The sequence below is a fragment of the Manis pentadactyla genome, chromosome 12 (genome assembly GCF_030020395.1).
Source record: "Manis pentadactyla isolate mManPen7 chromosome 12, mManPen7.hap1, whole genome shotgun sequence".
In the NCBI taxonomy this organism is placed as follows: domain Eukaryota; kingdom Metazoa; phylum Chordata; class Mammalia; order Pholidota; family Manidae; genus Manis; species Manis pentadactyla.
Genome location: NC_080030.1, coordinates 17,954,550 through 18,198,342, shown reverse-complemented (window position 1 = coordinate 18,198,342; position 243,793 = coordinate 17,954,550). Strand labels below are relative to the sequence as shown.

Genomic DNA, 243,793 nt, shown 5'->3' with positions numbered 1-243,793 from the left:
ATTAAAATTTCAGCCACTGTAAAATTAGTTGTAGACAGTCACGCCCATTCATGCCCATGACGTCTGTGGCTCTTTTTTTTTTTTTTTTTGAGTTAAAATACATCATAACCATTTTTAAGTATACAGATCCGGGGTGTCAAACATTCCCATTGTGCCGCTAGCATCACCCTCCCTCCCCATTCCTCCTGTAAATCTGAGACTCTGTCCCCATTAACCACTAACTCCCCAGTCCCTGACCCTCACCATCTACTTTCTGTCTCTCTGACTCTGACCCCTTGAGGGACCTCATAACAATGGAGTCATACAGTGTTTGTCCTTTTGTGTCTGGCTGATTTCACTCAGCATAATGTCCTCAAGGTTCATCTGTGATGTAGCAGGCGTCAGAATCCCCTCCCTTTTGTGTCAGAATCCCTTGTATGAATGGACCACATTATGCTTATCCATCCATCCATCACTGGACACTTGGGTTGTGTCCACCTTTTAGCTATTTTGAATAATGCTGCTATGAACATGGGTGTACAAATATCTTCAAGACCCTGGGTTCTATTCTTTTGGGTATATACCCAGAAGGCATTGCTGGGTCAGATGTCATCCTACTTTTAGCCTTTTGAGGAACCGGCATACTGTTTCCCATAGCAGCTGTACCGTTTTACATTCCTACCAACAGTGCACAAGGCCAGTTTCCTCACATTCCCACCTGTGTCTCCCCACTGGTAGAGGCTTGGCCCCCGGCCCCCAGTTGCTGCAGGCTCAGGAGGGTGGCACCAGAGTGTGTGGCTTCTGACTACAGCCATGACTGAGTCAAGTGATGTGATGTGCACAGGGGGTGGTGAGGGTGGGGTCAGGGCAGCATCTAGTCTTGGGGCAGTTTGACCTGGAGATTTAGAAAGTAGAGGTTGTGGGGAGGCAAAGGACAAAGAGGAGAAGGAGGCTGTCCCCAGCCAGTGGCTGGGACCAAGGTGACTTGCATTCCTGCTCACAGCCACTGTGCTGGTGGCCAGATGCAGGGCCAGGCCAGGGGCCTGTACATTTCTTCCTGATTCTTGGAGAATTTCTCAGAGGTCTTGTCCTGTTCTGTCTGCTTCCTCCACTGCCTTCCCCTCGGTTCTCCCTTGCTAGGCTGGGAGCAGGAGTGAGCCTGCAGGATCGTGGGCTCAGCCTGGCTGGGCTTGGCCTCACTTTCTGGGTTGACTCAGGGGCACTGAAGCACCCATTTCTTTTGTCCCTTAATGCTGGACTTTAAACTTGGGTCCTTTCCAACAAACCACTAGGGTCCCCAGAATTCAGAAAGAACAGTATATTCCTCTGTTTTCCTGGGCTCACCCGACTTTGCACCATACCCACTCACCTTAGTGGGTCAGCTTCTCTGGCCACAGAAACAGAAGTGCTGCTGAGGAATGGCCCATCCAAGCTTGGATTCATCAAATCCTTTATTCCATACATTTTCACGGAACACACATAAATCATCAATGGCTGGTTGCAGAGCCTGCCTGCCACTGGGATGTCCTTGCTGTGCTTATAAGTAAAAATGCAAATCACCATCCCAAGAATTAAAAGCAGGTGTTAAGACAAATCCTTGCACACCCATGTTCACAGCAGCATGGTTCACAAGAGCCAAGAGGCGGAAACAACCCAGGTGTTCATCAATGGTAAGTGGATAAACAAAATGTGTTCCATCCGTAGAATGGGATATTACTCAGCCATGAAATAGAATGAGGCCCTGACACACCCTACAACATGGATGAATCCTGAAAACATCACGCTGAGCGAAAGAAGCCCAACACAAACGGCCACCTACTACGTGACTTCATTTCTGTGAGGTGTTCAGAACAGGTAAATCCATAGAGACAGAAAGTAGCGGTTGTCAGGGGCTGGCAGGAGGGGAATAAATGCTTACTGGATATGAGGTCTCCTTTTGGGAAGACAGAAAGCTCTGGAATAGATAGAGGTGATGGTTGCACAACATTGTGAGGCTACTGGATGCTGCTGAATGACTTAAAGTGGTTAAGGGCTAATTTTATGTCATGTGACTTTCACCTCAATTTAAAAAACAGCATCAAGTCACCAAGCTGTTAAGGGTTCCATGTTTCTGCTTTGGCTTCAAATAAAAGGATTTATAAGGTATGTGGTGGGAGGCAGTGCAGGAGGGAAGGGAAATTGCCTGCCTGGTGTTAATCTTCTTCTCCTACTGGTGCATGAGGCTTCCTGCCTCCCATCTGGGTCTACACAAGTGACCGTGACCACCAAGAGGCTCCTACGTGGACTCTGCCCGTTGGAGCCACTCAGACACAGTGAACTCTCAGGATGGTGGTGACAGCAGAGCCATAGACCAGATGGCTAACAGTGGTCACCCAGGCAGAAAGGGAGGCAGGCAGGACTCGGCGGCTGCTTAGTTTATGAGGAATCCACGAAGTGTTGCGTGGGTGGCTGGGGAAAGAGCCTGCCGGGATCCATAGAATGGGTCACCCTATCCATTCGATTATCAGAATCCTCTTCCACTGAGGCCACCGGTTGGTAAGGGTCTTAGTCTGTTTGGGCTGCTATAACAAAAATACCATACAATAGACTGGGTGACTTAAAAACAACGGGCATTTATTCCTCTCAGTTCTAGAGGCTAAAAGTCTAGGATCAAGGCACCAGGAGATCCAGGCTCTGGTGAGAGGCTGCTTCCTGGTTCACAGACAGCATCTCCTGGCTGTGTCCTCACATGGTGGAAGAGATGAGAGTTTTCTGGGTTCATTGTTCAGAAGGACACAGATCCCATTCATGAGGGCTCCAGTGATCTAAGCACTTCCCGAAGGCCCCACCTCCTAATGCCATTACTTCGGTATTAAAGTCAGGGGTTAGAGGTTAGGATTTCAACACATGAATGGGGTGAGGGGACACAAACCTTCAGACCATAGCCGTGAGTATAGGACACAAATACTTTTGCCCGTGCGGAGAAATCTATCCACACACCTCTTGCAGAGACTGTCTTGTCATGGACTTTCCAGTCATCTTCCTTACAGGTACTTCTGCCAGACCACAGCCCACAAAGCACCTCAATTTTCTCTTCTTTGACTGATTGTAGGGAACTCCCCCGTGAAGCCATAGGTGCAGGAGGGGAGAGAGGAAGCAGTGTAGCAGGGTGCTATACCAGGCAACTTCTGCTTATAATCATGTGGGCTTATGTTATCCTTATAATATCTTTTTTAAAGCCTCCATAATCCTCCCAGACTCCCTGATAGGGGATTAAGAAGGGGCAGGTGTGGAGCCGGAGATGATGTGTGAACCATCTCCAGCCTTGGTTGCTAAGTGCAGCCCACCCACTGTTTCTGTACAGTCTTCAAGTTAAGGATGGCCTTTTCATTTTTAAATTGTTGAAAAAAAAATTTTTTCACAATGCGAAAATTATATGAAATTCAAATTTCAGTGTCCAAGAGGGATCAAGGGGACAGGATAGATGTTGTTTAAGGGTATAAATTTACCATGAGTATTAAATAAGCCCTGGAGGGGTAACGCACAGTAAAGCGAATGAAGTCAATGATATTGTCATTGATATGTCATTGATATTATCATCATCAACCTTGCAGAGACAACACTTAATTATTCCAACCACTAAAAAGAAATGATAGTTACATAACGTGATGGAGGTGTTAATTATTGCTCCAATGGCAATCACATTACATTATGTAAATATATCAAATTAACATGTTGTACACTTTAAACTTAGACAATACTGTTGTTGAATATATTTAAAAAAAATTAAGTGTCTACAAATCAAGTTTTATTGATACACGGCTGTGCTCATTCATTTCCCTGTTATCTGTGGCAGCTTTTACCCCAAGCAGCAGAATTGCATCATTGCAGCAGAGATTGCCTGGCCTGAGAAGCAGAAAAGATTTCCTGTCTGGCCCTTTTGAGAAGTTTGCAGACCCCTGACCAGTCACCAGGTCCAATCTCCCTTCTTGGTGTTTCTCCCTTTGCCCTGCTTTTCCTGTTCCCGCTTGCTGTCACTGCCCTTACTGGGGGCTGGCTGGGTCAGGAGGAGGCGGTCTGCCGAGCAGACCAATGGGCGCGGAGAGGTGAATCCCAGTGGAAAGTGCAGCCTGGAAGCAGGGTCAGGTGGTGGTGGGGCTGAGCGGCAGGCGCTGTTCCATCCGCGGCTGTTCTGTAGGTGAGTTCAGAGAAAAGGAAGGCCCGGCTCGGGCTGGAGCCCTGCCAGGGGCCAGCAGTCAGAGCCCCAGTGTCCTCGCTAAGAGAAGTTCCTGGGGCCCCACTTGACCCACCTCAGCTGGGGGCATCGGCACAATTTGCAATTTCCAGGGCCCAGCTCCGGCCAAGGGGCGAGGCCTTTAGTAAGTCAGACTTGGCTTTACCCCTACTGGCTGGCCTCCTGATGCCTGATGCTAAATGCCGGCTTGTCACAGTGTCTGCCTGTGAGCACATGCCTGCACCTCTGCCTGGGGGTGTGTTTGTAGTGCCGGTGGCGGTATCTCCGAGCAAGCCCGTGGTCCTTCCCCACCCCAAGCCTGCCCCATGCTTCTTTTTATATCTCACATTTACAGAAAGCCTGAACATCTGAGCCTGGGCCGTTTTGAGGCCAGGAGGGAAGGGGCGGGAAGGCAGAGGCGGGGATGTCTGAACCCAGCACGGAGGGAGGCTGGCCAGGTTAGGGGCAGCCGCTGGCTTCCTTCCATCAGCCCCGCAGCATCAGATGGCACTGAACTATATTTAAAGCCTGCTTTCTCTGCCTCCACTGTGGGTTCCTCAGTAATGAGTCAGAGGGAGGCCTGCTGTGGGCCCAAAGGCTGGCCAGGTCTGTCCTGAGAAGCTGGGAGCATCTCCCCAAGAGGCAGGCCCATAGTAGCCCAGGCTGTGTCCCTGTTGACTGGGGTCTCCCTGCCCAGGCCACCCACCCCAGCCCCAACCGGCTCTGCAATGGGTGAGGAGCCTACTGGATGACCCCAGCTCAGGAACGCCCGCAGGCAGCTGAAGGCCAGCGATGCCTCCCTGGCTTAGGGGGTTTCGTTTGCAGTAATTCCTGTAATATTCCCGAGGCACTGACCTCCTCCCAGAGGTGCACAGTCACATTCTCTGGCTTCTGTAGCATCACTGTGAGTCTGTGTGGTTGACTGTTCACATGCACATGCACACACGCACTCAGTGCCAGGTAGCCCCCTGAGGCCTGCACACACATTTCCCCCCTATCTTAATCCCTGTTTTATTGATTAGGAGGCTATGGTTCTGGGATGGGATATGTCTTAGTCCACTTTAACGGCTCAAACAGAATCCCATAGACTGGGTAGCTTATAACCAACAGACATTTATTTCTCGCAGGTCTGGAGGCTGGAAGTTCAAGATGAAGGTGCTGGCAGGTGAAGTGTCCGGTGAGATCTCTCTTCCTGAATCACAGATAGCATCTCACTGTGTCCTCACTAGGTGGAAGGGGCCAGGGAGCTCTCTGGGGTCTTAGAAGGGCACTGATCCCATTCATGAGGGCTCCAATCTCAGGACCAGATCACCTCCACAGTGTCTCCTAATACCATCACCTTGGCTTCAACATATGAATTTGGGGGACACAAGCATTCACAGCAGGATATGTGCCTGTGTGTGTGAGGAAGAGCAGCAAGAGGTTGGCCAGATCTGGCTGGCAGAGCAGGAATTGAAGGATGGTTTGTCTGACCGTCTACTATGCAGGCAGCACCTACTTATCCCAGCATCAAGGCCCACAGACGCGTGGATCCCTGTGATTGGACACGAACAGGCGGCTCAAGAATGATCGCAGGGGTGTGAGGCTGGACCTGTTCAGTCTAGGATGGGCACGTGGTTATCGAGTGATTGAAATGTGGCTGGTCTGAATCAATGTGTGCTCTGAGCAAAAAATACATGGCGGGTTTCAAAGACTTGTTATGAATGAAAAAGAATGTAAAAGACTGCAATAATATTCATATTGCTTACATGTTGAGATAACTATATATTGGCTACATTGCACTGAATAGATGTATTATTCAAAATAATTTCACCTTCCCCAAAAAGCTAAACAGAGCTATTCTAAGACTCAGACTAGGTATATACCCCAAAGAATTGAAAACAGGTATTCAGATAAATGCTTGTACGTTGTGTAAGTGCATGTGTACAGCAGCATTATTCATAATCACTGAAAGGTAGAAACATCCCAGATGCCCATCATCGGAAGAATGGATAAACAAAATATGCTTTGCCATATACTGTGGAATATCATTCAGCCATAAAAAGGAAGGGAATCCTGAAACATGCTTCAACGTAGGAGCACCTTGAAAACTTACTCAGAGAAAAAAAGCCAGGCTAAAGAAGTCACATTTTGTATGATCCCATTTATGTGGACTATCAGAAAGAAGCAATTTTCTTCTTTCAGTCTGCAATCAGAAAGCAGCCTGGTAGCTGCCAGGGTCTGGAGGAGGTGGAGGGGAGTGGCTGCTCGTGCAGAAGGGGTTTATTTTGGGGTGCTAAAAATATTTTGAAACTGGATCGAGGGGGTGGTTGCATGACATTATGAATAAACTAGATGGATGGCACAGAATTGTGTGCTTTAAATAATTCATTTTATGTGAATTTCACCACAATTTTAAAAAACCTAAAAAAATTTTTTTTTCAACGGCTCCTTTACTTTCTTCAATGCGGTGACTAGAAAATGTGAAGTGACTCACTTCAGATCGCTGTTGGATGTCCCTGGTCTTGACTACTGCACCTCTAGGGGAGTCCAGTCACACTTCTGTGTCCTCTGCTCAGCAGGTGAACTCCTGCACCACTGCTGACCCTGAGCAGGGCAGGGAGCGGCTGTCATCCTTGGTGCTGAGGTGGGGAGGGTGCTGTAACTGTCTGTCCCTCTCCACCAGAGGTGGATCGATTCTTTGGGTCATAAGGCAGCATGACCTCACTCTCCCTGGGTGGCGGGGAGGGGTGGTTAGATTGGTGCAATACCTGAAATCACCTTGAACTTTTGACCACTGTTCAAATACCTCCTGATTGGTCGTTAGTGGTTTGCACCCCCAGTGGTCCTGGTGGGCAGGGTGGCAGCCTGGGAGTGGGTTTAGGATGAGAGGACAGTTGAGCCAGAGAAGGGAGCATGGCATGGGGGGATGGATGGGGTAGGAGGTAACTAGGCTCCAGCCAGGAGGGGCATGTGTTCACCCTCCAGGAGGCAATAGGGCTGAGTGGAGAGAAATCAGCTCGGTGTGGATTCAAGGCCCACCCTATTTTCCCCTATGTGACCTTGGCCAAGACCTTTCTGACCCTTAGTTTTCCTGACCTGAAAGTGCCTTACTTGTCCTAGCCAGCCCCGCCTCTCACTGTATTTCCCAGAACTCCTCTGCCACCCTCCAGACCCCGCTGGGCTCTTCCTGAGAAAAGTGGAGGCAGAAATTCAGAGGCTCACGGGGCCTCCCACTATGGTCAGCCTCAGTGGGCTAGATGCCCTGATCTCTTGGGCCATCTATTCTGTTCAAAGTAATTGTTAGCAAGTTCTTTGGATAGAGAGGCCGGGTATTTATATCTGTGATGTCCCCGTTGGTCCTGCTTCTATTCCTGGAGCAGGGAGTAGGGTTGCCATCACTCACACCCCTGACCCTGGTCGGGTCTCCAGCCCACACTGGGTTCCTAGTAGGGATCTTGTCCTTGGCCATTCATTATCTGGCCTCTAGGTGGCGCTGCCTGCATAGTGCACTTTAACTAGCTTCCTCTGCAACCTCAGCTCAACCAAATGCCCCAAATGCCTTCTTGGGCCTTTGTGAGAAGAGCCCTTGAACAAGGCCTTGATTTCAGGAAGCTTTGAGTCTCATGCGACAGGCCAATTGCTTGATTATTATAATGTGGCTTTCAATGGGCCGGGCGATGTGAGGGTGGCTCAGGAAGCACTTTCTGGAGAGGGAGGCTTCTCTCTGGAGCCTTAAAAACTGTTCCCAAATTGCAAAAGCGATCGTGGTTTTGGAGCATTAATTTCGTACAATACCAAAGTCTAGACAGCCCTCCGCAGCACAGCTATCTTCCCAGCCTCTCCGGAGGTAACAACCGTACACAGCTGGCTGTGTATCCCTTCAGACCATTTTCTAACGGAGCTAGTGGAGTCTTACAGGATGCCTTTCTCAAGTTTAAGAGCAGGGTGGGGAAGGGGCAGGGTAATGAGGGGGGCTGCAGCAGGGCCAGAGGAGATGGGCTTGTTGGGGAGAACTCAGAGGGGGGAGGGCTGCCCTTCTGGGCTGGGACAGGAGGCCCGGTGGGATGTGGGTGTCACGTTCAGCAATGGGGCTGTCATGGCACATCCCCTCTTGCAGATTCTACTCCGGGCCAGCAGCCCATCTCGGGGCCTTCAGCGGGTATTTGGGGGTCTCAGTTCATTCAGGCTGCTGTATCAGAACACCACAGACTGGGGGACTTAGGAACAACAGACATTTATTGCTCACACCTCTGGAGGCTGAAAGTCCAAGATCGAGGTAAGGTGCTGGCGGATCCCGTGTCTGGTGACAGCCTGCCTGCTTTCTGGTTCACAGATGGCATCTCACTGTGTTCTCACATGAGGAGGGGACAAGGGAGCCCTTGCAGGGTCTCTCTTATGAGGACACTAATCCTATTCACAGGGGCTCCTCCCTTATGACCTAATCACCTCACAAAGAGCCCGCCTCCACACACCATTACCTTGGGGGGTTAGGTTTCAACATAGGAATTCTGGGAGGACGCACACGTGCCGTCTGTGGCACTGGCAAGTGAAAGCATTACTCCTGATCACGGTAATCATACATGAGACTATGGCTCAGGGTGAAGTCAGCTCCTGTAGGACACACAGTAGGTGCAAACCAGCAGTCAGATGCTTCCTTGTCCAGCCGTGCCCCACACTCGGTCATTCACAGGCACCATGTTGGTTTTTTGCATGCCTACTTGACTGCTTATTTTACTGTTTAATGCCCTCCCAGAATTCACGTCCGCCTGGAAACTCAGGATGGGACTCAGTTGTTTCTTGACACCAGTTGTGGGGTTTTTCCCCCACACCAACAGATTCTCTGACACCAACTGGCTGTCCAATAATTCAGTTCAGTTCTGACACTGTTTACCTGGAGTGAGCATCATGAGTTGAAGGACTCACCCCCTTAAGACCATTCTCATTACAGACACCAGTCAAAAGTCCCAGGCCACTATACATCAGGGGTCCCCAGGATCCCCTTCTGAGGTTTGATAATTTTCTAGAATGGCTCACAGAACTCAGGAAGGAACTTCGGGTATTTACTGGTTGGTCATAAAGGACACAAATGAACAGGCAGATGAAGAGACACACCTAAGGCGAGGTCCGGGACAGTCCCACAGCAGGAGTTCCTGTTCCCGTGGAGGTGGGCTGCTCCACCTCCAGTTAAGTGGGTGGGTTTTCCCGCTCAGTGCATTCTCCACATTTTTGTTTTTATAAACCTCTCCGGCCTCCCTGCGGGCCCTGGAGATTGGGATTGGGCCCGAAAGTCCCCACCTCCAATCACTTGTTCTCTCTGGTGACCAGGCCCCACAGTCCTGAAGCTACTCTAGAGGCCCCACCCTAAGTCACCTCCTTTGCATAAACTCAGGTGTGACCGAAAGGGGCTTCTTAGAATGACCAAGGACATTCCTAAGACAAAGGACATTCCTAGGACTCAGGAAATCTCCAGGACTTTGGGAATCCTGTGCCAGAAACTGGGGACAAAGACCAAGTGTGTTTCTTATGAGGCCACAGAGTCCTTATTTAGAAATAGGGTCTTTGCAGATGTAATTAATGTAAGGCTGGAGATGAGCGTATACTGGGTTGTGGCAGTGGGGGACTAAATCCAGGGAGAGCGTCCTTATGAGAGACAGAGAAGGACCCACAGAGACAGGGACCGCGGTCGTGCAAAGACAAGTGGAGATGGGAGCTATGCGGGCAGCTGCAAGCCCGGGAATGGGACCTTTTCTTGTGGGAACTGCTGGCAGCCCTCCGAAGCTGGGTGAACTAGGCGTGGGGCAAATTCTCCTTCAGCGCCCCTGGCGGGATCCGGCCCTCCACACACCTTACTTTCAGGGCTCCTTGCCTCCTGAATTGGGAGAGAATACATTGCTGTTGTTTTCAGCCACCCAGGCTTCGGTGATTTGTCACAGCAGCCCAATGACACTAATATTGCTACTATTTCTGTAATCTTTTGAAAGCTGGTTTCCCTTTTTCTTAAATATTTGATCTTGAAAAGCGCTGGTTATCTGTAAGCTACTGGCGCGGCTGCGCTGGTGAGGCTTTTTCAAATGCACAGTGATATAAACAACAGCCTCCTGGCTGAATGTCCTGTCCTTGTCTGCTTCTTTCCTGTTGCTTCCCTAAAGTCGGTGCATCAACCCAGGGCTGCCCGGAATTCCCGAAGAGCCAGCAGCCCCCATAGTGGAGGTGCCCGCACACAGATTTGGCTCTCCCGTGAGTCCTGGAGCAGACCACTGTCACTTCCCCCTGCAGGCCTTTGAGGGCAGCTGAAGGAGATTGGATGTACCACCCCCAAATACGCTACTTTTGGCAAAAGGATAACTGAGCTGAAGGCAACTGAGATTCAGCAGATGCAGGAAGAGTTCTCCCCCGTCCCCTTTTCTGTCTAAAAGCAGGGCATACATTTATTTCTTTTTGTGAAATAAAGAAAACTGACTACTAAATTAGAGACCACCAAAAAGACTTCTAAGGCCCAAGTACTGAAAGTTTCATTAACTCTGGAAGTCTCAGAATGTCCACTCTTAAAAAATTAAAAATTCTAACTATAATGCCAGCTAGTAATTAAAAGTTAAAGCCAAGCTAAAAGCTAAGCTAAGTATATGCCATCACATCTGTTTTCCTTTGCTGTCCAGATTCCTGCTCAAGGACATAGATAAGCAAGAATGTTTGCCCTTCCCCTTAATGCCCTTTGGTGCCAAGATGTATACAGAACAACCTCTCTTTTTAGCATTGCATTTTACAGAGAGTCAGCACCCACACGAGTCTGCATATACAAACCTTACTAAAAAATCCTAATTTTCTGTTAGTTTCCCCCCTTATATTTCCTAGTTGTTTCCCCATGATTTATCATCTTTTGAAGCACAAACCCCCTTTCCTTTGTTAAAATGGTATATAAGCCCCTGAGTCTAATTGCTTGTGTAAATTTTATTACTTTTCTGTGCATATACATAATGAAAGTTGTGGGCTTTTCCTCCTGTTAATCTGGCATGTTAGTTTAATTCACAGGCCCCAGTCACTGAATCTAAAAGAATAGGGAAAAATCTTGCCTCTCTGACACAGTGGTGATTCCTAATTTCACAGACAGGAGGTTGGAGCTCAGAGAGGTAGCAGTTGGAGACTGTGAATTGCAGGAAAGGGGCAGTGAAGACACATCTGAAGTAAGCCTGGGTGTTTTGGAGCTCTGTGCCTCAGGAAGGCAGCTGCTCAGAGCATAAGCACGGCATACCTGGCTTTCAGTCTCTGTTTCTTTGCCCCTTGTTCAGCCTTCCAGGTGATGTGACTCAGGCCAGATATTGAGGAGGCATGAGACCAGGATTTAAGATAAGCCCCCTATGCCTTTTCATCCTGATCCCTTCATTTTGTCTCTTCTGTACAATGCACACCCCCTCTAGCCTGAGGGTGTGGGCTATGAAGGCCTGGGGTCCAGCCTCCCTTTACTCAGCCACAGGTTTAGCCTTTAGGTCCAGGGGTTGTGGAGGGCTCTGGCAGGGAGCTTTGTCCCTTAGCAGACAGATGGCTGCAGCTTCCCTGGCTCTGGAGGGACCTGAGTGGGCCCATCTGCTCCTAAATCGCTCCAGCACCATGGGGGACAGAACTTTGCCAGCCCCACCTTGGGCAGGGAGCTGGTCCAGAAGTCTGCAGGGGTTGTGACTGGCTAAGCCGCCTGGGAAGTTAAAAACCTCTTTAGCTTCTCATTGGACATCACGTCCTAGATGCTGTTATTATAGGAGGCGTTCAGTCTGCTTGCCATTTAGAGTTCCTCAGCCTCTCTGTCCAAGGTAAACTCAAGGCTTGGGGTCTGGAGCAAAACTGGTTGAACTTTGATGTGATGGTCATGATGGCAGTAGTAAATAATAGCCCCTTTGAGACAGGCACTGCTCTGAGAACAGCAGTTCTCAAAGGGGTCCAGAACTCTGAGGGCTGTTGAGACCCTCCCAGGGGACCCATAAGCCCAAACAATTTTTATAATAATATTAAGATGTCCTGTGCCTTTATCAATTTTATTCTCAGAGTACAGTGTGGTTCCCAGGGGCTAGTGGATATTGCAACAAGTCGAAGGCAGAAGTGGATATGAGAATTCAACAGTCTTCTGTGAGTCATTAGTAAGATGCAAAAATGTGAAGTGAAGCAAAGCCTTTCTTTTCATGGAATTTTTTTGTTTTGGAAAATGTGTTATTTTTCATTAAAAATGTTGTCATTAGTTAAGTTATTGTGGATTATGATTTAAAAATGCATAATTTAAAAATTGTTTTAATTCCTAAATGGTAAATATCAGTAGCTAGAACCCACATAAATAGACATGCTTTGGGGTCCTGGTAAAGGGGTGCTGAGACCAAAAAGTTTGGGAAGCTCTGATACAGGACAAGGACTCAATCTGGTCCACAGCATGTATTTATAAACAAAGTTTTATTGGAACACAGCCACACTCACTTGCTTACCTACCATCTGTGGCTACTTTCCTGATACAGCGTCAGAGTTGAAGAGTTGCAACAGACTGGGCCACAAAGCCGAAAATATTTACTTGATTCTTTAAGGGAAAGGTTGCTGATACTGATACAGAATAATGCATTTAATCTTCATAAATTGTCCTATTACCATTTCCATTATACAGATGGGAAAACAGAGGCACAGAGAGGTGAAGTCACTTTCCTGAGGTCAGATAGCCAGTGAGGCTGGAGCTGAGTTGGGAGAGTTTCCAGGGGAGGTGGTGGTACCAAGCCTCTCAGAGTCCAATGACTGGCCTAAAAATTGGCATTTGGTAGGTGTCTTGTGGTTTATCTTCCTTTGCCCTGCCTTTGATTGCCATACTTGTGGCACCCTGATATTCCAAGGGCCATCCCACTCTTCCTGTCTGCAGATTTTGCGGGATTCTCTGAAGCCAGGAGAACCAGGAGCTGTCCTTTCAGACCAAAGGCCTCTTACCTCAACTTTAACAAGGGGTAGAACTGTTTTTTGGTTCACCTTCGAATCCGCGCAGCCCTCTGACCTGATCTCACCTACTACAGCTTTGTGGCTCTGGGCTGAATTCACAGAAGCATGTGCAGAAGAGGCAGGGAGGTGTGGGCCTGATGTGGGGCTGGGGTTAACTGCCCTGCCTTCCAGCCAGGGTTTGGCCTTGGCTTCCCCAGGCCTGTTAAGGCAGCCAGGATCCCTGGAGCTCTGGCCACTAGACCCCGTGAGGGGCGGAGCTTGTTTGCCTCCCTCTCTGCTGGATGCAGAACACCCCCCAGACATTGCAGAAAGCTCAGGTGTGTTGCGGGGGAGCTAAAGCCCTCTCTTCCTTAGCTGCTTTCAAAGTGTCTCCTTCCATGGCCCCCCCAAAGAGCTCTGGGGAGCCCTTTGCAGACAGGTAAAGACCAATCCAATCCAAAAGCCCTTTGATTCAACTTTTATTTTTTTTTTTTATTTTTGAATGTCATGCAATAATTCAGTCCCAAGCCCACAGTTTTCAAACAAGGTAGGAAAAAGGAAAAAAGAAGCAAAGGAAATCGGTAGTGGTGGTGGTGGTGGTTTTTTTTCTCTTTTGTTATTTCAAGCAGGACCAAATGTCAGAAAAAAAATGCTTCTTTGCTCAATCATTAATTGTTTTGTCCTTTTAAAAATTGTTTATTTTTTTAAATTGATTTTTGCAGGCAGTAATAGTAGGGTTTGGTATAACCAGCAAGCACTCCTGTGTGTCTGAGAACGTGTGTGGGGTGTGAGCGTGTCGTGTCGGTGTGTGTGGGACACTGGGTTTCCCATTCCTTCGGCTTCGTCGCCGCACACGGGCCACCAGCTCGTGTTCACCAGGGAAAGGAAAGATTCAATCGAGATGATAAAACTCATCAATAGAAGCGATTTGTTTTTTACTCCCCGTTTTTCTTTTAAAAATGTTTTTTTTTTTTAATTTCCATTTTCCCCAAGGTTCTCCAAAAATGGCTGAGTTAATTAGAATCCCTTGGCTGTGTGGTTTGTCTGCCCCTCCCGAGGGTCCCCGAAATGGGGGATCGGGGTTGGGTGGGGGGCGCGTCCCTGCCCAGGAGCGGCTGTTCTGGAGCCCAAGGTCTCTGCGCTGGACGGCTTGGGGTGTCCCGGCCCTGGGGTCACCCTCCTGGGGCCGGGGTCGTCGGGCAGGTCCTCTCCTGGGCCCTCCCCCGTGTGCTGGGCAGGTGGCAGCGAGGTGGCCCCGCGGCCCGGGCGCGGCTCCTCCCCGGGGGGCGTGTGCGTGGGGTGCGTGGGGGGGGCCAGGCGGGCGCCACCTCGCCCGGGCTTAGCACCAGTCGTCGTCGTCCGTTTCGCTGCAGGCTTCGTGCAGGCCTCTCCGGGGGCCCGGCCCGCGGTGCCGGGCCAGGCCGTGGGCCAGGTAGTAGCCGTTGGGGAGGCGCCGGCCGTGCCGGGAAGGCGAGGCGCAGGCCGTGCCCGCGGCGGCCCGGGGAGTCCTGGGCGAGCACGCGTGGCGCGCGGGGGGCGGCGCGTCGAAGGCCGCGGCCCGGGGCTCCTCTCCGCCCCCGCCGCCGCCCGGGCCCTCGGCCTCGTCGTAGTCGGAGCCCCGGTAGTAGCCGTAATGCCGGGGGCCCGGGGGTCCCTCGGCCGCCGACCACCGCGAGCCGCCGTGGCGACACGCCCTGGGGGACTCGCTCCGGGCCGGGCCCGGGCCCCGCCGCTCCATCGCGGGAGAGCGGCTGCTGCCGTGGCCCCCCGCGGACGGCCGCTCCCCGGCTAGAGGCTCGACCGCGGGGCCCGGGTACCTCCGCGCGCCGCTGGGGGCCGCCCGGCCCGGCCGCACCGCCGCCGCCGGCTGCTGCTGCTGCTGCTGCTGCTGCGGGGGCCCCGAGCCGCCGGCCTTACGGATCACGGGGGAATAGGACACGTGCGGCCGGGGGGTGGAGGGGGTCTGGGGGAGCTGGCGGCGTCCCCGCCGCGGAGTGCTGGTACCAGATGTTGAGGGGGCTGGGCTTCCACTTACGGAACTACTGCCCTACACGAAAATTGAAACAAAGGAAATCAAAAAAAAAGATACAACAAAATCAACCAGAAGGAGACAGGAGGAGACACAGAGGTAGGGAGGGACGGGGAGGGGTAAAGGAGAACCAGAGGGGGGCGGGGAGGGCGAGGAAAGGGGGGGACACAGGACATTGAATGGAAAAACGGAGAAAAGCCACAGCCACAGGAAGGGGAGGGGGAGGGGCGGGGGGACACAGGAGGGGGAGGGGAGTCAAAAACCAACACAACAAAGTGAAAAGAGAAATGAGAAATGGAGTTTTGTAAGTTTTGGGGTTAAAATAGCAGAAGTTTCAAAAATTACTCACAGGCGTCCAGAGGACAGAAATCATAATCGAAACAAAAAACGGAAGCCAGGTTAAAGGAAAGCAAAAGGCAGCAGCAGCCAGCGGAGGGCGTGAGTCTAAGGACCACTGACGTGACCCACAACTAAGGAGGAAGGTGTAGGGTAGGGGGTGGCAGGCGGCAGGGGTCTGGGGCAAGAGTGGGGAGCCAGCGTGGGGGGAGGCAGTATCTACCCCCGCCCGGGGCACTCCCTGGCTTGGGGAGCCCAATGTGGGCAGCGGGGAGTGGGGGCCCTGCTCAGAGTGGCTGTCGGGTGCGTGGGTGGCCTTCGAGGGCGCGGGTTAGGGGCGCCTCGTGCCACACCCACCTGCCGGTGTGCCATGTGCTCGCGGCCCTCGCTGGGCGAGCGGGACCAGCGCTGATCCCGGGCCCTGGCCCTGCTGTGCTCAGGCCGCTCCTGGGCGTAGCGCTCCTTGTCGGGGGGCGGGGCGTGGTGGTGGTGGTGGTGGTGGTGCCGGTGCTTCCGGTCCTTGGGCCGGCCCCGCTCTTGGTCCCGCTCCTTGGATGGCAGGTCGCCAGACTGGGTGGTCATACTCAGGTCTGTCCCCAGGCCTGGGCCGGGTGGAGTCAGAGGCGATAGCCATGAGGGAGTGGTGGGGCTGAGGGTAAGCGAGGGGGTCCGCAAGCCCAGGAGAGGGTGCCTTCCCCTGCACCCAAGGAGGGCCTGGTGGGTTCTGGGGGCCAATCCCCAGGCTCTGAGCTGCAGCTGGCCTGGCTTCGTCCCCTGGGTCCCCCATCCAGGCCTGATTTCATGTCCCCAGGGTCCACCTGGCTCTGCTTTATTTTCCCCTCACCCCTCTAGCCCCTGGGCCCTGCAGGCAACCCACCTGTGTCTACATCTGTGTAGCGGCCCAAGGACCGCTCGGAGGCGCGGTGGCCACGGTCCCGGCGCCGCTGGTGGTGCCGCTGGTTCTCCTCAGGCGGCACCCTCTCCAGGGAGTAGTCGTCCAGGCGCCGGGCCTTGGGGCCCAGCACAGAGGCTGAGCGCTTCATCGGGCTGGTGTCTGAGATGGTCTGGGAGGAGGGACAGGCCAGCAGGCCGGGGTCAGCAGCCCACACCGAGAGGTCCCAATCCATCCTGCCTCACCAGCCCTCAGCGACTGGAGTGTGCCCATCCAGGGGTGCCATGGGGCCTGGCTTGTGATCAAGCAGTGCCCGGTCTCCTCTGTCCCCTCTCAGGCCTATCCTGGGTTCTGGCCAGGAGGCCCTGGCTAGTCACTTGGGACCACCCCTGGGGATGGGTCCCAGCCAGGAACAGGTAGGCCAGGGAAGGGAAGAGCTTCCCTCATCCAAAGTGCACCCCCGGAGCCCCAGACATTGGGCAGCTCAGCCCTGCCCTCGCCACTGCCTGTTCTCCAGGGCGGGTGAGAAGCCTCGGCCTCTCCTGGCTGTTGGGCCTCCTACAGGCCCAGGGGCAGGCGTCCGGCACCCCAGCTCGTTGTCTTCCTGGACCAGCTGGGGCTGAATTTTCCTGCTCTGGGAGAGAGCCCTTGAGGGGCTGCCCTGGCGTTTGAGGCCTCGGGGGACCTGTTCTTCTCTTTGGCCTGCAGCCCTGGAGAGAGGGGTCCTGTGATTCTCTGTGGCTGGGAGGGGACAGGAGGAAGATGGGGCAGATGTCTTCCAGGACCCAACCCGCTGAGCTGCTGGCACTGCCCAAGGCAGAATTTTAAGGGACACATGTTATAGGACCAGAGGGTCAGAAGAGGTGTCAGGGGAACAAGCCCTGAGAAAAGAGTGGGCCAGGCTCTAGGTCAGGCTTCTTGCAATGATGGTCCCTGTGGCTTGGGGGCTCTCAAGAGAAGGGATGGGGGGCAGGCCCACCCGCCAGGGCACACAGAAGACACAACATACAGAGGGTGGGGCTCCACAGGGGGAGGGGGTGCAGGCTGCAAAGAAAGGGGTGGGGTCCAAGGACAGGGAGAGATGACAGGACGCCCACGAGGGGGGGTGGGCGGGAAGAGGGGGCCGGAGCCCAGCTGGGCGGCAGGCGGGCGCGGTACATACACTGAGGTTACTCCCACGTGGCCGGCCCCTTCTCCTCTGTCACAGCCCCACGGGATGGTGCACACAGAAAAACAGAAAGAAGAAAATAAATATAAAAGCCAAGGGGGGAGAGGAAGAGGTGGTATATGGAGATGCCAGGTTGGGTAGAGGGTCCTGGGAGGCGGGGGCAGGGCAAGAGAGGTTAAAGTTCCAAGTGCGTGGGTGACCCTAGGCCGGGCCGGCTGTCCTCCCACAGGCACAGAGGAGACAGACAGGAGACACCACAGACAGATGGCAGAGGCACGAGACTGACAGATGGGGTGGCGTGGCCACAGGCCCCTGGCCCAGGGCTCTGCCTCATGCAAGCCTCTCCAGCCCTGGCTCTGGCTGACACTTAAAGCTTGGTGGTTGGCCAACAGCTGGCTGGTCCCAACCCTCTCCTGGGACCCCGTGGCTCACTCCTGGGGGGGATGGGAACCTGGAAGGATGGGGCTGGGGAGCCACATGCAGGCTGGGTGTCCCCACCCAAGTTCCCAGCAGCCAGAGGCCAGGTCCCTGAGGCACTCTGGCCCAGCCAGGCACAGCACAGCCTTGCCGCCCCGTGCAGACACCACGGCACAGCACACGGGGAGACCGCTGCAGCCACACATGCCGCCCTGCCTCTCAGGCCGGGTGGGCAGCCAGCCATGCTTCTGGCCCCTCTGCCCTGTGGGCCTGGGGCAGTGGGTTCATGACATACCCCCGCCCCCCCATCCCCCAACCAAGAGGACACCGCAGCTGGTAAAGCAGCCACACACAGACACACATCAGGCACAAACCCTGCCCCTCCCCAGCGATCCCCTCCGGAGACCATACAGCAAGTAAAAACTCCAGCTGTCATCAGGCCCAACCCAGACTCTGCTACCAGGTCCTGGGACCTGTCAAGTTCCCAAGAGCAGACCCATGTGTGCATGTATGTGTGTGCACACCTGTGTGCATGGGTCTGTGTGTGTACTGCCTTCAGCTCTCACCTGGGCTGACACATCACCTCCCACAGCCCATCCACACCCCCATGTGTCCTCCACATTCCCAGCATCAGCACCTCCAAATGGAGCAGAGGAAAATGGCTTGACCCCCATGCCCTGCCCCAGGGTCCCCTCTGCCCTCCGGGCACCTCCAGGCACTCCAGGTATGGCCAGGAGGGGCAGTGGGGTCTGCATCTTGCTGCTGAGGGTACAGGTGGTCCCGCTCAGGCGTGGGTCCCGGAGAAAGGAGATACCCTAGCTGTGTGGAGGGGCCGAGGGCATCACTGCGCCCAGCAGGGGCTCCAGGGGCCCAGTTCCCCCATGGCAGTGGGTGAAAGCCCTCACCTGGTTCTCCGCCGGGAGGCGGGGCATGGAGGCGGCCCGGGCCTGGCCTTCCATGGGGAGGTAGTGCTCGCTGTCTGAGTAGCCGTCTCTACCCATCTCTCGCATCTCCACGGACTGTGGGGTAGACGGTGAGGCCGGTGAGTCTCAGGGACTGACACTTGGGCCCCAGGGGTGCCCTGGTATGTGTGGGGCTGCGGGCCTGGGGCCCACCCAGACCCCTCCCTCCTGTACTTTTGGGGGCCAGTGGCGGGGCAGAGGCACCTGAGAGTCAGGCTGGCTGTTGGGCATGTCAGTGGGGGGACCCCGCTCTGGGCTCCATGTGCCTGTCTTCTGGAACATCTCCTGAGCTCGCTGGGTCACCCAGGACGGGCTCTCCTTGAGGCCACCTTCATGAACCATCCTGCATGGGGGACAGAAGCCACGGTGGCAGTGGGTGCTCCAGGGGCTTCTGCACCTGAGAGCAGTGCTCCCTGCCCCTCCACCTGCACCACATAACCAGGGACACTCACAGGCCGCCTCCTGGGTCCAGCTGGGTGGAGGGGAGGGCATTCTGGCCGGGCCCTGCCTCCTGCGTTGGAGACGGGGGCTCCATGCGCTGGAACATGAGTGGTGTCCGGTTCTAGGGAGGCAAAGAGCGATGTGTGCCCAGGGTGGGTAGGGCACAGGGCACAGGTGGGGGAGGGTGCCCAAGGCTCAGGCTCTGGCCAAGGCCGCAGAGGAGTGAGTGGGACAGCAGAAGGCCGTGAGGGGATGCTCAGTGTCCCCTGGTGAAATCCCAGAAGCCATTGTTGACACCTCCACCCGCCCCCCACCCCGCCACAGTCAGGTCTACTCCGTCAGCCAGTCCACTAGGCTATTCCTTCCAAATCCATCCAAGAAGATCGCTTCTTGCCCCTCTAAGCCCCCACCTAGGCCGGGCCCTGCCACTGCCATCCTGGCCCTGGGTATTTGCCTTCTCCCAGGTCTCCTGGCTCCAGCCTCTTACTCTCCATAGTCACCAGAGAGCATGCGTGACCACCTGAGTGAGGTCCCTCCCTCCCTCTACTGAATTGAGGCCCGGCTCCCACCCCACTCAGAGCAACAGTCAAAAGGTCTCCCTGTGGCCTCCAAGGCTCTGTATAATCTGCCCATCACCTCCCACCCTTGTCTCCTCCATCATTCACTGAGTTCTGCCATACTGACCTCCTCACCATTCCCCAAACTCAAACTCATGGTCCTGCCTCAGGGCCTTTGCACTGGCTATTCCCTCTGCCCAGTGTTCTTCCCCCAGGTGCCTACTTGACTCACTCCCCCTCCTCTTCCTTCAAGTCTTTGCTCAGACATCACCTCTACAGGAGGGCCTCCCTGATCACCCATTTCAAATTGCATCCACGTGGCGCTTACTATTTTCCGGTCATTTATTATTGCGGGCGTTTCCCCACCTGGAATGTCCGCTCTTCAGAGATTCGGATCTGTTTTGCTCACAGCTGCACCCCCAGGGTTGGTAACAGTGCCCAGTACTCAGGGGGCACCCAGAAAGTGTTGCTGGGGCAGATGAATTCATACAGGCTGTCCCTCCTCGGCAGAGCCCTTCTATGCCAGGGACCTTCCTGGGGGCCTGGCTGCACCCTACTGGGTGGTTGGTCCTCAGAGCCACAAGGAAGGTGCCATCTTCCAGCCGAGGGGTCCCAAGAGACGGACTCGGGGGGCATGGGCCATCAGGCCGGGGGCCATACCTGCTCTTCACGCATGGCCTGGAGCTTCTTGGCCTTGCTCTGCCGGTAGTACTCCATGATCATCATGGCTGCATAGATCTTCCCCACCGTCAGGTCCGTGGCTGGGGGCACAGGGTGGGCTCACCGCAGGCAGGGGGCCCCTGTATACCCCCGCCCTGTCCCTGAGTCTGCAGCCTGTTTCCCGCCCCCTCCGGCCTGGAGCCCAGGGCCAGGTTGGCTCTTACACTTGTGAGGGGTGACCAGCAGGTCCAGCGTCTTCTGGGACAGGTTGGGCCAGATGGCCATCATCTCCTTCCTCAGCTCGGCATCCATCTGCTGTTTGTCGGCCCCGCCTGCAATGTGGGCACATGGAGGCCCTGACCACCTGCCTGGGCGACAGCCGGCCTCTGGAGCGGCCGGCAAGCCAACAGCTCCTGCTGACTCAGCACTGCAGAGTCCTGGGCCCGGGGGGCCTGGCCCAGAGGAGGCATGACTATGTGGGCTCCACTCCTCTGCAGGGCCAGGGCCATGCAGCAACTGCATGGGGGGCAGCCCAGCACCGAGGGGGGGGTAGATGGCTCAGCTCCCACTTGCCAGCTGGGTGACTTAGGGGTCAGTCTACCACTCTGTTGCTCAGTTTCCCCATCTGTGAAACACGGATGATAACAATAGTACCTGCCTCACCGAGACGCTTAGGGGTTCGAGTAGATGATGTGTGTGCAGCCTCCAGACAGCGTCTGCCATCAGCTTATTAGTGCAGCAGCCCATGGGTCCGAGGAGGGCTTGGGGTAAGCCCAGGGAGTCTGGGATGCCCCAGAGCAGTCCCGATGGGGGGGCTTCTTCCTCCACCAAGCCTCCCCTTCCACAGATGTGACCTTGGGCAGTTGCTGGTCCCTGGTCCCTCCCCCAGCCATGGTGGTCATCAAGCCTCTTTGCCAATAATTTCTGGTTCCTCCCGCCTGACCACAAGGGAGCATGGCTCTTCCTGGCCCCTGTGGTTGGCCAGGGCCGTGGGTTGAGTTCTTGTCACTGAAGTATGAGCAGAGTGCGGTACCACGTTGGGGCCAGGGCATCAAATAGCCAGTGAGGGTGCCTCCTGAGTTTTCTCTCCCTTTGTCATGGTAGCTGGTGGCATCACAGACAGTGGCTGCTCTCTCACAGCTGGTCCCTAAGTGACTGAGGGGCAGAGTCCCCTGCCAACTCAGAAGGGACACACCACAGGAGCAAGAAGCAAACCTTTGTTGGTCTGGGTTGTCTGTTACGGCCGAACATGCTTGTCCATCCTGACTGATACACCAGCCCAGCCCCTGCTTCTACTTCTGTCTCAGAGCCCCCAACCTTGGGCACAGGGCCACTGTCCCACACATTTACAAGCAGGTATGGAGGGGACATTGATGACAGAGCCACAGCAAGGGCACAAAGGCCCCCTGCAGGGCCAAATATTAACTAGGTAGTTGCTGGAATGTGGGGGCAGGTCCAGGAGACATGCGGGCAGGGCAGAAGTCGGCTACCAGACAGGAGAGTATTTTGGTGGTTTAACTACCAGCTGCAGGAGCACATCCGCTGAAGAGCCAGCCTCTCCTTGCCACTCCCTGCCCTCTTTGCCCTTGTCCCCGATTCCCCCATTTCTCGGGTCCAGCTGCCTCTGGCAACTGCCATGGGCTTTCACTCCTCTCTCCCCACGTGACTGTGGAAGCAGAGGGCTTTATTTTGGGCATATCCTTCACAAGGCCCTTTTTATTTATGTGCAGGGAAAGCTCAGACCCTGTTCTGGAGGGAGGATATGAGGCAGTGGGGAATTAATTGTGTTACTTGGAGCTGGGCAGCCGCCTCTGCCAAGGTCTCCCTGCTCCCCATCCCCAGAGGGATCGCCCACAACCTCACCGTGAGCCCACAAGGCTCCCCACAGTCTGTCTTCATTTTTCCTACATCCCCCGGTTTGCTCACTCTGTTCCGGCCACACTGAGCTCCTCACTGTTTCTCAAACTCACCAGGCACGGACTTGCCTCAGGGGCCTTTCTTTGCACAGGCTGTTTCCTCTGCCAGGGTAGTTCTTTCTACAAATATCTACATGGCTCCCGCTCTTATTTCCTCCAGATCCTGCTCTAACCTTGTACCAAAGAGGTCATCTAGCTGGCGCCAGATCTAAAGCCGACCCACCCACCCCAACACCTTCCATGCCCTTCTCCGGTTTTCTTTTCTCCCTTCTTGTTCCCCATCTCGTCCACTAGATGGCGTGCTCCACGGTCTGGTCTTCATTTGGCCACTGGGGATGCAGATGGTTGTGGCCACTGAGACGCAGTTGCCTGAGAGTGGGGCTGATGGATGGGCCTGGACACGGGCTGGGAGGTCACAGCTACTGTGGGGGCCCTTGGGAAAATCCCACGCTGTTGGACCCTTAATAAGACTTCTGAAACCACCCCGTACCTTCCTTTCCTCACGGGAAGCTGCTGGAATTAATAGATAATGTCTCCTGTCCACTGCAGCTAAGTGAGGTGCCCAGGGTCTCTGTTGTGGCTCCTTCTCAGAGACACAGGGAGGGAAAGAAGAGACCATGACATTCATTGTCTGTTAGGAGTCACTCTCTCCTGACAGCTTATATGTTTCCTGTTTTGCATGAAGAAAAGGAAGACACCAGCCTTTAGGGATTAACTGTGTCCCCCCAGAATTCATGTTGAAGCCCTAAACGTCAACGTAGCTGCACTTAATTAATGAGATTCTTCTTGGGGGGAGAAAACAGAGGGGAGGGAGTGGGGGGAAGACCAGTCAAGAAGAAAGAGGGACGTAGATGGGATCCAGACACCTAAGTAGAGAGACCTGTACTCTTTCTCCCAAGTCTCCAGCTCAGAATGGCCTCCCAGTTTTAGAGAATCTGAAGAATGGCTGAGGTTAATCTATCCCCCATCCCCTCAAACTGCCTCCCCTGACAGCTATGATGGCTAGAAGGGAACTCAGCACATTTACAATTAGATTGAGCTGTTGGGAGAAAAAGTGTGTGTTATACTCTCAGCAAGCCCGACGTGCAAATCTGCTAGGATGGCTGGGACTGTCATCACTGTTACATCGCTGTCCCCAGGCCCTCAGCTGACCTTCCTTACCTCCAGAGCCTGGGTCAGCTGGGCCTGGGAACTTGGGACTGGGCCTAGTGCCCTCACTGAGGGCAGGATGGAGAGGGGTCCCTGGCTCGGAGAGGACCTGAGCAGTGTCTGGGGTATGAGTGGTGACCAAATGCAGGCATATCCCCAGGAATCCTTGAAATCCTCAGGTGGGCTGTCTGGTAGGTGTCATAAAGGTTGGACTTACTGGGGTCCCACAGAAGGGATTTTTGTGGTAAAGGACAACTCAGCGGGCCTGGGTTGTCCAAACCCTGCACATTCCAAAGAAAGGCCTGGTTCTTGACCAGTTCTGGGGGGTCAACTGTAAGCACTTAGAGTGTCCTGTCTGATAAAAGCATCTTTATTCATCGTCAGCCTTCTGAACCCCATTCCAGGCTGGGGAGACCTCACCCCTCCATCAGAGCTGCCCTGGTCAGAGTGACCAGTGATGACCTGTCAAGAAACCCGCCGATCATTTTCGGCCTCTGTCTTCCTTGGCCGCTGCTTAGCACCCGCCACACCCACGGGGATGCCCTCCAGGAGGACACGCGGCTCTGGTCCCTGCCCACCCCTCGGTAGCCACTTCTAATGCTGGAGTGGCCCCGGGCTCGACCTTTGCTGGTCCCTGGGCTCACACTCACCCCCGGGAGAACTTGTCCAGGTTCTTGGCTTAAAATCTGTCAGCACCTGAGGCCTCCTGATTCCTCCTTGTGGGCCAGGCGGGAAGGCTCATCAGCTCTCCTTCAGAACCTTCTCGGGAAGCGTAAGCCGGAGGGCCGCCCGCCTGCTCTGCCTCTGCCCACCGACACCACCCTCCTCCCTGCCCTTTGCCCAGACCCGCCCCTCCCACCTCTTCCCCGTTTCAGTCAGCAGCAAATCCATCCTTTCTGTGCTGAGGCTTCAACCCCCGGGGGTGACCTTGGTGCCCCTCTTTCCCTCATGCCTCACATACGATCCATTGGCCATCCAGTTGGTTGGCTCCCAGGAAATATCTGGAACCTGAATGCGCCCTACTCCCTGAGTCGAGTTGCCAGGCTGAGTTCACCTGGATTATGCCAGTGGCCTCCATCCGGGCCTCCTCCCAGTCCAGTCTCCCCACTGCAGCCTGAGGGAGCCTGGTCAGAGGTGAGCGGGTTCAGGTCTCTCCTCTGCTCTGGATGCTGGGTGGTGGCCCCCCCCTCTCTCAGAGCAAGTTAGCTTAAGACAGTCCTGGTGGCCTCCTACCTCAGGGCCTTTGCACTTGCTAGTTCCTCTGCCTAGAACACCTTCTCTCCAGGTATCCATGTGATTTGACACTTCACTTCCTTCAGAGCCTCCTCAGGGAGGCCTCCCTAACTGGAAGTGTAAGCTGCTGTCCCCCACGCTTAGAGCAGAGTGTGGTGCGTGGGAAGTATGCATGAGATGATCGCTGAGCCAGTGAGGATCCAGCCGAGGCAGCAGCTCCTCTGGCTTCAGGCACGGAGGGGGATCCCTGGCTACTTGCTGCTCTCCCTTCCGAGGCCCCGCGCCCAACCTGCCGACTCTGCTCCCATCCCTACCCTTACCCTTGGCGATCTTGATGTCCAGGGCTGTGCGGATCAAAGCCATGAGGGTAGAATTGAAATGGACGGTGTTGTCATCAGCAACGGGCAGATCCATCCGCAGGAGCCTCTACAGAAAACCAAAGGCAAGGATACAATCATTCCCAGGCACTCTTCCCCCCTCCCTCGTGAGCCAGACCCACAGTGTCCAGGGAGCGCCAGGAAGAACTCTGACAGCAGTGACTCAGGTGCCCCCACCCTCAGGTTACCCACCCCAGCACTCCCTTTACTGATTCCCCTTTGTGGCCCGCAGTGTGGGCACTGGGCACTTGTGGCCACTTCTAATGCTGGAGTGCCCTTTCTTCTCCCACCCACTGCACCCTACAGCTGGTATCCCCAGGGCTCGCCCAGACCCTCGCCCTGCCCAGAGTTCTTCTGGATGGCTCCGCTCCATTCCGACCCCCCGAAACATGAGGCAAGCCGACTGCAGCAACCCATGCGGCAGCCAAGCACAGGGGTCCATGGCCACAGCCGCTGGGGGGCTGGCGGTTCCCCACCCCACCCAGATGGGCACAGACTGCGTCATTCCTCTGAGAAGCAGCAGGCAGGCGGCCCCCCACTAATGGGGCGGGCCCCTCGCAGACATGCAGCGAGGCCGTGTCACACAGAGCAGCAGACAGGCACATGCAGACGGGATCTCGAGACTCATTCATAGCTCCGTGGAAAGTGTATCTCGGGGGCATGTCCAGATGTTGGCTCTCTGTGCAGTGGCAGGAGGTAAGGGGGAGGGGCACCCCGTGGCCCAGGGAAGAAAAGACTCCCTGTGTCCCAGGCAGGGACTCTGTTCCCCATGCTTGGTGGCATGGGAAAGGGCGCTGGGCTGGTGAGGTGGCACAGAGACAGGGCTTGAGGGAGTTTTGGTGTTCACCAGGGGATTCAGACACACGTCAGCAGGAAACAGAGTTGGAGACAGGGAAGGGGAGGGCAAGCCTGGAGTAGAAAGGAGAGAGGGGTTGGAGCAGGGCAGGGATGGAGGTGGTAGATAAACACACACAGACTGGGTCGCTGGGCACAGCTACACAGGTTGTGCACTGCACAAAAGGCTCCACATCTTAGAAAGCATGGATTTGTATTCCAATGAACTGCTTCCCAGGTAATAACAGAAAAGTGTCTTGTTCTCACCACATGAGTGGATTATAAGAATTTTCCAACAGACGAGTGTTCTGTGGAAAGGGTGCCCTCTTCAGATTTGCACAAAAGTGCCTTGTGGACCCACAGTAGCCCTGCACAGGAGGGGAAGGATGCTCCCTCCCTCTCTCTTGTGCACACAACAAACACTCAGCCAAGCAGAGACTGAGAGAAGGGACAAAGGGCAAACCAGAGCAGGAACAGGTACAAGGGGAGGCTTGGTCCAAGATGCTGGTGGGACGGCCTCTTCCTGCCCCTGACTGGGAGGGAGGGGTGTACGGAGGGAGGAGGAGGAGGAATGAGGTTGTGGGGAGGCAGCTACATGAGGCAGGAAGGAACAGCATTGACAGGAGGGAAGGAAGACTCTGCAGACACACGGAGGGCCAAGGTGGATGGGAGAATGGGAAGATGGGGCCATTTTTCTGGATGGGCTGGGGTGACTTTAAGTCGCCCTTGAACTTCTCGTGGATGAGTTGGAGGTAACAGAGTATCTGTCCTTGGGTGCCAAGGGAGATTCCGGGACAGGGGTCTGGAGAGGTGGTCTGGCCCAGCCGCCTGGAGGCAGGACCCTTGCTCCTTCAGCCAGCATGCAGCCCCACCGGTCGGCCATGGTGCCTGCCCTCCCCAGGCCCCCGCCAAGGCAGCGTGCATGGCCTGCGTCAGGGTGCCACGGTCCAGGGGTCCAGCTGAGGCCCTCCTGCCCACTCTGGAACAATGGAGAGGCATGTTGGGGTGTCTGGGCAGGGATGGGTGGCGTAGGGCTGGGGGCTGGGGAAGCAACTCTGGTGCAAGGAAGGCTGGGGAGAGGAGAGGCTCTGGGTGTTCCCTGGGACGTCTCGGATCCCCCAAGGCCCTAGGTCAGAGATCAGCTTCAGGTACGTGTGCAGTGGGGAAGGGGGGCTGCTGGCCCTGGGGTGGAGATGCAAGATGGGGTCGGGGCCTCGTCTTCTTGTGGGGAGGGCAAAGCCCCCTTGCTGCAAGGCACCTGCCCCAGCGTAGGCATGGGGGCTGCTCTGGGTGGGCAGAAGGGAGGCACAGTGGTGACCCCCTCCCCGGGAAGAGTGTTTGTGTTCAATTTGGCTCCCAAGGGAACAGGTGCCAGGGGTCCTGGGGGCTCCCCTCCTCCTCCCCCTGGCGTGTCGGCCATAATGGAGTCTCAAAACACCAAGACACACTCATCAGAAAAGACGGACACAGTGTGCTGCTTAGAGTCAAGGGTTGGTCATGATCCATATACTTGAGGGGGGAAGGGAAAAAAAGAAAAAGAAAAAGAAAAAGAAAAAGAAGGCTGGAAAAAGAGACTCGTTTGGCTGTTCCTGGTCAGCACGGAAAAATCCCTGGTGCCCGGACTTCGGTGGTTGGCAAGGGTAGCTACCTTGTAAGCCACTCTGGCCGGACACTTCTTCCCCAGACCCAGGGGCGGAGACATGTGTCTCAGCATCTGATACATGTCCGGGTAAGGCATGCGGCCCCTGGCAGCACCGGAAACAAAAAACGGGGGTGGGAACGGAGAACCAAGGGAAAGGGGGGTGGTGGAGGGGGGCGGGAAGAAATGGAGGAAAATCCAAACCAAAACCAAACCAAACCAAAATCAAAACCAAAAAAATCACACGGGCCGAAAAAATAGAGAAAGATGCAGAGAACGGTAAAATAGGTATTTCAAATAAATGGAAAAGAGGGGGGAAAAACAATGGAAGGAAAGGTAATTAAAAAAAAAGATTATTTCACTGCTCACAAAGCAGGGGGAGAGAGAGAGAAAAGGGAACAGTCAGATTCAGTTTGGACTCGGAGCTACGGTTCTGGTGGAATGCGGAGGGAAGCGGGGAGTTCTCGTTTTGGAGGGCCTGGAGCGATGCTTTGGTTTAGTTATTTTAAACATTGGGTCAGGTTCTCTGGTTTGGCTGAGGCTGGTCTCTGAGGGGGCCTAGATGGGGAGGAGGGGCTGGGGGTTGCAGCAGGAAGGCTGGGGGGGCTTTGGGAGGTGAAGGGTGGACGGGGAGAAAGGAGGTGGATGGGGCAGCTGATGCAAAGTTATGATCCCCCCGCTGGACGTGTCTAATTTGGGGTGCCGTTGAGACCCTGGGATGGGCAGCTTCAGCTAAGAGCAAGCAGAAATGGCTGAAGGGAACGGAGAGATATGTTCCATGATGCTTCATTGAGTCTACGTGACCGCATTCTGTTGGCTAAGAGTTTTCTAGTTTAATGCAAGAGAGACATGGCTCTGTTTTTTTATATATATATATATATGAAATATATATATTGAAGAACCCCAAGCCACACTCATTCCATGGATGCTAGCAGGTTTTAGTGGAAATCAAACCTTGCAAGCAACCCTATGAGGACATTTCTTGCCTAAGCCGAGAGGGGGAGATATTACGCGCAATAAACTGTACATATCCTTATAATGAATCCGACCACTGAAAGGAGAAGAGAGGGGATTAGTGGAGGCACGGGTCAAGCTGCCTTCACGCTGGCTTCCTGTGCACACAGCAAAGTCGTGCAGCCAGGGGCTGGGGACCCCCTGGCTTGAAGGGGTTGGGGAGACGGGATGAATGAAGGTCCCTGAAATGCTCCCAGATTCTGGAGGCAGGGGGTTTCAGGTGGGGTGTGCTAGGAGCTCCGGGCTGGGGGGCACCTCCCCCAGGGCTCTCTCTGTATCTCCCTCCTCCAATCTACATGGGCTACATTGGCGGGATTGGGGGTAGGGCTTGTGGAATAGAGGACAGGGGGACAGCATCCAACTGCTGTGACCTAAAATCAAAAGAGGAAGAGTTAGGAATTGGCCAAAAGTTAAGCCCCAGACCCGTGGCTCACCCCAGCCTCTCGGTCTCTTGGAGGACTTGTCTGGGGCTGCAGGAATGGCAAAGATTGACTCCTCCCGGCCTTCCTCGTGAGGCCTCCCCTCCAGCGCTCAGGCTGCTGAGGGCCCCTGTTAGCGCTTTCTCAGGCCCCAAGCCCAGCCTGAACTTGAATCCTCAGTTAGTGGTTGGTAGGCTCTGAGCATCAGGATGGCACCTCTGAGTGTCCTGCAACGGCTTGGTGTTGAGCAGGTGCTCAATACACACACACAGAATGAAGCAGCCCCTCTGAAACCATCACCTATCAGCCAGAAGGGGGCACTCTGCTGCCTACGGAGATGGGAGAGCTCACTATTTAGATGAACAGGAACATGCAAGGGCCAACTAGGCTGTGTTATTTGCCCTTGGCCTTGAGTGATCACCTGCTCCATGGTCTTGAGATCCCAGGGGGAGCTGGCTTCTGCTACTCTGCGTTTGCAGCCTATCCTGCTTGCCAAGGGAGCTAGGCCAGCCCCTTTCCCATTGCTCCCAAGGAACTGAAGCTGAGAGGCCTCTGGCTTCCTCCCTGGGGCCTGGCTGAGGTCCTTACCATCTAAAGGCCTCATAGTGAGGGACAGGAGAGACTCACAGAGGCAAACCCATTATCTCTCTCCCTTGTCTCCCAGAAAGCCTGACGCTTGGGCAGGGGGTGGCTTCCCAAAGCATTTAACCTGAGATGTGTGATGGTGCTGATCCTCATCTCTTTCCTCTAGACTGGCCCCTGAGATCCCCACTAGCTCCCCGGGGACCCAGCGCCCTGAAGTCTGGGGCCTGACCTAGCCTGTGCTCCAGGGGCAGAGAAAGGTGGGTAACATGGCTGGAGGTTTCAGGGTGACTCCTTACCACGCTGCAGGGTCGTACTCAGCCCAGACACGCACGTACTCGTCCAGGTGGTGGGGACCCAGGATGGAGGAATCTCGGGTGAGGTACTCAAAATTGTCCATGATGACGGCGACAAAGAGGTTCAGCATCTGTGGGGACCCCAGGGGTCAAGAGGGAGTGGGAGAGGGCAAGATGCACCCCACACACATATGCAGAGGCCCAGAGGGAGAGAGGGAGGGAAATGAGATGGGGAAAGGGAGACAGAAAGATACAAACACCAAGAGTGATGGATAGAGACAGACAGTCAAAGAGAGAGGCAAGAGAGGCGAATGTTAAAAGGGGGTCAATGCCAAGGGACCCCATGGCCCCAAATCCTCTCATACCTGGCCTCCAGAAAGGCCAACGTGAGAGCTCCATGTGGGCAAGAACTTTGTGTTTGGCAGCCCCATCACACACAGTAGGCACTCAGCAAATATTTCTTGCATGGGTGGATCACTTTCCTGCTCTCCTCTGCGTCTGGTAGCACCTTTCCATGTGTTCTTCCTGCCCTTAGCACACGGGGAGCTTACATTGGTCTTGCCTCCAGGCCTTTGTAAATGTTGCTTTTTTAGTGAACATCAGGATTTTCCTCCTTTTGGGCAACAGTACCTGGGGAAGCCCTCTTCCTTTAAACTTAAGACGCTCTAGTTGGATGCCTAGTGGCTGACTTCCACTTTACGGCTCCACAGGTGGTGGTCATATAATACAGGCCTGTGATTGGTTAGGGAGGGGCACATGACCCAAGGTGACCAATGAAAGCCTTCCCTGGGATTTTTGCTGGCAGTCTGGTCGCCACCTTGTCTCTACCGGGAGAAAGTGAGAATGAAGCCAATGTGGAGGAGAATTGCAAAGAGGTTGGGGTCCACTTGCCTGGACCCAGCCTCACCTGGACTTTTCAGTTACAAAACTCAGTGAACTGCATGTGCTGCTTAGGTGAGTTTCAGCTGAGTGTCTGTCACTTGCAACCAATTTGCTTAATATATGTTCTAGTTCCTGCTCACTGTTCCTGTGGGCCACGCTTTGAAATCTTCCTTCCCTCAGTCTGAATCCCCCCCATCACAACACATGTCAGATTATATCGCTATTGTTTGCTGACTTGTCTTCCCATCACTCCTGCAAATAGCCGTGTTCTCTACTTATACTCCCTGTGCCTAGCATAATGCCCGGCACATAGTAGGTATTAACTGAATGTTTAGATATAAACATAGTAGGTGATTAATAATAACTCATAATCTTAGGTGCCTCTAATATTAGTGATTCTATCTTTAATTCACGATATTGATTGAGCCCCTGCTGTGTGACAGTAGCTGTCCTAGGTGAGGGGCTACAAGCAGTGAACAAAACAGAAATTTCTGCCCTCCAGGCGCTGACGGTCAAGTGTTGGAGGTATCTTCTCAGGTGCCTGCCCTTCCCAGATGGGCTGTATGGTAAGATCTTGTCCCCACATGCACCCAAACTGCTTGGACAAGGGTGGTCATTTGACCAGGGGCTGGGCTGCCCACTCAGACTCTTCTGGGAATTTGGAATTGGGCATGGTCCTTCTGGGTCAGAGGCCGCAAACACTGGACTTGAGGGGCTGGGAGACCGAGGCTGCAGGGCCTCTACAGACAGCAGGTATGCTAGGCTTTGGCCAGCAGACACTGGTATTACATCCTGCTCTTCCGGTAGGGGGGCGTATCCTCTTGGAAGAAGGTCCAGAAGAAGGGCCTGGAAGTCTCCTGCCCCAGAGGCTCTGGAGGGAACACGGCCCTGCCAACACCTTGATTGGACTTCTAGCCTCCAAGACTGTGAGAGGATATATTTCTGTTACTTTCAGCCACCCAGTTTGTGGTACTTGTCATGGCAGCCACAGAAGCTACTATCCTCTGCAATTGCACAGGGACAGCAGAAACCTAGGGTATGGTATAGATGCACCCTTGGGGGTGCCAGGGGCAGCTGGGCAGGTTGGTGACACCCTCTCTTCCTTTTAATTCCCCAGTCCTGGCCTTCCTGCAACTGGTGGTCCCTGGTGAGTTGAGCCTTGTCTGAGCCCATTCAACCCTATGCAGCCAATCCTTGTATTAAATTCCTTCCACTTGAAACACCTGGACAGTTTCTGTTCTGGCTGTGTTCTGACTGCTCCAGAGAGAGAACATAAATCGTATCCTCTATAGCTACCACGGGCCACGGGACTGGCTCTCGGCTCTAGTCTGCCCTCAGTGTAATCTAATGGGTCTCAAACAGGGAAGATTCTGTCCCTCCCCTGCAGGTGGTGTTGGCATTGTCTAGAAACATCTTTGGTTGTCACACCTGGGTTGAGTGGGAGAGGTCTGCCACTGGCATTTAGTGGGTGGAGGTCAGGGATGTTGTCAACACCCTCCAGTGCCCAGGATGGCCCCCACCATGGATAACAATCCAGCCACAAATGTCAATAGTGCCAAGGTTGAGAAACCCTGGTTACCCTAATGCCCAGCTGGCGCAGAGAAGCCTTGGAGGGAGCAAGTCTGTGATGCAGCCACATTCTAGAGAAACCCATGCCCCTGAGAGGGAGCCAGGTCTCAGGATCCCACACCCACACGTCCACAGACTCACCAGAAATGAGCAAAGAAAGATGAAGGAAACGAAGTAAAAATAAGCAAATTCATTGCCACACTCGGGAGTCAGAATGCCAGAGTTCTTATCACACGGCTTCCCGCTGAGGCAGGAAAGCATGATGTTGTGCCATGCCTCCCCAGTGGCACTCCTGAGGACAGAGAGGGGTCATCAGGGACCTCTGGACACCAACACTCCCCCAGGGGGGCAGAACACTGAGGTTAAAAACTTGGGCTCTAGAGCTGGACTGGCATAGGTTTGAGTCCCAGGTAAGCCACTTCTTTTCTCTGGGAGCTCAGAAAGGTGATTGTCATTGGTCTGGGCTGGAGCGTGGGGACGTAGGTATGTTTTAAAAGCTCCTATCCAGGAGATTGTCATCACTTACTACTTTCTCCCTAGGTTACTCTGTTCCCCACACACTGAGATCCTCACTCTCCTCAAACATACCTGCCACTCCTGCCTCAGGGCCTTTGCACTTGCTGTGTCTGCTGCCTGGATTGCCCTTCCTTAGATATCCACAAGGCTCCCTACCTCACCTATTCCCTTTCAATGTCACCCCCCACTCCAGGGTGGCATGACCTGCCAATAGACACAACATAAAGTTTATCACTGTAACCATTTTTAAACGTATAATTCAGTGGCAGTAAGTACATCCACAAACCAGTGCACCCATCACTGCTATCCACCTTCAAAACATTTCCATCTATCGCAAACTGAATATTCATACCTATTAAGCAATGCCTCCCCATTTTTCCATTTACCCAGCCCCTGACAAGCTCTAGTCCACCTTAGTTTCTTTGGATTAGTCCATCCTAGGTACTTCATATAGGTGGAATCATACATAATTTGTGTCTCCATTTCCCTCTTAATCTTGAATTTTATCCCCTTCTACCATTCTCTGTAATTAGCTTTATTTCCGCTCTCCCCACTGGGAACATAAGCTACCAGAGTATCTCTTTCTGCTTTGTCTCTAGAACCTACGGCAATGCCTGGCACACAGAAGGTGCTCAATAAACCTCACACTAGTGAATGAAGGAGCTCTAATGAGCAGCCAGGATTAAGAATGAAGCCTCAGTGTCTAAAAGCTTCAGTTTTCTCATCTGTCAGATGGGGCTACCACAAATCCCCACCTCACAGAACAGTCAGGAGGATTCAATGAGATAATGCCTGAAAATGCCTTCCATACTTGTGTCCCAGGGTTAGCTCCTGCCCCGTCAGGGTCCCCGGGTCCTGGCCCCCACCCCCATCTTCACAGGAACAGAAGGAAGAGGCTACGCCTCATACTGGAAGAGCAGGATGAACACATGCCCCCTCTCACCGGAAGAGAAGCATGAGGGCCTGGAAGAAGGTCCGAAAGTTGTTGTGCTCAGTGATCTGGAACTCATCCTCATCACTGTCCTCATCCTCCACGTCGATGCCGATGTTGCCAAACACCTGGGGAATCGGAGGGTGATGACCAGGGGCAGCCATGCTACCCAGTGGCTTCAGGGCAACCCCCCTCAACCCTCATGGTGACCTCTGAACTGGCTTTTCCTGACCCACCCATGCCTGAAGGCCATGGCTCCCCTTGGGAGGGCTCAGGGAACATGGCGGGGGGGCTGGGACTCACCTGCATCCCGATGATGGCGTAGATGAAGAAAAGCATGGCAATCAGCAGACAGACATATGGCAGGGCCTGGTGGGAAGGAAGGCAATGGAGAACAGTGCTGGGGGCCCTGGTCCCCATGCTGCATCAGAGCAATGCCAGGACTTGGGGGGAACTGAGGCTGTGGTGGCAAAGCACCATAGGATATTCCCCCTGGAGCTCTCAAGGACACATCAAGGGCAGAAAGTTAGACAAGGACCCTGCAGGTAACAGATTCTCAGTAAGGTGCATCACAAAGGCATTTCTACCTGATTTCTGGATTTAGCCAGAGATGTTGGGATGGAGATTAAGGGTGGAGTTGTTTGTGCTTTTCTTCTCAACCCTGGGCTGGCAGCACAAGCTCACCTTGAAGGACTGCACAAAGGTCCAGAGAAGAATTCGGATGGTGTAACCCTGACGGAGGAGCTTGATGAGTCGGGCAGCTCGGAAGAGGCGGAGGAAACTCAGGTTGATGAAGTTATTCTGGGGAGATGGAGAAAGAGGGGTGACCATCCACCCACCCCCAGGGGTTCAGAGCCTTCACCACTCACAGAGGCCCCTACGTGAAGCCAACCAACAGGAAAAAGCAAGCCAGACCCCAAATAAGGAGGGAGAGGAGAGAAAGCACTATTAATGCAATGGTGCAGAGGAAAAAACTCGAAAAAGGAACAATGTCGGGAGTGGGTGGGTGGGATTAAGATAGGAGGGAGGAAAAGGCATCAACTCAAAAGCATAAGCCCTCCCCGCCAGTCCCACCCACGATGGGGAAAAGGAAAGAAAAAGGAAGAAAAAGGAATGGGGGTAGGGAAGAAATAACAAAAGAACAAATAAAAGAAAATATATCCGAATCATCCAATCAGGAAAAAAATCGAGATGGTTTTTGTTTCTCCCAACAACCAAATGCACTGAGACGATAGGACACAAGCAGATCAAGTTGCTGAATCCATCACACGTGTACGATGCACAAACACCAGGGCAGGGTGGGGGTAGCCAGCACGCTCAGGCCTGGTGGGTATGTTCGGGTTCCGAGGGCATGTTACGCTCCGGGCCAGAAATGCATCTGTCATGGGACTCACTGGGCACCCTGCCCTGCCCTGCCAAGCTGCCCACCCGCTCCTGCCCGCCCTGACCTCACCCCACGGCCAAGAGGAGCAGCGGCTCGAGCCAATTCGGAGAAGCAGAAGTGCATCTTTTCTTACCCCCTTGGCGAGCGGGAATGGGGAGGACGGGAGGGAGCTGGGGCTGTTCGGCTGCAGGGCGAGTCCTCGCTGCCCGCTGAGTCGAGAAGATGCATTTGGGGCCCTTTTCCCCCCTCTCAGGGATGGCTTCTCAGCTTCTGGGGCTGGGTGGAGTAGCACGGGACCAGGCCTGCGGGAAGCAGGAAGTAGCAGCGCCCGTGGGTGGGTGAGCTCGTAGTCAGCCCAGGCCCCCCAAGGGGCCAGTACTGGGGGCAGGGAGGTGGGGCCATCCCTGCCCCCAGGACCTCCCTGGGTGGACCCTGCCTCTGCTCAAAGGCCCCCTGTCTAGTCACTGTGTCTACCTCCTCCCACCCAAGCCAGAAGAACCCAGGGTGGGGGTGTCAGCAGAGCTGGGGGGTGGGGGTGAAGCCAGCCCGAGATGGGCACCTGCTCTCAGGAGGCCTTATGTGACTGTCCTGGAGCTTGCCTCCTTGGGGCCTCAGGGGGTGCCAGTGGGGTACAGGAGGCCAGACGTCCCAAACAGACCGAATCTGGCTGACAAAGCTATTTGGTTGGACTTGGATTTTAATTTTTTAATTAAAAAGTTGCCAGTGTGTAAATATCAGGTTTTGCCCCCAAATCAGGCTTTCTGGCTACCTTGGGCCTGCTTCTGAACTGGCACCAGTTAGTTGGGGCTCAGATGTGGCTGCCCCCCTTGAAGCAGGCCATGTGTCCTCATTTGCCTCGTTCTAGAAATGACACCTGCTTTCTTGGCTTGTGACATCTGCTTGGCCGCCAGCAGCATTTGGGTTTGAAACCGTTGCCTCAGTTGGACACAGAAACCTCCACTGGTCAGTCACCCAGTGGTTGGAGGCCGAGGGTCCTTAGCTGGCCTAGCCCTCACCCCCCAAATGGCACAGAGGTGACCAAACAGGTTGCCCTGATGGTCACAGCACCCCATTTGGACTCAAAAGTTTGGATGATGAGTTATGTGGGCACCCTGCTTTTTAGTTGTCATGACTTCTCAGCTACCAGGTCTGTATTTTGCACTATGTCTGGCCTGGGAGCTGAGAGGCAAAGATGGGGTTTCAAGACATTTCTGGGGCTCACAAGAGGCCTCTGATTTGGTGGCAAAGTTTAGGATGCTCTCTGGGACATATCCGTGGCCCTGCGGCCTCTAGGATGGGGGAGGGGACTGGGAGATCCTACCCTGGCCACATTGGGCCCAACCACTAGGAGAATACCCCAAGGGCCTTGAATAAGCCCCCCAAACCCAGAATAGTGGAGAGCCACCCCTCCATGCCCTGCAGACCTGACTCCCAGCCCTGCCTGGCCACCCAGCTCCACCTGGGGAGGGGCCGATGGCCCAGGTGTCCCCAGGCCCTTCCCATCCATCCCAGAGTACAAGCCATCCCTTAATGGGGGCGGGTCATAACATGTGGACTCGGCCCAGCATGCAAAGGCAGGCAAGCCCTGGAAGCAGCCTCCAGGGGCTCAGGTGGAGCCGGGGGGGTCCTGCCACCGTGCAGAAGCAAGGGGTTCCGCAGGGAGCTGCGTGCACAGCATGCTGCCCTTCTTGGAGCCGAGGGAGAAAGGAAACACACGGGGGAGGTAGGGGGTGGAGAGGAGAGAGGTCTGGGAGCGTGGGAGGGCACTAACTGCGCTCACCCAGCCCCACCTCTCTTCCTGGGTCGGCTTCAAGTCCTTCAAATGCTCACAGAACTTCCGGTGGCTTCCCTCTTCCTAGCTTCCATTTTCCATCCATAGCCTGGAAGGAGCAGCTTTCGCCCAGCCTGGTGGGGGTCCTCTTCCCCAACCCTGCCCTGTGCTTCCCAGTTCTAGGGTGAGACGGTGGGACACAGGCCCTGGAAGGCTGGCTGTGATCAGTGGTGTGATTGCTCCCACACATGGGAACCAGCCTTCTGGGGTTCCCCTGGAAATCCTGCCTCTTGCAGACCCCACCTCCAGCCCAGAACTTGCCTCTGAGCTCCAGACCCCATAACCACCTGCCTACCTGACTTCTCTTGGAGTGCCCTTAAAGGCACCCCAAACCTGCTGTGTCCTGAATCATGCGCTTCCCCCACCCTGGTCCTCTCCAGGTGGTCCCTAACTTCCCTAACTCTTGGTTCAAGCCAGACTCAAGTCTCTCCAGGTACTTCTTTCCACCCACAGCCCAGATCTGACCCATCTGCCTCCGTCAGTGTCACCTCTTGCTGGGATTCCCCGTGCTCACCTCCAGCCCCACCCTCTGCCTAGCCAATCTGCTCTGGAGCTGCAGTAACTTGTCTAATCATCTAATTGCACCTCCTCAATCTAAATCCTCCCAGGCTTCCACAAAACTCCAGGGACCTGCCCCTTTTGCCCTCTTCATTTTTTCTGGGTCAGCCTTCCTCTGCTCTCTTTGCTCCAGCCACACCTCCTCACTTGCAGACCCTGCCTCCTGCCCCAGGGCCTTTGCACATGCTGTCCTGGGCCTGGAATGCCCTCTCCTCCCTGCACCACCTTGTTAATGCTGCTCATCCTTCAGCTTGCAGCACAGTTGGAATTTCAGGTGGGATTGAGGGTTTATTTGACCAATGCTTGACTCCCCCACCTGACTGTAGATGATGGGGGTGGGCAATGATGGTGTCCTCTTCTGCCCACCACTCCATGTATGGCACCAAGTTGGGACCCAGTAAGGTGTTTGGTGCATGAATGCATGAGTACCGCTAGCAGGGGAGGGATCCTGGTACAGAAATGCCACGCAGGGGGTCCTTCAAGAGGTTCAGGGGTGGGTGGGAGAAGTGCAGGGCGGACGGGACTTGACAGAGTGACAGGTGTGCAAGAAGCTGCACAAGTGAGGAGAGAGCTGGAGACAGTGTGTGCTGGGGTAAAGGTTTGTTTGCGCAAGTGGAAGGATGTAACAGAGCAGAGGGCTAGGGGGCACGCGAGCGTGTGCCTGCCAGTCACGGCTCCAGGAGAGGGCCTCGTCCAGCCAGCCCGTGTAGACGCAGCCAGACTTGAGTCATGGCTGCTCTGAGTTCCCCTTGCCTGAGAATTTTTGTCGGCCTGCGGCCGGTCCTCAGACCTCCTCCATCAGACTTGGAGATTTACATCTGTTTGTCAAGCCCAAAGAGCTCCTGGGTTCGGAATGGGGTGAAGGACCCGGTGGGGGTTCCTGGGGCCTGGGCTCCATGGAGCTGGACAGGGGACAGGAGTGACACAGAGCTGGCTGAGGGCTCTGAGTGCATGAATGTGTGCAAGGGTCAGGGCGGAGACCTAGTCACCCGACTTGTCCCGCTGGAGGCGCTGCATGGGGCAAACCCATCCTTTTCTCTGCAAAAGATGAAAACCAACCCAAACTGAAAACCCCGGTTCTGAACCCAATAAAAACAACCAGGAAAGAGAGAGAGGGACTGCAGGGAAGGGAGTCTCGGGGGGATGTTGGAGAGACAGACAGACAGACAGACAGACAGACAGACAGACAGACAGGGGTAGGCTGCAGGTTGGTGCATCAGGCAATCCAAGTTTAGAAAGCCCGGGGTACGGCATGCAATGCTGATGCGAGAAGATGCGATCACAGTTAATGTAAGGCATTTAGACTTCAGAAAGAAGTAAAGACCAACCGGATTCTAGGTGCAGATGTTGAAGATGGAGGGGGAGTGGGTGGGCAGGGGCAGTTGGGGAGGTGTGTTCAGCGTTTTTTTTTTGGTTGATTTGTAACCAGTGCCAAAAAACCAATGGGTTTTGGTTCCCGGGTGGGGAGTGGGGGTGGTGGTGGTGGGTTGGGAGATAGTCATTGGTGTATGAACACACAGACCACGTCATGGATGAACAAATGGATTTCATAGTGCATTTTGATTGGATGAGTTTTTCAGACGGCGTTGTGCCAATATACAGTTTAAAGAGCAGGCATGAAAAAGACAAGACAAGAAACACAGTCATTATCCATTGCACGCAGGGCAAACCCATGTCACCCCAGCCACTTGGGGGTGGCAGCTGAGGCCCAGCGGGCCTCATGCCTTCTCCCCACCCCAAGCCCTGGGGACTTGCCCTCCCAAGGGTCTAGTTCCCCCTGCCTCAGCCTGGCTGAGCTCTGGCCTCAGACCTCATGGGCTTACCTGGGAGGCAGAAAGGGGAGGCTGTGGGTTCCTTGCCCAGCAGGGTAGGCCTCCCCCTACTCCAGGTTGGGAGTTTATCATCCCAAAAGGGTCCAAACACCCACCTCTATTGTTCCCTCCAAATGATTATGTAATTCAGGGCCGGGAGGGGGGACTGACTTACAAACTGCAGACCCCAGTACATTCAATGGTAATAATAACAATAGCAATAATAATAATCACCATTCACAAATGATCCATCTCCTGGCAGGTTCACATTAATTGCTCTGACTTGTTAGCAGTTGCCCTCTCCCTCCCTAGAACTCAGCCCTCTGGCGGCAAGCAGCCAGGCATTCTGGTCTGTTTTGGTTTGTTTACTGTGTCAGGCACCCCTAACAATGCCTGGTACACAGCAGGGGCTCAGTGCATGTTTGCTGAATGCTGGATGAATGTGAGGCTTGCAAGGATCCAGCTGGTTAATTACAATGGTTATCCCATCCCCATTCTATACACAATGAGAAGAGGTGATGCAAGTTGCCTGAGGTCGAACAGCTTGTCAGGAGGGCTGTTTGGCTACTGCACCAGTCCTGATGTCCCTGAAATGCACCCCATGCCAGCCAGGAACACAGGCCACTGGAGTCCAACTCTGTGGATCTCTTACTGGTGACTGGAGATTACAACCACTTCCTCTGCTTGCCCTACTGAGATGCTGGGCCACGCCTTCCAAGCTCATGACCCAGAGGGACATTGGTTCAAAGCTGTCTTGTGCTCAGCTGGATGGTAAGATATTTTAATAGCCACTTAGATCTCCAGATTCTTACAAAGTTAGGATAGAAGATGAAGTCCAGACTCCGGCCCTCTGCCAGAGCACAGTGGCCAGGTGGGGACACCCCAATGGAGACAGCTGGTGGGCAAAGCCTCTCCAGGGATGGGATGACAGGCACAGAGAATTTCTGGCTCGCTGGAGCTGAAGGCAAAGAGGTGTGGCAGGGACTCCACTTGGGTGTGAAGTGTTTGGGAGAATCAGCCCCTCTTCTGTATAGCTCTCCATCCCCACCAGCCTTCCAGAGTGGAAAGTTGGCCCAACTGATCCCTTTTGGCTGGGGTCTTGGCTGTGGCTACCCCAAGGGCCACCAATGAGCTCTGAGGAGTCACCAGGTCTGGCTGCCTGACCCCAGGCAGGTCCCTCACTCCCTGGAGCATTGAGCATTTGTGCCTCATCTGTGAAATGGGGCAAACTCTCTTCCTTCCACTATATACCCCCACCCCAAGGTCTCCCCTCTGCTCATCTCCGCCTGCTCTGGGAACGCCCCCAGCTGGCCTTCCTGCTCCCTTCTGGCTGGGCTTGGTGAGGTGCAGACAGGAGAAGAGAGAACTTGGCGTATTTCTCCCCCTGTGCTCTATGCCTGCTCTGGCCCTCATCCCTCCACATCTACAGCTTCTTGCTGGGGGACCCCTCCCCATTCCTGCTCAGGTTCCCTGCCCACTTCAGCTCCTGGGCAGGTAACAGCTCCCCATGGTGTCTGGGCGCTTGGCCATCCTTGCCAGGTTTTGGGGGGCCCTTCCCCTCCCCTCCACGTGAGTGGTCTTTGCTTTCAGATCCTTTCCATTGAACCCTCAAGGGAATTCTTTTATTTATGTACTGAGCCCCTGACTTGTACAACAAGCGAATCCATGCCAAACGCTTGGCCTGGTGCTTACCAGGCAGCGGGGGTGCCATCCTGGTCAGCCATTATTATGTTTATTGCTATTATGACAAGGTTGATACCGTTCTTGGCTGTCGGCACCGACACTCTGTCCTTCTGCTCCCCCTGCAATGGTCTCCTGCCCACCCACCGTCTCCTGAGGGTCCCCCAGCCTGGGCTTACTGGCCAATGGCCAAGGAGGGAGTCTGGGACAGGAAGGAGCTCTGGCGCTGAGTCTTTTAGACAAGGGAGAATGACAGTGAGGCCCGTGGGGCCAGGGCACAGAGGTCCAGAGACCCCTCCCCACATCAGGATCCTCTGGGGCCTGGGGATCGAGGAAGGAGGACATTCTGGGGACCCTCCTAAGGTCTTGGGAGTGGTGTTCCTTGCTGGCCCACAGGCCATGGCTCCCTTGGCCTGTGACCTGGAACGTGGTTCGGTCAAGCACAATGGACTTGAAGCTGGTTGTCTCTGGGCCTCCAACACTGTGTGGGGTTTGGGGGTGGGGATGAACCTTGGGACCCTAGAGGACTTTATGGTGCCTCAATTCTCTCTATGCACTCACCCACACGATTCATTTCCTAAGTCAACTTCCAAGACACAGGGATGTGCCCGCTGTAGCACGGGCCCTCCCTACGGTCTTGGATCTGGGTACCCCCCCCCAGGCGCCCTCCTGAGGGGCTGTCCTTGCCCCCAGGGGTCCTGCTTCTCCCTCTTCGGTCACAGTCAAGTGCTGGCCCGCGCCAGCTGTGGCTGTCAGGACTGCTGTTCCTGGATGACCACCCCACACACACCCCTGCTGCCCAGCCGGGAGTTACTCCAAGAGAAGCTGGCGGGAAACTTACCCCAAACTCAGTCACGAGGATGTCGGTGATGCTGCCCAGAACAGTCACAAAGTCGAAGATGTTCCAGGCATCACGGAAATAGTTCTAGAACGGGGACCCACAAGACAGAGATGCCAACACAGGGCTCTGTGACCGATACCCACAGCCACCCCCAGGGTACGTTAGGGGCACAGCTGCCGATCTGCCCACATGCCTGTGACAGTTGTGGTCACTACAACAGCAAAGCGCTGCGGCGTGGGTTGCTCAGTGTCACCTGCTCCGAGTCCTGCTCCCTGGGACCGGAGGAGGTCTCGAGGTCCTGCTTTGGCTTTGCTGGGGAGAGAGGGTTGCCTGTGTCTCTGACGTTTCCGAGGGCTCCTTGAGATCCCAGATGCTTTATAAATGACATTGCTGGGATCTTCACGGGGACCCTTGAAGGGAGGGACTGAAGCTCAGAGACTGAGGTCATCACTCACCCACTTGAAGTGAGCAGCACAGAAGAGTCAGGATTTGAACCCAGGCCTGAGTGAGTCAGAGTCTGTGTCCAAGACCCCACAGAATCACTACTGTGTTCATAGCACATTTGCTAAGAAAGCGGACTCTGAGTTCACATCAATGCTCTGCTACCATCCTGCTGTGTGGCTGTGGGCCAGTAACTTAACCTCTCTGTGCCTCCACCCTCTAATCTAGAGAAGGGGGACAGGAAGAGGGGTGCAAGGCCGTCTGGGCACATGCCAGGCAAAGAGCCCCCCTGCTGAGTCAACAAAACCTTTGTTGATTGAGGTTTGCAAGCTACTGAGATGTGGGGGTCATTTGTTAAGGCAGCTTCACTTGATCATCCTGTTATACCCCCAGGCTGCGGGCCGGCTCACCACGGACACACAGGTAGAGCACGTCGTTGTTAAAAATACAGAAATACTGCGCACTGTTTGAACCCACAGGGCACAATCCATGCGTGGATCTAAAGATAGGATGTGGCTTAAACAGACAGCCCTACTTCAAGGATCCATGAGGCCCACGCCAAAGACAGACTTGCCCGGCAACCTTACAGAGCAGAGGCCAGGATGGGTCTGGGCCCCATTCTGAATGGCCAACTCTTGCCCTGAATGTCTGACTCTGCAGCAGTCCCTCTGATTCACAGAGAAGGACCCTGGCTTTGGAGCTGTGCTTCTAGTAACAGCCTTTCAGTATGTCTGAGTGAGATGTCCTCAGAGCTGGGCTGCGTGGCTTCCAAGCCCTCTTCTGGAAGATAGGGGTGAAACAGCAATTGGATGACATGGGATTTGATATACAGTAGGTGTTCAACAGATGGATGTTGTTTCACGATTGTCTACAAGGAATTCGGGTTCCACCGGCACTTCTGGTATTTTAGCAGATGCTGCTGGGGCCTTGCCCATATCCCCTCACACTTTGACTACACACTTTCATTACTCTGCCCAGTGTTTTTCTCTGGTTGCAAATTTGTTGGGGAAATTAACAGCTCTCCTGGGAGCAGCCCTTGACTATGAATGATGGGCACTGGAAGATAAATACCCCACTGGAAGATAAATACCCCGGCTCTCTCCCCATTCAGGTAGGGATGACTCTGAAGTATGTGCTCTCTATCTCCTCCTGGAGGTCCCCAGTGGAACTGTGCCCCAGTTGCCCACAGTGGGAATTGGCCACAAAACACACCCAATACTGGCCACCACCTAGTCCCTGTCTCTCTTCCCTTCACCCTTATTGTGCTTCCTGGGGTCACCTCCCAGATAAATCCCTTGCACTCAATCCTTTTCTCAGGCTCTGCTTCTGGCAGAGCCCAAAGACAGCTTCCTAGGTGTCTGGCCACAGACTTTTAAGTCCCTGGACTAGAAAGTTCCCCTCTGTCACCTATATTCCACATGGCGAACTGGGGGATTCATCTAAAACTGAAGGAGTATCTGTGCAGACTGTCAGGGTGGGAAAGATGGAGCCCTAGCTCCTGGGGTAGAAGAATCACTTCACCACCAGAAGTTCAATTGGAAATACAATCATTGCACACAGCTGCATTGGACAGGGTCCTTGCCTGAACACAGGCTCACGTTCCTTTCAGTACCGGGAGGCCAGGTGTGTGGCACCTCTATGTTGGAGATGTAGAAACAGGAGCAGAGCAGCCAAATACCTTACGAGGGCACACAGGTAGAAAGGGGCTGAGGCAGGGTCTGCAGCAGGTGGGAGTGTGCCAGAGCCTGGGTCCTTCCCCATATACATTCTGTGACTTGTCCTGGTGGCATTCCCCAGGATCAGAGTGCTGGGGTGGTGTCACGGGCCAACTCAGTGCCTTTGGCTGCAGGGTGCCTCCCCCACCTGGCCGGTGCTCTATGCAGGGCCTTGGCAGCCTGAGCTATACCTTGGACTTCCCTGGGGTTCTTTGTTTAAAATACAGATTCAAAGACTTTCACTTGGCCAAGGGAATTAGAACCTCTGTGTTTGAATCTGGAGATCATTCAATTTTACGAAATCCCCTCAAGTGCTCCCAATGGGTGGTAGGGGTGGGAGCCACTGATTTGGAAGTGCAAGGTGGGCTGATGAGCTCTATCATAACCCTTCCTAGCATTTACTGAGCACTCACTACATGCCAGGCTTCACCCTCAGTCTTCAGACACCTTATCTGCATCCTCGGTTTGCAGGAACTCTGGAGGGAGGGGTGGAGATGGCCCTTCTTGCAGCGGAGGGGAGAGAGGTAAGGTGGACCCAGGCAGCTGTGATCTGAATCAAAGTTTCTCTGGTGCCAAAGCCGACACTCTTTAGCATCTGGGGAAGCCAGGGTGTGAACTCAGGCTGTGCCCTGCTGAGGCCCTGGGGCTGTAGGTCATTCTCTTCAGAGAGGCCGACTGAGTGAGTGGTCAAGAGGGAAGACATCCTGTTTCAAGTCTTAGCTCGGCCACTCACTGGGGACCTCCTGGAAATCATCTCAAGTCATAACCCATTAGCTTAGGCTTTCTTCACTTTTTTTTTTTGGTGTGTGTGCTGTGAACCTGCTGGACCGCGTGGGAAGACCTCTTGGAATAGGCTTTGTAAGTGCACAAAATAAAATTCCCGGATTGCAAGGGCACCTGTTATGTTGACATGTGATTGTCGAAATATTTGTAACAAAGATCTAATGGTTAATGTACATCTTCCTTAACATTTTAAGTGTTCTAGCTGTAGATTTAATAGCCACCAGCATTTTGAAGCAAGGATGAATGAAACTAAATTTTGAAGTACCTGTAAGTCTGTAATGCACTACAAAAATATCTCATTTGTACTGGTGACATGGATCGTATTGGTAATGGTGCACGGGCTTGCTGACTGCCTTCAAGATGGAAAGAAATGCAAAAGTCCAGTTGGTGGCTGGTGAAAAATAAAGATGTAATTTCTTCACATCTAATTTCAGGGATCCCCTCAGCCCCACATCCGTTGATCCTTTTGGGGATCAGTGGGCCTAGGTTAAGACGACCTGCATTAGTGGGAGATAAAGTAAGCTAGTGGGTCATGAACTGCATTAAAAAAAAAGGAAATGGAATCGAGTAGAATAAACACCTTCAGAGTCCAGGGCAGCAGTAAGGGTAGAAACTGACTTGATGAGATTTCATTTTGGTTGTCTGTATGCACGTCTGCATGCTGGGCTCTAATGTAAAATACACTTCTTACTGTGCGCTGTGGTTAGCATAGCTTGAAGGCCATGGACTTGGCCTGTATGGATCTCAGTTTCCTTACCTCCAGAATAGATGATAATTACACACATCAGATCATTTCAAGGAATGACTACATGCTTGGCACATAGTAAGAGTCAAAAAGTGTTGGGTCTCCTTGGTGTTATTTGGCAAGCACAAGAACGCCTAAGTAGGGTCGGTGGGTCTTGGAGGGATGCTCAAGGCACCCCTGGGGTTGGAGGTCTTGGGGCCAGGTGGGGAAACCTTTACTCAGCACCCGGTAACCCCTGGACCTTCCCCTTACCCACAGCCCTAGCCCCAAGGCTGTACTTACCAGAATCCCAAAAGCCATGACTTTCAGCAGACATTCCAGAGAGAAGAGGGAGGTGAAGACAATATTGAATACTCTCAGAGCATTTTCATAAGCAACCGAGGCCCCGTAGAACTAGCGTAGAAAGGAGGAAGGGGGCGGGGTCAGCAGGCGGGGCAGGGACTGGGGAGGCAGCTTTGGGGCTGTCCCATCCCAGGAAGGTGGGACTCAGATGCTTGGTTCCCCCGGTGACGTCCTGTGGAGCTGACTTGGGCCCTAGACAAGCTTTTCACAGGCTGGGCTAATCTTTCCCATGTAAACAAAAACTCTTTTCTTGAGTCCTGACTGGGCATCCCAGATCCCAGGATGGCTGGCCCGTCTGGGCTCCTGGTGGGATGTGGGAAGAGGTCTACAGCATCCCTTCTGTAATATATATATATATTTTTTGTCTTTCTATTCCTACCTGGACACTCCCATGAGACCACTCCCAGATCAAGATTTAAGACATTTCCAGCACTCTGAAAAAGTTTCCGGCATCCCTTCCCAGTTGATAACCGCCCCAGAGTAACTGCTATTGACTCCTCCTGAAATATTTTTGCTCAAACTATTTCATCAGATTTGAGTCTGTAACTTTCAGACCTGACTACAGTTGGAAACAGAAGTTACACTGCACGAGGAAATGAATGCACCCAGAAGTAGAACGGTTTTCATGTAACTCAACTGGTTTCCTCAAAAAGCCAAGAGCGTGGGGAAAAAAGATACAGGGAGAACAGAGATTTAAAGGACAGAACTCAGAAGCCACACGTAACCATTCAGAACTTGGCTCAAAAAAACAACTTGCTGTAAAGGACATTTTGGACAATTCACTGTGGATCTTAGAGAATCAGCACTCATCTTGTCAAGCATAAGAAGATGTAGGAAAATGTTATTTTTTTAGAAATGCATACCGAAGAATTTAAGGGCAAAATATTCCTGTGTCTGTCAGTTAAAATAAGAAATACCAGAAACATCCAGAGTGGGTAAATGGGGAGTGACTGCCCCTGGGAACGGGGTCTCCTTTTGGGGCGCTGGAATGTTCTGGAAGTAGACAGAGGTGGTGGTTGCATACCCTGGTGAATGTACTAAATTCTTCTGGATTGCACACTTTGAAATGGTTGATTTCCTGTTATGTGAATTTTGCCTTGATTAATACTCGGGGAGTGCTCCTGGTTCCCACAGCAGCGGCATCAGGGGATGCTGGTAGAAATGCAAAATCCCAAGCCCACCCGGGACTTGCTGAACCAGAATTTGCATTTTAACGAGCTCCCCGGGTGATCCGTGAGCCCACCGCAGTTGGAGAAGCGCTGGGCTATAGGGTTCCTCTCGCTTCTGTTTGTTTGACACTGATCCTGATCCTAATAATGAAAACATAACAGATCATGCTTATGGAGAAGAGTTTCTGGTGCAAACAGGTAAAGCTTTTCTGTTGCCAATTCAAAAATGAGCAGCTTCAATTTACTGAGCGTTTTTGAAGCGTCTAGAAATGTGCCAATGTCTCCGTGTGAACTTTCTTCGTCAATTCGAATCTCCACCCGGGGGCGCAGAGAGGGGAAGATGCTTCTCATTTCACTGACAGGGAAACTGAAGCCTGGGCCCTCACCAGTCACTGGTGCAAAGTTAAATGCTGAGTTAACTAGCAGAGAGGGACTAGAACCCCTTTTGGTCTCCAAACCACAGGGTGAAAGATAACTTTTGACCCCGTAAAGGCTCCGTGGCCCCAAGGGTTGCAAGGTCCTTCCCTGCCCTTCCTCATTTATTCATCAAACATTTATTGAGGTTCCCTAGTTCCCTCTGAGCCAGGCCCTCACTGAATGCCAGGAACCCAGGCGGGACCAGGACTTGTCTGGCCCCTGGAGCTCACAGGCTATGGGGGAGACTCTTACCCCAACACAGATATTTTAACAGGTGAGATAACAGGATGCTTGTAAGAGGGGTGCCTCGTGCAGTCTTGGGAGGTCAGGGAGGGCTTCCTGGAGGAAGCGCTCTGCAGGTGCAGCTGAAAGGAGCTGGCCTTCCAGAGTGGTGGGAACTGTGCGTCAGGCAGAGGGAAAGGCTTGGCGGTGACACAGCGTGGTCTGTCTGGGGAACTGCGGCGGACGGTCTGTCTTGCTAGAGGAGGGGGTGTGTGGGGGCAGGAGTGTGTGTGGGGGGCAGCGGCATGGAGGCTCACCTTCATCATGAGCACGACGGTGTTGAGGGCGATCATAGCCATGATGGTGTACTCGAAGGGCGGGGACACCACGAACTGCCACATGCGGTACTGGAAGCTCTGCTTGTTCTGGGGCATGTGCCGGGTCAGCGGTTTGGCGCTGATGGCAAAGTCGATGCAGGCCCTCTGTGGGGGACAGGCGGCGGCTTTAGGGCCACGGGCGGGAGGCAGCCGCAGCCAGAGCACCCTCCATCTGCTCCCATCAGCGCGGCTCCCCGGCGCACCCGCTTGGACCGCTGCCTCCCTTGCCCCCAGCCAGGATTCCTGGACTCCCCGTAAGCTGATCACCTTCTTCTCCCAACAGCCACGGCACCGTGAGGAATTACCATCTGCTGAAAGTGGCGCTGACATTTCCCCCGTTACCTCGTTGAATCCCCTTAGCAAAGCAAGGGCTGTGGGTACTCTCAAGAGCTCCACTTGGCAGATGAGGGAAATAAAGGCTCAGAGAGGTTAAGCCACCTGCCCTAGGTGGCACAGCAGACAAATGGGCCAAAGCTGAATTTAAACCAAAGTCTGACTTTAAAGTCTGACCTTTTAAAAAAATTTCTACTGAATACTTTGCTTCTCTTTCTCCTCCTTGAGGGAGGGAGAGGGGGAACGGATAATGGTTATTTAGTCTTAGGTGCCAACAGTGTGGAAGAATGCATTTTAGGTCCTTCACCTGGCTTAGAAGATTCTACAAGGGAAAAGTGTCACATTAAACTCCCTGATGAACTGGGTTTTCATTCATAAAGATTCATCACCTTTCCCTAGGGGAGATTATACTTCCCCACCCCACTGACATCAGCCCTGTGACTTGCTCTGGCTAAAGAAATGTGAGCAGAAGTGGTGTGTGTCCACAAAAGTTGGACCATGGTTTGCCATTTTTTTTTTGATCTGAAGTATCTCTGAAGAGAAACATAAAAAAGATGATGTGGAGCAGAGCCACATGGACATGCAGAGTGGGCAAGAAATCAACCCCTTTGTGGAGATCTGGCCCCGAGATGCTGGGGCTGCTTGTTACTGCACATTAACCTAGTCCCAACAGACTGATACACTTTCTACCTAGTGTGTTTTCCTCTAGAAACCCATGAAGGGCTGCCCTGCAGACTGGATTCTGCCCAGAGAATGCAGATGCTCCCTCCCCAGAAGCTGGCTCTGGGTGTGCAGATTTATGTGTGTGTGGTGGTGGGAGTGTCAGTTTTTGAATGAGGCATGCAACCAGCAAGTGGTACCTCATTTTTCTCCAGGCTGTATTCCTCCATCATCTTGTCCCCCTGCTCCTGGAAGGTGATGATGATCAAGGCCACAAAGATATTGACGAAGAAGAAGGGGAACACCACGAAGTAGACAACATAGAAGATGGACATCTCCATGCGGTACCCAGGGCTGGGACCCTGGTTCTCAAAGGTGGCATCCACGGAGTGCTTGAGGACCCTGTGAGGATGGGGGCAGGGAGACGGGCAAACAGGGACAGGGGAATGGGAATGGAGGGAAATATTAAGAAGAGACAGAAAAGAAGTGGAAGTAGTCACTGTTTCTGACTCCAGTTACTTTCTGAAGCTTCCCACCTCCTCTGTTTATGGGGAGTGTTGACAACAGTCAGTTACTTCTACTGCCACGTATTGAGGGCTATCATGTACCAGAAGGGATGTTTAACATTTTACTCATTTTCCCAGCAATTCTCTCAGGAGGTTATTATTGGCTTCATTTTGCACACAAGGGAACTGAGACATAGCAATTTGAAGTGACTTGTCAAAGATCACCTAAGACTTGGCCAAGTTCGATTTGGTGGTGGATGGGAGTGAGTAAAGGGTCAGAGAGACAGGTGCATGTGTATGTGTGTATATGTGGGAGGGTAGTTAAGCATAGGTGGTGGTAGGAGCTGAGGGAAGTGCAATGGGGAGGCACATGGGAGTGTTTGTGTGCATAGCTGCTCTGAGCAGTTGCACAAGTTGTGCACTGCTCAACAGTTATCTACAGGGTGCCATTCACCCTGTAGACATGATAGATTTGTATATCACACCTTTTTAGTTGGTGGCCATAAAGTGCCTTATTTGAGCAAAAATCACTAAATATATTCCAATGGTTTTCTGACAGATTCTTGGAAGAAAAGTCTGTTGAAGAAGGAGTATCTTTAAAAAATTTACAAAAAAGTGTCCTATGGACTACCATTAGCCCCAAGAGTGTAGGTACTGAGTGTGTGAGTAGAGAGGCACATGCAGGTTGGTGTGTTTCCTGAGACAGGGAGGGGCACATGCTGGAATCAACCTGCATTTCTGAGATGCTGGGAGGACCGGGACTAGGTGTAGGAGGGGGGGGTGCTTGCCTAGAGGACAGATTAAGGGGGTGCCAAACCCCTTGGTCATCACCGTAAATAGTATTTTACTGCCACATTTAAAAAATCAAAATTAATGCCAAAAGCCCAGGATGAACAAAATATCAAAATCTGAAATAAAGACAGGGTCTGCCCCTGGACTTGCACGATTCAGCCTCACCCCTTTTACCCTGGGCCTGACCCTGTTTGGGAGCCAATGGTCCTGTGGTCAGACAGACTAGGAAAATGCCACATTCACACCCCTGCCTTCAAGACTTGCATTTATCAGCACAGGAAGGGTTAAGAGGATGTGGCTGCCTGGGCACGTGTACGTGTGTGTGCGTGTGTGTGTGTGTGTGTGTGTGTAAGGGTATTTAAGCACAGGTGGTGGTAGGAGCTGAAGAGGTGAAATGGGGAGGCACATGGGAGTGTGTATGTGCATGGCTGCTCTGAACAGTTGCACAGGTTGTGCACTGCTCAATGGTTCTGTGTCTAAGGGGTGCCATTCACACTGTAGAGATGATAGGTTTACATATTCATGATGACACCTTTTTGGCAGGTGGCCATAAAGTGTCTCATTTGAGCAAAATCATTAAATATATTCCAGTGGTGTTCTGACAGATGGCCTGTGTGCACAGAGCCTTTCTAAGATTAGAAACAGTACCTGTTCTGGAAGGATACAGCCCTGTACAGTCAGAGTTGGGTAAACCGAACGTGGGCTGGATTTGTCCCCTACAAGCCCAACCATACATGAAGGCTGCTGTTCTTGAGACAGCTCCCTGTGGCTCCAGCAGGGCCCCTACCTCTGGACACCAGGCACGAACCTCTCCTCTCCCAGGCCTTTCCTATCCTGCTCCCCAGGGACCCCTGAGAGCCCCCCGTGGGGCCTTATGGCCAGGCCACTTACTGTGGCCAGCCTTCCCCCGTGGACACGGTGAAGAGAGTCAGCAGGGCCCACAGCACATTGTCGTAGTGGAACTCATACTTCTTCCACTCGCGGTCCCGGGCCTTGACCTCATTCTTCTCGTAGAGGAGGTACTTGCCGCTGCACAGGGAACGGGGACGGTTAGTCAGTGGAGGAAAGGGGCTTCGGGCACTCTCCTTTGACAACCAGAGACCGGAGGAGGAGGAAGAAGAGGGGCCCACCAGCCCATGCTGCCTCCCTCGGCCCACGAAGCGGTGATGCCCTGCATCTCCCTGGAGTGTGTGTGTGTCCTGTGGAGACACATCCACGACTGAGGCCACGGCCCTGCATCAGTGGGAGAGCCGACTCGGAATCTAGCGCCCTCCTCCGACCGGAGAACTTCTACCCCTGAGGGTGGGAGCCTCCGGCTTCGGGGGCTGAGAGCAGGGACAGAGGCAGGTGCATTTCTGGGTTCCACAGGCCAAGGGGTCGGCTTCTCTTCCTTTTCAGGGCAGGAACCAAAGCTTAGCCTCAGGCATTCAGCCACGTCTCTAGGACACTTCCAATTTCAGGAAAGAGCCACCAAAATAGCAGGCTGCCATTCATAGCAGAGTAACGTCTTCTACTACTAACAACAGTACTATTTACTGAGCACTTAGTCAAAGGCTCAGCACTTTCCCTTCGAGGATAACCTGAAGATAGGACTCTTCAGGTCCACAATCCCTTATCTGCAACTCCCAAATCCAGAAAGTTCTGAAAACCAGACATTTTCTCCTAACTCAGGCATGTTACGGCCCACAGACCAAATGTGGATTGGTCCACAAACTAAGCACATTACAAAAAATTTTTTTAAATGGTTGAAAACAAATCAAAGCAAATTCATGACAAGTAAAAGTTATATGAAGGTCAAATCTGAGTTTCCAGAAATAAAGTTTCATAGGAACACAGCCCATTTGTTTATCTGTGGCCTGGTTGCTTTCTGGTTACGATGGCTGTTAACAGAGACTGTACGGCCCATAAAGCCAAAAATATGTACTCTCTGGTCCTTGACAAAGTTTGTCCATCCCTGATTTAATTCGTTTGGTAATGAAACCAGACCCAAGGGGATGTGAGATTCTTTATACTTGTTATTTATCCCATTTGGGGCAAAGGATTACCTGTTTCCCTGCAGAAATACTGTGTTTGATTGCAGGACAGCTGCAGACCCCACTGAGGGTGTTATGTCCTATGTGGTATATGCAATACACAATCTTTCTAAAAAAAAAACAACCTCAAAAATATTCTGGATTTTGGAGCACATCTGCCCGTGGAGCTTTCGAGGAAGGGAATGTAATGTGTATCAATAGCCCTCACTTGACAAGGCTGGAAACTGAAAATTAAGCAACAGCTCACGGCTCATCCTGAAGCAATGGGCAGCGACTCAAATTCCAACACCATTTTCCTTTTGACTGTATATCCAAGTTGGGTGCAAATGGGTCTCTTCCAATGCACACCCCAGTGGCCAAACCCGAGAGGTCGGTGCTTCTGGCCACCCCTCTCCTCCCCACGCCCAGCTCAACAGGGACGCGTAGGGGAGTGGAGACCCACCGACAGTCTTTCTCAAACTCCTTGGACTCATCCGTACAATGGAAGAACTTGCCCTTGAAAAGCTGCACGGCCACCACAGCAAAGATGAACATGAAGAGCATGTAGACAATTAGGATGTTGAAGACGTTTTTGAGCGAGTTTACGACACAGTCAAACACGGCCTGGGGGGTGGAGATGAGAGAGGGTGTGAGGGCCCGGGGGCCCGGCCAGCCTCTGCCTCCGGTAGCCTGTGATACCAAAATATTGTTTTTATTCCCATTTTACAGACAAGGACAAGAGCCAAATCATGAAGGTCATGTGATTTTGAGAAGGAAAGTTTTGGGGTTGGGCTGAATCCTCAATTTCTATGCATCCAAAGCCCCCCGTTTAAACCCGAGGAAATGGCGCCACTTCTGTGAGCCTCTGCAAGCGCACAGCTCTTAGGAGCAAGAGGAAAGGTCCTCAGTGGAAAGGCCACTTCCTGTTAATTATGTGTCCCTGCCACAAGCCCTTCCTGTCCCTCATCATCCGGAGTCGGAGGCGCTTCCCTTGTGCCCACCGAACAGTCGGGAGTGCTCTGGACTTGAGAGGTGAAATTGTGCCCAGGAGATTCTGCCCCGGGGGAGATGGAATCCGTCACTGCCCAGAGAAGGCAGGGGTCCCAGCCTGCAATGTCTCCCACCCTGTTCTGCTTCCAATCCCAGTGGGTCCTAACCACCAGTGGGCATCAAGGATTGTCAAAGTTCCTGGACTCACAGGCTAGCTTTGCCAGTTTGCCCCTGGGGAGAGAACGTAGAACATTCATGGGGCTTTTAAAAGGGGCTGCGATCCAGAAACTGGGTTAGAGCCACTGAAACAAAGACTTCTGGAATTCCAGGTGTTTCAAGGCGAAGCTGGGTTTCACACATTTCGTCTTTTAACATTCATCAACAAAAAATGGGCATTCCTAACACTATCCCCCAAATCCTGGGCAGGGGCGCACCCCTGGTGATATCAGACATACTTTATTAGGTCCTGTAGGAGCTCCTTAGTGGAGCCCTTAGGTCCTGCGAAGTAACACTGAATTGCATGGTAACAAAGTCATTCCCTCTCCACTCTCCTTCGATGCTTTTTTGCAAAGGAGGAAGTCTCGCTTAGCTGGCACGATATCACCACCTAACGTCGATACTTTTCCTTTCCAACCAAGAAAGAACAGCACCCATGCTCAAAGCCTTTTTCAGGCCGTCACATTTCGTTCGACTTTAATAGTACGTAATTTTAAAAAATAGATACTTTTTATGTTCTGTTAGTGGTGGGTTTTGGTTTTCCAACTTGAGGAACCTGACTTAGCATATCCCTTTAAAATGAATTCGCTTAAGTAAAAAATAAGTGTTTTAATTAAAATCATTAAGTAAGATGTAATACAAGTGGCCCTCAGGTGGAGCATAAGTGGGAAAAGGAGTGTTTGAATGCCTAGGCTTCATCTCTTTTCTTTCTTTTTTGTCTTAATGACAAGCTTTTGGGAAATGCTGGTTCATGCCATTTCTAGAACAGATAGGTGAAAAGCCAAAGGTTATGTGGGACCAGAAACCTAGTTTCCTGCTTCCCAGATGAGCATTATGCCCTGTTTTATCCGTATAATGCCTTCATGTGAATTAGGAAAAGAGACTCCCCCCCAACCTCAAGATACTTCATCTAGTGGAAAATTGCCACAATATACAGATTTTGTTAGATCGACTCACTTTACTGCCACCTGCTGGAAAGTTGTAATAATAAATATACCCACAGACAACAGCTGTGATGTTATCAGCACCCCTTTCAATGCAGTGTCCTTGAGCAGTGTGCAACCTGCTCAACTGTGCACGGCAACCCCGAAGGCCTCCCGCATGTTCCAATCTCACCTTGAGCTTTGGCAACCGCTTGATGGTTTTAAGAGGTCGTAGCACCCGGAGGACTCGGAGGGATTTAATCGTGTTGATGTCCTTTCCTTTGCTATTGCCACTGTGGAAGGATGTGAGGGTTGGGAGAAGGGAAGAGAGGGAGCAGAGGTCACGCTGGGTGGTGGGTGGTGCACAACTCCATGTGGCCCCACCCCCCACGGCCTAGGGGTCTGGGGTGAGCCTGGCACAGCCCTACCCTTGCTGGGGAAGAATGGTCACTTCCTTTGCCGTGTTTGGGCTCAAGAGCTAGTGAGTGGATGGTGCTGGCCTCAGCGTCTGCTGAGCGCCTGCCTCTACCACCTGGCTGGGTGTGAGTAGCTGCTCGGGGTAACTAACCCTCAGACCAGCACAGGGACGCTGGCTGCCCACCGTGCGCTCTGATAAGAGGCGGGCTTGCTGGGCTCTTACAAATTGGGACTTCTTTCCCCCCTTCCAAGGAGTCAGAAAATGCTTTACGTGGCCCCTAAACAAAGACCCCTCCTCCCCCAAGATTCCTGAGTTGCCGGGAAAGGAAAGAACCCGGCTGTTCAGGTGCTGGTGTTGAACCACTGCCGAGGTTTCTGCTTCATTCTTTCAGCATCTCTTAGCCCATCTTTTTCAGAGGGCTGCAGAGAAGTTCAGTCCAGGGTCTACTGGACCTGAACTGCAGCCAGGGAGACGCTGGGGATGCCGCGACACCCTTAGCTGGCCGTGACCCAGGCCCCCAAGAGGGAAGCCCTGGGCGGAGCCATCACAGGCTGTGGTCAGAGGAACTCACCACCCACCCAGCTGCCCTAGCCATAAGTCTGAGTCATGTTCAACTCTCTGCCCTCCACTGCCATTCCCAGAGGGTTACCCTACCCATTTCCCAATTCCCCCCCAACGCCCTGTCTCTTTCTTCCTTTTTCAGCACACAGAGGACAAAACCAATGGCTACGTCACTCTCCTGCTCAGAATCCTCCTGGAGTGTTTGAATTCCTAGGAGTAAATGTGTAGCACGGCATTTAAGACCCTTTGAAATCCAACCCAACTTACCTTACCTTTGTATTCCCATCGATTGCTACAAACCCCCAACCCTGGTCATGCTCTTATCTTTGCTTCAGCACGTACTGTTCCCGCTGCTAGGAATGCCCTTCCTCCGCTTCACCATTCAGGGGACGACGTGGTTCTCAAAGCCAAGTTAAATGCCCCTTTAGACAGCACCTCCTGACTGCCTCTGCGTTCCGCCAGAATCATCTTTGTTTCTGTCTTTAACTTCCAGCTTTTGACAGAAAACACCTCAAAGGCTTAAAGTGTGATTTATTTCTTCTATGTGCTCGTTTCCCCTTTTATCTTGGTTCTTATCTCAGCCCCCAGCACGCGCCTGGCATGTGACCTCAGGCCACATGTGAGTGGATCAAGATCAGAGTTCTTTGATGGTCTACTAGCAAACATCTCCCTACATTTACCTCATCGGTATGGGTAAAGCTGCCCCAGAGGCCCTCATCAAGCTGGGGCTGGGCATCTGGGTGCAAAAACACCGCTCTTCAGCCATTTGCTGTTTCAAGGCTCCCTCCTCTCATTCTTCAGGGAATAAAGCGACAAACAGGACTTTATCCTGCCAGGCACAGCTATGCTCCAGGATTGAACAGTCTGACTGAACATGTTTCTCTCCCTTTTTTATTTTAAAACCAAAGCCATCATTGTTATCTCAAAGCTGTGCCCCAAAATATGAGACACACGTCAAGAGAGTGAGATAATTTTAGGCAGAAGAGGGGTGCAATGAAATAACTGGATCACACAAACAGCTGTCTCTTCAAATATCTTTCAGGCCTCCTGCCTTGGACAGAGAAGATGTCTCTGGTAGGTGCTAGTAGGTCTTCCATACCTCCCTAACACCCACCAATGTCCCTTTTTAACAAAGAAGCCAGCATGAATGCCATAACTTGAAATGCAATATTTCCTGTTGGATTTACTTTTGCAATGTGGTTTTATCTGAGGTTAGCAATTCTGGCTGTAGGGGGATGATATAAAGTTTCCTAGCAGAACTAAAATGACGTTTAGACCAGGTATTGGTAGGAAAATGTCAAGGTCAGAGGATGTCTAGGTTGTCTGTGGAGTGGCTAAAATTTTGATGTGCTGAATGGCTGACGTTTGGGAGCATGCATCCCAGGGCACATCCATTCATCTGACAAATGACTCCATGGCCACTGCGGAGCTCTCTCTTAGGAGGCAGTTTGCCCTCTGGCGAGGCTAAGAAACAACTCTGTTGATGGAGGCACCAAGGAGAGAGTTCCTGGCAATTTGGTTCACGGAATGCAGGAATAGCTTGATCAAGGTGCCATCACAGAAAACCACCAGCTTTTGGAACCACTTGCTGAAAGTGTAGCTGTTCCTCAGGAGTTATCTTCTCCTTTTAGAGCCCAAGTTCTGGTTGTTTGGAAGGCCCACTCTCTCATCTGGGAGGCTGGACACTCATTCCTCTGATAACCATTCTAACCCACTTGTCTGATTTCCTGGAATCAGACCCTGGGGAAGTACCCTGCCCCCCATGCCCTTTCTGTTCTCTGTCAAGAACTGGGCTAATGGGGGTGCTAAGGTGGGAGGCAGTGGCCAACACCCGTTGGGGCTCCTCCTCCCTGTGGAGCAGGCTGAGTTGGGCTCTGGTCACTGCAAGCAACAGGACAGCAGCAAGGACAGAAGGCCATGGAAACAGGTCCACAACCAACACGGCATCAGAGCACAGAGAATGAGAGACAAAACCAGAGAAAGAGAGAGAGAGGGAGAGGGAGAGGGAGAGAGACTTTACCGTGTACTGCTCCTGGTGAGGTGGCGTCGGAGGGAGAGACAGATCGTAAGCGGCCTCAGAGGAGAGAACACAGAACACACACATACACGCACGCGCACCTGAGCATCCCCCGGCCTGCCTGGGCACCAGGAGGGGCAACCTCAGGCTCGGCTGACGTCCATCCTTCCATCCAGAAGCCCCTGCTCAGTCCCCTGCCCGCGGCAGGCCCTGCACTGCCTTACAGCACCCAGAAAGCCAGGACAGCCAGAAAGTCATCAGTTACCAAGGGTGAACTGGCCACTGATGGTCACTGCCAAGAGCTGGAGAAACTCCTTTTCTCCAGAGGTTCTGGGGCTGGAAGGCTTCAGAATGTCTGGAAGGTTCCCAGTTTGGGAGCTGGGGCACCTGGGTGTGAGTCCCAGCTCTGTCCCTGATCATCATCCTCATCTATAAAGCAGACCTCGGGGATGCTGACTGCGCACAGTAGCTGTGACTTGGCTCTGTCCCTTCCATGCTGCAGGAGAGGGAGGCAGCGGAGTGCCAACTTGGGCTGAAATTAGACAGCAACTCTCAAGAGCCCTCTGAGAAATTACGAGCCTGGAGAAAGCTCTAGCATCTGGCCAAGTCCACCTTTGGAACCAGGCTTGGGCTTGTGATGACTTTCCAACCATGACTGGAGATCAAGGTAAGAGGAAGCTGACTCTCATCAGAATGGCGGAAGTCCTGCCCCCCAAAGCAGACGCTCTACAGAATTTTCCACCCGCCACCCTTTTAAAGTTAGGATTTTACAGAACGGTTAAGTGCCTACAAATATTCCCCTCAGATTTTTCCTCCCTGCTCTTTTTACTTTAGCTTAGTGGTTCTCAAAGTCCAATGTATCTAGAAGTTACTGCGTACACAGAATTGTGTACACTCTCCCTTGCTGGTTGTTGAGGGAACTTTCAATGAGAGTGATTTCTGCCCCACTTGCTGACTTCAGGTGTAACATGTGAGTTACACAGTGAATGTCACTGTGCCTGCCTGCAGGAAGGTGGCACCCTTATGCCCATTTTCCAGACGAGGAAGCTGGGGCCCAGAGAGGGAGAGGCACCTGCCCGAGGTCAAACAGCCAGGGAGTGGCAGACTGAGACTCAAACCCAGGTTCATGTATCTTGCACTCAAATCCTTCCATGTCATCACACACAAGGAAAATAATGCCTTCCGGGGCGGGGGCTGTTTTGGGGATGGGGATAAAAAAAAAAGTGGTAGCCTGACGGCTCCTTCTTTGGCTTCCTGGTAGTTTGGCTCCTGGGCATGCAGGAGCAGCTTGATCAAGGAGCCCTGCCAGCTGCGCCGGCCTGCCTTGAGGGAGGAGTGGCAGCACCAGATGGACTCTTGGCAGGGAGCACAGGATCATGATCTGCCAGCTGCTGACAAATGTCAGTTGGCCGCCCCAATGCATGGGCACAGAGCGTGATATCATGTGCGATGGCTCATGAAATGGTGTGTTAGTGGTGGCTGCATGGACGTGGCACACAGTCAGTGAATGGAGCAGGACACACACACAGATACTTGGGTGCGGTGCGGGAGGAGTGAAAACCCTCAGGAGAGCTTCAGCACATCCCTTGGAGGACCACAGGGATAGTTTTCCCACATCTGGCACGGGGCCATGATCACAGCACTGTGGCAGAATCCTTGCCTCCAGCCACTAAGGCTGGAACAGCAAGATTCCTCTCGACAAGAAAGGCAACACCCTTATGCCCCTTTCCCGGGACTTGCAGGCTCGGCCGGGACCTCAAAGAACCCACAGGATGGCTGCACTGCCAAATCTCATTCTGCTGACTTACAAAAGCCTCCAAGTGCAGGGCTGGGAGACGGGCTGCAACCCTGAGTCTGACGGCTGAAGTGAACTTCACCGATCCTGCTGGACGTGCTTCCCTCCCCAGTTCCTCTGGGCCTCAGTTTCCCACAGGCGGTTGTTGAAAAGATTCATTAAGTGGCAGCTGTTATTACTATTCGTGTTATCAAGGCAAGATTTTCTATTTTATGGGGAAAGTGAGTCACAGAGAGAGACCAAGGGATTTGCACATTAGAGAGAAACCAGACAGACTGGCGGGAACCTTTTTCTAAAACACTACGGTTAATCTAACACCGGTTGGGGTTCTCAGCCTTATCTAGGAGGACATGGCACACAGGATAGATAAAGTAGGTTAAGAGACCATAAAGCCCTTCTGCTAAGGACTCTGGGGTTGGGTATTCAGATTGAGAACCTCAGAGCATCCCCTACTCCTGCCAATGTGGCATCCATCTGGTAACAAGGAAACATGATAAGCAAAGTCCTTGTATGGTGAGAACATCTCAGGCAAAAGGGGCCAGAAACCTGCAGCCCGGGGGGGGGGTGGATTCTGAGACTCTTCTGGGGAGAAAGGTAGAAGCTTCAGGGCTCCTTCTCTGGCTTTCTGGAAGATTGGCCCCGGGCATGCAGGAGTGGCTTGATCAAGGGGCTCGGTCAGTTGTGACAGGCCTGTAGCCTGGCCCTGGAGGAGGAGTGGCAGCACCAGATGGATTCTTGGCAGTGAGGTGGGGAGGGTGCAGCAGGAGTGGGGTCTCAGGGTCTCTCCAATAGAGAAACTCTTCTCCCATCCTCATGACCATCATATAAAGGTGCTCCCATGACTGTCAGCCCTTCCAAAGTCCTATGAGAGTACCTGGCACTTGTGAGGACACCACTACTAAAATCTCCCCCCACATCCCCCAGGTCTTGTGAGATCTACGAGCCCATCAGGGCTCACCCGATGGCCTTAAATCCCTGTCTGGCCTGTTTCCTTGCATAAGAATTTAAAAACCATTTGAAACAGGGATTTTCAAGGGCATGGGCTAGTTGGCTTCATGCCTGTAGCAACTTCATAAAATCAGTTTAAAAAACTGACTACAAATACGCTGCCAAGTTTCTGTGAATTGTGGGCTCATTTTGAATGCCCTTGCGTAACTTTTGACTTAAATGAAAACTCAAAAATTGAAGAAAATCAGCTCCTCAAGGCAGCTTCTTCTGCAACACAAAGAATCCTTCCGCCAATTGATTTTTGGTGGAATAATAATTTTTTTTTTGCAATTAGGTTTAAGGTAGAGCCTACTTACAGCTCAAGGGAGCCTAGAAACAGCATATTGTAAGCTACGGGCCACCATAGCAAAAGCTTTATGGTTGAAAGTTTGTTCCCAGGTCTTTTGAAGGCCAATCCTTCCCCAAGTTTGAGGTCAAATTAGGGGGTCGCAGTGGGGCAGGGCAGCAGTAGGGGCCCCTTCTCTTCAGCACTGATGCGTGTGATTTCCAACAGGTCTGGGAGGGAAGTGGCAGGGGTTAGTTGATGGGCACAGTCACCATTTCTTTTGTGCCACACCCAGTGGCAATCACAATACAAGTTGGTCATGGGGATGGTAGTACAGTGTGGAGAATTCAGTAACTTATTTCTATGTTGACAGATAGTAATCACACTAAAGGGGTTGAGGATTATAGGGAATATGGGGAGCTGTTGAACCACTGTTGTACATTTGAAGCCAATATAAGATTGTATATCAATATATCAATGATACTTCAAAAAAAAAAAAGACGGGAGTGCTAATCTGATAGGGAACAAATTTTATCTGGTTTGTATTTTACATCTCTGAATTCCAACGAGGTTGAAAACATTTTTTCATTTTTATTAGTTGTCAGCATTCTGTAAAATTTCTGTTTACACACTTTGCCCATTTATCTATTGAGGTTCAGTGTTTCTTATTGATTTGTAAGTGCTTTTTACATATGAAGGCCATCGACTCCTTGCCTTATTTGTGGCAATCCCACCCCTCTTTCTCTGTGCATTTTGCTCTGTTTATTTTTTTAACCTACAGAACATATTAAGGCTAATGTAGCCAAGATTTTTAATTTGTATTTTTGAAAATAGTATCTTTCATTGCTCTGATACTCAAATAAATTCTCAATTACTTAAAAAAGGATAAGAGAGAGGAGGAGGGAGGGAGGAAGGAAAAAAAGAGAAAAGGAGAGAGGGTGGAAAGAGAGCAGACATAGAAAGAAGGGGGCAAAATAGAAGGTACAGAGGAAAGGCGGTGTGGACAGTCTGGCCAGAGACAGAGATACAATGAGCCTCCTGACACTCCTGGTACGTCACCAGCTAGGAGGCATCCAGAACTTTGGAGGTTTCTTGCTTTTCCGACACAACTTGACCTCACTGTGTTGCCAGGGAAGAATCTAAGAGCGACCCACTTCAGTCCCTAAATGGAAATGGGTCACCACGCTGGCTTCCTGACAAACCGAGTCCTCATTGGTCACGGTGGCCATTCAAGGGCCCCCTAGCAGAGCTGCTGAGAAGACAGCCAGGAGGAAGAGGCACAGAGAGCCCCCGATGTCTCAGTGTGGGAGGAGGTGGGCCAGTCAGAATTCCTGTGAGACTTTCCTTTGTGGGAATGATCCCCTGTGATGGGCACAGACGGAGGCTCCAAGAAGATACGTTTATGGATTAGGGACTGATTAGGTCTTTTCATTCTGCTTCTAATGTCTCTAACCTGAGGAAGGTACTGTCGTGTTTGCTACCAGGGCCCTAAAAGCTGGTGACTGCTCGGCCCTCGGGTGCCACTTCGGGGTCACACAGTGAAGCATGGCCTTTCAGAGGGCAGAGGGTTTCTAGGGCTGCCAGGAATGACGGACACACAGAGGGAGTCACTAAATCTACACCTACAGGGGCTGCAGGCACAGGGTGGGGGTCTGAATTCCCATGCACATTCGTTTCCTGATCTTCTTTTTAGGAGCTCTCTAGGAGACAGCGATTGCGGCGGAGCTGGGAGAGCAGAAGGGAGATGAGATGTCCTGGGGGGCTAGTCTACGTAAAGCGGCACAGCACAGGGTCGGTGACTGGGCTGCGTGAGGAGGTAGAAGGTGGAAGACCCGTCTCCTTCTTCCTCCATGGTGGACAACATGCAAAAGCCATCTGAAGCTCTTCCTGGTGGCATGCGGATGCCTCCCACCGCCCCAGAGCCCACTCTCCCCATCTCTACACCCTGAGAACTTGTCCCCTGATCAAACGGGCAGCCCCAGGCTGGGGGTAGGGAGCGAAAAGGCCAGTGGAGGCCTCACAGGGAGACTTACGTGAAGGCAAAGGCCACGAGGGCCCCACTGACCACTATGAAGTCGAGAATGTTCCAGAGGTCACGGAAATAGGCACCCTGGTGCAGGACGAGCCCCAGGTCGATCATCTGGGAGAGAAAAAACGGTGCTTAGATCCTTTACCCCGCCCAGGAGGGCAGCACCACCTTCCAGCCTCTGTCCCCAGCAGGGGGCACGGTGGGGGACGCACAGCAGCCAGAGGCCGGGGCTGGGGGTGGTGATAAGCCCCTGCCGGTGTGCCTCCCCACCTCCTGCAAGGCAGTTCTGGCTCGCTAGCTCTTAGGTCCACACCCGGACCCCCGGGCTCACACCCGTACTGGGTCCATCTGCCAGCCTCACCGCTTCCGTCTTCCACACCTTCCGAGAAGCGGCCCACTTCTCACCACCTTCTCCACTGCCGCCCCATCTGGTCCCTGTCACATGTGCCAGAGCTGCGCAACCACCTGCCCCCAGCTCTCATGGCTCCCACCCACCTAGCCCCCTGCCCCAGGTCCGCTTCCCCTCCCCAGCGCCGGGGGGCACCTGTGAGCACCCGAGTCCCGTCAAGCCCTTCCTCTGCCCAGAACCCACCTCGCCTGGGGTAAAAGTGGCCCCCAAGGCCCTGCATGTTCTGTTCCTGTCGCTGCCAATCTTCCCTGCTCTCCCCACTCACTCCTTCCAATCACACCGGCCTCCTCTCCGCTCCTCCAGCACACCAAGCATTTCTAACCCTCCGGGGCCACCCACCTGTGCCAGAGTGGCATTCTTGAGGGTGCAGAATCCCTTGGGTCCCTGGCTTTCTTGACACTCACCTTGATCACCATCTCAAAGGTAAAGACGCCTGTAAAAACGTAGTCAAAATATCGCAGCACCTGCAGGGGATAAAAGCAAGGTGGCCGTGGATCACTGGCTTGCTCCAGCAGAGCCTCCATGAACCTAGTGATGGCCCACTGGGGCATGCGACCTCCAGCAAAATCCCCAGGGAGCAGACTCTGCACCCGGAGGGGAAATACAGCTGTCAGGTACAGTTGGGCAGGGCATGCACTGCTTAAGGGCTCCTGGCACAAAGGCCGTTTCAAAGCAGATTTGTATGTTATGAATGAAACTGTCCAGCAGATGGCAGCAAAGTCCTAACAAAAATCAATTAGGACAGTTTACTAATGGTTTCCCATTTTTTATTTGCTCAAAGCCCTATAAAGAAGTGGCCCAGGGAAGTTGACGGATGACTATATCCCTGTTACTGACGAGTCTGACCCGCACCCCTCCCCACCCAGTGCTCTTGAACAGGTTGGGCCTCCTCAGGGAGAATTCCTTCCCATGTAGGGTCTCCTAAACATGGCCAACCTTCCAGGCCAGACACTGGGGGCCAACCTCCCCACCGGCTGTCTGCCACCCAGCTCCACAGCCACGTCCTCATCACAGTGGGGTGATTCCCCTCCTTCCCACTGCCTTACATGGGGCAGGTGGTTTCTGCCTGGGTGAGCAATGGCCTGCAGCCTGGCCTTTCTCCAGGCCGGGTCACAGCACACCTTTGGTGTGACCCTGGTGCGAGGGCATGGTTGTGCCGGCCCAGGGCTGACTCCATCCTAAGTAAGGGCTGGTAATTACCAAGTACCACTACTAGAGGGCGCCCGTGAGCACCTGAATCAGGTTCTGGCTTTTCTCAGCTTTAAAAGCCCCCAGGGCTCCTACTCTCCTTAAGGTAAAAGCCAAGGTCCTCCCAGTGGCCCCCAAGGCCCTGCACCATCTGGCTGGTCACCTTCCTGCCCTCACCTCCTCCCACTCTCCACCTTACTCACTCCGCTCCTGCCACCCTGGATGTCTTCACCTCAGAACCTTTGCGCAGGCTATTCCCACTGCCTGGAATGCTCTTCCCCACATCACTTGATTCTCTCCCTCCTTCATGGCTTGGCTCAAAAACCACTTTCTCAGTGAGGCCTTCCCTGACCACCCATTTAAAATCCACTTCCTGGAACTTCTGAACCTCCTTACCAAATCTACCTCCCTTTCCATCTTGCAAACTTTTTGTTATTTTTTATAGTTTTTAATGTATGGTTTATAGTTATTAATAATCTCCCCCACCCAAATGTTGGCCTCATGAAGGCAGGGATGTTGTTCCTATGGTGTCTCCAGTTCACAGTACAAAGCCGGGCACACAGCAGGTGCTCAAGAAATGTTTGCCAAATAAATGATGAATAGCTGCAGCTGTACTGGATTGTACAGAAGCTGGGCTCTGTGATCTGTGTGGTCACAACTTACATTCCCATTATGTGTGGTGCTTGAAGGATGGATCATCAGAGATCAGAGCGGCCAGAACGGCTGGCTTCCTGGGGTGGGGCGGCAGATGCAAGGGGCTGGAAGGATCTAGGTAGACAGAGAGCAGTCCAGGTGCACCAGGCGGGGCGCACAGCATGGCAGAAGGCCTGCTGCTCTGTGAGCCCTGGGAAGGCATGGTCCATCTCATGCCCTGTCAGTACTTGATGTTCTGCTCTGCACCTGGCACTGGGTAATTATTATTAAATAAATACTAAATAAAGCAATGAATGGAAAATGGAGGAAAGAAGGAAGGAAAAGTCAGGTAGTTGGATGAATCAAATTCTGGAGAGCTGAGAAGCTGGCCAAGAGGAAATCAAGAGACCAATACATTAGATTTGACTATATCTAATACACAGATCCTTTGACCTATACGAATGGCAATTTCCTATGCCTCAGTCTAATCCAATAAGGATCTCAGATTCATTTATCTCCCTGTGATACAAATCAAAGTCCCAAAGAGATTCCACTCCATATCCACCAGGGTGGCCAAAAGCAAGAGGTGCCAGTACCAAGTGTTGACAAGACTGTGGGGCAGTGGAGTCCTGTATGGTGTCACTGTATAACCCAGTAACCATCTGGCTGCATCTAGTCATGCTGACCACGTGTAAATTCTATGATCCAGAAGGTCCACTTATACTTTTACAGCCTGAGAAAGTCATGTCCAGGCATCTTGAGAGACATGTTGGGGAGGGATGCAGGGATAGCACTCTGAAAGGGAAACCATCTAAATGTGTCGGCAGGAAGATGGAAAAACCAATCATGCCACACAGCAGAATATCAAACAGTGATGAAAAAGGACAACAGTCACTGCCCTAACAGTATGTGCTCGTCTCACAGTGGACTCAATATTGGGTGACGGAAATGAGGCACAGAATTAGATCATCTGTTTAGTGTTAGAAATGGACAAAAATAAATTCCAGTGTGGAAGGATACATGTGCAGGTGGGAAAATTTGACAAGATGCTCATTCCAGAAGGGATGGCTGTTGTTCACCTCTATTGTGGGGTTTTTCAAGCTCCGCACTATTGACATTGGGGGCTGGATCGTTGTCTGCGGTCGGGTTGTCCCACACACTGTCCGGTGCTGAGCAGTAGCCCCAGCTGGGACCCACCTGCTCCGAGTCACAACAACCAAGCACATCTCCAGACATCTCTGAATGTGCACCCAGCTTCAGAGGGAGTAAGAGGGAAGGGGGACCAGAGGCTTTGCAAGTGCCCCATGGGGCTCGTCCCATCCCTGCCTGGAGCTGTGGCAGCCCCCTGCAGTCTGGGCTGTTTCTGAGCCTCCTAGAGTTGGCGGGAGGGTTGCTGACCCCTCTTGGGATGCAGCCTCCCTGGTCCTGGCTCCCTGAAGCCCCTGGGGAAACCAGAGGGCAGCAGATGACAGCCTCAGCCCTGCCCTGGTACTAGTTTCTTCCGGAAGCTGTGTTCTAATTATTTCCTTCCATCTCCCCCACTGGGTCCCCAGGGGGCCTGCCAGGCCTGTGAAGGAAGGGAAAATGCAAGGTAAGCTGCTGGCAGCCGGGCTTGACTTACGGGGCCTGCCAGCCTCGCCAGGCTCCTAACCTACTTAGTGAGGATGGCAGGGCCTGGCTCCCAGTGGAATATGTACTTTTGGCCTGGCAATGGGGAGCAACAGGGAAGCACTGGGGGAAGAGGTACCACTGCTGGTCTAGAATCTGCCATGCCCTTGCTAGTGGTGCCGTGGTCTCCCCTCTCAACCATGGGCGTGCGCATTCATTCCTCTTTGGCAGGATTCAAGCGGAGCCACGCATACAGTAGGTGCTCAATAAACAGGCTGGGGAAGGCAGACTTGGAATTCTGCAGTGTGACCCTGGACAGATCACTTAACCTCCCCGAGACTCAGTTTCCCTATCTGTCAAACGGGGCTTGCAGTATCAGGGGGGCTTGCATGCCAAGTGCCTGGAAGCAGGCCTGGAACACAGCAAGAGTTTGATTAACAGGGACTGTTAGCAGGTCCTGGGCCCTCAAAAGAAGAGCTTTTTAGGTCTCTAAAAAGCTGAAAGTTCAGGCTGTGTTTGAGTCAGATAATCCTTTCTTTCGAAGCTTTGCATCCAAATGGCCAAGTCTGTTGGGTAGACTGGCTACTGGGAGGGGTTGCCTCTGGAGTGCCCCTTACCTGAGTACCCCCCAAAATCCATGCAGAACATGTGTACCTATATATACTGCCAGTGTCACTCCTGCTACCAGGAGTTCCAGCAATTTTCAGCCCCACCCACTCTAGACCACTTCTCCCCCGCCAGGCACACAGAGCCTCCCGCTGTCAAGAGCATCCCCGACAATCAGAGCTTGCCCTCCCAACCAGCAGCCATGCAGGCTGTTTCCCAGGGGTGCCCCTGATGTTCCAGCTCTTAGCTTTTAGGATGCAGGAGAAAACAGCCCATGACAAAGAACTGGGCTGGGAAGGGGCCTGCGGGGTAGGACTCACATTATTCCTCGGTGCGTTGGGCTGCACGGGGTCCTCGGCCGCCAGGGCGATGCTGCTCATGGCAATGACCATGAGGATGCACATCTCAAAGTAGCGCAGGTTCAAGATGTAATGGCACAGGCGGCGAAGGCTGTTGGGGACAGGTGGGCATGCAGAGGTCCACTCAGACCACGGGCTTGCAAGCCCTTTCCTTCTGTACTCTCCTTATGCCACCTACCGCAGCCTGAGATCTCTAACTCCCAAAGTCCCACATCCAACAAAGAATCAAGCTCCTATGTCCGGAGGTCCTTTTGGGGGTCCTGGAACCCCAAGAAGGCAGGGAGCCCTCAGCCAGTGAAGATATTCACAGGCCCTATTTGTAAGTTCCTATCATTCCCAAATGATCCTTTCGGAACATCTTGATTCCCAAGCTGAGTTGCAGAAACATTGTATGTGATTCTGTAGGAGATGAAAAAGTCCTGTGGTCAAATAAAGCTGGGCGATTCTGGGTGAAGTAAATTAAAAAAAAAAAAAAAACTAATTGAGTGACCTTAGGCAAGTAACTTATCCCACAGTGCCTCAGTGTTTTCATCTATGAAATGGCTGTACCAATAGTGCCAACCTTCCAGGAATGTGAAGATGGATCAAAAGAGCTAATATTTGCCTTGCACATTGGTAGGGGATCCACAGAGTAAAAGGCCTGAAATTATTCACTGCAAGCCTTATCAGAGCCTTTAATGTGCTAGTAGAATAATACTTAAGCACTTAATCTCTTAAGTGGAGCTCATAATAAATAGGTCATTAGGTTGTGTGAAGGGCAGCAGGGCTCAGTGGTAAGGACAGGGATGCTGAGTCAGTCTGTCTGGACCAGCCCACTTGCTTGCTGCTAGAACCTCGGGCAGGTGACTTCACCTCTCTGGGCCTCAGTTTCTTCTGTCAAATGTGTATAAGCATAGTACCAACCCCACAGGATTATCATGAGATCAAAGGAAATTGAAAAGCACTCAGAACAGTGCCTGGCAAAGAATGCCACATTTGAGTGTTTCTCTAGGAAAACAGGTAACATCAATTAAATAGAAAAGTTAATGTGCAGTGTGAATCTCCAAGAGATAGACTAGAAAGCAGCGACCCCCGTGCCGGCTTATTCGACATGATTTTTCTTTGTCGAGAAGCCCTTCTAAGGACCAGCATTTTAAGAAACACCCTTTGGAAGAATGCCATTGTAGAACCACCTCTGAGTCACCATGACACACGTGATAAATTTCTCCCCTAAATAATCTATCCTCCTCAAGGATGCCCAAGACAAAAACGCTATGGAGCTCAGAGACCATCTGCTCAGAAGACAAACCTTATAAGCAGAGGTTAGGAGCAAGCGCTCAAGAACTAGGGCTGACATGTATGGGTGTACAGGTTGTGCACTGCACAAGGCAGCCTTTTCTAAGGGGCACCTGTCACATCACAGACAGCACAGATTTGGAAATCTGTGACAATGATTTCTAGCTGATGGCAGGATGGGGTCTTTTTTCCTGTGAGAAATTCCTATTTATATCACTTAAGGGCATCATTTTTAAATTTGCTCAAAGGTTCCCTACGGGTTAATGATGTTCTTGGAGGCAACTTTCCCACTACTCTCTATCTGGGCCTGCCCACTGGCTTGACATCCACTGCCCCAGTGGGAGCCCTGGGCCCCTGCCCTGGCCACAGGCCATACTCACGGGTTGGTCGTGGAGAGGATAAACATAGAGCTGTAGGGGGGCATGGGCTTGGGGCCGTCTTCCCCAGGATCATCTTCCTCCTCCTCCTTCTTCTCTTCCTCCTTTTTTGGCAGTGGGTCTGGGTTGGCGTTTTTGTTCACTGTTGGGAAAGAACCAACACAGGGCTCCCTCCACAATTTCCCATAAGCCTCTGGGCTCCTGTCCACTCCCCAGAGCAGGCAAGCAGCAGCTGACTCTTACCAAGTGCCTGCTGTGTGCCAGACACCACCTTATGCCACTGAATCCTCACGTGACACTATGAGGTTGGTGCTTTAGGATCCCCATTTTACAGAGGCGGCAACTGAGGCCCAGAGAAGTGATGTGCCTTGCCTGAGGTCACACAGATGGGCTGTGGCAAAGCTGGGATTTGAACTGGGGTGGCCTGACCCCAGAGTGCCTGCTCCCAACGACTCTGCAGCCTTGAGTCTGGTGGGGCTCTCGCGGGGTATTAACATAGACCCACCCCCATCCTGCTGGACCTTTGTACGTCGCCTCAGAGGCATGTGGGATGAGGCCCCACGGCTCCACTTTATGGATGGGAATACCGAGCTCTCCCACTGTCAGACTTCAGGGCTTCCCCCCATTAACACCTCTCTCCCGACTGGAGGGGAAGAGCCTCTACCCCACTGAGCCTTGATTCTGCAGCCTAGCCTCACTAGCCCATGGCGGGCTGAATCCCTCTCTGAGCCTCAGCATTTTCATCAGCAAAATGGACATGATGACAAGATCCGCCCTGCAGGACTGTGGCAAGCATTTATTGAGCAGATGTGTGGGAACCTTTGCACAGGGCAGAAACTAGAGGAACTGCATTACTGTCATTTTAGGAAATAAGCAGCTCAGTGGGTCATCTCCAAATTGCGAGTGCTTCTCCGAGGCAAACCGTACGTGGGCAGGGGGGCTCAGAGGGGGTGAAACCTGCCGGTCCCTTGAGGGCCTAGATCTGCACTGTCCGGCACTTGAGATGTGGCTAGTCAAATGGTGATACGCACCAGATTTCTGAGACGGAGGATTAGAAAAAGAATGTAAAATAGCTTGTCAATAATTTTTTTAGGTGTTGGTTACACATGGAAATGGTCAAGTTTGGGTATCAATAAATAAACTTTGGGTTAACCGCAATGTATCATTAAAGTTCAGTTCACCTAGTTTGTTTTTACTTTCTAGATCGTTTCTTCCTCCCTCCCTCCTTTCTTGTAATATGGCTACTAGGAAGTTTAAAGTGACGTATGTGGCCCATGTCATTTCGTTTGGACCGTGCTGGCGTAGCGTGCCATCTGACTCTCCCCAACTTGCAGTCACAGGAATCCTCTGCTCCTCAAATATGGCGGCTCCCTGGCTCCCGTGGGTATTCAGGATGCAGGAAATGCCACCAACCCTACTGAGTGTGCACATGTGCCAGGCATTGCATGTATAGTATCTCATTTAAGCCCCACGAGGCAGGAACTACAGCTGTACCCATTTTCCAGAGGCAGAAACTGAGGTCAGAGACGTGGGGGCGGTTCCTGTCCAGGGTCATCCAGCCAAACCTCTAGTGACTGAGCCCAGGCAGCCCCATTCTCCAGGGACGCTAGGCCCGCCCCAGTTCAGCAGTGGGGTGGAGGGGAGGTGGGGGCCTCACCTTGGAGGACGGTGTGGTTGACGGGGGGTGGGCAGGCCGGGGGGATGTCCACCGTGGTGTGCTCGGGTTTCCTGGCAGTCTTAGCTGAGTTGGTCTGGGTGCTGCTGGGGTTGGTGACGATAAGGCTGTTCTCGGGGGTCTTGGGGGGACCCGGGTTGGACGGGTTCCCCGGGTTGTTGGGCATCCGCCGGCTGGCCGTGTTCTGGGGGTTGGTGGCTGTGGCAGGTGGGGCCGGCATGGGCCCGGGGTCAGTGCTGTTCCCTATCTTGGCTGGGCTCTGGGGCAGGCCGGCGTGGCCAAGGCCGGTGTGGGGACCGGCCGACTCCGCGGTGGCCAGTTTGTTGTTCTTCATGTTGTCGATGTCCTCGGCCAGCGGCAGCTCTTGGCGGCCCAGGTCCTGCTGGATTGGCCGGGTGGTCGACAGGCTGGGGCCCGACCGGGAGCCCTGGTTTTCTCTGCGGAAGGCAGGACGACAGAAAAGAACCCATAACCGAGTCAGGATAATCAAGGGGCCGTTTCCGGATCCTGCCCAACAGTCCACCACACAGGAGCGCCCCTGGGGCACCAGGAGGCCGTGACCTGGAGCTCCTGGCACTGAGAGAGAACCAGGTGGGTTCTTGGTTGGGGATCAAGGCCCCACAGGGGTGCAACTACCCCCCCAGTTCCCAAAATCAGTTCTGCTTCTCCTGCCAGGAGGCTGTTTCTCGGGGGATAGTCGCTCCCTCAGGGAAAATCCCAACTCTGCCTACTTGACCCCCATTAGCTCCTGAGCATGACAGGGGTGCATGATGCTTTCTGAAGTAGTTAAAATGGATACAGGAGTGGGGGCGGGGTCACGGGGAAGGCAGTCCAGCACAGAGGAGACAAGTAGTGACTCTGTGGCATCTTACTACGCTGATGGACAGTTACTGCAATGGGGTATGGGGGGGACTCGATAATATGAGTGAATGTAGTAACGACATTGTCTTTTTATGTGAAACCTTCGTAAGAGTATATATCAATGATACCTTAATAATAAAAAGAAACAACAGATATAGGAATGCCATCTCTTTAGGTGGCTTTAGATGCCTGTACTATTTATGCCCCTCACCAAGTATTTCAGACAGGGAAAGTGGGCACGCACACACGTAAACATAAGGCTCTCAGGTGCTGTTCTAAGGGCCTGGCTTGTCACAACCCGGCCATCCACAGCCCCGAGAGGGACAACTGCCAGCACCATTTTACAGATGAGAAAACCAAAGTTCAGAGAGGTTAAATCTCTTGCCTAAAGCCACACGGCTGGTAAATGAACAAGATGATTTTTCAGAAGGATACAAGTGCAGTGGGCAAAGCATTCCAGGCAGAGGGAACAGCCAGGGCAAAGGCCCCGGGGTGGGGACACGCTTGTTGAGTGGGGCTGGAGGTGGAGCCGGGGAGATGAGGTGGGTAGGAGTTTGATGCCTCAGTTACCCAAATAATTAACACCACACAGATGGGCATGAGGAGAAAGTGGGTGGTCAGTGCACTGGGGAGAAGGGAGAAAACGTGAAGGGTCCTCGCTGAGCTTTTTCTGCCCCAGTGCGCGCCCAGACATCAGCTTGGTGAGGGAGGCGGTCTATTTTTGTCTCTCTCGTTCACAGCTGTGATTGCAGTGCCCAGAACAGGGCCTGGCATATGGCAAATGCTTGGTCACTTCTTGTCAATTGATCAACACTTGCCCCCATTTTTCAGATGAGGACAGTGAGGCCCAGGAGAAAGTCCTACAGGCCCAGACTGCCCATCCACCCCTGCCTCCTCCTATCTGCATACACTTTGCTTGGTTTGCACTGAACCCCTTCTGCACCCTGGATTCTCAGACAGGGGCCCCGTCTTTCCCCAGTCCCTGGATCCTGGCCATGGCAAAGCCCATTTCTCAGAAGCACCCCGATAGCTAGCATTGGCAATCTCAATGGCTCCTCTCTGCAGAGCTCTCGGCAGCACAAACTTCTTCCTTGGCTTAAAGGCAACCTTGTGTTCTACTTCCTCTGCCCTCCCCTTCTCCTAAAAACTTGCATTTATTGAGCACTTGCCACCTGACAGAGTTCACACATTTCAGCTCATCTGATCCTCAGGACAACCGTGCGATGCGGGTAGGATTGCTGTCCCCATTTTACAGAGGAGGAAACCGAGGTCCACAGCCAGGAGGGGCCCTGCCTAAGGCTGCATGGCCAGTCGGGGGCAGAACCAGCTCGGAGACTGCACACTGCGGTCCTGGTGCCTGTACTGCTTACCACCCCCCTGACGCTGCAGCCCTCTCACCAGGCAGCCTGATCTTGCAGCAGGCTCAGCCCATGGCTGGTGGGTGCGGGGATCCGTGGGGCTCTCTGGAACAGCCCCCAGTGTGAGGCCCCCTCTGGCTAATCCCAATTCATTAACTTCTCCAACAACCTTTTAAGGCAGGATCATGGCTGTTCCCATTATATACAGATCAGGAAACTGAAGCCCGGGGAAGCTGAATCCCACTAGGACATGGTTTTGTCACGTCGTTGATATCACACACTCACTCAAGACACTAGAAGCAAGCAAAAGGTGGCATTCAGATTGTACCTGGGACATGAGATGCAGTCCCAGGTACCCAAAGCCTCTGGGCAGTACAGGCCTGGCTCCCCATATCCAATCCAGAGCCCTAAATCGACTTCATGCTTAAAAAAAAAAAAGTCAGCCTCCCCCGAAGGGCTACCCACTGGCTAAGCTGCCAGCACCGTCTTCCTCAATTTATTTTTGCATTTTAACCTGAAAAAGTCCACGGTGCTGTTTGTAAGAGACAGAGAGACAAGGTTATTTAGTTCCAGATTTGCCTCTCTGAGGCCACACAGGCCCAGGTGAATTTCTCAAAAAGGTGAGGGGGTCATAGATTGACACTTTAGAAGACAGACTGACCTGGGTGGGAGTCTCAGCAATGCCACGTGCTAGCTGTGTGACCCTCTGCAGTTTGACAAACTTCTCTGAGCCTCAGGTCTCTTATTTTAAATTGGAGGTGACAGCAGAACCTTCCTTATAACATGGAGACTACAGTGAAACTCCAAATCTTGGAGCTGATTTGCTATGTAACCCCTGCCTATTTCTCACTCAGAACTTGGGCCTGGTCAACTCACTGAGCTGCCTTGAGGAATACATGTGGTTCTTCCCTCAGAACTACTCCCAGACCTTGAAACCTAGTGGGATTTTCCTCCAAAAATGGATTTAGAACTTGCTTGGGACCCCTGACCCTTTATCCTTCCCGATTTCTCCTTTTTGGAAGTGGAATATCTATCCTGTGTGTTCTATCTATAAACTACACCATTTATTTTCTAGACGGTCACTTCTTGTCAATTGATCAACACATGCCCCCATTTTTCAGATGAGGACAGTGAGGCCCAGGAGAGAGGTCTTGGGTTTCTGGGTCCACAGGTAGAGGGGGATTTTAGCCCCAAATAGATCATTCCCAGAGTCTAGGACTTAGATGATGAGATTTCAGGTCTTTGAGCTGATGCTGTACTGGGTTAAGACTTGGGGAGCCGGGATGGGGTGAATATTTTTTGCACATGGGCTGGATGTGAGGTGGTGGTGGTGGGGGTCAGAGGGTGAGCTGTATTGAGTTGAATGCCTTCAAAAGACATGTCTACCTATAACCTTGGGATGACATCGTCCTAGATTAGGGAGGGCCCTGAATCTAAGGACAAGGGTCTTTAGAAGAGAAGTGGCAAAGACACGTAGAGGTCAAGGCCATATGAAGACAGAGTGAGAGACTGCAATGACTTCTCAGCCAGAGTGCTGAACGCCCAGGACTGCCAGCAGCCCTTGGAAATTAATACCCTGCCCAGACAGTGAGCGTCAGCTGCCATGGTATGGATGAAAGGAAATACATTCTAAACTAGTATTTCCCAATGTTTTTGCACAGCCCCCAAATAGGTTCTCCTAAAGCCACCCCGGCGGCTGCTTTAGAAGTTGTACCCCAAATGAAAATCTGGCTGGGAATATTTTTGCATCGTTTTTATATGTGTATGTTTGCAATAGATATCCCTATCAAAAGCAGGCTTGGTTAACTTATCATTTCAAAGAGAACCGACATCCTCTGGCCACCATCTAAAGAGGTTGTACTAAATAATACAGCAGTGGACACCATGCTGAAACTTGTGGGGACATTTTGTTAGAGGGACAGCCTTGTGCAAGGGACTGAGTCCCTCATTTGGATAGAAAGGGGACCTACAGATTTCTGTTTTGTTTTGGCTTCCTCTGTTGGCTCTGTTTGTTGGCAGATTTTTAACAAGCTCAGCCCCAGCTGGCCTAATACCAATCTCCAGGAAGTTGCATTTCCAAGTGTCTCTAAGGAGAACTCAAAAGGGGCCGAAAACTTTGAAGTCAGTCCCCCTCCCCCTTCCCTCTTGGGCATCTGCCATCAGCTGCCCGGAAGAGGCAGCCGGCTGCATAATGCCTGCACCGACTCCCTTTGCCAGATAATCACTTCGGTGGCCCTCTGCCAAAGGCTGTGGGCACCTTAGCCGGGGCACTCAGGCGTCTCGGTCCAGAGTATGGCCCCACTTGCCCGCGCCACCACTGTCCCACACACCTATGGGTATCGACTCCCTTACAACGACTATCACCGCCGTTGGAGGTGGTATCTAGTTCAGGCCTATTTTACAGACAAGAAACTGAGGCCTGGGGAGGCAAAGAAATTTGCCTGATGTTACCTTGCTGGGAAGGGGCGGAGCTGGAGATTTTAGGTGATAGAGCCACGCAGTAAAGGAAATGGGGCAACGGATGAGTTGGGAGGCATGGAACAGGGGTGCTGGAGAGACTCCCTTTGGGGCTGCTGTGAAAACCAGGGTGTGTTCAAGGGTGAAGCATCCTCTCACCCTGACCCCAAGCAGGATACACTGAGGCTCAGAAGCCCAGAATCTCTCTTCTTGCTCCTTTTGGGGAGCAGGTTGTTATGGTGATGGGGGCAGGTGGAACTAGGAAGCAAAGAGCCGAGATATTAATTCCGGGGGGGTGGGTGTAGGTATCAGCAAAAGCTCCCCTCGCTCAGCCGAGTCTAGCAGGGGGCACTGCCTGGCTATCAGGGAGCAGCAGATGCCCTACGACCCCCAGCTTTTCTACTGGGAGTCAAGGAAAATGCCATTTTCTCTTTGGCTGCCCTGGGTGAGGGTCTGGGCCGAGCACCTATGGAATGCCGTGACGTAGAATGTGTTTCTGGCCGTTTTCCACTGGGCAGAGCCAGTGAAAGCTTAGGGGAGGGGGCATGTAAGCTGGTGGAATTGAAGAGGGAGACAGGAAAGCAGAAGTGGGGAGAACACAGAGGGACCAGAATGAAAAAAATATATATGTAATTATCAGTATTTTGGAGAATGGAAAACACACAGCATATCTGGAATGCAGGAAGCAGGCCTCTTTGGTAAGGCCACTGGCTTCGTTGTAACAGAACCAAGATGTCTTTTCAGTATGTTATATTCTTGAATAAAGTTTTATCTTTACCATTCCTTTTTTTTTTTAAGCAGATGAATGGCTCGTCTTGTATTTTTTTTTCTCTAACAGTATCTGAGTCTTCACGAAGTCTTATTTCCAACAAGCACTAGGACCTTTTTGTCAGCCAAATGAGCGACATCTCGCCTGAGCAGGGCGTCTGACGCGTTGATTGGTAAGGGGTGAGCAGTGAGTGCCCTCCCAGTGGTGCAGATCTGGGACGTGGGGAGACAGGCTCCTCCTCCAGAGGGAAGGGGGAGCGGGGACCACCTCGGGGGTTCGGGAAAGCTGGGGTCTTAACACATTTCTGCTGTCCACTGGCTGTGCTTGGGGAAACCCTTCCCTGCTCTGTGCCTCAGTTTCCCCATCTGCAAAAAGAAGGAGTTGGATCTAAAGGCTCTGGATCTAAAGTCGTATTTTTAAACAAAACAAATGAACAAACTAATCAGAAACAGACTCATAAAGGCAGAGAATGGACAGGTTGTTGCCACAGGGGAGGGGGCCGAGGGGCTGGGCAAAACAGGTGAAGGAAAAAGAGGTACAAACTTCCAATTACAAAATAGGCTAGTCAGGGGGGGGATGGAAGTACAGCACAGGGAATATAGCCCAGAAAATTGCCATTTTTTTGCACATTGACAGATGGGAACCACACATACCGTGGTGGGTATTTCATAATGTATATAATAGTTGAATCTCTATGTTATACACCTGAGTCCAACATAATATTGTATATCAACTATACTTCAAGGAAAAAGGAAAAAATTATAAAGTTGTTTTTGTCTATCAATGAATCTTAATAGTAATAATGATAATAGTAGTAACAGTTAATACTTATTGAATGCTTACTAATACTAAAAAGTTAACATTTATTGAGGATGCAATAATAATAATAGGTAACATTTATCGAGCACTTATTATGAGCCGGGCACTATTTAGAGCATTCTACATGTATTAACTCATTTGAACCTCATGCCTGCCCTAGGAGGTCAGCATTGTTCTTATCCCCATTTTTCAGATGAGGAAAGGGCAGCCCAGAGAAGGGAAGTGACATGCTGTCAGTCACACAGAAGGGAAGTGATGGAGCAGGAGTGTGACCTCAGGATTTGGGGTTATTGCCCGTCACCACCAGGCTGTGCTGACATCTGTCCCTGTCATTCGGTCTCCTTCAATGACCGGGGTAGATATAATAACAAGGATGATGACAATCATTTTTATCACTAGTAGTAGTAATAAGTGCGACTGTCAATCATTGAAGTCATGTGCCAAACATTTTATCCCACCTAAAAATCCCTTTGGTGGCCTCCCATTGCCCTGACAGGACCCAAGGGCCCTGCTGACCCATCCCTGTCCCTTTTCGTGGTCTGCCACTCTCTCACCCTCCAAACTGCAAACTGGCCTTCTGGGCCACCTCAGGGCCTTTGCACACACTCTTCTTAACCTACAGCACTCCCTTCCTTTCTTGCATTGATGTTTTCGGAAGCCTGTCCTGGGCTGGGCACAGTTTCTTGGTCTTATTTCTCAGAGTGCCCCAGATTACATCTAGCATGCTTGTCCCCTGAAGTTACTTGACTGAACCCCCAGCACCAGCGTAGACTACAGTAGGCACTTAGTAAACACTGATGGAATGAGTGGATAACCCATAAGAGAAGACCCCCTAGTAGAAATGACCTGGAACAACAGGGTTCAGGGGGCTCTTGTTTCAGGAGACATGTGGAGACCTAATGACATAATAATTGTGGGCTTTGTGGACATTTAGGAAATGGAAGGCAGGTATATTAAATACCCTACTATGTGCAGGGTAATCCCATCCTTTCTCCTTTATGACATTCTGTCCCTCGTACAGGTGAAGAATCTGCTAGTGACAGTCTGCACCTTTAGTTTTAACCTAACTCTGTTACAACATAAAATACTTTTTGCATGTTTTAAAATATATAGTGCATTTTCCCAGAATGCAACTATTGGACAAATTTTAAAGGAAGACTGGGCTCTATTTTTGTAAGGAGCTTCACCAAGAGGTGTTCCCCATTTTGGGACATCTCAACCCAGATGGCAACTCCCTCCTGTCGTGTGAGCTACCCACACAACAATGAGTCAGCTGGCATCTGTACCTGTCGCATTCTCAGTGATTCTGTGTAGACGGGCCTGCATCAGAATTACTTCACTCTGTCCTCTAGAATCTTATTACTCAAAGTGTGGTCCCTGGACAAGCCTTGGCCTCCTCTGGGAGTTTCTTAGAAATGCAGAATTTCAGGCTGCATCCGAGACCTATTGAGTTAGAATCTGTATTTCAACAAGATACCCAGGGATATTTCGAGAAGTGCTGGCCCAGAGCCTATGCCATGTAACAGAACCACTTAAACACATTACTAAAAAACCAATATGATGCCTTACTGGTGATATAAAATAAGGTTGAGAGGACATCATCTAACAAAAGAACAATGTCTGTTTCAACATGGAAGTTGTTAGGCTGCTCTATGCAGAATCACATTAGGATCCTCTAAAGCATGTTACAAAATATGGTTATGGAAAAGAGAATGCTGCTTCCAACTGGGTAAGGTGCTGGCCTGGAACATGCCTCAAAAGCCTTGAACTCTGCTTTCCCTCCAAATTGAGGGCCCAGAGTAGCTTCTCAAATGCCCCAGGATTTAATAAGCCGAAGGGGGCCTCAAGCACAGCTAAAAATGGTATAAATTTACAGAACACTTAATGTGTTAGTTGCTCTTTCAGGCCTTTTGCATGTATTACATCATTTAATTCCAGCAATGACAAAATTAGATCCCATTATCCACATTTTACAGATTGAGAAAACAGAGGCCCAGAGACATGGAGCCGCTTGCCCAAGGTCACACAGCAAGCCACAGCAGAGTTGTATAATTCTGGGGGAGAGTTCAGGATGCTAGGTTTCTTTGAGATGCACAAGGGTGTGATGATCTGCCTGCAGCCTCTGGCACCAGACGGCCTGGGTTCAAGGCCACTTATTAGATGTGTGACTTGGGCAAGTCACGCCACCTCTCCATTTCTCCGTCTGTGAAATGGGGCTATGACGGTGGGATCTATCTGGGTTGGGGGGCGGTTGTCAAGGTCAAGGGCGCTGCTCAGGACAGGATCGGGTATATAGGAGCTGCCACTTCGTGTTACTATTACTACTGCTATTGTCGCGGCCGGGTCTGAAGTCACCGCCACTTACTTCCTCCTCCGGTGCCTGTGCTCCTTGTCGTCCCTCCGCGTGCCCGCGTCACACGTGGCGGGAGGCCCGTGCCGGTGCCGCCGCCTCCGCTCGCCGCCGTCAGGCCCGTCGCCCTCGCCCTCGCCGCCCCGGGCCGGCCGGCTGCCCTCGCGGTGCCGGGCCCGCCGCTCGGCCCTGTCCTCGGGGCCCTCGTCGGCCGGCCTGCGGTGGGCGCGGTGCCGGCGGGGCTCCCCGTCTGCCCCTGCGCGGGGGGAGCCGCCACGGGCCTCCCTGCCGCCCGCCGGCCGGGGCGCGTGCCTCCGGCGGGGGTCCCCGGCCTCGGCCCGCTCGGCCTCGCCCTCCCAGGGCCGCGGCTGCTCCAGGCCGCCCTCCCGGGCGCGAGGGTCCGGCTCGCGGCCGTACGGGCCCTCCCGGCCCGGCTCGGCCTCCGGGCTGCCCGCCCAGGGCCTCCGGGAGTCCGGGCCCCCGGCGCCGCTGGCGTCCCGCGCCCGCTCGCGGTAGCGCGCCGGTTTCCGGAGCACGTCCTCCGCCCGCTGCTGCCCGAGGCGCTGCTCCGCCGCGGGCTCGGCCGCCCGGCTCTTGTTGGTGTTGTTGTTGCGGTTCTCCTGGGGGTCGACCACCAGCGGCCGGTCCAGGTGGGTCTTCACGTCGGGCCGCAGGTGCCGGGCGAACGAGGCCTTCCAGCGCTCTTCGGGGTCCATCTCTGGGTACAGAGCCTCCCGGCTGGCCAGCAAGTTCTGCTTCCGCATCTCGCTCGCCCGCTGCTCCCACACGGACTTGGTGGGCTTCTGGTTCCTCTGTTGCTCCTTGCTGCAAGGGAAGGGCGCGGGGCTTAGGGCGCTAACGGCGCGGTGCCCTGCGCGGACCCCCCACGTCCCCCGGTGGACATCTCTGCCTGGTTGGTCTCAGCCCAGGTCGGCATCTCCACCCCCACGGTCCTGGCTCACGTGGACACTGCCAACTAGGTGGTAACTCCACCCAGGTGGACATCCTCACCAGGTACATGTTTTGGCCCAGGTGAGTGCCCTTTGCCCAGCAAAACATCTCAGCCTGGCTGGGTGTTTTGGTCTAATCAGGGTCTCGGCCTACGTGGGTGTCTCCCCAGTCCTCCTCTTCAAATGGTAGCACATGATCTCCTGGGGGCGGCCTTGATGTCCAAAATATTTTAACCTCAGAGACGGCCAATCATAATAAACACCGGCCTGGAGCAGGTTCAGAAGCCCCCATGGTGCCTGCGTGACCCTGTAGTTCTGGGTCATGCCAGGGTGGATACTTGGGAGTGGCGGAGCAGTGACTATACACCCACTGGTGCAAAGCAGCCAGAAGGCCTGCTGCCAGGAGTGCTGGCCACGGTGCAGCCCTGCACGGGGCGTACAGATTTTTCCAGGGGTGCTGTGTGCATTAATCATTTGTTATAGACCATCACCTTCCCACAGGCTGCTCTCCTAAACTTGCCTGCCTCAGCATATGACCTCCTGGGATCCCCTTTCACAGCCACCTCTTTCCACTTTCGCAAAGAAAGCCCCCTCCCCATTGTCCCATAATGCACTGCACCAATGTGTAAAATTCAGAGTATCACTGTCAATGAATCTCCATTTAATCAAGACACTTTAAGGCTACCACCTCATCACCTCTGATCTACCAGCAACCATCAGCTCTGCACTTAGAATTCAGGTATGTCCCTCACCCCCTTGGCTACAACCCCAATCCAATCCCCACTCTCTTTTGCATGGTCTCCTGCAGTCTGGTCTCCTGGCTCCCACTCATGCCCCTCAGAATCTATCCTTCTGCCAGCAGCCAGAGGGCGCCTGTGAGCACCTGAGCCAGGTCCTTTCCTCCTTTACTCAAAAACACTCCATGGCTCCCATCTGACTCACAGCAAAAATCTAAGTCACCCTCATAGCCCACAAGGCCCTGCACAATCTGCCTGTCACCTCTCTGTCCTCACTTCCTCCTACTGTGCCCCCTCTCTCACTCTACCTCAGTCACAATTGCCTCCTTCATGTTCCCTAAACAAATCAGGCCCATTCCTGCCTCAAGGCCTTTGTATATGCTGTTCCTGCTGTATAGAATGCTCTTCCCTCAGATCACCCCACAGTTCCTCACCTCCTTCAGGCCTTATCACCTTCTCAGCAAGGCCTTCATCGACAGCTTTAATTAAAATTATAACTCTTCCTAGCACTCCCTATACCTCTTAACCTTGCTAATGCTATATCCCCAGCAGCTTGTACAGTGCCTGGCACAGACTAGGTGCTTATCAACTATTTATTGCATAAAAATGGGTAGGAAGGCAGCAGTACCTCTTCCTAAAGCTCAAACCTGTCAGGGACTACTCTCTACCCCCAAATTGTTGACTGGAAGTTTGCAGATTCCCAGATAGCATCCCAAGGTTGGGGGAACTTACACAGCTATCGACATGTTGGCTGCGGACAAAGGACTCACTTCGGCCACCTCCTTGGCTTTCTGTAGAGCAAGTTTCTGGTTGGCTGCCTCTTCTTCTTCTTGTTCATCCTAAAAGGCACATGGGATGCCTGTTCACAAAACATGAACTTGGCCTCGGAGCCTTGCCCCTGACCCTACTGCTGATGAGGGGTGACATCTGAAATATTTACCAATAGGTTTGGTTTGGGTGTCGCCCAATCAGAGCCATGGCCATGATCAGAATGGAGGCCCAATGTCAGTTAAGTGTACTGCTATCCCCTTTGTGTACACGTGCGATATCCAGCCCATTATTTTTAAGCACACAGCCAGAAGAAAACAACAACAACAACAAAAGACTCCCTTTCCTTCCCACAATGAAGATTTTTCTGCACCCTGTCACAATAAGCTGGGAATGAATGCAAAGATTTTCCTCTCATTCTACTTTCCAAGCTGTTTAAACTCTCTGAACCAAGCTTTTTAAAAAACACAGACGAGCCCCCATGTGCAGAAAAATCTGGTATCCCATGGCCCATCTCATGCACTGCCAACAGCCTCCAGAAGAGGAATCAGGAGAGGAACTTATATTCTCAACCAGTTAGGTTCAGAGAGTAGGAGAATAGGGGGAAGATGTTTTAAAAATACATACAGAAAAAGACGTTTTGGGGCTTTAAATCCTTCTTCAGCCGTCATGCAGGGCCTCATTCGTAAAACAGAAAAGCCAACAAAGAAAAAAGCAACAAGACAGACATAGCCAGAGACGACACCATGAATAAGAAAAGTCATGCAGTGGCAGGGCACCCTTCCCACCACGCTGGGACCTCCGGGGTAAGAAGCAACCTTATCACCTTGGAAATGGTCAGATCAGGACACTGTCAGTAACAAGTCAGAGGGGGCACCCGGCCAGCCGCCCTGCTCTCACAAGGCCTCCCCTCCTGGTATTGTGCCGAGAATTTCTCAGAGCCGGGTCTCTGGATTACCTGCCTCAGGAATGCTGCAAATGTAGACTCCCAGGCCTCCTGAAGATGCTGGGATGGGCCCTGGCATCTGAATTTTCAACAAGCTTTCAGGTAAGTATGAAACACACTGGGGTTTGAGCAATGGTGCATAGAAGCCTAAGTTCTAGACCCATCTGGATTCAAATCCTGGCTCCTCTCCTTATTGCTTACCTTGGACAAGTCACTTAACTTCTCTGTGTCTCAAAATCCTCAGCTAAAATTTCAACCCTCCCCCACTTTCCCAACTTCCCAACTGACAAATTTATTTCTCATCAATCTCTCCCACTTGAAAATTAACCCTATGAGGGCAGGGATTTTATCATTACCTGCTCAGCAGGGGCTCCAGTGAAAGCTCAGAGGGTATTTTGTTCACTACTGCGTCCCTGGCTCTTAGACTGTCCTTTCTCCCTCCCCTTCTGCCATCCTCCAGGCATACCCTCTTCCCCATGATAGTCCCCAGGGATGAGCTTTTGGAACTTGGCTAAGTTCATGGCTGGATCAGCCCCCCACAATACCCATTCCAGCCAGCTCCACAGTGGCCAGGCTCACGGCCGTTTGCTTGGGGTGGCAGAGACTTCCGTTTCCACCCAGGTGGAGCTGGGCACAGGCAACTCATTCTCCCTCCTGCCAGGACCAGCAGATGGAGGGTTGGCAGCACCTGCTCAGTTCGGTTCAGTTCCATGAACACGTCCTGAGTACCTTGAGGCACTGGGGTTGGGGCCATGAAGGTAAGGGAGGTCCCAGGCCTGGCCTGCTGGGGCTGAAAGGAAGATTTCACATGTGTTCTCTTAATGTGATGGGGCTTTTGGGGAAAGGCTTAGGCTGGACCACGGCTAGTTCCTAAGTTGCCTTTGTTCCTAACACCCTTCTCTCAAACTGCAAAAAGGTGACCAGATTCCTTTGTGTAGTGCACAGCCTGTACAGCCATTCCCAGCTGCCCCATTCATTCATGTTCAACATCACTGACCATGAATGAAAACTGGGCTTCCTGCATGGATAGTTCTCACCCCTCTACCTCCCAAATTCTCTGACCTCATTTCCACTGCTCTTCTCTCTTCTGCTCTGTTGACAGGCCACATCTCTGCTCTTTCAGTTCCTAAATGTGTGGTGAGGTCACTTAACTTCTCTGGGCAAAATCCTCTGTTTTCCCATCTGTGAAATGGGGATAACAGTGACTCCCTATCTTTTATGCTTTTTGGTGTCTGGTACACAAGAGGGGCAATCACATTTTCTGTGGTTGCTATTTTAATTTTTATCATTACCTGCTCAGCAGGGGCTCCAGTGAAAGCTCAGAAGGTATGTGGGTAAAGAAATTGGGTTTTGGATCTTTCCAGGTCTGGCTTCCCAGCCTCTCTTTTACCAGCTCTATAAAATATGAGCTCCAGGTCCAGATCTTTGCTTGTGCCAAGTAACTAACAAAGGCTCCCCTTACTGAGCATTTACTGTATACCAAGAACAGTGATGAATGCCTGACATGCACAGCATGATGCTATAAATAGTAGCTGCTATCAGCACTATTTACAATAGCCAAGACATGGAAGCAACCTAAGTGTGTCCATCGGTAGATGAATGGATAAAGAAGATGTGGTACATATACACAATGGAATATTATTCAGCCCTAAGAAGAAAACAAATCCTACCATTTGCAACAACATGGATGAAGCTAGAGGGCATTATGCTCAGTGAAATAAGCCAGGCGGAGAAAGACAAGTGTCAAATTATTTCCCTCATTTGTGGAGTATAACAATAAAGTAAAAACTGAAGGGACCAAACAGCAGCAGACTCACAGACCCCAAGAAGGGACTAGCAGTTACCAAAGGGGAGGGGTGTGGGAGGGCGGGCGGGGAGGGAGAGAGAAGGGGGTTAAGGGGCAATATGACTAGCACACATAATGTAGGGGGGTCACGGGGAAGGCAGTACCGCACAGACAAGTAGTGACTCTGTAGCATCTTACTACGCTGATGGACAGTGACTGTATGGGGTGCAGGGGGGGACTTGATAATGGGGGGAATTTAGTAACCACAATGTTGCTCATGTGAAATCTTTGTAAGATTGTGTATCAATGATACCTTAATAAAAAAATAAAGGAAAAAAATAGCGGCTATCCTCATGTCACCTGGGACCAGTGACTCTGTCTTTCTGAGCCTCAGTTTCCTCGTCTGCAGAAGGGAGGTAACAGCAGTGCCTGGTGCCTTGAGCATCCGATACTTTTTTACTGCTACCACTCCGAGGTGAGACCTGGTCAGCTCCCAAGCTCATGATGATGCAGGTTGAGCCTCAGGACCCCTGTGGGTTGTTCCCCATCGGCCCCATCCCTTTGGGTTTAGGGTGGTGACCGGGCTGCTAGCCTGGGGCCGCCCCATTCCTTGGAGGTCCCTTGACGCTGCCCACTTCCTACAAACGGGCACTCCATTGGAGTCTGCCATCTGCTTCCTGTGGCAACTCTGCTGTCATACCCCCTCCCATCTCCTTTCCTGTAGAATTCGCCTGAATAGGGACGGTCTGTTTGCGGGGGAGAAGGTGCCTTTTCCTTGGCACCGTGCATCAAGGGTAAAAGCTCTGACCCCGTCCCTGCTTCCCCTCCCCACTCGACATGGTCCTGATCTGCCATGAGCAGGTGGTAACCTTGCTAGAGAAACATCCTCCCACCAACTCCACCTTGGTGAGTTCCTGGGCGTTGGCCAAATTATCCACTGCGATGGCCAAGAACACATTTAGGAGGGTGTCTGCAAACACTGGAGTCAGGGAAAGCATCGCCACTTGTGCCGTGGTTGTCTGGGTCTTCTGATCCCCTCCCGCATGCCCCCCTCCACTCCACCAGAGTCCCAGGCATGTCCCTCTCTCCCCACGCAGAGGATACAGTTCCCAAAGAGTGTCAGCACGATGAAGTAGATGGAGAACACCATGCCACCCTGCACGCCCCCCTGAGACTTGATACCGTCATACATGACCTCGTTCCAGTCTTCGCCCGTCAGGATCTGAAAGGGGAGGGAGAAACACACAGCCAACCCCCCCCTCAGCCACGGGCCCCGCAGAGACGCAGCTGTGGTGCCGGAACCTGCCCGTGTGGGCTCCTCCCTGGCCCATGTTTCTAGTGGGGGGCACCTCATCTGTTTGCAAGTGGAAAGGCCCATCCCTGCCCCATAGGGCTCTCAGCCAGGCTTCTAGGAAAAGGTCAGTCCGGGGGCGTCATGAATCTTTCTGTAACTGTCTCCCTGATGTGATGAGGTTTACTATGAGCTGAGTTGTAAAAAAAAAAAAAATTCATTCATGGAAGCTCTACAAGCTCAGTGATGCTATTTGGAGATGGGGGTGATTAGATAAAGTCATGATGGGATTAGGGCCTTTCCACACCAGAGAACTTGGTCTCTTCTCTCCATCACGTCACGTGAGGACACAGCGAGAAGGTGGCCTTTGCAAGGAACCAGCCCCTGGGGCATCCTGATCATGCCCTTGCAGCCTCCAAGACTGCAAGCAATACATTTCTGTTGCTGAAGCCACACAGCCGCTGGTATTTCTGGACTGCTGTGCCTGCAGTCAGGGCAGATGCTGGCGACCAGAGCAGCCTCAGGCAGAGGCATGCAGTGGTAGCAAACAGAAGTTGCTCTGATGCACCCACATACTCATGAAAAAACCCCCAGCTTCCCTCCTTTGTAGTATTTCCACAGGGATAAAGTAAATGTGAAAGAACTTCAGAAACGCTAATCCGCTAATACAGGGTTTCCCAGCCTCGGCACTGCTGGCATTTGGGGCTGGATCATTCTCTGTGGCCGGGGACCATCCTGCGCACTGCGGGGCTTCGAGCAGCCCTGGACTCCATCCCCTAATGCCAGTAACACCCTCCCTGCAAAGGTGTATCAACCAAAAATGTTTCTGGACACTTCCAAGTGTCCGTGGGAGACAGCATCCCTCTTAGGCAAGAATCTCTATGCTGAAGATATACATATGGGTGATGGTGAATTCCTATTAATAATCATTTATGTGAAGGCACAGAACTTCATGGATGGTTTCTTTCCAACCCTGTCTAGGGGGGTCTCGTTTAGAAATTAGCCACACCCCCCAGGGGAAAGGGGGAGTGAAGGCACATTTTTCATATATTCTGTCCCATTCAAAAAACACGACCTACTGGGAAGGCCCTGGGGGTCCCAGCTAAGCCAGTCCCAAACCTCAGGTCATGTGCCCACACAGGTGCAGAGGTTGGTTTGGGGAGACCAGCCAGGGCCAATCTGTTGGCCCTGGAATATGGCATTGGGGTGTCTTCCAATCTGGCAGAGGATGGGTATAGTAACTGTGTCTTTTATTTTCTGTATTCTGATGTTTTGACATCTGAGGCTCTGCGGACCTTGGAGACAGCCAGAGCCAGCACATTCTCAGAGACAGTAAGCAACATGCCCAGGGAACAGGCCTTTCAAATGCAAGCACACCAATTCAGAACCCACCCCCCCAATCACTGCCTCTACCAGACTCTCACACATGAGAGCCAGCAGTGGCTCTGATCATCCCAGGGCCGGTACCAGACAACCTAGGGCAGCCTCTCTGCCCGAGCTGCTGAAATCATTCACACTAGCCAATCCTCAGCCTGCTTAGCCTGCCTCTCCTGCTCCTTCGGACAGAGACCACAGGGAAGCTGCATGCCCACACTTCTGCCCCCACTGCCTCCTGACCCACCCTGGTGCTTCCCGTGTGGCCCTGCACAGCATGCCGTATGCTCCCTCTCTGGGGACCTATGAGTGTAACAAACTATCTGCTCAATGGGAATTGTCTTCCGGTCTGTTGGCCTCATCATACCTGAGTAATAATAAAAACTGTATTTTAAAACAGCGGGACAAGGCAAAGCAGGGAACCTGGGATTCAGGGACCCTTGCACTCAGCGGGTGCTTTAATCTTTGAAGGTAAGAAGTGTGTGTCCGTGGGGCTGGGTAAAGGCCATACCTGAAACACGGTCATTATTGCTGCTGGAAAGGTGTCGAAGTTGGTAGGAGGAGTCCCTTCATCAAAATTAAACCTGGGGTGAGGATACAGACATTTCACACTGGGCCCAACCCAGAGGTGCCTGGGGGGCTTGACTCAGCGTCTCATCTTCAGGGCAACATGTCTGGCACGTCTGTCCCCCAGAAGGACACCTTGAGCAGTACCCAGAGCCAAGGGGGAGGGCAGTCTGCATGATGGAGGTGGGCCTGGGTCTCCCGATGCACCGGGCCTGGGTCCGTGGGGGCGCTGGAGACCAGGGAAGCTGACATCGGAGCATCTGCTGAGCACTTACTGGCCGCCAAAGAGCTGCATTCCCAGAAGGGCGAACACAACAATGAACAGGAAGAGCAGAAACAGCAGGCTGATGATGGACTTCATGGAGTTGAGAAGGGAGACCACCAGGTTCCTGAGAGATGCCCAGTACCTGCCAACAGGGGCCGGTGGGGGTGGGGGGCGTGGTTAGGCCTCCCCAGCATGCTGCAGGCGCCCCATCCTGGCCCCCCCCCCCACCCGTCGGGATGCCAGGGAACCCCAAGGACTTACTTTGTGACTTTGAAAATACGCAATAACCTGAGGGCTCGTAACACGCTAATTCCAAAGGATGTGCCGGGTTTTATGACGGCCCAGATGACCTCGAAGATGCTCCCAATGATAACCTAGGACAGACGCCCTGGTCTCGTGATCAGGGTCCTTGCAAACATGCCTGGGCCTGAATCTTGCAGGAACCCAACCCAACTGCTGCCCCCAAGTGGAAGTGGGGTGAGGGTCTCAGACCCTTCTCATTCTTTGAAATATTTATTAAGAGCTCCCACGCAGAGCAAAGGATTCCGGAAACATAATTACAAACTGAATGCATACACAACTATCACCTACATCAAGAAATAGGACATGTCACCACCCTGGGCTCCTCTGAGACCCCTACACAAAACCACCATCCTGAATTTTGTAGTGACCATTTCCTTGCATTTTTAAAAGATGCAGATGAAATTCACATAACATAAAACTAGCCATTTTAAGTGCACCAGTCAGAGGCATTTAGCACACATACAATATTGTTCAGCCGTCACCTCTATCTAGTTTCAAAGCATTTTCATCCCCCTGAAAGGAGACCTCATACCTATTAGCAGTCTCTCCTCCTCCCCCAGCCCCTGTCAGTCACTGGTCTGCTTTCTGCCTCTATGGATTTGTCTATTCGGGGCATTTCATATAAATGGAATTATGCAGTATGTGACCTTTTATGTCTGGCTTCTTTCACTTAGCATAATGTTTCTGAGGTGCTTGCCTTTTCAGAGTATTGTGAAGTGTCATCCCTAACCAGTACAGTTTATTTGAGATCCCACGAGCTGAATCACGCTGTGTGCACTGATTCTGTCAGTGTCCTCCTCTATCGGTGCAATAGTACCCAGGGGAGATGCACCCACGTGTTAGGTGTGGCTGCTGAGGGTGTCTTTCACGGCTGCAGGGTATTCCATTTTACAGCCACGCCACAACTTCTTTAATCCGGTCTACTGCAAAGGGATATTTGCAAAGGTCATTTGGTTTGGGGCTGCTATAAACAAGGGCCACTCAGGGCATTCTTGGACGTGTCTCCTAGGCACCTGTGTGAGTTTTTTAAGCGTGAATCCCCAACAGGAGAATCGCAGGTCACTCCTGCATAAGAGAAGCCACACATTTCTCCTCCCACTGGCAGGAGCTAAGAGTTTTGGGAACTCTGGGTCCTCACCAATGTTTGGGATTACCCCACACTGACTCTGCATTCAGCTGAGTCTCTCCTATTGAGGGGTGACCCTACCTTCCCCTTTTTGATGTCCCCCGGTACCGGCTCTTCTAGGCAAGAGCTGGAGAAATGCAATCCTTACCAGAGCACTTACCCCACAGTCAAAGCAGTTGAAGGAAGAGTGGAAATAAGGCCGCGTCCCAAGCCCATACATTTTTATAAACATTTCGGACATAAAGAGTCCTAAGAAAATGAATTCTGCATAGTCTAGAAAGAAAAGGGGGAGGAAACAGAGAGGAGGTTAGGCTTGCGGGCTGGGGGTGGCTCCTGGTAGCTGACTTTCCTCTTAGTAACAGTCTTGTCCCTTTCTGGCCTGGCAGGCGGGGAAGGAGAATGGTTTTCAGGGGCCTCGGCCAAAGATGATGCAAGGATTCCTTCCCATGGGTCTCAGTTTCCCTCCAAGAGCGGCACTTGTCCCCGACCGTCCGACCAGCCAACCCCAGGCCAATCTTACGAAGGAGTGAGAAGTCTGGCAGGTCTCTGTCATACAGCTTCCATCCTAGTTCGATGAGAAGACTAGGATGTGGGTTATTTGCCAAGGGCCTAGGTTTTGTGCTGACTGGTGGGTTCCTAGGGGCTTATAACATTTTAAAAACTAATGAACAGACTAACTTATGAACTGGCTAATTAGCAGTCAACTAACTGACTAACTGGCTAACTAACAAAATAACAATGGCCCCGTGACACCAGTGTGTCGTAATAATCTAAGAATTATGATGAATCCACTTTTACATGCCCGAGCTCCAAAGGAAAAATAGAAATAGAAATCATAACGGTGTCCTATTGCTACTAATCCTCGACTTACTTGGAGCATCCCAGGCACCTAACCCAAGGCCTGGCTTTTTTCTTCCCAGCTTGGAAAACCTATGTGATGACCCCTGGAAATCCCGTCTTGCTGATATCTAAAGGTCTTGGGCAAGACGAAGCCTTTTTTTTTTGGTGAGAAAGCACAAATCTTGGGGAACGGTAGCACATGGGTATTTGTTTGCTCCAGCAAAGAAATGGCTAATATCAGGTCCCTTTCTGAAAGGGCTTTTCTTGGTGGGGCAGGAAGAAGAGGCATTCGGAAAAGGGAATGAACACTCACCTAGCGGCTGGGAAGGAGAGGTAAGGCGGGTTTCTGAGGGGAACAAAGCATACAGAAGGGGAAGACAGCGTTCCCAGACCTCCAAGAATTTCAGTTTCGGTCACATAGCTAATTCTGTTTTGAGAGTCAAGGGTGGTTATGATAACATTCTTTAAAGTGGTGTTTTGAACTGACTGTCATGATCCTTCACATTCATTCCTGATTTGAAACATCCTCTTAGTTTTTTTTGGATTCCAGGGAGCTCCTGGTGCCTGAAGGGAACTAGGATCTCCAGGATCCCCAGGGCCAAACTGTCAGCGAAGGAAATTTGTCTAACCATCTGGTGCATTCCAAGAACCATCAGAAGGGACTCGGGGGGATTTAAGGGTTTCCGAGGTCCTTGTTCACCAGTTACCATGGAAATGTGATAGCTGGCAATGCACAGGACCTGAGAACTGTCTGTAGCACTGGTGGGTCTGCAAGAACTTTCAGAGCCATCAAATCCAACCTCTGCCAAGTATAGATAATGAATTTGAGACCTGGAGAAACTACTACACTTCATCAATTCTCAGACATGCCTTCCTGTTCAGTTTGACATCTCTGAAATTGGGGCGGATCTTAAAATCTTCATGTCCTCATTTAGATGGCAGCATTGTTTCGTTTTGTAGTGGCACATAAAATAAAAAAGTGCTTATAAATGAAGACAACTTTGATTGACAGATGACAATAATGGCTTGTCCAAGGCCACATGACAAATTAGGAGCAGAGAAGGCATGAAAAACTCAGGTCGCCCAGTGACTAGGGCAGAGATCTGTCATCAGACACAGCTCGGACTCTGGGTTCAAATCCTGGCTTCATCACTTAACTAGCTGTGTGACCCTGGGCAAGTTACTTAACTGATTTGTGCCTCAATTTTCTCAACTGGGGATATTTAAAGAATCTTTATAGATGCAGAGGTTCAGGGCAGGAAGTTCCAACCCCCTGTTCCTGAACCAGGACACAGCAAAGTGATTACTGCGAAGAAGATGGGAGATTAAAATTAGACTATCAGAGGAGGTTAAGACAAGAAGTAAAGAGTCCTCATTTTTAAGAGACTCCAGGGGGACCAAATGCAATTACTAAGGTTGGAACTAGGTCAGGGCTCTCTGAAGGAAAGCTGGCCCCTGGGGGGTGTCCTGGGGGTCACCAATGCGACTGAGAACAATGAGGGTTATAAGGAGACAATGACCTGGACCAGACTCCCAGGTCTTTCCAGACTGTAGACTCGACTGTCTCCAGTGGCTGTCTGGGTCAATTCTGAACCAGGTCAGAAGGGCAGAGAAGCTACAGACCTAAGTAGATGTAGAAGGAGGGCAGCTAGCAGGCAAAAAGGTTTGGGAAGTCCTCACTCAGGGTCCACAAGCCAGGGCCAAGGTATCCACTTGCCTTTCTCACTGCCCAACCACTATTCTTGTTGATTCCTCAGAGCTCTTTACTTTTTAAATCCTGATTGGAGGTTTCCTTAGTGCTTCTCCTCACCCCCATCTGGCCATCAATTCTGATATTCTGTCACGTTCATTCCTGGAATCTGGGAATAGGCCCAGAAGGGCAAAGCCTTGGGGGTCCTGATACCCACTGAAGAAGCAAGCAAGATGAACTCACACTTGTTGGAGGGGATTTTCTATGAATGAATTCCAGACATAAGGAAGTAAAGAGGGCAAAAGAGGAAAGGGGAAAGCAGCAGGAGGTTTGAAAGAAGAGGGGAGAATCAGGGAATTAGAAACTTACAGAGAAAATGGGGACAACATACAGGCCACGCTTGGTCCTAAAGCATCCTCATCTCTCAAACACAAATTACTTACTTTAACATTCTCACCTGGAAGGCACATATGTTTCTCTCTCTATCTGGTTGTCTTATGGTCTCTGCCTCTCTGTCTCTCTTCCAATGTCCCTTTCACTGGTACCCCCATCTTTCTCTCTTAGAAAGGGATCACAGAAGTGTCTGGTGGCCTGAGTTCCAGCTTCCAGCTCTCAGGCCCAAGGAAATTGGGCTGTGCTTTTTGTGGCAGTTACAGACACAGCCAAATAAAAAGGCAGATTGAACAAGGACCAGAAGGAGCATACTGCTGGATAAAGATGCCTAGAAAAAGGGTGTGAGGAAGGGATCGAGGAGTTGGCAGGGGCAGAGCCAGGTGGTACTCACAGAGGAAGTCGGAGAGCCACTCGGGCTGGTTGTAGTGGACGATAGCGACGCACAACGTGTTGAGGGCTACCAGACTGAGCACTGTCCAGTAGAAGGCCTGAGTTTTGACCATGCGGCGGATATAGAAACGCATCCTTCTCTCTTTCTTGTGAAAAAAAGTCGAGTTCTCCAGCTTGGCACTTTTAATGCTGGCTCGGGCAAAGGGAGACCCTGCCAGGGAAAGGATGGAGAATGTCAGGGTGTTCCTGTAGAGGAAATTAACTGACGGGAGGCTCAGGCACGGACTGTGGCCAGGGGATCCATTAGCCACCCCAGCAAGCCCTCTGGCCCAAGAGAACCATTATGACCCCACAGGCTCAGCTTTCCAGAGATGGAGCTTACGGGAAGGCAATGCCCCTGAAAATAACAGTATTGGAAAGAACCAGTAATTGCTCCAGATGTCAGTGGAGAGGCTGATGACACTCCATTGCCGGAGTCAACTTTCTGTGTCTCTTTCTCCTGACCATGTCTCTGTGGGTCATGCCACAGGGTGGGATGAGGCAGGAGCCTCTCTGCTCAGGACCCCGGTGCAGGGGCAGGTGGCGGAACAGCATGGACCATGCTTGGAAAGCCTCAAGGAGAAGGTGTGGATGAGACCCTAGTGTTCCATGGATACTTCACTTTAGAAATGATCACATTAATGATCATTAATTCGCTTGCCCATTCACTCAGGTTGAATGAGCCTGCTGTGCCCTCTGCCTGCATGTATTTTTGCTCTTAAGCATTTATGGAGCACCTACTATATGCAAGGCTCTGTTCCAGGTGTCTAGGATATACTAGTTAACAGCCCAGCCCTAAAGCTCCAGCTGGGGAGACAGGCAGCAAACGTGATACAATAAATAAGTAAATAATAGTGTAATTTTGTGAAAGTACTTTGGAAAAAAAGAAAAAGTAGAGTTGCATAAGGGGAAGATTGTGGGGGGGCAGGGCCCAGGAGGGACCCCAGGAGAGGCGGTGAATGTGTTGACCCAAGTCACCTTAGTATCTGAGAGGAAACAGCAAGTGCAAGGGTCCTGAGGCAGGAATGTGCCTGCCTGACGTATTTGGGGAACATCACCAGGAGGCCAGCGTGGCTGGAGTGGGGTAGTTGTGGGAGAATGGGGAGGAGGGGAGCACGGGCGGGTGACAGTGCAGACTGAGCAGGGCCTTCTAGACTGTGGGGAGAACTTGGGCTTTTGCTTTGAATGAAGTGGGAGCCACGGAGAGTTTGAGCAGAAAAGGGATTTGCCCTGACTCGGGTGCTCACAGGCTCCCTCTGGCTGCTGTGGGGGGAACAGGCTGTGGAAGGGGAGGGCAGGGGCAGGGAGGAGGAGCTGCACTAGTCCAGGTAAGCAATGATGGGGGCTGGCTGAGGAGGAAGAGCGGGCAGATTGGGGATATATTCTCTAGGCATATTTCTGTATTTGCTGCTGGATCAATTCTGGGTGGGAAAGAGAGGGAAATGCCCAGGTTTTTGGCCTCAGCCCCTGGAGGGACACGGCTGCCATTCACTGAGAGGAGACAGTTTTGGGTGGAGATTCAGAGCTCAGTTTAGGACAGATTGATTTTTTACCTTCCAAAATACATTTTCTTGAAAACCTTCAATGGCATTCATTTCTTTGTTTATTGTTCTTTGTTGATGTCTTCCTTCATTCATTAGCTGGCTCATTCATTCACGCATCCATTGATTCACCTGCCCATCCCCTCATTCCTCTGTCCAGCAGGTCCACCCACCCCATCCCAGGAGCCAGGCACGGGACACAGCAAACATCTCACAGGATGCCACTCCCCATTAGGGTGCCAGATCCTGAACACCGCTTGCGAGCTGGCACTCAGGGGCCATGCGGCTTCATTCTGGCTTTGTCAGTGGAAATTATTGGTCCACATTTTAAAAACTTTGGAGATTTTCCACAAAACTATGGAATTTAGCCTCTTAGGAATGAAAAGAACTGACACTTATTGAACATTTTGTAGGTCCCAGGCACTGTGGAAGGATGTAGTTTACACAACAAGGTCCTAGGTCTTCATGACTACTTTAGGAAGTGAGGACCCTTTTATACCTGAAGAAACAGAGTTAAGAGGGGTCCAGTGATTGGCTAACAAGCATGGAGTTGGTTCAGAGCCTGTGCTCTTGGCCATGTGCTGAACTCATGCCTGGAACATGTGGCCATGCGGAAGGGCCCGTGGTCCCACCCAGCAGCGGCCAGCCAGCTCTGGTGGCCGGACTCTTTCCTCATGTCCATCACCTGCCTGACCCCATAAGCCATTAGGAATTACACTCCTGGAGCCACACTGAAAACTCAGCTCCATCACCAGCCAATGAATGACCCCAGGCAGGTGACCCTGCATCTTAGGACTCTGGTGCCTCTACTTGTAAAGTGGGGACAGCCACACTTCCTACCTCAGAGGGCCACTGGGGGGAATCAGTGAATTAATGCACCTTAGCAGGATGCCAGCCCATTAGGATCAGGATGTGACTATGCAGAAATAGGGCCTTTAAAGAGGTAATGAAATTAAAATGAAGTCTTTAGGGTAGGCCTTAATCCAATATGACTGGTGTCCATGTAAGAAAAAGAGATTAGGACACATACATGTACAGAGGGAAGACCACGTTAGGACACAGGGAGAAGATGGCTATCTGCAAGCAAAGGAGAGAGGCCACAAGAGAAACCAGTCCCACTGATGTCTTGATCTCAGATTTACAGCCTCCAGAACTGTGAGAAAATAAATTGTCTTATTTAAGCCACCCAGTCTGTGCTATTTTATTACGGCAGCTTTAGCAAACAGATCCACTCTCCTTACTCCACATAAAGACCAGTTTAAAAACACCTCTTTCGTGGAGCTTTCTTTGCTCTTCCATCAAACTCCTCCCTGCCTTGTACAGTCATTAGATTCCTTATAATTAGTCTCTGTTGCTTTTAAGTAACTTTAAACTTAGCTAATGACTTTGCTGATCTCAGTTCATACTTTCCAGAAAAAAAGGCATGTAGAAAGTGAAGATACCTTGCAATCCTCCAATTTCTACACCTTTAAGTACTTTTTATACTTAATATTATTTTTAAACAGGGGTCATATATTTCACTTAATGTTGCTCAATTTCCTTTTTTTCTCTGAAAATTGTATTTCAAACATCTCTCCAAGGCAGCGGCAACCCGTTCTTTTTCCTGGCTGCATAATATTTCACAACATATAAATACTATACTTTTAAAAATCATCCGCCACTTCTGGGCATGTGGATTGTTTCTGATTTTTACGTTTAGAAACAATGCTGCTGAGAAGAGGCTGGCACGTAGATATTTTGCATGAAGAAATGTTTTTGAAGTAGAAATGCTAGGTTGAAGAATATGAGCTTCTATAATTACAGAATGGCAAACCATATATTAGAAACACTGCAAATTACCCTCCTGCCAACAGCATATAACTATGCCCATTTCCTCTCATCCTTGCCAACCCTGGGTAATATCACTTTTTCATCTTTTATAGACTGACTGATGAAAAAATAATATCTCCCTATTAATTCAGAGCAGGTACCCAATCTTATCCACAGAGAAGATGCTGACTCGGGTACCCCAGTGTTTTTTGTTTTTGGTGCCTGGTATTTAATCAATGTGGTAGGAACAGAACAGTTTGCCTATTAAAATATAACAAAACTGATTAATAAAAATGGAAGCAACCTAATTGGGAAAATATGCGGACCAGACATGACTGATGATGTACACAGTGCATGGAGGAGGCACTCCAGTTCTCGAACCTGCTGGAAGAAGAGAAACAGATGCATCTACAAGTGGAAATTGGACTAGCTCATCACTACAAGGAAAACAGTGTTTTGGCTAGACATTAAAAACACAAATTAAGACAAGCTTTAAGGTATCATTACAAACCGACTGAACTGGGAACGGAAAATAAATGGGTAATATGCATGGCCAGGGTGGGGAATCCATGAGTGTATGAGTACTTGGCAAGTTTATAAATGGGTTCAATGTTTTTCAAACTCAGAAGGGCTCTGTGAATAATGAGTTGAAAAGCTGTTAATATCTTTGATCCTATAATTATCCCCAAGGAAATACGCCCAAAGGGTGGGGGGAGTAATTGTACATAAATGTTCGCAGCAGTGTGCCTTCTAAGGGCAAAAAGTGGAAACAACTCTAACACCGTCTAATAGAGCCATGGTTAAGCAAACTATTGTGTAGCCACCCTCACAGAGCAGGGGACGGCGACGGAAATTATGACCGAACGCAGCAGTAAGGTTACAAACTGGAGCTGAGTGGAAAAAGCAGAGTATAAAATAGTTGGTGTCTGTGGATTAGAAACACGCGTATATACTGAACTTCCTCCTCTCTCCCTTCTTATTCCTCGGCCTCTATTTTTTCTTTCTCTCTCTCCTTCCCTCTTTCTCTGCCTCCCACTTGCATCCAGTCTGTCTAAATGCCATCGCCCCTCAGAGTCCTGTGCTATTTCCTCTGCCTGGGGGTTCTCCCAACTTCATTACTGGAATTAAACATAACCCATTTCGAAGAATAATACATATTCTCCTTGGGGAAGGTCAAAAGCAACACAATCTCAATGAAGAGGGGTGGGCAGGAGAGGAGCAAACGTCCCCTCCTGCTGCAAACTCTGCTCCTCGCGATACCCAGCAGCAACAGTCTGAGCTCAGCCTTCCGCATGGTTCTCTCTGCTACCACTGCCACAGTGAACTCCTACCCATCCGTCAGTTCTCAGCTTCAACGTCACCTCCTCTAAGAAGCCTTCCTTGACTGCATCCAGAGCAGCCCAAGCCTGGGGTGTCTCCTCTGCAGTGCTATTATTATAGGGTGTAATGATTGGTTTACTACTCATTTCCTGCGCTGGACCACAAGCTCTCACAGGGGTAAGGATTAGGTTTCTATCTTGTTCACTGGGTGCCAAAAAAGAGCAGTGCCTCAATGAGCACTGATGAATATTATTCATGAATAATGAATGAATACTGTCAGGCAACCTTACTGGGAGCCCATTCTCCACCATAGGTGCTGTTCTAAATGCTCAATGTGGATTATTTTGCTTAATCCATGCAACGATATTAGGAGAGAGACATGTTATTCCCATAACCATGTCACACACGTGGTAGGCGGCAGAGCCAAGAACCAAATCCAGGCAACCTGGTCCCTGAGCCTTCAGCTCCCGCGTCATGGGCCTTCGGGGATCAAATGCTCAGCAGGCTGGAGGAGGAGGGACTCACCCACAGAGGCGATATCGGCCAGCTGGTCTTCAGCTTCCTCGGGGGTGAGCAGGTCTGTCTTGCTCTTCTTGATGGTGGCTCTCCGCAGAGCTCCAACAATGGAAACATGGCAAGAGACAAAGACGTTACCCTTTCTGCGATGACAACGCTATTGACCGAGCGTGTCCGTGGCATCGGGAGCTCCGCCAGGGGGGCTTTCTCTGTGTCAGTGGACTTAACCCTGAGGGCAACCCAGTTTGGTGGGATGTCATGGAACACCCACGGCACAGATGTGGAGACCGAGGCTCAGGGAGGTTACTACGTGCCTTTGCTCAAGGGGTAAAGAGGAGAATGAAGCCCTGTCTGGCCTGAATCTAAGTCTGGTCTCCTAGCCGTCATTTCCCCTCCGGGAGTCCTGGGACTGGATGGATAGCGACTCCCATGAGAACAGTGCACTCCCTGACTTGCTAGGCAGGCTGGGAGTGGGGATGTTCCCTCAATATTTTGGGTCTTCTACCCCAGGAGCTCTCCAGGCAACAATGAGTTCAGGCATATACTTCCAATAAACTGATTTAGACGCCCTCAGGGGTAGGGAATCTCTTCCACTCGCCGCAAATCGTACAGTCCATTTTGTAACCTCCTGGGATCCCACCTGGCTTGTTTGCTTCCCTCTAACTCGTGTTTTTTTCAGTCAATCATTGTTGCTCTGCCTAGCCAAATTTCTACTACGGGAGACAGCTGTCCTTAACAGTGAGCTGGATTCTTGATGAAATTATTATTATGTATTTATTTTTATTTAGTGAACACAAACGTTGCTGACTCTGAGCCGGGCACCATTCTAGGTATTCTGCTGGCAAGAATTAATGGAATCCTCACAGACAACTCAATGAGGTAGGTATTACTATTATTATCATCATGCCCGTTTTACAGATGAGAACAACAGAGACCCAAAGCACAAGAAGCTGGGCCCGCCATTCAAGCAGAGAGAGCAGGCCAGAAAATGAAAAACCTGTGCCGAGGTCCTGAGGTGCCTCAAGGAAGCAGGTTCCCGCCATTCCCTGTCTCTTCCTGAGCCCGATGTGGTCTTGTGTTTCTTCTTTGCATCACCGGGTCCTGAACACCCACTCCCTGGGGGCCCCTTCGATGGAGGGGCCTGCTCGCCCAGCCCTGGCTGCTCTGGTCCCTCCCCGGACCCACCCCGACCCAGCCAGGTTCAGAACAGTTACCATCAAAAGGATGCCTCTGCTCCCCGTCGGCTTCATCCTCGGCGAGGATCACCTCTTCTGGAGAGGAAGACACACAGTTAAGCTCCCGTGTGTGGAGCACCCTCCGGAGGTTCCCTTAGATCAGGAAGGAGAAGGCTCTGTCTGACCACCTCCACTCCCCCGCCTTGCTGACGGCGACAGCTCCCTCGGCCGGAAATGTGCTGCCCAGTTTCTGACTCCCAGCCAAACTTCAGCCAACAGTAATAATAGCCAACATTATCTTCACCTCCCTCCAAATAAAACCCAACATCCTAATCATAGCCCAGGAGGCCTGGCCTGATCCAGGCCCTGCTACCTCCCTGCCTTCCTTTTCTCCCTCCCTCTCCTCAATCGCTCTGCTCTAGCCACACCGGCTTCCTTGTTATGACTCAGCTCTGCCCCTACCTCAGGGCCTTTGCATTTGCTGTTCCTAGAACACACGTGGACATGTCGTTCCCCAGACACCCACGTGGCTTCCTTCAGGTCTCTGCTCAGATGTCACTTCCTTAGAGGGACCCTCTCTGGTCACCCTGGCTCCCACCCTACTGTTTTTCTTCCCACCACCCAACATTACATGTATCTATTAATTTTCTGTTCCTCCCACTGGAACAGCAGAGCCTGGAGAGCAGGGTTTGACCTGTTTTGTTTGCTGCCATATCCTCTGTGCCTAGAACAGTGCCTGACACATAGTAGGTGCCCCATAATTGTTGAATGGCTGAACAAATAAACACACGCTTACCGTGTGCCAGGCCCTGCTCTCCCTACGTGACTTAGCTTGGATTATCCTATTGGACACTCAAACAGCTCTCTGACGTGGGTGCCATCATTATCTCCACTTAACAGCCAAGGAAACGGAGCACAGGGAGGTGAGGTCATTGCTAGGAGGCGGCAGAGCTGGGGTGTAAAACCAAAGTCTGGTTTTAGAGCACTTAACCATTATGTGATGTCATATCCTGGTTTCATCCCAGAACTTTTACTATCATACTCTAGATTATTGCTGCTAAAAATTGGGGCGACCAGGTCAGATCCTCTTTTCCTTCCCCTCATTCAACTCCAGACTGCATGCAAGACTGTGCTCCATGCCCTGGGATTTCGATTCTGGGGCCCCTGGATGAAAGGGCCTCACCTGCTTTTGAGATCCACTCCATATACCCATTGAGCTCTCGTTCAATTTGTTGCTGCCGTCTCAGCTTCAGAAAAGCCCGCCGGTTCTCCACTCGCTCCCTTTCTTTGGCAAACTCCCTGCAGAAGCACAAGAAAGAGCCAGGTCTGGCTGTTTTAGAAATTTTAGGGAGTGTGAGTGCAAGTTAAGGGGTTCAGCAATCCCTGGAGGGCAGCAGATTTCAACAGGAGGAATGTGGTCTCCTGGGAGAAGATCAGATTATTATAGGGATGGGAGTCTCTGCCAGCTTCCCACACTCCCCCAAAACTGCACCCGCTAGAGAAAAAAGCAAAATCATAAAACCATGCCATGTCGACCACTGCTGGCTGGCTACACACCCCATTCTCTTTTTCTGAACCCGTGGATAATGAATGGTTCATCCCTCTTTTAAGTTACGCCAGTGAGACATAAACTGAAGATTTCTGCAGCAGTCTCATTTCCCTAATATAGGCTCCACCCCTGCCTATTTCCCACCTTCCTCTTCCTGTTTGGAATGTAGGATGGCTATCTTGTGAATGTGAGGCAGCCATCTTGAGACCATGAGGTATCCATGAGATTGAAAGCCTCTGGTAAATGTACCAGAGTAGAAAGCTGGAAGGAACAGGGGTCCCTGATGGTACTATGGAGCCACCATTCCCGTCTTCAGACTTTGTGTGGTGACAAAATGAAACCCATTAATGATTATGTCAGAAAAATCCCAAAATCAATCTTGGGGTTGGGAGCATGTGTGTCATGAAAATATGCTTGCTTTTATGCTGTAGTTCTTTATTTGGTAAACAGGAGAGGGTGGAAACCCAACCTATTCCTTTGTACAGTGTAAACTATAGAAAATAAAGCTCTATAGAATTTTCTTGTGTGGTGGGTTGTGAGTTGGGGAAACCTGAATGAGAGGTCTGCATTGGAAAGATGCTCCTCTTTCTCTGGGTGGAGGCATGTCAATGCCAGGGGTACAGGGTTCTGAGTCAAGGCTGGGCTGGATTTCATGGCCCATGAGTCCCTCCACTGCGTGTCTTCAGCAGCGCACAACCTATGCACCTATACATGGCTTGCTAATAACTGTCTGGTTAACCCAAAGCAAGGGAAGAGGTCTATTCTCTGCCTGGAGAATGAAAGAAAGCTTCCATAGCTTTGTCCTGGGAAGATGGTAAGGGGGAATAGCAGAGACTTACCCTGACAGCACACCCAGAACGAGGTTCAGCATAAAAAAGGAGCCGATGATGATGAGGGGGATGAAGTACAACCAGTTCCAAGTGTTCCCTGAGGCGTCGTTGCTCTGCGGGGGGGAGGTGAGGACAAAAATCAGGTGAGCACTGGGTGGGACTCAGGTATGACCTGACAGGTGGGGGAAGGAGCAGCTCCGGTTCTCCTGAGGCTCTCTCCTCAAATGTCCGTGGCTTGTGGAGTTCTAGAGCCCTGATAGTCCAGAGAAAGAAATGGAATATGGGACCCACCAGTGGCAGGAACCCCAGAGACATCATCATCAGGATAAAGCCTCCTCCTAATTGTGTAGTCCTCACAGAACCAGGAAATCAGCATGAAACTTAAGATTTCCCACACTAGATTTCAAGAGAAGCAAAAAAAAAAAAAAGTTAATCAAAATATAGAAATGACCCCCCAGTTCTCTCCCTTCTCCACGAGTCACACTGTCCCATTAGAGGCACATGACGGCAGGGTCTGACAGCCAGGTCAAATCACCAAGTGGGACAGCAGGGCTGTCTGCCCTTTCGCCATGTGTCTCCCTCTCTGATTCCCTGCAGCCTCAATGTCAACCACGAAAATATTCCCCAAAGGGCCCAGCTAAATTTTTAAGGGGAGAGGTCTACGAATAGAACGTTTTTCTCTGGGAGAACAGAATACTGTGTCAAGAAGAGAGTAAGATGAGGATTAGAAAATCAAGAATAGAGAGAGGAAGGAAGAGGACTAGAATAACCAGCACTTGCAGAGTACTCGCTTATATCTGACACTCTTGAAAGCACATAAACCATGTTATCATTGTGCCTCTTTTACATCTGAGGAAACTTAGGCCCAGAAAGAGAAAATTGCCAGCTTAAGGTCACAGAGCTAGACAGTGGTGGACATGGGATTTGAACTACGGGTCTGGGTTCCAAAGTCCATGGACTTCATGTGCTGGGGAAACCTGGCTTCAGCTGCTAACGCAGAGGGGAGCCTTCTAGAGGTTCTTCAGCTCTGTGGCATCTGCAGAATGTGGGGCCCCAAGCGTGGCCTTAAAAGCTCACCTTTAAAACCACATGCAAAGCTGCTGCCCCCCAACAGAAAAGCTAACATGGGGAAGAATGACACTATCACGTGTTGGTGAATCTGTGGGGGAACTGGAACCCTTGCATGGTGCTGAGGGGATGGTAACGTGGTGTATGAGTTTCCCGTGGCTGCTTTAACAAAGAACAAGATACTGAGTGGCTTAAAACAACAGAAACCTGCTGTCTCAAAGTTCTGGAGGTTAGAATTCCAAAATCAGTGTACCAACAGTGAGGCTCTGGGTGAGAATCTGTCCCATTACATCTGACACTCTTGTAAGCCAAGGCTCTCCCCTGGCATCTGAGATTTACTGACAATCTTTGGTGGTTCCCTGACTTGTACATACATCACTCTTATCTCCATCTTCATCTTCACACGGCATTCTCTTCGTGGTGTCTGTCTCTGTGTCCACATTTCCCACTTTTTAAATGACTCCCTAATGATATCTCTTAATTAAGTACTTCTGTGATGACCCCATTTCCAAATTAAGGTCACATTCTCAGGTATAGGAGGTTAAGACTTCAACATATGAATTGGGGAAGTGGAGGGAACAATTCAACCCATAACACATGGTACAACCACTCTGAAAAATGGGGTGGGAGTTTCTACTAAAGTTAATCGTGCACATGCACTACAAACTGGAAATTCCACTCTTGACTCCTGGACAGTTACCCAACAGAAAAGTGAACCTGTGTATGTCAAAGGCATGCACAAGAATGTTCATAGTAGTGATTTTCATAATAGCCCCAAACTGGAAACAATCTGTAACCTTAGCAACAGGAGAGATGATAAATGGAATACTGTACAATGAATGACTGCCCTATCACATGAAACCTCACCTGAGTTAGTTTCAAACAAAGGAAGCCAGAAAGAAAAGAGCACATTTGTAAGATTCCATTTATACAAAATACAAAAACAGGCAAATTGATCAAACATGCTTGAGGTCCTGATGGGACACCCTTCGGGGAGGATAGTGACCTGGGAGGGGGAATGATTAGTGACCTCTGGGACTGACAAGGTTCTGTTTCCTGATCTTGGTGCTGGTTACACAGGTGTATTCAGTTTGTGGCAATACATCAGGCTCCTCAATTATTATTATTATTATTTTATTAAGGTATTATTGATATACACTCTTATGAAGGTTTCACATGAAAAAACAATGTGATTACTACATTTACCCTTATTATCGAGTTCCCCCCCATACCCCATTGCAGTCACTGTCCATCAGTGTAGTAAGATGCCAGAGAGTCACTATTTGCCTTCTCTGTGCTACACTGTCTTCCCCGTGATCCCCCCACACCATGTGTACTGAACATAATATCCCTCAATCCCCTTCTTCCTCCCTCCCCTCCCACCCTCCCCCACCCCTCCCCTTTGGTAACTGCTAGTCCCTTCTTGGAGTCTGAGTCTGCTGCTGTTTTGTTCCTTCAGTTTTGCTTCGTTGTTATACTCCACAAATGAGGGAAATCATTTGGCACTTGTCTTTCTCTGCCTGGCTTATTTCACTGAGCATAATATCCTCTAGCTCCATCCATATTGTTACAAATGGTAGGATTTGTTTTCTTCTTATGGCTGAATAATATTCCATTGTGTATATGTACCACATCTTCTTTATCTGTTCATCTACTGATGGACACTTAGGTGCTTCCATATCTTGGCTATTGTAAATAGTGCTGCAATTAACATAGGGGGACATGTATCTTTTGGAATCTGAGAACTTGTATTCTTTGGGTAAATTCCACAGGCTCCTCAATTATGATGTAGGGTTTTCTGTATGTTTATTTTATTTCAATTCAAAAAAGCCTACTTTAAAAAAGAAGGACTTCTGACGTGCTCCAACATGGATGATATTTTAGGACATTATGCTCAGTGAAATAAGTCAGTCACAAAAGGACAAAGGACAAATACTAGATGATTCCACTCATAGGCCAGTCCCTGGAAGAGTCACATTCATAGAGGCAGAAAGCAAATGGTGGGGGAGGCGATGGGGAGCCTGCGTCTAACAGGGACAGAGTTTGCATTTGGGAAGATGAAAAAGTTCTGGAGGTGGATGGGGGGATGGTTGCATGACAGTGTGAATGGACTTAATGCCACATCACTGGACTCTTAAAAATGCTTAAGCGAGTACATTTTCTGTACTGTCTTTTACCATAATAAAAAAAAAACCTAAAAATAAATCAAACCAAAATAGTCAGCTTTCAACTCATACAGAGACAGGTTCTGGGGAAAACGAACGTGCCAGGGTCCCCCAGTGCATATGCCCTTGTTCTAACAAGCTCCCGAAATTCCAATGCTTAGCTTCTGGAAAGTTCTGTAAGAAAGAATGGAGACAGCAGAAGGAAAGACTGGCTTTGTGTTTCTCCCCTCCAATGCGGCGGTAGCCGAGGCTTCTCATTCCCATTTCTTAGGGCTAAATATAGTCCAGGGAGAGAAAGCCTGCACCAGCCAACAGAAGAAAAAGTCTGGTCCATCTGGGGAAGGAGGATGGGAACAGAGTGGTGCAGGAGGAGAGATGGCTGAACGGGGCCCCTCAGTGCCAAGGTGGCCCCTCCATTTCACAGTCCACACCCCAGCTCCCTAAAATGTTCAGGACCCTCTGGCCCTGTGACACGCTCGCTGCCTTGTGTAAAAACACCCACACACACGGTACCAGGTACTCGGCCTGCTTGAGCTCATTTGATCCTCCTACGAACTCCAAAAGGTGAGACATAATCCTTCTCATCCTCCCAGGAAAGGAAACTGAGGCATGGAGAGGTATGGTCCTCTGCTTAAGGTCCCTGGGATGGGCTGCACTATGGCCCCCCAAAGACATAATGACGTCCTAACCCAGGTACCTGTAATGTGACCTTACTTGGAAACAGGGTTTTTGCAGCTGTTATTAAGTTAAGATGAGGTCACGAGGGTGGGCCTGCTCCAATAGGACTGGCGCCCCTTCAGGAAGAAGAGAATGCCACATGCAGACAGGGACACACGGGGGGTAGGGGGGGAGGACAGCCACGTGACAGGGGAAGCAAAGACTGGAGGGATGCACCTGCAATCTAAGGAAGGTCAGGAGTCTGGACAGCCAACACCAGAAGCCAGGCAGGGGCAAGGGAGGGTTCTACCCAGGCTCCTAGAGGGAGCATGGACCTGCTGCCATCTCGATTTGGGACACCTGGCCTGTGGAACTGTGATAGAGTATGGTTCTGTTGTTTTAAGACATCCAATTGTGGTACTTTGTGGTGGTGGCCACAGGAAACAAACATAGTCGATGAGCTACTCAGTGACAGAGGTGCTTGCCACCCCCTAAGCACCGCTGTCTTTACCTCCTTCCTTTCTTCACCTGATCACTTTGCTCCAGCTAAATGGCCCCCTTACAGCTCCTCACATGCACCAAGCACAGGGGCACCCCAGGACCTTTGCACCTGCTCTCCGCCCAGATTCCTACCTGGCTCCTCCCCCACCCCCTTCAGGTCTTTGTTCAAATGACATCTTCTAAGGGAGGCCTTTCCTGATAACCCTTCACAGTCAAACTCTCCATTTCTAATCCCATTTCATGCTCTACTTTTTGGCTTGGCCTTTCACTCCTCTATACTTATTTCTGCTGCTCACTGTCAGTCTCCCCAGCTGGGAATGTCAGTTATACAAGGAGCAGGGATGTTGTCTGTTTTTGTTCCCTGTTGGATTCCCTAGCACAATGTCAATTATGCACACAGTACTCAATAAATGTTTGTTGAATGACTGAATGAGAGGCGGGTCTAAGTTCCCCAGATAGCCCACATCCTCAATCCCAAGCTGTGCTCTGTGCTCTCTTCTCTCCTTCCCTCTCCCTGGGGACTGGGGTTCTGCTGTCTAATTTTAGAGACACTTGTTCTCTTTCCAATCCAGCCCAAATTATTCAGTTCCATGTTCTGGGTTCCACAACTCACAGAGAAGTTGGCAGATGGTTGGGTGCGGTTTTTGGTTAGGAGATGGGCTTTCCCTGGGGTTTGTGTGCAGGCAGTGTGGGAAATAGATTTCCCGAGCAGAAAGGCGGGAGCTGCCCACCGTTTCGTGGTAGCACAGAATGCAAGGGGCACAAGCTTCCCTTCCTGGGCCTGACCTCCTTTGGCCATTCTTCACGTTAAGGGCAGGTGTGTGCAGGTGGGCCTGGGTTTGGGGAAGAGGAGGGGGAACAGAAATTTGCTCACTTTTGAAAAGCAACAATAATACCAGGAAGGAGGAGATCTCAGATCACTTTGTCTTTCTTCTAAATGCTCAAAGAGTTCCCCTGCCTGGAACACTGCTGTCCTTTAGTGCTGTCACTAAATATTTTTGGTGATATGGCAGGATGGCCTGTCCCCATCCCCCTGTGGCTGGCTGAGGGACACGTGATGAGTGCTGGCTAATGAGGAATATAGTTGTGCCACTTTTGGACCAAAACATTGACCTGTCAAGTGTTGGACCCTCTAGGGCTTTCTCTGGAGACAGCAAGTGGCAATGCGTTAGATGGTGGTTACTCCACCAGCTGGCTCCAGGGGACTACGTAGAGCGGAGCACTCCCTCCCCCACTGCCAGCCTGCACTGAACGGGCAGTATGAGCAAGAAAAGACATTCATTAGCCAGAGACTTTGGGGGATGTCTGTTACTGCAGCATAACCCAACTTTCCTGACTGATACACCCTGATAACTCCTTGGTTCATGCCCTCACCTCCTTCCAGTCTTTCCCAAATGTCTCTTTCTCACTGACACTTACATGAAATCTCATGATGTGGATGGGGAAAGAAGAATATCTCCTATATGTCTGACAGGGAAATCGGCATGTCAAAGAGTAAAGTTCAGGATGAGAGCTAGATGTTTCCTTTTCTCTGAGTCTCTGCCTGGAGGCCAATTTCCCTTAGGCCTTGGCTTGGCTGTTTCCTTCTCATTACCCCACCATGCCCCTCTCAGAGAAGCCTTCCAGGACCCCCCGACCAGAAGGGCTTGTCCCTCCCTAGGGCACAGCCAGACACCCTTCTCTTCCCAGCACCTTGTGCTCTCTCAATCACCTTGTCTATTTGTGCATTTCGTTGTCTGCATATTGTCTCTGCTCCCTAAATTGTCAGCTCCCCAGTGCCCACAATAGCACCTGGCACACAGAAGGTATCCATCCACTAAACATCTATTGTGTGAAAATTAAGAGAGAAACCTCACTGACATGGTGCCAGGAGGCCAGCAGGGGGAGCTCTGGGGCCCCACCACTTCTCATCAATTGCACACCCAAGGGAAAGAGGCAGATCTTGTAAGACAATACTGCTTTAGATACTAGTTTACCACCCAGCAGGAGGAAGGAAGATTTCCTCCTCCTCTGGCAAAAGCCCAGTCAATGAGAGACTATCACAACCCAGTCAACGAGAAGCCACAATCCTTGGAACTCTGTGCTGCAATGGACTTTGTATTTATAACAGCCCCTCCCAACTCTCCCCTTTCCTCTATAGAAGAACCTTCCTCTCCTTTGTTCTGTGGACTTGATTATGGTTTTACCGTAGCTTGCATGTGCCCAGTGCAATTACCTGCTATTCCTGAATAAACCCATTTTTGCTGGCAAAATAAGTTCTTTTTTAAGGTTATCAGTTGTATAGCGAATGCACATGATTTTGGGGTCCCTGTGGGTGGATTGTTTAAATAATACTAATGACAAGGAAACATATTTATCCCAAGTCTAAATGACCAGGCTGTTTGTTTGGGAATGGAGAGGCAGGCAGGACAGCCACCGTCACTTTAGCAGAACACTTCTGAGCTGACAAAACACCCCTCGATTCCCACAATCTCCACACCCAGTGGATGGGGAAACTGAGGCTGGGGAAGGTGGTGTGATTTGCCCGGCTCTCACAGGGTGTGGATGGCATGCTGTGGCTAGACCCCTCCTTCTAGCTTGCAACTGACTGATTTTTTTTACTTCACCCCTTCACTGCACTTACATAGTATTTTATATTTATAATGATTACCCAGGAGAGCCTTAAAGGAGGGGAGATGCCCTGCACCGTTGGTGCCTACCGTGGCAACTGGTACTTAGCAAGTGCTCAATACATACTCATCAAACAAATTAATGGCTTAGTCCCAGTAAAATCCTTAAGTGCTTTCTGTTTTATGGTTTATTTCCTCTAATTTTTTTGAGCATGGTTCATTCAGAAAAAGTATAGAGGATGTAAAAAAATATATACTCAGCTCAGGAGAACACCCAGGTCCCCAGCCTGAGGGATAAAAATGGTGTGGATTTGGCTGTGAAAGAGCCACAGTCCCACAGTGACCGTGAGGGAGGTCGTATGTCTCAGTTTATACTTGGGATACATCATGCAGTCAATGTCCGTCAATTATGTTTTGAGTTCTCCATTCTCCCATCTGCTCTCAAAATTGTCCTGGTTTGGATGATAAATTATATAGTCTCTCTAGCTACGAGGTCTCCTGCCACCTGTCCTGGCCTCACGAGTTCTCTCTTTTTCATTCACTCACTCCCCTGCCCTTCGGGCCACTTCACTGCTTTTCATAAATACCAGGAGCACTCCTGCCTCAGGGCCTTTGCACTGGCTGTCCCATCCACCTGGGTCTCTTTTCCCTGATACATCTGTATGGTTCTCCCTTACCTCCTTCAGGTCTTATTAGAAGAACTATAACCTCTCATCTTGATGACCCACAATGCCTCTACTGCTTCATTTTTCTCCTTAGGTTCTCATCAATCTCTTACACAGGAGACGGCAAATGACAGCCTATGAGACAGCCACTTGGTTGTATATGAAGGTTTTACTGGCACACAGCCATGCCCATTCACTTCTGTATTTTCTCTGAGGCTGCTTGTGTGCCAGGACAGCAGATACAGTAGTTGTGACAAAGCTTAAAATATTTAAGATACTACCTGCTCTTTATATATACATAAATACAAATAAATATGTATATCTTAATTATCTTGTTGATCACCTTCTTCCCCCACTAAAATGTTAACTTCCCCAAACAGGCACTTTTGTCTCTTCTGGTCCCTGTATATCCTTGGTGCCTAGAAGAGTGCCTGCACACTGGGCATTCAATAAATGTTTGTTGAATGAATTATTTTAAAAGTCCCCTGAAAACTGATGTTATGATATTGGCCAAAATGAACATGCATGAATGAAACAGAAAGAGAAGGGGGAGAGTCAGAGAGAGAGAGATGGGGTGTAATGGTTAGTCCCTGGTGCTGGGTTCAAGTCCTCACCCACCCTTGACCACCCTTTGAGACTTCACCACCCTTGACCACAAGACCTTGGCAGGTCACTTTATCCCTGTGGGCTCTGGTTTCCTCATCTGGAAGATGGGGCTAAAAACACCTCCCCTGACAAGCTTGTTTTGTGGCTCAATTGACAAGGTAAGGAAGGTCTGTGGCATGCGGTCAGCTCTTAGCGAATGGCAGCCAAAAATTAACTCAAGATGTGCTGGTCCTGCGAGGATCCCCTTGCTGCTCATGAAGGGTCCTGATCAAAGACCCACACCTGTCCACCTCCCCTCCCCAGTACCGACTAGGAGAGGGCACGTCCTGTCACCCGCCTGATGCTGCCACGCAGCTCTGGCACAGCTGGTGAGCAGTGCATCGAGACACCCCTTGTGTGGGGTGAGGTGATTTTTGGCTTTCTGGAACCACGAGGGGCACATAGGGTGAGGGGGTTCCTGTGAAACGGGGCCTCCTGTTGCTCAAGCAACATACAGCCACCAGCTCCCTGTCTCCCTGTCTACCTTCTGGGACCAGCTCAGGGTACAGGAAAAGGGGAAATCAGGGCTCCCTGCCTGCTACTGCCACCCCCAGCTGGCAACTTCTGAGTCTTATTTGTAAATGGGGGATAGTATTTTCTCCCTCACAGGTCAGTTAAAGACAAAATCCCAGATTCAATTTGGATTTCACTCGTTTTTCTATTAACATCCCCTTGCTGTTCCAGGACTAAAGAATTTGGGGAAGAAAGCCACAGAGGTGAGGTCTTCTCCCTATCACCTCAACTTGGGTCACATGATCACTGGGGATGTCGGGATTTCCCGCTGTACAAGGGCAGAATCTCCCCTTCCCTAACCGATCCTCTGGAAGCGAGTCACTAAGTCCAGCCCATCCTCAAAGTGGGGTTGGGATCAAACTCCACCTCTGGAGGGGCAATGCCTACATATAATAAATGATATTCTTCTCTAAGATTTGTCTCTTTTCCACTTATACTGCTTAATAATAAAATGATCATGTCTTATTGCTATGTCAGTTCACTGACACTTATTTCAGTGTGGACTTTCTTTGGTGTGGACAGATTACAAAAGACAAGAGCACCCAGCACAGTGGGCACCCAGAAAATGCCCTTCCTCACATCTCCTGGTCTATGAGTGACTGAAAAGCTCCTTTTTTTTCCTCCTAAATGTTTAGCAAGACAAGTGTAAATATTTTTCCTAATTACAAAAGCTGTGCTCACTGTAGAAAAACTGGTGAAGCGTATCTAAAATAGAGAGAAGTCTCTATCAATAATTGAGAAGTACCAAGAAAATAAAGATTCCTGAATCCCACTACCTAGAGGCCATCCTGGTACGATGCCTTCTGGCCATTGTTTTCCTTATAGTTTCAAATTTATACACTTGCGATGAGAATTTGCTACAGACTGAGATGTATTTCCCCACCCTCCAAATTCACATGCTGAAGCCTTAACCACCCCCATCCCAAGGTACCAGCAGGTGGGGCCTTTGGGAGGTGATTAGGTTCAGATGTGGCCCAGATGGTGGGGCCCCATGGTGGGATTAGTGCCCTTCTAAGAAGAGATACAAGGGACCTTGCTTGCTCTCTCTCTGGACATGAGGACACAGCAAGAAGACAGCCGTCCTCAAGCAAGGAAAGAGCCCTCAGCATGCTGGCACCCCGGTCTCAGACTTCCAGCCTCCACAGCAGTAAGAAAATTAATTTCTGCTGTGTAAGCTGCCCCAGCTATGGTATTGTATAATGTCAGCCTGAACCAAGACATAGTTTTATCTCACCTTGATTCTATTTTTTAAAATCAATCCCCCCCGCATCCAAGTCATCACTAGATGGGGAGCATTTCCCTGCATCCTTAAATATTCTCCCACAGATGATTTTTAATGATGACATAATATCTCACTGTATGGAGGGACCATACGGTACTTCACCAGTTGTGTCCAGTTTCGTCCTATTTTTGTAAATAATGCTGGGAGGCATGTCCTGATATAAACCTTCAACAGCATTGCTGATTAGTTGAGATTAGACTTTTTCCAAAAAGCCACTTTAACCAGCAGGCCAAGCAGGAAAGAGAACAAACTGAAATCAGGAAAATGTGGAAGGGGCCTGCACACGCTGCGTAGGCGAGCTGCTGCTGTCCCGTCTGCCAAGAGTGCTCCCCCACAAACACCTGCCTGGCTCCCTTCTTTTCTGTGGAAATGTCACCTCCTCTGAGGAGCCCTCTCTGATTGTCTAAGCTAGACTAGCCCCCACCTTCCATCACTTGTCCTCTCGGACTGCTATCATCCCGATCGAGCATGTCACGACATGCCACATTATGCCTTTGCTGACTCTCTCTCCTGTTTTCTGAGCAGTCTATTATTCCTCATGTTTCTTGTTCATGTCTGTCTCCCCTGTCAGGGTGGGGATTTTTGTCTGTTCTCCATGGCAGCATCTCTGATCACCTATTTCCTAGCACACAGTAGGTGCTCAATAAGTAACGACTGAGTACACAAATGGATTTCAATGATGTCGGGGAAAGAAGTGAGATTCTGGAATCGTAAACAGCTGCCCACTCAGGTGGGTGGAGTACGTTTGGCATGTGCAACCGTGGATCTGAGACACGTGGAGCAGGTGCATCTGGACTCACTCCTCATGGATTTCACCTGTTGGTGGCCTGTGAGACCATGTCCACAGGCCTTGGCGGCAGCACAGATTATGGAGGACAGAAATTCCAGACTGTGGCTCCCTGTGGCTGGCTGGATGGCAGAACACACGGGCAGGGCCCAGATGGGTGTGGAAAAGCAACAGCTCTGCCTTCGCCAGCAGGAACTCAAAGGCAGCCACCTTAGCCCTGCCTTTGGCTCTCAGAGGCCCCAGTGGTTATGAACTGAATTTTGTCTCTCCCCACTGCCAGCAAAAAAGATAGGCTGAACCCCCGGGACCTCAGAACATGACCTTATTTGGAAATAGGGCAACTGCAGATGTAATTAGTTAAGACAAGGTCGTACTGAGTAGTGTGGGCCCTAATCCAACATGACTGGTGTCCTCATAAGAAGACGGCCACATGAAGATGGGGTCCTGGCATGCAGGACGGGGAGTCCATGAACCAGGGGATGCCAAGGATTGTTGGCAGCCACCAGAAGCTGGAAGTGGCAAGGAAGGAACCTCCCCAACAGCCCAGGGAGGGAGCCTGCCCTGCGACACTTTGATATCAGACTTCTGACCTCCAGACTGTGAGACAATAAATGGGTGTTGTTTTAAGCCACCTAGTTTGTGGTACTTTATTACTGCTTTCAGCTCACGTCAGGCCCAAATCACCACTAGGGTTTCTGCCCAAAGGACCACAGTGGTGGTAAGGGCATGGAAAGTTCTAGAAGGCTACTCAGAGTTAGTGGTAGTTTCCAGACGGGCCAGGGTGGGGAATAAAGTGGGACCCACAGCTTACTCCAATACCTCAAGTGCCCCTGGAGCTTTTATGATGAAAAATTCATACCCGTTTCTAAAAGGAGAGCCCATGTGGCCCACATAGGGCTCGCTGAGGACCAGGCAGTTCTAACAACTACATGTATACCATCTCACTCAGTCCTCGTGTCTGTGGGGTAGGACTGTGCTTCTGCTCATTTTGTGCAAGTGAAAATGGAGGCACAGAGAGGCCAAGGGACTTGCCCAAGCCTGCACAGCAAGGAAGTGGTGGAGTTGGGATGGGAACACAGGCAGCCCAGCAGTTGACTCTGCTCTCAACTACTTCCTGAGATTGCTTTCCTGAAGGCAGCTCAGCTCTAAGAGTCCAGGACAAATATCCTCTAGGACAATGAATGGTGCTTATGACTAGAATCTTCTGGAAGCTCATGGTCCTGCTCACACTTCCTCTGCCACCACTGAGCACACCCCCAGTGTGCTCAGTGTCTGGATGTCTGACCCCCAGACACAACCTTTTGCCACGTTCACAATTTTCTCAGCTCCCGCTCCCCAGTCCCACTCTGGGCTGGGTTCCCCTCCCTGTCCCCTGGCTCTGTTGCACTCCCAGGAGGGCTCATTTCCCCCTGAAGCCTCCTCTTCTCACACTAGACTTACAAAGCAAAAACCTAGAATCCATAAAAATCCATCAGCAAGCTTTGGCCAGCTGGGTGTGACCTTTTGCCCAAGCCTTTCGCAAGTGAGGCCCAAGAGAGAGCCTGGCATGTCTCAGGTCTGCTGTCTGTTCCTAGCGATGTCTGCTCAGACAAGGTTTTCATGTGAATTAGAACACCATGCCCCTTCCCTACATCCTTTACATTTGTCAATAAATTATCACAGTGATGTGGAGATCTATGTCGGCTATGATTTGCATGGCTCTCCCCAGATGTGGTGACTTGTGCAGTGCATGACATGCACAACCGTCCATGGCGGCTCCCTTTGATACCCATTCCCGGGCTGCCCGCCCAATCTCACCCTAACATGAGCCATTGATCAACAGGACAGGTTCTTGTAAATCTCACTCTACCCCCAAGGGAGGAAATTCCTCATGGAACACACAGTGTGACCAGGAAGAGAGTTCAGCTCCTTTGTGTGCAGGAGGGAAGTACCGCTTCCCCAACAAGCCAAGCCCTGGCTCACATGGGCAGAACCTGAACTGGCAATTTCAGTGCATAGGGTGGGTGGAGAGGGTTCATGGGCCAACGGGTATGTGCAAGAAGCAGTTCCAGAATGCTCCATGGGGTTGCTACACCTGCGCTATTCTTGTGTTTGATCCTGAATTCTTAATTCCTCCCATCTCCAGCTGCTGTCAGGTGATAGGCTTGGTGACCTCCCACCTGCACAGGTGGGTAAGGGAAGGTGTGCTGTGCTGAGGGCAGAGAGGGCTTTAAAATATGCACATCTAAATTCTAAGTGCATTTGAGCCTTTGACCCAATGATGTTACTTCTGGGAATGGACACACCACTATCCCCAGCTATATCTGTCCAAGCAAGAAAAGACATACGTTCAAAAGAGTGTTCAAAATTCTCTCCCAGCTGTTTCAAAGAATGAGGGCATGCTTTATATCCTGCAGTGAAAAGATCTCCAGGATATGTCATTATGTGAAAAAAAAAAAAATCATAGAATGGAACAGTATGTATAAAGTGCTATCCTTTGGTTTGGGAAGGAGGGGGAGGATCTAGATTTTATTACACTTACACTTATATAAATAAGCATTGGAAGTGTATGCAGGGTGGGGGATGGGGCACAGGGTGGAAGGGGGGCAGGTAGGGGTGAACATCTCTTCAGACCTGTCCCTAACGTCGTCAAGACCTAGGACAAGAGTACTCATGGAGGTCTACATACTATGTGTAAATATTTAAAAGCTACTAAATAAAATATGCGGTATGTTTCTCTTTTACAAACATACCTTTCTAAGCGCTGGGAAGGTCGGGGTGGAATTCAGAACTCGGGTGTCTGTGCTGGGGACATCATGGTGTGGGGAGAAGCAGGCCTTTCTCCTGACCATGACCTGCCACCTTCTCTTTCCACCCACAGTTCAGTCCTGCCCATGTCCCCATGCATACACAGATACTTGTGTTTGCACAGCCACGCTCCAGACACAGCTGTGCGGACAGGCGCTCCTAGGACACGTGACAGAGTTGGAGAACAGACTGTGGAAGAATCTCATGCAAGTTTGTGGAATCTGGACTCGGGCAGAAAAATTCAAGAATCCAGGATAACTGAAGAGCATGGTTGAGAAAGTGGGAGAGGCGGCACCAGCTCCCGCTAGACATCCCCTTGGCCCCATGGGGAAGGACATGGCTGCAGGAGGGCCAGCGAGGGCCCCACTGCAGAGCACTTTGCGCCGGTTTAAGGACATTACTCCATCTTTTATCCATGTTGGTTTTTGAACCACATCACCTTTATGTATTCAAAAAATCTAAAATCATGTTTCAACACTTGCACACTGAAAAATTATTCAGCATCTCTGCATTCCCTAGATTTCCATGTCCTAACGGACCTGCTCCACTTAAGAGTTCTGATGATAAGCAACCCCCACCCCCCGGGTCCTACCCTATCTTCAAAGGCCTGAGGTTGCTGAGTTGCCCCTGGGCTGCCTCCGTAGCTCAGGGTCCTTCTACTGCAGCCCCAGGAGCTGGCTGGTCCCAGAGGGCCACTCGCCTGTGCCGTGCATCACTTACGTTGTAGAGGAGGTCGGTCCACCCTTCCATGGTGATGCACTGGAAAACAGTCAGCACTGCAAACAGAATGTTGTCGAACTGGGTGATCCCATTGTTTGGCCCTTCCCAGTAGGGCTGACATTTGGTCCCGTTGGGGCAGGTGCGGGCGGGTTCCTCTGTCCCACATGGAGCTGGAGACTCGCCCTGAATGTCATCTATGAAAGGAAAGGGGAGAAACGTCAGGGAAGGGGCTAGAAAACCAGTTCTGAGAAATAGGGCCTGCGAAATTGAAATGCTATTGGGAAAAAAAATGGCTATTGGGATGAATTTGTTGGTCTTTAAAAACCAATGAACAAACCGATGTTTGGCTTTGTTGATCCATTCATTGTTTTCTATTTCATTACTTTCTTCTTTAAGCTTTATAAGCTTTATAACTTTTCCTGTGCTCTTCTTAAACTTTTGAGATGGATTAATGTTCTGTCAGACTATAAATTGCCCTTGGAGTGCAGCTTTAGTTGCATCTCATGAATTTTCTCATGCATTAATATCATTAATTCTCAAGCAAAATATTCTGCAATTTCCATGACTATTTCTTTTATCCATGGATAACCAAGAAGTATTTCTTTTTAAAAAAACTTTTCAGGTATATTAAAAAAAAAAAACAGAATAGTATGATGAATTCCCATGTACCTATCACCAGTTTCAACACTTAACAACTCAGGATTAACCTTATTTCATTTTTATCCCTTCCCCACATCCCCATACTTTGCCTTGCCACAAGAGTGTTTTTAAAGCAAATCTCAGACAACCTATCATTTCGTCCAAATAAAAAGCATGTCCTTAATTTCCAAACACTTTTAGAGTCCTCTTTTTGTCACACATTTGGTTTAATTGCACTGTGGTCAGAAGATACTCTTTGTATTATTCCGCCCTTGGAAATCTGTTGAGATGTGCTTTATGGTCCCTAATACAGCCAATTTTGGCAAATGTGCCGTGTGCATTGTCAACAGGTTGGCTGCAGTACTCTCCAGACTTCCTTTAGGACAAATTTATCAGTCGTGCAGTGTTATTCTTCTGTAGCCTGACTGATTTCTCATTTTTCTTAATAGATACTGGGCTCAGGAAGATGTTCTGGGGGCGAGGGAGGCAGGCCAGTACACACAGTATTTACCCTGAGGCACAGGAGCTAAGCTTTCTCCCCACATAGCAGGAGGCAGATTGTGGAAATGCCACAAAGAAGGCGACATGTGCCATGGACGTCCCTTGCATTGGAAAACAAAGGCAACTTCCCTGCAAAGTTGCACTGGTTGCTAAAGACTGGGTCTGAATTCCAAGGTTTTGATGTGAACACATGGAGTCAGAGAAGCACAAAACATCTCGGTGTATCCTCACCGGACCAGAGCAGGGGCATGAGAAGACTAGTCAGTGCCTGACACTTCTGAAGGGTTTTAGAAAGCAATGCTGTCCGCTAAGAAAATCAGCAGCTGAGAGTGTAAATTCAAGCTCCCCACCAACCAAAACTATATCCCAGTATATGTGCTACAGGCTTCATGGCACCAATCCTCAACCTTCACCCAGCATGGAATGCATGAATCCTATGGGCCTTTGGAGCTCTGGTTAAATCGAAACTCTAGGTCACGCAGAGTGACACCCACCACGCTCAGAAGTGATACCAACTGCTCAAGAAGCAACGACCACACTGGCCACTGGTTTATGTGGCTGCAGGGCCTTCCCCATTCACGCTGGGCTTGGCACAGAGGCTATTTTTTAATAAATACAGGCTGGAAAGCAAAATATTTTAAGCAGGAGGTTCAGGGCAGGGGAGAAAAGCCCCACGGGTTCCTGTCATACATGAGAACCACTGTGTGTTGGAAAGGTGGCTTGTGTCTGGAACCTTCTCTGTCTCTACCCTGTGTCCACGCCTGGCTCAATTCCTATCCTGTGAGGTCCCCCCGTCTTATCCCAGTGACCATTGCTCCCTCCTTTTCCTCAGGGCTACAATAGTTCCCGGATGTTCGTATTTGGCAGGGAGATAAAAGCACACACTAGCTTCCACTGCTGCAAACTGGTTGCAGAGGAAAGGTTTTGTCTCCTTAAACTATTTTGGAAGCTCTTGGAAAACAGGACGTCTTCCACTTTTACCTTTGCATTTAGCACAGCTCTGGGCACACAGGAACTGGTTTCCCGACGATACAGGTATGCAACTAAACACTTATCTATCTTTAGCTGCATTGCCCCATGGTGTTCTTGATTTCAATCCCCCCACAACCCCTCACCCCCCATCATGAAACACTCTGAGGGCTGCTTCTAGAAAAGCAACCGTCCAGAAGAGTCTGAGGAATTTGGTTATAAATACATTTTAAAATTAACCTGCTGCCTGGGTGTCTGTATATATCTGTCTCTTACTCACACGCCTTATATTTTTAATCGTGAGCTTTTTAGTCAATCTCCTAAATCAGGGCTTCCTACCCTTTGGTCGCCCCACCCACGTCTGCCCCCTCAAATCCCACTCAGACCCAAGCCAGTCGTGTGTCTTCTTGGCTGGAAAGACAAAAACCCAAAAAACCCAAAACCTCCCAAACCCCACCCAAACCAAAAACCTAGGATCCAGGAGTCCTGGTTCCTCTGTTCTCTGCTGACTTTTCCAAGGGGCCCTGCCCTGTATCTCTGTCTCTTGCATTTCCGCCCAGGTGACGAGGTGCAGAAATAGCTCTGCCTCAATTAACACCTTCTTCATCGGGGAAAGAATAATTAGGACATCCCATATTGAGCAAACTTCACAAGCCCAGGAGAAAAGGAGACAGGAGGAACGAGGGAAAAGGAAGAAGAAGAAAAAAAGAGCATCTCCAGTAACCTTCCCTGCTGGGTTTTCCGTCTCTGGGGAGGTCTGCAGAGAGCGCTCTGCCACTTGGGGGCCCCTGGGCGGAGAAGGCGGGTGCGAAGCTATTTCCAGACAGAACCTTCTCCCCAGTAAGACAGGCCCTCAATACATGGTCCCTTTGACTCAAGACTAGCTTGGCCACTCAGCCTGTCTGCACCCAGACAGCCCGAGGTCCAAATAGTGAAATAGTCATTATTTGATTCCATTTGGCTGTTGGGCTTCAGACAGCAAAAGGCTTTGGACGGCAGGGGATTGAACTGAAAGTGTGTCTCGAAGCTCCGGGGGCCTGAGCACACGCGGATGTGCATGAGTGGGGGGCACTGCCTGCCATGCCGCTGACTCAGAGCTGGGCCCCGGAGCACGCCTCCTGCCCTCTGGATTTTCTCCTGACCCGTTTCTCCTCCACACTTTCTGACCGCGCCACTCAGGGCTGGCACTGGCCTGGGGTGGGGGGTGGCGTGGGATATCGGAGATGGGCTGGGCTCTGATCGGCTGGTGACAGGACCCCCAGTCGGGGTATCCTCAAGGTGCATTCTGGGGAAGACCAGGAGGAACCGGCCCCATCTGCCTTTTCTCCAGGTAATGCGTCCCCCACCGGTGAAGCCATCAGACCCCTTCCTTTTTGGCCAGGCTGTCCCCCTACCTTCTTCCTGCTTTAGAAAGGTGGGTCACATAGAAAGGTGGGGCACTGCAAGGCAACTAGGAAGACACTGTCAGCACTCTGCCCACATCCTGTCTCCATTTGCTCTGCCCCTACATACTCCCACCTGAGCACACTTTTGATGCCAGCCCAGGAGGCCAGGCAGCCGGGGGTGCCAGAGCACTAATACCCAGCCTGGGGCAGTCTCCGCAAAGTCGAATGAACAGAAACTGGGAGAAAAGTACCCCAGCCCCCTCGCCCCTTGGGTGGATGGCTCTGAGGGGTGGGGGTGTGTCCTATGCTGTCTCCCCTAGGTGCCCAATGGCACTGAGCCCTGGTTGCCCACCATGGTGACCTGGGTGATAACACCCTTTACAGACACCATCCCTTCCCTGTCCTACTTTCTCCACTCCCCCGCTGGCGCCTCCTAGGATCGTTTCTCAAACGTAGCCCCGGGAGAGCTCCAGGGACCCCAATACAAAGTCCTAGCAGCATCTGGGATCTCAGGGGCTCCTGTACCCCCTCCCTTGCCTGCAGCCCTGTTGAAGGACGTTCTCCCAGCTGCCGGGAGATAGACAAACCCCTGCTTGTCCCTTCCAGGAGCTTGTCCCCAAGGGAGGAAAACGGGAGGAAGGTTGGAAGAAAAAAACATACCGTGCTGCTCAGACCTACCTGTCCCCTCTTCAAAGCAGGTGGTATGAAATTTTCCCATATAAAATTCTAACCCTATGATTGCAAAAATAAGGATTGCAAAAAATAGGAGGAGGCCAATCTGCAGCAGGGGGATCATCGCCTTCATGATCGACTTCAGGACGACTTGTAAACCTGGGGAGACACAGAGAGAGGCCCCGGGGCCCTGTGAGCAAGCACCCCTGAGCCCCACCCCCAACATGTCTCCCGAGCGAACAGGGAGTCCCCCGGAGGGCTGGGGAGGGGATCAGGGCGAAGGAAGCCAGAGGGAGGCCCACACAGGCTGGTCGTTATAGTAAAGGGAACAATCTCTCCTAATATTTTAAAGCACTTAAAAAATCATTTTTCATTAGAAAAAATTTTTAAAGCACTTTCTACTGAAAAATACATTTTTAAAGTATTTGACATATGCTATATCACTTGATGACCTTGTGGGCCAGAAAGGGATGGAAATCCATGACTTTTTGAGCCCTGTTCCTGGGGGTTGGGTAGCCTTCACCCAGGGTGGGGACACCTCTTCCAACTTTTTTTCCCCTTCGAGAGTGAACGTCTTCTCCTGATTCATACAAAAACACCACATAGACCAGTTGTGCCTCTGCTCGAGGAAGCAGTCAACATCCCAGCTCCAGCCCCGAGAAACCAGACATAATTTCATCGGCTTCTGGCCCAAGCCCATAGGGCAGCTACAGGTGTAAATTTATGCTCATTTTGCAGAGGTGGGAGGCAAGGCTCAGCGAGGCATCTTGATTGGTCCAAGGGGATGAGATGTAACAGGGCGGGGATTGGAACCCAGGTCTGAGCGGTGTCCAGTCCTCGGTAACCACGGTGCTGTATATTAGGGAAGTCTCTGGTTAAAATTAGGGCTCAAACATATAGCCTGAGGCCTGGCTTCCTTATTCGAACTTCTAATGAAGCGGCTCATGATGAGCATCCCCTGATGGGTAGACACTGCGGGCGACTCTCCTGCCTGAAGTCGGGCAGTGCTAAGGGAGGCAGTATGGCAGAGAGGCTACAACTCCGGGCCCTGGGTGCTACCAGTGCCCAGGCCAGCCTCACCGCCGCTGCCTCCGCCTTCCAGCTGCGGTGGGTGTTGGCCCCTGGCTGCCCTTCTTAGTAGAACTGACCTTGTGAGCAAGAGCTGTTCCCCCGGAAGGCTATTACTTCCCTACCTCCCACTCCCAACAACTGACCGGAGAGGTACAGAAGGCCAGCCTCCTTGCGTCAAGCTGGAGAAGGGCTCTGGGGCTCCTCGCACTCCAGAGCTCCCCACAGCTCAGGCTGAGATGGCATCCTTGCTCGGCACCTTCCCTGCCCCATCCTGGGGCCTCCTTCCCTCTCTCCTGACAGCCCTCCAGAAAGCAGGTGCATCTGAACACCTACCTAAGTCTGTTTCTGGGGGACCCGAGCTAGTCCCCTACTTCCTAGTGACGTGACCTTGAGCAAGTCAGGTTACCATTCTGAACCTCAGTTTCTTCATCTGTAAGTGGGGATTAGGACAGCACCTCCCTCACAGGACTAAGGGAGAGAGTGCATACCTAGCAGAGTGCCTGGCACATCATAGATGGTCATTAAATAGAGACTCATTAGTATGGGCTTTGGGACGGTCCTTGACTTAATATGACGCCGCACCTGCTGGGATCTTGCAGACACCCGAGTAAACGGGACTTCTTCCCACAAACAGACCCTGCTGGTGGGCATCTGGGAGACTTAGTCTCTATATCGGGACGGCAATGAACCCAAAGAATGAACCCTGTGAAATGTAAAGTGGTGAAAATAACAGAACCTACCTCTCAGGCTTGTTGTGAGGATAAATGAGTTTTAAAAATGGCAAACACTTGGAACAGTGCCTGGCATGTAGCAAGTTCTCATAAATTACTATTATTATAGTTCTTCTTCTTATTATTATTATTATCTGAGGCAGCAAGACAGAAAAAGGCCAGCCCTGTTTTGTTTCTTTTTGATTTTTTTTTTTTTTTTGCAGCTGCACCTCACCTTGACCCTGAATGGTGCAGCGCCCACACCCACCCCACCACCAAGGGAGGAGGAGAAGCATCAGTGGAGATTGAGAACAAGTAGGGACTTTGGAGCTTATCACTGTCAAGTTGTGAGGATCCGGTGAGTAATTCAGCCTTTCTGGGCCGCAGCCTTTCATCTGTACAATGGGTTCATTGGGTGACAGTGAGAACGAACTGCAGTCATGCGCATAAAGCCCTCTCTGCTGTGCCCGGGATGCTGCAGGCACTAAATAAATGGGAATGGCGATGGCCACTGGTGTTACCTCCAAGGCTTGGGGTCACACTTGCTAACTGCTGGTGCTGCCATTCTCAGCCGTGTGCCCCTGCTCAAATTATTCAGCTGCTTTGAGCCTCAGTTTCCCTCTCTGTCAAATGGAAATTTCAGCACTGACCGCATCACTGGGTTGTGAGTGCTGTCTGAGATAATGTTTGGTGCTTAGCATGGTTCCTGACAGACAGCTCAACAAATGGGTGCTGTGGTTACAGGGAGGCTCCTGGCTTGCCTTCCGGTCACCCGGACCTGCAGCCAGGTGCCTGGGGATCATCCCTAAAGTGGACACTACCCTGACACAGGCTGGGAAGTACTCAGAGGCCCTTCAAGATGCTCTGCAAGAGGGAAATCGAAGGTGGCTGGGACCCCTGAGCAGACCACTTGCCAGAGTCAGAAACTCACGCACTTGGGATTCCAGACACCAGCTTGAGTGGCCTCAGCACTCGAACTGCCCTCAGCGTCCGTAGGTCAAACTCCGTTCCAACTGTCGCCAAGATGCTGGAAGAAAGAAGCCAGAATGGAAAACAGAGGGTGGGTTTCAACGTCAGACCGATGGGAATGAGGTTCGATGTCTTGGCTGGGTGACCACAGGCAGGTGACTTGACATGTGGGGTCTGAGTTTCATCACCTGTGAAACAGTGCTGATGCAACCTGCCTCGTGGGGTAAAGGGGGATTTACAAAGGCTGCAAAAAGGTGCATGGTTCATGATGCTCAATAAATGTTGGACTGAGAAGAATGGACGCTCCTAGAAGGCACATGTCAGGGTGATGCTCAATATATTTCATGACCCATAATCAGAATGGATTATGGGGGCACCTGGAGAGAGGGGCCTTCATTCTACGCTTCATTCCAGATTCCTCTGAGTTGTGAATTCTACATGGGCTCCCATGTAGAGGAGCCCAGAGGGACTGAGGCCAGCTGCCCCTTGGGGTAACCTATTCAAGCACTCACCCTACCCCTCCTCTCTTCCCCACCAACAGTTCCTGGGGTCACTCCCAAACAAACTATATTGATACTTGTATCTGACTTCTCGCTGCTGGTGCACCCCAAACTAAGATGGGCATGTTCCCAACTCGAAGATTACTCCTAGAGAAGAGAAGGGCATTTTAGTTTGGTCTGACCTATTTTTTCCAACATCAATGAATGTGCATCTGAGCATGTCCCATATGCTGGGCGGAGCACTACGCAAGACTTTCTCTACTCAGGAACCCAATGAAGAAGAAAAACGTTTAACAAAAAAATACACACAATGAATGAATCTATCACCGAGTGTGATGCATTTTCAGAGACAGCCAGGGGAACAACAGCTTTGAGGGCAAACAGCAGGTCGTGTTAACTGGTCTGGGACCCAGGGAAGCCCCTGTCTCAAGCTGGGGTCCCATGGATAAGAAGGAATCTAGTCAGTGGGGAAAAAACTTCCCAGGCTGAGGAAACGGCTGAGACAGATAGTTTGGTGTGGGAAAGAGCTTGGCAAATTAAAGGAATGAGATGGTGCCATGTGGGGAAATGGATGGTGCCATGAATCTGCAGAGAGTAGGTGGGGAGCGTGCCATACCGCCCCAAAGAACTTTTAATTCGCTTTATTCTCTTTCTTCCTCTACCAACTTTCTGACATTCATTTGGGTTCTGCAAACTTCCATCTTTAGATCACTGCTCTATTTCTGTGTTTCCCTTTCTTCTTTCTTGGCAGACAAAAGCTATTGGTTAGGGCGTGCACAGGAAAGGACAAACATCAGTTGAATCTTTATTTATTCACTTCACAAAAATTAACTGAGCACCTACAATTTGCCAGACCCTGTCTGAGTCTTAAGGACACAGTCACAGGAATTTCTGACCATGTGGGGGAGACTGGGAATAAACCCAATAAATATGACCGATGGTCAGGGTCACGAGTATGAGGGAGAAAAACAATGGAAGTGAGGGGGGAGCGTCGGCGACACGGGGCAGGAGGAGGGGAGCAGTGACACCATATCAATTGGTAAAGGCTAAATGGTCTTTACCACCTGGCAGGGAGGCAGTTCAGTGTTCAAAATGTTCAGGTCAGCGCTACTCAGCAGAAATTTCATAAGAGCCGCGTGTGAAATTAAAGATCTTCTAGCAGCCATAGCAAAAGAGTAAAAAGAAACAGGTGAGATTAATTTTAATAACAGAGTTTTTAAAATCTGGTCTATCCAGAGTGTTGTTTCAACAGGCAATCATTATGAAAGGTTATTAAATGACATTTTATACATTCTTTTCTTTGGATTAAGTCTTTGAAATCTGACATGTTTTCTACACGTACGGCACATCTTGATTCAGGTGCTCAATGGCCACTTGCGGCCAGTGGTAAATGTATTGGTCGGCAGAGTTCCAGAAAAAGAGACACTGCAGTAGAGTGTGAAGCAAGCAAAGGGATGAGCTGCATGAATATGTCAGGGGAAAGTCTGAGACAAGGGAACATCCAGTATGAACATCCTGAGACGGGACAGCGTCTGGTGCACTTGAAGACCAGTGAGGAAGACCATGTGACTAGACCCGAGTGAGCAGGGATGCCTGTGGGTGGAGACGAGGGCAGGGAGGCGACAAGACAGATCGTGCAGGGTCTCATGAGCCACGGTAAGGACTCTGGTTCTTGTCTGAGTGAAATGGGAGCCATCGAGGGTTCTGAGTGCTTGAGGGGTGGGATCTGACTTGGATTAAAATAAGACCCCTCCGGAGGCTAAGGCCAGAAGCTGGGAGACTAGAGAGAGGGGAGTTGGCTTCATTGCTGCGAGTGACACTGCATCAGACCAGGTTGTCCTGGGTACGATGAAAATGCCAGGATGAACTCAGCCCTGTGCTCGGATGACCACACAAGTAGGTGATGGACTCAAGTACAAGTCCCTCTGGCCCCAGGTTGTAGGAAGCAGGAATGAGCAGGACATGAAAACAGGACTGGAGACAGCATCACTGGGGAGCTCAGGTGTGAGGAAGCAGCGTGGCAGGTCAGAAAATCTGTGACCTGGGGTTAAACCCTAGCCCCACACCTTCTCCTGGTGTGGCCCCTGCCCTGACTTGTACGACCACAGCAGGGCAGATCGTCTCACCTCCCTCCAGCTCAGTACATAGCTGGCACCCGAGATGTATTATCCTTGGAAGGATAGAGAAGGAATTAGGAGGGGAACAGGGAGCAAGCACGGAGGCTTTTGTGGCTAAGCATGTCCCACGGAGGCAGACGACTGCTCTCAGGATATGCGGTGGGGGAGAAGCCTGTGGGCTGGACAATGGAGGCAGAGGAGCTAGGTCTTAGCTTGTGGACAGTGGGAGTCATGCAAGGTTTCAGAGCAGGGGAGGGATGTTGATTAGGGTTGGCGTTGAGAAGACAAGGCTGACAGCTGAAAGGACGGATCAGTAGTGATGGAGGCAGGAGTTAAGGAGGAAGCTGCAAGGGACAAAGCTGGAAACTAGGACAAAAGCAGTGGGAACACAAAGGAGGCCCCAATTTATATATAGCTGCCATTGATTGCCATGCACCAGGGAGCTGCCTGGACTTATCAAATCCTCCCTGCACCCAGCCGTCTGCAGGATGAGTCCCATTTTAGAGGAAACTAAAGCCCAGAGAAGTTACTAATGCGTGGAGGTCCACACCACTAAGAACTCAAACCTGGAAGCCCAGGGCCCAAACCCCAGTTCTCTGCCTCACATGGCTGTGTGGATGGGGGCAGGGACAGCAGTGGGGAAGAAAGATGAAGGAAGATGAACCACTGAGTGACGGTCATTGATTTACTGAATGAGGGTTTACTGGGCACCTACTATGCAGCAGGCACTCAGGCAGGGCCTTGAGGACACCACCACAAACATGTGGCAACGGGAAAATATGTGACACGTCAGATGGTGTGAAGAGCTATGGAGGACAATATGGCAGCCGCTAGGCTCCCAGGTGAAGGATTGAGCGTGGGCAGGGAAAGGAGAATTGAGGGCTACTGCAGGGCTCTCGCCTAGGCCACCCGAAGGACGGAGTTACTGTCAACTGAGATGGGGAAGACGCATGAAGTGGCAGGTCTGCAGGAAGATCAAGAGCTCAACTGCGGATGTGGTGAGTGTGAGATACCAGTTTTCTGTAACTCCCTAATTAAGTTTCCAATGGCTTCCTTCAGGCTTAGAAAAAACATCCAAACTCCACCGTGCCCACAAGACCTTGTGTGACCTGACTCCCGCTGACTAGCCAGTCCCACGACACTGCAGTCACTCTTTCTGTTCTGCCTACAGGAAAGGTTCCTTCCCACCATGGGAATGGCGCACACTGGCTATTTCTTCAACTGCAAACACTTACCCCATCCCCCTAACTCTTTCCCTCTTTGCCTAGCTGGCCTCTTCAGATCCTTCAAGGTTCAAATTTTGCCTTCTCAGAGAGGATCCCCCTGTTGCCTCTAGCTCAAGAGATACTTCACTCTCTGGAATTCTACTGTTTCTTAGGTTTTATTTATCATCCACCCTTTCTTCTAGAATGTTATCTTCATGAGGATAGAGATTTTTTCTTGAAGTACCTGTAGCACTTCTTATGGCCTAGCAGGTACTCAAGAAATATCTGGTGAACGAGTAAGGAGTGAAGGAGTGGTGGTGCTCAGGATTATGGTAGACCAGATATCCCAGGGTAGACAGGTAAAGTGGAAAAAGCCAAGGACCCCCAACAGACTGTTGGAGAAGAGCAACATTTTAGGAGACAAATAAGAGGAAGGAGATTGATTAAAAAGAAAAAAAAAAAGGAAGTCATTTAGGTGGGAGGAGACCTGGCAGAGAGTCATCCCTGGGGGTCAAGCTCAGAAGCATTTTTGGGAAAGCGAGGTCATTGACCTCCAGGGCAGCACAGAGATGAGTAAAGGGCAGTGGATGAAAAGCATCCATTCCACGCAGCATCGGGTCACCGGGGAGTCTCACCGTGGCTGACAGCTGCGAAGAACAAGAGAAAAGGACACGGGAGCTTGGGTATAAGAGGAGGGAGGATTTTCAGGGCGGGAGAGAACTGAGTATGTTTACAATGTTAAGAGAAAGAAGCTGATGACGGATCCGTTGGCCTTTAGAGCTACACTTCCACACATAGCTATTTAAGAATACACTTAATTTAATTTAAATTAGACATTCAGTTCCTCAGCAGCATTAGTTGCATTCCAAGTGCTCCACAGCCATATATGGACAGCTGCAAACACAGAACATATCCATCACTGCAGAGAGGTCTATTGGAAGGCACTGCTCTAGCACGGCCACCCCACAAGGGCAGGAATTTTCATTGGTTTCATTCACAGCTATATCGCCAGTATCTAAAGCTGTGCCCAGCACATAGTAGGTGCTCAGTAAATGTTTGTTGAATCAATAATGAAGTGGTACGTAGGAAAGCATAGTAACAACTAATATATAACTAGTATATTCTAGCAGAGATGGAAGGCCAGGTAGAAGACAGGGCTTGTCTTAAACTAGGAAAAGAATCACAGTAAACACTGATGGTGTCTGTCCACTGGCCAGTGCTATCCCTCCCTTGCTAGCAGAGTCCATCTACCATCAAAGAGGCAGAAAATGCCTGTCTATTTTTCCCAGGATTCCTTGCAATAGGAGTGCTGGTCACATGACCCAGTCATGTGCCTAAGAGGACCTGAGTGAAAGTCTGCTGGGGGCTTCCGTCCAAGAGTTTCCTCCCTTTGAGAAGAGCCCCTCCTTTTCTTTGGCCAGATGTTTTGTGTGCACAGATGGCTGGATCTTGGATCAACGTGATTATCTTGGGACCATGAGAGGTAAGGATCACCAGGAAAGTTCTTATATTGAAGAGAGCACAGTGGAAAGATGGAAAGGATCCTCTGGCGACACTGCTGAGCTGCAAAGCTGACCCTGTAACCAACCACCCAGATCTCAGACATTTTGTAATGTGGATTGATAACAAACATCCTTCCTAGTGGATAAGAGCCAGGCAGCCTGGGTTCAAATCCCAGATCCTCCAGTCACCAGCTGTGTGGCCTTGGGCAAGTCACTTAACCTCTCTGTTCCTGTAGCAGGAGGTTGATAACAGTACTTACACCTATAGGTGTGGATATTCATGTGCTATGTTCAGAACTGTGCCGGGAATTCAGTAAGTCCTATATAAAGGTTTGCTTTCACTGCCATCCTCCTCACCAATTTTATTTTTATTTTGTTTCTGGCAGCTAAGTGATACCAGAACCGACTGATACAGGCAACATTCATTGAGTTTTTCCTCTTTGTCAGTTTGCACACTGACTGCTGTACATACTGAGATCCCATTTTATGCACCAGTTATGAGGTTAGTGTTCTACTCTCATTTCATTGCAGGGAAACTGAGACCCAGAGGAGCTAGCTACTTGCCTACAACCACATGGTGCCTGGATCCTGAGTCTGGCTTTGCCATCACTGCCATGCTGCTGCTGATGAATTCTGCCACCCCATTTACCCTTTCCCAGGACCTCAGCCAACGTGAGCCTCCACCAGTCTGAGTGCAGGAAGGAGCTGGATTTTTCTCTGCTGGCTGCAAGTTAGGATGTCAATAAATATTTGCAGAGGAGCAACTACTATGTGCCAGGCAAGTAAGACAGGGAACATGTGCAAAGGTCCTGGGGCTAGAGAGACCTCAAGGCAGAGTGAGGATATCAGCTGAGAAAGTGGGGAAGAGGACAGGAGAGCGAGAGGAGGTGTTAGCATGGTCAGAAAAAAGGGGAAGCAGGGGGAGGAAGTACCTGCCATTTACAGACCAGGTCAAATCTTCCTAAGATGGGTACTTAGGAGCATAACTGCTTTCCATCCTGTCTATATTCTTGCCATTCAGAGACTGTGCAAACCTTCATATTCATTATCACTTGGCTTTTACATTCTCTTGGGAAAATGATTTCTAAAATTTCTTTTGTAAAAACCCTCAAATGCAGATAATGGAGTTAATCACTCCCCAGTTCACTGCAAGTTTTCACCTTTGTGCAGTGGCCCTCTCTGTTCATTCACTGGTTGGTTGGTTCTGTTATTCATTCAGTCATTCATTCCCTTTTAGCCCCATACTCTCATTTTCCTGAGAAAGACATTGTACATTCATTCTTTTCCCCTAAGAGACAACCGATATAATGTTTAATTTGGTCTTAACTGGAGTGCATTCTTGCAAACACGTGCTTTATTTTGAGTGCATATATTTTTAACTTACATAAATGGCACGAAGTTAGGCATATCCTGCTGTTTCCTGTTTTCATCCAGAACCATGTTTTTGAGCCCCATCCAGGGTGGTGTGTTGGGCGTGCAGTCCTGGGCTGTCACTGGGCCTGGGATTTCCTAAGTATGTCTGCCACATTCCACTTCTCCATCCCTCCGGCATGGACACTAGGCAGTCACCTCCAGGTCCTCCTCCACAGACGGTGCCACAGTGAACACCCTCATGAATGCCCCATACAGATCCAGTGAAAATCTCCATGAGTTGGGTGCCTGGGGGCACAATGCTGGTGAGTCTGGACTTGACCTCAGTACTGCTGATGACCCTTCCAGAGTGGCTGCCCAGGCCACACCCCCATGAGTGGGGCAGGCTCCTCCTCTGACCCCATAACCCTCAGCTTATCCACCTTTCCCGTTTTTTTCCACTGTAAGAGGAGTACAGAAATGCTGTTTCAATTTTCATCTTTCTGATCACAAAGGATTTTGAGAGGCCTGTGATACACTGATCTGCTTTTCGACTTCCTTAATGCCCCTGATCACATCTGTTGACTGTTTTCCTATCGGCGTTGCTGACCTCTTGTTGCTGACTCCAAGACATTCCCTGTACAGTCCTGCCCAACAAGGTAGCCAATGGCCACACATGGCTACTGAGTGCTCGAAATGTGGCTAAGGTGGGTGAGATGCTGGATTTTACATTGTATTCACTTATTTTATTTTATTTATTTATTTATTTATTTTTTGAGAGGGCATCTCTCATATTTATTGATCAAATGGTTGTTAACAACAATAAAATTCTGTATAGGGGAGTCAATGCCCAATGCACAATCATTAAACCACCCCAAGCCTAATTCTCGTCAGTCTCCAATCTTCTGAAGCATAACGAACAAGTTCTTACATGGAGAACAAATTCTTACATAGTGAATAAGTTCTTACATGGTGAACAGTACAAGGGCAGTCATATCACAGAAACTTTCGGTTTTGCTCATGCATTATGAACTATAAACAATCAGGTCAAATATGAATATTCGTTTGATTTTTATACTTGATTTATATGTGGATCCCACATTTCTCCCTTTATTATTATTATTATTATTATTTTTAACAAAATGCTGAAGTGGTAGGTAGATGCAAGATAAAGGTAGAAAACATAGTTTAGTGTTGTAAGAGAGCAAATGTAGATGATCAGGTGTGTGCCTGTAGACTATGTGTTAATCCAAGCTAGACAAGGGCAATAAAACATCCACGGATGCAGAAGATTTCTCTCAGAACAGGGGGGGTGAGGTTCTAAGCCTCACCTCTGTTGATCCCCAATTTCTCACCTGATGGCCCCCCTGCAACTGTGTCTGTTTTAGGTTGTTCCTCCCTTGAGGAATTTACCCGTCTCTGGCTAACCAGTCATCTTCCGGGGCCATACATTGTATTCACTTTAAATTCATTTACATTTAAAACAGTCTTGTGGCTGGGGGCCACTCTAATGGACAGCAGTTAGGAATCAATCCCTGGCCATTATTTTTCTACCACTCTACACACTATTTACAAACACTACCTTCCTTCTGACCACATACCATGCGCTCTTCTAAATGATTTATAAATACCAGCTCATTTAAGACTCCTAACGATCCTGTAGGTAGATACTATTCTTTCCATTCTATTGATGAGGAAACAGACACAGAAAGGTTGAGTCACTGCCCAAGGAGTCATAGAAAATGGTACAACTAGGGTCGTCTGGATCTATGCAATTGGGTTTCTGAATGGCCTCCATTATGTCTTTATTTGAACAGAACATCTTAGTTTGTACCCAATCAAGTATATATATATATATTTGCCAGTTCGTGCTTTTAAAATTCTGTTTAAGAAGTCCTTCTCCCCACCTCCCCCTTCCACAAAGATATTCTCCTGAGTTTTCTTCCCTTAATGTGAAGTTAAGTTCCTACCACTCAGAGAAGGTCCTCTCAAGCTCCTTAACCTTTGCCTGGAACAATCCTTCCTATTTGTCTTTTAAAGCAGAGGACTGCACAAAAGGACACATTTCTATTTTGGGTGATTCCTGAAGCTCTCTTAAAGTGCAGTGTTTTCATAAATAAGCAGCAGCAGAAGCAGATGTAAAAACCCCAGAAGGCGAGAGGTAAGTGATTCTAGAAAAGACGGGAGGGAGCTCCAGGGTGATAAGTTTACTGAGGACAAGAAAGGGACGGTGGTTGAGCGTCGGCCCGCGGATCCAGAGATCAGCAGTTCTCGGGCCTCCTGAAGGACATCACTGCATTACCTTACTTACCGCAAGGCTGGAGGAGGGGGCAGAGGGGACCCTATTCTTGAGAAAAGGGAGGAACATAATGTGGGGACCTGAGGGGGGCAGAGGCAGAGGGTCTTCTAGAGGGAGGAGATGTGTCCAAGTTTTCAAGCAGAGAGCATAGTGTCAGCCAAGAAGGGCCTGAAGGTCCAAGTGAGATGCTTGACAGACTAAAGCTCTCAAGGCAATAGCACATTTTCACTGTAATTCCCAGACATTTAGCGTGCACCTCCTACAGGAAAGGCACTCCTGGATCAAAATAAAAACATAAGGGAGACTCGCGCTTGCACTGATGGGAGAGGAACTGGTTCCAACATTCAGGAAAATTGTTAGGCAGTTTCACCAAAGCTAAGCAGATGCCTCCCTATGACCCAGAAATTCCACTCTGAGGAATACTTCCCAGAGAAATGTGAGCAGTGGCCACCAAGAGAGACATTTCCGAGTGTTGGCAGCAGGTTTCTGTTTCAGCTCCAATGCGGGAAACACCCAAATGCCCATCACCAGCGATGTGCATAAACAGGTGGTGCGATACACACAGCCATGGGGATGAAGGAGCCACAGCCGCAGCCACGCCACGGGTGGACCTCCCACACACATCAAGGGAAGGAGGCCAACTGGAGCATGCTGTATGATCCCATGTGTTCAAACACGAGACTAATCTAACTGTCCCATGTCAGGATGGGGTTACGGGGGACTGGAGGGGGATAAAGGGGTTTCTGGAGGTTGAGGATATTGTTTCTTGATTTGACTTTCTCATGCTGGTTACATGAATGCTTCAGTTTTTGAAAGTTACTCAAGCTGCGTCCAAATATGTATGCACTTCTGCAAGTGTGTTCTTCTACTTCAATATCAAGATTAAAAAGCAGTTTTAGAAGGAAGCTATCATTTATTGAGTGCTTGCTATAGGCTACCCGATCTGCATTATTTATTCAATCTCCATGATGACCCCATGAGGTAGGGCCTGTCATTCCCTCTACGTCCCAGATCAGAGAGGTTGAGTCAGTGCTCCAAGCTCACAGAGCCAGTATGCAACTGAGCTGGGTTTCGATCCCATGTCGCGTTCGCGTCTAACTACTCTGCAATACCTCCCAGGCTTGGGAAAAGGGAAGGGATGTGGATTTCTCTTAGAGGACAAAAAGGAAAAGAGAGAACTGAAGATCCTGAGAAGACTGAAAGGGAGTTCATAAAAGTGACCACCAATGTCTTAAGAAAAATTGGCAAGATCCCCAAGAATCAGGGAAAGATTGGAAGCAGATGTGGGGTGAATTGAACAAGGCATTGACGGAAGATGAAGCGTTGGGCACTCAACATCCCGCTAAAGGGACGCTGTGCGGGAACCCTACTCACTGGTTCTTTTGTGCCATTTTGGCCTCAGTCATATCATTTCCCCACGTGGCAACAGCTGCCACTCGATACAGTCTTACTTTTCCATGGCCCAGTTCATGGACAACGTCATCACGGGGGGTGGGCTGATGCCCACTTTGATGGTGAACCAACCGGAGTTCTAAGAGGCCAGCCATCTTACCTGAGATTGCACACTGGTTAAGTTTCACTGTTGACTCCTGAACTGAGGCTTTTTGACTCTCCTCTGCACCACGGGGTGAAGCCTCCATCTCAGCAAACCTGCTCATTCCGTCTCCCTGATTCTTTTGCCTTTATCCAGATGACCTCCTCCCCACTGACCCGCAGCTCTGCCCACCTTCAAAACTGCCTCCTTCACTGTCTGGCTCCACCCTGATTCCTTCCCCTTCCATCCATAACCTGCAGGGGCTCAGGACCTACCACCACCCAGAGAACTTTCTTGTGGACATGTTCTGTTCTGAGTCGCCAACAGCTACGTGCAGCTAGAGAGCACTTAAAATGTGGCTGAGCAACTGGATTTTTCATTTAATTTTACTTTACATTTATATTTAAATAGCCACATGTGGCTAGTGGCTGCTGTTCTGTATTGCTCAGCTTTGTAGATGCATTATAGAGCGGCTTACATCCTTGAGGGGATGCAGTTGGTTACATACTGGTATGCATTGATTACTCCTTGTTTGCTCCTCAGGTCCATTCTCCAGCTTTCTCTTTGCCCTGTGAGGTCAATCCCGGTGGACTACATCTCCCAGAATGTTTTGCTCTAGCTCCTGGTTGGGTTTGGCCAATGGGAGGCACAAGTAGAAGATGAGGGAGAGAGGTTGGAGTATTGCCTCCGTGCTCCCTGCTTGGTTCTGAGTCTACTCCCTTCTGCTGGCTCGGCCTCCACTGGGTCCAAGAATATGAGCATCTCAACTTCCCTTACCTGCCGCCACCTGCTTAAGGAGGGTCTTCATGACATGTTCTTCATTTGAAACCATCTGATGGGTGACTTCTGCTTCCTGTCAGGACCCTGACTTGTAAAAGGCAGGAGTAATGGCTGATCCTTGAAGGCCGCCCACCTGACGATTCCTAAATCCCCCAGTTTCTGAGACAAAGGCCTCTGGAGAAGGAGGATTTAACTCTAGGTTTCCTCATCTCCCAATGCTGCTTTTCCCAAATGAGACTCCAAACTGGGAGGAAAGAGTCTGCCAGGTTCTTACTTTACTCCACTGTAAAGCAAGAGCAATTCCTTAGCTCAGAAAACTCTAGTAACAGAGGAGGTGGGCAGAAGAAGATAGGGGTGCTTCTTAAAGCTGTCCTAGGGTAGCACTTGCAAAGGCATGACGTCGGTCAAGAGGCGGAGCTTGATTTTCAGTGAGAATACCTTCCACTGATTCTGCCTTTTCCCAGCCTTGCAGGTAGGTGTGGCCACGTGACCAAGTTCTGGCCAGAGGAAGGTGAGCACCAGGAAGGTGGCCCAGAAATGTTTCCGAGGTGTGTCCTTCCATACTCCTTTCCTTTCTGTGGCTTCATCCTGAGGAGCACAGAGACCTTGGAAGCCGTGGACTGAAGACAAGGGAACACAATACAGAAGGACCCTGGCTCTCTGTCTCCCTGTTTAGAAGAGAGCGGCCCACTGTTCAAGAAACTTTTATTACATTTGAGCTTCTGTTTATATATCTTTGAGAGTTCTTTGTTACAGCAGCAACTAGTAGCTGATACACTTACTAGTATCTTACCAGTTACACAGTGACTGATATACTTGTTTAGCTAAGTCAGCTCTAGGAGGCTACCTCTGGTCAGTGGAAGAGGGCCACGGGGAGCATGAGTAGAAGATTCCAGAAGAGGGGCCCCCTCAGGGTCAGGGCGGCCATGGACCTTACTGGCTAAAAGCGTGGCTGAGTCTGAATCCTGCCTCTGTGTAGCCCGGGAGGGTTAGTCTGTTTTTCAAAGCCTCAAGTTTCCTTGTCTGTGAAATGGGGATTGTATGAGAATCTATGCACAGTGTGCAGATGAAGAAGTACTTACTAGAAGCTGGCAATGGTAATATTCTTACAAACAAATAATCCAGGAAGTCTTGCCTCATCCCTAAGGTCAGCATGATAACTGACACATGCACTCAAGCAGGGTGTGTGTGTGTGTGTGTGTGTGCAATTGTGTGTGTATGTGTGTGCGCACATGCGCGTGCGTGTGTGCAATTTCTCCCCCAAACTGCCAGAGAACACATAAGATCCATCCTTCACTTTTGGCCTCTGCATTGTGAATTTTCAGGAGAAATATTTTTATTTTTCAAATTCTCAGGGGGGGTTCACCAATGACCCATCTCAGTCCTTTGATATTCAAACGATTCTCTTTTCAAGAGCGTGTGGTGTCTTTGTCCTCATCCACTTTTAACTAGATGAACACTGTCCAGGTCCCACTGGTTAATGACTTAGGGGGTGATTTCAGCAGTTTGCCGCCATCATGCTCATGAACTTTATGAAACCCTGCATTTTTTTGTTGTTTTTTTTGCAGGACTGGCAATCACAAAGTCCATCTACCTTTGACTTGCATCATATTATAGGCTGGTACTGAACAGTCTAGAACAGCAGTTCTCTACCAGAAGTGACTATACCCCCCAGGGGACATTTGGAAAAGTCTGAAGACATTTTTGATTGTCATAACTGGGGGGCTGCCACTCATATCTAGTGGGTGGTGGCCAGGGATAATACCAAATACACTACTATGCACAGGACACAAAGAACGGTCTCGTCCCCAAGGCCAGCGGTGCAGCAGCTCAGAAACTCTGATCTAGAGCTGAACAAGCAACGATGCGGGCCCAATGGCCACGGTTGTTGTGGGGAGAGATTTTCGAGTCAGGAATCATTTTTACAAGTGTTTTTTTTTAGTGACCAAAAAGTGGATCATATCATGCCTCCTCCTAACTATAACAAATCTATACCAGGCTTGGGGCTCTGCAGACAGACTGCCTGGATTCCAACATCAAAACTGGAAAACACTGCCACTTCCTAGCTGTGTGACCTTGGGCAAGTTACTTAACTATTCTGGGCTTCAGTTTTATCACTTGTAAAGTGTGGCTAATAATAGTGCCCAGTGAATAGGGCTGTTGCATGAGATGGGCTGACACCTGTAAAGTACTTTCACTTGGCTACCCAGTGCCTGGTACCTCATGAGTTGGAGGGATGGTGGGAAGTGGAATGAATCCCCGGTACAGGGCAGCTAAATGAAAACTCACATTCGCCTTCGATTGAGTGGCTGGGAAATGGCTGCCTAGTCAGAAACTACACTTCCCAGACTCCCTTGCATTTAGGTGGGGCCATGCAACTAAATTCTGGCCAATGGGATGTGGGCAGAAATGAGGTTCACCACTTTCTGGCCAAGTCCACTCTCTCTTTCCTGGAACCTGCTGGCTGGAAGCCAATTCTGAGAGCAACCTTGGAAGCCACATACTGAAGAAGGCAGAGCCTCCGTCAGTCTGGATCCCCGAGTGACTGGGTGGAGCAAAGCCTTATGCCCTCCACCCTGTGCCACCCCTCACCTGTTGTACTTTAGAAGAAGTTTATTTCTCACTCATGCATACTCTTCAGAGATTTCTGGTTTTATTTGTCATACATAGCAGCTAGTATTAACTAACACAGTCTCTTCTGTTGGCTTGGCTTTTTTTTCTCCCTACCAGCAAATATCACCATCTCCTCACCATCTGACCAGATTCAAGATGACCCCAAACCTTTTCCTAAATACATTCCCCATAATCTGGCAGATAAGCCGGGGAGAAAGCCCCTTCACCCAGGGGGGGTGGAGAACGGAGATGGGTTTCCCGGGCCAGGATCTTAATAAAGATCCACGATATAGGAAACAGAAGGAACCCAAGTCCTGGTTCCTCAGCCAAGTTTTGGGTATCAGGCCAATTAATGGGGACAAGTAAGACGTGCCCAACTGAAATTCAAACTCATATTAGTGCCACCAAATAATATGTGCTAACACCTTGGTAGTTGGCTCAAAGACACATGTCACCAACCCTGGCCACTCCACTGAGTACTGCACACTGTACCTGTCTTTGAAACTCGCAGCTCCCTCTACCACTTTTACTGCTTTTCCCAGGTACCCCTAACCATCTAGCACATCACTGCTATTGTTTACAGCTCCCCCACCACTAGATCATAAGACCACATGTCTCCCCAACACCTGGGACAGTGCCCAGTATGTAGTAGATGCTCACTAAACCAGTAGATAGATGGGTGGGTAGATAGATGGGCAGACAGACAGACAGACGTTGACTTAAATCAAGTGCTTGCTCTGTGCCTGGAACATTCTAAGAGCTTTATGCATACAAACTCATTTTAACACTCCCAACAGTTCAACAAACTGGAGATTATATTATTCCCATTTTTATGGATTAAAAAACAGGTTCAGAGGAGATATTTGGCGAGGAGGTGGGGGAGCTGAGATTTGAACCCAGACTGTCTGGGTCCCCAGGTCTAAGTCTTCTGGTGTCATGGAGTCAACTAACCCTGGACAAGTGTGAGGGGGGCCTAAAGCCAACCTGTTCATTTGGTTTGGTTTGGAAAACATACGCCGTGCTGTATATGGTGTGTGGACATGACAAGCTCACTGAACTGTACTGGGCAACCACTGTGAACACAGACACGTCTACGTGATCAATTCCGGCCCCTCCTCCATTCAGCAGCTCTATGATCTTGGGACAGTAACTTAACCTTTCCGGGCCCTGGTCTTAGCCTCTATAAAATGGGTCGTTGGCAGGATTTAATATGTTAATATTTGGAAAGTGCTCAGAGCAGATTCACAGACACACACAGACGTACTCATCCGCACACAGATGCACACATGGTAAGTGCTATATAAATGCCTGTTTAAGGAAAAACGACCACCATTGCTGCCTGAAGCTCAGGAGGGTGGGGCAGGCCATCTGAGTGGATTCAGGCCATGCCCCCTGCGGAATGGTGTGTAGGGAGTTGAAAGGGCTACTGGTGGCCTTCTGATGGATGACTCCTGCTAATTAAGGTCCAGCTTCTCAGTGCTGACACTTGAGCCAATCGCTGCGTTTAAAATAACATCACCAGGTATGTGCTTGCAGGTCTCCCATTGGGAAGGTCCTCCCCCAAGAAAGATGAAAGGGGCAACTGGCCCTGGCTGCCCCAAACTGGACACAAAATGGCCCGGTGCAAACAGGTGGGCAGGGAGAGAGCATCCTCCACGTCCTCCACCTGCTGGGCCAAAGGGGCCCGCCTTGGCTCAGACATCATATAAGCCCAGTGATGTTTCCAGCCCACAGAGCACGCGCAGCTCGAAGTGCTTCCTGGAAATGAGCTAACGAACCCCCGGACACGGATCATTGATGCTAAGTGTGGCCACCCTGAGGGGAAATGTGGAATTCGTTCAAGACAACTGGCAGGACAGCAGGTCAGGGAGACAGAGGCCCTTAGTAATAATGATGACAGTGTCGGGATGTAGCATCTGATAGGACACGACATAGTCTTCATCGCCAGGATCAGTCTCTAATACTTACTGAGCACTTGCAAGGAGCCAGGCACTCTTCTAAGAGCTTTAAGTGGGTTATTTCAATGAACTCACCTCATAACTCTAGGAAGTAGGCGTATGATTAATCCCATTGAATAGATGACACACATGAGGCCCAGAGAGGTTTAGCAACATGCCCCAAGTCACACATCTTGCAAGAAGGGGAGCTGGTTTGAGCCCAGGTGGTCTGGTGACTCACTTTCCTTATCATCCTCACCGTTATTCTGTGTATTTTACAGTATTTGCAACCCCTCAAGTTCCACTACTACCGGCCCCATTCTACAGATGAGGAAACGGAGGCACAGAGGGGCTGACTGACTTGCCCAGGGTCAGAGCCAGGAGGTGGCAGGGTCAGGATTTATCCACACTGCCTTCCTGTCTCACTGCCCACATCAGCACCACTAGATGGACGCTCTTTCCACAAGACAGTTTTGCAAAGTAGAAAACCTGACCCCCAATTAGTGAGACAGCTTCAGTGCAGAATTTAAGCAGGATACGGGAGGAAAGACTCAATGTATCTACTGCCTGACCTCACAGGAGGCCTGTTCTGCTTGGCCACGTCCAGTCTGTCCCTTGACACGGTGCTGTGCAGAGAGGGTGGGTAGACATCCTTGTTCCTGGGCAGAGAGAGTCCACATACTCTTGTATTCGGGCCACCACATTTCAGCCAGTGATCCTTCTAAAAATCAGCGATAATGTTTGATACCTTCATCTGGATGATGGTTACATGAGTGTATACACATCAAAATTCAAGGAGCTGCACACTAAGATTTGTGCATTTTATTGTATGTACCTCAATATAAAAAATTTTTTTAAATCTGATCGTATCCACCCATTGTCTAAAACCTTCCGTGGCTCCCTTGTGCCTTCAGGGTAAAGTTCCACACCCTCAAAACATGGCCTGGTCCCTGCTGACCTTCTGTAGAGTCTTCTTTTGCCCCTCTCCTCTCCGAGCACACACATGCATATGCACACATGTGAATTTGCACACAAGCACGTGCACACACACACATACACATGTGTACACACACAGAGTCCAATCACACTCTGGTCTTTTCCTGCACAAATTCTGTTACCTGGACTGCCTGGTTTTGAACCCCAGCTCTGGCACATGGGCAAGTCACTTATCTGCTCTGTGCCTCACTTTCCTTATCAGTAAAAAATTTTGCTCGTCTGTGTTATTCTAAATCCTAACCCTCAATGGGATGGTGTGTGGAGGCGGGGCCTTTGGGAGGTGCTTAGGTCATGAGGATGCAGCCTCATGAATGGGATTGGTGTCCCTATAAAAGAGACCCCAGAGAGCTCCCTTGTCCTTTCTGGCAAGTGAGCACACAGCGAGAAGACGGCTGCCTCTGAATCAGGATGTGGGCCTCACCAGACACTGGATCTGCCCGTATTTTGATCCTGGACTTCCCAGCCTCCAGAAGTGTAAGAAATAAATGTCTGTTGTTTATCAGCCACCCAGTCCATGGTATTCTGTTATAGCAGCTCAAATGGACCAAGACAATGAACATTTTCTGCTTGGTTTTATGGAAGATAACACATACATATAGTATGCAATTCAGAAAAACACAGAGCATTTAAGTGGAAAAGTAAGTTTCCTCTGCATACCTACTTCCAAGACTCTCGGTCCCTCTGTAGAGGCAAACACAGTTATTAGTTTCTTACAGAATCTTCCAGAAATAGTCTATGCATTTACAAGCAAACGGTAGCTGCTATATGTGCCATTATAAGACTTGATTTTTTCACTTGACATTACATCTTGGATATAGAGATTCTTATTTCCCCAACTATAAAATGGGGATATGTCAGAATCTATCTTACAAGCTTGGTTGTGGTATTGAATGAGTTAATATTTGTTTTAGAACAGTCTTTAGAATAGTGCCTTTTATACAGTAGAGGCTCTGTAAGTTCTAGTTCTTATCAGCACCCAGAGGTCTACTTCTTTCTTTCTTAATGCCTCCAAAGCATGCTATGGGATGGATATACTATAATTTATTTGATAGCTCCCACTTGATGGACACATGAGTTATTTCTAGCTCTTTGCTACAACAATGCTTATGGAATATGGCTGAACAAGAAAACAATCAATGAACGCAGAAATGAATGAAGAAATGTTCTTTGAGCAGTACGTCAAGAACTTGAGTGAGTTTTAGAGATTCCAAGTTCATCAAAGACTTCTTCCTAGGCATGAAGTCCTATACTTTTACAAACTGTTTGCATGTAGCAGTAAGGGTGTATGTTCAACATCACCAGTATCATCAAATCAAACCACTGTGCATGGGGTATTATGGTCAGCCCCTTGTTGGAGAACTGGTCTACCCAACGAGATAGGCATGAGCTGAGTTGTTCCAATTTAGCAACTGTTTTTGCCCCAAAGAATGTAATCACTGTTCTTTCCATCAGCTCATGGTTTTTGAGGATATTGTTGGTCCTGGAAGGGAAGATATTAGTTGGTCAAAGGAGTACTAATTTGGCCCAGGGAGGGAGGCATGTGGTGAAGACACAGCCCCCAGGGTGTCCTTGAGCATTTGAAGGAGACACGGTGAGCCTGGGTTGAGTTGTAGGATGAAGGGTAAAGAAGAGGTGGGAGGCAGAGAGGAGGAATGAGGTGGATCGTGAGCTTTATTAAAAAGTATTTTTGTAACTCTGAGTTGAAAATAGGCACACTGACTTAATGCTGATTATTCTGTCTCAATGACGTATCCCTGCTAGTGGGGGCCTTTCCATTCAGCACGTCTCTGTGGCAACGGACCACTTCTCATTCATCCCATCTCCAGGGTTACCTTGCTTGGCTCATTCATGACTGTTGCCAAGGAGACAGGCCCATTGATACAATCTTGATTCTTTGGAACTTCTCTTTACCAAATGATGGGAGTGTTAGCCTTGGGGAAGGGATGGGATCAGGAATGGATAAGGAGAGGCTTGGGATGCATTGGGATCTAAAGATTTAAAATCCAGCAAGAGGAAGATGAGCTAGTAGGAGGTTGTGGACAAACATCATTCCTGACTTTGACTTGCAGTGAGATGGCTGGTCTTTTTCTCAGTCCCATGTGTGGATGTGTGATGTCTCCTACTGGAATCAAAATACAAATACAGCAGGTGCTGAGCTGGGCCTCTGTTGGCAGCCGTATCCCCAGTACCCAGCACAGTGCCTGACAGTGAGTAAACATTCCTCGAATAATTACTGAATACACTAGTCTGTTGCTCATGAACCTGTCTTTGATAAACTGGAAGAAAACAGAAGCTTTAGAATAGGACTTCTACAAGCACCTGCCATACAGTCACTCCCCATCCTGTAGCACTTGTGCCCAAACAGTGCCTTCCTCATATTTCTGTAGATGACTTGTGTATGCTCCTATTGAATCTAAGACCTGCTGTTCGTATACCCAAGGCCACGCCTCCCCACCCAAGGAGTGATGTCCCTCCTGCCCACCCTTATCCTTTCCCTCAGCCATTATCGTGTTTCCCTGCCCACCGGGTTATACCCACCAGCATAATGAAGTCTGCCGTTAGTCCTCCTATCTTAGAAAAGAAAACAAACCTCCAAACTTCATTTTCCCCACCAGCTAACATAACACCCCACCTCTCTCCCCCTCCACCCCTCAGAACAAAACTCTTTTTAAAAAACTCAGTAATCCCTCCAATAGCCGCTTGCCTCCAGCTCTCCTCAAAGCAGCTCTGGCTAGAATGACCAGAGACTTCCATGCTGTGAAGTCTAACAGGTGATTTTCATTCCTCATTGTGCCAACCCACTGGCATCAGTTGACATCATCGATCACTCCCTTCTACTCAAAATGCCTTAATGCCTTCTTTGCATGGCATCCAGGACCCAGGCTCCCTTCATTTGCTCCATCTCAGCCTCTGCCATTTCCCTCTGCTTCTTCCTGGCTTTATTTTTTACTAAAGCACTCATCATGATTTATTTACTAGGTATTTCACTTTTTAAGTGTATCATCCATGATCTGTCTTCCCCTCGACTAGACTCTCATAAGATCTGGAAATTTCTATCGTGTTCCTGGCACCTAGAAAATTGCCCTGCACATAGTAGATGCTCAATAAATGTTTGTTGAATGACTGAATGTAAAAGGACATTGAGAAGGAAGGCTAGGAGTTAGGCAAAGGCCAGGCAATGTGGCCATGACAAAGAGTTTGTTCAAACTGGGTTCCTTAGAGGTGCTTCTGGGGCCACCTCATGGGTGTTATTACGCAGGGGTGGGGTGTGGACTGAGCAAGCAGAACTTTTTGGAAAGCCCTTTTATGCTTCAAAGCCCCATTTTTATTGTTTCACATATTAGGAGTCAAGTAACATGTCAGAAGTTTAGTTAATAGTAATGTACTAAAGTCAATTTCTTAGTTTTGACAAGGGTACTGTGGCAATATAAGGTGGTAACATTAGGGGAAACTGGATGAGGGGAATACAGGAATTCTGCCCTATCTTTGCAATAACTCTGTAAGTCTAAAGTTATCCTATAAGTCTAAAATTATTCTTTCGAAAAAACTTATTTAAAGAGAAGAGTTACTCAGCAGAAAGCATTTCCATTGATTTAAAGGGGTTTGAAGATCACTGTCTAGGTTTTTCAGGTGGGAAGTGATTTGATTAAACTTAAAGATTAGATAAAAATGCTTTTGCTGGAAGTCCAGAAAGCGGGTAAGATGGAGTAGATGCTGAAGGTGGAAGCCCGACGGGATGATGGCCACAGGTCCAGGTAGTCTAGTGGGGTGATGACCCCACTAAACAGATGCCTCTGAGAGACACTCAGGGGGTGGGCTCTACAGATTTAGGGGTTGGCTGGATGAAAGGATGGAGGGGGGTGGAAGAAGGCAGGATGACTTTGAAGTTCCTGATCTAGGTGAGTGGTGTGGGCATGGTGCCACTGAGAAGGAGGGGAAGGACAACAGGCTGGGGTCTTCAGTGATCTGGCACTGCTCTGACACTTAGATCCTTAGCCATGGAGCTCCCAAGAGAAGACTGAGCACAGGCTTGGGGGTGGTGCTCACAGCATAGGCTAACTGCATGTTTTCCAATTTCCATGTTCTTTCTTGTCTGTGCACCTTGGTAGATTTTATTTCCCAGAACCCCTTGCATCAGGACAGGGTCATGAGATTAAATCTGGCCAATGGGATGTGGGAGCAAGTGACGTAAGCATTCCCAGACTCGGAAATTCCTTAAAACTTCCTGCAACTTCCCTTAAATTTCTCTCTCTCTCCTCTTATCTGCATCCAACCACAGAGGATCCAATGGAGGACTCCATAGCCCTTGGGGATGGCAGAACCACAAGCTGGATGGAGCCTGGATCTCTGCATGACTGTATGGAGCACACCCAAAGTTCCCTTCTGATCAAACTGTGCTATGACCAAAGAATAATCCTTCAAGCCACTGAGATTTGGGGATGGTTTGTTACAGCAAACATCCTCAGCATGCTGGTGATAAACAGTTCAGGGTAGTTTGATTCATTTATATTGAGCACCTACCATGTGTCAGTCTTTTTTTGCAGTATTAGGGATCCAGATATAAGTAATATGTGACACGATCCCTTTCTTTTCAAAATCTATATTAAATGTTATACTAACAATAGCTATCTCTACTCCACATATTGTTTCATTCAATCTTCAGAAGAACTTTATGAGGAAGGCACTCTTATTTATTTCCATTCTACAGATGAGGGAACGGAGGCCCAAAGCAGCTTGTAACTTGCCAAAAGACACACAGACAGGAAGTGGCAGAGCTGGGTTCAGAGTACGGGCTCTTCACCTCTGCTCTTGCTTTGGAAGCATGATGAAAAGAACACAGCTCAGCTTGGGAGAGTGGAAATGAGTCCAGAATGAAGAAGTGAGGAGGGTGGTGACCTAGGGGAAGAGCTGAGCACACGCAAAGGCCTGGAGGTACGAGAAGGCTGCAAGCATGGAGGTCCCGACGGATTTGAGAGATAATACAAGGAATGAACAGTGGAAAGTGGAGACCTGGTAAAGGTGGATCTATGTGCCATGCTAAGGAGTCTGGATAGTATCTTGAAGGCAATGGAGGGTTTAAAACCCTGGGCCTGTCAGAGATGGCTGGGGAATCACATGTGGCATGAGAAGGGTATCCTCTAGGTGGACAGAAGAACTTTCTGGTCCCAGAGGCTGGGAGGGAGGAATCAGAAGACAAGAAATGCAAGCCAAACATTATCATCAAGCTGAAAAGAGAGGCTGTCAGCATGCCTCAGGATACTCAAGAAAGATAAGTTCTCAGATGCCTGAATATGACAACTGGCTGCTCATTGGGAACTTTTCCATTCCCAAAGTGATTTGGGGCAATGTGGGAACAGAGGCTTCTGGGTTGAGGAGGAGACAGAAGGTGGGTCACCTTCTCAGGAAGTTTGAGAAGAGTCAGGCCAGTGGCTAGAGATGGAAGCCAAAATAAGGGCAGAATTTGGGGCATGGAAAATCCTATCTATCTCTGAGACAGAAAGCATGTGTGCGTGTGCTGTGGGGCAGGGGCAGGTAGTGCAGACACGGACAAGTGTAGAGTGAAGGGAGTTAGACACAACTCTTGAATGCCCTTGTAAGCCCACTGTGGACCCTCAACAACATGCCAGCCTTCCTGCCAAAGCTGGACCGCGATTTTCCTTCCTGTGTCCAGAGCTCGTGAGTGATACATTTAGAACCAGACAGGGTCTTGGAATTTACCAGTGGGGATAAAATCCTGACTTTACCAATGGGGATGAAGTTTCAGAAGGGCTAAGAGAGCTGTTCAAGGTCACCCAGCAAAAGCGTGGCAGGTCTGGGTCTAGAATACGAGTCTTTGGTCAGCCTAGCCTGTATCTTTCTTTTCTGATCTAAGAATTCTTTTCTATTGTTATTTTGTTTTATTGTAGTAAGAACACTTAACATGCGCTCTACCCTCTTAACCAATTTTTAAGGGAATGACACATTATTATTGACTAGGAGGACATGCTGTACAGCAGTGCTCTCGAGATTATTCATCTTGTTTAACTGAAACTTTATACCTGCTGATTAGTAGTTCCTTTCTTCCCTTCCCTTAAACCCCTGGAAACCACCATTCATGTTACTATTGCATGAATTTGACAATTTCAGATGCCCCCTCTAAGTGGAGTCATGCAGTGTTTGCCTTTTGGTGACTAGCTTATTGCACTTAGTCTAAGGTCAAGGTTCATCCACGTTGCTGCAAACTGCAGAGTTTCCTTCTTTTTTAGGGCTGAGTCATATTCTACTGTGTGTGTTTACTGTATTTCCTTTATCCATTCATAGGTCAGTGGACATTTAGGTGTGCTAGCTTGGCTATGGTGCCTAGGGTTGCAGTGAACACTGGAATGCTGGTCTCTCTTCGATATCCCTATTTCACCTCTTTTGAAAAAATACTCAGAAGCGGGGTTGCTAGATCATATATGACAGTTCTGTTTTTAACTTTTCTGAGGAGCTTTCCCACCGTTTTCCATAACGGTTGGCACCATTCTGCATGCCCACCAAGAGCGTGCAACTCTCCACATCTACGCCAGCCCTTGCTGTCTTCTGTTTTTGTGAGAACAGCCAGCTTGACTGGTGTGAGGTGGTATCTCGCCATGGTTTAGATTTGCATTTTCCTAATGATGAGTAACGTTGAACATTGTTTCACACGTATTGCCCATTTGTAAGTCTTCTTTGGAGAAATAGCTATTCATGTTCTTAGCCTATTTTTCAAATGGATTATTAGGGATTTTTTGCTATTGAGTTGAAGGAGTCTGGCCTGTGTCTTTCTATGGCTTGTGCTGGTTCCCACAGGATTCAGGAGCATAGCTGAGTGTCCCGAAATAATGAAATTGTTCACCATCTGTGCTGTCCAATACGGAAGCCACTGGCTATGAGCGCTTGAAATGTGGCTAGTATGCACAGACATGGAATTTTAAATTTTATTTAACTTTATTAAATTTTGACTATAGTGGTTCCTCAAAAAATTAAGCATAGAATTAGCACGCAATTCAGCAATCCCACCTCTGCATATATACCCAAAATAACTCAGAACAGAGGTTTGAACAGATAGCTGTACACCCATGGTCAGGGCAGCATTATCCCAGCAGCCCAAAGGAGGAAGCAAACCAGGTGTGCACTGACAGATCAATGGATGAGCAAAATGTGGTGGATCCATACAACGGAATAATACTCAGCTTTAAAAGGCAGGAAATCCTGACATGTGGCAACATGGATCAATCTTGAGGACATTATGCTGCGTGAAATGAGGCGGTCATAAAAGGACAAATACTGTATGACTCCACTGATAGAGGCCCTTGAGAAATCGTTCATAGAGACTGAAAGCAGGTGGTGGGGGCGAGGGGCTGGAGGAGGGGGCTGCGGAGTTAATATTTAATGGGGACAGAATTTCAGTTTTGCAAAATGAAAGGAGTTCTAGAGATGGATGGTGGGGACGGTCGCACAACCACGTGAATGTATACTTCATGCCCCTGAACTGTACACCTAGAGATGGTAAAATGTGAAATTTTATGTTGTGTATATTTTACCACAATTAAAAAAAAATGAATGCACTTGAAAAAAAATTAACATCCATATGGCTAGTGGTGACTGAAATGGATGGTGCCAACTCTAAAAATGTTTCCAAGGATGGTTTCAAATGACCAACCTTAAAGCTCACAGTCTTCCCAAAGTGTCTTTCAAAAGATCCCCTCCCTCAGCGGGCAGCCTGATGCGCCAGGAGGTGGCAGCCACTTGTCAGGTCAGAAAGCAACTGCCAAGAACTTGCTGGACCTTGGCGGTCAGCCAGCTGCCAATCTGTCAGCTCGCACCTGGAGGGCTGCAGGAACATTGCATCAGCTGGGGAGCCCTGTGCTGCTTGCACGCACTTGGCACCCAGGCCCCGGGGGTTTTCCGCTCTGCTGGGTAGGGATGGGGAAGGAAAGCTGTCACGCCTGCGTTTCTGCATGCCTAGTGGCTGTGGTGACAGCAGGAGAGAGCGGTCAAGGGCTGAGAGTGGGGGTGCCTGGCTCCCCAAATGGAATGGTCCATCTGGAGCCCATTCTGAAGGCAGCAAGGGAGTTTCCTTCTAACCAGCAATGGGCTCTCTGCTCCTGGTCAGCACTGCATGCAAATGCCTGGCTTTCTAGGGGTGACCTGGCTTGGGCTTCCCCAAGACATCCAGCACAAGGAATCAACCAAGACCCAGACCTTCTTAGGCTGAGGTGCAGACTCTCAACCTCAGCTCTGTCATGGGCTTCCTTGGGTCTTTTCTCTCCCATGCTCTGTCACTTCCTGGCCCTCAAAACATACGTGGGGCAACACTTAAGTGGCAGTTACAGCATGTATCTAGAGTCGGATCATACAGGTTCAAATCCTGGCTCTGCCACTTATTGAGGTGAGTTACTTAACCCCTCCATGCCTCGATTTCTCTGTGGATAAAACTACGAATGAAACTGGTTAATTCATGTAAAGCTGGCAGACCAGAGATTGGCACGTCGTAAGTGGAATGAAACCTCCGAGAAGTCAACTTTTCTGGGTCACACAGCAAGCGCTGGAGGCAGGATGCTGCAGGCATTAAATACAAGGCAGGCCCCCCAGAAGGCAGAAATTGAATTCCAAAGAGCATTCTGGGTGTAGTGGGTTGAAGGTGACCCCCCACCCCAACAAAAAGGCAGTTCTGTCCTAATTCCTGGAAACTGTGAATGTGACCTTACTCAGAAAAAAGGTCTTTGCAGGTGTGATTAAACTAAGGGTCTGAAAGGAAGAGTTTATTCATGGATTATCCAGGTGGGCCCTAAATACAGTCACATGTATCCTTGTCAGACAGAGGCAGAGGGGGTTTTGAAGGAGAAGAGGAAGAGGCCATGTGACCACAAGGCAGAGACTGGAGGTGGCCACAAGCCAAGGAATGCCTAGAGCCTCCAGGAGCTGCCTGAGGTGAGGGGCAGATTCTGCCCTAGAGCCTTCCAAGTGGGCACGGCCCTGCCAACATCTTAATTTCAGGGTGAACGTGGTGAAAATCCTGGCTCTTCCGCTCACTGGCTGTGGGGCCTCTCTGACCCTCAGTTTCTTTATCAGTGAAATGGGACAATCTATCTCCCAGCATTGTTATAAGGATGTCATGTGACCAACAGGGGACCTCTTCTGGGTAAATTCTCAGTTAATGGCAGTCACGGTTTTCATTATATTTGGGGACATTATTGGCAGATAAAAGGGAAATTCTTCATTCATTCAAAAATCGCTTACTGAGGTCCTGTGGTGCCCCAGGCCCCACGGATACAGTGATCAACACGTCTGGCCTGCCTCAACCTGAGAAAAGAATTCTAGTGTTTTCAGCCTCCAAGCTTGTGGTGGTCTGTTTGGCAACTCCAAGAAATGAATAATCTATAATATAATGTACAATATATTATGTAACTAGGACGTTCCAGGCACTGGACTGGTGACAGTGGGTGGGTCAAGTGGGACCCTGACCTCACAGAGTGCGCAGTCTCATGGGAGGAAAGTAGATCATTAAAATCTCGATGATGATACAACCGGACACCTGGTGGAAGGGCATGCTCAGAGCCTAAGGAAGTTTCCTGACCCCAATGTGGAGGCTCAGGGAAGGATCTTTGGAAGGAATGATGCCTGATCTGAGGTGTGAAGGCAAAGAGAGGGAAAGGAAGAAAAGGGTGTATTTCAAGAAGGATGAATATTCCCGAGGCTGCCCAGTGAGAGAAAGACCAGGATCCTAAAGACATCTGATGTAGTTAGAGAGGAGAGAGGGCACAGGTGGGGTGGGCAAAGGTAGGTGACAGCGGGGTGTCAAATGCCCTGCTGAGAGCAATGGATGGCACCGGGAGGACTTTAGGAAGGGAATTACTTGGTTAGATTTACATTCTGTGCAGGGGAGGGTTTATCAGGGGAGTTGGACATCCAAACCATGCATATTCCAAAGAAAGGGCTGGCCCTTGCCTGGCTCCTGGGAGGTAACCTCAGAATAGCCTGCCTGATAAGAGTGTCTCTGTATCTTTGGGGACTTGGGCCACGCCGGGTAGTTTATGGTAACAGCGTGATTAATGGTGAGCTCCTGCTTGTGTTCACCCAGGGCCCAGGGCTACACTGCGGCTGTTAGATCTCGGCAGGTGCTGGTGACCAAGTAATTCACCAGTCACGTGGGTTCTCGGTGTCTCTGTGATTGAGCTCCAATAAAAACCATGGATGCCAAGGCTCCAGTGGGGGCCCCCGGTTGGCATATGCCATGCATGTTGTCACACTGCATGGCTGGGAGATTCGAGCACTGTCTGCATGACTCCCCTGGGAGGGGAAAACTGGAAGCTTCTGCCTGCTCTCTCCTAGATTCTTTCCTGAGCACGTTGTGCTTGGCAAATTTTAATCTGTAGCCTTTCCCTGTAATAAACTGTAACTGTGAGTATCACAGCTTCTCTGGGTCCTGTGAGCCCTTCTAGCAAATCACCAGATCTGAAGGTGGTCTTGGGAATCCCTGACACATAGCATCCCAACCTTAAGGCTGCTTCAGGCCAATGAGATTCCTGTTCCAGTTACATCTCAAGACAAAGAGACTTTACTTGACACATTTTCTGAAGTCCCTCCTGCTTGAGGCACAGGGCTATAGTGAATTCAGAAATAGACAAAACTGGTCCCTGTCTCCAAGTAGCTTGGAGGAGAGCGGAGGAGACAGAAAGGAGATCAAATCAGTCTGCCGAGTAATTTAACAGCAGAATGTGCAATGGAGGGCTTAAGGCTTTGTTTCTTCTTTTAACTTCTGGCCAGGCAGCACCCAGCCCATAGATCAGTTGCTGGATGGGGTGGTGGTGGTGGTGGTGTGTGTATGTATGTGTGCACGTGCGCACACTGTGTATCCTGGGGTGGGAGGGGTGGGAGGTGAAATGGAGCAGCCGATGCTGCATGGGTAGGATTAAGTCCCAAAGAGAATTTTATTTTGTAAGTCAACCTGGAGCAATGCAGAATTTTGGGTACCCAGAGCTACCCCAAGAAATAAATGAGGCTTCAGGTCAATACTGGCTAAAATCTGAAATGCCACCCAAAGAAAACTATGTCACACCCTCTGACTCCACCTTACAGCCCGCTCACTCTGCTCTCCAGGGAATGCCCCTAAGCAAGCCTTCACTGTTCTTGCTTTTCTTTGACATCATCCTCAGTAACGAACAAAATAGCCACTGCCTGCCATGCATTGTGCTCAGTGTTCTACTATTTTGCATCATCCATATGCCAGACCTGCATTTCTGGTAATACAGCAGGCTGGGTAATCAGACCGACCCTCTCGCTCAAAGTAGTCACAAGTCCTGCGTTAAAGCTAGAGACCCTTTTGTTGACGTGCTGAAGGCCTAACAATTTAGCAGATAATTATCAGCCTCAAATTTAAGTGAAACCAGTAACATCCAGGAGGTGGGCAGAGCATTAAAGCCATTTTCCCTCGGAGGGCATTTGCCCAGCCCAGAAAACTTGCTGCTTCAGTCTTTATGGCCCCCTGGGGATCAGGGGTACATGGCAAGCCCACCTAAGACAGCCTAAAAGGAGACCCCCACCCTGATTTAGGACGGGACCCCAAGGGCTACTGCTTTAGGGTAAGAAAGCAGGAGTAAATTTCCCCCATCCTCTCATTTTTGAGGAAAGCTACTTTGGCACTTAGCTAAAAAGGAAAAAAAATACTGAAGTCTTTGAGAAATTATAACCACAAGGTGGTCTTTGCAGACGCTGGCATCCTAAATTCTCGACACGTGGGGGGGTCCAAAAGTTTAAGGTGGTCCTGAAATGGGAGCCACCCCAGGCATCTGGAAAAAGTAAATGCAAACCTTCCAGGGAGGATACCTCACCTCAGGCCTCAAAGAACTGCCCCCAAAATTCCTCCCAAGGAAAAGGAGCTTCTCGCAGTCAGGAATAGTAAGACGCTCAAGGAGACAAGATAAAGAATGGAAAAACAGGCATAAAGCATTTAGATATTTAAGTTTTCAAGCCCTGATTATATGATGATTCTTTGCATATTATAATTAAGGAAATAAAAGATGTGCTTTAAAATACCTCTAGAGCAATTCTCAACTGGTAGCGATCCTGCACCCCAGGGAATATTCGGCAGTATGTCCAAATGGAGACGTTTTTGGTTGTCACGACTGGGGAGGAGGTGCTCCTGGCATTTAGTGGGTTGCCGTTCAATGTCCTGCAGTGCACAGGGCAGCCCCTCACAGCAAAGAATTATCTAGCCCCAAATACCCACAGTGCTGAGGTTGAGAAATTCTGCCACAGGGAAACGAACGGACTTCAAAAGATGAAGTGGTTTTGAAGTAGATCAGAGAAAACTCATAGAAACGAAAAACCTAATACTCCGAAGAAAAATGCAGCGTGCATGGTTAATGGCAGATGAGACATAGCTAGAGAGGGGCTCGGTAAACCGGTGAGAGGCTGGTCCAGTTACCAAATGGGTAAACTGAGGCACCTTGTGAGCCAGGATCCTGCTTGCTGGGAAGTAAATCGCAAACTGGCACCTGCCTAACTTGAGATCCACGCTCTTAACCGTGCTGCTGTTCTACTCAAAGCTGAGAGAGTGGTTTCCTTTCCCTGCCTGTGTCTCTGAATTTCTTTCCCACTTGCTATTTGTTTGGGCAAAATATTTTGAGGAGAATAGAATTTGTCTAAAATACCCGACAGAAGACCGACACATTGTGTTGGATCAGCACGCAGGCAACAGTGCCTAGGGAATAAAGCTCAGTGATTCCATCTCTAAAGCATTTACCCTCCATTTACTAATCACATCCCACCCTTTGTGGTGAAGGGGCCTGGGTTTTTTATCTTTACATAGAAGCAGAGAAAATCGAATCAAGAACCTATAAGAGCTTTCCCCCTTTGAGCCACTGGAGGGCTGGGATGTGTGGTCAAGTCCACCCCAAATCTGCAACCCCAGAGTCCTCAGCGGCAGGATCTCGAGCAAGCTACTTAACCTTTCTGTGATTCAAAGAGTCTCCCAGTGAATGGGGATCATTAAGAATCAGCCTCAGTGGAGATGTGTGGAGGACATGGTACCCAGCAATTGCTGGATGTGACTATTTCTATCCAAGGGGCAGGAAAGCACAGTGGAAAAGAGCACAGCCTCTGGGACCACACTCCTGGGTTTGAATCCCAGCTCCACCACTCACTAGCTGTGTGGCCTTGGGCTAGTTACTTAGCCTCTCTGTGCCAGTTTGTGTCAGTTTCCTTATACATAAAACGTGGATAATACCAGCTCTTTCCTTACTGGCTCTTTGTGAAGATTGAATGAGCTAATATTTGAAGAAGACTCAGAACAGTGCCTGGTTTATAAGTGTGAATTGTTGTTGAGAATTACTGGGCTGACTGATGAGTGCAGTGTGGTTAGACTGGGGTTTCACAAGGCAGGAGTCAGACCAGTCGTGTTGATCACTGTATCCGCGGGGCCTGGGGCACCACAGGACCTCAGTAAGCGACTTTTGAATGAATAAAGAATTTCCCTTTCATCTGCCAATAATGTCCCCAAATATAATGAAAACCATGACTGCCATTTACTGAGAATTTACCCAGAAGCAGGTCCTCTAATTGGGCATATGATGTCCTTATAACAATGCTGGGAGATAGATTGTCCCATTTCACTGATAAAGAAACTGAGGGTCAGAGAGGCCTCCCAGCCAATGAGCAGAAGAGCCAGAGTTTTCACCACGTGCACCCTGATTCCCAAAACCAAGTGCTCAGCCACTTTCTGCCACCTGGCGTGGATTTCACAGCCCACTCGTACTCCCTGAGAGCCTTCTTGCTTAGAGTTCTGTTTCTCCCTTGACTCTGTATCTTCACCTCTGCTTGGTTCATTCCCTGCTTCTGATGGGGGAATTTATTTAGTTCAGTGCCTCAGTTTCCCTGCTCACAAAAGGGAGATACTAATGGTAACTTTCTCATAGATTGCTCATCAGGAGGAACGGGTGGAGAGTGCTTCACAGGATCAAGTCTCCCCAAATGCAATCATTTCTGTTCTGCTTGTTGCCTAATATCACCCGTCGCCTTGACCCTGAGGCTCACACCTTCAAGCTTGCTTACCACCCCCTGGGCTGGGTCTCAGGCCCCTGCCGGCTATTTTACTTTCCCCAAGCTGATTTATCTGGCAACTTCTCACCCACAAGGCCTGGGTCACTGTGCATGCATGCATGAGTGCGTGCATGGGACGCACACACACACACACACACTCTCTCTCTCTTCTCGCAGCCTCTTCAGCCACTAAAATCAGCTCCATCTCCGGTCTGCACCCCCAGCACGCCTGTCCTGGTTTCTCCCTGGCTCCCAGCCACCTGCGATATTGTGTCTCAGATGCCACATGCTGCCTTCCTGATGCCACAGCCATTTCCTAAAACAAGGGGTATTTTGAGATACCAGAGCGGGTGGGGTGAAGAGGGAGGGATTGCACCTATCTTCCTCCTGGCGTGTTTAAAAAACCCTGACACACAAGAGCCGTCTCTCCCCACCGCACCCCTTCTCCCTACTTCTAATTTCAAAATGTCTGAGGGAAGCTTTAGCCAGTGAGACCCTCCAAGGCCCCAGTGAGTTCAACCTTGGCTTTTAAAAAATGGAAGAACAGTGATCCAGCACTTCTACTTCCGGTATACACCCCAAAGAATTGAAAGCAGGGACTGAGACAGGTCCTTGCACAACCAGTGTTCACAGCAGCATTATTTGCAATGGCCAAAAGGTGGAAGCAACTCAGCTCCCCACTGAGGGATGAATGGGTCAGCAAAATGTAATAGATAACATGTAATACATAAAACACTATACCATTTAAGGGAGTATTAGTCTTAAAAAGGAAGGAAATTCTGACACCTGCTACCATATGGATGAACCCTGAGGACCTTATGCTTGGAAAAGTAAGCCAGACACAAAGGGAGAGATCCTGTGTGATTCCACTTAGATGAGGTTCCCTAGAGGAGTCATATCCACAGAGACAGAAAGTAGATGGTGGTTGCCATGGGCTGGGGGTGGGTGGGATGGGGAGTTAGTAGTTAATGGGGACAGAGTTCAGTTTAGGAATGTGAGAAAGTTCTAGAAGATAGTGTCTATGGATGCAGACCAATGTGAATGTAATGCACAAATCAGGAAATGAGGACAGGGGCTCAGTGCCCCTGGAGCATTTTACTGGGGCAATTCATTCCATGGATTATCTACTGAGCACCCATGTGCCAGGCCCTGCTCAGAGCTCTGGGACACAGCAGTGAACAACATAGACGAAAGTCCCCGCCCTCACGGACGGATATTCTAGTGGCGGAGACAGATAATAATCAAGATGAAAAAGAAATGGGGTTTGGCGGCTGCTCATCAGGAGTGTGGAGGGAAATAAAGCAGAGAAGGGGGAGAGTCAGTTATAGTTTTGAAGGACATTTGTGCAAAGATCCAAAGGAAATAAGGCTGAGCCATGCAAAAAACCTGAAGGAACAGCCTGTGCAAAGGCCCTGAGGCTGGATTGTATCTGGAGCCCAAGATGCCCCTTTGGCTGACACAGGCTGTGGCCCAGAGGATGGATGGGTGGGTGGGTGAATGGGAGTAATTATTCTTAGCAAGAGAAAGGTTGTCATGTGTCCAGCCAAACTTTCCCAGGGAGGACTGTGTCCGCCAGCCACCACCCTCTTGAGACCAAGTCAGATAATGGATGCCTGGAAGCAGGATCTTTACCTCCCTGATTCCTGCCTCAGATAACCTTGGGATCAGCATCCTTCAGTCCATTTACTGAATGCTCTTCAGTCCAAGAGCCAAGCCGCCTCACTGAAATCCCAACTCTGCTACTTCTTAGCCATGTGGCTTGGGGCAAGTCCTCTAGCTTTCCTGAGCCTCAGTTTCTCATCTGTAAAATGGGGGTGATACTTCGCATCTCATGGGGAGGTAGAGACTGAAAGAGATGATCCTTGTAAAAGTCCTTGTGGTAGAGATCTGGCCACAGCGAGCATTATATCTGTGCTCGCGGTTATGACTGTTATCTTTATTCGCCTTACAAATGAGTCCCATTTTACAGATGAGGAAACCGAGGCTCAGAGAGATGAGAAGATTTGCCAGAGGTCAGCAGAGGCAGGGACCGACTGCAGGGGTTCTCCTCCCTGGCCCGGCCACTCACTGAGATGGAGCAGGTGGCAGGTTTGGGTGACAATGGTCAGAGTTCCTCTGTCAGTCATAAATGATCCAACACCTCTTATGTCAGCAGTAGATGGACCCCTGGAGTCTGGGACGTGGTAAGTTCGCAGCCAATGTCAGAGTTGGCTGCAACTGCCGCCGTCCCACAGCTGGGCGCTGGGGAAGCCCCTGAGCCTCACTCCAGGGTCCAGCTCTTGATCACTGGATTCTGCTGTTGAACCTACAATTTAAAATCATGCAAGCCTTTCCCCTTTCCTTTAGAAAGGACTAGAGAATGGAAATTCAAGGGCTGGTCCTCCAATTCCCTTTGTTCTCAAAACCCCCTTTGTGCCCACGCCTTCCCAAGATGCCCCTGTGACTGACAAAGCCCCCGACACAAGGCCAGATTGAAAATTAAGGGATATCCCATTCTTCCTGCTGCGTATGCCTCAGCAATGCCTGGGCGAACCTACCACCACAGGTCATGCTTCTCTCTACCACCAGCTACCAGTTCATTCATTTCATGTTTATTGAGCCTCATTCTGTCCTTAGGCTCTGGGGTCAGTCTTTGTTCTCCAGAGGAAGAAGATAGGCAATTAACTCAGTAAACAATGGTAACAGATGCTGCTAGATGCCCATAAAGAGGGCACCTGAACTGGCCAGATACTGGGCATCGCATAGGAAGGTTTTCTAGAGGGAGACAATTAATACCAATCAATACATACTTCCCCAAGCTCTGTGAGTGCCCCCTGGCACGTCGGTCCCCCTCCAAGACCCCTAGGTCCCTCCCCACAATGCAGCAAAGGGTCCACACCTGGCACAAATGGGGAGCCGCCTTTCTAACTGGTCAGGGCCCATGCCATCCCAGATGTTAAATATCTTAAATGTCATGTCTGAGTAAAAATTAGCCAGACACAGAGGAGAGAGCATACTTTAGACACAGGCAACAGGGTATGCAAAGGCCCAGGGTGAGTGATCAGACACTGCTGGAAGATGAGACTGGCATCTCTTTCCCTAATTTTTCCCTCTAAAATGTGACAGCAGATAGAAGGAAGCCTGGTTCTGTGGTGGGGTGGATTTGTACCCAAATCCTGGCTCTAAGAGTTTCTCTCTGTGTAACTTTGGACAAGTGACTTTCCCTCTCTGAGTCTAGTTTTCCTCATCTGTGATGACATTCATAGAGCTGTAGGGAGACTTGAAGGTGATAAGGTTTGCAAAGGGCCTGGCACATAGCAGGCATTCAATTAATGCCAATTTCCTTTCTCTGAGGTTGGCCTCCTCCATTGGTCAGGGTTCTCATAAAGCTGGAAAAGCAGGAGGGAAGAGAGATGGCAGTAGCTAAAAAAGAAGGCAGAAACAAAAATAGAATTGGGGTGGGAAGGAGAAAGATGGGGAACAGGTCTTCATGCTGACACCTGCCAGCCTGGCCTCTGTCCCCCTGAGCCGACAGAACTGGAATGAGGTTTCCATCTAGCTCTGATCAGGAGCAGCTGACATTTTGGAAAAAAAAAGAAAGAAAGAAGCAAAGAAATCAAAAGCCCCAGTTAACACAGGGAACCAGGCTGCACGCATGGCTGTGAACTAGGCTGGGTCAACATACCAGACAAGAAATCTGTTCCCTCGCTTCAACCACCCATGAGGGCTCAGAACTCAGATATCAAGTCGAGATTTGATAAAAGCTGTGTGACCTTCCCCACCTGTAATTCCCAGGTGGTTGCATGACAGGCCCTGGGCTCTCAGCAGAGCCTGTGCTGGCGTTTTTCTCTCCTTTTCACTATGTGGATGACATGGTCATAATAAGACATCACCCCTGTTTCTTACTAAGAGGAAGGGAAGGGTGTAGCACCAATAGCTAACAGAAGTCGGGGCAGGAGGCCTCAAGGGACAGGAATTGGAGTCCTGATGAATACCTTTTGGATACACACCCTTTGCAGTGCGATGTCTTCGCCTCCCAACAGAGGTGGCATTTGTTGCCCAACCCCTTAAATCTGGACCGGCCTCACTGCTTGAGCTGGCTAGCAAGGGCCAAAGTGAGGGTGCCCCATTTCTGGGACTAGCCCTCCAGAGAGGCCTGTGTACTTCTGCTTTTTCCTAGAAAGCTTCTAGGAGCTCCTAGAAGCTTCTGCTTCTGCCATGTGAACAAGTACACACTAGCCTGCTGGACGGTAAGATCGTGTGGAGCAGAGCATGAGCCACAGCCATCCTAGACCAACTGGAAGCCAACCACCATCCAAACAGGTGAGCCACCTGGCCGCCCCATGGCTGCCCACAGATGCATGGATAAACTCGACTGGGACCAGATGAAACATCAGCTGAGCCTCACCTAAGCTGCCAACCTATGGAATCATGAGGTAAATAAATGCTAGTCACTTTAAGCCACTGGATGTCGGGGTCTTTTGTTATGCAGCAGAATTATGGCAACAGAATAACTGATACACTAGGGTATACAGAAGAGATGGTTATAAGGTAAATTAAGACAGAGTTTTAAAATAAAATGTTCTAACTTTCAGTGTACCCCCTAACCATATAAAATCAAAAGTTAGAACAGTCTCTACAATGGTTAGAAAAGTGAAATACTGTCCCAGGCTCTCTTAGACCTAGATGGCACATGTGACATATTTCTGGCCATGAGAACATACATAGGAGCTCAATGGATGGTTTCTGGAATGATTTTTTTGCCTTGACTGATACAAAAGCTGGTAGAGATGCATGGGGTCCTCTCATCCCTGCTTCTTCCTGCCTTGAAGGTGGACATGATGCTGGAGCTCCAGCAACCAAGCAGTAAGGCCAAGAGACTCATGACGGAGATGCCAGCCAGCGCCAATGAGCACTCACCCCAGACTTTTTTGGAACACGAGAAGGAATAAGCCCCTGTTTAAGTCCCCATGAGATGGATTTGTCTATTACTTGCCACTGAACACACTCCTAATACATCCTTCAAATATTTCCCCATTTCTGGGTCACACATGACTCCGCGAATAGGAATATAGGAACCACACTTCTTGCTTTTCCAGGTGCTGTGCCGTCCCATTGGAGGAGAGGCTTATCCTGCTGATGCAATTCTCACTTCACAGTGAGAGAAGCCCAATTTGTTCATTCCTCCTTTTCTGGAACAAATTCAGTCATCATCGCTAGCTGAAGACAATAAAAAGTGTTGCTCCGGGGTCCTGGATCCCACCTGGATCCTGTTTGGCTCTTCTGCTTTGAATTCCCATGCCGCTAATTTGCTCTGACCTTGGCTCCTCTCTGCACAGAAATCCTGTGACCCGCTAAGCCAGGAAGGAGAGTCATTTGTTTCCAGAATATCAACAGAGCCAAAACTCCCCCAAACGTCTTTCAGCTGCCCTTCATTTATCCCTTCCCTACGGAGTGGCTGTTCTCACTTCCCACTTGGGGCCACAGGGTGAGCCTTACTTCCTGCTCATTGCTGAAGGATGAACTGAACGAATCTCAAAATGCTTCACCAGGAAAGCTAAGTAATTGAGCAACAACTCATGGCAGAACAAGGCCAAGGCAGACACTGTGGGTGCTTTGCCCATGTCCCCGCATCGTTCACTAAGAACACGGGTGACATGGTGGCCACAGACGTGTTCTCAGTCTGTATGCAGGACAAGCCCAGAGACCCAGAGAGCTCACCCCTCCGAAAGATCGCTCCCTCTCTTCTTAGGCGGGGTAACTAACAGTTAGCTAACTAATGGATAGCTCACAGATAACTAGTAGTAGAGGGGTGTGTTCTACTCAAGCCTCTCAAAGCTCTCCGGAGAGATTAAACTGGCACTAGTTGCCCACAACACTGACCGGCTGGAATAGGCATCACAGGGATTTTTAGGAAGCTCGCATAATCAACAGGAGGCCAGTGGGGAGGTTTGGAGAAATGGGCAGTAACAATGCAGCCAGACCTACGCCCACTGCAATCTGGAATCATCCTTTCCTGTTTGAAAGGCTCTGTTTTCAAGTTCCTGGTTGGGGGTCGGGGGGACGTAACTGGTTGAGGTTGAATCACATGCTCTGACCACCAAGAAGCAGAGAGAGGAAGCCTCCCCACTTCCTGCAACCTTCAACTTGTAAGTGCTGTGGGGTCCCATCATTTTGCAGAACTAGATACAAAAGGGGCTTCCCCCCAGAATGGAAGCGGAGGTTGGATGTTGGGTACCCAACTATCAAGAGCAAATGTTCTCTACAGCTAACTAACTGCTCTATGGAACTGGGCCTGGAGAAATAGTAATAATTATTATTATCATTGTAATTACAGTTATTAGTGTTATAATAGCTAATACCATTGTGCACTTATCTGGTGCTAGTTTCTAAGTGCATTACATGTGTTATCTCGTTGAATGCTATCTTTTGAAGTAGGTACAATTATTCCCATCTCATAGATGAGGAAACTGAGGCCCAAAGGAGCACCTTATCCCTTCCTTTTTCTTCAAATCATCCATCCATAAACCCAGCCCACCACCCAGACATGACCTCGTTAAACCTTTCAAACAACTCTACAATGGAGGGGGTGTTATTACTTTTGTTTTCCAGATAAGGACGCTAAGATTCAGGAAGGCCCAGTCCCTTGCCTAAGATCACACAGCTGGGAGTTGGTGGAAATGGGTTTTGAATCTGGTCAGACTCCAAAGCCCGTGGTCCTCCCCACCACGAACACAGACTGGCCACCCCTCATCCCGAGTTGTCTGTACAAGAAGCAACTGCGCTGCAAAGCAACATGGCAACTTGAATGCTGTACTACCCAAGCACCTGCCAATGTGGAACTCACATCTGAAGACATTATACGGCAGACACTCCGCTCCCGAGAAGTCACCCAGAGTTGTGCCTTAATTTCTGCTGTCCTGGTGGACATATTCTACCTCTGCGAGAGAAAGCCTCTCCAGTGAATTTCCTGAATATCACCGAGTAAAACCATCTCAAATGGATCTTCCACATTTCATGAAGATCTGTCCAGATGCTTTGGTATGCTGTAACCAGAATTTTATTTATGAAGAGATGCATAATAACATGTGACACCTACTTTCTCCATCTTCCTCAACAGGCCCGCCACCTCACCCTCCCAATAAAAAATTTTGTAAAGGAGAAGAAAAAGACCCAGGAGATCAAGCTCTTCCCCCCAGTGAGACCCAACAGCCCATCATATCTCTGGCACAGATGGTAGAACTACCAAATGTTTTCTGCCTTTCTTTCTTGGCCAAACTTCCTGAAAGGGAGCAAGTCAGGCTTGCCTGCTTTCTTTTCTTCTAAAAGATCTCTCCACCACCAAGATTTCATGCATCTACAACCTCCCTATGGACAAGGCTATAAAAGTCATTCTTTTCCTCCTAATTCAGAGCCCCAAAGCCCCGGAGATTTTCTTCTCTCTTCTGCTGCAATTGACATAGCTGTCTAAAGTTTGCCTTCTTCCTAACTTCCCGTCCACCGCATCTCCTATTTCCTTCCCTGGGCTTCTTCCTCCCTCGGATCCCTAAGTACGGGTGCTTCTCTGACCCTGTGCTCCTGTTATGCTTACTGGGCTCCGTCATTTTCTAGCTTTGACCAGCCTATCGTGGACAACGGTCAGACCTCAGCAGGCCAGTTACACTTCAACCATATCTCCCTCTGCCTGCTAAACAACATTTCCATTTTGATGTCTTGCAGAGACAGGCTGAAGTAAGTTCTCACTAGAAGCACACTGTGCCCATGTAATGGCACCACCATTACACCAGTCAATAGTTAGTTGATTGTCATGTTCTGGAATATTCTTTATTCCCAGGGAAACACCTCTTAAATGCATCCTTTCTTCCCTATTTCCATTATCAGCCCCAATCAACCCAGATGTGGAATCACCTCAATTCTAGGACTTAGTCCATCACAATCAGGAATTCTCCCCCTCCTCCTCACTTTCTTCTCCTTATTTCCCTCTTCCTAACTGTATTTTATTAAACCCCTCCTAGATACTAAGAATTATCCCATCTCATCTTCACTTCAGCCCAGTGAGGTAAGTACTAATATGAAACTAATTTAACATATGATTAAAGAAGGATTAGGGAGAGTAAACCATTTGCCCAAAGTCACACACCTTCTGAGCTGCAGAGCCGGGACTGGAGCCCACATCTCCAAAGCAGTGTCTTATTTTACAGGGAAGAGTTAAGTTTTGGTTCTAAAGTCAGTGCACAAGGGAAAAATTGCATATACTCAAAAATACACTCAAAAAAACCTTTAAATCACCTAGCTAGTAGCTAGAATTATCATGTATATAAATGTTGAATCACTGTGTTGTACACCTGAAACTAATGTAATACTGTGTGTTAACTACCCTTCAATAAAAAATAATTATCTACAAAAAAAAAAACCACCTTTAAATCACCTATAAAGTATAATATAAACAGTTTTGTGCATGTAAGTCTGGACAATAAGTGTGCCTAATGTGTGGTTTTATGGGATAAAAAAGAATATGAATAAATAGTATGCTACCTGTGACAGATATTGCTAGTTGTCCCAACAGCCATTTCCCTCTCTCATCTTTCCTACAGGCAGAGCCTCATAAAATGGCAAAAATGTCAGACACTCATGTTTCTGCTCTGCCCTGAAGCCAGAAATGGTCATGTGACCCAGAAATGGCCAATAAGATATAAAGGGAAGTCTGCTGGGGACATCTGGGAAAGATTTTTCCTCCTAGATAAAAGAGTAAACTCTCCAGTGACAGTTTTCACTCCCAGCCATTACTTTCTTGCTTTTGGATGAGACTGTGAGAGGAGGAGAAGTGGCAGCCATTTTGCAACTTTGAGGCAATAGAGGATAAGGTCAAAATTCAACCCACTGAAGCAGGTGGAGTGAAAGGTGGAAGGACATCACTGAGCCACTCAACTAATCCACTAATTTGTGAATTTTTAAGTCAGGTGACAAAAATCTCTGTTTCATGGTAATGCCTTTTCTAGACATCTCTTCTGTTACTTTCAGGAAAAGTAATCCTAACTGATGGACTGGGTTTTATGAAAAACACCTGTCGTGCTCATTCTTAGGCAAAAGCTCACTAAAAGGAATGGCAGGTAAAAATGACCTCACTATTTAATTATTATGTTCTTCTTTTTTCTGTTCATATGTGTGACAATTACCTACAAATGATTTTGCATGAGTAAATTTGCACAGGATGCAATTCTGCTACACATTTCGCAGTTTCTGCTTTGAAAACATCCAGGGCTCTTTCTTATCAGTCAAAATGCATCAGTCTAGTTTACAAAGACCTCCCCCCTGTCCACTCAATCTAGTAATTATTCTACTTAACATCCCTGGAATACCAACACGAAGCAAATGAGTCAGCACCAGCCACATATTACTGCCCGGAGTAGGACTTAAGAGTCTGAGGTTTCTTTCCTGCCTCTGTCCCTGATGAGAGGCAGGAAAGAGTTTTGTGTCCTGAAATTCTATGAGTGGCCTTGAAATGTGTCTGTGAACAGGGAAAACAAAACAACCCCATGGCCTGTGTCTCATTAGGACCACACACACACAAAAATGCTTGCATCCTAAAACCACAGCTTCTTAGGACTGAAAGGACTCCTGGGTGTGAAGTATCTCATACTCTTTAGCCTATGATGTCTCTAAAAGAGGTATACACGCAGGTATTACACACTTAGAAAATACACTCCGTCTGGTTTAGTGTGCAACCTGTACAACCATACACAGCAGGCCTGACAACACACCCCTGGCTCAGACCCTCCCTCTCCCACACAAACCTCTTCACATCTGTGCCACCTTATTAGTGCACAGTAGCTAACAAAGCTGATGCCAAAGAGTTTTTGTTCATTCAGAGCCACAACACATAGGATACAGCATAACTCCTGGGCTAGGACCACAGCCACGAGCAGACATATTCTGGCCACAGTACATGCAGTGGTTAAGCCAACAGACCCATCCACCCTCCAAACACTGCATCATCTCCCCAAGACCAGCCAACACACATGGGCGCTCAGGCAGTGGCTTCTCTGCTTTCAGACCAGCTACTGTGCAATGAAACTTCCCTTAGCACTGGCAGGTCACCATTGATCCACTCACTCAATCAGAAAACATTCACTGGTCATCTACAGTGTGCCAGGTACTATTCTAGGCACTGGGGAATATAACCCTGAGCAGAAGAAACCCAATCCCTGCCCTCATGGAGAACCTTGTGGAGGAGACAGACAAGAAATAAGTAAGTACAATATCTAGTTTGCCAGACAGTGGTAAATGCAAGCAGTAAATGCGAAAAAAAAATCTAAATAGAAGAACGAGGATGGGAAGGTTTGGGAAAGTGTGGCAATTATAGAGAAGGGGCCAGGAGACAGTGGAGTAAAGTCTGGAAGATGGACTGCGAAGATATTTGGGAGAACAACATACCAGGCAAAGGGAATTGCAAGTGTAAAGGCCCTGGGGTAGAAACTTACCTGACGTGTTCAAGAACAGTGAGGAGCCAGGGGTAGCTGGAGCCAAGGGAGTGGGTGGGAGGCTGGGGGCCTACAGGGGCAGGTCATGCGGGTCCTTGTGAGCCACGGTGAGGACTCTGGCTTCAACATGGAGTGAGACAGGAATCATGGGAAGGATGTGAGCAGAAAAGTGATTTGATCTAATTTATGTGTTAAAAGGATCCTCCTGGCTGCTTGTGTTGATAACAGGCTGCGGCGGAGGGACAGCAGAAGCAGAGAGACCAGGGCAGAGGATGCTCCAACAACCCCACCGGGGGGTGGTGATGGCTCAGCCCAGGACGGTGTAGGGACGCGGGGGAAGTGGTGAGATCCTCTGTGTATGTTACAGACAGAAACTAGAGAATTTGCAGGACTGGCTCTGACGTGCGTGTGAGAGGGAGGGGTTAAGATTTTTGGCCAGACTCCCTGGAAGGATAGAGCTGCCACCAACAATCTGGGAAGACAGGAAGAGGGAACAGGAGGGTGCGTGGAGGTCGGTTTTGGACATCTTGAGTGTGAGATGCCAGGGGACTCCTCTCCAGGTGGCAACTTTGAGAGACCTCCAGGCTGTAGACATAAGTTTGGGGAACATCAGCATAGAAGGCATTTGACCCTCTGAGACTGGGTGAGATCAGCAAAGGGCTTGTTACAGCCAGAGAAGTCAAGAAAAGAAGGGCTTTCATTTTCCTAGCCTCCCACCCCCAAATCTCCGCTTTTCCCTTCTACTACACAACCCCACTGAAGATAAGGGCCTTTCACCTCTGGGTCAGGCCTAGGTCCTGCCCGGAGAGAGGAGAGACTGTCCAGCATGTGTTTCACACAGCACAGCATCTCCAGGTTATAGAGCTCTCCCCCGCACCAGGCAAACACAGTATCTCACACTTGGCAGCCTCTGCTGCGGCCCCAGGTACCCACTTGCTTTCTGTTTCGCTGAGATTTCCGCTGCCCGCCAGGCAGCCGCCTCCCTGCCCTGGCGAGAAGAGAGGAGTCATTAGCCCTGCAAACAGGAGAGGCCGTGGCCAGATGCCTCACTGGAGGCTGGCTGGCATCTGTCACAGCAATTCAAGAGGACAAGACTTCAATCAGCCCCCAAACCTGCAGAGAGATGGACTGCAAGGTCCTCTTCAGCCACACAAGGGAAAATGGCCAAGAACTCAGTACAGAACAATGTCACCTGGCCACCTGGCCATCTGGCCCTTGCTCAGTCCCTTCCCACTCAGTCAGGGGCCAAAGGAGAAGGAAGGATGCCTTTATAATAAAGAGCACCGAGCGCTGTCCAAGGTTCTGAAACTCCATCCCAGTGGGCTTCCAACTACAGCTGCTTGGAGTTAGTCTGGGATCCAAGCAAAGGACTTGAGTAGGTGATCCATGGAATTACAAAGGATAAAACCAGAAAGCAAGATGTTGGTAAAGGGTGTGCTTAGGAATGGGTTTCACTGTGAGCAACTGGAATTCAATCCTGAGGAGGGCCTTTTGAGAGGTTGGAGATCATACCTCTTGAGTTTTCTCACTGAGCAACAGGGAAGCAAAGGCATTTACACAAGGATTCCTTCTCTTGCTGGATAAGGACTGTTCCTGGAGGTGTTGAGCATCTGCCATGTGGGCTGCGATGCTGAGGAGGGCCCTCCAGCAGAGATGCAGAAAGACAAGCGCGCTGGAGATACAAGGAAGTTAGCTTGCATGAGCACACTACCCACTGCAGGCAAACCCGGCAGTGAGCTGGATGCATACACAGTGGGGTCTTGGCAGCATCTACCACACAACCACAGAGGAATTTGTTAGAGATTTTTCCTCTTTTCAGTTCACCAACTCTGACTAATGAGGCACTCAGAATGGTCTAGGGGCTCAGTTCACAGTGTCTGCCACATACACTGCCTCTTCGAGTCCCTACCACGGCCCGGGAAGGTGGACACTACCCTGAACTCCTGCAGAGGCAGAAACCATCATGACTCCCCTTTTTCCCAGGTGAGAAAACCAAGGTTGAGAGAGATTAACTCCCTTTCTTGAGTTCATCGCTGGCAGAGATCTCTCTGACTCTGAAGCCCAGGTCTTAACCACTGGGCTATCCCAATCTCCCATTTCTAGAACTCTCTTCTGCCCATTTTTTCCTGCTACAGTGGAGCCCAAGATGAAAACTCTACCCAACTAGGCTTTCAACAATTACTCCTTGGCATTATTTTGGGATCCAAGAAAAGGAGTTTTAGGAAGCGATCCATGGAATGACAAGGGATGAAGCAGAACATGAGATGATAGTAAAGGGTGCACTAATGGATGGGTTGCCTTCTGAGCAACTGGGATTCAATCCTGATTTTCCTGGAAAACTTGACATTAAGGAGATGGCATAGGACTCAAGAAAATGGACTCTGGTCCAGATCTGCCTGAGCCCAAATCCTGGATCTACCACTTACAATGTGGGTGACACTGGGCAAATTATGTAAGCTTTGAGCTTCTGTTTCTTAATCTGTAAAATGGGGATAATTGTACTTAATTCAGAGAGTTGTAAGGATTAACTGAACATACACACATGTATAGTATATCAGGCTGCAAATGACTTATGAGTTCTCATTTGTTGATGTTGTTACCGTTGTTAAAAACAAGCCTTATGTTCATACTGGACTGAATCTTTGAATTTAACTTGGACCCAGGGTTATCCTAATTTTAGGGCAGCTGAGATCTTGATCCACCCTTTCACTAGCTGTGACATCCCTTGTAAATAGCTTAGCCTCTCTGAGCCTCAGATTAATCTCTACAACAGGCTTGTGAAACTGAAATGCGATCACACACATAAAATCGTTAATAGAGTGCTAGCACACAGTAGGTGCTCAATAAATGATGAGAATAAGGCAGCCAACATCCTTATTACCACCAACACTGTTATTACACGATGGAGATACTACCTTCCACTGCTTGGAAGTGAGGCAGTTCCCAGTGGAACACGTTCAGCAAACATCATGGAAACCAAATGCTTTAAACAGTAAAAAGATTGATGCCCTCTCAGTGATAAAATTCTCTGAATGATAAAAAGCATGTTGCCACAGTGAAGAATCCTTCTGGTACCAAGGGTGACTGAACCATGGGGGAGAAATGAGTGCAGAGAGACATTAAAATAAAGTGCAGCTGGTATTATAGGCATGGTTAGTTGGTCTTGTGAGTTAGAATGCTGGTTGTGTTTTGTTGTTGTGTTTAGAATGCTGTTTATATTTGCAGGCACTTCAAAATAGCTACATGGGAGGTGAAGGAAGGAGGAAAAGGTTAACTACATGTGTTTGTTCAGTGAATCAAGAAGGAAGAGAGCATAAGAGGTATATGACTCTGGTCAAACCATTTGCCCCACCCCCCCAGCCCTTATATCTTCAACTATATATGAAAAAGGGTGGGGGCAGTACGATTACTCTCTGAGGCTCTTTCTGTTTCTCTGGAAAGGGGCCACAAACTGGGTACTTGGAAGACAGGAGGAAGAAATTGAAGGCAAGGCTCTGATGGCAGAACCTGAGGGCTGGCAGTAATCATGACCACTCTTACTGCCCCCAAACCAGGGTTCTAGGGATCTTGACATGAATGTACTGATTCTGGAAGATTCCTGGTTTGCCACCATCTCAGTGTGACTTTGGACAAATTACTCAGCCTCTCTGTGTCTTAACTTCCTTGTGAGTGAAATAAATGGGTTAGACCTGCCAGGAGTCCACTGAGCCCTAAAATTCAATGATGCTATGAAACCATATCTGATGTCTTCCCTGCTGGACCTTGAGTACTTGGGTCATCAGCCCTCAAAAAAACTGCCCAAAGCCTGGGGCACTTCACAGGACCTTCTAGAAGGGAATCTTTGCTTTTACAGTCACAAAATGTCCAAGTTGGCAAGGACGCAGAGCTCATGTATCCTATGCCTTTTCTGATGTCAGGACACCTGTCATAGCCTGTTTCAGCTGTTTGATGCTCTCTCTCAGTGTAATGGTCCCCATCTTCTTTAACAGTTTAGCCAATTTCCCAGAACACTCTGGTTATCAGAAATGTTACCACTTTCCAGCTCAGCGCCATTTATTTTACGGAGCACCTGCTAGAAGCCAGGCACACTGCTAAGCCTGTGAATACAAAACAATTGCCTTCATCCCTACCCTGGTAATATTCGCAGTCTCTTTTCTCAACATGTATAATGGTATTAGTTGACCTCCTAGATATTTATATATATTTGAGCATTACAGTGAAAGTTCTGCCATCAGAGAAATATAGCCAAGCTTCTGAAATCTTCCTCTTACACATCTCAGTTTAATGACCAGACCTTCAAATGCAATGGAAGCCTGCTTTAAAGAGGTTTGATAAAATTACAAAATCAGAGCATCTCTGGGGCCGTAAGCCAAGCAGAGCAAATGGAATTCCACAGATAAGATCTTTTCTGCCAAACAGCCATACGAAGAAGGCAAAACTTTTGTAATCCATGAAAAATGAATGGTGTTTTAATGCTGTGTTTTGCTCAGAAGCAGAAGACAATGAGTTCACCAGGAAGTGTTCATTAAAGTCATCTTTGTCTCACCAGAGTCATTGGTGTCAAATTAATACACATGAGTCTCCTCCCTCTGGAACATGGAATTAAGAATTTACCGCACATGACCATCGGTGGCATTTTGAGGAGAAGCCTAGGCTTGCAAGGCTTTGAGTCTGCTCTTCCTGTTCTTAGCTTACAACCCAACAGGAGACTAAACAGCCCCTTGGAATTTGAAGTAATGAAATTTGAGCTACGTGCCTGATGTGGAGGAGACAGAACCACCAGACCAGGAGAAAGGATGTTAACAGCTGGAGGAGTAAGAGCAAAACCAGCAAAAGGAGAGTCAGAAAAATAAAGACGGAAAGGAAGAGATAACAGCGCGATCGAATGGTGGTTCCTCGTAGGATCAGGATCCACTGAGAACCTAATGAAAACTACAGACCAGAGTAATAGACACACACATACACAATTTTTGCAAGCAATTTCCAAGGGCTCGTGAATCCCATTAATCCCACCTAAAGGCTTTGATCCTTGGGACCTATCTGCCCCACATAAAGAATCTGTCCTGGAAAGGCTCATCAGATGCCAGGCAGCTAGACCAGAGACCACCTTATTGTAACAAAGGGGCAGATACGAACAGCCAAGCGGCTAACCCCTAATCAGATGGCTGCCTTTCAACTCTCTGAGACTCGCAATGGGCCCAGCAGTATTTGAGCTTCCCTAGGTGTTCCAAGAACCATGTTATATTAAAAACCAGGGGTTTTTAAGGCTCCTTCTGACAGCAAGGTCAAGTCAGTCTCTGCCAGCAAAAGTCAGCCCCCAGGGAGCATAAACTGGCACAACCCCTTTGCAGAGCAATTTGGCAATATCTAGTGAGGCTGAGGATGGGGAGAGCACACAACTCAGCAATTCTCCTCCTGGGTATGTGCCCTAGAGAAGCCACTGGCAAGAATGAGGGGACGACTTGGTGCAAAATAGCCCAAAGCTGGAAACACCTCAAATGGATAAACACATGGTAGAATATTCATACCACAGAACACCATGCAGCAGTGGGAATGGAGGAGTCAGTAGTCTTGTCAACCAGATCAATCTCATTTTCAGTGAAAAAGGCAGGTTGTAGAAGACGACACGTATAGAGAAACTTAAAGCATGCAAAAACAGCACCATTTATATTTCCTATATAGTCATGTAGTCAAAATGTAAAATAGGTGGTAAAGCATATTTCTGTATTCTTATATAAAGGTGTGACATATACATAGGAATGTCCAACACAACACAAAATTCAGAAGAGGAAGCAATGAAGCCAAAGAAATGGATGCAGGGATCTCACGGTATATGGAAAGGCTTTACTTTGATGGCAGATTGTTGCCTCATCTCCCACCCTCACCCCTCTTCCACTGCCTTCCTTCCTCCCTCTGCTCCAGCCACTCTGGCCGCCTCTCTGCTCATCAAACAGGCCAGCCTCAGGGCCTTTGCACTTGCTGCTCCCTCTGCCAGGCACTCTTGTCCTCCAGCCAGCCTCTGGGCTCATTCACTCACCGCCTTTGGGTTTTCACTCAGATATCACCTTCCCAGCGAAATCTTCCTTGGTTTCCGGCCCTCTGGCCCATCATAAATCCCAATCAATAAACCATAGTTGAAAGGTGAACGGGTATACATTTCCCACCAAGGACCTTGTATAAGGTAACACTAGCTGCTATAACAAACAAGCAAAAGAACTAGGTAATGTCTTCAACACAGCGGAAGTTCGTCCCTTACTCACTGAAAGCCCAGATCGGTTCCTTGTTGGTGGGCTTCTTTCATCCAAACGGGGCCTGGGGCCCTGGTCCCCTGCTACACTGTGCTCCAATTGTAGGCACCCAGCCCATCCTCTCCCTGATTTATTTTTGCTCTGTAGCCCTCACTGCCATGTAACACACCAGATATTTCACTCATTCATTCATTTTCTCTTTCTTTCCCACTTGAATATGAGTTCTGCAAAAGGGGGTTCCTGTTATTTTCTTCACTGCTGTGTCCCAGAACCTGGTGCATAGTAGGTACACAATAAATATTCACTGAATGAATATATGCATATATTGGTATTTGTTATATTATTATTCTCTACTTCTTTTTGAATGTCTGAGTATTTTTATTATCTGTTTTTAACAACAAAGTCAGCTATTAGGCTATTTCACAGACGAGTAGCCTAGTAAGCTAAGAGAAAAGTGCCCATCGCCATAACACGTCCCTGGAATGTGCCGATGACTCATCAGTAGTGGTCCCTTGGTGAACACCCAAGCCATTAGAGCTAGCCTAGAGTCCTCACGACAGGTCATTCACATCTGAATGCTTCTACGGAAGTGGCCCAATATGACAGCTCCCCTGTGAGAAGCAACATCGCTCTGGAACAGTAAGTGCATCCCTAGCCTGAACAGTGGGAGCCCAGCCAACACAGCAGGGGTGCTAAGACTCTTGACATCTGCCAAGAGCGACAGAACAAGGAGCAACCACAGAGTCTAGAGGAGAAATATGATCCTGCAGAAGAGAACTGTGAGGACAGCCTCTCAAGGGATTGGGGTCTTGCAAGAGAAAAGCCAGTCAGCTCAGAAAGGCACAGGAAGCAGAAATCAGCACAAAACAGTAATGTCATGCCTGCCTCTGATACAGGGCTTTGAGGTCCCTGACAGAGCCTGGCTGGCTACTCAGCAAATCCATTTCTCTTTCCTCCTAAGCACAGTCTGATGTTTCCCAGCTTCCTTGCAGTGATGTGTGGCCATGTGACTGAATTCTAGCCAAAGGAATATGAAAGAAGAGGTGTGTGCCCATCAGGCAGCCCAAGTATCACCTTCCCTGCACACTGCTTTTCCGTGGTTTGATGCAGACCAGCATAAGGTTCTTGGAAGCTGTGGGTCAATAAATGGAGCCACAATGTAGCAAGGGCCTGGGTCTGTCAATCAGTTTGGAGGAGAGAAGCCGACCAATGAGGAACTGTTTTGGACACTCAATGAGCGAGAAATAAACTTCTCTTCTGTTGAAAACATTCCTTAAATGTTGTGGTTGTTGTTATAGCAGCAAGTGTTACTTCATGCAGAGCTCTTGGTGGACAGTGTGCACCATCCTTTCAACTATAGTTCACGGTATACAGATTTGAAAACTCCTTGAAGGTGCTGACTTGACCTTATCCAGACTGGTTTTCTCCACAGTCTCACCACAAACTGTTGCACCCAGAAGTCCTCAAGAATCATTTACCAACTTGAAATAAAAGCATCCCCAAGTGAGACAAAAGGGCATGAGAGTTGACAGCTTGAGTTCTGGAATCACAACGTCTCAGATTCAAATACCAGCACCACTAGCTGGGTGATTCAGGCAAGTTCATCTCTGTGTTTCAGATTCCTCTGTGGTCACATGGGAATATTAATAATTCCTAATTCATTGGGTCATTGTGAGGATTAAATGAGAGGAGGCACAAAGGGCTCTTTGGAAGCAGTCAATTCTAATAAGCTATCATTGTAATTGTAACAGAAAGCATCCACTGTAATACGCAGCCTAGATATGGAGGTGGGGGGGTAAGAAGGCAGATGCCTGTTGGAGAACACGGAGATGCTCAGCCTTCCCAAGCAGAGCCTGGACCACCCCCACTATTACGTTTCCAAAGTCCTTGTAATTCAAGATGATGCTAAGAAACACGGCACACGTCACTTACCCTGTTAGCACCACCACGAAGTCCATCACGTTCCAACCATTCCTCAAGTAAGAGCCTTTGTGGAAGGCAAACCCAAGGGCGATGATTTTAATGCCCGCCTCAAAACAAAAAATTCCAATGAAGTATGGTTCTGTGTCATCCTGGAAGGGACAGAGGTAAAGGTCAGGGTCTTGGGCCAGGCAGAGGGCGCCAGCTCACCCATAGATCTGCACCCACCTGCCCTCTTCTGACCCTCCAAGCCCCCACTGCCCCCTGCCCCATCCTGCCCACACGTTCTTGCCTGAAGGCTTTTGCAAGAGAAACAGAAGAACAACAAAAACACTCTCCTGCTTTCCTCTTGGCCAACCTCACACACCACCGGCCAAAGAGAATTGCTTGTTTGGACCTGCATTGTCCCATAGAGCAGCTACTGGCCACATGTGCCTGTTTAAATTTAACAGAATTTCAATGGAGTAAAATGAAACATTCGGCTCTGCAGTCACCCCAGCCACCTTTCTAGTGGCTACACTGGACAGCGAAGATGTGGCACATTCCCATTACTGCAGAAACTTCTACTGGAAAGCACTGGCTTTGCATGTTCCCTGGTCACATACATCACTCAAGGCCTTGGGGGCTGGATCCTATGCACCAACGTCACCCCCAAATCCGGCCCTCATGACGGTTCCCTGCTAGCATGCACATGTTGCTCAAGTACTGGGATAATACCTCCATACTTGCTGGCAAATGGCCAGTGCCCCGGCCACTCACAGCACTTCCTGCTGCTTCTGGCTTCCAGCTGATGGTCTATAAAAACTGGAAATTAAACTCTAAGTCCCAATCCATCAGAGCCCCTCCATGGGTGTTTCCCCATCTGTTACAATTATGTCTGTCAAGCTTCAATCATTTGCATTCTGCTTCCACAATTTTTTGTGTATCAGCTTGCCATGGTGCTACTATTTGCTTACTATTCTTTCAATTGACTATTTATATTAGCTGCATCTTAAGCAAAAATAAAGTCTTAAAATTTTGGTTTGCTAAGCTATTAATATTTTTAAGAATACATATCATAATACATAACTATTTAAATCTTAAGACCGTCAGTACTTTGTGGATTAAGAATTAGTAGATTCTCACATCCCCCTTTCCCTGTCCTTGAGCTATCATAGCTGGCTCTGAAAAGGTGACAGAAAAGGAGAGAGGTCTCCTTCATTGCACGGTCAGAATGCCAGTTGCTCTCTCTCTCCCATTCCCAGCAGGAAGCTGAGGGATGACTTTGGGGGGGATCAAGAAGGAGGTTAATACTAGTTTCGATTTCTGCAGTTTCACCAAATGAGCGACTCTGAATGTTCCCCAGATAGCCACGTATAGGAAACACAGGGGACAGGAGAACAAGTTAAACGATATCATAAGCAAGCAACCAGGCTAAAATCAGTATGTGGGATACTCCTTAGGGAAACTAGGGTTTCTACAAGAAGTTCAGGGCAGGAGGGAAAATGCTGCTTTAGATTCAAAGTCTGAAGCGACAATAAAATCTAGACCACGTTTGGACCTTTGTTCGAACAAGGTATAAAATGCCATTTCTGAGACAGTCAAGGAAATTCAGTTATTGGCTGGGTCTTAGATGCCTTCAGGGAGCCACTGAAGATTATGTTGGGGATAGAAATGTCACTGTGGTAACTTCAGAAAACACCCATATTTTTAGCAAAGCAGACTTCTTTAAGTATATGTTCTTCTAGGATTTGCCTGAAAATATTTTGGTCATGAAAGACAAACCAAAGAAATAAAAAAGGCCAGAGGCAAGTGAGAGAAAATCGTGACCCTTGTTATATCTGTGTGATGGGTTTGTGGTGGGGGCGTCACTGCAACCGATCTATTTCTGTGTCTGAGCAACATTTTTCACAAAAGCATTTTGTTTTGAATATGATGTTTCTATGGACAATGTGACCACTTATCAGCCAGTGTCCTTCGGGTGGCACCTGGTCTGTCAGCTCTGGGGGGTGGACAGTGAGGGCATCCCTCTCCCCAGAGTACTGGTATTCATGACATTTAGGCTCCCCACATTGGGGGGCCTGTGATCCAGCTCTTGGCTCCAAAACTGAGGGCCCACTCCGCCCTCTGCACCCGCTGCCACATCAGTGTGCCACTGAAGCGAAGGAGAGAGACCCCCCAAGAGAGACGTCACTCACCAGTCGTTCAGACATTGGAGTCTTGTCATCATCAGGGAGGTGCTGCTCCAGGGCGAGGACGATGCAGTTTGCTATGATGGTGGCTAAAATCATATATTCAAAGGGAGTATTGAGGAATTAAGGAAAATCTTTCCAGCTTGTTTAGCTTCACAATAGAACAGAGCAGAAGGCAGCTTTCCCATACGCCCTCTGCCCCATAGAGGTAGCTTTCTCCATTTTGTTACAACTGTTACAATTTGGTGTATATTCCATGGGTTTGGATGAGTGTGTAACGACACATATCCACTATTATAGGGTCCTACAGAGTAGTTTCATTGCCCCAAAGTCCCAGCAAATGACTTTTTAAGGAAAATGTCAATATTCTTCCCCCATCACACCTCCGACATTCACTGAACAAACAGCAATTCAGCACCTACTGTGTGTCAGGCCCTGTTCTGGGCACAGGGGATACAGCTGAGAGTAAAACAGGCAAAAATCCCTGTCCTAATGGAGGGCAAGTGAGCTAACCTTACCACATTATGTAATATGTTAGACGATGGTATGGTAGATGTTATGGAAAGAAAAAGCAGAAAAGGAAGTCAAGGGTATAATTTAAAATTCAGTGGTCAGATCTGACGCCAAAAGCCTGAGTAACAAAAGAAAAAAAAAAGATAAATTGGACTTTATCAAAATTTGAAACTTTTGTACATCAAAGGGCATTAGCGAGAAAGTGAAAAGAAAGCCAACAGAACGGGAGAAAACATTTGCAAATCATTTATCTGATAAGGGTCTAGTATCCAGAATACATAAAGAACACATATAACTCAACAACAAAAAGACAACCAACCCAATTACATAATGGACAAATGGCTCGAAAAGATAGTTCTCCATAGAAGATAGTCAAATAGCCAGTAAAGACAAGAAAAGACATTCAACATCCTTAGCCCCTGGGCAAAAGCAAATCAAAACCACAATGAGATACCACTTCACTGAAATAGTCAAAATAAAATACAAACAGAAAACAGTAAGTGTTGATGAGGATGTGAGAAACTGGAACCATGGTACATTGTCGGTGGGAATGTAAATGGTGTGGCCACTGTGGAAAATAGTTTGGTGGCTGCTCAGGAAGTTAAACATAGAATTACCGCATGATCCAGCAACTCCACTCAGGTGAGAGAATTGGGAAACTCCAAACCATTGGAAAACAGGTGCTCAGGTGCATGTTCACAGCAGAAATAGTCACAAAAGCCAAAAGGGTGAAACACCCCAAATGTCCATGAGTGAGTGGAGACATAAAAATGTGGTATATCCATAGAATGGAATATTATTTAGCCATAAAAATGAAGTACATGCTATGATGTGGATGAACCTCAAAAACATTATGCTCAGTGAAAAACGTCAGACACAAGAGACCACACAGTGTATGATTACACTGACATGAAATGCCCAGGACAGGCAAATCGGTAGAGACAGCCAGAAGATTAGCTGTTGCCAGGGGCTGGCGGGGGGCCAGAGGGGGAAACGGGGAGTAGCTGCTTAATGTTCTGAACTAGGTAGACATGATGACTGTGCAACATTATGAATGTACTAAATGCCACTGAATCAGTCACTTAAAAACGGCTAATACTATTATGTGAATTTCACCTCAATAAAGAAATACACTGGTCAGGGCAGACTTCTGGGAAGCTGGCCTGCCAAGATGTGAGGGAGAGAGCAGGTAATCCACGTGGGTATTTAGAGAATTGCCTCTCTCTCCAGATACAAACTCCTCCGCCAGAGCGCCCCACTTGCGGGGGCTGCACTTGGGGATAATCTATCCTGCTCACTTCCTATTCTACTGATAGGAAGTGAGACTGCTTGAGCAGTCAGTTGGTGAACCGGAATGTCACCTGTCCTGATGCCAGGCCCACAGAAGCGTCCCCGTTCCAACAGCCTTGGTAAATGGAGCAGGCAGTCTTGGAGGAGGTTGAAACATGGAGAAATTGATGCCAAAGGCCATGCATGTTGGTTACTCTGGAGTAGGATTTCCTGATCTGGGCACTACCGACATTTGGGGCTGGATCATTCTCTGCTGGAGGTGGGGGGCGCTGTCCTGCACATCACAGGGAACTGAGCGGCACCTGTGGCCTCCACCCGCTAAATGCCAGCAGCATCTCCAGTTATGACAACCAAAACTTAACGCCCACCAGAAGTGATCTCTAGACATTGTCCAGTGTCCCCTGGGAACACTGGAATTCATTGTTCTGTGGAAGGATCAAACAGCACGTCTTGGTGAATGTGGCCATGTAAAATCACTGTCTTCCTTCCAGCTTTCTCCCTTGGAAACCTAATTGGCCTCAGTCTTCCCTTTGGCCCTATAGTTAGGGTTAGCATTTTGGACACTCCATAAAACCAAGGGATCTCACAGGCAGGAGGAAGAGGAGGTGGAGCATAGAACTACTTTCCAGGTGGGGAAAGAAAGTCTGAAAGAGACAAACTGGGAGCAAGAGTAGTAAACCCAAAAAACCAGGCCTTTTTTGTCACCAGCTTCGGCTTTTGCCTCCAGCTGAAAGCAGATGAGCTGGGCTCCACACACTCTCTGAAAAGCAAATCCAAGACTCAGGGCAATTTGGGGAGCCAACAAAAGCCAGCCCTGCCGACGATCTACTCTGATTGGCTTCCTGCCTCCGAGCTGACAGTCATTAAGGAGCCCAGAGAACAAAGCTGTGCTGTGTTGCATAAATACTCCATTCTGCCTCACCCTGCAGCCCAGAAAATAAGAGACAATATTTGTACATACAGAAGCAACGCCAAGCCCTTCCCTGACCTCCCATCTCCGAGGCTTCTGCAGCCATGACTTGAATCTGATGATTTCACTTCCCTGCACTGCCCACCAGCTCCTTGCTTGCTGCTGCATGAAGCTGCCGCCTCACTCCTGGTGGGGGAGGGGTGGGGTGGGGTCTGGCCTCTTGGCCCTAAACAGTTGGGGTGTGACTTCCTTTGCATCCCATTCAAGCTGAGATTCCAGGCAGAGTCCCAGAAGGCCAGCAGAAAGTAGCACTTTTATGGGCTGCCTTACCCGGGTTTCAATTGTCCAATGTCGCCTGGACTTCAGAATCAGAGCTCTCTGGGAACAGTGATGAAGCCTTAAGTCAGCACGCGGGCAAATGGTGAGAGCCTGCCCACTTCCCCCTTATTTTTTGTCAGACATGTCCAGTCTGGCTATCAAATGTCATCCCTCTCTCCCTCCCTCCACGCACCTGCAGACCGTGCCAAGGTCCACACACAAGCTCCAAATGGGAGTCTGCAACACAGACCTCACATCCTTGCAACTCAACGTGTGGTCCACGGGCCGCCGGCAGCACCGGCTACATCCATTAGAAAAGCAGAGTCTCAGGCCTATGCTGACCTGCTCAGTTACAATCTGCATTTTAGCAAGATATTCAGAGGATTGAAGTTTGGGAAGTACTGCTTTAGATCTATTTTAGGGACAGGAGGAGCTCAGGTCGCTGGCTTTGAGTCATCCCCAAGGAGGGGGGCTCCCTCTTCTCCTCCAAGTTTTTCTTCCATATTCTGACCCCAGCAGGAAAATTCAGGAGTCCTGGACCAGTGCTCTGCCCCGACTCAGGCAAGGGAGGTGATTAAGAAACCTCAGATCTTGATCAAACAAGAACAGTATTGGAATGAGACCAAAAAGCAGAAAAGAACTCCAGCTTAATGCACGTGGAAGTGTTCACAGCCTACCCATGGCTCTCAGTCTCACTGAGAAGAAAGTCAAAGTCCTCCCAGCAGCCAGCAAGGCCCCGCACGACCTGCCTCCATCACCTCCCTGCCCTCATCTCCTCTAATTCTCCTCCTTGTTCACTCAGGTCAGTCACACTGGCCTCTTCCATATTCCCCAAACACACCCCAGGGCCTTTGCACCTGCTCTTCACTCCTGGCATGCTCTCCCCCCACAGAGTTCCCTCCCTCACTCCCTTTAGGTGTTTCCTCAGAGGTCACATCCACAGCAAGGCCTTTAACACCCTTTCTCCACTTAATGTTTTTCCTCATCCCTTGTCCCCAGGCAAACATTGCTGTATTCTTTGTCTTGTTCACTGTTCATCACCCTTACTAGGCTATAAGCTCTATGCAAGCAGGGATTTTTGTCCACTTTGTTCACTGCTTTGTCATCAGCACCTGGGACACCATGTGTTACATAGCAGATGCTAGATAAACATGTGCGCGTGGAAGGAAAGGTGGGGGGTGGTCCTGCTCTGTGCCTCTCTCCCCCCCTTCATTGCATGCCAAGTCTCAGTGGGCATGGTAAGGGCACAATCAGCTCCTTGAAATATGCAGATGTGGTTGGCACACAGACACAAAGGTGAGGTCTTGAGTTCTTCACACAGGGGTTGAGGCTGGTGGAGGTGCCCCAAGGCAAAGTCAAAGGTAGTGGGGTGGGGGTGCTTTTCTCAGCCCAACCCTGAGTTGTGCCTGAGTTTCTCAATTTAGAAAGCCTGAGTTCTAACTCACAGCTGTGGTGAGCAATGCCTCTGTGAGCTGAGCTGAGCCTTTCTGCTCCCCGATTGGTTTGGGGAGAAAGCACCTGTGTCAGCGGGATCCAGAATAATCAGCCAGCGAAGAGGCCAAGGGGAGGGAGCCGGGGGAGGGGAGGATGAAAGGAGAGAAGCACCCCTGATGGGAGGAAAAGCTGGCTCCTGAAATGGCTTGTGGAAGCCAGGCTAGCAAACAGCTCTGCAGGCAACTGCAGATACACAAAGCTGCCTGCCCAATTAGACTGATCAGGACACACACAGAAGCCCCAGAAAGGGGCTGTGCATGACACAGGACATGACCAAGCGACACTTCCCAAGGAAAAAGTGTGGCATCTGCTAACAGGAACTGCTCTTGGCATCTAGAATATCAAGGAAAATCAATCTGCAAAGTGGGCATGGCTGGTGGCTCCAGCCCCTTTGTAAGACCTTGAAGAATGTCCAAGTGATTTATTCTTCTCTTTGTGGCACCTCTGTCCCCATCGCCTTCCCAACCTCCTGTGGCTGTCGTGAAAACCAAATCAGGCGTGTTAAGTCATCAAGACCTTGTCTCTAAAATGAGGGCCACCTGATGGGCAGTTTCTGAAGATGCAGAAACTTCTGAGTCGGCTAAGCAGTTGAGCTTGTGGGGAGAAGGCAAAAGATCTTTTCATGTTACATCCACCTCATTACAATTACCAGAAAAAGAGTGGGGGTACCAGGCCCTAGATGTATGGGATATATTTCTTTCTGCACTGAACAATGTCAACTATTTAATTTGGTGATATAATCAACTATTATGGGGCCCTTAATGGGCACAGCAACCCTAATTGTAGCCGCTGTTAATGAAATTTTTTGTTGGGCAGACACCGTGCTAAGCATTTTACACTCACTGTTCCAGTTAATTCCTTGCAACAACTCTACAAGATGCCTTCTGTTGCAGCCCCATTTCCAGATAAGCAAATTAAGGGCCAGAGAGAGTAAATAAATTGCTCAAGAGTTAGAGCTCATCCCAAGATCCACACTTCTAAGTTGGTGGTTCCCACAGACCACTCAGCAGCTTACCTTTATTAGAAGGTGCATGGTTTGCCTTCATTTAAAAACTGGAGTTGGGGGGTATGCCTGAGGCCTTAACTACATGGCTGAGACCCTATCTGAGTCCTGACCAACTGCCACAATATAACATAGTAATGATCAACCATCCCATACTAGTCCATGCCCTCATAAAGCCCAACCCAGTGGGTCATATTCAAGAACTTACAATAATCCAAAGTTTCTCCAGTTCTCAGACACGGGCTCTGAACTCTTCAACAGAGTATTAACCAAAAAATCAAGCCTAGCAAAGAACTTTCCACCAGCCGATTAGCTTGAGACACTAGCAGTGAAGATACACTAATAAGGGCAACCCCTGGGCTTTCAGCACCACGGCCAGCAGCAAGTGGGCAAAGTTTAATTTCCTGTCCACCCAGAGGCTGCAAGCCTGGGGCAGGGCAGGCAGGCCTAGCGTTGTCAAGTATTAACATTCTCTGAGACATCTGTGAAGACCTACAAGTCACATACAGCTCAGAGAAAAAAAAAGATTCATTACGTCAGCAGGAAAGTAAAATGAGAAAATTAAAAACCCAACACCAAATGGGGTTGATGTGCGTTTGTTTTTACATATTACCCAAGGATTTTTCAACACTTCGGTTCTGAAATAATTCCCAGAAGAGAATGCAGTGAACGTCTGTGGTCTGTTCCCTGAATACCAGGCTCAAGAAAAGCGCTGTGAACAATTCCATTGGATATTCTGTATGAATGGGATGATACAATATGTGACCTTGTGTGTCTGGCTTCTTTCATTCAGCAGAATGTTTTTGAGGGTCATTCACACTGTAACATGTAACTGTACATCATTCCTTTTTAAGGCTGAATAATATTCCACTGCATGGATTTACCACTATTTGTTTATCCGGTCACCCCAATAGCTGATTCAACCTTTTGGCTATCTAGAATAGGCAAGTCCATAGAGACGTAAAGCAGATTGGTGTCTGCCAGGAGCTGGAGGAAGGGAGGAAGTGGGGAGCAACTGCTTAATGGGGACAGGGTTTTCTTTTGCGCTGACGAAAACGTTTTAGAACTAGACACAGGTTGCTGTTGCAGAGTATTGTGAATGTACCAAATGCCAGTAAGTGTTCACTTAAAAATGGTTAATTATGGTATGTGAATCTCATCTCAATTTTTAAAAAATCTCTGCTGGTTTTGCTTCTTTTCTTTGCCCTCGGTTCTTAGAGTTCCCATGATATGTCTTTGCTCATATCACTGACTTTTCTGGCTCTTTCCTCTGGGCCCTGAACCTTGAAGAGACATACCACCCAGAGAGCCTTCAAGATCCCTTTTTAAAATAACAGATGGTTTTAGTTACAAAAGGAATGTATGGTTATTGCATTCTTTTTCTAATATTAAAATTTATATTTTATCTTTTAAAAAGGGAAAAGTCCTTACTCCATCCCACTGCTTGGAGATAACCACCACCAGCAGTTTGGGGTTTTTCCCCCACGTGTATTGTTTACACTGGCTGCTCTCTTCCCTGGGTCACTCTTGCCCTCCATGAGCAGGGCTCAGTCCTTCGCCCCCTGCGGGCTGTACTAAAACATCATCTTCCCAGCGAGGTTTTCCCTGGCCACCAGGTCTAAAATCTCAACCCTGCCTACATCTCTATCCCTCTTCCCTGTTTGTCTTTTATTTTTAAAGCAACTTACCACACTGAATAAACTATGTATTTTATTCACCTTATTTATGTCAGTCTCCCATTAGGGGCTTGTTCTTGGCTGCGTCCCCCACACCTAGAACAATGCCTAACACATAGCAGGTGCTCAGTAAGTACTATGAATGAATGAAAACAAACATACAACATCACAGCTTCCCTTTATAAAAATGGGACTGTGCTATATAATGTTCTGCAATTTATTGTGCCCTACCCCCACCCCAGAGGACACATTTTCCTATTCCACCTTCAAAATACCCTTCTCTTTAGCCACCACTCCCTTCCTCCCAGTTCACCAAGTCTTCCATGTAAACCAACAACTGCTCGATGAAGCCCTGCAACTCGCTGATGCCACCGTCTCTCAGCACCCTGTCCTTCATCTCCTTCACTGGCAACCGTACTTAGTTTGATCATGTATCACTCCCTCAACTCTCCTTCCCTCCTGGAAAAAGCCCATCCTTGGTTGAATCCAACGAGTTGCCTAGCTGCCTTTCTAGTACCTCTATTGAGAAACATTCCTGAATGAGATCAGTGATCCAGGCTGATGTGAACTTCATGATCTTAAACCTCAAGTAAGCATTGGAGAATTCTGGGATCCCAGATGGCAGAAGATACCAGTTCTCTTGGGAAATGACCCAATTTAGAGAAATAAATATTCCCCCATCACTAGAAACCCCACCCTTGACTCCAGATCTTCGTCCAGCACCCACCCATTTCTCCACTCCCAGTCATAAAGGAGTTGACTACATATGTTGCCTCCACTTCCTCACCCTGAGTTATCCCACTCTCTTCAGCCTGGCTTCTAGCCCCACGGCTTAACCAAAACTCTCCTCACAAGGATCGCCAAAGACCTCCTGGCTGCTGTCAGATTCCAGGGCCACTTTACTGTGCTCTGGTCACTTGGCCACGCCCTCCTTTTGCATTTTCCTAGGACCCTATTCTCACTAGGCCTGCCTCCCCTTCTCACACCTCCTGTCCCATTCAACCTCCAAATGCTGGTCTTCTCTGGGACTCAGTCCTTGGCAATCTCCCCTTCTCCATCTGCACCCACGTCTCATGCCTCTGACATGTTCTGTCATTCTCCTGCTGCCCTTTCCCTGCCAAACACCCACTCATCACTATCGGTGTCCTGGGAGAGGCAGGGTTGACTCGGGCTGGAAAGGCATCACTCCCTTCCCTCATCTCCTGCCTTCTGGGTGGGGCTGACCAGCAGGAAAGTGGGGGGAGGGAAGTTGAGGGTATGGCTCTGTTCTTTTGTACCTTCTCAGGCAGCTGCAACTGCATAAGAGCATCTGTGTTTCCTACGGCTGCCGAAACAAATTTCCACAAACTGGGTGGCTTGAAACAACAGAAATTTATCCTGTCACCATTGTTCAGGCCAGAAACCCACAATAAAGGTATCGACTGGCAGACCTGAGCTCCCTCCAAAGGCCCTACTGAAGGATTCTTTTCTGCCTCTTACAGCTTTCTGGGGCTCCACGCATTTCTTGACTGGGGGAAGCATCTCTCCAGTCTCTGCCTACATCTTCATATGACCTTCTCCTGTTTAATCTCCCATTCTCTTCTCTTCTAAAAAGACCTGTCATGGAATTTGCTCACCAGGACACCCTCGGCACCCATCTCAGTGCCAGGCACCTACATAGCAGGATAAATGTTTGCTGAATGAGCAAATGAATCCACATTCACTTCATTTCTCTTTACCTCTTAGCAGCAATCCTTTCTGCCTCTTCCACCTTCTCTTCCAGCTCTTCCAGCTGTTGCACTGGCAACCCAAGTTAAACAGATTTTCCAGAAAGCCCCAGGTCCCTGATGAACCTCCTTCACATGCTACTGTACCCTTCCCTCCAAAAGGGGGTCTTCCTGGCCTTTTCTTCTGCTGGTCTTTCTGTCTGTGAAGATTCTCCTTGACGCCTTACCATTAAAAAAAAACAAACCAACATATTCTGTGCCTCCAAAAGAAGCTTTTACTTTTGCAAACTCTATTGATTTAATCCTAGAGACTGCTGGCAGCAGTCCCAGGAGCTTAATCAATACAACACCCAGCACAGCCAGAGCATCAAGGAACCTCAGCCAAGATCTTCTGCTTGGGTCTTCACAGACCCTGACTGAATCTTTTACAACGATGAAGAAAGATTTACAGTAGGGGATAGGATATATGCAATTGCTCCAGGATCCTGCTTAGGTGAGCAAAAGGAAATGTCTTCAAGCTTGAGACAGTTCAGAGCTATCTGTTAATTGGCTACTACAGCTGATTCCGAGGGGGGCTAAGCAAGCAAGAAACTGATAACAGAAACCCTGCAGGTTCTAGAACCTGAGTATAGACTCCCTGGTGGGATGAGCAGGTGTCGATGCCCCAGCAGTTAACCTTGCTGTAATTTAGTTCCTGCTTAAACTTAATCCATAGTCAAAACTAGTCTAAGAGAAAGAACAATATGATTTGTAGCCGAAACTACTTTTAGAGAACAGAACAATGGGTTGGTCTTGGAATCTGGTGCAAGTCATGAGCAGTTCTCGTGATCCTTTCCAATGCAAACCCAGATAAGGAACACACTGTGGGACTCACGTGGCCAGATGGCTTGACAGAATGTAAGAGAAACTTTAAGAAAGAATTAGCCTGCAATTGTTTAGCTTGATGAAAAAACTCATCCTGTAATTATTGATCAATACCTGTCTGTTTGCTGCTGTAACCTAGTAAAAGCACAGGGGAGCGCTGACTCGGTGCTTAGTCTCCCTCATTCTGACTCGGTTTCTCATGTTCACGGTCCCTGACTGCAACAGCAGGAGTACAACAGACAGAAGGGGAGTGGGGTTAAAAAAGGTGACGGTGGCAAAAATGAACACAGAATGAGTTAAAACTGGAATTCCTTCACCCCTCAGCAGATACTAAATGATCAGGGAAGGAGAGAAAAAGGGTCATAGGAAGAAAGGGGTTGAGGGTGACTGAATCAATATATAGGGGTTTAGAAACCATTTAGCTCCTTGAAGAAAAAGTCAAACAATTCTCTCCCACATATTTTTTTCAAGACTAGAAAACAGGGAGAGGAAGTAGAGGCTCTATAGGAAGAAAGCAGAAAGGAAGTAATAGTGGAGCTAGAAGTTTAAATACTTGAAGGTCTGCATAATCCTCATGAGAACACTGTATGTTAGCCCCAGTGCACAGAGGCTGACACCTTATAGCCTGGATATTGTACATCCTGCTGCAGTAACAAACAGCCCCCAAGTCTCAGTGGCTGAAAACAGCACAGGTCTATTTTCTTGCTTATGCTGCATGTCTGCTGTAGGTGAGATGGGTGCTCTGTGTCCCCTGCACCTCGTCTGTTGAAGGCTCCATCCCTGGGTACACATGATGGCAGAGAGAGGCAAAACATGTTGAATTATACACTAGCTCATAAAGTTTCTGCCCATAAGTGACTCATGTCATTTCCCCTCATGTTTCATTAGCTGCCGCAAACCACTCAACCATGTCTGACTTCAAGGAGGCGGGAAAGAAAAACTGTACTGTGTGCCCAAAGAACCAGAAATATTAGCAGAGCAAGGTGAGGGATTTCCACATAGGAAGATTAAATGACCTGCCCAAAGTCGAATAGCTTCAACGGTGGCAGACAGGGGACCAGAATTCAGGACTCTATGGTCCACGGTCTTTAAATGCTACCAACTTGCACATGGCAGGAGTTGAGAATAAAACTGAGACAACAGTGAGGAGAAATACCAATGGAGGCATCAGGGAGAAGGAACAAGAACAATAATACATTGAGTGAGGGAGAGATGGAAAGAGTCTGAAAGGTAACACCAGAGCATAAGTAGAGAAGTCGCATCTTTAGAAACTGAAACACGTCAAAAACATTAGGGAAAGGGGTGGGGAGTTCCACACTCCTTTCAGAGGTCAACAGAGACAAAGGATGGAGTAGACACCTAGATGGAGCCACATAAGGAAGTGGAGGTGCCATTGCAAAGAGAACCTGTGTGCTTCTTGCTCTTCCCCCTGAAGGCCACCATCTTCGCTCAGCTGGAAGGTCCAACAAATGCTAATTGGTATAAGTGTCCCCAAGAAGCTGAGGCCTGGCTTGCCAGAATTTCCATCAGCTGCACTGCCCTTCCCTGGACATGGTTCTGGGGAATCTGGGCTGGAGCTGGATGGTGTTCCAGATGGAGGGTGTGGACTTGGCCCTTCTGACTATTGTTCCCCCATCCCTACCCAGGCCAGACAGGAAGCATGAAAGATCCTGGCTTTGTTGCACACCCAACCAGCAGGCAGGAACTCCAAATAACCGGGTAGGCCAGTTCAGTGTTAGAGCAAGGCTTCCGGAAAGCACTCCCCATTGCAGCCAATGCATCCCTGCCATTTTACTCACAAGCACCTATGATGTACCACCTAAGTACTTCCTGGGTGTTAATCCATTGAGCCCTCACGACCTTCTGTTCAGAAACTGTCACCCTTCAAATTATATCCAGAATTGGTGGTTGCCAGGAACTGGGGGAAGAGGGGAAAGGAAGTTACTGCCAAGGGGCTTAGGGTTTGCTTTTGGGAAGATCAAATGTTACAAAACTAGAGGTGATGGTTGTGCAACATGCCGAATGTACCAAAGGCCAATGGACTGTACAGCTCAAAATAGTAAATGTGTTGTGTGTATTTAAGTACCGTTAAAAAAATCTAAAAATTATTGCCAGGATCTAACCCATTCCTCATTACCTCCACAGCCAGCACCCTGGTCCCACCCCCACTTGCCTGGACCCTCCTGTCTCTTCCTCTCCAATCCCCAGCTTCTGCCCTCTTCCCCCATAGTGGCCAGAGGAGCCTGTAAGCCCGAGTCAGGTCACATCCCTCCTCTGCTCAGAGCACCCCATAGGGCTCTCACTCGGAGCAAAGCCGAAGTCCTTTCTCGGCCTACATGGTCCTGCACACTCTGCCCTCATCTCCTCCCACGCGCCCCTCTGCCACTCCTTTCAGCCACAGCCACCTCCACCTCCTAGCTGTTCCTCCAACATGCCAAGCTCGACCCTCCCCCAGGACCTTTGCAGCCGCTGTTCCCTCTTCCCCCAGACACCCTCACGTCTTTCCGCTCACCGCCTTCAAGTCTGGGCTCCAATGCCACCTCCTCAGTGAGGTCTTATCTAATATAGCAACTGGCCTCCCCAACCCCCTTCCCTTACTGTTTTTTTCCCACTGCCCTTATTAAGAATCTCTTTAAAGTACTCTGCAAGTAACTTATTATTTTGCCTGCTGTTCATCCTGTTTTTCTCAGTGAAAATATAGGCCCATGAGGGGAAGGACTTTTGTCTGCTTCCTGTGTCTAGACCACTGCCTTGCTCACTATATACACTTGACCAGTACTCAGGATATGAACATATAGCCCTGTGAGGTGGAGGCTATTTCCCATCTGTTTTACAGAGGAGGAGAACTGAGACTCATTATCAGAAGCACAGCTAGTCATGCATGTGTGGTCACTAAACAGTCTGAGTTCACAGTCCAGTTCTCAATCAGAATGACTGTTTTGTATTTCTGTCCATGCAGCAAGGATGCCCTGGGCACCTCCTCTGTGCCTGGTGGTGTTCTAAGTGCTGGGGATGACTGAAGACAAAACAGAGCTCAGGTTATAGGGGTGACATCATACCTGGCTTAGCCTTTTCCTGCCTCCACTCTCACCTGTTTTCGTATTTGGCTGTGACAGTGGCCACTGGGCCACATGCTTCAAGACACCCTGAGACACAGACTGACCATGAGACAGTCTTTTACCCGTTTCTGTCATTTGTCATCTCTGACATCGTAAGATATCACTGACACTGTACAATGATTTGTCAGATCCACCATCTTCACAATCAACAGTTTTCATCCCATGCCTGCAGATTCATGGATGAATGGGATACCAAGTGCCTCCTCCTCCAAGAAGCAGCCCCTGATTTCTCCTCCCCAAACCAACCCTCATCTCTCCATCCTTGGAAACCTAAGCACCTCCCCTGAGCTGTTTTACAAATGTTTTGTGGTCTTTTTCTTTCATGTTTCACTGCATAGGTACAGAGTTTTGGCCGGAATGCCACCTGCACTCTTAAACATGAACATATTGTACATTATTGTAAGTGTTGCAAAGAATGATGAATGAGAGACCTAACTTAGACAGAGAGAGGGGGGCTGGGTCAGGAAAGGCTCTCTGAAGATATACCAATTAATGGAAAACCTAAAGGATGTATAAGCGTTCACCAGCTGAAGAGTTGGAGTAAGGTACGAGCACTTCATACCATAAAGTGTGGCTTTATTTGTAATGGCCCAAATGAGAATAAGCACAAATTGTCCATCAACAGATGAATAGATGGGCAAAAACTGTGGGATTTCCATTCCCCTGAATGTTAATCAGCAATAAAAATGAATGAAGCCATGGAGCTCACTCATTCAACATGTTTATTGGCCACGTACTGTGTGCTGGGTTCCAGGCTGCTCTAGTTCACAGGGATGGGCAGAGCCAGTAACACTGCCTACCTTGTGAAGGTCACAATAAAGGGGAAAGAGACAATGAGAGGGAAAAATAAAGCAGGATGGAGGTGGAAAATGCTGGGTGTGCAAATTAAAATAGGGTGGATGGTATGATCTCACTTCTACGCAGAATCTAAAAAGCAAAATAAATCAACAGGCAAAACAGGAACAGACTGGTTGGTGCCATGGGGGGAGGGTGGGTGAAATTGGTGACGGGGATGAAGAGGTATAAACTTCCGGTTATAAAACAAATTAGGTGGATGAATAGTACAGCACAGGCAATACAGTCAGTAATACTGTAATATCTTTATATGTTGACACATGGTAAGTATACCTGGTCAGCAGTTCAAAATATATGTAATTGTGAAATCACTGTTGTACGTATGATACCAATATAATAATTGTTTATCTATTTTTCAATTAAAAAAATGGAATTAAAATAGGGTGGATGCAAGAAGGTGGCCCTTGAGTAAAGATCTGGAAAGAGAAGCCCTGAGGTTACCTGGGGTAGAAGGATCCAGGCAGAGGGAGCAGCCAATGCAAAGGCCCTGGGGTAGGACCCTGCCTGGTGTATCTGAGGAAGAGTAAAGAGGCCCGCCTGGCAGGAGCTGGGTGAGGGGTTTGTAAGGAGAACAGCTCAGAGATACTCGTGGGTTCCCCGAGGAACAGAAAATCAGCAATGGCCATGAGCATGGTGACTTCTAGAGCTCAGGAATAAGGGAGGGAAGAGAGGAGGATGAGAAGTCTGAGCTCAGAGCCTCCACCACCCTCATTCCCCACATCTTACTGACCAACAAGCCTGGTGTTAGGAAAGCCCCACACATCTCAAGGGCCTGACATGCTTCTCAGGAGCAAAGAAGAGAAACAAAGTCTGGCTTTGAAAGAACAGAAGGGAAAGAAAAATATATAAACAGAGGAACATGGGGGGGCAAACTGCTGATACATAACATGTACTATATATAACATCATGTGACTTTGGCACAGTACAGCCTGTGGCATGTTTTTTAATAAAGTTTTATTGGCAAACAGCCATGTCCACTCACTTACATATTGTGCACGGGTGCCTTTGCTACAACAGCGTGAAGCAGTTTTCATTGTTATTGTTCCGTTGTTGCCTGTTTACTGCGGACAGAGACCCGTGGCCCTCAAAGCTTCAGGGCTTTACAATCCAGCCCTTTGCAGAAAAAGTGTGCTGGCCTCTGTACTCTAACAATAACACAGAACTGCCTATCAATACATTAAATACTTACAGCATGTATTTACAGATTAAATATAACTATATAATATAAAATGATATAATTACTATTATAACTAACTGGTATATTGAGTGTTTATTAGATGCTGGGCAGCAGACTAAGCTTTTTGGTTTACGTTGTTGCATTAAACCTGTTCACTAGCTTAATGAATAAGGACGTGAGCATCACTGTTCTTCCTGATTAAGAGCGCAGCCACTGGGACCAGACAGCCTGAATTCAAATCCCACCTCGGTCCTGTGCGGACGGGGAGACTTCAGGTGAGCTATGGAATTACCCTCTGTCCTGGTTTTCCCTTTTGTCACCTAGGATGATGATAACGGCACCCACCCTTCCAGGCATGAAAAGGATGAAATCAACTGATGCAAAGTGAGGTGCTTGGCATACTGAGCAGAACTCTGTTGCCGCGATTGTCCTTAGGAGGAAACAGAGCCTGAGGAGGTGAAATCACTTGCCCAAACGGGCTTTCGGGGATTGGATCCCAGGCTGCCCTCCCTGCCAGAAGCAGACATCAGGCAAAGCTGGGAAGAGGGTGACAAAAACCAGGAACCACGGGGCTCATGAGAGGCGGAGCCAGTCCACCACCCTAGGGAACGGGCCGCCTCGCCCCTCTTTGCCATCCTGGACCTTGGAGCACTCGGGGGGCCAGGACCTGGCTGGCTGGCTGCCCAAGAAGCAATGAGGGGCTGCTCTTCCGCTGTCCGAAGAGGGGCGGAGAGGCCAGCTGAGCGTGGACGGAGGAAACCCAGACAACGAGGGCCCTATCATCACAGAGCCCAGAGGAGTTCAAAGGAGTGGGCAAGGCTGGGAGGGGACAGGCCATTGTCACAGCCACTTGGCTAACCCTGAGGGGGGCTGGAAACTGGGATCCATTGCTTACACAGCTGGACTGGTTTGGGGTGGGGTGGGCACAAGCCATTGTTAGCACATCTAGGCTGCAATTGCATTTGTGCACCTACCGCTGGCTGCCAAGACGCTGGGAAGAGAGGGAGGGGCAGGTGAGTCGGGGGTGGGGTTGCTTCCTGCCCATAGGACCTAGTCCACCTCCCGGGCTCAGCCCCAGAGGCCCCTCCAAGTTTTCCACCAAGACTGTCGCTTGCTTGCAGCAGGAAGCTTCCCTCTCTGACCCTGTCCAGGTACCTTCCCTCCACCCCAGCTGAGGGGTGCAGACTGCCTGCTAAAGTCCCCCCCTACCAGCTTCCTAAGCAGAGGGCCCTACACTCAAGCCTGGCATAGAACAGAACTCCTTTCGAGGACACCAAAAGACTTTCACTCAAAGCCAGGAAAAAGTGAGATTCGAAAAAGATAACAGAAGGGGAGGTACAGCAGGTAGAGAGAACTATAATCCCCCACCATCACCACCACCGAACAATACTAGCAGCCGAGGAGGCTTTGTTTGGGCACCTGAGAACCGATCTCTCCTGGTGGAAACGACATCATGAGGTGTCTGTCCTCCTAACCTCCTCCTCCTGGGTGCACACATGGCCTCAATGTCACAGTGTCCCCACAGCTGGGGGGGCCATGGTGTTGGCCATCTCCTGTTACCCAGATTCCACTCCCCCTGCTGTGCCCAGGGAGGCTGACCCGTGTGGGCTGCCCCACTGCGCTCCCTATCCTCTGGCTTCAGGCTGGGCACAACAGTGGAGGGCCCTGGCAGGAGATGGGGGAGGGCACAAAGCGGGGGCCTTTATTCCGCTGGCTTCCTCAGGTGGCAGCTGCTGTCAGGCACCTATTTTGATAACCCCTTCTCCCTTTCTCTTTCTTTCAGAGAGGGTGCGAGGGAGAGACCGTCCTTTGCAGAAAATGGTATCTCTCTCTGTCCTGATTTTCTCTGATTTGTAACTGTCCACATCTCTCAATTCGATTCTTGAAGTGTGTTTTCTGTTTCCTACGGAGACCGTCCCTGATGCAGCACAGCATGAGATTCTACTGCATGGAAAGCCGGCAGAAGCCAGGCTCGCCTCTCCTGTTACGGCAGCCGACACACACTAATACCCTTTAGAGGGCTCGCTCCCACCGAGCCCACACAGTTGTCTCCACCTCCAATACCAGAGACCAACTATGTGACTCAAGCCTAAGCCAGTCACAGCAGGCCTTTCCTTACCTCCCATTTCCCCACAGTGATTGGTCAGGCAGGAGCACATGACCAGAGCAGAGCCAATCAAAAGCAAGAAATCGTTTGCTTTCTGGGAAGATGGCGGGAAAGGAGAATTACTTTGAATTCCTGGGATGACCAAACCCTCAGAACTGCAACCACATCACGGCTGCATGGGAATGGAACCAGAAACGAGGCCTAATGATGTCATCTGATCCCTGAATCCAAATGAGCCGGAAGCTGGTCACTCTCTGCACTCTTCTGTCCCAGGAGCCAGTAAACTCCATTTTATAACAGAACCGAGATAAAATCCTTGTCTCTCTCCCCTACCCGTCTTGTAGGGTGGGTTGGGGGTGACAGATGAGGCAATAGCTAAAGTGTTTTGCAGGAAAGGCTATCAGGTCACTGTTGTTACTGTTATTAATAAATGGCCATTGTTGAACTGCTTCCAGAAAACCCTGGGGGCCAGGGGCTGTACAGTGGCTTTCTTGGCTACAATTCCAAAGACCATCTGTGATAAATACATCCTCCAGAGCACATACCCTTGGCAGGAACACAAACTGCTTTCCTCACCCAGAAAACTCAATCAGAGAAAGAGAAATAGAGGATCGGGGTAGGGGAGGGAATCACGCCAGCTCAAAATATCTTTCAACCTGATCAATGAGTTCTAGCTCCACGGCCACCATCCCAGTCCAAGACACAGATCTTTTCTGAAGGACTACATTCATTTGCTCACTGGTCTCATGGCTTTCATTGTCTGTCACCTCCCCAACCCCGCCCCGCCCCCACACCCTTTCCAATCCGTTCTCCACAGAGCAGCCAGGGTGGCCATTCACAGACACAATCTCATTGTATTGCCGCCTCAGTGGTCAGATGGTGCCTTTAGGATACAGTAATTCCTAAGCATCTGCCACAGGGCCTTTGTACATACTGTTTCCTCTGTTCAGAACATCTTTCCTACCACTCCTACCCCTACTTAGCAGAGTTCCACTAAAGACCCAGTTTATCATGACTTCCTTGAGAGATGTTGTAAGCTCCTTGCCAGACTGTAAGCTCCATGAAAGCACTGTGTCTGTCTGTCGATTGCTTTAACACAGTGCTTAGTAAATAATTAGAGCTCAGTAAATATTGTGGCTTGGGTGGCTGAGTACAAAAAGAGACCAGACCCAGGGAGGTAAGAGCTAAAGACAGAGGTTTTCTTGCAGAATACTGAAGCAAGTCACTGGACTTTTTAATAAATGGTGCTGGTACAACTCTTAGGGAATAAAAAGGAAAACAGACCCCTACCTCACACCATAGACAAAAATAAATTTGAAGCTGATTGAAGACATACAGTGAGCAAAACTATAAACTTATAGAAAGAATATAGAGTATCTCCATGACTTCTGGGCAGAAAGATTTTTCTTAAATAACATACAAAACCCACAAACTGTAAAAGAAAATAAATCTAACTCCAACCACATTAAAATTAAGAACTGCTACTGATCAAAAGACATCATAAAAAAAGAATCAAGGCAAGCCAAGATATTGCACAGCATATAATAATGAAGGACCAATTTCCAGAATAGATAAGGGTCATGCACAGATCAATATGAGAAAAAAACAAGCAACCCAATAAAAAAGGAGACATGACATGAAGAAGCACTTCGTGAAAGAAGAAACTTAAATAGCCAAAATGAATACATTAAAACATGTTCACCCATTTTGTAATCAGGAAGCACAAGCAAATCACAATGAGAAATTGCCACACGTCCATCAGGAAGGCTGCAGTTAAAGTCTGATAATACCAAGTGCCGGTAAGGGTATGGAGCAACGTGAATGCTCAGGGTACATGAGCACAGACACCCTGCCAAACAGTTTGGCAGTATTTTGTCAAATTGAAGATGCCGGAATTTTAATATCCAACAATTCTGCATCAAGGCACATACCCTCAAGAGACTCCGGCCTACATGCAGCAAAACCCACAACCAACCAGCAATGTTTGCTCATGACCCAAAGGAAAACGAACTCACGCTCATCATCGCTGAACAAGTTAAGACCAGGAAGGAGCCACGGCAGCCGCAGGAAGGGTGGGTCTTACTCGCAAAGGTAATCGCAAGCCAAAGAAGCAAAACAGAACAATTCCCATCACATAATTTCATTTCTATAAGGTGCAAAACCACGAAATGTTTAACTGTATCACTTCGGAATGCAGACCTAGGTGGTAAAACCACAAAGAAAAGCAAGCCAATGATTCCCATAAAGTCCTCAGCAGAAGCTCATGCAGGAGTGGAGGAGGGGGTGCGGTGGGCCCACAGGTGACCCCGAGGAGATGGTGGTGCTCTGGCTCTTGGTCCAGGCACAGTGGGGTTCACTTTGTGGCTGGTCTGCAAAATGTTCATGTATGTTCTTACACTCTTCTTGAGGGTTATTTTCTCTCTCTTTCCACACACACACACACACACACACACACACAGTCAGCCAAACACTGACTAGGAAAACAATCAGCCGCATCCACCGAGGGTGGTTTACGAAGAGGGAGAGAGAAGGGGCCAACCCTCAAGACAAAACTAAAAGATAACAGCGACTCAGGAAATGAAAAGGGCTGAATGGCTGGCGAGAAGGCAAGAGCAAGGAAATGAGAGATGGGGAGAAGGGGGGGGCCGGGGAGAGGGGACGGCTGTCGGGGGTGATGGGGAGGGGAAAAGATACAAGGAACAACATTCTCTCTCTTCCTCCCTGTTTCTTTTCCTCCCCTTTCTCTGTACTTTCCCTCCCCCTCCTGCTCTCTCTCCAGCCCCCTCGGTGCCCACCGTCTCTGTGTGTGTGTCTCTCTCATCATCTTCCTCAGCATCCCTCCGGCTCTTTTCCCGTCCTCTTCTGTCTGTTTCTCATCTCCCCACCTCAGCCCGTCTGTCTCCATTTTTCTTTCTCCCTCATCCTTTGCCACCTGCCCTTTTTGCCTCCATTTCTCCTACACACGCGCACACACACACACACACACACACACACACACACACGCATGCACAAAGTCTCTCTCTTTTAACATCCATTTGTCAAGTGATTGCTCTGTGCCAGACACAGTGCAAAAGAAGAGAAGCCACAGGCAGGGGACACAGGTGGCACGGCCCACACCGGTCACCGCGTGCTGGCGGCCCAGACGCCTTGCCCAGTTCTGCGCCACCAGGCCTGTGCACACATGGGCCTGTGGGCCACCTGCCACTCTCTCCCCCTCATTAGGTTCACTATCAAACACTGCCAGCGTCACAAGTTGTAAGTCTTATTTATGAAATATTTAACTAGGAGAAACCCAGCTGAGATGAAACCTCTCCTGTGTGGCAGCCCCAGGAGAGCAGAACACGGGGGCCTGCTGCTGGGATCAACTAAGGCTGGCGGGCGAGGCTCAGGGGGCCAGAGGGGAACCCGGGGGGGCCAGTCCCCACTCCAGGAAGAAGGGCACCGGGAAGGAAGAGAGCTGGGCCTTCTCCCAGTCTCATTTGGATGCTGGGGGTCATCTGCCAGGGGAGAGGGCTTCAAGATCTCCCAAACCAGAAGAGGTCAACTCCAAGGAGCAGAACCAGACTAGCAGTCACCAGGGGCTGGGAAAGGAAGGGCATGGGGAGTGAATGTGAGAGGAGATGGAGACGGGTTTCCTCCGGGGGCAATGGAAACAACCTCCTGGAACAAGATAAGAGGTAATGGTTGCACAACATCATACAAATGCCACTGAACTGTACGCTTTAAAATGGCTAAGGGTTCGTTTTATGTTGTGTGACTTTTCCATCAATTTCTTAAAAATAAAAAACATCCACTTAAAAAAAGGGTTTAGTTTCTTCCACTCCAATTATTAGCTCTAAGGCTGCTGACCTCTTTTAAAAAATCAACACACTGATGGAGGGAGTGCTTACTAGCCATACTTGGGTCTCCTGCTCAGCACTTTGAACCACCACACCAGTTACTCCTCACAGCCTGGGGAGCAAGATGCCAGCAGGTCTCTGGTTTTATAGAGTGGGAACTTGGGGTTCAGAGAGGGTAAGTGACTTGCCCTAGGTCACACAGCTCCAACTCCAATCTACGTGCCTTCCAAGTGTTCTCTTTTTTTAAATTGAAATATAGTTTATAGACATTATAGTGGTTTCAAACGAACAACTTAGTGATTCATCTATTATACACATTACTAAATGCCTTTCCAAGTGTTCTTAACCTGGTAGGCTAACTGCCAGGTAGCCAATCCTAACTGAACTTTAGAATCACCTAGGGAGTTTTCAAAAATGCCCCTGCCCAGAGGCAGCCCTGGCCCGATCTCACCAGCATTGCGGGGGGAGGGCTAGGGGCATCAGCATTTTTTAAAAGTACATATGTTTCCAAGTGCAGATGGAGATGGAGACTGAGAAGATCTCCCATGGGGGATGCAATTCTGTATTTCTAACAAGTTCCCAGGAGGCGCTGCTGCTAGAGGCTGTGGGGCACTATGTCCTATAGAACTTCCCAGGATGGTGGACTGTTCTAGATGATGGAATGTTCCAGATCTGCACCTTCCAGTACAATGACCACTAGCCACATGTGGCAATCGAACACCAGAAAAACGTGGTTGGTGTAACTGAAGGACCGACTTTTTCATTTTACCTCAATTAAATTAATCTTTAAGTGGAAGTGGCCACACGTGGCTCATAGCTACCTTATCGGGCAGTGCAGGTCTAAACAATGTCTAAGGGAAGAAAAAAAGGAGCCATCAAACAGGATAGAAAAAAATGATATCCTAGCATTTGAGTAAATAACCCAGGGCCTTAAAACAACCCACAGCAGAGTCCCTTTGTCTGAGTCTTTAAGTGACACAAGACCTGGGACAAAAGCTGAGGAACACCTAGGGAAGCAAGGCAGAGACTGGACCATCCTTGGTTCTCTCCACCCTTCCTTTCCAGCGCTGCCACCGGCTCAGTCCCTCACCTGTCCCTTTACCAGGCCTGCCTGGGGTCCACCAGCCAACCCCTTGCATATCCTGACAGAGCCATCAATGAAACAGACCTCCAAGCTCACCGTACCTGCTTTTCAGCTTCCCTGCTCCCCAAAGCAAGCCCCCACATCCCCTGGCGGCCCCTCCTAGCTCAGCGTCTCAGCACCAACACCCACGACCCGTAGCACCATTTTGTCTCTGCATTATTTTGCCCACAGCACTCATGAGCCTTCAACTGTACCCTTTATCCGGACCCTAGTCTATCTCCCCAGCTAGGAGGCTGGCCACCACCCAGGGCAGCAGTTTGGGTCTATCTGTGTCCCAGTGCTCATGCCAAGGAGAAAACATAGGGCTTCTGCCTCTTGCTGAGCACTTCCTGTGTGCCTAGCACGACGTTTTGCATGCACCGTCAATTTCATCCTTACAACAGCCTTGGGAGTTAGATATTATGCTGCCCATTGTCCAGATGAAGAAACTGAGGGCCTATGAGGTCATATAACTTCCCACGGGCCACCCCACTGACAAACAGGAACCTAGTCCTGGCTGACCTCAAACTCTTTCCCTTGATGACTGCCTTGTGTTGCCCGCTGCCCGTGGGCATGCCTGTCTCTCCGGAGCATCAGTGCTTCGCAGACACAACCTGAGCCTCTGTCCCTCTGGGCCCTCATCCCTGCTGTACAGTGACCTGTTCCATGAGCTTTCCCCATTTGCTAGATGTGCGACCTTGGTGAGCGACTTTGGCTCTCTGGGCCTCAGTGTGCACATCTGTAAAATGGGGGCAAAAATAAACCCACCGAGCTGTTGGGGTTGGTACAAAGATTAAGCCAGGCAAAGAGGTTCTCACATGGCCTGGTGGGGGAGGTTTCTAAGCTCTCCAGAAAGAGGAGCTACTAATGATTCTCCCAAACGCGGACAGTTCCTGTGTCCTCCTGGGGCTCCAGGGAAATCCCCGACATGGGCAAGCACAGTGGCTGAGGAAAGGGCCCACCCACTGTGAAGGCAGAAGATGGATCAGCTGCTGTTCCTCAAGTCTGGGGGTTGGTGGGGGATGCTGGTTGGTCAGAAGAGCTAGGGCTGCCACTAAGGCTTGCAGAGCTTGCTCTAAATCACATGGCAGCGATTGCACCCTGAAATAAAGGGGTTCTCATTACCAACAGAAGTGTGCAGACGTACACCTATTATTGCATCGACGGGGGAGAAAGTTAATGTTTGGCCCATAACAGTAACATGGACAAACTCTCCATCAGCATCCACCGGGCGCCAGGCCCTGTTCTAAGTGCTGCATGGGCCTTAGAACAAGGGCATGACACAGACACTAATTTATACCCATTTCACAGATGAGGAAACCTAGACCCAGGAAGTTCAGTGACTTGTCCAGGTTGATGGGGCTGAAAAGAAGCAGGGCTGGTATTTGAAACCAGGTAGCCTGGCTCTATAGGCCTCCCTCTTAATGACACTGGGCTGCCTTGGACCCAGCACTGAGCCACAGAATCCCTCAGTGTCTACAGAACTGAGGGCAACCTCCCCCGCCAAGACATCTGTGCAGAATGCCCCCAGAGAAAAACAGAGCAAAGGGTGTGATCAGGGAGATCACAAAGGAAGTGCAGACAGCTCCCATGGACCTGGTAAATGCTCTGTGTCTCCAGGAAGTGAAGAAATGCACATTGCTCCACAAGGCCAATTCTGCTTTTTGCTTATCTGTTTGGTCAACATGCAAAATCAAGGGCAATCCCATCGGGCCAGATAATCAGGAAAAGGGGGCCTCAGAGTTTGACAGGGCACAGGCTTCCTGTTTCTTGCAACTTGGACCCAAAGCTCAACATATGACCCAGCTATGTCATTTCGAGGCCTCTGTCCTAAGGAAAGAGGCCCAGACATGTGCAGACATCACAGGGTGGGGAGGAGGGGGTCACTGCAGCATAGCCAAGTATTGGTGGAAAAACAGCAGGTCTCAAAACACAGACACAAAATGACCTTATGGTTTTTTTTGCTCTTGCTATGGCATGCCAGGGGGCAAAATGGGAATGGTGATGCCATTTCATTTGGAGTAAAAGTCCTCAGGGCCTGCACAGTGCACCCCAGTCAACTCCCTGCCCTCACCTCCGCTGACTCACCTGGTACACAGAAGCTGTTCAATAAGCATTTAACATGAAGGGAGTCATCTTGAAGGAAGGCAGGCACGCCTTTCCTCCCTCAGGGTTCTTGTGCTGATCTGCCCCGGGGGTCTGTCTCCTGCACAAGCCCGAGACCAGCCCTGGGTGTGGGGACTGTGCAAATAGAGAACCATGGTCTATTCCCGCAGCCCTTGCTGTACCAGGAGCCCAGAGAAAGTGAGACACGATTTAAGAACTGGGCAACAGAAGGAGGAGGAGGGAGAAAGTGAGGCCGCGGCAGCTTTCATTCCAACATTTCCCAACGCCGGGTGAGATTTCCTTCTATATACTCATCTATATTTACATCAACGAATCTGTTGGTAGCAAGCCTGTTGCTGATCATGTGGGATCTAAAGTTCACAGAAAGCTGGCTTAGACACCCAGCTAGGAAGAGAAACTGTAAATTAAATTTAAGTCACCCAAAAACCCTAAATCCACCCACTCCCCTCCAAGGAATCCATGACATTTTTTTCATCAGGATTTCTCAATCTTGGTACTATTGACATCTTGGGCGGAGTAATTCTCTACTGGGGGTGCAGGAGGGGGGCACCATCCTGTGCATTTGAGGACACTCAGCAGCATCCCTGGCTTCTACCCACCACATGCCAGTAGCACCTTGCCCTTCACATTCATGCAACCAAAAACATCTCCAGACATTGCCATAAGTCCCACATGGGGCAAAACTGTCCCCAGTTCAAAAGCTCTGTTTTACATGAAGCTCAGGAAAAATTCCAAACCAATCAACTTCTTTCCCTGCTCACACCATCAACTTCCTGAATTTTGAGTCACCTGGTCTCAAAATCTTTTTCACAGATTCAAGGAAAGTGGTGGCAACCATTTCAAGACTTGAGCTCTGTATTTAGACCAGAAATTTACTGTGAAAATAATCAGAACCATGGACAAGAATTTATGCACAAGGATGTTCGCTGCACTGTTATTTATAAGCAAAGCAAGCAAATGACTGGAGATGGTTACACAAAGTATGATATATCCATAAAGTGGAGTATCAGCAGACACTAACAACAGTCTCTTCTGGGGTTGCTGCCAACCCATACAGTACCACTGTGTGAATTTAAATAAGTCACCCCTTTTGCAAGTTGTTTGGTCCATCTGTCAAAAACTGTCATATCTTCATTTTTCTAGAGCAAGAAACTTAAGCTTCCATCAGCTGGGAAACTTAAATAATAAGTATACAGCTTTGTGACGCCCATGGTATGGGATATGATACCCTTGTGCAGTACACAGCCTGTGCAACTATACATGGCAGCCCTGACACTTCCCCGAAGATATCTAGTGGCATGGAAATGTGTTCACAAAAGTATACATCCATAAAAAGGTATTCATGGAATGAAATACATTAAAATGTCTCCAAACATTCTGGATAAGAGAGTATATATACATATACAGTATATTCTTTGTACTTTAGGTGTTCAATAAATGAAGAGTATAGGCCTCCTTGAGGAGGTGACTTTTGGGCTAAGACTGAAATAAAGAGAAGGAGTCAGCTGTGGTGAGACCTGGACAAACAATGACACAGGCAGAGGAAACAGCCAGCACAAATGCCTGCAGATGCAAATGAGCTGGGGGTGGGCAAAAAGGACTAGCAGGGCTGAGACAGCGTGGTAGGGGTGGAGAATGGGAGAAAGGAGATCAAAATCCAAACAGAGACTGGACCACATGGGGCCTTGTAGGACCCCGGCACCTGTAAAACCTGGAATCTCTGGCCAGGGGATAAGAACTTAGGGCATTTACCCAACCTGCTCAGAAGAGAGACATTCCACTAACCCTCCACTATTCACCAGTGGGCAAAGTCCAAGGGATTTTACTTTCAGTCCCAGTGCTGAAATTAACAAAATCAAATGTTCCCAGAATTCCAATAATCTTTGTCAACAACATTGTTTATTTTTCTCTTCCTTAGTCAAATGACAAATACTTATGCATGTATAATACTGCTGGGCGAGGTGAGGAAAGTGACCACTGTCCCCTGCCTTCATGGAGCTTCTCATTAGAGAGGCACATGATCTTAATGATTTCCAAACAAAGCACACAAGACTCACTTGATGCTGGGGAAGACAAGCAGAGGGATTGGGTCATTCCCAAGCCAATAAGAACACCAAATATTAGACAGACCAGACATGGACACCCACCCTTCCATATACCCTTATATGCAACAACCACTACTTTACCCACCCATCCATCTACCCATCTATCTTTTTACCCTTCAATCCAGCCCAGTCATCTGCCTATCTATTCATCCACCCATATATCCATTCATCCATCCATTCACTCACCCATCTAGTCATCCACCAATCTACTTTACCACTCACCTATAATCCATCCACCTACCCATCTGATCACCCATCCATCTGGTACTATCCGTCTCTCTCTCCCTTCTTTCCTTGCTACTTCCCCTCCAGCCATACAGCTGTCTGTCCAACCAGCCACAGATCACTCCATCCATCCATTCACTCACCCAACACTAATGGCATGGAATGCCCCTCCTTCCCTTTAAACCACAAATATCCATCCGTGATCCATGACTTAGAAGACTTCATTGTGATTAGGAACAGACCACACTGTTAAAATTTTGCATTCTAACTCTTCCAAAGGTAACTTAAGTCCATCAATGTTTCTCAGCAAGACCCAAATGCTCCCAGTCCTTGTAAACACCCTCAAGGAAGCTGACCTATTCTCACTGGTTTGAAGTATTTGGGGTCTTCAAAGATGGTGCTCTTAGAGCAAGGCTAAGGGGTAGGGTATGGTTAGAGGAAGGGGGAGCTGTGGGGACACTGGAGAGAGTCTGGCATTGGAGTGCAGGGAATGGGAGAGGAAGCTGATTGGGCACATAGAGAAGGATTGCTGAGGGATGGGCGAGGTTCTGCTCTGGCCTTGGAATCACGGAATCCTACTATTGACAATCAGTGTGACCCTGTGATTGTCCTCCTTGGCTTATTCACTGGAGCAATGGTGGTTCAACTGATCGTCCAGGAGATGGGTTAACAAGATAGATGCCAAAGAACAGCAGAGATCAAGAGAGCTAAGGACCATGGCAAGAAAAAGAACAACTAATAATTCACTGTACCTATGATGTACCACACACTATGCCAAGCACAGAGTCAGAGAGACCCAAACATGGCTGCCCAAATAGTCTACTCATCTATCCATCCATCCATCCATCCATCCATTCATCCACCCATCTTTCCATCCTCATACTATCCATCTATCCATCTTCATTCCCTCCTTCCTCCCTTCTTCCCTCCCTCTTTTCCTCCCAACCACCCACCCATCCATCCATCCATCCATCCATCCATCCATCCATCCATCCATCCACATATAAACACATACAGTGCTTACTAAGTACCAGGTACTGGTCTAAGCATAACATGTATTAACTCACATAATCTTCCAAGGTAAGTGTTACGAGAATCCCCATTGAACAGACTGGGAAACTGAGGCACAAAAACTGAAGTGACTTGCCTAAGGTCACCCAGCTAGTAACTGGCAGAGTTGGGATTTAAACCCCCGCCACTTGGTTCCATAAGCCACGCTCTCAACTCCATGCTGCTTCTCTACAACCACATCAACCGCCGATGTCTAAAGCACAGGTTGACTTTCCGAAGACAAGCAGGAACGGGGACTGTCTGGCTGACCCAGCTCTTACCGAAAAGGATGATGGACTGTGAAATGGCTCAGTCAGCGCCTGTCAGATGGCTGGTGTTCCATAAACACTGATGAATCTCAGCTGATTCTAGCTGAAGCTAGATTCCCAACTACACGGACTAAAATTAACACCTTGAATTAATTCATTCAAAAATTACTTATTCATCACAGCAGTAATGTTCATAATAAAAAATTTAAAAAACCTAGAAACAACCCAAATGTCCATCAGGAAAATGGACAAATTTGCTGTTTTTTCATCATAGAATGCAATCTTATACAGAGAAAAATAAATGATCTACAGCTACACACTCAACAGCAGAGACATCTTATACACACACAGTTGAGGGAAAAAAGCACATGCAAGTGCCAGAAAGCTAAAAAGTTCAAAAACCAGGTTAGTTAAATTTATGTTAAGTATATGTAAGTACATGATAAATTTTGAAAAAAGACAGAGGGGGGAGGGAGGGAGGAAGGAGAGAAAGAAAGGGAGAGAATGGTTGCTTTGCGGGGCATGGAGTCAGGGACGGATGGGAAGCTACAGGTAAAATTAAGTTATTGATCACGTTTTAGTTCAGGGGTTTTCAAAGCATGCTCCCCAAACCACCAGCGGCATCAAGTGCCACCTGAGAAACTGCTAGAAATGTAAATTCTAAGGATCCACCCCAAACTTCCTAAACCAGAAACTCTGGGGTGGAGACCCAGCCACTTGTGCTTAAACAGCCCTCCAGGCGAGCGTGAGAACCTCTGCCCTGGATCAGGTGGTGCCAACCCTGCAGGGCCGGGGGTCACACTTCAAGGACCACCGTTCTAGTTCTATTAAAATAAACAAAAGGATAGACAATACTGGCAGTGTGCTGGGAACCTGCAGTAGGATTAAAGCAAAAGGCTCTTAACCTGAGGTGCAAGAAAACACTCCCCAGTTATGTATATTCAGTGCCCGTAGGTACCAAGCCCAGGGCCATAGCGGTGCCCGCAGTGAACCTAGTCCTTGCCGACAGGGAGTCTGCAGTCCGTCCTTTTTACAGAGTGATCCTACGTGGCACGTGCTCTCTGTGCACACTGTTGTTTAATCCTCCCACAATTCTCTGGACTAGGACTACTCTGCCCATTTTATAGATGAGGAGACTGAGGCTCCGCTGCTATGGGATGGAGCTGAGATGTGCAGCCAGCGTCGCCCATCCCTAAGCCCTGTACCCTTAGCCTCACCCTCTCCCTGCTCATCCCCACCTCTTCTCCTCCTTTAAGCTCCACTCCTTGGCACTATTGCTCAGACAGGAACTTCCTTACATGGGCTCCACGATGTGCCACAAACATTTCATAGCAGGAAGGGAAGGCCCCCAAGCTCTTTATACTTAATAAAGAAAATAATAAAAGTCAAAGCGATGAAAGAATACAGCAGGTTCTGGAAGGTCAGACCCCGTGTAGCCCCCACTCCCAGCCCCAGCAAGGTCTAGGTCGGCACCAGCGTCTCGTCTAAGACAAACCCATACATTTAGTTTTAAGAACAGACTTAGCCCTTGTGGCAAAGACTGCTTGTATAAAAATACCTTAAAAATTGGTTTAAATTTTTTCAATGTATTTTACACACAGACTTAAAAGGGGAACAGAACAGCATGAGTATTATTTACTGGCAGGTGGGCGATGAACTGGAGTTTCCCTCCCTGCTCCGGAGGGGCCCCTGCCTCTTCAATAGTGTTATTCTGGCAGGGAGAGGCTGTTAATTCCAAACTCCAGGCCCAATCCAAGCATTAAGCACCTTCAAGGAAGATCCATGGTCTGAACAGAAGATAAAGCTGCCTCTGACACAAGAGAGACGACAAAACTTGATCCGGACTTAACTCAGGAATTTCGCTTCAGAGCCAGGATCTCTCCCGCATTAGCTGCTTTACATAGGAGGTTTGCAAAAGCACAATTCATTCCAATAAAAAGTGTCAGCTTTTCAGAGGGAAAAAGCCACCTATCTGGGCACCATCTCTCGTTCCCCTCCTCTTGCCTCTCTTGGGTGTTAAGAACTCACCAGAAGGGTGACCATCACCCTGGTTCGCCCAGAACGACTGTTTCCAAAGATGCTACAGCCAGGACAGGTCAAGGCAAACTGGGAAGTCCGGCCAGCCACCCTCCCCAGACAAAGACTAAATGCCTTGGCTTTTGAAATCCAAGTTGTTGAGCCCACCCACTAGGTTCCCTCTCCTGGAATGTTCCTTGCCTTCTCTATTCTCCCAGGAAGTAAGAGAAGAAAGAACAAAAACAGGAATTGGTAGAATTTGGGAGGAGGGGGTAACAGGACACATTTTAACCCAAAAACCAAGCAGAGTTCTGTTATTAAACTTTCAGTGGTTGCCAGGAGGTGGCCACGGCACGCTGTCCTAGGCCTGGGTCTCCATCCTGGGATGGACTCCTCACCAGCTCAGAAAAACGAGATGGGAGTAGGAGCGGGAATCAGGAAAGCTAATTACACGCTTCAAACCTCCCTCACCTTGTCGCCCACAGAGGAGGGATCAAGGGAGAGGAAGACAATTAATTTTATCTGAGACCAAAGGGAACAGAAAAATGGGTCAAGTGGGCATGAATTTTTTCCCCTTTAAAGGTTCCAGAGAGATCGGAAAATGCAAAGCATTGAGAGTTGCTTTAAAGAGTGCCACACTCAGATGAATACACCCAAACTGGCCCTTTACACCTAACTCCTTCCCAGAGAGCCCCATTTCTAGCAAAAGTTTCCAAAAAGAACAGGAGGGGGGCAAAGTACACTCTGATATTATGGCTCATATATTTTGGGGCTTTCTCCACGCTGGACACTGTGCTGAGCATTCAGCACTTAGTGAGGTCTTTTAGCATCCCTGAGAGCCCTCCAAGGGAGATGCTGCCAGAAGCAACAGCCTCATCATGCACATGGAGAAACTGAGGCTGGTACCCAAGGCAGCCTAGCTGGTGAGCCACTCAAGCCTGCACCTGCCTGACCCACAGGCCAGAGCGCTTTCCCTCCTCTCTCTGCTGCCTTTCATGGCACCACTTGGATCCTTCCTAAAGAGCTGAGTTAACAGTCTCAGAACTATATTAGCTGTGGGGCACTGGGCTGTGGGCACCTCTGGATTGATCCACCTTCCCGGTGGCCCTTCCGTACTGAGGGAGGGTGTGTGGGTGCTCGTGGCTGGGGCTGGGGGCAGGGGAGTACATAAGCCCCCGGCATCCAACAGACACTCCCACCTGAGCCCCTGAAGGGGGCTTCACTCTCCCCACTTCTCAAGCACTACAGCTTCAGAGACCTTTGGTCTGATAACCTCACGTGCACACACCCCTCCTGTACCCCAACCCCCAGACCTAAAACCACCGAAAACCTAAATCATTGCTACAAAGGCACATCAGATCCATATGATTTAGCAAACGGATGAAGAGAGGCATTTTTCACTCAGTGTACAAACGTTTATGGAGTGCCTACTTTGTGCCAGGTGTAGTGGAGCTGAGGCGGTGGACAGGGGGGCAGGCACAGGTCTCTAGGCCTTGGAGTCCGACTGGTGAGTGGTAGGGCCAGTGCACTCCAGGCCGGAGATCCCCCTTCTCCCACACTGGAGACCCCTTTCTCTTGCAAGATTTCCAACCAGCGTGGGCACATAGCTACCAACAACCTTACTGCTTTCCCATTTCTACCACTGGCACTTAACACTACCACTTCCACCACTTTCTACCCATCCACGAGCCTTTATGGGAAACCCTTGAGGCCAGACACGCTTGGTGTTTCAAACGTGGTGCTTTTAAAGGGATAACGAGGAAAGGAATGTAAAATGGTGTGACCGCTTAGGAAAACAGTTTGGCAATCTCTTCTAAAGTTAAACATATACTCCCAGCACAACCTAGCAATCCTACTCCTGGGTATTTCTTTACCCAAGAGAAATGGAATGTACATTCCCGAGGTTCCCACTGAAACCCATAGGCTGGTGTTTAAAGGGACTCTATATTCATAATCGCCCAGCCTGGCAACACCCAAATGTCCTTCAACTGGGACACAGAGGAACTGCCTCTGGCTCAGCCATCCCACGGAATACTCCTCAGCACCAACAACGCATGACATACTGATACACACAGATACACACAACAGCACAAAGGGATCTCAAAGGCTGCACAAAAGAAGCCAGACACCAAAGGCGACATGCTGCGTGGTTCTATTTCTACAACCTCCTGGAAAAGGCAAGTCTATCAGGTTGGAAAACAGATCAGTGCCTGCAAGGGGACTGGACAAAGGGGTGCTGACGCAAAGAAGCACTAGGGAATATTTTGGGGTAATGGAACTGTTCTGTAGTGTGGTTCCAGTGGCGGTCATACAACTGCACGCATTTGTCAAAATGCACAGAACCATGTGCTAAAAAGGGTGAATTTCACTAGAAGGAATTTATACCTCAATACACCCAGTTACTGAGTAAAAGGGAAAAAAAGGTAGACCTGCATACTCCAAATGTGACCTACAGACCAGTGGCATGGGAGTCCCTAGAAGCACGTTGGAAAACAGGATCCCGACCACCAGAACCATCATTTTAACAGGACAATCTTCATACAGGTGAAAATCTGGAAACCGTTACAATGTATGCATAACACTCCCTGTGGGGAGCAACGCCCCCTAATCAAGCATACCTAATATTCCTGGGGCCAAACACAGCAAGACACACACCAAGTAGGGTTGAATTAAGACTATAAGCTCAGGTCAGTTAAAGGTAGGTGTTTACCACAACAGTGAGCTGATCTTTTGGTTTTCAGAGTTTTTTAGATTTGGGGATTACAATGGAGGGATTTTGCACCTTTGGAGGAAAAAAAAATCCCAATGGTAAAATCCATATTAAGTCTTCCTTTCCAGAATTTCCTCTTCTGGAAATACCAGCCACACTGATCTGGTAAAAGGATTGTGGGTGTCATACTTCCTGCTCCTAGAAAATAGTAGTATCTTCTAGCACGTTCTACTTCTCAGTGTGGGCCCGCAGTCTGATAACATGCTCCAAATTCTCCCCTGTAGAACATTCTTTTCTAGAGAATCTTTCATTAAATCATTAAAAAAAAAAAAAAAAAAAAAAACTAAAGGAATGCCAATCGGCCAAAATCCACAGGTGACCTGATGTGATGAGACCCTGGGCTTCCCGTCCAGATTCCTGAAAACACAGATGAAAAGCTGAGATCCTGCAAGCAATTCAGGAGGTGGAGCACAGTAACACAGAGACCTGTGTCCATGGCCCTTGAAAGGCCCAAACTCCCACACCATGCTCAGTGGGAGCCCCGCTGGCATCAGCAGGACTGGGGAAAGGTGACGTTCACACTGGCGCTTGGTTGTACATCAGAAGTGGCATTAAGTAGGGGTTCTAGGAAGGTTGACAGATGTGCCTTATTGAGCTGACAGATTTGAGCCCTCTGGAAACCACCATGAGAGCCGATCACAGCCATATTTAAATCAGACTTCCAATCAACACGGAAAACATCGACCCAAGGTGTGTGTGGTCAGGACGACTCACTGCCCGGTAGACTTCAAGAAGGAAAAAGGCAGCGAAATAAATATGAACATCAAAGACTTCCATCTGGGTTTCCTTACTTAGGAAGAGAAAACTAAAATTAATGAGAACGCTTAACTCTTATTTCTGGCTTCCTGAGCCACTGCAGGTTGAGCGGGAAGGGTGTGAAGAAGGCTAAGGAATCACCCGGGCAAAGTACCCATGAGTGTAGGGAGGGCAAGGCTGCGTCCTCTCCCAGCGCGCCCTGCTGGGATTTGCCTTTGGAAGTAACACCCTTACAGCCAAGTTCACAGAACATTCACTCACTCCTCCACGTGGGTTAGAAACCTGCTTCCCCCATTCCCCCACAACCCTTAGTAAACACTTTTTCCAAATACACGTCCCGCCACACACACATCGAAGAATGGCAAGGGGCAATTCCGCTCCTGGGTGTAGACCCAGCTGAAGTGCAAAAAAATAATAATAAAAGTTCAGTAGAAGACATATAAAAGAATGCTTCTAACAGCACAATCTGGAAACTACCCAGATGGCCCTCCACAGGAGAGCAGGTAAGTACATGGTGGTAGAATCACACCATAAAATACTACACAGTAATGAGAAGGAACAGCTTCCAAGTGTTGATAGCAACATGGCTGAATCTCACAGACACTGCTGAACATAAGATGCCAGACACAAGGGAGCGTAGCCTGTAACTCCATTTACAGGCGGGTCAAAGGAGACAAAATGAACAAAATGTGGGGTTAGAAGTCGGGGCAGCAATCATCCTTGTCAGGGGAGTGGCCAGAAGGGGGCATGAGAAGGTTCTGGGGGAGTGGGGGCTGGTTATGTTCTTTTTCTTGACCCGGGTGCTGGCTGTGTGGCTGTGTTCACTTTGTGAACACATATTAAGCTGGACTCGACTTGTGTAAATTCCTGTACGTGTATTAGACGTATTCCAGAAGTTCAGAATGAGTACTTAAGCACATCTATTTTTAATGGCAGAAGTATTTGAATACAGAAGTCCATGTTCTCACTTCTTGGCATTTTGCACAAAACCCGTCTCCTCAGCCTGGCCTGACTTCGCTGATCCAGCCCCTCAGCTCTCTGACTGTTCCCCTCTCATCCCTCCCCCCACACCCAGATGACCGAGCTAAGTGACAGACAGGGGGATGGAGCGCTTTCCCCTCCACTGGGGCTGTAGAATGTGTTTGCTGCCTCCGGCCAATGAGAGAACAAACACCGTCTGCAGAGAGCAAAATGCACAAACCCATCACAAAGCTTCTAAGAGCAAGAAAGCGGACAGTACCAACTAACGCTCCCAGTTCACCAGCATCCATCCCGAGAGATTCCTACTTCCAAGGGAGCCTGCTGGCAATCCCCTCCCTCCCTCCAAGCCTTCTGATCTGCAGGATCTGGGCTGGACCAGGGTGAGCTAAGGACACATTAGGACTCCCACCTTCTTCCTTTCCTCTTAGAAGACTCCAAATCCAGGCTCCAGAAGGTGATCTAAAGCCACTTGCAATGCAGAAACCTGTCAGTTCGGTGCATTGTTTCTGGACACCCCCTGGAGTTCTCTGAGCATACACACACTGACACCTTGCCATCCTCCAAGCCCCCCCAGCACGTTCCCTGGCTTGGAGGGGTTGTAGGCAGAGTGACCACAAGACCCGAGCATTTCAACGGATCTTCATGAGGTAGGAACTGAAGAGGCAGAGACTTGGCGCCTGCCTTGGGCACCAATGAAGATGACACTGTGGTTAGGGGTACACCCTTGCAAAAGACGCCAGCTGAACCTTTCCATTGTCACCACCCTCAAAGTAGACTGTTCACACACTCAGAGGCCTCAGAGCCGTTACAACTTCAGCACCCAGAAGCCAAAGCTTGCTCAATTTTGAGCCCCTCAAAAGTGACTCCACCAGCCACTCGTCTCCTCAAATAAGCAACCCCTAGAGCACCCATGACCCAACTCTGAAACCATACACAAAAGGAATGGGGCTCAGTGCTGAGCCCCAGGGGCCCACCAGCCCTGTCCGTTTTTACACTGAGGGCAGCCAGTTGGAACAGAGCCCAGGAACGGCACATTTGGGCATGGCCCAGTGGCCAGTCAGCCTGGGGGGCAGGGTGCATCCCCCCACTTGGAATCTGGGTCATGCTTAGATAACTGCTAGAAAGCCCGACTAATTACCCATCCTTGCCTGCCTACATCTCAACAGATGTTAAGCCCTCCTCAAGGTTTATTTCAAGCAGGCACGTATTTAAAGAAATACAGGAGGTCTGCATTTTGATAGCATCTCAATAGAGGAAAACATGGTCTTCACCTTCTTCCTCTGGGTCTTTTGATTTAAAAAAAAAAAAAGGCATTTACCTGCCCAAGATGTCCACACGGATGCTGATTCTCGTGGTGTCCCCTCCCGGGTCCCTAGGGTGGGAGAAGCCAAATCCATTCCAAGGCCTGTCCCAGCACCAAGGAGGAACCACCTTCTCATTTTCTCTTGTCCCTTCTTATTCAAATAGCCCACCTGGATCTTCCAGGTGAGGGCCCGAGATGGGGCACACAGTGTGCTTCCTACACCCCAAAAGATGGTGAGGTCCCTGAGGAGACATGGGGGAGAGTAAGTGTGCCCAGCCCTTCACTGCCTTCCCCAGATCCAGGCTGGTGGCCCACCCTGGGATATTAAGTCTGGCCAGTGCTGGCCCCTCAGTGCGAAGGCCACATGTTCCTCCACTTGCTCTTGGCCCTGGGAACCCCTAAGCGCCCTGTCCTGAGCGTGGGGCCCCCACCTCGAGGAAGGCAGAAGTGGAGAGGCCGGGCAGCTGGGACTGGGCTCTCATTCTGGAGGCTGGTCCCAGTGAGGGGCAGCTGGGGCAACCCAGTCAAGTCCCCCAGGGTCCCCCTGGCCAGGTCGGTGCTCATTCGGGAGAATTCCGATGCCTATGTAACTGGCTCTGAAGCCCGCCACCCCAAGGCCCATGTGCGACCCCAGGGCCCGGTCCTCACCGTGGAATGGGTCCTTGGGAGGAATCCACTCCCCGGGCGCCCCCACCCCAAGCCTCCACAGTAGCTCAACCCAGCTTGGAGCGGAGAGGCGCTCCGCACTCCTCCCCGGTGCCCCTCTCCCAGCCCCGGGAAGACCCCCCCACCTCCCATCAACCCCCGGGTCTTTCTCTCCCAGCCTGGAAGGGGGAAGCTCGCAGGGAGGAGGGGGAGGCGCAGCCGCCGGGCATCGGGCAAAGGATATGGCCATTCGGTGATCTTTTTGGCGTATTTTCTCACCACGTTGTCCTCGCTGAAGAGGAATAAAGACCGGTTGACCGTGAGGCAGTTCTGTCGGACGGGGATGGGGTTGTAGAGGGCCATGGTCCGCGCTCTCTGCGCCATTGACTGCTTGTACATCCTTTGCGCCCCGGGCTGCCCGCCCTGCCGGCTGCTCCCGGCTCCTCGCCCGCCTCCGGCGCCCACGACCACCCCGGCGGCTGCCCCGGAGCCTCCTCCCCCGTAGCGGGCCGGCATCTCGTCTCCGAAGCGGGCCATTCTGCAAAGAGCAAAGGGCTCCGGGTTACGCTGCGGCGAACGATGCGGAAGACGCCGCCGCCGCCGCCGCCGCTGCTGATGCTGAGGCTGCCGGGGCTGGGAAGACGGCGGCTGGCGCTGCGGCTGCGGAGACGCTCCACGGCCCAGCCCATCGGGCGGCGGCGGCTCGGCGCCTCGGGTCGGGGGCTCACACGGCGGCTGCCCGGCCCCGGCCGGGGATAGCGGCAGCTCGGGACATCTTCCTGGCTGACCCTGGGGAAGGAGGGGCGGGAGGAGGCGCGGGGGCGGGGCGCGGGGGCCGGGGCGGGGGGCGGGGAGAGGGAAGCGAGGCAAAAAATAAACCGAGGAAGGAATCCAGGCAATCCCCAGTCCACCCACTTCGGAGAGAAAAAAAAAAAACGCACACCCCCTTTAAGACGCAGATCGCAAAGGACGCCCCCACCCCCCACCCCGGGACGCAGTGGAAGCTTCAAATTCCTCCGAGGTCCGGGTCAGGCTGGCATCTTGCAAAAGGAGTGCGCTCGGCCCCTTAAAAACATTTTTTTTTTAAATTCCAAAATAAGAAAATAAAAATCGGGTCTTTGCTGGGGGGTAGGGCAACCCCCAAATTAAAGAGAAAAAAAAAAGAACCCCCTTTCTGTTTGGCTTGAGTTCCTAGACCTTAAAAATGCGGAGACATCTGTAGCCAAAAAAAAAAAAAATTAAAAGAAAGAATATTAACGGGAAGGGAAAGGAGGGGAGGAGGGAGGTAAACGCTCCGACGGGCTCTTAAGGAGTCTTGAAGCCGCAGGTCCCGGTGATATTTTTTTTCCTTCCTGAATCACCAGAGCTGCCTCTTCTGCTCACGGAGTGTGAGTGTGCGTGTGCGCGCAGGCTTTTGCTCAACCGTGCCTCATTTTGGGGTTAAATTGCAGCAATGAAATCCCGAAAATTCCCAACAGGGGGGTAGAAAGGAGAGGGAGAGGTATGTGCCGTTGGCTTAGCCGCTCAGTAGCTGCTCCCCGGTGCTGCAATGCCTGGCGCTACCCCCCGCCCCCCACCGCCCCCCGGGCCGCCTCCTCCTGCTTCTCTGGGTTTTGCTAAAATAAGACTGGTGTGGAGGGGGTGGGGAAAGAGGAAGGAAGGGGAGAAATGGAGGCAAAGGTCAGAACCACAGGCCAGCGAAGCCCCAAAGCGGAGCGATTGATGAGTTTCACGGGAGAAAGACCCACCCAGTGTGGACACATGATGGCCCGCGACCAATCGCCGAGGCGCGAGGGGACGGGGGCTCAGAGGAGTTTGTGCGGGAGATGCGAGAACAGGAGGGTCGGGAGGCAGGGGGAAGTCGGGACGCCAGCTTCCTCCCTCCTCTGGGAGGAAACCTTGTTTTCCAATGGGTTCCGTCTCGGTTGCAGACCATCGGACGCCTCCAGTATCTTGCAAGGAGGAGAGAGGAAGACACCGAACGATAGATAGAGAAGGGGATCCAGAGGAGCGATTAGATCATTTCTAAACAAATTCGGTCTATTTTGCAAAAGACGGGTTTTTAAGGAGAATGGTGTTGGGAGGGGTTCTTCTGTCAAAGTTTCAAATCACAGAGGCCGGAAGAAAACATGTAACCCCATCTTTGAGAAGACCGCGGAGGTGGTTAATCTTAACGGCCAGGAGCAGATAACTAGATCCTAGTCGGCTGGATAAGGCTTCTGGGTGGTCGGTGCTCACTGCTCCCCAGAGCCATTCATTCCCCTTCTTATATAGTGAAATTGAATAAACACAGAAAGATGCCTAAAGCATGAATGTGTAGTTTAAGAAAATGCTGTGAAATGGACATTCTGGAAACTAACCCTCAAATTCGGGGTTAGAAACAGGACATTGCGAGCTCCCCAGAAACACACGCTGCTTACCCCACTCCCAGCAATAAACACTATTCTGCCTTTAATAACCTTGCTTTTCTTTATATTTTTATTACCTTATTGTGAATTCCTAACAATACAGTTAGTTCCTCTTTGCATCTTTGGGGGTTTTATATAAATGGAATCATACAGTTTGTATCCTGTGATGTCTGATTTATTTGGTTCAACAATCTTTAAGATTCATCTGTTTTTGTCACACGTAGGTGTGATGGATTCACTTCCACTAATGTTTAGCATTTCATTGAAAGAAATGGCTACAATGTACGCATTATCCTGTTTGTGAACATTGGGGCTTGTTTCCTGTAGGAGTCTTAAATAGTCACACCTGGAATACTCTTGATGCTTTATAAGCATGGTGTCCATAAACCCTAGGTGTGGAATTTCTGGGTCACAGGTTCATGTCTTCAGGTCTTCAGGTCTTGTCACCAACCTGTCTTCCAAAGTGGATATACCAAGATACCACTGAATTTTTTGCAAAGCAATGTACAGACTGGAAGGCAGGGGAATGGGGAGGAGTGGATGAAGGCAAATATTTTTTCAACCCTTAACTAGCTAAAGCCCCCACCCCCATTGATATTTGGGATCATTTGGAACATTCTAGAAAAGATATGTCTTAATGTAAGTTCCCCATTCTGTGCTTATGAATCAACCTTTACAGGTTGCTGACAGCACCATGGAGATTTTCTAACTTGTTAAGGAATGGACAAACCGACTAAACCAAAAGTGATCAGACTTGCAAAGAGATGGGGTGTATGGGATTCTGGACAAATACTAATCATTCTTGTACTTGATGCTGTCTCACATCTCAAAGGTGAGAACAACTAATTCAGTGAAACGCGAAGTACTCCGATGTGCTTGAATGTCAACAGCCAGTCATGGAAGATGACTGTATCGTGCAAGGTGCACTTACATGTAACTTATTTCCATGGATTTTCTGGAGAAGACTGTTGAGTTTAGTAGCATGAGCATTACCTGCAGAGATTTCTAAAACCCCCAGAGCTTTTCAGGAAAGAGTGACCTCTCATTGATAAAAGTCCTTACCAGTGTAAAGCTTCTACTGAGTCTTCCCAGAAGCCCTACTTTACAGATGAAATCACTGAGGCTGAGAGAAGTTTAAAATCTTACTGGTCACTGACATGGGTCTGAAACCACTTCTGACTTGCCTATTCCGTTAAGCGAGTGATTTGGTACAACCGCACCAGGAAGCCAGCCATTTCTGCCAAGGCTGAACATTCGAATACCCTGTGACCTAGCCCTGGCACTTTCCAGTACACCCCCAGGAGGAATGAGGATGTATGTCCACGGAAAAGAGGAGAAAATTGTATGGGTCAATCTCACAACCATGATGCTGAATCCGAGAAGCCAGATACACAACAGAACATGGTGTGTAATACCTGTTGTATACAGTTCAAAGATGGGCAAATGCACTTGTGCTATAAAAAATCAATGCAGTGGTCACCTTGAGGATAGAGAAACAACTGGCACTAGAGGATCCTCTCGGAGGCTTCTCAATCTGGGTGATAATACACAGTTGTGTTCACTTTATAAATTTTGTAGATTTTCATTGCACTGTACACCCATTAGTCGTGCGGTTATCTGTGTGTGCTATATGTCAATAGAAAATGTCTGCAATGCTTTCTGAATATAGATCCCAGATGACGCTATTTGTCATGGTGACCTGCGAGGATTCTCACTGCGTATTTTGACAGGGAAAGCCCCTACAACAACTCTGGGCTCCTTTTTACCAGAAGACAAAGAACAATCTTCCCAAATTCTCTAACTCCTGACTAACAGCAGACAAGCTCGTTGCATATCACAACTGTCAGCAAAGTGTTGTTAAAATTCTGATTTCTGAGCCCTCCCTCTTCCCTGATTTTCCTTCGACAAGTCCTTGGGGGTACAGCCAGGTTTGGCAATCACTGTTCTGGAAGGGGCAGAGTTATCAACCCTCTCTTGGCATTCTCTTGAGTTATCAATGGGGTGTCACTGGCATTTTTGATGGAACAATTCTTGTGCATTCCAGGCTATTTTAGCATCTCTAGCACATGCCCATTAAATGTCAACAGCACCCCCAGTCTTGTGACATGTAAAGATGCCCATAAACATTTCCAAATGCTGCCCCCACTCCTAATCAAGGTGGTAGAAGAGTCTACCCTCCCCTTTCAATAAATGGCATTCCTTAAGCTTACCTCACTATGAAATTTAATACGTTGGAAACAAATGTTGGTGAGATTGTGGAGAAAGGGGAACCCTCCTACACTACTGGTGGGAACGTAAATTAGTTCAACCATTGTGGAAAGCAGTATGGAGGTTCCTCAAAATGCTCAAAATAAAAATACCATTTGACCCAGGAATTCCACTGCTAGGAATTTACCCCAAGAATGCAGCACTCCAGTTTGAAAAAGACAGATGCACCCCTATGTTTATCGCTGCACTATTTACAATAGCCAAGATATGGAAACAACCTAAATGTCCATCAGTAGATGAATGGATAAAGAAGATGTGGTACATATACACAATGGAATATTACTCAGCCATAAGAAAAAAACAAATCCTACCATTCGCAACAACATGGATGGAGCTAGAGGGTATTAGGCTCAGTGAACTAAGCCAGGTGGAGAAAGACAAGTACCAAATGATTTCACTCATATGTGGAGTATAAGAACAAAAGAAAACTGAAGGAACAAAACAGCAGCAGAAGCACAGAACCCAAGAATGGACTAATAGTTACCAAAGGGAAAGGGACTGGGGAGGACGGGTGGGAAGGGAGGGATAAGGGTGGGAAAAAAAGAAAGGGGGGCATTACGATTAGCATGTATAGTGGGAGGGGCACGGGGAGGGCTGTGCAACACAGAGAAGACAAGTAGTGATTTTACAGCATCTTACTATGTTGATGGACAGTGACTGTGAATGGGGATGTGGGGGGGATTTGGTGAAGGGGGGAGCCTAGTAAACACAATGTCCTTCATGTAACTGTAGATTAATGATACCAAAATAAAATTTAAAAAAAAATATATATATATATATATATATATGTTGGAGTATACCTCTCTTTCCTTGGCATCTTCCCAAGTCCTCCAACACCCTCAATTGCTCAATCTCCCTTTTCCAGAAAGAACTCAAGTCTTGAACCTAAAGTATGACCAGGCTCCAAGTACATTATTCTTGTGGATTCACTTTACAAAGAACAAAAACTTATTTAGCCAAAGGAATGAATCTCTAATAGTAGAATCTTGCTATTACCTAGCAAGTAGGGATGGATGGGCATGAAATCTTCAAAGACTCCTCAAATGATGGCAGTAGGTAGTTCCTTGCCCCCCATTGATCTAAATTACTAATGTTGACCAGGTAGAAAGATTTAGAATCTCAGTAGCATCACAGACAGAAGCAGTGTAACAACAGGCCTCTAGAAATCAGTCTCCGCCATTGGTTCTATTCTTTAACACATCTGCCAGCTGGAAGTTTAATTTATCAATCAGCAGCAGCATTACCATACAGACATTGAGAATGTTATTCAATTGAACAGGGCTAGCATCTCTGAAATAAATGCCCCAATAAATAACTGCAAATCACATTCATGTGGCTGCTAAAACAATTACCAGCTAATCCAATCATGTTGAGTTGCAAGAACGGATCAGCCAGGAAACATTTGGTCTCTGCCTTCTGGGCTGGATACCAGTTGAGGAATGTGTACCAAGATCTTTGGAAGGAGAGTATAAATGGCAGAACCCAAATCTGATAATCCAGACATTTGCAGGTCAAAACTTAGGCAGTCAAGAGTGAGTCTGGAGACAGACTGTGGCAGTGACTCCAGGCACAGCGTTGCAGGGCAGTATATACCGTGCAGATTTCCAAAAACAAAGGAGACAAAGCCTAATTCTGGATGGGTTCAAATCCTAACTGTAGCACCTCCTAGCTGTGTGCTTTTGGAAAAGCTCTTAACCTCTCTGAGCCTCAGCTTCCTCATGTGAAATGGAGACATGTCTCCTTACCCCCACAGGTTCTTGTAAAGATTAACTGAGATCAGGCAGTTAAGCACTTGGTACAGTGGCCAACACATAATAAGCAGTCGAGAAATGGTCACAAAAATGGATTTTTAAATTTAACTATAGTCCGGAGAGGTATTTCATGATGATGGATAGAAACACTTAATATTGTCAAGATGCCACTTCTTCCCAACTTGACTTAGATTCGGTATAAGCCTGATCAAAACTGCAGCCAGTGCTTTTGTGGATATTGACAAACTGATGCTAAAGTTGACACGGAGAGGGAAAAACCCAGATTAGCCAGTGTCAACGCTACTTAAGGAAAAGAACAAAGAACACTAATGAAGGAAAAGAAAGACTGACACTCCCTGACTTGAGGGCTTGCGGTAAAGCTCCAGTAATCAAGACAGCACGGTACTGGTGAAAGAAAGAATAGCCAGCTGTGTCAACGGAACAGAAAGAGATCCCGGAAATAGACCCACAAACATACAGTCAACTGATTTTTGACAAAGGAGCAAAGGAAATGCAGTGGGGAAAAAATGAACTTTTCAACAAAAATGATGCTGGAACAACTGGACATTTGCAGGCAAAAAAAAAAACACCTAACCATAGATCTTACACACCTCACAATAATTAACTCAAAATGGATCACAGACCTAAATAGAAAATTTAAAAACCTGTAAAACTCCTAAAAAATTACACAGAAGAAAAAGCTAATGACCTTAGGAACAAATCAAAAGTTAGACTTGATTAAAATTAAAATTTTTCCAACTCTGCAAAAGACGCTGTCAAGAGAATAAAAAGACATGCCACAGACTGAGGTAAAATGTTTGCAAAAAGCGTATTTGATAAAGGACTGTTATCTAAAATATACAAAGAATTCTTAAAACTCAACAATAACACTACACCTGATTCTTAAATGGGCCAAAGACCTTAACCTGGACAAAGAAGACACACAGACGGTAAATAACACATGAAAAGATCCCCCACATCATATGGCATCAGGGAAACACAAATTAACACAACAATGAGCTACCACTACACACCTGTTAGAATGGCCCAAAACTGGAACACTGACAACATCAAATGCAGGCAAGGAAGTGGGGTGACAGGCATGCTCATTCATTGCTGCTGGGAATGCAAAATGGTGAAGCCCTTTTGGAAGACAGCTTTGAGGTTCCTGGCAAAACTAAACTTACTCTTACCCTATGATTCAGCAATGGTGCTCCCTGATTTACCCAAAAGAATAAAACTTATATCCACCAAATACCAGTCAAAGGCTGCCGAACGCAAAGCAGGATGAGGACTGAAAAATACCATCCTGGTTCTGCCACAGATATGATAATGGCCTTATGGTCATGGTTTTTCAAATGAGTCAGCCTTTTTGTATATGATAAAGTACACGTAGTGAAATTTACCATCTTAACCATTTCTCAGGACATGGTTCAGTGGCATTACGTACATTCACATTGTTGTGCAACCATTCCCATCATCCGTGTCCAGGACTTTCTCATCTTCCCCAACTGAAACCTGTCCCCATGATACACTAACTCCCCACCCCCTCCCTCAGCCCCTGGCCCCACCATGCACTTCCGGTCTCTAGGGATGTGATCCCTCTAAGGATCTCATCTGCGTGGAACCATACAATATTTATCCTTTTGTGCCTGGCTTATTTCACTCAGCACAATGTCCTTAAACTTCATCCACCTTGTAGCAGGTGTCAGAACGTCCTTCCTTCTAAGGCTAAATAATGTTCCACTGTTCAGATACACCATTTTTGTGCATCCATTCATCTGTTAATGGACCCTTGGGCTGTTTCCACTTTTTGGTTCTTGTCAACAGTGCTTCTATGCACATGGATGTGCAACTATACCTTTGAGTTTCTGCTTTCAATACTTTGGGGTGATTCCCACCCAGAAATGGAATGCGGGATCCTATGGTAATTTTATGTTGAACTTTCTGAGGAATTGCCATACCATTTTCCACAGTGGCTTTAGGATCCTTAGCTCTTAGAAGTGCATATTATTTACAGAAGAAATCATATGATGTCTGAGATTTGCTTTAACATAGTTCAGGGTTATGTTTAAGTGAATGAAAGATTTACCTTAATGTGCAAAGTCAGGTTATGTTAGAGGTTGGGATGCAGTCACACAAAATGAATCGTGGCTTGATAATTATTGAAGATGGAGAAAGGGATATGAGTATTATCATTCTATTTTCTCTTCTTTTGTATGTATTTGAACTTTTCCAAACAGAAAAAAAACATTTTCATATAAACTACTTGAAATATTCCTTATCTACATTGCAACAAGAACCTCACATTTAATTATGGAAACAAAAGTACTCAAGCTTACTATATTCTCAGGCAATTACAGATGATATTCAGCATCTAACCCTCTGTTCAGTCAGGAGCTTGATTAAATGCTTACTTATATATTCATGTGTATCCTGAGAAGTTAGCAAGGGAAATTCAATCAAATGAATTCCGTCTGCCCATGGAAACCCCCATCTTGCTTTTTCTTGATTGAGAGCTGGTTGAGGTCCCCTCAACTTGAAAAATAATAAGTTTTACCACACCTGGAGATAAAGTCACAGGCGACAGAATCCAAAGCATTGTTTCACCTGGAATGCTTGAGAACAACGATCAGCATGAGCTATTCATTTATTCATTAATTCGACAAGTGTTTATTGGACATCTATTATGTATTAGGCCCTATCCCAGGCCCCAGGAATAGATAGAGCCAGGAATAGAACAAATAAGAAACTCGTGGTTTAGGGCAGAGGAACCAGAAAAAAAATGAGTGAACTGGGGTGGATCGATCATCTGTCAGGTAGAGATCGTTCTTGTAAGGAAAATGGAGCAGGTATGGGATCAGACAGTAGAGCAGGGGGAGTTATTTCAGAAAGACCGCTCTGAGAAGGTGACATTTAAGCAGAAACCCAAGGAAAGAAGGAACAGGGATGCAGATGCTGGCAGGGAGGAGGCCTGCAGGCAGAAGAAACATCAACAGTGGGGCCGCGTGAGGATGGTGACTGGCACGTCTAAAGCGCAGCAAAGAGGCTCTGTGGCTGGAGTGATTGGCAGGAAACAAGAGAAGGGAGGTGACAAGGATGACAGCGCTGACATCCCGCGTTGGGCCTTTATTGTTTTAAATAGTATGTTTTATTCTGTATGGAATTTCCTCGAAAAACTAAAAATAGAAATACCATAAGACCCAGGAATTCCACTTCTAGGAATTTACCAGAAGAAAATGAAATCACTAATTCAAAAAGACACAGGCACCCCTGTGTTCACTGCAGCATTATTTACAATAGCCAAGATACGGAAGCAACCTAAGTGTCCATCGATAGATGAATGGATAAAGATGTGGCACACGTATACAATGGAAGATTATTTAGCCATAAAAAAGAATGAAATCCTGCCATTTGTGACAACATGGATGAATCTAGAGGGTATTATGCTCAGTGAAAAAAGTCAGACACAGAAAGACAAATACCATATGATTTCACTCATGCATGGAGTCTAAAAAAATAGAAAGAACAAACAAAACAAAATAAATGCATAAACAAAGAGACCCAACTGGTACCATAGGGGAAGATGGGGAGGAGAACAGATGAAATAGGTTAAAGGGATAAAGAGGTATAAACTCCCAATTATAAAATAAATAAGTCATGGATGGAAGTACAGCATACGGAATATAGTCAATAATATTGTAATATCTATGCATGGTGACAGATGGTACCTACACTTACCGTGGTGAGCATTTCATAATGTATGTAATTGTCAAATCACTATGTTGTACAACTGAAACCAATGTAATATTGTATATCAACTATAGTTCAATAAAAATTTTTTAATTAAAAAATGTAGGTTTTATTGTAATTCAGTTATGGCAAGGCCATTAGATCGGGCAATGACTTCCATCAAAAAAATACTGTGTTCTCACATATGCCAGGAGGAGGAAACACACCATGCCATACGGGGCCACACTGGGAAGCACCAGGGCTGGTCAGCAGTCAGAGGGAGCAAAGAGAAAATGTGGGCAAGGAAGGGCCTTTATTGTGGTCCTGCAAAAAGGAGCAGGCGAGGGAAGGTAAGCAGGCTTGGATTGGCTAGTCTGAATAATTCCAGGGCTCCAGGGGCCTGGGGCTGCCCCTGGTTGTCTGGTATCTGGGGTGATAAGAGCAGGTGGATAGTGGCCCTGAGTCTGAGAACCTGATAGGGGAAGAAGGTGGTGGGGGTGTGGGCTATGGATTGATCACTTTGTATTTGAAATGCATGCCCCCTGGGGATTCCTTTACTATCTCAAAGGGATTGTATAACTCTGGGAGAGGCAGCCCCAGCTTCGGTCAAAACATCTGAAACACACGGCTTCTGGAACTCACTGGAAAGACGTTTCCTCTTGTGAAGTCCTATCATGCCCCTTATGGTTTGAGTTCTGGGACCTCAGGGCCCCACCTATCTTGTTCACTGTCTCAGCAACCAAGACAGGTCGAGACAGAGACCCATTGCCTTGATAAGGAAAAGGGTAAGTTGTAGAGAAATGTGGAATGTGAAACATTTTATGAGAAAAAAAGAATGCATGAAAATATAAAAACGTTGGCTCGCATTTCCAGGAAGAAACAAAGGATAAAGCACAGACCAATACAAACGATTTCCCAATAGCCAGAGAAAGGGAGCCGGGCTGTGGACAGAGATGGAGGCGGGCCGTGGCTGTCTGAGCCTGTCAGCTGGTTAGAATCACAGCAGCATTACTGCCCCGGAAAACGTGGAGTTACTCCTTTTATTTTCTTCTGTTTTTCCCAATGACTAAAAAAGAGAGCAGGGAAAACACACACACAACAACAGAGAATGTGGTAAGAGTTAAGCTTGGTGACAACATGAATGGGAACACACACGTGTTCACAGGGTTACACGTAAATATATGCATACATCTGCGATGTCCTTCTATAGCTGTTCTGCTTTTTCTGCCACTGAGATGACAACAGCTAAATAATCTCATGTCCCATATGGCACCCCGACTGTCACAAAGTTATCGCACTTCAAGTAAAGGCGGGCTTGGCATGAAAAAGAAAACTTGTGAGTGGTGAGAAGACAGGTGTGTCACGCATGGGGTTGGCACTGTCCAGCCTTGACCTTACCGCTTCCTACGGGCAGCCCCTGGGGGGCTTTCTCTGGCCACCGGAGTGTCCACTCAGCAGACTGGGATGCTAGGAAATAAACGCTCTTGAAGAACAGCCTTCAACCCGTGACTGATGAAGTCGTGGATAACGCCCTCCCTGGTTCCTAGGGGTGGGCACGCTGAGGCACGTGCTCTCTGCTGCCCCCAGCGGTCTCCACCGGTACTGAGTCCTAGTTGCTGGGGGGTAACTTGTTGGTCCCTTTCCTGCCTCTCTGCCAGTGAGTCCTGGCATCTTCCCCCAAACCAGTTGAATCCTTGCTTCCGGATATGGTTCTAGGGGGAACCCAAACTAAGGCATGGAGCTGGACAGATTCTGTCAGCCATTTCAAAATGTTTAGGCAGAAGGAAAACCCCTCCATCCCTCCTTCCTTCCTCTCCTCTTCCTGCTCCTCCTCCTCCTTCCCCTTTCCCTGCTCATCCCCTCCTCTCCCTGCCTCCCTCTCTTGTTCTCTATGTTTTTCTTCCTTTCTTCTTCAAAAGTAATTTGGGGAGCTTGTAGGATAAAAGCCGAGTGTAAATCAGGGGCCCCCAGTATATGTGCCCTACCCCAGGTTCACCGTGTAACAGAAAAATCCCAGGATGGTGTGTCAAAACATCTGGATGCACTGCACACTCTCCGAAATGCTGCCACGGGCCTCCCGTGGCCACTGTGCACTTGGAATGTGACTGATCCGAATCGAGAGAGGAGCATAAAACTATACACCAGACCCCAAAGACTTTGTATGAGAAAAACAAACACAAAACATCTCATTCATAATTTTTGTATTCGAGACAGAAAACATGAGAATGTTTTCCATACGTTAGGTTAGAGAAAACCTATTACTAAAACTAACGTTATGCATGTGACACTGGAGAAACTTGATCTGGATAATAATCCATCTTTGCACTTCTGGGCTCTGATTCAGTGCAAGACCTTGAACTCCATGGACACGGTTCTTCACTTAGGAACAACACAGCCACAATAACAGAGTAATAATACCAGTCCTCCACACTAGTGCCCAAGCTGTGTTCTACTGCTGTGTGGGTGTGACCTGTCACTAACTCTCCCTGAGCCTCAGCTTTCTCATCTGCAAAATGGGGATGAGAGCAGTACACACCCTGTGGGATCGTGAAAGAGATCAATGATACCCTAAGAAATGTGCCAGGCAGGGTTGCTGTAAATAGTAATAATAATAAATGTTGGCTGCATTGATGATAATACTTACTGCATGCAAAGGAAACTACATATCATGTCCAAAGGACATATTCCCAGGAAGCATCGAATGCTCCAGAAATCAGGAAAGCAGAAGCAGGGAGGATCCACCAGAGACACAGCCAAATAAAGGTAACAGAAAAAAGATCCCAATGACACCCAGCGAAAGTTCCATCTAAGAATTACACGCAGAGAGAAATATGAATGCATTTATTCAGGCAGCTCAAACACATATTATCCCACAGAGAAACCATAATGGGTTGACTTGACAGAACATTAAACGCCTTTTCTATGTTTTTTTTTTATTCTTTCGCCAGTGTGGTCCTTGTCTTTGTTGCAGAAAATGCTTTCATCCCATGTAGGCAGACATCCCTTCATTCTCATACCTGAGATGCTCCCTTAAGAACACATCTCAAAGTGTTTTAAGTCCCCAAATCAAGAAAACAAACAAACAAACAAACAAAATCGCCCTGTGGGGAACAGAAGTAAGGGAAAGAGATTTAACTGGGCTCAGAGATGTGTTACAAGGTAACATGACTTGTGGTTGTGCTGTGTGACCTTGGGCAAGTTGCTCGACCTCTCTGGTTTCAGTGTGTTCGTATATAAAACAGGGAAATTGCAGTGTTCACTTGATTGGGGGTTGTTGAGGATGAAGTGAGATGAGCCACATAGCATGTTAGATAGACTCAGAGCCTGGGTGCTGATGTTACTAACTTTTGCTGCCTCCACCCTAGAGTCATTTTTTACTACCGGAGAGAGTCCTGTCCTCCCAAATAGGTCTGAGACTTTTCTTTAAACTTCTTATCATTTGTTTTTACACGTTTTCAAAAGTAAAGTCATTTCCACATATAAAAAATGTTAGGTAGCTATCCCATGACTACCCCAAAACTCTGGGTATTTTATTGCATTTCTAACTGCTCCCCACCCATGTTTTAATTCTACATAAAGGTAGTTATAAAGATATTTTGTATATATAAAATCCTCATCATCTGAGGCTTCATCATATGGGTCATTATCCAGATATACATGCAGCTATAAGTTTAAGGAAGCAAAAGTCATCCTGACATAAAAATACTCACTCATGAACGGACAGCTTCACAATTATCATTCCGGACTAACACAAGCATCACTTTGGAGCCCGTCAGCCCAAAGTGCTTGCCAATGTTTATCTCTGATTGTCGATGTTTATTTGAAATTCAGCAATGCAACTGGAGATGATATGAATCAATTGCATCATGAGAATTGGAAATCTTGGCAACAGGCAGCAGGATTTTGTGAAGTCAGTGAAAGCGATCGGGAAGAACCCTTGCAAGGCAAAAGGCATCGTTTACAAGGGAGGAACCTGTACAGTCAGACTGGCTAACAATGGAAATGCACAAAACAAGTAGACAGTGCAGAATGTTTAAAAAGACAAGGAAGTGATAAACAAGTAAGTGAAAGGCCCTCTGGGGAAACTGATGAGGACTGCATATGTGTGCAAAAATGACCCATGTGGCGACATCGCGGGAAGTCCAAGATGCGAGGAGAGGTGTCCCACTGATCTACTGTGCAATTTCAAAAGGAAATTGTAGGAATCACGTGTAACATACCAGCTTTTGACTCATTCTTTGCTCATTCAAAGAATTAGAGCGTATTTGCAATTACCACTTAAGCTTTGCTAAACACGATTCAAAAATAAACTTAGGTTTATGAAGTCTGGCTTCACTTTACAGGGCAAAATCCCTGCTGGATTCCTAATTCCATGGATTCACTGCAAGCTACTTTTTCCAGGAATGCATATTCTGGGATGGAGAAGGTTTCCTCTACCGCTGTCTCACGGAATATCATATTATAACCATCATTTTAATGGCTACATTTACTCAGTTACTTATTCCCCTTCTGCAAACTTTTAATAATGGTTCCAACTAGCGGTTTGTAAAAGTAATAAGGAAATGAGTAAAGCTGAGTTTTGGTGTTCCGAACACAAATTTATTGTCCTGTGTGTGGAAAAATACTGGATCAGATATGGAACTGCTGCATTTGTAAGATCCTTGTCACATATTTTCAATGACTTTCCAAATTGGCCATAAAATGTGTTCTGCAATTGGAAACACATGAGGACATGTTTCTGCTTTCATATATTTATTAAGCCAAGAGCTCAATATTTCATACATTTATTTATGTATATATTTATTTATTCCATATATATTATTGACAATGAAGTGATATGCAAGTAAGTTCAAAGAGCTGTTCTAGGCTTCCTGGGACAAAGTCCAGAACCACCTGGCTTCAAATCCCTGCCCTCACAGAGTTCACATTATAACTGGAGAAAATAAACAATAAACAATTATTTGTTTATTAATACAGATGTGTTGTAGAAACATGAAGTAGGGCGTGGGATTAAAAGTGGGTGGGGTACAGACAGGATGATCCGGGGAGCCTCCTTTTAAGGTAACATTCAGGCAGACACTTGAAGGTGAAGAAGGGAGCCATCAAAAATCTGTGGGAAGAGCATTCCAGCTGAGGGCATAGCACATGCAAAGGTCCTGAGGTAGGAACACGCTTGATGTGTAAAGATAGATAGGTGAAAGCAGATCATGCAGGGCCTCAAGGATTGCAGCAAGGACTTCAGCTTCTATTCTGAGATGAGAACCATGAAGGGTTCTGAGCAGAGGAGAGCTGTGACATGCGTGCCAGGCTCCCGCTGGCCACAAGAAAAGAGTGAGAGGAAGGGAGAAGCTGGCAGAATAGGGAAGAGGCAATTGCACTGGTTCAAATGAGAAATGATGGGAGCTGCGACCAGGTGGGTGCCATGGAGAGTTATTCATACACATTTTAAAGGCAAAGCACAGATGTTGCTTATGGACTGGGCATGGGGAATGAGTGGATGAGAGGAATCCAGGATGCCTTGGGGAATTGGGCATGAGCAGCCTAAGGACAGAGCTGCCATCAGCTGAGATGGAGAAGGCAGAGGGAGATGTAGTGTTGGAAGGGACAGCAATCTGCCTTCCCACGTCCCCCTTGAATTACAGAACCACCCCACAGCAGCATCCATAAAGAATGAAAATGCAAACATCTATTAATAATTATTTGCAAATGCTGCATATTAGGTAGTTCAGATAAACCCTCCTCTCTGGGAATTTTGCCAGAAAAAATCCTGAACTAAGCTTCTACAGCTATCAAAGCCAATAAAATGCCATCAGGGAGACTATAAAGAAAGGTAAGCTTTCTGCCTCATGTGAGAATCTATTTTCTCTAACATCATGATTCCTTCGTCTCTCCTTCTAGAAGACCACGGATCATCTGAACATAAAGATACACCTAAGGGCGCTGAAGAGGGATTGGGGCCAGAAAACAAAGTCGTGGCGGGCACAGGATATTTGGCAGTTTAAGGAGAGATGGAGGAGGAATCCTCAATCTGGGAGAAGATTAAATGTTAACTACCTCCCCCCACTTAAAGTAACCCCGCTGCTTTCCCTCTTAGCCCCCTGCTGTCTCCAAGCCCTGGATTAGAGCCCTCATCTCTACTTCTGTTCTTGTTTGTGTGACCTTTCTTTTAGTAACAGTCCCGCCATATTCTAGCATATTTATTCATTTAACAAATATTATTGATACTGTTACTCTGCTATGTTCCAGGCACTGTAATAGACACTTGAGATAGAGCATTTTGGAGACAGCCAGTTGCCCACCCAGTATCCACTCACGCCTTCCTCCCTAGCTTGGAGAACCCAGAAATAAAACAGAACTACCATACTACCATCCCCTGGCTCCCTTACAGGGAGTATGGCCATGTGAATAGTGCTGGTCAATGCAACTTCAGGGCACTGGTCTCAACTGACCTTTATCTCCTTTCAACTTTCTTCCTGCCTGAAATGCGGGTGTGTTGTCTGGAGCTACAGCAGCTATTTTGAGACTGATCAAGAGAGAAAAGCCAAAAGGTCCTTGGCCATGACATCTTTGAGCTAAGGTAGCATTTTATTTTATATACAGCCAAAGAAATGTCTTGACAGATATATATATATATATATATATATATATATATATATATATATATATATGGTCTGAACAAACTGTCTTTTTACCCATTTCTCCACATCAGACTCCTCAAATGCAGAAACCAGCTGTATTTAGCTTTTTAAATCCTCAAGAAATGTCGAATGAATTAACAAATGAATGGGGTAGCTCTACTTTTACAATTAAAAAACAGGGGGCCAGATTTTGAATGACAAAACGCCTAGTGGGGACCATCTGAGACCCCCTATCTGACCACAGGTTTCCACAGTGAACTCCTAAAACTTTGGAAAACCTCATGTATGAAATGGGAAAAACAACAGTATCTATCGATGGGCTTGTTGTGAAGATCAAATCAGTTATCACGGCCAAAAGATTGAGAAAGGTATCTGGCCTGTTGCAAGAGCTACTTCTGTGTGGCCATTGCTATTATTATTTCTTAACTTCCCCAGCTAAAGGCGATCTGACTTCATGCAGCCCTGCCCCACGATTATTCTAATATTGCTGCGCGTGTTTCTTTCCTTCATAGGCTCTTCGTACTATTCACTGATTTGTTTATTTTATGAGCATCTCCTCACGAGAAGGTCATTCTCCATTTGTCCACCTCTGCCAGACCCATTCTCTACCCTTTGCTGCTCTGAACATCACCCAGTTCCCTGTTGCTTTCAGCCAATGGGAGGCACCAGCAGGAACTCAGAGGTGCAAGGAGGAAAAGGACAGGGTATTACTGCCCCATTTCCTCTCTGCTTTGATGTCTCATTCTGGCCAGTGGCTAGGTCCCTCCATGATGATGTCTCCTGCCAGGGAGCACCTCCAAAATTCCACTGCCATTTCTTCAAGTCAAGGATGGTAATGGCTCTCCACTACTGCTAGCTCCCCGGTGCACCCCATCCCTTGTGGGTTCCCCTTGACTCTTCAAGGAATCTTCAAGGAAGTCCCTCTTTAAACCCTCTCCCCTTGAGCTGTCAGGGGAGTGGAGGAGTGAATTCTGTTTCCTCTTTGGACCCTGAATCAAGACACCTGCCACCAGGTGATAAATTCCACAAGGACACAGAATACATGTCTGCTTTACTCACCAGTCTCCTGGACCAGCACAAGGCCTGGTGTGGAGAAGTTACTTAATAAATATTTCTGGAATAAGTAACCTCACTTTCTATCAAAAAATGAGAATTTTAAAATTATAAGGCAGTATCATTTTTGTCTATTAAATTAACAAAAAATATTTTAAAACAATAATATTCAGTGCTGGTCAGTGTGCACTCAAATGAGTACAGTCAGGCACTGCTGGTGATGTGTAACTGGTACAACCTTTTGGAGAAGCCGTCTGGCCACGTGTAGCAGAAACCATTAAAATGGGGTCTGTTTTTTTTAATCTTTTTTTTATTAAGGTATCATTGATATACACTCTTATGAAGGTTTCACAAGAAAAGCAATTAAGGTACCATTGATATACACTCTTATGAAGGTTTCACAAGAAAAGCAATGTGGTTACTACATTCACCCTTATTATCAAGTCCCCCCCACCATACTCTATTGCAGTCACTGTCCATCAGTGTAGTAAGATGCTGCAGAGTACAATGGGTTCTATTTTTTGACTAAGTAAAATTACTCCTGGAAATCTACACAAAGAAAATAATCCAAAGGAAAGGAAACAATAGGTAAAGATTTTATTGTAGCATTTAAAAAATAATGTTAAGATATTCCCAGGAACAGTAGAATTGTTCATGTAGATTCTCAGAAAAGGAACTATAACCATTAAAATGATAATATGAATATTTGGTGCTGTCCCAATTATGGGTGATTTTTTCCTTCTGTTTAATGTGGTTTTAACAAAACAAATATTAATTTCCAATAAATAATAAAAATGATGGTATCAGGAAAAATTAATTAAATCCTTCATGTCAAAAACCCTCCTATTACTCCCAGATTCCTTTTTTCTTATCTTCAGATTGTCTTTGTGCCCTGCAAGCTGGTAGCCCATGACGCAGCCAGTGTTTCCTCTCCAAGCATACTCTCACCTATTTTACTAAAAGCCTCTTCACTGGTTTGATCATTCAACAAGAGTCAACTACTACATGCTGGGTATATGGCCATGAGCAAGACTAACAAGAACCTGCCCTCAAGGAGTTGGCATTCGAAAGACAAGAAAAGCCTAAACAAGATAAATAAACAAAATTTGTAGTATGTCAGATGGTGACAATTGCTTATGGTAAAGGTAAAACAGCAACCCATTAATGTGCAGTTCAAAACAGGCACAAGTAATCTATGATTATGAAAAGTCATGCAGTAGCCAGGCAATGGAATCTTACGCAGTAGTGAAAGAGAACAAGGTGCTGGTCCATGCAATACAAGGCAAGACCAATCCACGCTGATAAGAATCAAAGCAGCAGTTGCCTCAGGAGCAGGGGCCCTGGTCTGGGAAGAGATGGGAGGCAATGTTCTGGGGGGATGGGAAAGTTCTTTATCTTGAACTAATGGTGGTCATGCAGGTGTCTACACATGCAAATATTTACTGAGCCATACCCCTGAGATTTGCAAATTTTTCTGTGTATGCTAGTCCAACTGAAAAAATAGAGACAAAAAAATAGGCAAGGGAATTTAAATGGTGCTATTGATCCATAGTTCATACTTAGGTCTCTAAATTCATGTGTCTATATGAAGGACCAAACATAATGCCTGCCTCAATTAGCTATCTCAGTTTCATTCCGTAAAGGGAATGGGCAAAAATCTCCAAATGCTGAACACGTTTTAAAAGGATGAGTCTGGGGTAAAATCGGATTAGGCTGTTTTTTTCCGTTCTAGAGTCTTCAGCTATGTAATTTATCATGCAAATCGAAACAATTTGTAGAACGAAAGGAGGTGCAAAAAGTAATTTAAAAGTGTACAATTTTTGAAGTGTGTATGGACTGAAAAATTGTGTTTATCATATTGGTGGGCCTATAGTCTGCACTACTCAAAAGCTAATTTCGAAGATAGAATTTTCTCCAAAGTAATGAAAACACGTACGTATGAAAAAAAAAGAAAGAAGGGAGGAAAAAGCTGGTAGCAGTGGGGGAGTCACAATGCTTCATAGGTGGAGGGGGTCAGGGAAGGTGACTGAACAAACCGGAAGGAGGTGGGGGGAAGGAGTCAAGCAGGTGACAGGAATAAGTCAGAAGAATAAGAAAACTGTAAGAAAGGAATGTTAATAATTAGGTATTCACAGTTGTGGGTTGACTCATAAATATTTCTGAACTCCTGCTCTGTGCTGAGGAGGTGTCAGGAGAAAGACTAGACATAGGTCTTACCTTCATAATAATCAGATAATCAAATCAATAAAAGCTACATGACAATATTAACAAGGGCAATGAGAGAAAAAGCTCCCGATGCAGCAGAAATGCGTAACAGGTGTGGGAGAGAGACCGAGACAGACAGAGATGCCGAGCGAGGGTAAGAGAGAAACAGAGATACGGGGAGAGGCAGAGGCAGAGACAGAAAGAGGGAGGGAGAGAGAACAGAGACAGGGAGAGACACAAAGAGATGTCTATAAGATGAATGATATTTGGGGTCTCCTGAATGCTCCTTTCCGGGGTTGAATAATAACAGTCATAGCCTGGTGATGAAAAACAAAACTGCTCAGTCCTTCTCTCTTGCTGGGGCTGGCAAAGAAAACAGGCAGTTAGGCTGGAGAAAGGATTCAGGACTTAAGGAGGCATTTGAAAGAAAAATCGGCCTAGGCATCGCGCATTGGAGAAAAACAGGCAGAAGGTTCTGGCCAAGTAAAGACACTCCTGGGGTCGGGAGGGAAGGTGCGTATGTTAAAAAAAAAGGGGGAGAGAAAAGTATTTCTAAAGTAGGTTCTGATGTTAAATGGGATCGTGGTAGAATGAACAGACCAAGAGGACTTTTGACTCCGAAGTGCTCACAGGTGATGTTCCTGACACATCAGCACCAGGGCCATCCGTGTGTGTGTGTGTGTGTGTGTGTGTGTGTGTGTGTGTGTGTGTCCCTCCAGTTATGGTAAGTCATGCAGATGGATTTTGTTCATGCAACACCCTCTCTTGCTGGTCCCATTTATGGCAGAAACAATGCTACAAATCTGCCAGATCCAGTTTCCTTTTCCTCCTGGGCGCACGAGGGCACCTGTCCCAGCTTTCCTTGCAGGTGGTTGGGGCCCGGAAACTGCATTCTGCTCGATGGCATGTAGGCAGACATGACGGGAGACTCTACCAAGCCAGACCCATTAAAGAATGTCCAATCCCCCATGCTCTCTCTCATTCCTCATCTGCCAGCCCAGTTCTGAAGCACCTCTGGGAAACTCAGAAGGCAAAGGCACACAGTGGAAGAACTCGGGGTCCCTGAGTCGCCACCTGGAGAAAAGCTCCCCAGGAGAACCATCCATCTGGGACAGCCAAATGAGCAAGGACCCTGTCACTCTGCTCAGCCGCTGAGTGCTCAGGGCCCGTTTGCTACTGCAGTCGGCATTCCTTCTCCCGTCTGATACACTCTCTCCATAGTGGTGTATGTAGCCATTACATTTTGAGAAGGGTTGACAGTCTCTCCATTTCTCCTTCTAAACCTTTATTTTTCCTGCCCTTGAGAAAGAATCCATCTTCCTTTGAACTTCAGACTGTCCCTGTATCATCTCCCTTATCTCTGAGGTGCCCCCATCCCCATCACTGTCCCCTCCAAACTGTTTCTCATCGCTGTCATTGCCCTTGCGTGAGTTTCCACCTGAAATGCCAAAGAAATACAGCAGACAATGGATGGGTCTCAATATAAATGGACAGAGGTGCTAATAATCTAAATGTGTGCTGCGGTGGGACAGATTGAAAGTCTGCTGGTAGCATCATACCTGTGACTTTTCTCTTGGTGATAACCACTTTCTAGCTACTAACCATCCATCCATCCATCCATCCATCCATCCATCCATCCATCCATCCATTCCAACCATCCATCCATCCATCCCACTATCAATCAGTTGCCAACATGTATTGATTTTACATCTAAACACCTCCCAAATCCACCCACTTTTTACATTGCCTCTGCTTCCATCAATTCTATGCTACCATCATCTCTCAGGATAAATTCCAATTCCATTCATGTGGCCCAGAGGCCCTGCATGATCTGGCCCCTGCCCCAGCCCCAGCCTCCTCTCTCTCATACTCTACATTCTAGCTGACTTACATTCCTTTCAATTCTTTAAATGCACCATCTTCTTTCTCATCTCCAGACCTTTGCAATACTATCCCTATAGCCAGAAGCATTCTTCCCTCCTCTCTGCCTTTCCCAGCTAAATTCTACTCAATCTCCAAATTTCAGTTTAAATGCCTTCGTTGAGCTTGTTAGAACACATTCGACCTTACAATTATAAACCCTATTCTTTTTTCAAAGCACTCCAGTTACCTGTTAGACTGGGATGATGGCAGGAACTATATTTATATTGTTCACTATTAGGTTTACAGGGCCTGGCATGGGGCATGACACACAGCAGGTGGTTGATAAGATACTGCTGAATAAGTAAACGGATGGATGGATGGATGGATGGATGGATGGATGGATGGATGGATGGATGGATGGGTGATGGATACACAGATGAATGAATTCCCTCCTCAAGATGCTGAGTGTTAATCTGTGAGTCCAAAGGAAACCAGAGAGAGTGTGATTTTGACAAGCCTAACACCAGAAGTTTCATGAGACCACATCTTTGCTCATCTTTGCTTTTATGGAGTTTGCTTCCTCCTTAGGAGTGAGCAGAAAATGGTGAGGGAGCAAAGACAATATAGGACCACAGATAAACCAGATAAAACAAGAAGACTATACACACCAAATGCTCCCAGGAGGTGACGTTTGAACCTGAGGCACTTAAAATTAAAATTAAACAGGTGAGCATGCCAGTTCCATGCCAAAGATCAAACCAAATGATAATCAGAATGTGTTGACTGACAGCGGTGGTTGGGATTTAAAAATAGACCAGTCAACTTATTATGCATGTCCTGCCTTTTGCTTTAGTAATCATGTTCCCCAGATGCTCAAGGAAATACAAATGGCCCTTAACCAGACAACAAGGGGCCCATTCTCACACCGAATAGGAGAAAGCAATTAAAATTGCAGAGATGCCATTTTCCACCTATCACAAGGGCAAAACCCCAAAAGCATGACATTGTGCTCTGCTGGTGGGGCTCAGGGGCACTGGGCAGTCTCACCCACTGCTGGTGGGGGTGGAAATTGGTGGAGGCCACCTGGAGGGTCCTTTGGCACTGTCAGTCAAAATTATCCATGTCTTTATTTTCTGACCCAGCGATCCAGCTTCTCCAAATGCATCCCATTGTCCCCATTACCTTTGACATGTTTTTTTTTAATGAAAATGTACAAAGTTACTCATTGCAACTTTGTGTGTAATGGCAGAATATTGGAAACAACCCATGTCTATCCATCAGTAGGGGCTGGTTTAATAAATTACAGACCACCACACAATAAAAATAATAATAATCATAGCTTAGTTGTATATCACTTACTTCATGCCTGACACTATTCTAAGTGTGTTATATGTATTAATTCATAATAGCCATATCAGGGGCAACCTAACCACCATCTCCTTTAGAAGGGAAGAAATTGAGGCCCAGAGAGGGTCAGTAACTTGCCCAAGGTCACACAGTTAGAAGTGGCAACTCAAGTCAGGGAGGCGGTATGGTGGCTTGAGAGCCTAGGAGCAGGAACAGTTACGTGGCTTTTTTTAAAAGCCCAAAACAGCTATTGAAGGACAGAAAAGATGAGTGACCCAGGCACCTAAGAAAATACTCACAGTTGGGAGAAAAGGGAATCTCAGCTTCTCCTTCTTCCTCAGCTAAGCCTGCACTATCAACCATGCAGCTGTAATTCTGCCTCTCTAACAGCAAGAAAGTTCCCACCAAACTAATCCAGAAAGATCTCCAAGAACATATAGGTTAAAAAAAGAGCAAGATGCTAAACTTCATGTAGAGTATCCTCCTTTCTACATAAGAAAGGAGAGGAAATTCAAACAAGTATTTATATTTGCACACACTGCATGTGTTTGCAGGAAGTAACTCTGGAAAGCCATACAAGAAATAAATGAATGTTGCAGGGGTAGGAGATGTAAATGTATTAACTATTCAAACATTAGTAACTAATTTTGAAGTTGCCAAGGAGCTCACAGGTACTCAAGAAAGGAATCTCTCACCTGGGGAATGACAGGGTTTATGACTTGCACTTTGCCGCAGTCCCCACTATTCCCTAATGTATTCTGATATAGAGGCCTCATCTAAAGGGGGCAGTCACTCTCAGCTTCAGTCAATTGTTGCCATGCCTGAATGTGGGCCCAAAGTGGCCAGATTTTTATGTGAAATCTTCCAGATTTTAGAAGTTGGCAAGGAATTCATTTTTTTGGAAAGTGAAAACTGTAAGTCTGTGTACAACCTCTGATCCAGAGGAATCCGGATGTGCATCCTCAGAAAACCCTCTGGAGACTTTTTCTTAACTGAGCGGCAGAGTTTGCGACACTCTAAGAACCTTTTGGGCAACTATCTTATGTGCTGTTGGAAACCAGAGGTGTCAAGAGGCAATGTCAAAGGTGACAAGAGGCCTCCATGTACGGTTGCTCAAGGTGAGCACTGCACAAGTGCTCCCAACCACAGAAGAGAGGGGAATGTTGAAATACAGCCCACTGATGGAGAACTTCATGATGGATAAATCAAGCTGGTAATATCAGAAACCCTACCAAATTCAACACCATTAAAAGAGACAACCAGATATGACGTACCACCTGATGAGGCAACAGGAAATTCCCGACACCATCAAAGAACTATTCAAAGAAGAAGCAAAAACAAAACCAAGCACCAAAACTGAATCTGATTAACTCTCTAAGTCAGAAATCATCAGAGTTTCCCAACCAAATCCAGCCCTCCACCTGATGCTGTAAACAGTTTCACTGGAACCTTGCCACATCCATTTGTTTACCTATTGTCTGGGGCTGTTTTCACACTACAAAGGCAGAGTTCCAAGCATCTGAACTGAAAAGCCTAGAATACTTATTATCTGGATCTTTAGAGAAAAAAGTCACCAACCCCATGCTAGACCCAGGCACCAGTTCACAGGAAATACAGGGGACAGAGCAGCATACTACACCAACACCACGGGGCTGTACAATCAGCAAAATGCAGTGCAGTGTGGTCTCAGGACAGATGACCCACCTCCTTCCATGAATAAGTAGCAAGAAAACAAAAAAGGAGTCAGAACTGTTAGAGATTCCAAGAGACTTATAAGACATATCAGTCAACTAGGGAAATGGAGATAATAACAGGATATTTGACATTATTAAGGAATTATAGTCATTTCTGGTAGATATAAAAATAGCATTGTCCTAGATGCAGTGCTATTTGAGGTTGGATCCTGGAACAGCAAACAGGACAGTCACAGAAAAACTGGTAAAATCTGAATAATAAAATCTGTGGTTTAGTTAATAGTAATGTACCATACTAATGGATCACACTAATGTAAGGTGGTAACATTAGTGGAAACTGGGTGAGGGGCATACAGGAACTCCCTGTTATCTTTGCAACTTTTCTGTAAATCTAAAAATATCCTAAAATGAAAAGTTTACTTGAAAACAATGACATTTTGACTGCAGTTTTTTTTTTGACTGACCTTTTTATTGTCTCCATAGTTTCATCTTTTACAGAATGTCATATAGTCTGAATCATGCAGTATGTAGCCCTTTGCAGATTTTACCTTCATTCTTAGAGGATGTTTTCACAAGATGAAGAATGTCAGGTTGGTAGTTATTTTCTTTTCTTTTCTTTTTTTTTTTTTTTGTATCATTAATCTATAATTACTTGAGGAACATTGTGACTGTAGTTTTTAATAGAAACTTTATCTCTTAAAGATACATGCTGTAAGATTAACCAATACAATGATATGATACCACAAATTTGCTTTAAAATAATCTAGCAAAGTGCAGACAGTAGGTGGGAGTATAGAGAAACCAGATTTGCCAAAGGTTGATAATTATTGGTTAGGAAATAGGTAGGTGAAAGTTGTCATTACGATTCTCCCCAATTTTGTGTAAGTTGGAAAATTTTCATGATAAAAAGTTTTTTGGAAAACTAAAAACTTGAACCTACATGCTCCTAAACATGCTCCCCAGAATAGATGGTGTCCACCTGGAGAAAGAGGCACTTTCATCTCACCTGAAGGCACTCTCCACTAGGCTACATGGCCCGAATTGCAGGCTTCCCACTGCAGTCCATCAGGGTGCCTGGGCCTTGGCACATTTCTCAATGGAATGATGGGATGATGTAGGTGTCTGACCCCCTGGGCTGCTAAATCCTCCCCTCAACCCAACCTACCTGCTAACCAACTCCATTTGACATTGCAGAGTCTGCCTAAATCTCTGTTACACAATCAGCAGTGACTATGAAGAAACCCAACTTAACACCACACATGTTAATTTGGACAGTAAAGTACACACAAAAACATTTCCTGGGGACATCTGCAAAGAATCCTTGTCTCTTACAAAGCCACGAGAAACTACCATTTTTTTTCCATTAGGTATGAATAGGGAAGAAAGTAGCCTCGATTGCAATGCCAATCTTGCATCTTGAGAGATGAAAACAGTGCAGGATCAGTCCCATCATGAAGCCCACGCCACTTCCGTATTTCCAGTCACAAAAGCCAGTGCCTTCCCCTGCTGTTCAGTCTGCCTGAGTTTGCTGTGACCTGCAGCCCAACACTCTGCCTTGGTCTAGCCACATAAAACTTTCTTCACACAGGTCCCATGTGTTTCAGTTGGTACATACAAATCTGCACAGATTCACCAGGAAGGTAGGCAGTAGACCACAGGTACAACAGTTCATTTGAAATTGTCAAACTCTGAATCCCAATATGGGCCCTGCTGGGAATCCTAACCGGATGATACAAGTTTTTATAGCCCCGCTAATGGGTCTAAGTAGATTAAAGCCCTCTTCACCACCCCTATCCAATTAATCAACCAGCCACTTGTCAAATGTCCTGCTCACCTATCCCTTCTTTTCCATCCTGATGGCTACTCAGTTCAGGCCTCCATAATTGCTTGCCTGGACTGTTGCAGTATCCTCCTCATTAATTACCCTGCCTCCAGCATCATTTCTCTTCAAATCATTTCTCACATTGCCCCCAGAGGGCTCTTTCTAACTCACATATCTGGTCAAGGAACTACCTGGTTCAAAATTCTTTAGTAACTCTTTGTTTTTTATTAAATTGTGGTAAAATACACAGGACATAAAACTTACCCTTTAAACCATTTTTAAGGGCACCTCAGTGGCATCAAACACATTCATATTGTTGTTCAACCATCTCCACCGTTCATTTCCAGAATTTTTTTCAACTTCCCAAACTGAAACTCTATATCCATTAAATACTAAATCCCCATCCCCTTCTGCCAACCCCTGGTACCCACGATTTGACTTTCTATCTATGAATTTGACTTTTAGGGATCTCATATAAGTGCAAACATACAGTATTTGTGCTTTTGTGACTGGCTTGCTTCACTCAGCATAATATTGTTCACCTGTGTGGCATTTATCAGAATTTCCTTCTTTTTTGAGGTTAAATAATACTCCATTATGTGCATATATCACATTTTGTTTATCCATTCACTCATTGATGAACACCTAGGTTGCTTCTACTTTTTGACTATTATGGATAATGCTGCTATGAACATGGGCATACAAATATCTCTTCAAGATCCTGCTTTCAATTCTTCCGGGCATATGCCCAGAAATAGGATTGCTGGGTTCATGGAGTAATTCTTTCAATGACTCTTTTGCTTCCAGGTAAAGCCCTTTGCTCTAAGCTTCCATGCCTCCCACCCAGTATCCACACTGTTGCCAGAGGCTGCCCTCTGCCCACTGGATAAAGCAGGAAGCCTTGATTTGACTTTTGTGTACCAGATTCCCAGCTTGCTGCAACCTCCTTGAGCAATAAACTCTAGCCCAGAGGTGCCAGTTGCCCATTAGAATCCCTGAGAGCACGGGAGATTTTTAAATACCTACCCTCAGAGAGTGTTTCACTTAGTCTTGGGCGTGGCCCTGGCTTTGGCATTTTATTTTTTAAGTTGTCCAGAGCAGCAGGTGGGTAGGCTGCTTGAAGAAGCAGAGACATCTATGCTCTGTCACTTCCCATTCCTCCAAGACCTAAGACATTTCATATTTCTAGGCCTTTGGGTACCAAGCTCCCTTAACTCTGGAAGACCTTTCTCTCCCTGAGTGTTTGACACATATACCAACCTATGTTAAGAATCACACACTTCATAAATCCTTTTCTAATATTTCTCATTGGAATGAGAAATAGAATCCCTGTGTATCCAGAGTCCCTGGGTACCCCAATCTTACCAGGACTGCCTCCCCCATCTAGAATATCAGCACTTTGAGAGGAGAGATTGTATCTTATCTTTGATGACTACCCTTCCCCCCGCCCCCCATCTAAAACCCTTGCTGGCAAACAGGAGCCCCTGGCCAAGAGTCATCTCATTAGCACACCAAAGCCACTCTTCTCACTCTGAGATTCCAAGGGTTTTAATTGCTGTGTGCTGGGAACTGGGAATGAAGCCCAAATGTGTATTATACCACAGGCAGATGATCTCATTTCAGCCCCTGGATGCAGCCATTCCTGAAACCTGTCTTCTTTTAGCTCCCAAGATGCAGCCATTCTGTACATATATTAAAATTATTTGAGTCAATAAATTCCGCACACACATATTCTTTTTTTCTTTAACCTGAGTTAGTTTGCATTGTGTTTCTATCACAGCTGCAAGCTGACTGGTACCTCTGGGCTATCTCATCCATCTGGAATGCCCTCCCACACACCAACACATTTTTCAGCCTAACACTGTCATCATGTACACCTTGGCTCAATGCCTCCTCCACTGAGAAGGCCTCCGTGATCCCACAGAGCAAATCTAGAGGTTTCCAGGGCACTCTGAAGGTTCCCTCCCTGCAGCGTTCACTGGACACCATGATGACTGTTGATCTGCACGTCAGCTGCACTAGACTGTTATTCCTGAGAGGTGAGCACTACAGCCTTTTCGCGTCTGTATTCCCAGGACTGACCCCAGAGGCACCCAGTAAATAGCTATTGTGTTGAATGAGCAAATAAGTGAATGATTAAATAGTAAAGTATCGCCTTCCTCTGACAGTGAAATTATTTTTTCAAAGAGCAAGAAAAACAAAAGGCTATAGCCCTGATGGTGGCTGCACGGCTCATGCATGCATTCCCTCCTCTGATTAAATAGCAGGCAAGGTGTGTGGGAAGGGAACACAGGGGCCTCGGAGACAGGCAGATAAAGGAGTGGGTGGCTCTCGCCAGCAGCAGGCCTTTCTCTCATCTTCTGCTGTGCGGCCAGCTCCCCACCATCACCCCCAGTGCCCACCTACCAGGCTAACCTCCTCTGGATCCCCAGGAACAATGAGAAATAATTTGTCTGAGGAGGGGCAGGGGAACAGGACGGAAAAAGGGAGGAGGCTGTGTCCATCTCATCCCAGCAGGCCCTGGCTCTCCACTCCCGCTCCCTAAGCTAGCCAAATGCATCCTCTCATTTTACCCATTCTTCTCTTCTCAGACACTGCAAATGGACCCACATGGAACACTGTCAGGATTCAGCCTCCCTTCCTCCCTGGAAAAAAAGGAAAAATGAGAAGGCATGCAGAATAGAAATGGACAGGGAGGGAGGAAAAAGGGAAAAGAGAAAGGAGAAATCAGCATAGCAATAGCTAAGAAATACAGCTCTTACTATGGGCCAGGCAGTCAGGTGAAAAACGTGATGTATAGGAACTCAATTCACCCCCTCAAGGGTCTAGGAGGTAGGTTCCTAGTATTATCTCCATTCTACAGATGAGAAAGGGGAGGGAAAATAAAGCAGAAGACAAAGCAGGGCTTTTCCAAAATATTTTCAAATGAAGAACGGATGGATCTCAAGCCCCTAGAACACAAATCAGAACAAAGTAGGTACTCATTAAACAACGTGGAATGAAGATTTGGAAGAAATCCTAGCCCACACCATAAAGATATCATCATCATCTCTTATCAAGTGGAAAAGAATCCTCCCCAAAATGATAGGCGTTAGGATGCTAATGTTGCTGATCTCAGTATACAAATGGAAAACATTCACAAGGACCATCACCACTATTTTTTTTCCTTTTTTTTATTAAGGCATCATTGACCTACACCCTTATGAAGGTTTCACAAGAAAAACAATGTGGTTGCTACATTCACTCTTATTATCAAGTCCCCCACAATGCCCCATTGCAGTCACTGTCCGTCAGTGTAGGAAGATGCCACAGAGTCCCTACTTGTCTTCTCTGTGCTACACTGTCTTCCCTGGACTATCACCACTATGAATGGAGATTATCTTGGATTGGGGGTGGGGATAAAAAGTAAATTCAGACATTTCAACCACACTGATTGTTTAAAAAATAACTCATTGATGCTATAGTAAAACACATTTTGGCGGAGGTGAAGACAGCACATGTAAGACTTTCTGCCACCTTTAATGCAAGACCATCACTGCCAGATTTTTAACAATTTTGGACCAAGAGACTTGGGTCTGGCTTTTGTATTAAACTTTGTCCTGCTTCAAAGCTTAAATAGCTCTGGAATTTTTACACTGAAAAGGCTAAGGGGCGTCACTGGCATATGGTCTGGGGGTGTTGGCTTGAAGTCACGTTTGTGTTAACAAATGCAGTGCCTCTTCCTGGTTTCTTAGTTACCAAATGCTGCATAACAAATTACCCCCAAACTCAGCAGCCTAAAACAACAAACAGTTAGGATCTCATAGTTCCTGGTGTGGCTTAGTGGGTGCCTCTGCCTCAAGCTGTCTCATGAGGCCTCATGAGATGGCATCACCCAGGGCTGGGGTCTCATCTAAAAGTTCAGCTGAGGAAGGATTCGCATTCAAGCTCACTCACATGGCTGTTGGCCGGATTGAGTTCCAACTCAGTTCCTTACCACATGGGCCACTCCACAGGGCAGGTGGTCTCAACACAGCAGGTAGCCTGAAGCCAGCACACAAGAAACCATGGAAAGTAGAACAAGACAGAAGCCATGGGGTCTTTGTCACCTAATCAGGAAATGACATCCTATCATCACTTTGCTGTACAGTAGTTGTTAGAAGTGAATCATTTGGTCCAACATATGTTCAACAGAAAAGGTTTATACAAAGGCATGAAAGCCGAGGGGCCAGACCATGGAGATCATCTCAGAGGCCACCACACTTGGACTGAGAGGCTACACGACTTAATGTTTCAGCCTGGAGCCAGGCTGCCTGGGCTTGAATCCCAGCTCTGCCAACTCGAGCCGTGTGAACTTCAGCAAGCCACTCAACCCCTCGTGCCTCAGTTTCCTCATCTGGAAGTGGGCGTGAACCTAGAACTACCTCACAGGGTTGTGTGAGGCTTAAAAGAGTTGATACATGCAAGGAGCTCAGACCAGTGTCTGGCACACAGTGTGCACTGGGCAAACAGTTGCTATTGTTGTTACAAGTCCCACATCAAAAAAAACAGCATGGCTTCCTGATCACACTTACAACTAGGAAAGTAGCAATTGTCAGTGGCAAAGAATGAGAACACAGTAGGAGTTCCCATTTATTGGACATTTGACAGTAATTAAGCCTCATCGATAATGACAGAATAAAGGGTGTGGACTGGGAAGGGGCAGCAAGAAGCCCTGGGGGAAGCGAACTCATTCTACATCTGGATACAAATCATGTTCACATAGTTGTGTACCTCAGGAGGAATCACGGAGCTATGAACTTAAGAGTATGTACGCGTTTTACACATCTTGCCCGGTGCATCTTACACTTCAACATTTAAAAATTTTTTAATGAAAAAAAAAGTTCAATTATAAAAGAGCTAGCTGGCAGAGGGCTGCTGCTGGAAACTGCAAGAGGCTAAAGCCCCAGGTTGAACCCTGGCCCCAGGCTGATGGTCCCCCTGGGGAAGGAGTGGGTACACCTCTGCCAGCTCCCTTTCCCGTGACAACAGGCAGCCAGGGCACTGAGCAACACTGGCCTCAGCACTTTTTAATCTGAGAGCTTTGAAAAAAGCTCAGAGTCGGGGGAGGAAGAGGAGAGCACAGAAGAACTGCCTGGCAAGATGCTGGGGTGGTGGGAAAAAAATGCTTCCCAGGCAAAAAGGATGAGGAACCAGCTCTCTGGGCTCTGGATGCATTGCCTGGCAGGCTGGACACATTCCCACCCGGTCCTGCCTCCCCTGGAGAACAGAGGAGGGGTGCTGCTTAAGCTTCACCAACACCCTCCCACAATAAAACAAAAAAAGAGAGAGAAAATAGAGCTCACTTTTCAAATATTTTAAAGCCCTCTAAAGAATATTTAGCCAGAAAGTGTCCCCAAGAAAACTGGGAAAAAATACTAAGTCAACCTAACTGAAGAAATGCATGCGTATTTTGGGCCTCCATGACTATCTCTCTGGTCAGAAGGCTCAGGTAGGAGAGGTATCTTAGGGTCCAGACACTTAATCCATCTACGTGTCATCTAAACAGGAAAATAAAACAAAAAGCAAAATAACAGGATTCTCTGTGCTTCACCAATGAATGTTATAATACTAAGATTTCAAGGCTGCGAACTGGCTTTGCCCCTAGGAATAAGTCAACAAGGAACATCTAGGTGAACCCAGAGAGAAAGACATGGTTGTGAACGTGACCTTATCTGCAAATAAATTATGCACTTGTCGTGAATAAAGATTGTCAAGTTTTCATCCTTGGTTAATCATCTTTGCAGAAGAGATTCCCCATGTCCACTAACATCCTGGCATGAGGGTGAACTACATTTCCCAGCTGCCCTTGAGATTCAGGGTGGTCATGTGACCAGCGAGACACGGGCAACCTTAGGTACCTATTCTAGACCTTAAGGAAAGAGACATCTCTTCACATTTGGCTATGATCCTTGGTGAGCCAGCAAGTGATGACCCTCAGAGGATGGTATCTTGGTTTGGGCTCCCCAGAAAGAGACCCTGAGACAAGGATTCAAGTGTAAGTATTTACTTGTGAAGTGACCCTAGACAATAACAGTAGGACAGC

General features: G+C 48.9%; 1 protein-coding gene and 1 long non-coding RNA gene across 10 annotated transcripts; one reads left to right on the top strand and one right to left on the bottom strand.

Moving 5' to 3' along the window:
- Positions 1-14,022: 14,022 nt before the first annotated feature.
- CACNA1A (calcium voltage-gated channel subunit alpha1 A) lies at positions 14,023-211,740 on the bottom strand. 6 transcript variants are annotated; one of them, XM_057490149.1, is made up of 47 exons: positions 211,194-211,739; positions 174,714-174,820; positions 172,549-172,688; positions 122,999-123,090; positions 120,289-120,441; positions 116,117-116,310; positions 101,727-101,830; positions 100,522-100,637; positions 99,372-99,434; positions 98,173-98,262; positions 92,940-93,149; positions 89,786-89,898; positions 88,458-88,570; positions 88,207-88,338; positions 87,876-87,948; positions 85,804-85,921; positions 85,602-85,669; positions 81,932-82,038; positions 79,528-80,337; positions 70,881-71,335; positions 69,227-69,365; positions 67,533-67,662; positions 63,582-63,641; positions 62,773-62,879; positions 54,869-54,968; positions 53,010-53,170; positions 51,426-51,563; positions 49,437-49,638; positions 48,184-48,348; positions 45,999-46,109; positions 42,033-42,116; positions 34,612-34,728; positions 34,231-34,296; positions 33,940-34,055; positions 32,622-32,772; positions 30,033-30,160; positions 28,673-28,769; positions 25,189-25,294; positions 20,795-20,902; positions 20,571-20,671; positions 19,365-19,474; positions 19,117-19,255; positions 18,856-18,969; positions 17,528-17,563; positions 16,351-16,537; positions 15,831-16,075; positions 14,023-15,155 (listed from the first exon to the last, which is right to left on the bottom strand). In XM_057490149.1, exons 1-47 carry the CDS (start codon positions 211,483-211,485, stop codon positions 14,448-14,450), a joined length of 7,476 nt encoding a protein of 2,491 aa, XP_057346132.1. In that variant the 5' UTR covers positions 211,486-211,739; the 3' UTR covers positions 14,023-14,447. The 6 variants fall into 6 exon arrangements, with proteins under 6 accessions (XP_057346132.1, XP_057346133.1, XP_057346134.1 ...); XM_057490150.1 differs by lacking the exon at positions 28,673-28,769 and adding an exon at positions 27,728-27,824; XM_057490151.1 differs by lacking the exon at positions 28,673-28,769 and adding an exon at positions 27,728-27,824 and having other exon boundaries at positions 99,378-99,434.
- On the top strand, positions 15,099-32,703 carry LOC118908627 (uncharacterized). Of its 4 annotated transcripts, none has more exons than XR_005023277.2 (4): positions 15,099-15,236; positions 29,903-29,993; positions 30,835-30,983; positions 31,414-32,703. It is a non-coding gene; the product is annotated as an uncharacterized LOC118908627 (long non-coding RNA). The 4 variants fall into 4 exon arrangements; XR_005023268.2 differs by lacking the exon at positions 15,099-15,236 and having other exon boundaries at positions 28,757-29,993; positions 31,414-31,477; positions 32,029-32,703; XR_008993107.1 differs by lacking the exon at positions 15,099-15,236 and having other exon boundaries at positions 28,757-29,993; positions 31,414-31,477; positions 31,719-32,703.
- Positions 211,741-243,793: the final 32,053 nt, after the last annotated feature.

What these genes read in the sequence shown, in the direction of transcription:
- CACNA1A (XM_057490149.1), bottom strand. Translation starts at nt 211,485, where the DNA reads ATGGCCCGCTTCGGAGACGAGATGCCGGCCCGCTACGGGGGAGGAGGC. An exon ending in GTGGCTCTCCGACTTCCTCT is followed by an intron (nt 89,899 to 92,939) that starts GTGAGTACCACC and finishes TTTTCTTTCTAG; the next exon opens with ACTATGCAGAATTCATTTTC. An exon ending in TCAACTGCTTTGACTGTGGG is followed by an intron (nt 88,571 to 89,785) that starts GTAAGTGCTCTG and finishes CGTCTGTCCTAG; the next exon opens with GTTATCATTGGGAGCATCTT.